Genomic DNA, 228,364 nt, shown 5'->3' with positions numbered 1-228,364 from the left:
GCTTCCACTTCACTGGTGTAAACATCCAATCAGCCAAGACACACAGGTTAATAATTCAGACATGATGCATTTGTTTATTCTTTACAAAGGAATCTAGGCCTCCATGCATAATGAATGTAGTGAGTATGACAGTTGTTAGACTGGATACTGTTTATTTAGTTAAACTTTGTTTAAACAAGTTTCTTTATTAATGAGTTTCTTGGATAATTTGTGGAAGGAAGAATTTACCAGAACCACAAACATTGTTGAGCTGCTGTTTTACCAACAAATCACTAAAACCCACAGTTACTCGAACTCAGCACAGCTGATCTAATGTGCCAAACGTCTGCCAACACTTTAGTCTCCAAGTTGAGACAGAAGAGCAGACCAGACGCTTAAAGGAAAGTCCCACCTATTTAGTGTCACACAAAGTTGACGAGAGGCAGGTTTTAAAGAAAGTTTCCCCTTTCCTAACAAATATAAATTACATTTCAAAGACGTTTTGTCCACTTGAGCATGTAAAAGAGTAAAGAGCCTAATAATCCTATTGTTGCTTCCCCCTCACTGGTCCAGCTTTACTCAGAACAAGGCCATTCTTTCCATCCCAGAGGAGTTTAGCTGACTTGAACATGCACCCCAAATGCACTGACTATATAAGTTCAAATGCATATCTAACAAGATTCTGATGTTTGCAAGGAGGCAAAATTATGTCTGATCATGCTACTGTGAGAGTTTACTGCATCAGCATTGTTATTCTATCTGATCCTAACAAGCACATCAGAAAATAGCAGAGGAAGCTATATTTGATTCTATATGTGCAGAGTTTATGTGTGGCGTCCTTGTTAGCTGCTTTGTAGGATGATGTGCTGCACTTTCTTCTACACAGGACCTCACGCAAACAATTTGCTGTTGCATGTTTGATGCTTGGCTGCATCACAGCTGGATGTGGTCTTGACCTCAGTCTCCTCCTGACCAGTGATCACATTTGTCTTGAAATCGGCCTGATATACACCACACACCCCTCACTGCTTGTCACGCTCTCTCAGATCCAAGGCGGCACTCTCGACCCTCAGGAGAATCCGCGTGGCTGCCGGAGCATTAGTCACTGCCAGCTGGCAGGATGGAGTTCTTATCAGGATTATTGATCAGCATGGGGAAAGAGTATGGCTCTGTTTGTTTGTGTATGTCAGAGAGACAACCTGAGAGACTCTGCTGACCCAATCAGGCACAACAAAGCCTCAAAGCAGATTCCATGCACACAGTAAAGCCAAAATCTAATCATCACTGCTGCTGCCATGTGACAACAAGCACACAGCGCTGCACCACAAGTGCTCAGCCAGCTTGACTTTGACTTTTTGTTCACTCATGACTGAATATGAGACATAATGTTGTGTAGATCTCCTTTACAGCCTCCTCTGTCTTTACCTCGTCCATCTGTCATCCCGGATGCTCTTGTAGCTTCTCAAAGCCCAGACAGGGCGTCTTTTATGGGAGGAGGCTGTCAAAGGACGCCCTTTAAAACAGGATGGGAGTGGCAGGATGCACGGACAGATAATCAGACAGGCTGTTAACTGAGCGACATCAGCTCCGTCTGTGTGGAAAAACAGGTCACAGGGAATTTACTGCAGCCATTAACTGCAGTGTTGAATCTTTAAAGGGAACCTGTCAACGTGACATAATCATTTCCTTTGTTTCCAGTACAAATCAACATCTTATTTACTGTCAGATTCCCACTGGGGACAAATGACAGATTTTTTTTTTTTTGTTTAAACAAAACTGACCACATTAGTTTTTGTTTTCCAGTAAATGATGGGTTTCCTTCAGGAGTAGAGTAAAAAAAATAAGGTGCCTGACACACAAAAACCCACAATGTCAGCTAATAAATTCACATTTGTCTGGAGCAGCTTTTAGCAGAGTGCGCTTTTATTTTGGAAGGAATCAAATGTAGCACACAGAGCTGACCTGTTGCTTGTACTTACTGTTCTGCTTTTATTTGTAAAGATCAATTATGGGCCACACCAGGCTGCACTACACACACTAACTGCACCTAACCCCCAACCTCCAGTTCAGAAACCTAAACAGCCACATCCTTAAGTGCAGTCATTAATGTAACTGCAGATTTAACCTGTTGAGTATTTCAACTAGTGTGTTAGTACTTGTATCTGTCTTTTTCTTAATTTATGTCTTTTCTATATTTAGTGGTGTGGGCACTTTGTGTCTTTGTTTTTAGCCAAAATATCATTTCATATTTTAAACAGACTGCAATACCTACGATTCCCATTTATTGTTCATATTTATTGATAGAAAGCATGTTTAACAGAGTCAGTAGCATGGCTGTAGACTTGCTTTATAGGTTGATTCTGCATCTGTCTCTTTTATGGTCTCTTCTTCCTCCAGCACTTTATGACTGCTCTTTTCAAAGGGTCTGTATAAAGATAAATACTCACTGAAGTATCTACGTGTTTATCACAGAATTTACATTCCAGCAAAGACATTTCCTCACAGGTTGAACCTAAACGTCCTAAATGTGTGTTACGATCCCCATAGAGTCAAATGCGGGTGTGAGGCCACGCTCTGACATGAAATGAAGACCTCACATTCCTCAGGTGAGCCTCAAACACAGTCACGCTGCACTGAGGTGTCCCCGTTTTCATCTCGACTGTCATGGGATTCACTGCACATCCAAGTTTCCTGGGATTGTTGGAGAGAAGTTGTTTTCTGGACTCACTGTCACTCATTTGTTCACTCTTCTGTAAAGGTGGAGATGCACGGATTGAAGACATTTACTACCCAGCCTAGTATCTCCCACAAGGCCTAACACCTCCATCTAGTGGAAAACTGACATGAACACAAGAAAGAATCTGATTTTAAAAAAGAGCTGCCTGAATGTGTCTTTAACACGGTGACAACAGGAGTGAACATTATAACTGTAACACAGGACCAGTTCAGTGCAGAGTGTGGCAGCTTCTTGATCAGTAAAGTCAAAATCTCACATAATACATTTTTTCTGGTATCATCAGTGGTGACATGTTGGTGTAGGGGGAGAACTGTCGACTTATAGTAAGAAGATTCTGGGTTTGAATCCGGGGCCTTTCTGTGTGGAGTCTGCATGTTGTCCCTGTGTCTGTGTGGGTTTTCTCCTCCCACAGTCCAAACTCATGCAGGTCAGGATTAGGGTCTGAACCCAGGTGGACCCGGGGCCTTTCAGTGTGGAGTCTGCATGTTGTCCCTGTGTCTGTGTGGGTTTTCTCCTCCCACAGTCCAAACTCATGCAGGTCAGGATTAGGGTCTGAACCCAGGTGGACCCGGGGCCTTTCTGTGTGGAGTCTGCATGTTGTCCCTGTGTCTGTGTGGGTTTTCTCCTCCCACAGTCCAAACTCATGCAGGTCAGGATTAGGGTCTGAACCCAGGTGGACCCGGGGCCTTTCTGTGTGGAGTCTGCATGTTGTCCCTGTGTCTGTGTGGGTTTTCTCCTCCCACAGTCCAAACACATGCAGGTCAGGATTAGGGTCTGAACCCTGGTGGACCAGGGGCCTTTCTGTGTGGAGTCTGCATGTTGTCCCTGTGTCTGTGTGGGTTTTCTCCTCCCACAGTCCAAACTCATGCAGGTCAGGATTAGGGTCTGAACCCAGGTGGACCCGGGGCCTTTCTGTGTGGAGTCTGCATGTTGTCCCTGTGTCTGTGTGGGTTTTCTCCTCCCACAGTCCAAACTCATGCAGGTCAGGATTAGGGTCTGAACCCAGGTGGACCCGGGGCCTTTCTGTGTGGAGTCTGCATGTTGTCCCTGTGTCTGTGTGGGTTTTCTCCTCCCACAGTCCAAACTCATGCAGGTCAGGATTAGGGTCTGAACCCAGGTGGACCCGGGGCCTTTCTGTGTGGAGTCTGCATGTTGTCCCTGTGTCTGTGTGGGTTTTCTCCTCCCACAGTCCAAACACATGCAGGTCAGGATTAGGGTCTAAACCCAGGTGGACCCGGGGCCTTTCTGTGTGGAGTCTGCATGTTGTCCCTGTGTCTGTGTGGGTTTTCTCCTCCCACAGTCCAAACACATGCAGGTCAGGATTAGGGTCTGAACCCAGGTGGACCCGGGGCCTTTCTGTGTGGAGTCTGCATGTTGTCCCTGTGTCTGTGTGGGTTTTCTCCTCCCACAGTCCAAACACATGCAGGTCAGGATGGTTGGTGACTCTAAATTGCCTGTGGGTGTGAGTGTTTGTCCAGGGTGGACCCCCCTTTTCACCTAATGTACAGTTAAAAAGTATTAATTTTCCCTGTAGTAGTACAGAAGTGCAGTACAGAATAATAAGATGCATATATTTAGCTGAAGGTCCTTAAAATCAGATTTTTTGGGGGTGTTCTAATAAACAAAACGTCAAATCCAAGCACGTGTCATTAGACGTTACCTTTCAATATGTTACAGTTACAAACACGTTGAATTTATCACAATAAGCAAGTTAATTATTCTCTTTAACATAAAGACGTTATTAGCAACATGCTGTAAATGATATCTGAGTTACCGTGTTCAGGAACTTTAAAATGGGCTCATGGTGCTGACAGGGATATGGTTTTTATCTTTATCCAAAGAAATTCTTATATTTCAACTCGGCATCAACATCTAAATCTTCCTCCAGACTAAGTGAACACCAAGTGAAGCGGAACTAATCTCAGTGTCGGGGAGAGGGGGGCAGTAATTGAGCAACGCACACGAGGCGGGAAGAAGGTGCATACGTTGGGAACAGTTTGGCGTCTTTGGATGTTTGAAGAAGAAAAATGAAGGTAAAGTGTTTGTGTGGATTGTTTTGTGTGTACGTCCAAAAGACAAAATCAAAGTATTTGACCGCTCAGCTGTTTAATGATAGTTTGGAAATCTGCTCGGACGCCATTAAAGTCCGAAGTTAAGGAAATCTTTGTGCCAAGACACAAAAACAGAATTCAGGTGGATTCAGTCACTTCCAGAGTCGAGTTTTATGAGTTCTCACAGGCCATTCCGGTTTGTTATGTTCCACTCGGGCCCTGTAGCGGTTTGTTTGCAGTGAGAACATAATCGATAACAGACTCATACCTGTGGTTCACACCTGAACACAGGGGGCAGTAATAGATTCCAGACTACCAACCAAAACGAACGAAGAAGAACTAGAAGAACGTGTTTTGTTCTCGTTTTGTTGGTTTAGCAAACACTGGTACGTTAGCCAGAGAAACACAGGCAAACAAACTAGTCACACACGCTGCCGATGCTACATGTTTGTTTTCCCCAAGTAAACAACTTCTTATCGTTATTGTTACTGAGCCACCTGATTAGGAACTAAGCAAATGGGCCACAGGTTTGAATACAGCCTGAAACAGAACAATGTTTGAGTGTTTACTGGGCAGAATAACAGGACAGATTAATTATGGGTAAAGATAAGTTTAGTTATATGTGGGTTTTGTGTAAACAAGGCTGAACTAGTGTGTGAATGAATTTCCAAACTTAAAGAAACATTGAAAAAACATGTTTAAATGATTTGAAAGCTGCTTTGTCTCTTGTTTTGATTTGCCAAGCAAGGTTTGTATGTTGTTTTTTAAGTGGTAAATGGTTTTATCCCATGTCACGTTCCTGTTTCAGAGGCTTGAATACAGAGGTCTGGCACTGATCTTTGAGATGGTTTGGCAGCGAACCCAAAGTCTGCGGCTCATCCCTGTGAGTACACACTGTGTTTACACTAAATGCACCAAACTCAAAGTCTATATTCACAATCCTGCTTCACATGATGCAGAACAGTGTTTTTTTTTTTTTGCTTTTAGTGCAGGTAATTTAAACTGTCACTTTACTAACATCTATTAATTATCTTTCATGACATTGTGGACAAGCTCAAGTCTGTCCTAATCATTTTCATTTCGGTTTCATTTAAAGCTGCACGGTGTGAGATTTAGCAGGATCAATAAGCAGAAAGTGAATATATTGTTTTCATTAGTGCATAATCACCTGAATGAGTCACTTTACAGAGACACATTTAACTACGTTGACTGTGTGTAGCAGGCAAGGCAGGTTTATTTATATAGTACAACTCATACACAGAGTAATTCAAAGTGTTTTACAAAAATAAAAGTTAAAAGTACATACACAAAAATCAAAATAAAAAAACAAAATAGTAGAAAATGAATTTCAAATAAAATCAAAGGAGAGTGAGTGCAGATAAAAGACTTGTCATATTCAGAGCTAAAAAGTAAAGTTTTTAACTTGGACCTAAACTTTGCCAGAGATGAGGCTTGTCTAACATCAGGAAGCAGCACTTCTACATCTAAAGCACAGAGCTGCTGACTTGTGTAGATGCCATTTTGTGTCGTACTAGTATTGTTTATATCATGCAGACCAATATTATAAAATAATTTTTAAAAAAGCCTCTGCTAATTCTCTTCTGTGCATTTGGAGGACATCCAATCTCTGCTCCTGTTCTGGAAACACTGGTAGCCCCACCATCTATCCTGCAGTCACACTAACTTTTCCCCCCAGTGCTTCAGATGGTTTTCCCAGTTGCAGTCTGCAGCCTCACCACTAGATGGCACTGAATCACACAGTGCAACTTTAATGTGTTGATAGTTTTCTCAGTCAGGACATTTTCTTGTCAATGTCAGATACGTGCACAGGTATCCTGAGCACAGTTCATTTCATTAGCCAACTTTCAGTAAGCTTTCTTTAGATTTACTGAAATCACTCATTAAAGCAGCGTTTTTTCACAGGAACATGTGTAAATGAACATGTTGGTGTTTGTTTCTTCAGCAGGATCTCCTCTGAGCTGCTGGAACTTTTGAAATGACATCACGTTGACATGAAGCTCATTAGGACGTAGGACAACTGCTGCAGACACCGAGCGCAGTCAAGACTGACACCTGGACACACAGGTGAGAATGTGCCTCTTAATACATCACTACACTTCACTGCTAAAATTTAATACACTGACTTAAACATTTTTTATTTGTGTTAAATATTGACTTCTTCTGTGAACTCTTACAGAGTTCTTCAAAACACTCTTCTGTGTTTTCTGGGGTTAATTATCTGCTGTTTTGTGTGGCTGGTATGAAAACCTGTATGACCCAAAATCAGATCCGGCATCAACCTGAGTGACATTTTTGTTGATCAGATGCAGTCAGTTACAGTAGCTAATCCAGGGGTGGGTCATTTAATATCTAAGTTTTTTGTTTTTGAAAGGCACTAAATCTCTAAATGGTCCAGTTAGAAACATACCAGATGTTTCCTTTAAGTAGACAGAAGAAGCAAAGCGCCATGCACTCTGTTGTACTTTTTTTTCACACATAAATGCAATATGTTTGTATTCTTTTATCAATTAATTATTGATTTGATCCTCAGGTGGCTGTGGTTCCTTTCAGCTCGATGCCCAACAGGACCACTCTGCTTCTTCACGGTGACACCCAGAGAAGTCCACCTCCTGCAGCCTCTGCACCCTGAGAAGTGGCTCAGAGTAAAGTCTGCCATCACCTGCTCCATGAGCTCACACAGCAAGGGCAACATCTGTAGGTCAGTCATTTTGTGTGATTTCTGTTATTTAGAAAAATACCGCCAGTACCAAATAGAGCCCGACTGATACAGTACATCTGCCACGAGCCAAATATTTAGTTCTGTTTTCAGTCCAGAAGTTACAATCTGAAATTGTTTTTAATTGGAGTTTAATTTAACATTGATACTTTATGTAGATGAAAATAGTCACCTTTGATAAAATATTTATGTGACTGCACATATTATTGTGTGTTCTTGATTGCCCACAGTACATAATTTTAATCTGGTTTATAGGTTAAATATTTTATGAAATTAAGTCATTTTTTTGTCTTTACTCCATCTTTTTGCTGTTGGTTGCACTTTTTTATAACCTAAAATCTACATATCAATCAGGCTCTATGTGGACATATTGTTTATATAATGTGTAGCATCAGACAGTTACCCTGTAACATTTGATATCTTACTGACTTATGGGTGTTATGCTTGGATCAGACCACATGATCAGTCCATGTGACAGATTCAGTTTTAGCCAGAGTACTGCATCATGTTTGGAAACAAGCCGAGCCTCCAGGACACTCGGTTCTTAGCTTTCCTGCTCATCACAAACAAGTCGAGACTCAGGGGATTAGTCTGAGTCTATTGGCCAAGTAGAGAAATGCAGAGTGGAAAAAAACAAAAATCTGAATGCCATGTAGTCTGATCCATGCATTAATTTTGCTGTAGATACAAAGGGTCTGCTCACCCAAATGAACAAACACCTCACTGACCAGCCATGCAGATAGTTTTGGTTTCATTTGCTCCAAATCTTCCATCCTCATTACAATAATACTAAATGGATTTTTGTTTGTGGTGCTGCGAAAAAAAAAAAGCTTTTTGCAGAAACCATGCACCTGCAACAGACACTGTTATTTATAGGGACTATTTCTTTAGCAGAAACTAGTGGATTTTCCACTGTAATGGAAAGAAGTTTATTTTTTATGTAAAGCTTTTAGCACCACAAATGTACTGAGGGTTGGAGCAGAAAACCAAAACTATATGCATGGCTAGAAAACAAGAGAGACATTTTGGTCGTTTGGCTGAGCAGACTGTAAAAGAACAGTAGAGTGAGACCAGCATCAGTGCAAGAGTTGGTTTTTATTATTAACCGTTGACACAATCAGCAGAAAAACAAGGAGTGATGACAGACTGGAAACAACATGCTGGAATCAGATCTTGTTGAAAGCTGCAACATCCACACTCTGGACCTGAAATAGAGCAAAAAGGTCAAATTTTAATGAGCCTGCAGTCTGCTGTTTGTTAGCTAGCCAACCCTGAGCCACTTCACACTTTGGTATGTGTCCTAAAAACAGTCATATGGGGCTTTTCCACTAGCTTGACTCAGCTCTGTTTGTTGGTCTTCCATTAGGTACTGGAAGTGTGACGTCAACAGACTGCGGGCCATCGATTGGACAGGGAGTGACGTCACTGGACGAGTCAGCGCAACGTCCGACACGAGAATCAAAAACCCGCCTTTTTTTAAAAAAAAAAAAAAAAAGAGAGAGAGAAAACAACAGCGACCATTTGTTTTTCTCTTGTTATCGTCTTTATCGAGGCTAATGGCTAACGCTAATGGCTGCGTCCGAAATAACATGCTATGTAGTAGAGAAGTATGCGATTTCGGACGCAGCCCGTGGTCGTACGAGATGCGGACGTTTCCGTATCGCGCCGCCGTGCTACGATGACCCCGCCCACTTGAGGTGGTACTCAGACGTACAGGAGAACGAGCTTTAAACCGAGTCACGCCGAGTAGTTTTAGCACTACTCGGCTCTACTCGACGTGACTCGGTTTAAAGCTCGTTCTCCTTTACGTCTGAGTACCACCTCAAGTGGGCGGGGTCATCGTAGCACGGCGGCGCGATACGGAAACGTCCGCATCTCGTACGACCACGGGCTGCGTCCGAAATCGCATACTTCTCCACTACATAGCATGTTATTTCGGACGCAGCCATTAGCGTTAGCCATTAGCCTCGATAAAGACGATAACAAGAGAAAAACAAATGGTCGCTGTTTTTTTAAAAATGGCGGGTTTTTGGTTCTCGTGTAGGACGACGTACTGTTTTTAACGTCACTCCCCGTCCAATCGCTGGCCCGCGGTCTGTTGACGTCACAATTTAGTACGGTGCCTGCTACCAGGAACTGTCCCCTAATGGAAAACCAAAAAACCGAGTGGAGCTGGTGGAAAAGCCTCATTAGTTACACTGAGCTAATCAAATGCAGCCTAATACAACAAACAGGTCCTACCTTCAAGGCTGATGTTTAGTCTTTAATAATAATTTCAGAAGCTGTAGCAGAATTGTGTGTTTGGAAACAGCTGTTTCTATCTGAACATACAAATTTTTAATAAACTTGTATGTTCAGATTTTTGCTCAGACTTGATTTTATAAATTTATGCTTTCAGTTACAAGGTTACTTCTGTGCAAATCAGTAAATGAATGAAGATTAGACTGCATTAGTTTTAGCTACATAAACCAGCATCACCAGTGGTATGCCACTATCAGCCACTTCTGATCTCAGTGTCAAATACAGTAGTTTGAGATATATCAGTACTGTTTTAAGAGCAATTTGTAAATACCTTTATGTACACGAGAACAGACCTAAGTCATAACTCGTTGTTCTCCACACCAACAAACCAAGACTCATTGAGTCTAGACTGAAGCTTCAGTTTCCCACTAAGATCATTTGAGTTGGTGTCTTACAGTGTAGTTGAGGCTAATTTCCCTCATTTTTAATGGCTGATAGTTCAACAGTGTCCCTCAGGAACAAATGAAGGGAAATGAGCCTCAACTAACCTGTGACTTTGAAAGGTGGTGACTCAGATGAGTTTAGTGGGACTGCTGCAGCTTCACTGAGCTCAGTGTGTGGTTTTTTTTTTTTACACAGAATGAGGACTTTTATTTTTAAACTGAGTGGCCACATTCTGGATGAAAGGTTTCAGGTTCAGTGTGGAGAGCACATGTCATAAATAAGACCTGTTCCTGTGTTTTAAGACCAGTCTAAAGGTTTCCTGTCCTGTAAAGACCCATTTAACCTTTTTGTTTAACTTAACAGCTGCCTGTGATTTAAATTCAGACAACTCAATAAAAAACATTTACACCTGGACTGATGTGTTTCTACTTGTATCTTAAGCTACACATTACTGTCTGCTAAGTGAAGTGCACAGCACTTACATAGTCTTCAAACTTGGTGATCTCCTCCTCCAACATGTCTGTTCCCACCTTGTCGTCCTCCACCACACATGCAATCTGGAGCTTCTTGATGCCGTAACCCACAGGAACCAGTTTGGACATTCCCCATAACAGCCCGTCAGCCTGAACCGAGCGCACACACTCCTCCAGCTTCACCATGTCTGTTTCATCATCCCACTAGAAGCAGGAGGAGAGAGGTCATGAAACAGAAATGTTTTAAAGCTGCTTTGTAGATGACTGACAGTAATTTTAAGTTGATCAGGACTGAACACAACTCACAGGTTTGACGTCCAATAAGATGGAGGACTTGGCAATGATTGTGGGTTTCTTTGCTTTCTTCTCTGCATATTCTTTCAGCCTTTGTTCTTTGAGTTTCTCTGCCTCCTCATCTTCATCGCTGCCAAATAAGTCAATATCGTCGTCATCCTCCTCTTCAACTGGGGCACTGGTCTTTTGCTGGACTTTAGTGCCCTAAACACAGAAATGTTACTCAAACAAGGCTCAAAATTGTGACTTTTGGCTGCTAAAATACGGGACAAAAACAAAAAAATCTCACATTTGTGCAGGGAACTGAAGGAGCGGGAGCAGAAACTGAAGTCACAGCTGCAGGAGATTTTTCCAGAACTGCTACCCGACATTCCAGTTTAGAAAGTGCTGCCCTCAAGTCATCCACCACTAAATAAACACAGGACCAGAGAGAATGAGTGTGATACTCCAAATAGGAATATACATATATTTATACTAAAAACATGATTTATTTATGAAAACACTTCCCTACCCCTTATGAGTTTAAAATAAGCAGCATAAACTTTTAGTAATTTGATTTAACTAGTTTAAATATTGAAAGTTAAATGACAATTTAGCTAATTGATGAATCGTACAAATCATCCGTCAAGTAAAATAATCACATACATGGTTTTACTTGTTTTTCTCTGTTTTAAATTATTACAAAGCTCCTGCACAGTGTCAGAGCTACACGGCTGTATTAGTTCACAAACCCCTTCATATAACTCAAACATCTGTTGGTTATTTTTTCTGCTGCACATAGAAAACTGTGTTCAGTTTGGCCTGTTTATCTACCTTGTTGACTGCATCCATCATTTAGTTTTTGAAATCAGAAAACAAGGACAATGAAAGGGGCTATCTATCGATCTGTACGACTGTCTTAAAATTAGATTGTTTATAATAATGAGAATGAAAAACTGGAAAGCCTCATATGAGAGACTCTTCAAATAACTACACACTAATCCTGACAGCACAATTACAAGTTGCTATTGTTGAATTTCATAAAAAACCCATAGGTGCCTGACACCACAAATAATTCTCATAGAGCTAAAGAAGAAATGCATTAATATCCGATGAAGGTCACGAAATAAACACACCTTTATGTAAGCTCTGGTTCTCCAGCTCCAGGCTGTTGATGCGAGAGACGAGTTCTTGGTCAGCTGCACTGCTGCTGTTGTTGCTGCAGCTGCTGGTAGTAGTGGTGCTCTGCACAGCAAAGACACAGAGAAAAGTTTAGTGAGAATGAAATCTAATAGACAAGCAGAAAGTTAGTACCTTTGTCAAGCCAAGGATTGTTACACAGACCCCACATGTGAACACACAACACACAGCCAGTGTTCATCGCCGCTTCTACAGCCAGGTAGCAGCAAAAACACACAAACTGTAGATGGACCCTGGCAGAAATAAAAGTGACATGCAGCAACAAGGGTCTGCAACACACCGCACAAAAATATAACCTAAAAGGTCAGTAAAGGTTGAACTCTAAAACTCCTCAACTCGAGCATGGACATCAGGAAATTTCCACTGACAGCGCAGCTGGCGGCAGAGGCACTCACAATCTGGGACTGTTGGCTCATGGGAGGTTGACCAGACCCTCTGTTACACAGTGTGGTCTTCAGCTGAGTAAGGTGGGGATTTCAGGTATGAAACAGGAAGAATATGGGAAAGGGAAGGAGGAACAAGTCTGAATCAAGTATGTGCTGAAAGGGTGCTACTGAGGAATGTTGAATGCACAGGGCAACTAAAACACCATGAACCAGGATGGCTATCGAACAATCACAGAATAAAGACAACCATTTCCACACACACATCACTAACACCTGCATCTCTGTAAAGTAAGGCTGGTATTGCTAGGGATGACCACCATGGTTCATATTTAACTGCACACAAAGCAAATTGTTCCCACTTGAACAACAGTTTTACCTTAAAAAACAAGCTCAAATACACTAAACATGTACATAGAGTATATGTTTTAATATACAAATGCTTATCACCACCAGCAATGACAAAGAAAGTAAATGGTTTCAACTTTTTTAATGACTCCCACAAAGTCACGCAGCAGTAAAAACGTTTTACTAATAAAACTAGTGGCTTTTTAAATTTGACCCACAGACGTGAACATGCAGCTGAAGATGAGCTTGTTGACATTTTTGAAATAAGGTATGAAAACCTTGAACTGAACAAGCTACATGAAAATCAAATATGATTAAATGGAATGTGATAAGATTTCTAAATGTTACTATATTGTGATGAAGAGATTATATTATACCTCCTACACATTTTGTATATTCTGAAATCAAAAAGTACGCAGAACAATTTAGAAACGAAAAAAAAAACAAAAAAAAAAAAAACCTTTCACTGAAGTTATGAGCACAGTCTGATTCCATCGTTTCTTAGCCAAAAAGTAGAGATTCAGTCTTTCATACAACACCACATGTAAAACTGGTGCAATTAATCTTAAACTATTGGAGTTAATATGATCTCTATTCATGTTTTTTATGCACTCCCCATTTATCCTGACCTTTTAAAGCAATATGTGATGTTGGTTATATGTAAGTGTAACAATGTGTGATAAAACGTAGATGCTGTACAACACTGGCACATGGTCTCTACAGTGTTACTTACTCCTGCTAGAGATTTCTGGATGTTCTCCCGGGCCCGAGCAATGTCTTGGAGAATGGTGTTAGCTCCAACAACCTTAAAGACAATGAAGAGGTATAAGATGGTTTCAGTCTAATGTCAAGGGACTCCAAAGTTTAAGGTGTTTTGTTCTGTGCTTTTGCAAATTTTGATATAATTTCACAATCTTACTTGATCAAAACTTAAGTTAAAGCACATTTTTTTAATCTTCTATGGTTTTGCACTAAAACATTTTCCCTTTTCTCTGTTAATGGACTGCATCAACTTTCAGATTCAAAAAAAAGCTGCTCGTGTCACTGCTCTAATCTAACATGTCTTTATAGTTCAGTTTTTGAAAAACACTGTTGGTACATTTACACCAATGAAGTTAAAGGTCAAACTGTGAAGCAATCTTGGCTCAGTTAACATTTCACCTCCCTGCAGTTTTAGTACAATACACTGTCAAGCACCATTTCAGATGGAAGCACCGCGAGCTCAAAGTGAGCTCTCCATTAGTGTGTGTACCTGTGTTGGTTGTGTGGGGCCGTTGATGCGTTCATAGAAGCATCTCTCTGCCTCATCATAGCGAGGTTTGTCAAACCAGATCTTCTCCTGGGCCAGAAAGTCGACTGCGCTCATGGTGCTACAGAAACGAGAGTGAGGGATGTATGAACAGAACACAGGAGGTTAGGGGAAAATAAGGAAATCTGTATTACTAATTACAAAAATTATTCTTACAATCATCTGATGTAATCTGGATTCACAATGTGAGACTTATTAGCTGTAACATCTATTTTTTAGTGTATGCATTCTTTTATCTACACTGCCAACAAATGACCACCCCAACGCAACTATACAAAAGAAAAAAAATGTAAGAAGATAAAGTTGGAAAAATGCAGCAATGGTTCATACAAACAACAGTCCCTCATGAAAATTAAAAAGAAACTATAAGGAATGAATGAAGCAAAATGAATAAAAACAAGATGAACAAGGAGAAAAACCTTTCACACATTCTAAAATAAGGGAAACACGTGATGGTTTAAAAGAAAAATGACAAAAGATGAAGAAGTGAAACATCTGGAGCTGCTCCAGTCTCCCAGTTTTGGTCATACTTGTCCCTCAGAGGGGCGGTGGAGGCAACTGACGGGGCATCTGTTTCTGACCTCCGACCCTTCTTCGTGACCTCAGCTTTAGCCCCAGTGTAACCATGGAAACGACTCTCAGCAGCATCATACTGCCACTTGTCCAACCACACCCGCTCATTGTCCGAGTGAAGGAAGTAGCAGGATCCTTTGCCTGATGTTTCTTCCTTCTCAGGCACCTCAGCTGGTTCCTCCTCTTCTTGAATTGGGTGGAGAGCATGAAAGACTTCTGCTTTACCATGCTGGACCACCTGTTTCTCCTCCACCACCATCTCCTCCTCTTCCTCCTCCTCCTCTTCTACGAGGCTTTGAGGGTGGTCTGTACTTCTGGAGCTGGACGAGCAGTTGGACCGCTTAGAGGAATTGTTGCTGTAGAGATTCTGGTAGAAGGTTGCCTCAGCACGATCGTACAACGGTTTCTCCAGCCACACATCTCTAAGCAGCTCCATCGGGATGCGAGGCAGTCCATTAATCGACTGTCGATTGGTTGGTGTGACAGCTGGTTGTTGGATGACAGGTGAGGCAGGAGTCGGGGCCAAAGACTGATACCCTTCATCAGGTGTTCTGGATGCGACAGAGCGGTTAGGTGGGGATGGGAGGGCCAGAGAGTTTGGAATAGATGGCTGCATGGATTCTTCAACAAAGCGGCATTCCGCTTGGTCAAAAGCCGACTTGTTTACCCACACTGCCTGTACCACATGGTGACAGGCCATTTGATCACCATGGTGACATGTGAGTCCTGAGGAAGATGGAGCCACAGAGGACGGTGCGTTTAATTGTTTCACTGGGGCTAGAGGTGATCGGTTTGGTTGGGTGGTGCCATTGGAGGAGCGGGCCAGCCAGCACTGGTACAGACTCTCAGCTTGTTCGTAGATGCTGCGCTCAAACCACACATTAGCGCACTCAGCCTGGAGGCCAATCAGACCAGCATGGGGGTCCAGGAGCTGACTGGTCATTTTTTCTGGCTTCTCTTCATTCATGGTCTTAGTGCCACCTTTCCCCTCACAGTGGCGGTCAGGATTAGATGAACGTTTCCTGCGGCGACGGCTTTTCCCGCTGCGTTTTCCATCTCCGTTCAAGCTGCCACTCTCTGGGGATGATGATGCCGTATCGCCATTTCTCTGACCTGATTCAGTCTTGTTTCTACACCCCAGTGCTGCGTTGGTAGACAGGTCCACTTGGCAGTTATTGGGAGGCTGATCATGATCCGACTGACCTGCTGCAGGGCACTGCGGGATCTTCTTAGACATCATCTTTGATCCATTGCAAGGAAAGAGAATAACAGGTACAGGCTTTTGGATTAGTTAAGAGACACAGGGCAAACAAAGGGGACTGATCTACAGGTTTTAGACTCTGTACTACACCTAGGTCTGTCAGGCACAACAGTCTAAATATCAGTCCTGGAGAAAAACAAAGAGCATGCAGAAAATTAAAAGAAACACATGCAGATAAACGAAAACATTTAGGATTACTTCACAAGTTCACATCATCCACAGTCATACACTGCACGTAGGATGGTGTCTTAGCTGCTTGCAAGTGTCACGCCAACACTGGATTTCCAGAACTTCCAGTTTTTAGTCTGAATGCCAGTTGGGAATTATCTAAAAGTAGCCCACAGGGTAAAAAGCCAGTTCTCAGTTGCTTTACCCTTCAGTTTAGCCTGTTACCCAATTACCTGTAAAATGCTTGTAGAAATCTACTCGTGCTTCACATAAGACATGAGTTAGGTTTATCTTTTATAGATCTTTTTTATTGCTGACAAGGACATTTCTTATTCTTCTTACATTTTTTATTATGTTGGTTTCCTGATCTTGCAAAGCTAAACATCCAAACTACATTAAGTGAATGCCTGTGTATAGTAATGTGGACAAGGTTATCTGCTTTGTCATAAGTTTCCGTAAGACACATTTGCTGGCAAAGAAAGAAAAAAAAAAAAAAGAGAGAGACAAGTCTAACATAAATTATTAAAAGACACTGAAATAAAACCAAGCTGACTTTGATTGATTTGTGAAAAGTATGGACATGCTCATGCACATAAACTAGTTCATTCAATAGATACTAACAAAACACACACCACAGGCCATGCAGTTTTAATGAAGCCACTTAGTGTTTCATAATGAAGGTCAGTAAATAGGATCCAAACGTAACAGACTATTGAAATGGATGTGGACACCATTTTGGGAAGTCATTCCCTGCTTAATATGTTATGTTAAAAAAAAAAAAAAAATCATATTCAAGCTCTTAACTCACCTTCCTTGGTAAAGGTGTTGAGCTCAAACTATTATCAAAATCAAATGCTCAAACACGTTCTTTTCATCCAGTTAACCGCAAGCCATTGAAAGAGAAATAACAATCACCACCTTGCAAAATGAATCTAAACAGGATACAACTACTGTGATCAACACTAAATCAGAGTACATGTTGACCTCAAAAGGAATACTCACTTGTCAAACTCTGAATGCAAGATAAGAGGAAAGAAGCTATGTGTTAAAATTTTCAATAAATATAATAATAATCAGCATTAAAGCCTTCTTACAGATGTAACACAGTCCTTCCTTTACCCACACATGATGCAGATTAATGTATAAATGTCTTACTGACTTGTCTGTTAAACTCTAAGGCCCCAGTATCCTGCAGGAGCATCAAGCAGCAACTTGAATGGATCCCAAATCCTCCCTTTTCTCTTACGTTTTCATTGTCTTAAAATGGAAAACACTGGACACTTTATTTTCTTGCCCATCATCAAAAAAATGGGCATTTGCTGTTAAAGCACTTCCCCCAACAGTTTTCAATCCAATTAGCTAATCCTGCAAAAGTCACAACTTCGAAAAAAACACAAACACTTTGTGTGACGTTAGCAACTGCACTTCCAATTAAATGCTGCATTATTGTGCCAAATTTATAACTTTTTTCCCATAATTCCTGGCAAGGCTAGATTGCTGTACCTGCATTTACATCGACTCCCCAAAGCTTTTCCCTTACAGGTGTTTATGGTATCAAAGAAATGACATATCACTGAAAACCAGATGTTTAGACTTTGTCTCTGTCCCTGCTGTATATAATAATAATAATAATAATAATAATAACTCCTGATGAGATAATTATTTATTAAACAACGTGCTGGATATTCTGCAGCCTGCGTTTGCTGAACCCACATAGAAAACCATCATTAACTCTCCATATAACAATAGAGAAAACATTTAAAATCATTGTAAGTTAAACTCCCAAAACCTTTAACATGGTTTTGTTTTCTCTCTGAACTCAAGTGCTTTGTAATACCACATTAACTAGAAAACAGGATTCACAAAGACAGCAGGGTCCGTTTAAAGGGCGTGAAAACAACGCAGTAATTTCACTAAAGTCCAGAAATGTTTGTCCTGAGAAGAAGCCGGTTGTGCCAGATGCTATAAAGAAAAATAAAGGCCGAGCAGAGCTGTCACAAAACGCCATGACATGCTAACATGCTAACATTAGCCTTTTCCATGATTTTCAAGCTAGCAAGGACGAAAGCTCGTCGTAGGGGTTAGCATGTCACGGGGCACCGAACAACGCTGGATGTTATAAAACTCCAAACTGTCGCAAAACTTTACATTTAGACGTCCATGTAAAATGTCACAGCCCAACAATGAAGCTGGTGTCTGCCCGGCGTGACTGCCGCTCCGAGCAGCGTTAGCATCTTTAGCAAGCTGCCCCGTTCAGCTAGCTAGCCACCTGCTAGCCCCAGCTAACACCGACCGAGCCCCGTCTGTCCGTGAATATTCACTCATTTCCCAGCACGTCTTAAACAGAACCGCGACACCGAACCTGTGTCTGTCAGTCTGCATTAATGTCACTTACTGCTGTAGTTATATGTTGTCTCTGTAGGAGCAGGCCGCTGGTTCATGCGTGTTTCTCCAGGCGTGTGTGACAAACGGGAAGGAACAGGAAGAGGAAGAGGAGGAACAGGAAGAGAAAACCAGCTGGCGCAGTGATTGTGCGGGGTGGGTGGGGGTATGAATAATTAAAGTTTAATTAAATGAATAATTATATGCCCTGTGTTACATCTGCTAGTGTTATGTGGATAAACTGTGACCCAACACTGTTTACTATTTATGACTCATTATAAAAAACACTGTTGTTTTTCCTATTTTTTTAACCTACTGTCATTATTTTTAGATTTACTCTTTCTTCCGTTTTTGTTTCTTCATTTAGCTTCAACCAACTGGAAATGTGAGCTGCCAAAAGCCTGCGGACTTTCTTTAACTCCAATAAATAAGGCACAGAACAATCCTGTTCACATGACACTTTATGACTCTACACAACTGGCATCATAGATCGGACATATTTTTCACACACAAACTCAGCAACTAGATGCAAACTCAGTTCAGGCATTGGAATGCAGCTGCACAACCACAGTCATTCTTAAATTAAAACGTGGTGCATTCATTTGGCCAAATATGAATTTCATACAATAAAATACATCCATGTATTTGACTTCCATTCTGTGCTTCACAGTACATGAATATAATAATCCAGTCATTACCTCATATTTGAGGTTCATACAAGTTGTTTCTTGGGCTGATGCTACAGAGCGAGGTCCGATTCTGGCTGGAGTCTCGCTCTCCAGGTTACATAAGGACATTGGTGTTTCCTTCTGTGTTTGAGCTCAGACTAACGTAGCCTGCAATAAAAAGAGGAGTACACCGTGCTGTATTGTGATAACAATATCCACAACTGCATTTATGGACATTTCCAAATTAGGGTTCCACCATACTTGTATTACTACAAAATAATGTAGCACACAGGGACACGAGCAGGTCATTTTTATCTGTCAGTGTTTAAAATAAGCCAATATTTACAAATATTCAGTCACAAGTCCCTTTGGTGAGAGTGGCAAAACAAAGAGAAATATGAGCTGCACTTGTTTAGGGGAAATAAATGGGAGAATCAGAAATAAAAAAGAGCAACAGGCCCCGTCTTGTCTGTGGTTTCCATGAGGACACTGAACCATAATAGTAGTTTGTTGTTTGGCTTTACTCAAGTCTGATGAGCAGGTGTTACATGGCGGCCAGCAGCTGTCATTTTCTGCTCCCTGCTGTTGCCTTTCGCCCGAGCTCCCTGGCTCTCTCAGTGGCAGATTCCACCGCGCTCATGGTTGACGCCCTCACGCCGCCTTGTTCCAACGTGTGAAGCCCATAAATGGTGGTTCCACCAGGGGTACAGACCTCAGAGCGAAGCTGAGCTGGATGCTTCCCAGAGTCACGTAACAATCTCCCAGCACCCTGCAACACAGGGCAGCAGAATTACATTAACGTACTTAGCCATGAGCTATCACAACATTTTTGTATTTACTGCAGATATTATGGCACTGTGCTCAAAAATGTATTTTGAATGTCTGTACTACTGATAAAGCACCTTCTTTAAATCAGCGGATGCAAATTGTAACAAGTATTATTCAGTTTGAGGCTTTCTATTGGGTTCTGAAGAACAAATTGTTGTAATTAATAAAATCTGGGGCCTTGACTTGGACCACATGGGCACTGAGGAAGTCCAAAGTCTCATTTACAGGCTAAGGGATCTTGCAAGGAAATGAAGACTCTGACCTATAGAAAGTACAGCGTATAATGTGCTGCTTAACTGTAGCTCCTATACTCTGGTCATGTTTAAAAGCATTTTGTTTATTCTATAGTTACCAAGAAGCTCCACTTTATTTTTTTGTCTTTCTTCATTATTATCAGACACAACTGATAATGTTGGCAGACTGAAACATACACACACCCACATTCATACTGACCAGAACAGTCTGAGATGCGATGCTGTGGGCCAGAGCACTTGGCATGCCCATTTTAACAGCTCCTTCTGCCAGCGCTTCAGCAAACAGATACACCTGCAGAGAAGAATCACATTTTGAGTCATTCAAAATGGAGAATTAAATTACAGACACTATCATTTGTACTGAAGTCAGTTTGTATTGAACTCCTGTTACTATGCTCTGCAAGTGGGTACAAAGACAAAACAGATCAAACCATACAGCACACTCACAAAGGCCACTCCACTCCCGCTCAGTCCAGTATGGATGTCAATCCAGGCCTCAGGTCCCTCCTCCACCAAACCACAGCGATGCAGCAAAGAGCGAAGCAGAGCTCCATCCTCTTGCTTTGCATGAGATCCCCGTGCAAACAGGAGAGCCCCTTCCTGAACCACACAGGGCAGGTTTGGCATCAGCCTGATGGCAACTGAATTCTCTGGAAGAAGCTGAGGATTCAAAAGAAGAAAAGGGTAACAGGATCACACAACTAAGTTCTGATTTAACAACCGTTCCATTTTTTCACTCACCTCTTCTAGCGTAGCCAATGTTACTCCCGCTGCAACAGACACGATTATGTGTCTGTCAGTGACGTGTTGTGAGATCTCACTGAGAACTAACTGAACCAAGTGAGGCTTAACTGCCACAAAGAGGACATCTGAACCACAGACCACCTCTATGTTGGAATGAGTGACAGTAATCCCCAGCTCCTGAAAGCAAATGAAAACAATGCTAATGAAAGATTTGGACATAATTAACCCATGTCCACAGGTACAGTAAACAATAATCAATTTGCCTCATCTGACAGAAACTAAAGGAAACCCAGAATACAGAAGGGGCAGCTATGGAGCAAGCTGCTTTGGTGCCCGCCTTGAAAAGCTGTTATAAGCTTTGCGAACCACTAGATGTCCCTGTTTAACCTCCAGCGCTTCACCTGGCCATCACTACGAAACAATGTCAAATTATATTTAAACTATGGTGTAGGAACAAAGGTCACAGGCTGTTATTGCTACTCCAATCAACTATTGAAGCCCACACAGTTTCAGCAGCCTGCAGGTTTTCAGGTGAGAACACACATCATAGCCAAGGAAGATGTATTTTGTTATATTTTGTTGCTCTTGAACTAAAGTAATCAGGTATGGTGATATTTTCATGCCATTATTGTTAGCACACTTATTCTTATTGTCACCTTAAAACTTTTACTCAGCCTGCTGTTATTTCAGCAACAATTTGATCCACATGGCTTTTGGGTTAGAGCTAAAAGGATCCATCAATTCAGTTGACGGATCCTGGAAACTATGGTGATTAGACATCACTTCAAGCCCTGAACAGTCTCTTCAGTTCAATGGATTCTGGACTGTATGCAAAACAAGCAATATGAAGCCACAGCAATAAAGAAAACTCATTTATGTCTCACCATGTTCTCCATAACGGAAGAACATATATACAGTATGCTTACAGTACTAGTACTTTGTCACCAAAAATGCTAACAACTTTCAAAAACAGCAGTGTTACCTCATTAATATACACATGTATGCATCAGGGCATGCGAAAAGATCATATAGTCTATATGAAGTACCTGTGGTTTAGTAAGACGCTCCTATTATGTATTGTTCTCCAGGTTTTGTGTTCAGAAGAGAAGTGCTTCCTCCTAATTAATCGGATCAGTTTATTAACTAGCAAAGATTTTTTTATACCAACATGTTCATATTTGCATTCACATTCTTGGTTTCAATTATACTGTAGTTTATAATTTCACATATTTTGCTCGGTTTTGTACAGGATTTACAATTCATACTTTGACAGAACCAATTAAGAACAGAGAAACCCACCAGGGTGGGATCTGCAGCAACACAATGTCAGAATGACAACAGACAATCATCCATTCACAGTGAACCTGCTCTTACAAACAATATGACAGAGAAAAAGAGGAAAAAGTACCTGAAAGCGTCCAAAGTTCCTGGATGATGGTGCACTCACTTTGACATTTGCTGGAAGAACATTCCCTATAGCACAAACATATATTACCCATTAACTCCTTCACTGGATAAAGCCACCCCGAGGGTGAAACATGGTGGTGGCAGCATCACACGTGAGAAAGTCCAGAAAAACAGATTTTACTGGTTTCTGGCATTTTAAAAGGTATTTAACCCGGTTAAAGGTACAGTATCTGGTTTTTCCAGCACAGAGCAGGAAAAATAAACCTGAAAAAACCACAGAAAATTAGGTTATTAAGTAGCCTAAATCACTATATAAATATATAGAGTGTAAACATGGTTAAATATTTCGATCCAGAAACGTCTTGTGTAATAACACACACCTATGTGTAAGCAGCTGTTTCCTTCACGACAGGAAATAAGGAAGAGAGTTTAAAAAAAAAAAAAAAAAAAACTGCAGCGAGAGACTGAAACTCTCGTCACTGTGACTCACCGGACAAGATGCCCTTTGCAATGCCATAGGCCATGTTCCCCGCACCAATGAAACCGATCTTCAGCTGCGAGTCCATCTCAGGGTCCATTTTGATCTGAAACCAAAGCAAAGAACAGATTAGAGCCACAGCAACATTTTCACATTTAGCTAAAAGCTCAGGCTGTGAACAAGAAGACAAAGTGAAAATCAAACAATATCGTACATACATATACCATGATTCTGTTATATATGACACTAATGTAAGAGATTTTAGGTGGTAAGTTCAGCTGATTGGTCAACTGACAGGAAATTATTGTTTGACTATTTTGATAAATGAGTAGCTTTAGTTTTTTTTTTTTTTTTTTTAAGCACTGGACCCCCTTTAGAAAATCTGAAGAAATTTTACAGAATGAGGTGTGTGACAACATACACACTCTTAACTTTAACAGTAGAGAATCACACTGTATGTGGCATTGTTTACATTCAGGATTGACTTAAACTTATAAAGGTGAACTGCTGCCGGGAATATACCCCAAACAGAGTTGGTCTTGTTCTTCATATGCCAATAACCGAGTTATCCAGATTATAATGTTGATGATTTGACATAACTTTGCTGGTTCTTCAAAGCCGGTTGTGAAAAATATCAAGACATTTTAGGGTGAAGCACATACGGCACATGAACTCATTTTCAGGTTCATTTTCTTGGAAATATTAAGGAAGAACGTTGATGAGAAGATGCAGATAACTGTGGAATTATTGCAGTCGGTTGACGTAATGGTCAGGATTTATAATAACTTATACTTAAAAATGTAAACAAACAAAGGTCTGCACACAGAAAAAATATACTGAGATACTGTTAGTAAAAACTAAAGGATTCTTACTGAAAACAACTGGTGCCAGTAAATACAGAACTTATAATAGAGATTTGTCATTTATACACTATATATATAACTTATAATTCCTTTTCATAGCAGGCTGATTATTACCACTGTAAAAAAAAAAAAAACCTGTTGCAGGTCTATGAGGAAGAACCTCCACAGTCCTGGACCAACATCACTCATGGCCTGAGCACATTCACAGCTAACATCTAGCCCAAGATGCCTTCATCCAGACTGCTTTCTAAGTTAGATAAGAGTTAAGAGGATCATTAGCACGATATCAGCATGTGAGTCTGAATTACTCAAGTCATAGTTGAAGAACAGGACCCAGGTTAAGGCAAGAAATCAGATGAGCATAAATGCAGGCTATGCTAAGGTCAGTAATCTGACTTCTCCCCACTCCCTTTACCACTGTCACAGCATAGTTTCCTACCCTGGCTCTTTTTCCACACAACAGCATCCTTCGCCCAGTCAAGACCTGACTGCAGCAAATTCCTGATGATGCCCCAGTAACACTGCAGATATACCCAGAAACCCTATTTAGGTACTGTGGTACTTTTACAGAGCACTGTGTGTTGCTAAAGCAGCTACCTGAGTCCACCAAAGTAAAATTTAGAAAGTTTACTACAACAACAACAACTGCAACAAATCCTTTGTTCATGAATCAACGTCCAGTTCTTAATGACTGTTTTAATGAGGTGTCAGTTCAAATTCAGGACCATTTTGTGAAGCTGTTGAACTGAACTGAACAGAACTCTTTGACCCTGTAAGGAAGAGGTAACATCAGCTCATGTTACATGCTCCTTTTTACCAAATGTACATTTAGTCTATCATCACCAATATAAACAGTCAAATATTGGAAAAGCGTCACCATATAGCAACACATTTCAACATGTGTGCTGGTTTTCTTAGTTGTTTCATTATGTAGAGCTGCAACAACTAGTCAGCTAATTAATCAAATAATCGTGTGTCGTTATAAATGCAAAAAGTGCAAATATTCTGAGGCTTTGCTCCTTTTCTTTGTGATGTGCGACAGTGAACTGAACATTATTGGGGTTTGGACTGTTGGTCACACAAAACAAGACACCAGGAAACTGACTGACTGTTCTTCTCTCTAACTTTTGACATTTTACTGACACACTTCTTGTCTGCAGCAGCTTTAACTAGTGGAAGCTGGGAGGACATCAGATCCCCACATCTGGATCACACATCTGGCCAAGGAAAACATGCCTCTGAGCTACTCCACACATGAAAGAGATGAAAAGACAGCTCTGCACAGATCTAATGACAGACCACATGGCATCCACGGTATCACCCCTACAATTAAATCCAGGTTCTGAGTGGTATTGTCCGGGCAGGGCTGCGGCCAGTGCAGCACTGATGCTTCACCATCCGAGTCTTCAGTCACATCATCATTCCGGTCTGCATGGACCCCGGCTCCGACCAGGGGGTGTCTGGACTCCATGATAGCGACCATAGTCTTTTCATACCTCCACCAGCCCTGTATTTTGATGGGGGCCGGGGTGTCGGGCTCCCTCTTGAACTTGTAATACGCACTTTTGAGGAGTTTCCAGCGAAACTTTAACTGGTCCACGGATCTGTGGTAACCGGCCGCCGTCATCCTCCGGTGAGCCACCTTGAAGAGTTTGTTATTCCTCACTTTCCTCCCGTCCAAACACTTCTTCATGTCCAGCTCCTTCAGGATTTCTAGGAACAGCTCGGTCTCCTTCACGTCCCAGTTCTGCTTCTTGATCCCGGACTCGTCCATTGTTACGTTGGCGAGTTAGCTCGACGGCTAGCGCCCGTTAGCCTAGCGATGCAACCTTCACACGGCTAGGTTGCTAATTAGCATGCTGCTGCTAGCTTAACGAGCGTAAAAACCCGGGTCAATAAAAAGTTAAAGTCCTCTACAGCTGAAATCCCTGTCGCTGCATCTGGATACGGATCGCTAGAAAATAATCCAGGACAGATTAGATTAGAAATACAATGCACGTGTTTCTTGTTGAGTGGACAACCATAAAGTAACCCGGAGTGACATAAACACGCGCCCGGCGGTGCAGTGAGCAACACCCGCTAACGATGGTGGTGGGAGATTTATTCACCTGATGTTTTCCAGATGTCCGACGTTTCCTAAAGCTCAAACTGGACTTTAACGTGAGTTGTCGTGCACGTCGGATTCACCCGGAGCATCCACGAACCAGTCAGCTGAGCCAACTATCGGTTCGTTTGTTTTTTTTTTTTTACCTCTTTACCTCTTTTCCGGCGGGCGGAGCCTTCAGGATCCTCTGCAACGCACCCCTCACGGTGCCTTTCTGTTTCAGGCGTGATATAGATCGAGCACACCCTTCGTCCCGTCCCCTAAAAAAAAAAATGCACGTAGTTCATTTGGGGCGGAGAGATGAAATATTTAGTTGTCATTCCAGTCAGCTGTGTGAGGGAGACCCGGGAGGAGCGTGTCTGCGTGAGTCCTTGCAACACATTGAACAGGTACGTGTTTTGGACCTCCTTAAAAATGTGCACTAAACCTTCTCCGTGCACAAATGATCAGTTAATTCATTTTTCCCCACATGCATTGTTGTTAAAATATTGCTTTAATCTAATTATTGTCCCCTGTTTGATTTGTTTTTCATAGAAACACATGGAGATCATTGTTAATTTGTTTGTTTACCATTACCTAAGAATTTATTTTTAATCATTAGCAAAGTAAACATTTGTCTATCAATAGTGTGGAAATGAGGGTGTCCAGCAGCAGGTGCTGTGTGGGGGCGCTTGTGCACAGAGCAGACATGCCCGGACAAGCCTCAGTGTGGTCTTCATGTGAATAAATTAAGTTTTTATTATTGTCATGTGGAAACTTTGGCTCTTGGGCACTGAAGAGACACTGAAGGTTTATTTAAACCCGATCAGATTATCGCATGTAGATTTTCAATCAATACCGGCTCAGCTGATGACTCCATCTAGTGTCTTTTCTATAGTGAAAAAAAATTAAAAAAATAAAATGCTTCTTTTCTGTTTGAGCTTCACGTTACAGAAATATGTGAATTCACAATCACCTTAAATGTGAGTTTGATGTGAACAGCTGTGACCAGGATTTTTTTTTTTTTTAATCAAACTAGTTTGGAAGCCATTTATGGTCCAAGATGCAACTTGCACAGGTGTGATGTGGAAACCTCAAACCTCCACACTGAGAAGGGACTCAAGTTAGGAAATACTGAAATTAGCTGTAACATCATAGTTGTGTTTTTAAATGAGGTAGGAGTTTTAGACATTCACCAGCAAAGCAAAAGTTTAGATTACAGTTATTGATAAAACGTATAAATTACTGCACCACACATCCGCCAGTTCACAGACATGTAGGTAAGTCTTATTTAAAGTGATTCATATTTATATTAACACTAAACAGTTACATACTGTAGATGTCAGATATGTCACAGAGGTCGTTTTGACATGTAAACGATCACACATGCTTACTGTGTTCTGTTGCAGACATGGGCCAGCTCCTGACCCACCAGCTGTATTTCCTCCTGATTATCAGCGTGCTGGCCTGTCGCTGTCCTACGGTCAGCGGGCTCTTTGACTGGCTGAGGCGGACAGAGGCTCCTCCGGCTGCAGCGTCGGCTGCAGCGTCAGCTCCACCGGCATCTGCAGTTCCTGCACTTCTTGCAAAGGATGCTCAGTTTGAGATGGCTACTGCAGATGAGAAGTTTTTGGCTGAGGCAAAGCAGATGGAGCTCAGTCCACTAGACAGCTGTCATTACAGGGTAAACATGGACCTCCAGGTTTTAAATTCAGCACTTCTTAGGCTCGGGCTCAGGTTTTAGTTAAAGTCACAGGACATATCTAAGGCGTACATGTGACGTGTTTTTAAATCAGATCTTATACATTTGTTTGACATTATCTTTACATAAGTCACTTGCTGATGTGTAAAATAAATAAATCATTTCCAAGTCTTAGACATCCCCAGGTGTGAAGTAATAATCAATTCTTGTTCTCACATTGGAAAAGGTGCCATCAGAGAACATAATCTTAGAGCTGAAAAAAATGGCTTTAAAATTGACAATTATTAATCAACCACTGCAGCTCTAAAACACTGCTGTAAAGATTTTCTTCCTGGATAAAAACTGGGACTTGCAGTGGTTTGTCTTTGCAGTCGCATTCAAAATAAGGTCATTGTGCTTCTTCGCAGGTGGTTGCCCGACTAAAGGCGAGCTGTGAAAGCCTGTCAGAGGAGCAGCTTGCGAAGCTCGGAGTGGTACTGTTTAACTGCCAGGCAGAGATCGAAGGGCGGCAGACCTACCCGTGTTCAGAGGAAATGGTAAAAAAAAACTACAGAAGATCTTTTACATACTTATTACTTTGCAGTATTTTCGTCACACGATGCCTGTGCTGTAATTTGGATGTTTCAGACTATAAAAGAATGTACAGCAGACATGGACTCGGACACATGGAATGCTTATCACATAGTGAGCAACAGAGCACGCTCTGTTTGCTACGCGACCCGCCAGCAGCTCTTTCGGCGCAGAGCAGAACACACAGTCAACGCTCTCATCTCCACAGCCAACACCCAGCTCGAGGCAATGAAGGGCCTGAAGGTACAGCTGGATTATCCAAACCTTTTCAGCTTCATGTGCACACTGTATCGTTAGATCCTGATTGTTCTCACTCCAGATGTGGTGTTTTAAAACAGGAGGGCCAGTTGGAGCTCAGGGAACTCACTGCAGCCTCACTGGACAAGCTGCTCGAGGGCCACAGCACCCTGCAGGCCCAGCAGGGGAAACTGTACGAAGGCCAGGGGCAAATGGAGAGTTCACTGAAGGACAACCTGGAGCGGCTGGGCCAGGAGAAAGCTCTCATTGCCTCTGGACAGGAGCTGGTTGCACAGCTCATTCAGGGCATCACAAAGAGAATGGGTGAGAGTTTTCATGAAAAAATATTCAGGCTTTTCAATTGTGACTGTTGTAAGGTAGAATAAAGTAGAGCAAACGCTTGTATTTGTGCTCTGTATAGCCATAGTTGAATTGTTGCACTTTAAAAAATATAGTCATGTCCCAGTTAGCACAATGTTTAAAATGCCTTATTTTTAATTTAACAAATTACTGAACACTATGTTTGACAACATGTTCAGAAAATGCCTGTTCCTCAAACAAAAAGTAATTTTCTGTCTTCGTGTCCTCTTTCAGAGAATGTGAGTGAACATCTGCAGATCCACGGCTCTGAGGTGCAGGACAGCCACAGTGCAATTGTTAAGGACCTTGCAGATGTCAGACACCAAGCTCAGGACATCTATCAAAAAATTGGTAATAAAGACAGTATCACGGTTCTGAACTCATGGTACAATTTCGAAGCCTGTAGCTTAAACCTGCTGTCTTTTTTTTTTTTTTTTTTTTTTTTTTAAATCTCCTGTCCATGTGGCCGATCAGACCACAGCATATTGGAGTTTCTGCAGTACCAGGACCAGACCTCGCAGTACTACACTGACCTGATGAACAAACTGGAGCGCATGAACAGCACACTGGGAGTCATGCTGCACTACATCGATAACACGCAGAGCCGGATCGAGGAAAGGCTTCACATGATCCAGGGCTACCTGGGCTGGGCAGGTCAGTCATGTCTTTTTTTTTCTTTTTTTTTTCCTGCTAAGAATTAGAGAATTTTTTTTTATTATTTTTTTTTTAATATATAATTTAGCTATTTAAAATTAAATTTAGCAATTAAATTAAGAACTTTTATAAAAATTCACACTGCAGTTTTTGCTCCTTTTAGCTGGATAACAGGTCTGAGTGAAATGTTAGGAATTTATGACTGAGTTTTAGAAAACATGGTTATTATTAAAACTAACCTTTTAAAGCTTTTAATACATAATTTACAATAAGTGGAAAAAATTAAACCACTAGCTGATGTTTTAATTTCAGTGAGTTTGATTTTCAGCTACAATTTCAGACAAAACTTTAGCACCAAAATCTGCAAACAAATGTTTTCTCACAATATTGCCTGGAGTTGTGAAAACGCCCTAAAATATGTTATTTTATTTTCATCATGGATTAAAGACCATTTCCCTTGTGCATTTTGTGCTGACAGGTTTGAGCCTGACAGCCATGTGGACGTGTGTTGCACATACGGGATACTTTGTACTGTGCGCGGTTCTGCTGACGTTCCTGCGTTGTCCAGGCTTCTCTCGAGCTATGCTGCTGCTCACTGTCCCTCTAAATGCAGTGGCCGAGGTCAATCAACAGCCATCGCTGGATCTGTCCTGCCTCAGCCTCCTGCTGCTCACTCTGTCTCTGGGTACACACCTGCAAATGCTCACAAGGCCAATACAGTTTCTTTAATGTTCCCATGTATTGGTAACAGTGTTGCTTTTCATGTCTGCAGGTCACTGGTTTGTGAATAAACTATGGGCGTGTTTGCAGTTCAGAAGAAAGCCCGCCGCCCTGCTGCCACTAGCCCCATGTGGCATTGTGGAGCCACAGAAGCAGCCATCCTGCCACTCGTATCTACCTTCCTCTACACCACAGAAGTGAGTGTGTAGACAGGGCTGCAGCTGTAAACCTGAACATTATTTTCTTGATAATTTCTACACAACTTTTCAAAAAATTCTAAAAGAAAAAGTCAAATTTCCCTGGATTTTTAAAAACCTTTCATCCAAAAGAAAATTGTATGTGTTCATGTAGACTCAGACTTGCTGTTATTAAAGTAGATTACTGCAACAGAGTAAATGCTGTTGTTGCTTTGTAGATTATTTATTTGATGCAGTCTCTTATTTTATCTTCAGAACTGACGACGACTTTATGGAGCAAGAAGACCTGCTGAATAATGACAGCTTCATATCAGGTGGGAAAATATACACTGTGCATCCTAAGTCAAATATTTCATAAACAGTTCCCATAAAGTAAGGCGATACTTTAATGGACAGAGTCACTATTTGGTCTCTCATATCTTTCTTTACAGGTGAACTTGGCATATCTGCAGTGTCTCTCCCTCACAAGAAGCCAAGGCCAGAGTCCAGGTTTGTCCCTATAATTGGTACACCCAGTCACTCCACTCCCAGACTGATACCACAGCCAGTTCTTTCAGCGGTGAGTACATCAGCAACTGTCAAAGGTATTTTCAGTACTTCATCAATCATTAGTGGGTGCTATAACATGTTTTGTTTTTATTTTGTAGGATGTCCTTGAGGATATCCCCCTGAGGAATCTGGGAGTTGTTTTTGACGCAGTCAATGACTCACGTGATTTAGTGAATGACTCTCGAAGTGCAAGTCCTACCCCGTCTCTAATCAGCAACAGGTCAGTTGTAGACTCTCACACCAAACTGCCTTCAACATATAAACTGTATAAGCAACTGAAGAAATGATTTTACCTTGTTTTCCTCTTCATCTTTTCTGTGGCAGTTCTGTGTCAGGCCGCCACCTGTGCAATGGAATCACAAAAACTGGGAAGGCCTGTAAGAAGAGAGCCGTGCCAGGACAGGAGTACTGCCGAGTCCATGAAGGGGGGCACTCCTCCTATGTTTACTCCTGAAAATGATCCTGTTACTGTGTGTTTGTACTAACTCATTGCTTGTAAGTAGCTAAAACTAGCACCAAACTTGCATCTTTTACATGTATTTTTGTCTTTTTTTAAACATTCATTTTTAAATTAATAAATTATTTCTGTGCTTGTGAATCTGCATGCACCTATTCAGACAACTAAATCTGGGTTAAATCCTTGTGTTGTTTTTATATTGCCTTCTGGAGACCTACCTATGAAAACGGTTCATTTTGAAATAACGACCTGGAATCCCAGCCTGAGGTGTGGGACCCATATACATTCAGGGAGGACATTTTAGGTATAAAACATTTATTTTGCTCAGTGACAGTATATTGCTTTCAGAAAAAAATGAAGTCACCAGTTAAACAGCAATGGACCGTAACATCTTTTTGGGTCATTAAAGTGAATTATTACCCATGGTTGTATTCACAAAACATCCTAAGGCTAAATGTATGTCCTAGATGGCCAAGTTAGAAGAAACCACTCAATAACGGACCTGTTGGTCCTAACACTTAGGACTCCCAAGTTTTTGGTCTAAGTAGAATTCACAAATTGATGTTTTTAAATGGCCACTGAATCGGTTCCTCATGCTTATGTATATGAAGAATACTATTCTTTTACACAGACCAAGTCACCTGTCAACCAATCACTGCAGACATAGTGAGTAGTTTCATTCATAAAATGTTATCCATACCAACAGGGTCAACCTGCCCCTTATCTCCAGAGCTCTCTCATATCCTAACTAAAAGTTACTCAGCAGCTTTGTGAAAAAGGTCTTTTAGCCATTTAGAAGGACTCTTAGCACTAAGATAAGATCCTTTGTGAACACAACCTCTAGTCCCAAACCCTTCAAGAATGAAGGTATTTCATTAATGCAGTGTTGAAGAGTTTACATAAATACTTCACTGCCTTAGCACCTTAATTCTGAGACTAAGGTGGTGAAATGACAATTATAAATTAACACTACCACAGTAAATAGAATTTGACATAAAAGGAAGTAGAATACACTGCCCACAACTACAATAGATGATTTTATATGCCTAAAGAGGAACAAGTGTGCAACAACATTCACAACATAATACCACATTATGTTGCAGACGTGAACTTAAGGTAAGACATTCAGTCCAGCTCAGTGAGAACAAAGAGAAGTGACAGACTTCATTAACAGTCATCTACCTGTGCAGGTGAACCACTGAAGCCCTCTCCCCCTCTGTTATCACCTTCTCTTCCATCAGGCCCTGGATTGACAGGATGTACCAGCTTGGTTTTACTTGCGAGCTGTGTCATAGTTGGCAACGAACCAGTCACAGGTTTCCTTCAATGCTGTAAATCAGTGCCAGCACATATAGTCACAACAGTTTCCTATTGTTTATATTTAAAAAAAACTATTCTCATTCATGTGCAAACACACATCATTTTATGAACCAGCTCCACCTTGTCTGAAGGGTGTGAAGGTGAAGTCTGGCAGGTAGCGGCGCAGCTTTGCATTGCTGGCCGTCTTCTTGAACTGGCCGTCTGCTTTGCTGGTGTCATACTAGAGGTCCAAGGTCAAGGAAACTACATTAAACTGACAGCATCTTGTGTTTTGCCTATCTAAGTCTATTCATTAGTGCGGTAATTGCATAGTGTTTGTCGGTGCTTTCAAGACAGGTACTGCGTATAATCAACATCAGTAATTTCAGAAAACGACACAGTTATACATATATACAACATTATATAGGGGCAGTTGGGTTGTATGACTAAAAGGATACCACCACTTCACCTTTAAAGCCCAAAGCCTGAACAACTGCATCTGCTGCTTCTCTGATGGACACTTCATCTTCCTCGCCAACTGGGAACAAAACACACACCACACGAATTACACTTTAGTCTAAACTGCTAAAAATTCAGCTCCAATATCATTATGTCACTATGAGGACTAACCAGAGAGAATGATTGGCTCAACCTCTGGATACTCCCTCAGGACCCACAGGAAGAGACGAGCTAAGTCCAGAGAGTAAATGAACTGCCTTCTGGGAGTGCCAGAGCCCCAGACCACCAAGGGCTTCTCCTCCTCTAACCAACAAAACGACACGCAGATGAACACAGGAAGAAATTATTCAAATTAATTCACATATCCCGACTCCTAGATATCTCCTCTGTCTGTGCCTGCTCTTATGGGATGCACACGTACAACACATGAAGTTGTGAAATCCCATTTACTTATATATGAGATGATAACCTACTATGAGCAATGTACGCTTTGTGTATGAGGCCTGGCAGCACATGACCATCCTCAATGCTGAAGTTGTCATGAGGACCAAACACATTAGTGGGAATCACTGCTGTATAGCTGCGCCCATACTGCTGGAAGTATGCCCTAAGGAACATATGCATTTAGAAAACACTTGGATTTTTTTACTGAGACAGTAAGATTGATTTTACTGAAAAAAACATGTTAGTTATAAAAACAACTGAATGAGTTCACATACCGGTTTTGAACATCAATCATTCTCTTTGCATAGGAATAGCCAAAGTTGGACTCATGAGGTGGACCATTATGAATCTGGTGCAAGGACAACAAACAAAGTTAGCTGGCATTTTCAACAGATACAAGACATAATTGTTGTGCAGACTGGATTTAAGAGGCTCCTACCATGGTCTCATCAATTGGGTAAGTGGTCTTATCTGGAAAGATGCAGGTGGATAAGCATGACACCACCTTAACCACCTCCACTTCATGTGCTGCCTGCAGCACGTTATCATTTATCGCGATATTGTTTCTCTGAAGGGGTCAGACACATCAGTAGCTAAGAATGACAAATCTGAAAAAAATAACTATCAGCATATTGAATAAACATGACACAAGTCTACTACCAATACATTCCTTATAAATGCTGCACAACCATTTAATATATTAAGTTTTTTAACAGTGATAACAGATGAGCAACATCCTCGTACCCAAAAGTCCAGATTGTACTTCATGTTCTTGAAAAGCCCTCCAACCATAGCAGCAAGGTGAATCACGTGTGTGGGACGATGTTTCTGAAACATTGCCCGTGTCTCTTCCATGTTCCTGAGCAAAGGCCACAATAACACAGAATCAGGAAAGTGCAGACAGACTCTAAACTGTGCGTATTAGTACAAAAACATGTGTTTGCATGTTAGTGGCAGCTAGAATAAGTGCACACTCACATGAGGTTGGCATCTTTGGAGGAGATGAAAATCCATTCTTCCCCTTTCTTGGCTTCTCCCTCTTTGATCACCTGCTGAATCGCCCTCCCCACCAAGCCCGATCCTCCTGTCACCAACACTTTCATCGGACCAGAATAATCGCCCTGACAGTTCATCTAGAAAACACAGGACATAACAATACATGATGGGGTATATACAATACAACCAATACAAAAAACTATGTTCTACAATAGTTTTAACTCTTTCACATTCAGACTGATAGATGAATGACAAAAAACTAAGACCTGGAATTATTTATATATCCTCTAAGGCCTTTTTAGGGATCTGATTTAGGACCTTTGTTTAGGTGTTGAGGCTTTTCCAGCCAAAAGATTAATTTCTTTAAGCCTGATTTGAGAGCTCATTATAGACTACTGACATCTAGTGGATAAAAGATAAAAGACAGCCATTGGCCGATGAGGACAGAGGACTTTGAGGCAAGTGAGCGGTAAGCTGTCAGCTATCGTTACAAGACTGACAGGACTAGACGACCTGTCTGGGCATATATATATATATATATATATATATATATATGCCCAGACAGGTCGTATTGTGTGTGTGTATTGTGTGAATCCATCTATTATAGAAATCTACAAAAGACTGTTTTAATATGACGATCCATATTTTTTTTATTTAACCAAGTATTCTGTATTATAAACACATGCTTGGGACTTACAATAAATAAAATAAAATACAACACCCATATAATGACTGTGCATATAGACCTGCTGTCTTCGTGTACATACGTGTATTCCCGTCCCAATATGGCGGCGGCGCAAACGCATCAGTGGCTCTAGCTATTAAGACTACCCGTGTTTTCCTATTTGACGCTTCGGTGTCACACGTAACAAAATTAGAAAATGCCTGCCACGCCATTCAGCAGTTCAGTTAAAGTAATATTTATTTATTTACAAGGCCCGAAGACATTTTATTACCAAACCAAAACAATAAACAGAGAGCGTTTAACAAGTCAATGAAGTTGGGCAGGTAACGTTAACTAAGTAAACACCATTTAAACCAAACAACCTTAGTAACGTTATACCAAAGGCACTTTCTGAGTAAAGTGTAACAACGGTATTTAAACTGGTTTAACTTGTTGTTACCTGTTTGTGACCACTTTACCACACAAACACACAGCTAACTACCAAGCTAACGTTATTAGCCAAAGTAGACGTTAGCTAGCTAGTAGCTTTAAACTGTGTTATTAACCAGCGATATAACCGAAAATGGAATGAGGAGAATTTATCGCACGTATTTTACAACTTTCCTTTTCGCACCAGCGTCGTGTCGATGCTGTAAAACATCGCTAACTGAGCCAAACAAACATTTAGCGTCAGTAAATGATTCTCACCCGGTAGCTGAAACATGCGCAGATGACCCAGCGGCAAGTTAGACAGGTTCCGGTTGAAACCTTCAGAATAAAAGTATTTTTGATGAAGCCCAACATCGTTATAATGATGCTAAAAAGTGACCGGATATAAAATATGTGTCTTTAAGGTGTCACATCACAGTTAGAGTTATACTCACAAATATACTGAAAAGCCCGCACTTCCAATTTGCTCTAATTCACAGATTGAATATATCTTGTATAAAAATAAAAAAAATATTCATTATGAATCCTGTACATATCACTTCTAACTCCAAATTTGTATTTTTTATTTGATTTTTTAACTCTTATCTTCCTTTCTAAAGTTCAACCTTCGATGTAAATTTTTTTATGTATAATAATCCCAGTGAACCGGAGTCAAATTCCTTGTTTATATGCACAAACTTGACCAATAATTCTGATTCTGATGACTTAGTATCTCACACTTATGAGATAAAAAAATCATGTAATTATATTAACTTGACCAATAATTCTGATTCTGATGACTTAGTATCTCAGATTTATGAGATAAAAAAATCATGTAATTATATTAGACAGTCATAATTATGAAAATGTTTTAAGTGGTTATCAATCACTGAAAGGTCAGGGACAATGGTGCTAATGTCAGCTGATTTAATCTGCTTTTATTTTGTTCTTGGCTTGAGAGAGGAAACAATATTGAGTACTGTGGATGTGTTTATTACAGGTGTGTGTTCTGCACTGATGCATCACAAAAAAAAAAAACACTGGCCAAAGGGTGATCTAAAACTGTATTATTGTAACTTACCACACTTTACTTTTTTCCCACATATACAGAACTGTGGAAAAACAATTTGTACCAAATCAATTATCTAGATCAATTGATCTGCTGTGGCAACCCTTGATGGAAACAGCTGAAAGAGAAAAATGTATTTTTTAAAAATGAAATGGTTTCACTGACTTGGTCTTATTGTGCCTGATGAAGAACAGGAAGGGATGGTCAGCTGTGAAATGTTTTGTAATGATTTGACTGCTCAAAGACCTGCCGACCATCATGCCAGCTGTGGCTGCAGCTGCCTCTGTGCCCTTGTCGTTCACATCCAAAAAGGTCTTGTGGACTACCATAGACAGGAAGAGTCCTCCTTCACCGTTTATACCAGAGAGGTCGGCCCTTCCTTCACAGAACACGTCTTTATAAAGCTTCGATTTTCCCATCTCTAGTGCGTGAATCATTTTTCGTGAGAAAGCAAACACCCGGAAGCCCCTTTTCATGGAAACTCATTTCCTTTGCCACAGAAATAAATAGAGGATCTTATTTCGTAATAGGATCTGGTAATTGTGGCTTAGTATATCATAATTAGGGGAATAGAAATCATGTAACTATAAAATTGACTAATATTTATTAGAAATGTTCATGTTTAATCGCTGAAAGGGCAGAGTCAGTAGCGATGACGTCACATAAACTTTATATCCGCTTTTATTTCCCTCTTAGCCTGAGACACCGGGGATTAATACCATCATTCAGTAATATGGATGTTATTATCATTTACATGTCACTGGTCAGGCAGAAGGCACATTCCCACCTGCTTGACCTCAACCTCTTCCAGAAGAAGCAGCTTAACCAGTACAGGAAGCATCATGGACACAAAGTCATGCATTTGAAATGCATCCAAGCTGGTTTTGTGTCTCAGAAAACCACCAAGACCTGCTTACAATTCCAGATCCCAGTAGAGTCAGCTGAGGCTCTGAAATGGTTTAAGACAAGATCTTTACAGAAACCCAGATCCCAGGGTTTTGTGGCACCTACATTCCAGTGACAAACTCAAGCCATATGGGACATTGATGGTAAACATTCAAGAAGACATGTGCACATCTCATTCATCCAGCTGCTGAGTCCAAAATAATTTAGTGCCACGAAGTCGATCAGGGCTCACAACTCTGTTAGCTGCCCTGTGTGTCTGCTGTAGGTACAACACCTTTTGTGTCCACTCTGCCTGAGAAACACATGATTCTTGTTGTCACTGCCCCTTAGTGGACAGGGGGAAAGATGCAGCCAGAGAAGCTTGTGTTTTCACTTCTCACCAAAGCTCATCAGATTTCCCAGTTTCTGCTGTTTCCCCATTGTCTGTCTTTACTGAAGTGTATGTACTTTAGAATACCAAACTAATACCCAAATTACTAAATTAATTCAACCTTTTTATTAAACAGTTTCAGTGTAAAATCAGGCACAAAGAGTCCTTAGTACAATAAGGACACTAGCACAGCCATACAGAAAACAAGGCCTCCTTTTAAAGGAGTTTGCATATGAAGCCCTTTGTGGGTAACTCCCTTGTTACAGAAAAACTTTGATTCAATTTGGTATTTTTTATTTAAGGTGGCTCAACATGTTCCTGTGCTGGCTCTGTCTACTGGGGAGAGGAGAACCTGCCGAGGAAGAGGATGGACTTGGTCTTATTGTGCCTGATGAAGAACAGGAAGGGATGGTCAGCTGTGAAATGTTCCTCCCTGAACATACAGAAGGCAATCATGCCAGCTGTGGCTGCAGCTGCCTCTGTGCCCTCCTCGTTCACATCCACAAAGGCCTTGTGGACTACCGTAGACAGGAAGAGTCCTCCTTCACCGTTCATACCAGAGAGGTCGGCCCTTCCTTCACAGAACACGTCTGTCATGCCCAGTTTAGACAGGGGCTCGTTCAGCTCGTAGTTTTCCTCCAGCTTGAACTTTGGAAGGAGGACAATGATATCTGTGTGGACGTCCATGTTTTTCCTGTCAGTCCATTCATTCAGTCTCTCTGGTGTTAGCTCTTTCTCCAGCTGCAACACAGCAAAATATTCATTACTGCACCTTTAGCTCATATTTAACACCAACATTCAGTTGCAGTTGTATTTCTGTCTACCTAATGAATAGAAATCCAATATTTGTGTCTCCTGAGAAAACCATCTGGCTCTTTAGCAGCAGGATGTTTATCCTTCTTCACCAGCCTGTCTGCTGTTACACAGGTAATGTGCATTGTAGGAACTTCTTCTTAGAAAATATTGATTATAGTATCTTTCACAAATGAACCACAATGAACCAGATAAACTGTCTTTTCCTTGGAGCTAGATGTTTTTAGGCTGTGTACCTTCAGCAGAGGGTCAGAGCCGTCTGCAGACTCCTGAGGCAGCAGGATGAACATGCTCAGCTCCTCATCCACGTACGGCAGCTCCAGGATCTGCAGGTTGTGGTCAGGGATGTAGTTGAAGGGCAGCTTCTCTTTCTGGGACATCATCTGAACTGGTCTGCTCTCATTCTGACCCACAAGAAACAGACCTTTTATTTACATCTGTCTTTCAAACTCCACATGAGCTGCACTTCTGCTTGATCCAACAGTGTTTCTGTATCAAATGTGAGCTCAGTTTTCACCTGGTTTACTTTAAACGGCATCTCTTTAGTGTTTGCTTCCTGAAAGCGCTTCAACCAGTTTCCCTTGAAGTAAATGGCATTAACCAGAGCCAACCTCGTCATTGGAGTGACTGTTCCAGGTTTCAGAAGATCTTTAATTTTATCTGAAAGAAAACAGACGATGCAACCACTGAACACTGATTCACAGAGGACATTGTAGGAGGATTTACTGCTGTAAAACTCAGTGTCCATTTCAAGTTATAGGTTCTAACTTTCTGTCTGCTGCTCCACCCAGGTGTTGATCTCCACTCTGCAGTTCTCTGGAGCCCCCATGAAATCAACAGGCTTCAGGTCTGCCTGGTAGTACTTCTGTGTGGCCTCAAGGTATTTCTGCAAAGACCAGGCACCATCTTGTCAATTCAATCACAAAAAGCTGTTGTTTCAATTAAACTATTGGTGCAAAGTGAAAAGTACAAACTCACTGGGAGGAACTTGGCAGTCTTTTCTCCATAGAGACGATTAGCAAGTTTCAGGATGTATGAAGCCGATCCAGAGTTGATGTCAGCGTTTAGGTTCTGGAAGCCTGTGTGGACTCCTTCCCCCGAGGTGAATGACAGAGCCTGTGGGTCATTTTCCAGTGACACAACATTAACAAACTCCCCAAAGTGTAGCAGATGATAAGTAAGTGACAGGTTGTGCAACCTTTTCTATAAATGTACAGTAAACATCTTTTTATTGGACAAATAACTGTGATTAACCTATATTACAAGTTAGTGACATTTACAGTCTATTGGTGGTGCAGTGTATATGGTGTACATTGGGCTGTTGTTTACATATTAGGTTGCTGTATGACCTAAAGTATGCAGACAGGCAGGTCTCTATGCTCTTTGCACTGCACTACTCACTGCTACTCATTACCCGGATCAGGTGTATTCAGCGAATCGGAAGCTGGAAGATACCATCTCAGAAGAGGATGGAGTGGGGGAAGACAGAATTGGTATCACCCAGCTTCTGACTGGCCAAACACATTTCACCCAGGTAATAAGCAATGGGTAGAACAGGAATCGGAAAACAAGCAGCAGCAGTGATGCTCAAGGAACCCACACATCTGCGTTACACCTGGTCAGTTTATCTCTAGTAACAGGCTACATGCCTCAGGCTTTTAAGATTGCAATGGACTTGTCTTGTATTTGTCCTGCTAGATCTTAGTGCTGCATATGATGCCACTGACCACAACATCTTATTTCTTTCTTTTGACTTTATGCATGCTTCTCATGGGCAACATTATTAGGAAGCTGTACTTTAATTACCATTGCTATGCAGATGACACTCAGCTATATCTATGAAACAAACCAGGCAGCTTGACATCAAGCATGTCTAATGGACAAATTCATGCAAAACAAAAGTTACTCTAGTTGAGCCTAAAAACCTCAGAAATATCCCTTCATGATTAAGCTGCTTCATACCTTAAAGATCTCATAGTTCCATATTATACCAATAGAGCACTTCGCTCTCAGAGTGCAGGTCTACTTGTGGCTCCCAGAGTGAATGGGAGGCAGAGCCTTTAGCTATCAAGCTCTTCTCCTTTGGAACCAGCTCCCGGTCTAGTTTCAAGAGGCAGACGCTCTCTGTACTTTTAAGATTAGGCTTAAAACTTTCCTTTTTGACACAGCTTATAGTTAGGGCTGGCTCAGGTGACCCTGAACATCCTTTAGTTATATTGCTAAAGGCCTGTACTGCCTGAGGACTCTCCATCATGCATTGAGCTCCTCTCCTCCAACATGTATATGCCACCATTGAAAGCCACCGACTTTGTGCCTTCTCTCTCTGTACCATCTGCAGGTGTCCCTGGTCCGGGAGCTGTTTATTGCTGATGTGCAGTTACTGGCCCCACCAACCTGCACAGTGTTTATGTGTTGTTTATTGTTGCTGTTCCTTCCTCTTTCCTCTATCCACTCACCCCAACCGGTTGAGCCAGATGGCTGCACAAACTGAGCCTGGGGGTTGCCAACCGCTGCTCATGAGGGATTTGCTGGGTTTATATGTAAAGTGCAATGAAATGTTTTAGGTGCAATAAGAGCACAATGCTCCAATAGTGTGCAGCAGCTTTTGTTTTACATTCTTCCGTATTAGCAAACAATACACACCTTGTTTCAGAGGTCAACGTACATTGCAGACACACCCATCAGCCTGTGCCAAGATAAAATACCAGGCCAACAGTCTAAACTTCACAGCTCACAATGAATGCATTTCCTAACATATACTGCTTTTTATAAGTGAGGCAGGGATGTGAGGTGATGGAGGTGGTACATGTGATAAAGAGACAGTGTGCTGACCTTTGCCATCTGAGCAGCAGTGGCTCCTTTAGCTCCCAGGTAAACCATGGCCAGGGCTGAGCTGATGCTCAGTGGGGAGACGAAGATGTTCCCTGTGGGGTCTCCTTGGCTCAGGGTGCGGAACAGATCCAAGCCAAATGCTGTGTTTGAGACGCTGATGGCAGCCATGACCGATGATGTGAGGGTCACCTGTCATGAGAGACAACCATTTGACCCGGACATGTAACTCTGTACCACAAAGAAAGATTTGAGATCTCACAGGAACGCACCACAATTGTATTTCAGTCCACACTGTTTATATCACACTAAACACATTTTGCTGTGAGGACACAAGACAGACACATTCACGGTCAGATGACATGTGAGGTGAATGTAAAGGCTGACTGAATATAAACCTGAACACGGTATTTCCCACCTTTAACCAGCTCCTTCTGCGTTTTAAAAACTATTTTCTAACCCAAATCCACGATAAAGCGTCTGACTGAAGTTTTTAGGAAAGTGCGTGAAGCTGTTTTCAGATAATAACTACCCGGAAATAAAGCGCAGGCGCAGCCTCATATGGGACACCAGCTGCTGGAAACACGAACATCCAAATGTGTGTGAGAATATGGAGCAGCAAAGCAAACACAGCATGCATGTTACAGAACTACAGTTTGTACCTGATCTCCCTGAAACCACTGAAACACACTCACCGTGTGGAAACCTGAAAGTAAAACGCAGAGGAAAAGTCCAGGGGGAAAACCCTGAAACCACAAAGACCGATGGAGGCGTCTGTGGTATACGAAGAACGTCGGAAGCTGCACATTTATAGGGAGCACAGCCCGTGGACTGACGTGTGCGTAGGATGCGTGATTGCGCAATAAGTCACTGACGGTAAAAAATACCGTCCAGCATTTTTTCAGGAAACAAATGGAACAAATACACCGATCGGGAAACGTTTACACAACCTGTAACACAAGTCGGTTTGTTGTGACCTTTAGTACAGAAATGTTGCTCTGAGATAGATTTCCTGTTATCAGACTCCCCTGCAGAACCCACACATCCCATACTCATCTGCCTCACCGCAGAGGCGATGATTTAATTCATGCGTAAAGGAGCACTCCTCGCTTAATGCACGATCCCTATAGATTACATCTATAAGGTTTATTTCTTTACAACATTCAAACATGAACATATTTAGTGTAGAGACAATAAAAAACCTCTGCAAAACCCCCTGAAGTATGTGGAATATGTGTGTAATATATGTATTGAATTTCCCCTTGGGGATTATTAAAGTACTTCTTCTTCTTCTTCTTCTACTTCTTCTTCTTCTTTTAACGCTAATATAAGTTCCTCTTCATGTTGTATTTCAGACGGCATTTGTATTCTGGCAACTTTTACACTACATGAATGAGAAATACCTATTTTCCACACCCAGTGGGCAGGTGCGTGAGTAAATTAAGTCATGCACAAATCTTACAAAACCCAGCCACTGTACACAGCGATGAAACCTTATTGCACATAGGATAATACTGTAGGCTCGCAGGATAACATCAGTGGGAGTGAGCAAAGGTAGCTCTTTTGAAACAAGCCATGTGTAGAAGGGTGTGTCTGTGTGATTTACTGTGCAGAGGCCATATCTTGTCCCCCACCCATCACTGTGGCTTAAAGCTTTAAGAAAACACATAGACATGAGAAACATTTCTGATTGATGGCAGCCTGTGGACTTCAGACTCCCTGCTACATAAACACTATAAGGTGGGGGAACCTGTCCCAGTGTATAAGGCCTCCTCCCACTTTCTTTGTATAACAATAGAGTTTGGGTACAAATTCCAAAGCAACGCTGCATTTCAGTACCTTAGTTTGGGAACTGTGAATATGCTTAACCCATTTTTATTTCAGAAAACGTTTTAAACTGAAAAGCATACTGCATGAGTGTCGGATAATTTGATTACAATAAATACAACACACAATACACAGAAAGGTTCAGTAATTCATATCTGAGAATATTAATTCAAAGCCACCCAATAATATCACTGAACATCTCATACAGTTTTAGTAGTGAGATTTGATGACCACTGTTTAAAAAGACAAAAATAAATCAACATTTATTTAATGAGCATTTGAGTGTTTTTTTTTGGCCATACAGGTATAACTGTACAGGTTTTCCACTTTCTGTTACACACACAGAGGAAAGACAGCAAAAATCCTCAACTCTGACAAAATGAACTGAGAAATTCACACACACATGCATATAAGCAATTTCAAAATGTTTTGCTATGATTTCCGAGTTTTCAATGCACATGCAGAGTGTGAGGGTTTAACATCTGTCTGCCACTAGAGAGAGTCAGAGTAAAACTGCATCAGGCTCCATTTACAGGAGCAGGAGAATGATGCAGTGTTGTTACTTCCTCTGTAGTGTTTTACCTTGTTCTCAGTTTTCAAGCAATTTATAAATATCTTTTTCTCAGACTTCATCATGTCGTCATGAAGATCACTGCATTACTAAATAAAAAATTACATCCAGACATAAACAGCTAGCCTGGCTGTGTGTTCAAAGTGAAAAATAAACTTACTGACAACTTGAAAACTAACAGATGCACGAATTGTATCACTTGTTTAATAAACAGAGAAACAGAGAGGTACATTCTGCTTAAGCTCAGTGAAACATCCTGACTTAAAGGCTGGACTCAAAACAATTTAAACAGTGTTTTGTCTCAGTGAGTTCAGGTCTGTATCTGCATGTACTGAATGTGTGACTATATCTGACTAAAGCCTTGCTCAACTCATGGTACCATGGTGAACAGTTCAGGACATATCACTGAAACCACCTTTAGGTGCATGTTCACAATACCAACCTCATCGTAATGCAGGACTCAATCATTATTGCTCCCCCTAGATGCAATCAAATAAGGTGTTACGTATTTGATCCAGATTCTGGACTGATTCAGCTGCCCAATTTGAACCAACACAGGATACACATTGTGAATCAGCACTTTCTGTGTTTGCTCAGATTTCCCTGACTATTTAGCTAAACACTTAGGCATCTGTCAAACAGCTCGTTTATAATTACATGCCCTTACAAGCAGAATTATATTTAATGTTGCTGCTGCAGAATGTACACCTCAGTTGGTATCTACAGAGGATCACGCAGAAAGGAACTGTTTGTGCAGCATGTGTGTGATTCTCTTTGGCAGTGGTTTGCAAAGTTGAGCTTCGGTTTCAGCTAAGTTGACGTACTTTGCTACAGGTTTTTTCACTGTGCAGCATTAATTGTGACTGCACATCTCTTATGACGTATGTGGTAATTCAGTAACCATGGCTCACAGCAACTGTGGTCTTTTTCCAACATGGAGGAACAACCATCACTTAGGAAAGTCTGTAGAGGCTCCTATTGAATTTGTTCCCCAACTTGGGTTCCTGCTTTACCAGCCTATTTATTTACCAGTCACTAGACTGTAACTGGGCAGCACAGCCATAAATGTGCTGCAAGTTTCTAGACATGAGATCATGCCAGTATACTGAACCGACCAGCACCATCCTACATGAATGCGCTTCAGGTCAAGGCAAACATGATTCTGTCAGTTGGGGGAAGGAGCCGTTGTAGTCGCCTGCTGTGGTCAACTGGCATGGCAGATTCATTGTGTGACACAAAGCTGTGACCTTCTCAGTGGATCATCAGGGAATCTGAGTTCTGATTGAGATTCCAGGTAAGATTAAACATGGCCAGTGAAAATCTGTGTCAAGCACAAAGTGGGTAACCTGACAGTCTTCAAAGTGGGTGTGTTTCATTTTGCAGCTCACATGCAGTCATTGCCTGAAAGATTTACACTTAATAAAAGCTCTCGCAGAAATCGTGACATGATATAGCTTTACAACTCACCCACAACCATACCAGACAGTTTATGCAGCATATCAGGCTTTAAATACCTTGCTGTAAACACATCTCATCTGATGATACACCACACATCTCCTAGTATATCTGCTTCATGACTTGCTGTCAAAGACTCGTTGCTATATGACTGATTTTAATGTTATTAAATAAAACATGCTTGGTTTAATTAATAAGTAAAATAAATCACACATTTTAAACTGCACCAATCCTAAAAGATAAAAGCTATTTATAAGAGCAGCTGAAAGAATGGGCAGTGTCATCCTACATGTTTTTTTTTTTAAATTAAACTCATTAATTTCTTAATGAATAAATGCAAATAACTGGACTACTGTTTATAAAGACTATAATGTCACCTGCACAACTTTATTAAAGGAAACTTGTGGTTTACAGGTGCCTTTCTTTTAGTTCACTGTTTGTGCCTTAAATGTCATGGGAGAGATCTGAAAGGAATAGCAGATGTTTTGTGGTAAGGGCAGACATGTTGGTTCTTGAAGGCCCCAGTTTAAATCAGACCATGTGTAAAGAGGCAGGTGGAGGTGGTCAGGTCAGGTCAGGTCAGCAGCTGCCATCTTTTCTTGCTTTTTATTAGTCTCATCAAGAACACTGGATTCATAAATTCCAATCAATATATTATGGGTTGTTGGCCTTAAGCGCTCACCAAAAGTGTGTGTGGAACATTTGCTCCAATCTTACATTAAGTAATGGGGCTGTTCTTTACAGAGCTGCAGTTTTGAGTTATCCAGTAGCTGCAACTTGTCACTATTTTTAAATGCAAAATAGATTTTAACTCGTGTAGAATCCTCTAAAATGCCCAGTGCATGGCCTGTGTGTGTTGTCATTTTTCCTGTGGCAAACACTACTATTCCCCAGATAATCTAATCAAGTGTCAGCTAAACATAGCACAAGTGGAATACAAACATGTGGCCCAGGGCGACACCCTTGGACTGACGTAAAGCACTGCTAAACCCAACAGCACCAGGCACTGGTGCAGCCAATTAGCACGTAGAGAGAAGGTAGAGGAGGGCGACAAATAAGTGGTGGAGGTTTCAGTGTCAAGACTGAAAAATAAAGACTAAGCTCCCTAATGGGAAGGTCAGGAGAACAATAACACATGGTGATAAATATAACAGATGTCAATGAGAGCTGGTGAAAGGCTGGTGTAGAGGAAAAGCTTGCATGTTTAAATGTCATTATGTCTTGTAGTGTAGTGTGATAGTGTAAGCTAAATAATCAGCTCGGTAATTACCCAGCGTCTGAATATATGTCCTTTGTGTGTGCAAATGTATTTTGATGGCCGAGTTTGTCCGTCTGCTTTGTGTCCAGTTATGTGTTGTGTGATCTTATTGGTCGGTGTTTCCCAACGAATCACTGCTAAAAACACATCCACTTTATGACCTGACCCCTAAAGCCTATGGAGACACAGGTGTCACGACCCTTTAAAAGTCCTGGAAAGATCCTTAAACAGCTTTATCCTTGTCTTAACTCTCGCAGTCCTTCAGTGACAACTACTGAACATCCTGGTGTGGTCATGTGACAATGTGTAAACTTACACATCATGTAATCATGGTGTTTGTAAACCTGTGTCACCATAGGTTATATATATATATTGGTGGGGTTAAGTTAGGTGTAGGCACAAAAACAATTTAGTTATAGTTTAGATAATAATTAAGGTTAAAATCACATTAAGGTTTCATTAAGGTTCAGGTTGGCTTTGCAGTAATAACCAGGGAATAACTACAGTCATAGGTAAAAGACACAAACAACAAATAACAGTCAGTAGGAAACAAACTGCAGTTTTCTATGTTGAAGTCAGATGTTTTCTCTTCTTTTTCGTACTATCCATCCGCTCTAAAACAACATAACTCTGTCTGACAGACAAGTTTCAGTTCAATTTAACTGTGTCAGAATTAACTAATTAAATGAAATTAAAGACTTCATAAATTCATTAACCAAGTTAATTTACAACTGCCCCTCAATAGTGCTCTTGGTTAAGCAAAGGCTAAACAAAAAGTAAACAACAAACACGCAGACATATTTTAAAACCCTAATCTGCTCCTTATTCATCTCGGGCCCCTGTCCCCCTGCTCTATCTCTCTCCCTCGGTCTATCATCCCCCCTCTTCCAGAAACACATGGCACTCTGGCATACCACTCGTTCCATTATAACAAGCCACATTCTCTGGAACACTTCCTCCACTCTGTGCCTGTTTGTGGTCCCTGGGCCCCCCCTTGAGCTTGCACCCTCTTTTCCCCCACCCTTCCTGTGGTGCTTATCCCTTCATGTCTGTGGCTCCCAGTGCAGACAGTCACAAGCAGGCAGCGCTTCCCATTAAGGTGCTTTTTCTGACTGTTTGCCTGTCACACTGGATCAATCTGTCACAGCTGCTTGGTGTGTGTAGGGAGGAAATCTGCATCCAGAAAACACAAGGCAGAGGAGACAGAGAAGAAACCTGGAGAGACGGACTCCATCACACCCATGAGAGACATGGGAGGAAAGGAAAAGAAGATTTTGGTGATTGCAAATGTCCCCAGCTACCAAGGGTGAGTTCTCTGGGGTTCTCGCTTTACCTCTACTGAGGGTTGAGTGCACAACAGTCTCATAAGAAACAGCACAAGTCCTCCAACTCTGTCCCTAATGGTCAGTTAAACATTTCTGACCTGCCTACATTAAATATGTTATTCTTCAGAAATGCAAAACAATCTTAAACCTGCATGTTGACCATGTTTTGAATTCTAACACCTCTTTCCTGTGGTATCACTTACATCCAATGCAAGGTGCCAGTTGTCAAGTTACCCAACACTCTGATTTGTTTAGCACACGTTTACTCTTTGACCAGGCTTTGTTTGAAATATGATTTGACCAAAAACTTTTCATTTACTTCAAATATATTGAATTTAAAAGCCAAAAAAAAACAAAACAACCTGGCATTTCATTTAAAATTTATTCAGGATTGTTTCATTTAGATTTATGTGCACTGGACTGAAACAACAATCAATAGTTTAAAGGTTACTAGGTCCAGTGCTGATTCATATGGAACTTTGGAGCAAAACAGAATGCAACTCTATCTGCTGTGGACAAAAATAAGGGCTCTGCTTTGTTCTTGGCGAAATGGAAAAGTGCACTGGACGGCAGTTCTACGGTTACACTTTTCTGCCGCGGTTGCTGAGCTGTTGTCAGAGTGAAGGATTGGAGGGCCTGCAGCCACACAATATGTCTGCTGGGTGTATATCTGTGCATGCTGTGCAGCGTTTGTGTGCAACACTAATGAGATGATTGTGCAGATTTTGTGTACTTTCTGAGAATCCTGCAGGGAGTTACTGTGCTCATATACAGTATGTCTGCATTGTATATCCCACTTCAAACAAAACTTCAGGGTCCTATATATCCCCAGTGAGCAACGGCGATGATACGCAGAGCACGACTTGACTTTGGCTCCAGTGCAACCTTTCCAGTGACCTGGCAGGCTGGAAAGGAAGGAATGCTGAGAAAAATCTGTTGATCACTTGATATTGTGGTGTCAGACTGTCAACATATCTAATTTGATGCCTATTAATTTGAAAAGTGGCAGCAGACACTTGGGTAACCTCTCTAATGAAGAAGGGTGTGGATTGCCAAATATGTTCAGCATTTCTCTTTTTTTTTTTTTTGGGTGGAAGAGTGTGCACTACAGCACAGGGGATTTAAAGTTCTGCACAAGGAAGTTCTGCTTTTTAAAACCTTATGTGAACCTGGTTTATCTATATATCTGTCTATCTATACGGCATGCATGCTATGTATTTGCTTGAAGTAAGCCAATAGACAAATTAGTTCTAGTGATTATGTTCTGTATTATTCTAGTCTCATCCCATACACCCACACACACTCAGAGACACCTCCCCCACATTCCTATGGTTTATGGGCTTTGATGGCTTTTTCCATGCAACTACTCAACCAGGACAAGAGAGGCTCCTGGGAGAGATAGCACTCCAGCACCCCCTACTCAGGCCTTCTGGGACTAGACACTCTGTCCTACCTTGATACTTAAAAAAGGCCCATAATCTGCTTGTTGCTGTTTCCGTATGTATGTACTCTATACATGGATCCGTGCACACATGCAAGCACACATGTGCACATGTGCAAACACACATGCAGCAGACTCTGTGTCTCACCCCACCACTTCATGTTATCTTAGCTGAGAGTGACTGCAAAGTCTGTTTACCTAGCAGCGGATACACAAAGCAGAAGCTGAGATAATTTCTAGATTTTCATTTCAGACCGTGTTATGTCCAATGTTGACTGGAGAAAACCAGCCAGCCAGACTCAGTGGTCAGAATTTAAGTCTGGCTGGTTATTCTACACCAGGTCAGATAAATACTGAGAAGCCAACTCCTGTGTCAGATAAAAATAAATTATTTATTGAGCATTTCAAATGTGAAGATTAATTTAGCTTTGTAAATAACACACAAAACCACAAATAATCAAATTTCAGTCTACTCAGAAACAAACTGACAAGAAAATGGGCACCAGAAAAACATTCTGTTGTTAGAGCTGGCAATTTCTTTTAATTTTTATTAATATGCTTGTTTGCCATCTTAGCAAGTTTTACACAGTTTTTCCCTTCTATGCGTTCATTGCAGGATATGTTTATCCTAGCTTAGCTTAAAGACTAATAATCATTATAATCTTTTTACGGTACCAATATAGGTACTAACAGAATCCTTTGAGTTTTTTCAGAATTAGGAAAGAGTGGAGAAAAAAGATCACACTGCAAATATATGTTGATAATAAATACATAGTGAAACTGTAACAGGTAATTGCTCATTAAATAAGCATGTTTTTTCTATTTCGACGTGTGTAAAGTAGAGAAGACACAGCTGTGGTGCTGCAGGGTTAGATGTTTTTCCCTACTTCCAAGTCCCTTGAGCGAAACTAAGCTAAAGACATCATACACAGATATTTGCACAGCGATTCAACTGATTTCTTGAATGTGTGAGTGGTCCTTTGTCTTTGAATAGGTTAATAATTAGGTAAATAATTAGGTTTCGATTCCTGCAAAAATTCTTTGCTCTAACTGCTAAAAAATACACAACTTCTTGCCACATTATAAAGGCAGCTATTGTTCTAAAACAGCACTGTGACTGTCCAGTTAGATTAGGTGATGTGGTGTTTGAACCAGGTTACAAATTCAGCCAGTTTTTCTCCTATGGTCCTGGTTACTCCTTGTATATATTCACATCTAATTTTGATGTACTAATGACTGCAGTACCATATTGTGTCCTTGTAATCCCTTGAGGAGAAGTGACACTGAGCAGTGTTGGATTGTCACCTGCTGCCTCTGTCTTTCACTGTCTCTCTGTTTATAACCCCCATGTTGTCTCCAGCTTGTACCTTGTACAATTAGCCTGTTACAATAAAGCCATAGCTATGAATAGTCTTTGATCCAGTGTTTGGCCACAATCCTAAACATACAGAATTAATTTTACAACACCTAACAATCTTAACTGTGTCTCCTTCTATTATATAATCAACTCCTATGGTGTATATAGTTTCACTTGTGGTGTATATAGTAGTTACTAGTCCTAAACCCAGAGAACCCACAGACAAGCAATATAAATAGATTTTGGGATATTTAATGCCTTTGGGCAACTTTACAATCACTGGTTTTAAGAGTGAAGCTTCCTCTCATCGCTGTGCTCTTACGGCACATGGGGATTTTTGAATTATGCCAGTCCTCCCTCTGAGGGCACACACAGTCCTCAGCGTCTTCATGATTCATTGCCACTTCAAGAGTCATGAAACGCATACAGTTCTTCCTATCAGTTACATGGAAAGATTATGCTGGAGAGACACATAGGAACCCCCCTGTCGTTTTATAGAAGGGGGATTACCAAGGGCTGCCAAGCAAAGTAAACATACACAAACGACAGCATTGCTTGGACACGCTCACTACTAGCACAAATGCACGCACAAAACAGTCATAGAAGATACACAACAGCCTTATGTAACTGGTGGCCAAAGCAACAACTGCAGTGAGTCAAATCGACAACAATGAAAAGCATCTGATTGAGCTTTAATTCCTGCCTGTCTAGAAATAAGCTTTGTGGCAGCTTCTGCCTCCTAATGGTTTTTCACTGATGGAGGTTGTCCATTTCTGGTGATTCAGTGCCCATTGACCCTGACCCTGTTCTACAGAGCACCCAAAATAAAGCCCTTTAAAGTGCACAACCCAGGGTCAGCCAGCCTCTCATCAGGGTATCTGGGCTCTCCAAGGCTGTGAGTCATGTCAGCTCCAGCTGGCACAGTCAAAATTGGCAGGCAAGTTCTTGAAAGGCTCTTCAAACCAGCTAATTTAAAGAAACCAGGTGGGTGATCGGTCAGGTCAAACAATTGCTGTCTCAGTGACAGGTGGAAGAAGTACTCATCTTTTTTCTTCAGGAAATTTAGCAAAACATCAATTCATTATCTATGCTGCTTATCCTGAAGAGGGGGGCTAGAGTAAAATATAAAGGTAAAAATATTGCATTAGCACTAAAATACCTGCATTTGATCATTTTCTCTGACAACTAGAAAAAGAAATCATGTTAACCATAAAATGTACTTGAATGTCACCCAGTGCATCCCAGGCACCTGGGCGTTTTAGGATTTTTCCCCTTGGGAGCTTTTGGGAATAAGACATCATTTTTAATTATAATCTCCAGTCATAAGGTATATTAAAAAGATTATTTTTGTTTTGCTGTTTGATCACATAAAGGGCCGGCTGTATTAAAGAATCATCTGTGCAGCAGTGATTAGTGGTTTCTCCTTAATAGGTGATACAGGAGAAAGTGCATGTCAAATACAAATTAAAGTTGAAATGTGTGTATTTGTACAAATGTCAGACATTAAGGATTTTTACCATTGTGGAGAGACGTCAGACCGGTTTTAATGAGACAATGTTTGCAGAAAGAAAATATGTGCTGATCGTTCTGGCTAACACAAAAAAGCATGGCCCCTCATGGCTGACGATTTGAAGAGGCACTTGTACAAACAGTGGCGAAGTGTTACAGGTGTCCAATTATCTAACTTTTATCGAGAATGACAAAGTGTTTGCACCAGATTGACCAGGGCTGCATGTTTATGATTAGTCCGACAAGTAACTGTGTCAACAGCTGAATGCAACATGTGAAATTTATTGACTTTTTACTGTTGCTGCCCTTGATTATATATTGCATTTTACTTATACTAGATTTTATGATTCTATCCGTACATTTAAAAAAAAATTATTTTTTTAAAATTAAGACACTGGAAATATTAATGTGATAATTCATATCAGTTTCTAACTCGTGCCATACACCGTGTAAACTTTTAATTAATATAAATTATTACAGGTTGCAATTTAGAAATAAACCAAAAAATGTAAAATGACTAACATAAGGAGCAGTGACAGGTGCATCCCTGGCCACTCTTCTGGTTTCTTCACTGGAGTTGAAATCCTACCCTGATGATGAAGAAGAGCCCTGGCTGCTGCTTAAAATCTGTATCAGAGGCTCATGCATCATGCTGAAACTACAGCCACTCTCTGGCCTCTGCAATTGTCAAGCAAAGGCTGGATATTTACACTCTGGAGTTATAAATATCCCCCAGTGATCTTCCATGACTCCCCAAGGGGCTCAACAGGTAGAGTGCAGCAGAAAGCCAGCTGTCGCCAACAGGCGTCAGGGTGGATTTCTCCACATCATCATCAGTCATTCCATTTGGATCTGAGATGCTGCTGCTCACTGGAGGGTTGGATCAAAGCATGTGGACTGAGCTGCTATTTCAGCACTGTAGATTAGAGTCGGGCAATAAATTAGACAAGCAATCCCTTTAATCACTGGTTGCATAAGGCAAGTGAAAGCAATGTTCAGTCTGCAAAATTTTCAGCAGATCAAAGCAAATAATTATAATTTAGGAACTACATAATTATTGACTTTGACTCAGTTTTAACTCTAATAAAAAAAAAGGCCAATGACTTTAGTTGGTCTGTAACTGTTTTGCATTCACAGAATAATCAGGTCATAGTTTTGAAAACGTCCATCACAATTTCCAAGACTTTGACTGCTTTGCATCGTAAATGTCAAGAAATATGATTTTTTCTATTTTTTATCTGTTTAATCATTTTTATTTCATCCATTGTTCATGGTAAATGTAATAATTTGAAGAATGAAGGACAATGAAAGTTTGTTGTAATTTCAGGTCAGATAAGAAAACTCTGTGCAATAATTCAGTTTCTGGGAAGAATGGAAAATCCACACCCTCAGTGATACCACCACCAATACCCATGTCCCCAGTTGTGGAGAAAATGGAGGGACTGAAAGAGATCCGTAACCGCAGCAACAGCCTCCGTCTGGACCGATTGGCCTTCTACCAGCACCTGGTGAAGGTGGAGGCTATGCGCTGCTTCTGGGAGCTCAAACAGGTGGAGATGGTGCGAGGAAAACACCAGGTAACACACACTAACTTTACTCTCCTCACATGTCCACACACAACCTTTACACTCACCCTAAGAGCTGGGATTGGATGAATAAATCTTTGATTGCTGGGAATAGAAAACACAGTTTATTTATTCCATTGTTCCTTTTAACCATTCTTCTTCAGATGTTCAGTCATGCACATCTGAGAAAAGCCATACAAAGTCTTTTGCGTTAGTCTGTGTAACTCTGCCACCCCGCTGTCATATTTAAGTTGATCCACTCAAAAACAAAACCTTAACTTACTCTTTTGTTAAAATACTAGCTCAAAACTTTATGTAGGGTGAAACCAGACCAATGCCCAGGGTATACCAATGCAAAGTTGACTTAAAAAGAAACATAGAAAAATACATTAAATGCTTTTGACAAATGTTCAGCAGCAATAAAAATGTCATGTAAATTCCCCTTTTCATTGTCAAATATATTTCAATTAATTAATTAATTAATAGCTGTTAAGTTAACCATTTTAGTACTACCAAAAAAAAAAGCATTATTGGGAGACAGACCACACACACCGTGTCACAGTATTGTGCCCCCTGATGGCAATGCTGCCTCGACCACAGTCACCAGTGAAGAGGGGAAGAACCAGGGGAACTCGCATAACCCACAGCAAACACGTATTCCTGTTCTCGACACCTGTGTGCAAACACAACATGCCCTGACAGGTGAGATACAACAAGTTCAGTTTTTTTATTACTTGTTTGGAGGCCCTAAAGTCTCCATCTCATACATAGACCAAAGACTGAAATTAATGTTTGGCACTTGCTTAAGCGTGCCACAAGATGGCAGCCCTGGTCCAGCTTAGAAAATCAATGCACGGTGCAGAACCTGCAGGAACAATGAAACTGAAAACATTTCAGTTTATATAAGTAATCTAAAACTATTAAAGATGAGGTTTTATTGGTAAATGTACAGTAAGTACTTGGAGCACAAGCACAAAGGAGCCAAAGGCAACACTTTTAGTACACATACAGTGAATGTCATTTACATTAAATACACAGTGAAAACAGTACATCCCAAGCTACCTGGGGTCCACATGACCTGCTGCTACTAAACAATGTATTAGGGTGTGGAATGAGAACACATGATACTACATCTACAGCCCATGTGCATAATACAGTTGTTGAGCAGTGCGAAGATGACACATACATTTAAGCCTACGGTACTTTTATTTAATAATGTTAGATTTTTGAAAATCACATGTTTTGTGCAGACTGTACTGCAGGTTTAGCTTTTTGTTGGTGCTAATTGAAGGGGAGTGTAGTGACAACCTATAAAGTTATATATAAACTAACCATAACCAACAACTATTTCTATTTGTGAAGTTCATACTGTACATACTTTACACACCAACACAATTTGCAGAAAGTATTGATGCATAATGAGCATTTTTATGACTAGGTGCATAATTTATTCATTTTTTGTCTTGTCTTGTGCTCAGTAGCACATTTCAGTTATGTCTTCTGTGGTTTAAGATTGTCAGCCTATCATAGTGCCCAGTGAACAACCTCCTTGCACCTTTGCTCCACCACTTGTCCTGCTATTCTCTGCTCTTCAGCATTTGTGTTCTCTATTCTACCTAAACCCACCTGCTGCTTTCACTTTTTATTACTCAGTTACTCCTAACTATTCCACACACCACCAGCTTCATTGCAAGCACTGCCACCCCACTCCTGCTCTGTGCAGAACTTCTCATCAGGTTCCCACTAGGGAACATTTTCCTCCCAGGGGATCCTATGAAATTCCTGTGAGCCTTGAGCCAGCCCCCCGAAATGCTCCGCCACCACGACCATCTGTTGCTGCTTGTTATATCAAGCTTGCTTTACAGTGTTATTATAAAGAGCACTTTGAAGAATCTATGGGGAAACAGACAGCCTGCTATTTTTTTTTTAAAGAATCAAATAAGTTTGATTTGTTAAAATAATGGAAAATTTAAAAACCAACTGTTATGTTAATTATTTTTTTTAGCAATGCATAAATAAAAAAAAACAATCATCTTTAATATTAATTTCTTTATAACAAAAAAGAAGCATACATTTCTGCTCATTTTGAGGGTGTGAATAGATGGAAACCATCACAAACATAAAAAATTCTTAACCTGTTAAAGAAATGCATCGTTCGTACTGTACAGAGACAAGTCTAGCACACCATGAGTGGGATCTGATCTGTCTGACTGCAGTAATCACATTCCACTACCCTGTTTAAATCATCTGCTCCATGCAGAGAGACAACATTTGCTCAGTCAGAGACAGTCCTCCATGCAGCCAAGCATTTAACTATGTTCAGCTATATATTTTTTACAATTTAGGGACAGCACAAGAGTGCATACAACAGTGCACAGTCATCCAGTGAAAATGTCAACCACTTCGGCACGTGTTTAGTATTCACCTGTGCAGCATGTGGCCAGAGAAAAGATAAACTTGGCAGCACACAGCTGCAGGTGTTTGCTTACAAGCGTGCATGCTTTTATGCTTGTTTGCTATTGTATGCATTTGCAGTGACGCATGAGAGGTACACAGGGGCAGAGTGACTGCCTGACAGAATTACTTAAAAATATGCATGCATGCACGAAGTGCTGTGTCCATAGTTAAAAGGACACCACAGCGGCCTCACTAACATGCCAGAAGCAGCAGTAGGTGTCTGATTCTGTGAACAGAAACGACACCCTGAACCCAACACCACCTGTCCCATTCTCGTCTCAGAGACGGCATGTTCTCTCCTTTTAGGTCTCAGGGTGGGAGGCAGAGAGGAAGCTGGTTGATGAGTGAATGGGTCGGTGGGTGGGCGGGTATCTTGACAGCAGAGAGCTCCTGTTGTTGTTGAGTCTGTGGTGACCGAGAGATTATGCAATTAATGCATAGCCATAGAAACCCAACTTATTCATAATCGACGTCTGCTGTGTCGTCCCATGTCTACAACCTGCTGAGCATGGTCTGAGTCTGCTTTGCCAATGGCAGCAGAGTGGCTGAGATAAGACAGACAGCCTCTACAGGTGGAAAACAGGGACAGAAGGAAAGCGGCTTCCATCATGGAGATCTTTTTAAGAGATAAAGATATTTGGATTATAGGGAGTGTGTGGCTGGTGGCCACTTTCCTGTGGCAACAGCTGAGGAAATTATTCTCTGTCAAGAAGAGGAGAAAGACCACACCATCAGACATACAGGTAACACAGCGAGAGAGGATTTGGATCTGTGTACCTGTGCTATATGTGAACAGCCATTTTCAGATTGATTGAATAGCAAAACTATCATGTAAATTGCAATTCAAGGAATCAACACTTTTGTTTACTGTACTCCACTATCAGGTTGTGGATTCCCTGAAGGCCTGCAGCAATCATTACTAAATGGATGTTACCACATTGTTACCAATTATATTTCCACCTATGGGTATTTTGAACATCTGCACAATTTTTTCATGAAATATTGCACTTACTGAATCAAACACTGGTGCTTAGAACATAATCCTTTTTAAAAATTATTTTAAAAATTATTATATTTGAGCTCAGTTATAAGTTATTGTTATGAGGGTTGCCTGGTTTAGTTTGAGTCTTTGCAGGGGGAAGTGGTTGCTGGTCTTTCGCTGGATAAAGTAAAAGGGTTACAGGTTAAGCAGCTCTGCATGTACACAATTGTTTTCCAAAAATCTACTGTAATCTTGGCAGTGAAATGACTCAGCTGGAGTGCTGCTGGCATCTGTTACATTTCTGCTGTTGGGACATTTGACACAACAATGAAACAACAATGGTCTTCAGCCAGTGATTCCATATTTCATCCATCACTGTCTGGCGTGTGAGCACAGGACTATCAGTGGAAAAGCTAACGTCATCTTCCATGCGTCACACTTTTGTCACCAATAGCGCTAAGCATATTCTGTCCAACCGCACTTAACTCCACCACTCCACAGCAAAGAGCCTGTGACCTCTATGCCACGCATACCGTGTCGACTATAAACCAGTTTATCATGTTAAGATAATCCAGCACAAAGTAAATGTAATTTACTCCTCATAAAGGGGGAGAGCTGTGGTGCTTTTCAGTAGTTACAGCCTGTCAGTGTCAGCTTAATACTTTCATAACTCTCACTTATGTTGTCTGCTGACTGAGGACTAATTACTGTTTGATTTAAAATTGTCATTTTAACTATCCTAATCTTTTCTTCTAAACAGTTTAGTCCAAATATATCAAGGGGGTGTCAGCACAGATTTTAAGTTGGATAAAATTGTAATAAAATGATAGATTAGTCTGATCTCCGGGGAAGCACTGTTACCTCATAGCAAAAACACTTCATGTTTGAATCTTGTTCGCATGTTCTCATTTGCATGTTCTTTCTGTGCCTTTGTGGATTCTCTCCGGATAGTCCAGCTTCCTCCCACAGTCCAAAAACATGCAGGTTAGATTTTTAAAACCTAAGTACAGAAAAGGTTAGTCTTGTTTAGATAAGACCTGTCCAAGGTGCTGAAACACTGCTCGTTGGCTGACTTGTACTTGTTTCCTCACCATACAGTAAATCTTATTTCGATAACCACTAACCTGTTGTAGGAGCATGCTCCGTCAAAATGAGAGAACTTGTCTTTATCTTCAAGTCAACCTGAAAAGTCAGCCTGCAGCATTCTGGAAATATATTTCTGTGAAAAGAGAAAAAAATCAACAATGCGGTCAATAAAATTGTAAACAGGAAGAGAAGAGCCATATGCTCCTGGAACTGTTGCAGGTTCCTGACAATGAGAGCAGACCAAGCTCATCTTAATTCTATTCACTGCTCTGTTGTTATTGTCTATCCAATGAGAATAATGGTTTTACTACTGCCATCTCAGTACTCCTGAAACCAACAATTCATCTTTATGCAAGTAGATAATTCACAGTTGCACTGCTCAGGCACAAAATGTAACAACTATACTGTTATATGTATTTTGCTGTGTGTTTTTCCAGTAATAAATGCATCAATTACAGTGTTGGTTTTGCTTCAACATGGACAGTGCTCCTGATGCAACATACCCAACATTTACCATAATTATTATTTTGCAATTTCTGAAGTTACTCTGCTGTAGAAATGTAATAGTTTCCTTAAACTGTTCTGAAGACCAATTTCTACAGAGTAAAAAAGAGTTACATTCAATGTGTGTCACATTCAAGGACATATACAAGCAAATGATTTTGTATTCGGGCTGTACATAGCAAACTGTAACTTGTGTTAATGCACGTGAGCCTGACTAATTTGAGAAGAGCTTCTCCTGCCTCAGGTTCTCAGACTCACATAGCTCAGACAAAATTAGCACATAAACAAAGGAGAGAGAGAACAGAGACAGTGATGGTTTCATGTAATGAACAAACTAAAAAGGCAATCAGGACTGATTGCTATTATTTTATTTGTGTGTCTTAATAGAGCTCTTAACGTTAAGAACATTCTGTTGGATGTTTTAATATGACATAAGGTAAGGATTAATTATTTAACATGTCAGACTGAGAAAGGGGAGGTTTTATTTATTTTATTGTATTGCATTGTGAAAGTGGGGTTTGAAACCTGACACTGAATAAATGGGGCATTTTATCTCCTAGTCTGAAAGACAGAGTTTGCTTTTAATCAAAAAGAAGATTGAAATTTTTTTTTGCAAAGAGATAATTGATGCTTGAGCTCATGAACAGACTGAAGTTTATGTATGACAAAGTCTCTGTTCAGTTTTACAAGTTAAATAAGTCATCTTTTCTGCAACACAAAGACACTTTTGTGGTTCAGTTTATTCCTGTACATGATACTGAGCAAAACATCTAATACAGTACCTGTTAATTTGACTTAATTTGGCAATAAAAGCAAAACTGCAACTAGGCAACATGGATTACAAAAAGAGTTCAAACTGAACTTAAACCCTCAGTTCTCCTGGCTCCTGGTTTCTGCCTCTCTCTCTCGTTGGTATGGGGACTCTGGAGGAATGTGCTGCTTTTGCCTGGACTTCTCTAGCCTCTCGGCTGGTGTCCACTTTCAGATATTTGCATAACTTATTACCAACATAGTGCTGGTAGGGCTTACATACATAAACAAACTCACACATACAGTACACAAAATCCCAAGCCACAGCACTGAGTTAAGTTTGTGTCGTATGATATAGATCTAAAACACAAATGGTCTGGTAGAACCAGAATGTTTTATCATCTTGTGGTCAAGGTTATTACTGCTTCCTCTGGTCTCCCCTCAATCAAAAAAAAGAAGTTATATTTAGATTTAGAGTCAAGTCAAATTTAAGTCAAATTTACTGACTGTGGGCTCCATGTGCTCAGAGAGAATACTGAACTGTTACCTACACATATAAAACCATGTATAAAACATGTATCACTAAACACACACACTATTAAAAGGCTCACCAGTGGTCCAAAGCTAAAGGTGACATGTCTAAATGACTTGCTTTGCTCTGATTACTGACATATTTATTTTTTTATTGATCTCCTCTGGATCATCTAAGCATTGGTATCCTAATACTTTTAGTTTTTTTTAATGGGAGAAAGACTGCAAATCTATTTAAAAGTCCATGTGGTTCCATTAGACACCAATAAATCCCATTAGGGACGGTATAAAATTAAATTACTTTTAAATATGAAATAAAAAGAGGACAATGAATTTACTTTAGTTTAACATTACTATTATTATTATTGCTAACATTATTGTTTGAAATGCAAACAAGCTCTGCAGCTAAAGTAAAACCGTTAGCTAAGCTAGTAGCCAAGCTAGTAGCCAAGCTAGCTTAGCAGCACCACTTGTCTCATAAAGTTTGTTACACTCAGCCCAGAATTTCAAATAAACACGTCAACGCCAACATAAAACATCTAATTTAGTGAAATAAACTTCCCCTGATGAATAAACTAGAAAAACACCAACAAAGGCAGAAGCTGCTTCGGTCAACGGTTGGTAACGAACAGAAAAAATGGCGCGGGGGCTAAAAATAACTACGTAACCTAGAGAGAAACACGTTCAGCACAACTTACTTTGTGAAATACTACATCAGCAGCAAAAACAATCCAGTCTGCATGGCTGTGGCTGTGGTTGTGTACAACTGTATGCTAAATCTAAGATAACTTTGTTAGCATTAGCTTTGCTGTCTTCGTCAACTTCTTCTTCTTGTGTTGTTTAATGGCGGTTTATAAACCAGTTGCAGTGCATTACCGCCCTCCACTGAAGAGGCATGTGGACAATCATTGAGTTCAATGAAACTTTAAACGTCTTTATAGATGCAACCATGATCATGTAACTAGAATGAAACAGTTGAAAACAGTTTCAATATAAAACTGTCTTTATAAAAAAAGGATTTCCTGAATGGCTGGTGTGGTAAACTGCATTTGTTTTGGCTACTAAACTGGCAACTGAGTGTATAAAATTATTTTGAAAGTCAACATTTCAATTATATTTGGCACAGTTTTCATCAAAATGTTTCAGACATCCAGACCTATTATGATAAATTAATGAGTTTGCAGAGAAGCGGTAAATTGATCGGGGCAGAGTCAGCCCAGTACAGTATTCTGGATATAGCTTGGTGTAGTGTATGCCATGTGTGAATCTTACTGAAGACAAAAACCTATTAGGCTCCACTTGAGAAATAATAATATAAACAGACACAATGTGATTCATGACATAATATCTAACTTCCGCTGGAAATGCCCACTTCAAAGTATTAAACATGACAGTATTGCTTGTTTCCAGTGTCAACAGTATTAAACAAAAACAAAAATATGATACTTGGTGTTTTCAAGCTTAGCGAATGTAGAGGGAGTGAAAGAGAGCATGAGAAATAAAGATGAACAGCTCCAGCAGGCACTCAATGTGGTTTTTGTCTGCAGAACATGTTTATCATTCACCAAATACAGTAGATTTTACATGGCAGATATCGATCATCTGGATTTGTGGAAGGAGTGGGAGATCAGGGTTCAAGGTAAACAGAGTAGAGCTACTGAATTGCTGACTAATAATGTTATCCTGTTACTTTCAGATTCCTGTGCAGTCATTAGCAGCTTCTGTGGTTAGAGTCAGAGGTCTGTGGTCCAGCTCTGGCATCTAGTGGTAGAAAGATAGAAATGCATCTTCCACACAAGCAAATGCCAGATTTAACCTGCTAATTGTTTAGAATGTTTTTAACTAACGTGTCCTAATTTACCCTTCGTCATATACACTGTGGACTGCTGCTGACATTGCTTTCAGAATATTTGTCACTTCACTGATGTGTGTGTGTGTACTGGGACAGTCTGTCAGTGGGGTCAGTGATCACCATTTATCCTGAATCCAGCTTGTAGCAAACTCACGATAAGTTGTTTTGCATGTGTATATTTGGGAGTTTGTGCACATACTTGTGTAGCTTATGCAACTCAATTATAGGCTAATTCTAGCACAGACATTCATATATATGCACACACTTTGCTGACGTCATGCATGTGGGATTCTTTTCCATGAAAGGAATTTTTGTAGTGTGTTGTCTGAATGTTATTTGAGTGTTATCACAGCAGCTGAACTGTGAGTGTACTGACTGTCATCAGCCCATGGTGACACAAGTAGTAGATGGAAAAGGAGCAGGTGGAGCTGCAGAGATAATGTGTGGCCTTTTTTCCATTGCAGTGTTCCAGACACCTAGGAATAACCACTGATACCATTAACAACAATACATTAGGTAATATCAATATCAGTGAACTTTATTTTTAATTCTAGATGTTAATGAATTGTGAAAAGAAAAGCCAAACTGCACTGCAACTGTCACTTGTTTAGTCTCCACCAACATTATGTCAGAAAAATGTACATGTGGCTGTGAATGTGTTTTTAAATGACCAGAGCACATGTTCTGATTGAGAGAAGGACATAGATGCACAATTTGGTGATTTGTTTTCCAGTCATCCATCACACGTGCATCACCGCTCACACCTGACTTTACCACTGAGTGTTAAAACTCTGTTGGTCTTTCAAGTAAAACTTGCTCATAGCGAACTTGAAGAATGTCCGGCATTATAAGCTGACAAGGACCCCCTGCAGTTAATTGAATGCTGGTTGGGTTGAGTCCAAATGATCAAACGGTGAATCCTTTGAGGACAGGGATGCAATTAGACAGGGAAACCCTGTATGATTCATGGGCGCCAGGACATGCCTGAGATCAGAGAGCTGTGCTGTGCAGAGAGTCCCTGAGCTGTTGCCACCCCAACAGTCTGTCTGTTGGAGCCATGAGTTTGTGTATACAGACCCTAAAATGGATCAGACCTAGGGCTGGATATGGATATATATATATGCCATGCACTGATTTCACTGACTGCATGTCTTCTTAATATTTCGTAGTTTGTGAAAAAAAAAAAAAAAGCTAAGACGGTGGTGAATTTCTGCAAACATTTGTCCGTTAAGTGCAGTAAAAAACTACAACCTGCAGAGAAGTAAATGAAGAAAGTCTCAAATGCACAAAAATGCACATGTAATGCAGAAGCTAAATACATTTCAGCATTTGTTTGCCAGGACAAAGCACAATTAAACTGCACTCAGCAGCCAGCAGCAGTTAGCCTGTTGCATGTCACACAGTCTATTACTGTGGCTCAGGGCTAAAGCTTTTGCATCCACATCATTCAAGCCATTGTTGTAAAGACATATTGGATTACTACACAATCTGTAGCACAAGAATAAGCATTATGTATCGTCTGTGTCTTCCTGCTCAGCAACTCCGTATGTGCTCGGTTACATCAGTCTCGGTCCTACAGACTGCTCCAGTACCACACTGGCTCTCATCTTACATCGCAACCTTTTCTGACTGGGGATTTCAGAGATTGTCCAGCAGGGTACAGTTAAACCTCCCACTGCCCTTCACAGCAAATTCAGACCAATCAATCACCACCATCCTCATCATCTCTTCAACACTCTATCTACGTAGCATCTTTTTTGCTGGTTTCTTTTAGTTAACCAAATATCTGATTCGAGGCTTTTAGCCATTTGTCACAAGTTCTCAGACAGAAAATGTTGTGGTTGTAGCATAAGTAGCAGCAGAACAGTGAGTCCATTAATTCATTAATGCATGAGGCAGACATTAAAAATGAAGATGCATATCCTCTAATGCATCTATTATTAACTGTATTGCTAGTAGCAGCTGCTGCTACATCCATGGAAATGTCAGAAAAATAGCCCTAAGGGCAGTGAGAGCAAAACAAAACAGCTTCTTTCAGCTCATAGGTTTGGCAGCTCTTCTTCTACTGCTTCATTAGCCTTGTTTCAACAGCAGACAGCTGTTTACATAAAGCACTGATAAACATACTGCACACTGACCTCCCAAAACCAAACACCACAGAGAAAGAAAGATGTTTGTCAGCAGGTTTGCTGAGGAGTAAAAGGGACATTACACTCAAAACACAAAGCTGTAGTGCCAGTTTTTTCCTTCAGGTCGTCCTTTTATTATGATTTAATGAGCTTTGAAATGGCTCCAGTGGAGATCTGCAGCATTTGGGGTGTGGTGTTTGAAGTACCAAAAACTACATTTGTAAATTCTTTCAATACTTGAAAATAATTTGGTTGTCATTTGGTTCTATTTTGTTAAATGCATATTTTTATGCCAATTATATATGAATGTACCTTTAAATTCTAGCTATAGTTTCAGTGCAGTGACAACATTTACAAATCATGTTTGCAAACACTTTCTTGTTTTTCATCAGTGATCTCCTTTGTCCGTTCTCTGAGGAAACATGTACAGTATTTCCACAAACAGATCATACTGTTCTCTGAACTTGCAGTGTCCCCTTTCAATTTCACCTTAGTTAGTAAATAGCCACTGGTGATATGATTCTACAGACAACTGGAGAGCTGTCAAGACAAGCAGAGTAGAGGTCAGGTTTTTCCAGCGCTGAAGGGTGCCGGTATCCCTCAGTAAGTGTCAGTCGTTTGTGTCTGGACATGAATATGAACTTATGCATCAGTATCAACATGCATATCTGTGTCAGTGTGTCCTCTTTAATTCTTTGCAACACATGTGCAGTAAGTTTCCTCTCCCACAATCCCCTTCTTCTCCTGTATCAACCGTTCTTAGGTGTCAGTAGCATCACCTGTTTTCAGTTTTCTTTCTCTGTCCTCTTGCTCCTCGAGTTGCATGGACAGTAAGTTTAACCAGCAACCTTGGTGCTGTTTTGCCAGCTGTGAACTCCAATAGAAACCACCACCTTTTCAAATTCATGCACGACACAAACTTTTACCCAACTGCTTTACAAAATATAAATTATAACACTCATCAAGCTACTGTCTAATTTTCCTTCACACAAAAAGATATCTGTACTTCACATCCTTCACAAAAGAGTAAACTGCTGAGAAAATATAAAACTGTGGAGGAACTGGTAGAATCATAATTAAGAATGAAACAGATAATTATCCCTAAAACAAGCAAAAGATTTTTTGGCAATAATTCGTGTCAATATTCATATTCATCATAAAAAACAAGACTTATCAGCCTCAAATACCCATAATGCCTGTGTCTAAGGTTCAAAGGCTTACACTTTATTACACGTGTTTGCACTTGTCACCCCACTTCCTTCTCTGGAACAATGTAAGTCACATACAGTATATCTATACAGAACCTGAAATGAAATCCAGGTTTTGGAAAGTAGATTTCATTAGTTCACCTGCCAAAATCTTACATCACTGGAGTTTCTGTACGATTTATTTGTTTGTGTTAGTTTTTCGGAGTCATATTTCAGTCCCAGATTCCTGGGATTCTGACACCTGTCTAAAGAGCCTTTAAAGTATCTCAAATGTCAAATAGCGACCCTCACCAGCATCTCGCCTTAACCCCCGTCAATCCCTGACTGCACACCCGAGCCCTCAGTCCTTATCACTGGCCACTGAGTTCCTGACGTCCACAGGGGGCTGTGCTTTAATTTGGAGGGGAGCCATTTGCTATTCTTAAAACTCAACTCAGTGCAGCAGCCTCAGGAGAGATCTCTGTTCTCCCGTCACTTCTGTTCACCTTGTGCCTGCCTGTTGTCTGGTGATGTGGATTTTGTTGTCATTTCCCTGCAGCCTGCATGAACAGACTTAATTAGCAGGTGAAAGGTTTTTGTTGTTTGTGTGGAGGACTACTGTATAGCAGTCATGAGCTCCAGCCTGGTCAACTCTTTAGCCAAAGTGTATGATCCAAATCCTCTTCATGGTCAGAAGCCTGGTGGAAGGAAGCTCTCTCTTAATGCATCAGACAAATTGCAAGCTTCTTCTTCTTCTTCTTCCTCTCCTCATGATGCTGCCCTACGCTGCGTTGAGAGCCGAATGGACTCCCTGACCTCTCAGATGGAGTATTTGCTCAAAATGCAGCAAAGCATCCTGACCCGGCTGGATGGCCTGTCCCAGGACATCAGGGTTATGGGTCGGGACCTGGCCTCTACGCATGAAGAGGACTATAAGGGGAGACGTGGGTCAGGGGTGGAGGTGATGTACAGGGATCTGTGTGGGACAGTGGAGAGGGCTACTGAGCGGATGGAGAGTCAGGGACGAAGGTTGGAAGGGGTGGAGAAGCTGGTGGAGGGCACCCAGCAGGTCATCACCTTCATTGGGGAGGTAGTGAAGAACTCCAGGCTGGTGGAGCTGCTGTTCAAACAGCCTGGAAACAAGTCTTACAAAAAGGTGAGCGATACAGGCAGGGTTTTCCTCCAAGAAGCAGCAAAAACAGCCTCAGAAACTCATCTGTTCAGTTCTTTTCTGTTTGGAACTCCCCCTCTATGCACTGTGTCCATAGCGGCTCTTTTGCTGCCTGCTGTGATGGAACATAGTGAGAAGTCTAACTGCATCGTGAACATTGTGGCGGATAGTCAAGGTTGCAAATAACATTCTCATGATGGAGAGTGAGACAGTGCAGTGACAGTATTAATAGGATTGTGTAGATAAAATACATACAGTCTATCTTCTCATGGCTCCGAACAGGTTTCTGAATTCCCTCTTAGCATGTAAAGCTCCCATTCATGCCTCAGTGTAAATATATTATAAGTACTCCTGTGTCTCCACATGTGGGCCCCTGTAATGTTAAGTAGTTTTCCATCCTGCAGTGATTGTCTGTTGTCTCTGAGGTGTAAATGATTAGATTCAGACTGGTTTTCTTATCAGTCTTTATCAGCAGTGGGTTGGACTGCAGCTGGTGTCATTACTGTGGTGATTGATTAGATGAGCTGGTGTTACTGTGTTGTGCTGCATGTCGTCTGCTTCAAATGAACATCCCTATGTTTTTGTGGAAATCCAAAGCACAAAACATGTGTGACTACATATACACAGGCCCAGCTATTCCCCTGGCTCCATAACCAATACTTTCCATCCATGTTTCTGCAAGCAAAGGAGAATTCATATTGTGTTTGACGCTTGTCTTTGTGTCATCTTCTGGATCTAGAGTATTATTTTATATTTACCATAACATACACTGTATAAACATTGATCTTTGATTCCTCTTTTTAACAACAAGGCAAAGGATGACAAGGAAAAAGCCAAACTGAGCCTGAAGGGCCCGAAGCCCCAGAAAAAGAGAAAGCCCCTGGACACATCAGGTAGGCATCAGGTTTGTTCCTCGATGACGAATATGAAAAAACACCATCAAGTGAACTTGATATGTTCTGAGTGCTGAGTGTATACAGTATGTGTGATAGCTTGAGTCTGCATATGGTCACAACCATCAGTATATTCTGTCAAACTGCTCAGTAAAGAACTGATGAACTTAAGACTTGGACAGATTTGGAGAATTTTAGATTTGCTGGTGGCTCTTAATTAAAAGTCAAAGGATAAAGATAAAGATGTCCAGTAGTTGGTGAGACACTGACATAGACTCTGGCATTGTTAAAACTATTGCAGAAGTACATGCCGCGATATAGACATTGATCACTAGAGTTTAAATGTTTTAATACAGCAGCAAGAGACTGTCCAGAGTGAGAATAATCCCTCATGGCCATCTGCTTTGTTCGTCTCTTCAGATCTGTCCTCACTGAATCAGCCTGTGCTGCAGGAACAAGTGGAAAAGCTCAACAGGCAGAACACTGAGCATTCCCATGTAAATGCAGAGGCCGAAGTCCAGAGTGGGGAGGACACGGGAGGTGGAGGTGGAGGAGCAGGAAGACAGGAGACGACAGAGCTGATCCTGGATGGACCCCACATCACTGCTGCCCAGACAGAGGAGACGAATGAGGAAAGTAAGGAGGAAGAGGAGACAGAGGAAGGTGATATCTTTGAAGACTCAGAGGAAGAGGAGGACGAAGCAGAAGAGGATAGTACAGAACCAAGTGAAGAAGTGGAGGATGATGAGAGGGAAGAGAATAAAGGGAAGGTAGAAGAGTTGTCAAAAGCAGAAATGGCCCCAGCTGTCACCTGCAAGTCCTCCCTCTTGCCACACGACAGGTACTTCCACAGGCCGACTTTGTCGCTGGACTGAGTTTTTATTTTAATTTAATTCTAACTGAGATGGTTTTCGTTTGTTTATTTTATAAATGTGTGCACAGCCCTGAGGAGGTCAGTGATCTGGCCGCCTGCAGCAAACGTCGCGTCACAGAAGAAGAACCAGTGAAGGACGATCCCAAAAAAAGCAAAGTGGAAGAAAATAAGGTGGAAAATGCTGATGGATCCGTGGTGGAGGGTGAAGAACCACAGGCCTCCAAATCTGATGAGGAACAGACTGAAGTGGAAGAGGAAGGGAAGGAGGGAGAGTCAGCAGTGAAGGAATTTGTTATTGGTAAGCAAAGTGGATCATTTAGACATGTACAGTAACTGATGTCAGTGTTTCTGTTTGGCATGAATCAACTTTTGTGTTCCTCATGTTAGTTGTTAGTTGTTGACCCTTGACTTTTTGTTCGGCAGACGTTGCAGCAGATCCAGTGTCAGTATGCCTTTTGAAGGCGTGCTGACTAACATATCAGTCGGCACAGCTGGCAGAGCAGATAATGAGACACTGGCATGCTGCTATTTTAATCCACTTTGTTTCTGGGGACCGAGGCCTTTCGCTCAGTCGCTCTTTCACTTCCTATGATCAGCAGCAGTAACTCCTTCTTTCTCTTCATTTTGTTTCCTCTATCATCTCTTCAGATTTAAGCCCTCCACCCTTAGCACCTTTTGACCACCGCATCGTGACGCCCAAACCCCACCAGATAGCTACTTACTACACTATCAAGAGGGATGAAGTCCTGGGAGGGTGAGTGCCAAGGAAGCCAGAGAACAGCTCTCATAACAAGTATCAAAAGTTTGCTTTAGTTTCACTTGCAGGCACAGACACATCCACACATCAGTCATCTCAAATCAAATAACAGAGGATTTCACACCGGGTGATGGGACAGCTAATAGTTTTTTCCAGGAACTTTTTATTACCCCCCAAAGGGCAAATGATTGTGAGTCTCAGGGAGTGCTCACAAAATGGCGGTCCTCTCTGATGTAACAGACTTCTGCTAAATCCTGCCTCTCGAATGGGAGATTACTCCTCAGCACGCAAGCACATTTTTAAAATCACTGACATAATAGCACAATATACATCCCTGCTTACTGTGTGACTTAAGGAGCTTATCATGAAGATATATATAGAAATAAGAAATAACTAATAGTTATTTTCATTATCAATGAAAAGGTTTTTTTAATTAACTATTGGATGGTTAACAAAAGTCAATTTCAAAATGATAGTGTGTGTTTTGTCCCAGTAACAGCACAGAATGAGAGGTTGGGACCTGCAATTACAAATGACTTAAATTATTGTACCAAAACTCTAAATTGTTGCTGAACTAGAATAAATAGTATTTTCTAAATTCAAATTCCACTTCTTAGTGTGCTTCTTCTTCTGTTCTGCCTCTGTTGTCTCCTCTACATGTGTTTCTGCTTTAATGTCATTAGGGGACGTTTTGGACAAGTTCATAAGTGCATAGAGAACTCCTCTGGTCTGATGTTGGCTGCCAAGATCATCAGAGCCAGGAGCCAGAAAGAGAAGGTACAGTAATAATTGGCCAGCGACTGCTGAATATGAAACACAACATATGTTGGGTGGTTACTTTTATTATTGCATATGATAAAGGATTAGATTTTAAAAATAGCCACAGCTCAGCAGCTCAGAGGGTGTGGTCGTCTGGGTCAGATGTCCAAGCATTGCCTCATGGTTAAATTAACCAAAGCCCACCAAATACATCAGCCTGGACCATGGGGAAATATGTGTGTGTGTGTGTGTGTGTGTGTGTGTGTGCTTTGCTGACCTATGTTGAATATATATTTGACACTGTAGCATGTGAATTGGTTTAAAAGTATCAGAAACCAAAAACCACAGCAGTGTTGACAGCACTTCATGCAGTAGTCAGCTTCTGTGGTTTGCTCGGGGCTGGTCCATTCACCTTCTGTTGTGTCTGTTTCTCAGGAGGTGGTGAGGAATGAGATTCAGGTAATGAACCAGCTAAACCACGCCAACCTCATCCAGCTGTACGCCGCCTTTGAGTCACGCACTGACATCATCCTAGTCATGGAATAGTAAGTGCGGAGATCTGCAAAGCTCTCGTTTGTTAGAAAAGCAGGAAAAACAGTGATTTTTCTGGCTGTAATTGTGTGTGACCTGCTGTTTGTGCCACAGTGTGGAGGGGGGGGAGCTGTTTGACCGCATCATTGACGAAAACTACAACCTGACGGAGCTGGACACGGTGCTGTTTATACGTCAGATCACTGAAGGGCTGCAGTACATGCATAAAATGTATATTCTACATTTGGACCTTAAGGTAAACCTGCCTCAGATCTCCACATTCCCACTGTTAGAGTCTCTTTCTGCTTTTCCTGTCATGCACCAGCATGCACTCTTTATGCATGCACCAGCCAAATCTTTAAGTTTTCTGTTTCTTAGCCTGAATTGTTATTTTCCTTATTCATTATTAATTATTTACAGCTTGATCTCATTTTTAGTAATATTAAACTACTGTAGGTTCTCCACTGCAGTCTCTTACAAGGTGTCCAGGAAGCAGAAGAAATCTAATTCTGGATGACACCTTTCTTTGTCTCCACCCTAAAAGGAACTCATGGAAAAAACAAAGCCAGCAATTCACCTTAATTGTATTTGCTTCATTATCTGCAGCATTAATGTGACTCTTTTGTTCCTTTTTCAGCCAGAGAACATTCTTTGTGTCAGCAGAGTTACTAACAAGATTAAAATCATTGACTTTGGCCTGGCCAGGAGGTAAAGTCTTTCATCTGTTCACATTTAACAGCTCTGTCAGTTCATCTTTCATGAAGGGACTTTCTTAGATGTTTCTCTTCTGGTTCTGGTGTTCTCTTTCTCCAGGTATAAACCCAGAGAGAAGCTGAAGGTCAACTTTGGAACGCCTGAATTTCTAGCTCCTGAAGTCATCAACTATGAGTTTGTGTCATTCCCCACAGACATGTGGAGTCTTGGCGTCATCACGTACATGCTGTAAGTATTAGATGGTGATTCAGGCAACAACATCAAAACCACACACAGAAGCATTTCTGATGTCTGTTTCCTCTCTGTCCAGGCTCAGTGGCTTGTCTCCATTTCTGGGGGACGATGACAACGAGACGCTGAACAACATCTTGTCCTGTCAGTGGAACTTTGAGGAGGAGGAGTTTGCAGACATCTCCGAGGAGGCCAAGGACTTCATCACCCGCCTGCTGGTGAAGAGCAAGAGCTGGAGGATGAGCGCTGCAGAGTCCCTCAAACACCCCTGGCTGTCAGACCAGAGTCTGCACTACCAGTTAAATCAGAAGGTACAACCAAGTAAACACTGTCCCCTGCAACATGTTTCTGTGCACAGCAAAAGCCATAACACCATGCAACACATAACGACTGGCTTAGCAGAGCTCTAATTTCTGTGGAGCTTCACTTTTAAATGCTCACTTAAACACAGGTTTCACAAACCCTTTAAATGTAATGGAAACTTTCCTATACTGCTTCATCCTCGAGATTACCACATGATGTCCCTAAGTGACATCTAGTGAGCAGAGTCATGTGACAGTGTGTGTGAATTTGACATAATGACATGACATAATTTGACATAATTTTAAAAGTGTTGATGTTTGTGACACGTGTGTTGCATTGGGCTCATGAGACACATGAGAAATTAAAATAACTAAAAGTTAGAAATAAGGTCCTTGAGAATATTTCTGTCATGCAATTTTAATATTCATCTGATATTTATCTCACTAAGACAGAATTAAACACTTCTGATACACTTTATTTTGAAAGTGCACTTACAATACTAATATGAAACAACACTGGACCAGTGGGTGGAGATGAAAACTCTGTTTATACAGCACTGATTCATTTGCTCCTCTCTCACTGCAGAAAAACAAGTGTCACTCCACACATGTTCCTCCTCCAGAGAGCTAGATAAGTAAGAGCAATCTTTTCCTGTTAGCCAACCTCTCTGCCTAAACCATGCATTGTCAATACAAGTGACTAAATAAGTGGCTGTTTCTGTGTTTTCCTTCTAGAAACTCTGTGATGCCCTCAGCATGCCTGTTGACAACGTAGGGCCCTGGAGCCCAACTCTGGACCAATGCTGCCGTCCCCTGTACGGCTACTGGAAAACTACTCTCTGCCCTGCATCTTCATGTTAGCTCACTGTGCTGTAGCTCTGCAGCTCATAGTTCAGACCTGAATAGTGTGAGGCCAGAAGGAAAAAAAGACTTTTACTCTGCTGCCTTTGAGGCACAGAAGAAGAAGAAGACTGTCTGTTAGTGTGGCTCCTGTCCTGTAGAGCACCACACGTCAGACAGAATCAGGGAGGACTCTCTAGCTCTACAGTGTCTTTTGCTGCAGCTGCCAACGTAAAAAAGAAAAAAGTATTGTTCTTGTATTGTAACATTGGTTCTAAAATATTAGAGACTTAAGGCCTGTATTACTTCTCACTTCCAGAGTTGCACACGAATCACTGCAAAAGACAAACACAAGATCTGCAGTTTAGCATCAAACAAATATTGTTTTCCTGCACAGACAGTAATCAGTTTGACATGTCCTGGTTAGTTGCATGCTTTGCACTTTTTGGCCTATTTCTTTAAGAATCAGCAAACACCTTTGAACAAGACACTGGCTGTATACTTATATTTATAATATATATTATGTGAATTCAGACGTATTTTTCATTTACAAGTCTTATAAAAAAATGCATCATTTCTTGAATGTAAAGTAAAAATACATTTCGAACTTGTCTGGAGTTGAAGTCACACCTCAGTAATTTATTATGTATATAACACAACACTGCTTCACACCCTCATTCCCCTGAAAAGTCTAAATACTTCATAGCTTGTGCCACGTTTCAGCCATGCTGCTGGTAGATCATCCCTTTGGACCGGCTCGTCTTCTGTTTGCATTCATGCCACTAGCTTGCTGTTGCTTCGGCAGTTTGGAGTAGCCCCTCACCTTCCATGAAGGCGTAACAACAGCATACTACCTACGAGTGTTTTATGCTTAAGACTGAAGTGGATTCTTACATTCATTTATTTACTGGCTCAAGACCAGACTGTACTTGAAGTGCAAAGCTTTTATTCAAGATGGGAGGTTTTTCAGGGGAGACAAACATGATTTCACTTGTGCATGTATTGTATGTTTAAATGCACAATTAAACTTGATGGAGAAACGACAGCAGCTGCAGAATAAGGCATCAGCTTTAGCTTTATTGTCCCTGTTTTTCTTTTTCAAAGTTTATACCTTTTTTCACTCAGTTGTTGTCTGCCCCACTTGGAAATGTAAAAGCTTTGTGATTATAAATACTTGTTAATAGTTAAGACTTTTTTCAAATGTATTTGTGTAATAAATAAGTAAATGTAGAATATAAATAACAAAGTAAAGCACACTGTAAAATACTTTTGAGTTTGTATTGGAGTTTGTATCTATGAAAGTAAAGTAAAAATTTGTGTCCTCACTGAAAATTGTTGTGAAAATGACTCATGTTTCGGTTTCATGATTATTTTCATACACTTTCAAATCAGCTTTCGACAGAAGCCACAAAGACTCACAGAAAAATAAAAAAGTATAAATTTGTGCTTATTAACGGACAAAAAGAAAAAACATGTCAGAAAAGTAAAATTCACAGTGCATACTTTACTACATACACAAATTTGCAAAAGCAAGAAGTTTTTCATTTCACACCGGTGCAGTTTACAGTTTTATGTGCATGTTTTAATAATCCATGCACTTGGATTTACACATTAAAAATCAGATACCCACCTCTTCAAACCTGGTCGATTGCTCAGTGACACCACTAGAGGGCAGAATATCTGACTAAAGGCAGGGGACTGTAGATGAAGAAGTGGTAGAAATTATTTAAGACGTTGTGTTTGAGTCTCTGAATTAACAAGCAGTGACTGATGAGACACTGTTGAAGCAACAAGAGATGTTATCATCATTTCACTTTCCATAGGTTAAACCTGCACATTTTCACAGTACATCCCCTTCAGTGTCATTCACCTGAAATAGTAAACATGTCTTTGTGCACACTGAGGAGTTTTTGACTGACTGGGACAGACACGGAGTGAGAAGACAAGATAACTGATCTTGTAGGTGAAAGTAGAAACTCTTTGAGACGTCATTTCTATCATCATTTGTTATGTTGAATCAGCAGACACGTCCACCAGGTGAGAAACACAACCGTTTCCACAAACACACCCGATAATCGTCTGTAGACGATTGGGCTTACGCCATCACATAAACTCTCATGATGACACATACTATGAAAAGTGTTCATCAACGGTCCTACAGGGGGAACTTCTCACGCCCATGAAAATATTGTCATTTATGAGTGTAAACCTAAACTCTGATGTAAGGGAAGAGCTTTTTGAAAAAGAAATCCTGTTCCAAAGTTTATTTAGTTAAAGTAAATTATTTAAGACGTTGTGTTTGAGTCACAACCTCATCTAAGTTAAATCTCTAAAGATATGACTTGTGCAGCCCACAGCATAAATGTTGCATTATTCCTTCTTTTCCAAAGCTTTTCATTACTGAATCAGTACAAAATGACAGATAACATCATAATTCTCTTCCTCTCAGGTGAACCTAACTCTGAACTCTTTCCTGTTCCCACAACACTTGTGAAGAATGAAGCTTTCTGCACAGCAGTGGACGTGCAGCCAGGGTCAAACACCTGGAAACACACAGCAAGACACCTGCCGCCTCCACAGGAGAAGAGAAGAAGAGGAGCCCCGAGCTGTAGCAGAACTGTGTGTCGTTCTCTTTTGATCAGGCAGGAAGGACGAACAGACCGCTGTGCTTCTCAGGACCCCAGGCACTTGCCTTTTTTCTTTTATATGATGATGTTTACATTAGAGCGTAATGAAATCACACCTCCCGTCACGCTGTGCTCTCTGGGAAGTCGAGCAGTGTGAGAGCGCTTTCACAAAGCTACTGACACTGCACAGCTGGAGCAGATGTTGTCATACACGATCAAATGTGCAAGAATAATAAGAGATTGAGCGTTGCTCTGAGTGTTTGATCGCTCCTGTTAACACAGTGCCTCAAGTGATGTGGATCTTCTGAAATGAATTCATCTGCTCGGGTCAAGGTCTGCACTTGAATTGTGTTTGTTTTGGCCTGTACATGCAGGCCAGTTCTACAAAATATGTAACTCTCACACTAGAAAAACACACTTTTTCTTATGGTTTGAAAGCATCACCTACAGCCTATTCTGTATTTGCTTCTTCAGATACTACAGCTATTATAATATAGCTTTCTGCATTGGCATAGTCACACTGAGCGTTTTGATTATTACACACACACACACACACCCTTCCAGGCTGATGTATTTGGTATCTTAGGGTCTTTACTGAAGTTAGAAAATACGTTTCTGCAGGTTTGACCAATGCTTGCCTGCCCAGAACTAATCTGTTTTCTTTAAACTGAAGCGTTGGAGTAAATTTCTGTTTCTTTTGCAGTGATAATAAGAGTGATGTTCATAATAATGTGCTGATTCACTGCAGTTCTTATTTAAATAGGACACTAATAGATGTGTCACTTAGACACTCACACTTACAGAATTACATGCACACATAAAGTCTGCTCAGAGTATGACTAATCATGTCCATGGCGTAAACTTGCACACAGTTCTGTTAAACAATCGCCACGTGTGATGGTAATTCAGAGTCAACATGTCTGAGTCACCGAGACCTTGAGGTCAGCGCAGGGAAAAAACTAACAGAATGAAGTTTGTCCACAGACTGACAACATTTTAAGTTAGTGTACTGAAGAAACTGAGCATTGAGAATGACTGAGCAGAGAAGTTGCTATGGAGGACTGCAGAGAGTGACCATACCTATGTGTTCACCAAATTTAATTTTAATATATGTTTGTTTATCCTTATGCTGTCTGTCTCGTGCTTTATTCTGCCGTTAATTCTTTTTTATTTTTATTTAACAGTAATATTTAATCCGCTAACATTTGAACTAACTTACATACCCTGAATACCACTTTACACATTACTTCTAGTTCAGTTCATTAAGTAAAGATACTTTTACTTGACTAAACTTTTTCAAAACCTTTTCCTACCCTGCCAACAGGTGCAGCAATACCTGGAGCTAGAATTTTTCTATGATCTGCATGAATATTTCCTACACTTGAATTGTGTTTGTATTTTTGCTACACTTTTAAAAAAGCCATAAAAGGAGCTGCGTTTCTCCCTCCGTCCTGCAGGTGTCGCTGTGTGTCGCAGACGCTCAGCGCTTTCGTCTTAGCGCAGTCTCTTCGGCTGCTCTCTTCCCATTGGCTGGTTTCTCGGCCGCTTCCTGCTGCGTCACGGACTTTGCGGCGGTGTCGGTTTGGATGCTGAGCAGGTTTGTCGGTGCTCGTGTTGTAAACAGACACGGTTTTTTCCGATTTTGTTGGTCGGTGTGGCCACAGACTGTAAACGTCCCGCCGGTCAGAGATGGCCCAGTGCTCCCAGCCTGCTAGCGTTAGCTCCGCGGGGACCGGAGAGCTGCCGAAGGGACGGAAGGTGGCCGTTATCACCGGCATCACCGGGCAGGTAAAGTTGGTGCTCTAACCACAGTTATTATCGGTGATAGTACAGGTGTGAGCGGCAGACAGAGTCTGATATTTGCTCTCACCTGGCGCTTTTCATCTTGACGTGTCGTGATTTTGTTGCTTGGTCACAGCCTGTTTGCACCTGTGCAGGTGTAACAACCTGGTGTGTCACTGTTAAACCTGCGTCCATGTCAGGAGGAAAGTTAAGTGACACCAAACAGACCAGACCAGGCCAGGCCAGAACCAGCTCCAAACCCTCTGCAATAAACTAAAAAGACTGTTCAAAACACAGTTTGACATTTGTAAAACCCCCCTTGTATTTGTGAGCAAACAAAAAAGGTGTTTTCACTGTTTTTGCACCCAAACTACATTGGAACCAGCCTTACACACACTTTTAGATTTGTGAAAACACAAATGATGATTTCACTGCTCGTTTTCCACCAACCCCCCCAGAAGAAGTCCCACCCAGACTTTTGAAAACACAGAGAGTACGGACAGCCTAAAACACAGCTCCAGCTCTTGGATTTGTGGAATTGTGTTGAGACCTAACCCAAGCAAAGGCCTTGGGTTCAGGCTTATTATCACCTATGAGTACATATTTTTTTATATTATTGTTATAATTATTATTACGCTATGGCACCTGAATTAAATCAAAGCGTCATCTCATCATCTAATCTGAGCTAATTAGGATGACTAAGATCCTTTAATAATGTGTAATACAAGTTACTCAGTGGTTTGAGATAAATGCTAGCTAAGGTCAAAGTGGTACCTGAGACTAATGTGCCAGGATAAGCAGATGCTGATGGCTCGATTGTGTCGAATGATAACATTAGAGCTAGTAGAGAAACGCTTAGATATGCATGTCTGTGAGTCAAATTAAGGTTGAGCAGTAAACCAACAATTATATTTTATAAAACATACTGTACATGAAGTCAAGATGATGCAAAGTCTCTGACCCACGTTATTTACTTTGTTCCAGTTGTAAAATAAAAGATAACAGCCTAGTAAAGGCCTTATCGACACACACAATACAAAGGGCCGTTGGTGTTCCTCATTCCCACTCCTATAGTTTTATGGGTGTATGCTAACATGCAGGGCTAATTTCCTGCTTATTTCCTACAACTGCAGGAAATAATGTGACATTATGTGGATGGATCTGGGTGACTTTCTCTTTAATACTTTAAAGACACTTTTTGGTTCCTAACTGTGCACATTGTATTTACTTAAATTTATATTAAGTATCTGCTATAACTTGACTCTAATCCCCGTTTTGGAAGTACCTTCTCCTTTCCATAGGTTAAACCTGCAATTACTGAGTTTTTGGCCACTGGGGGGCAGAAGAAAGAAGCTGTGAACACTGACTTGTGTACTTCAGTTATGTGATCCATTGTTAATATGAAAACGTTGATTCTTAGCGTAAAGGTTTGAGCCCTGTAAGAGTCTTTAGGTTTGTGGAGGTGCAGAGGAGATTCTGGAGTTGAGAGCCACTGACGGATGTAAGACCAAGTCCAAAATGAAAGGAGATGGTCTTGTGTGCCAGTGTGAACCATGTTGGCGTCACAGTGAACAGTTTGTGTAATCTATGTCATATTTTGGTTAAAGTGTTGCCTTTAATGGTGAAATGTTATTTCACAGCTTCTTAGAGTTAGCATGTAAGTAATATACACTAAATTAAGATTTTCTCTGGCAGTTTCTAGAGTAAAGACAAGACTCTGTGCTCCTCAGAGAAACTTAATTTTATGAAAGACTAGGTTACACACTATTTGATATTTAGAGCATTTAGAGCTTTTCTCAGACAAGTGGCAGCAAGCATGAACCTGTCAAAGACATTTGCACTGGTTACTGTCTGAGTATTTCTGTGTGAGTTTGGAGTAGTACGCACATGCAGAAAAGCACTGACAGGCTATGATTTGCATCAGACCAAATGAGCAGCAGGGAATAAGACGAAACGAGGGGAATGTTTTATGATTTGAGGTGAAGCTATTCAGTTGACTGTTCCCAGAATGCAGCCCTGGAGACACAGCTATCGGGGGTCTTGCAAAGTCATTTTCACCACCTCACATTCCTTGGTTAAGCAGCACGTTCCAAAACCTCAGCTCCTCTTTAACGTGCAGTGTTAATTCATTTCTTCTGTCTGTCAGTCTTGATGTTTCTGCTGAATGCTGAGAGCCCGTGTAAAGACGCAGGCATCTGGATAGACCATCTCAGAAGTCACTAGCTGAGGCCGCATGGGTCACAGTCATGCCATAAATTGCCAGGCTAACTACTGTTCATAAATTTCTGGGCAGCATGCTGCTCAGTTGGAACATTTTTGACTGCTGTCTGAGTGTGAAGTATTGGAGCGAGAGGGTGTGAGTTATGGGAGACCACCTGAGCGCCGAGGTCGAGCTGTAGAGCCGGGCAGGGGATCTGGCTGATAGCATGGTTTTATGATCCGGGGTTATGAAGAGGACAGGTTCAAACTCAGTGTTCAACAGTGAAACTTTACTTTGGCTTTGAGCTTCACGCTCCTTTCTTCGTCTCCTCTGGTTGGGAAAACAGCGCTGCACAGTGATACAACCCTTTGAGCTGTTTGATGTTCATCCTGCAAGGCTCATTCCTTCATCCTGCGTTGGCGTTTGATGCACTTCACTCATTCCTTCCTTGCCTCCTTTCACCCACTGCACTGTTAGCAGCACAGGAAGCAGTGTGCACGAGTGCCAGCAATAATAATCATGAAGCTAAGAATTCATGCACACATCTCCTCTTTTGCCCATAATGGCGGCTGATGACTCCTTTAAGGCTAATGCTCCTCTCTGAAGTCTGCTAACTGAGTAGGTAGACACGAGAAGGTGCTAAAAAGCTGAATTAATTTAGCTGGCGAGCAAACTTCACATCCTTTGGATATCACAATATTAGGTTTTATGATTTGTTGATATTGACCTGTCCAGGCGAGAAGGCACAACCTTCAATAGGATAAGTGGTGTAAATGATGGATGGGGTCGACTTTTTGAGCAGCACCACTGGAGCAGTTAGGGTGAAGGACTTTGGGTCACAGTAGAGAGGGTAATAACTTTACCCACCCTCTGTTGGTTTGGGGACTAGCAGCTCTCAAGTCACTGCTGCCCAGTTGTATAGTTGCTGTACATTCATTAAACTGCCCCTTAAAGCTTCTGACTCCTGAATCACATTGATACCAGGAGGCTCTGTTTACTAATGTAGTTCAGCAATGCGCCTGAGTATGCCTGAGGTCCAAAAATAGATTCAGGCAGCTCTTCACACAGCACACCAAATGTTCCTACTTCCTTCCCTGTGTGTATGTATGTGCGTGCATGTGTTGTCTGTGTTGTGGTCTGCCATTACAGCTTCATTAAACCGTATCAGGCATAATTGCAGACCCGTGGTGTGCTTGGCAGCTTCTGCCTGCGGTCTAAAGAAAGCACATTAAAGTGATTTGTAGCTTATGCACGATGACAAATAAACACATGTACGGCCATGAACTCTGTGTTTACATAAATACATGCATAACGCCCACAGGCGAACACACTGGACTCCTTAAATTTTGGACTGGGCCAGAAACGTTTTCCATTAGGTCTTTTTCTCCTTAATTTGATGCAGGCGATCGAACCCTAATTAAGTATCAAAGGTCACAACTGACCCAGTGATGCATGTTTGTAATGATCACAATAATTTACTTATTTGCAGTTCCACCAGCAGGGGGTACCAAACTCATAGTGCTGGGCTTTGTCCAGAGATCACATGCTGTGCTCCCTTTCACACTTCTCTTTGGGCATAGGGATGAGAGTATCTGTGTTTAATTTCTTAATGGTTAAAGAGTTTATGACTGGTTACTTTAAATATTTCTGCACACTGATCTTCTCACGTGAATATTTGTAGATTTTCATATGTTTTCCGTTATGATAACCTAAGTTCTTTTGGATTTTAGACTATTGACTGGGCCAAACAAGCTATTTTGAATTAGTCAAATATCGATGGGCATATTTTAGTGTTCGGTGTTGTGTTTATTGTGTCAGTTTAGTGGAGTCATACCAAGTTAAATCAAGGATCAGACCACATGAAATTCAGTATCCCTTTAGCAAAGAGCAATATTGGGTTTATGCCACTCTATTTAGTGTTATTAAAAGCTTTCCCACCTGAACCTGATGTCTGCAGGACATGAGCTCTTTACACTCTTTTCCCCTCTGCAAACTATCCCAGTTACAAACACTGCTTCAGATTCAGAAAAGGGACTTGGTTAATACACTTGTTGGCTTGTACTTCAGTTAACTTTCACTCTCCTGTAACTCAACTGGGCCTTTAGCTTCTATTCAGTGTAGCTATAGAGGAGAGAGGTCATATTGTGTCAAAGGCCAAAATGGGCCTTTGGGGAGTTTGTGGTATGGCACTGACCCGGCAGGTGAGCATGTAGATGTGTATATGTGTGTATGTCCACCCGCCTTTGCTCTCACCAAGTGTCCAGCTCCCCATAACAGGAAACAGCGAGGTGAGGCCAAGGTTTATGGGCTAATACGGCCTCAAAGGAGCCTCTTGTTTTCAAACAGAGCTGCAGCTCTTCAGGCTTGTTTTCCATATTGGTCTGGCGTGGAATGCTTTGACCCTGGCACAGGGGCAGGAAAACATGACACCGGCTGGAGCTTTGAACGCCACAGGGACGGGCGAGAGGCTGTCAGGGCCTGTGCCCATCTACCTCCTCTGGGTTAGTCGGAAACATGCTGGACTTAAGTGCCAGCCGACCACCTGAGCACTCGCCTTCAGATGTGTTGAAAATAATCTTAAAAAAAACATTTAGATCTGTACCAAGGCATACATTCATTTTCATAAAGCAAGTAAAAACACCTGCTGTTAGAGAGTAAATTTAGTCATTTTAAGCACATCAAACTTTCTTTTAGAGCAGAGTCTGTGACAAGGTGTGAAAATCCAAACCAGCACCTGTTCAGCAGGGTGAAAAGTGAAAATAGCGACATGTTTTGGCCTGCATTTACTCAAATGATGTTGAGACGTTACAGTGACTAAATCACAGGTGTACATGTTAAATTAGTTATGGCTGATTTCCATTTAGAGGTTCAGTTTCAGGCTCACTGTTATGTCTCACTGCATTGAGCAAATAGCAACTGTGACATGACTGATTATTTTGTGAAGTCACCATACATAGATGACCTGTTATAATTTCAAGCAGCTCTTTGGAAAGCATTCTCTTCAACTACACTGCCATTGTTTCCTGTTCATTTCCATATACTATGAAAATTTACATGCCCGGGAGAACCATAAATAAATGATGAATCCTATACTGTTATAAATGAACTCACTGTCAGCTAACCTGACAGATAAACTCATCTGTTTCTATTTAGCAGCTGTTTTTTCTTTCAACTTGTAGTTCTCCACTCTTGGACCTTAAAACTTCTGTGGGCAATCCCGTTGGCTTTGCTCCATGACAGACTTGGCCTGTCTGTGTCGGTCTCCAGAAGCAGGGCCTGTAATAAAACCTAAAACATGACCTGAGTGCAGGTGGCTGGGTATTCTCCAACCTGTAGCCCCCTACAACCTCTGCTCCTCTGTTCCCTGCCCTCCACGTCCATTCTTACCCCCAGACCCGGAGAGGAAGCATGGAACTGGCATGCTGGCAGTGTGTGTGCATCCCTTGTGAGTGTGTGTGTGTGTGTGTGTGTGTGTGCGCACATATGTGAGGGGGACTGAGGGATGAATGCCATGACTAGTTCGGAATGTTCCAGAATCTGCGGTCGGAAAGTCTGAGACGGGAAAAAAGACGAGGAGTAACATGGGTGAGGGGAACAAGACCTTATTGACAGGCCTCGCTCTCTCACTTGCAACACACACAGTGGTCCAACGTCTGCCCAGAGCTCCTGATTCATGTGGATGTTTCATCTAATGATCCCTGGACTCTGTTTAGCTACAGTGTGTAGGTTGTTTTCCAAGACCATAAAACATTTTAACTTGTTGACTATTTATGATCATTAATATGTCATGGATTTAACAGTAAACAGGTTTAATCACTGCACCGGCCACTTTCACCATGGAGACCTCTATTAAAACATTTAGAGTTTTTTCTTCCCCCAGAGGTTTTTACATTTCGTGACCAGCTCAATCCACCAGTGTTAAAACTGAGTCTTTTTGTTGTTTTCTGCGTTTGTCCATAATTGTAATCTGCAAAAACAACATAGAGCAATACACTTGTCATTATAGTCTTAGGTGTATATTTATGACTTTTTGACCGTAATTGTTTTAAGCTGAGCTGTGCAGAACTGTTTTTCTGTGCTCCACCTTGAGCCTGAACAGACAAGCATGTATTTAATCAACCTGCTGTTTAAATGGATGGAGTTAGTGCATCTGCAGATCACTCTGACGCCCTTTGTCTGTTGTTGCTGGTATCAGGTCGTAACATATGTTAATGCTAAGGCACTTACACTGACAGCAGACGTGTTAGCAAGTGTGTAGAAAACTTTTCTTCAGCAAATAAGTTGATTCAGGGAACCGGTTGTTGTTAATTATTACAGTTTTATTATTAGAGGTCAGTATTTCATCAACATTTACAGTCCTGTTGTTGGAGACACCACATAATCAGTTTAGGTTCAAATGACAAATGTTGTTGCATGAATTAAAGCTGAGTTGTTTCTGCTCAGTGATATCCTAACCCAAACTTGGACAGTGAATGTTTTATCATATTTTGTTTGTGTTGCTGTGATTTAGTCCATAAATATAACTCTAAAGAATTTAACATTACAAGTTTTAAAGGTTCTTCTCTTCTGCCTTTTCCAGGATGGTTCCTATCTTGCTGAGTTCCTGCTGGCTAAAGGCTACGAGGTGAGAGAGAGAGACGCATCTGACTTAACCAAGAATCTGTTCTTTAGAAGAGAAACACAAACGCCAAATGAGTCCAGACACTCACGAATGCCAACATACACAGACGCACACAGAGTGACATTCCCTCGATAAGCAGCATCCAGTCAGAGCAGTGCGTGGGAGCTCCGGAGAGACTGTGATGTAACGTGACAGTCAGTTTTATATGCAGAGTGACTCACCCCTCACCCCGATAAGACCCTTTGTGTTTCTTTGAGCCTGTTAACCTGTTATTGAACCCCGGCCTGTTACCCTGGGGTCACACTATTAACAGGGAAATGGATGTAATACAGTATGTACGGCCATAAGAGTGAGTGACTTCCACCTGCTGCACTGTGTGTTCTCAGGAGCACAGAAAGGCAACAGTATGTAGATGAATGTAGAGGTCAATAAGCTGTTTCTCAGACTGGGGCCTCGTGACCCTCGTGTGTTGGTTTCACACCCCTGAAAAGCCTTTACATTCAGCACACTTGCATAAACATAAATGTTGCAGCAGAGCTCTTTGTGTTTTCCTGACAGTAGCTGGATGACTTCATTTCCCTACAGATGTGTAACAGAAACACACACCTTCACTTCAACCTGCACAGTCAGTTTTGCCATCTGCTGCCTGCCTCAGAGGCAGCAGAGAGGAAGTGGATGGGATCCAGGTTGGGGATGCTGATGTGGAGGGAATGCAGTGGTGTTGGGGGTGGCGGTATCAAAAAGGAGTGAACAGGCAGGCAGGAAGTGCACAGTGAATAAAGGAAGTGAGGTCGAGGCACAGCGTCCGCCCACTAATGGACTCCCCCTGGATCAGGTCCTGTTATCTTCCCTGAGCAGAGCTTCCTCATCCACCCTCATAACATGGAGTACAGAGCACAGATGAGAGGCAGCATTAAAAACACAGCGAGCTGGAGCCATGAGACAATGTGGTTGTATCAACCTTCACAAAATACCATGTGTGTCCAAAGATGTTTTTAAGGGAAGTAGCACTTTGATTAAACAAAAAGGTGGAGAGTAAATCAATAAAAACCCAGTTTACCAATCTGTTGTCAGGTCTGATGTAGATTCAGAAAGAAAGAGCATTTAAAACCTCAAATGTAAAACAAATCCAGGAAGAACATGATTTTCTATTTATGTTAGTGCTCATATAGACAGACAGTATGCGACCATATATTGTGTTTTCAAATAGCTCATTTTCTGATATTGTGATAATGGCAAATGTTTCTGACAGGTGAGTAAGTGTTGTTTATCATGAGTAAATGTACTATATGTTGGATATTTGCTACTCATTCATGCTGTAAAACTGATTCATAACCAAAACGTTGATGTACAATGTCCAAATGTAGATGGATGAATAACTTACTTTGGTCCAAACTGCTAAAAGGACTATAACTCAAAACAGTCCCTGCAGCTGCTTCAGAGTGAGCCCAATAATCCTTTTTTTGACTGGAAGGAGTTTAATGTGAAACACCCACTAGCATAAAGCAATATTTTTCTCACATAAAATTGACAGTTGTCTGAAATTATGACTATTTATCCCTGGACATGTTTTGTTAAGAAGTCTGGATCAGCAGAAATATTGCGGGATATTTTTTGGACAGAAAGCACAGAAAAGTTGATGTGAATAAATCTCCCTGTGCTCATGTCCTCTGTCTCATTTTCTTTCAGGTTCATGGTATTTTGCGTCGCTCCAGCTCCTTCAACACGGGTCGAATTGAGCATCTCTACCAGAACCCCCAGACACACACCGAGGGCAGTAAGTGTCCCATCTACCCCACGATTGTCACATCCCTTCAAACATTAAATGATTTTGTTGTGGTAATTTAAACCTCAATAGGGAAAATATATGCTCTGCTTTATATATTTTGGAGATTTTGAAGGATTATAACTTTCACCTTAAGTTGTAACAGCATGTCAACTTGTAGAAATACACATCTAAGGAACTACAATTACACTATAATATACGACTTATCACAGTCATGTAGATAATTTTTAGCTATATCTGATTGTCATATATTATACAATCAAAACAGAAGCTGTTGAGATTTTCCTCTTAATGTGATTGTCAGTGACAAACTATCAAAACCAAGTCAGAGTGAAACTGTGAAGGAGGTCCCATATGAAAATGATTAATCAGCGTGTGCTTGTCCTGCTGTCTGTTAGACATGAAGCTGCATTATGGCGACCTGACTGACAGCACGTGTCTGGTGAAGATCATCAACCAGGTGAAGCCCACGGAGATCTACAACCTGGGAGCTCAGAGTCACGTCAAGGTAGCGTGATCCCACACACTCCCAACACGCTCTTCTTCCAAACCCAGACCACCTCTCTGATACGACTTCCCTGAATAAAAATCAACTCTCTTCTCATTCCTTAAAGTCATTGCACATGGGTTTGTTTTGAAGAGCGAGACAAAGGAAAAGAGCTGATAAGTCTTGATAAGAGTGAATATGCATTCCAACAACATACTGTAATCACAGAGACATTGACGCCAGGGTAGTGTGAAAGAAGCTGTGTATTACTTCCAGAATAAAACTGGTTTTGTACATGAGTAACAGATTTCTAGTGAAATGTGACCTAATGACTAACAGTGTCAACTTAGATGTTGGCATGTAGGTTTTGTTCTGAGGAACTTTATCATCATGATTTTATGTTTTTGAGCAGGAGGATTATCTTAGCATAGTAAAGTGTGAGATATTGAGTTTGGTTATTTTAACAGCAGCTTTTTAAAACAAGGAAATGACCATATTAACATAATCCCTTTCATGGAATCCATATCAGCCTATTGTTTGTTTGATCTCACTTCCTGATGATAGACCTAGTGAAAACAGCAGCAGACTCTTATAAGTACACGAACAGGCTCAATATTTCAATGTATGAAGAAAAGCCCATTTGATGTTCTTTACACTTCTTTAAAGTTGTAGTAGTCAATGGCAAAACCAACAGAAATAATTCTGGTCTAACTCTGTTTTCTGTCTATGCATTGAATTTATTATTTAGTGTCCTTAAAACTCCAGTTTGATCTGCCAGTTGTTCTACTTTCACGTTCTAACTTTGACTGTCCTGGGCAGATAATGCTCCATCAGAGTTTATTCACTGAGAACAGCTACTATAAGTTATGTTTTTATATCTCCATGGTATTGATAGCCGTGGGTAGAGACATTCGATTTTTGGGTTGTTTGTCTATCTGTACATCTGTCCGTTCGTCCCATCCATCCATCCATTTTCTATTCCCGTTTATTCCTTAACCAGGGTCACATGGATCTGCTGGAGCCTATCCCAGCTCTCTTTCGGGTGGAAGGCAGGGGTACACCCTGGACAGGCCAGTTCATCCCATACCTTTGATATCTCAAAATCGACATGGGGGAATTTCTTCTAAATGCACTTGGATTTAATGATGAGCTGCTTAGCTTTGGTGGTCAAAGGCCAAGGTCACAGTGACCATTATTATTGAACACACACTGAACTTGGCTGGTTGGCGGAGGGATATAACTGCAACATGATAATTCTTGTTTTGGACCTTGGTAATTAAAATCAAGACCTGATCTTAAAAATTATTTTAAAACAGGAGAAAAGTCTTTGTACGTTTATTTTCAAAATTAAAAGAATTGTGGCCATTGGCTTCCTGGAGAGAAAAAAAAAAGCCATAAAAGTAATTTATGCTGTGGAAAACAATCAGCAGTAATTATGGATCAGTTTGAATCAATAGGTTTATATGTGCATGCAAAACACCTGTTTTTCCCTGTGTGGAGTTTCACTACTGCCGCACCCCAGCATGAGGAAAGACTCCTAATATACTAAGATTTCATTATGACTCTGTCACTGTTTGTCAAGTCAGTTTGAAACTCAGTAGTTGTGAGTTCTTCCAAATATAGCCAACTGAGTGCCAGTGCCTGTGGTCAGTGCTGACTGCTGCTATAAATGGTTAACAGCATTTAATGTGAAAAAGGGACTTTCAGTGCTGGGAAGTGAGCAGCTCATGTGTGGAGGATGCTGGAGCTGATGGGACAGGAAGTCATGTTTTCTTGGATGGGTCAGTCTGTGCCACAATGATCCTTTTGTCTCGGAGCTCTGCAGTGATCCCTGGAGATCCCTTGGCGCCACTCCCCCTCCTCCCTGCCCCCCCTCCTACCTCTCCAAACTGGGATCTGACACACAGTCTCCAGGCGGCACTGATCCTCCTTTACCATGGTGGTTTGGGTGGGATATTGAGCCAGGAGTTTAGTCACATCGTAGATTATAAGGCCAGTTAACACGTGAACACGAGAGTTTCCTAATAATCCACTACTGATGAGATTGGGATCATTGTAAGTTCAACTCAACAAACTGATCTTGAACCTCAGTGGGGTGTAGTGTCAGCTTAGGTTGAAGAGATGAATTAATTAACCGATTACAAAGCCAACAGGAATCGACCAGTTACATTATTCTGTTAATCATTTGTAAAATAAAATACCGAACATGTATTGACGTTTTAAATATAACACTTAGTTTCAGCAGCCAGAGGCTTGGAAGGGCTTGGTGAATTATTGGTGGGTTTGTCACTGTTACAGCAACCTCTTGTAACGTGGTAATTTGATTCAGTGCAGTGTTAATGGATTTATATTGTTAAAACATCTGGTTCTTAGAATATCAGATGGGAGTTTTCTGTTTTTTTTTTTTTTTTAATATTTATATATATATATATATAGCATCAGGGTTTTTTATATATAGATGTGTCAAAGGCTCTGTACAACCGTACATGAGCTAAAAGTTAACACACCAAAATTTTTCTGACAAATTAAAGGTTTGACCTGATTCAAGTGAATCCCAGGGGAGCATGAAAACCGAATCTGTACCAAATGATGTTTCGCTGGAGAAGTCAATAGGATCCATCCTCTGAGGGTCACAAATGTTTTCTTAGTTTGCCTATAGTTGTTGAGATATTTCAGCTCCAGTGCTGCCAACATGGCTAAAAACGTGAGACTAATAATGAGGAATAGAAAAAAGACAGAATGGGAGAGTGGTAAAGAATGATGAATCCTCTCTCCACATCCTTTTGTGGTCAGTGGCCATGACTCTGCTCCCACCTACCACATGGAAGTTCATCCTCAGACCACACACAGATGCAATGACAGGAAATCCTTGTACCTGCAGCAGACTGTTTTTTTTTTTGTTTCGACACCGATAAACTTGGCTGTGGCAGCTCCTCAACACATGCTGCTCGCTCCGAACACCTGAGCCTGTCAAATTACTGGCAGCAGGGGTGTGTGAATGCTTTTCCAGTCTGTCCCCACCACAGAGGAAAAGATCACTCACACCGGCTACTCAGCATCTCTCTTCCTTCCCACCAGCCCTCTCCGTGCTGCTGCCGTCTTACAGGGAACCCTTTCTGAGGCCAGCTTGTTCTTCAGGCTCACTCAGGGAGCCCGGGTTTCAGTGCTGGTCTGAGATGGGGTGTCTGTGTGTGTGGGTGCTGGTTTCCGCTGTAGAGAGTCATCTCTGAGAACAGACTGAAGGTTATTTACTAATGCTGCAGGGGCGGCGGTGGACAGGGAATAGTGAACGGACAGTGGAGGGCCACAGACACAGCCAGCTGCAGTATCAAAAGGCCAGCACACAAACAAAACAGAGGGGACTTTATGGATTATCTTTGTGATCATAACAGAAGAGGAGCCTATCAGTTAAATCTTTCCCTAAAGCAATATTCCATGCATAATATTATAACCCACAGGAAAGACGGTCTCTGGTGGGTCTAGTGGAACTTAGCATTAGCTCAACTACTATAATCTAAGAAGGGGAGTGGGTGGATTGTAGCCAATTAGAATAATGCCAGAAGTGATTTTGTACATAAAAGCTGTAAAGATTTATTGTACATTGGACTACTTTCACTGTTGTAAACTGAAGCTTCTTACAAAAGGTCAAAAGGTCACTGAGGTGTGGCAATTCAGATCTCAGAAAAACCTGACTTACATTCAGCCAGATCCCATTATTAATTCATAATTTTTACCAAAAAAGCATCAAGTTTTAATTATTGCTGCATCTCTGTGAACAGGCTTCTCCATCTGACCAAAGCTGAGCCAGTATTTACATACTACACAAGTTTAATCATTCGATGTATGAAGCTTATTGGCAGTAGATGTTGTGGCTGGAGGAGTCAAAAAGCTGTTTTAGTGCAGTAATGGAAGTTTTGGCTGCTGTGAGAATTAAAGGGTCATTATTTTTAGACTCAAATCATTTTGAGTTAATTGGGATCTGTGAATGGTGTGTAATGTTAGTGTTGCTGGTGTTTATTTGGTGGCCTTTAGTGACCAAAAGAAACTAGACGGGTCCAAATCCTCATTTTTTTTATGGTGGAGATTCTCCAAATTTGTAATTATATTTAGTAGATTTTACAGTAAGTGCTCAAAATAAATACCAAAGAGACCTAAATGATTTTAGTGTCTTTAATTTGTTTTTAATTGGAAAAAAAAGTAGGTACAATTATTCATGAATGCTACTAAGTGACAGTAATAAGAAATGAATATTTTGGAAACTGTACTCATGAAATATGCATGAACATTGAACTCGAATGGGGAAGTGCTTACAGGCTGCTCACGGTAATCTGTTCAGCATCTGAGGGTTCAGCACGGTGCCTTTGTGTTCTCCCAGTGAGGCGCTTCACAGGAAAGTTGTGAACAAAACCCTCCGACGTCTTTCTCTGTGTGAGTTCTCCCACCTGCAGCTGTCGCAGCAGACACGCAGGAGACGGGCTGAATTATTAACGCACCTCACTCGTGACAGGGGAACGACCTGACGGTGAGGACGGGGTGGGGATGAAGAGACAGAAGGACTTTGACAAAGTGAGAGGGTATATACATGTCATGAAGCAGCGGTAGGTTCCCACTTTGCTATTTTTGATGGCTCTTGAAAACAAAAGTGCAGATTGCACTCAGGAGACAGACTTCCTTCATCTGTATCCTTTCTGATCCATATCCAAATTCCTGCTCCTCAGACTTATCATCATCCCATTATCTTCTTACAGCTCTCTCTCTCTCTCTCTCCCTGTGCTACCCTGTGGTCTCTCCCCCATCCGGGTTTACAGAACCTCCCACGCCAGAGACACACACAGGATTTAACACGCCTGTTTCCCCACAAAAGCTCCTCGCTGTTTGTTCACTTAAAGGGCTATAAAGCAGCTATTCTGCAGCCTGCCAGCACTTTACTGTCATGCACAGGTGCTAATACTGCGACTTACTCCAGTTTGTGGGCATGTTATGCAATGCTTGTAACCCATTAGTGAGGCTGTTATGTGTTCGTAGGGTATGTTGCTGTTTGTTTGGACCCACAGTTTCCTACTGTATTAGCTCAACTTTCTGTTGTAGATGCATTTTTTTTACATTACATTTGCCAACTCTGCTCCAAAAACAGCACAGCTTTGCTTTCCAGTGAAAACCATGTGTTTCCAAATTTGGTGAGTTTTATTTTGAGATAAACTGAAGCGTTAAATAGTCCTTCATGGGTTGAAATGATCCACCTGAGGCTAATAAAACTCTCTCTAAAAAGGATTATGTCAAAATACATTGTTAGAAACCTTAAACAAGTTGAGTTGATATGACAATACTACTTTTTCTTCTGCTTCCATAGTTTGCAACAGAAAAGTTTTGTGACTGTTTTTGTTCTGGGCCAATTGACATTTAGAAGCATGGCTGGCACAGTACAGTTTTATAACTTTTTCTGTTTGTTAGGCTTAAAGCCCCATTTATAAAACAGTTATATCAGCATTATCACAACATTGCAACAAAATCAAGTTTTCCACATTTGGAGAGGCATAGTTTTTAATAGACACTGACTAAATCTTCTTTTTGAGCATGACAGTTCATTATTGAGCTTGGGAACAGTAGTTTGACAAAAACATGAAAAAAAGACACCAGAATGATGAAGGGCATGAAATGTAAATAAAGAAAGCTCATTATAAATCAGTTGAACATGGTTTTCACAGAAAGCCACAGTTACTCCTCGTGTATAAAGAAAGTTTAAAACTTGAGACCGACTGTTATAACTAGGTATAAATCAACACAGTAATTTTGTAAATACCAATTTACCTTTTTTATTGTATTTTTTAAATGTACATTGCTGCGATGCTTAAAACAAGATCCGTTTTCCTCTCTTCCCAGGAAAACACTGACAATTTTGGAAATGCTAATTTGTTGTTCTCCTCCTCCATAAACTAAAAACCTGATTCTCCCAAAGTTCTTTGATACAAACAAGATATTTCCTTAGTTTATGTCTTCCCAAGACCGTGACTGTCATGCTGTAAACCCGCCTGTGAGTGATGAGCGGTCTCGTCTCCGTAACAGTTAATTGGCTGTGTTTATTCTTGCTCTGATTGGTGTTTACTTTGCTGCCCTCAGTGTCTGTCTTACTGGGATGAAGACTCGCCTGGAAAACAAAGTAGAACGTTCCCTGCTGTAGTGTGTGTTTCTGTCTCTAAGGACTCATTAGCCGTGTGTGTGTGGTTGGTGTGTATTTAAGGTGCTGTGATTTCCATTGTTTCAAAATTGACTCTCAGGATCAGAATTCTGGCGGTTTTGGCCAAAAAGAAATGGAGTATAATCTCTGTGCCCACATTTTCTCATGCGTCCTGCCTATTGAATGAGCAGACACGGGGCTGTGTTACGTTGGTGGCCTGGTGGTCAGCGGTCATAATAGCTCCCTTAGCAGGCCGATCCCTGTTTTGAAAGGTTAGGCCTGCGAACGAGGCAGCTTGCCTGGACTAGATGGGTCGAAAGTGAACTTTAGCTTAAGAATAGACTCTTCTGTGCCAAGAGAAACAAGTCTGCACTTTCCTTGTTCAGCGGCAGGGAATGTTTTGTGGTTGTGCTTTGTGGGCCTGATTTGTTGCTCTACTCATGAGTCAGTTCTTTTTCTGCTTTCCAGCAAGGTTGTAACACATGGAAACATGCTGTTTGGGAAAGGAGGTTGGCTAGGAGGGGGGCAGAAGTAGTGGGTGATTTTTTTTTTTTTTTTTTTTTTTTTTGAGGTTTGTTAAGTAAATACAGTGAGTCAGTAAATACTATCACAAAGCTAAATGTGTCTGTATGTTAAATCAAACCCCAAATAGTCCACATCAGCTGTTGTTCGTGTGACATACAGAAGCCAGAATAAACGGTGCAGCTGTAGTTTGACCTGTGATTTATAGGTGGCAGCAGTGAGCCGCTGTGGATGACTCCCCTGGCAGTTTCATTCAGGTTCAGGTATTAAACAGCAGTAAGTCCCTGGAAAATAAAATATACCCAGATGAATTCCAGTAGCATCCAATTTTCTTCTGGGTTATCAGTGATTTTTTTTTTTTCTCTAAATCAAGCTAAAACACACAACCACTAAAAAAGGGAACAAAAGTTTTGTTTCTCAGGTTGTCAACAGTTTTAATAATGGATTGATTTGGTCATTGATTATGCAGAAATGCTTAAAAAATTCTGGGTTGCTTTTTATGCTGTTTTTTTTAAAATAGTTTTTAACTACTGTGTCTTGTGCTCTTGTAAAGCACTTTGTAACACAAGTTTAGAAAAGGGCTCTATAAATAAAGCTTATTATTACTATTATTAAAATATCTGTGGTTCTAGTTTTGCCTAAGTTTTGATTTCCACACAAGTAATTTATCAAACAAATACCACATATTTGCAGTTTTATATCACTACAAATGAAATATTTTGATTTTAGGCTGTAGGTTGTGTGAAACAATTTAAGACATCACCTTGGCTCTGTAAATTTGTAGTAGAAATATTTCAATATAAACAGACATTTTAGAGACTAAACACTTTAAGCAAAAGGAACTAGCAGATTAATTAGATAGGAAATAATAAACTTGATGCCTCTAGCACACAGTCACACATTAACTGCACCCAAACTATTATGCAGAAGTTTTCCTAATAGATTATTCTGAATGTTTTGTTTCTAGCTTCTTGATGTTTATATTTGTCTGCTGGTCAGATAAAACTATGAGTTTAAGGTTGCTGTCATTATCTCTGTGAAACTACAATTCACATTTGACCTGCGATGAGAATAATTGTTATAGTGCAGTGCAGCATCATCTTAGTTTAGGTTTTGCTTTGTAGCTTTACAAAGTCCTGGTTCAGTCTGTGAATTTGTCCTTTTGCTCTAGATTCAGTTTTTGTTTTGATGGTAGGAGCTGCTGCTCAGGACGAGGCCCTCTGCAGGTCAGTATGTTACATTACACATCTTCTGGTAAATAGATGAGAGCAGTTTGGTTCTGTTAGTGTCTGCTCTTCAGCTTCTTCAGATAAATAAGTGACAAGAAGAAAGAAATAAAGGAAAAGAGGAGGATGAGATCGGAAAGTTAGACAGGGAAGACATCAAAATGTCCAAAATGTTGGAACTGAAGAAACAGTTTTAAGGGTTTGTTGGATTTCAGCCGTGTCTCTGTTTTCCTCGTCTGATGCATCATATCTGTCTCTTCCTCTGTCTGCCCCTCCATCTTTCCATTTCATTTTTGCCTCAGTGATGATTGATTGACACCTAGCCTGTAGCTTGTTTGTATGTCTTACCACAGACAAGGCACGGAGCTGGTATCATGTGCTTAATTAGTTTGGTATAGTTTGTAAGGCGGTAGAGCTGAGGTGAGACGCCGGTAACCAGGGATTACACTAAATATTTATCAAACCCATCTGTCTTTCTGTTGCTATGTCCTCCAGGGAGTCGTGGCAATAAAAAATCAGCTTCAAAGCTTCATACTGGATGTTCTGTAATGATTTATCTGGGGCTTGGCTTTTGTGATCCGTCAACGCAGATTCAGTTTATCCCAAGTAATCTGTCGCCATGTGATTGTATCACTGCATTAAAAGTCTTTCCTGACAATTCAACCAAACCTGCAATTAGTCTGGATTTCTGTGGTATTTATCTCATAATTGTATCTATAAATATCTGTATCTTTATCTAAATAAATACTTGTGTAGGAGCTTGCCTAAGTGTGGCTTAAACACATATTTGAACACCACAAGAAGCAAGTAATTTTCCTCAGCTGGAAGGTTTTGGACCGACAGAGCAAATTTTTCGAAAAGTTGTAAACAACAACATATTTAATGATGACACTGGAAAACAAATTTCACAAAATTAATTAATGCTTTTGTCATTCACCTTCATAATCAGTGATCGTTATTAAATAAAAATAGAAAATAAATTTCTGTAGTTCCAGCCTCTCGTGTGGAAAAATATATATTGCTTTTCAAAAGTAAACTGAATATTTTATTTCTTGTTTTAAGGCATTTGATGATGTTGAATTTGTGAGTTGTTTTGTTCACCTTTTGACATTAAATAGACCAGAAATTACTCAAAAATATTTGGTAAGGAAAGTTGTTAGCTGCAGCTTGCTTTTTGTCCACACAGACGCTTCATATCTACTTGTCAGAGGCTGATAAAAAAAGAGCACATTTATCACGGTTCCCATTTTTTCCTGCAGCCCCGCCTTTTGTAGGATAAAATATTTTGTGTGTTTGTTTAAACCACACTTAGGCAAGCTCCTACACAAGTATTTATTTAAAGATACAGATATTTATAGATACAATTATGAGATAAATACAGAAATCCAGACAGAATATTTGACCATTTGAAGGTAGAGATACTGTTTGATCTTGACATTGTGGTTTCACTGAGCATCTAATGCTCCAGCTGCAAAACTAATATTGTGGTAACATCTCTGTGAGGTAACGTATCACCAGTTCTTGTTGCATATAAGGTAGACCGCATGCACATGCAGCTGTGTACTTTGCAAATAGATATTTATTTTTACTTCGGTAGCATTCCCAGGAAAGGTGGAGTCTCCTAATCATACCTGTGACAGAAATATCTGTGTGAATCCAACATACTGTTGAATCAAAATGAGTTTGCACAAAGAACACAGAGACACACAGCTGAGTTGACACAGATTTGGCTGCTCTGGTATTTTACCCTAGTTTGCATGCATACTGGTGTTTACATTGACATTATACAATGTGTACAAAAGGATTTTTTGCAAGCAGACCGTGCATACCCGCAAGCAGAAAGGCTTACAGAAGAGTCATGAAAAGGATCTGGGCATTTATCTCGTCCAATTCCACTAGTGTGTTGTGAGAGGTGGCTGTCAAATCGCACCTACGCTTTATTATTACTTCATGAAGACAATTACTCAGAATATCTTCGTCTTCTGTCATCGGTGCAGCCTCGTAATCACGCTGTATCGTCAAACACCCACACTGGCCATAACACAGTGAAAAGATGCAGCCTCACTCAATCCTTCCATAAGTGACATGAGCTCATTAGTCACTGTAAACATTATTGCAGATCTGTGAGCACAAGTCCAGACTGCTGCAGCCCACCAGTGTGCTCACACTCTCACAGATACAACACACACAAAAACACACCAACACTTCCCCTGTTAGTGCCGTGTTTGTGTAATTCTCCAGTTTGTTTGGAGATTTTCTTCCCACTGCTGCCTGGACTCTGATCTCAGTTGTACTGAATCTCATAATCTGTTGTTCCTGTTTCCAAAGGAAAATGATGAACTCCAGTGATGAAATGAAAACCCCATCCCCCCCAAAAGGCAGTTGTTTTGTAAATTCCCTTTTTGAGAGTGTCATAGCACTTTATTATTTTGGTTGAAAGTGTGCATGGGTGTACTTCATGTTCCCTGCATACAGACGTGTGTGTTGGGTAATTTGAGGATTGCAGTCTATTTACAAAAGCCTTCTGTAATGATCTATGGTCTCACTTGTTTGGATCACATAATGGAATGATGATTGGGGAACAAAAACAAGAAGAGGAGAGGCACAGTTTGAATCAAGGGCAGACAAGATGAGAAGTGGGCAAGAAGTGGATGATTTATGACATTAGATACTAATCTGAATGAGTGTAATTGTTTTAGTTTTCCCTTGACTTAATGAACGTGTTATTGCACATTTTGAAAAACTCAAATATAGGCTGCTGCCTTTGCCTGTGTGTTTTTAATTGAAGCTCTAAATCAGGCCGTCATACCTGTATGAAGGGTTGGGCCCTCTTAACCATGTCTCCTGTCAGCCAAACAAACAGGCCTTTATTCTCTGAGAGAGCAGGATGTCAACGTACAATAAACAGTGAGTGCGGCTGTTTGCTGTCAGCTGCGTATAGACATTGCATTGCTTGTTTTAAGCCCAAGATACTTTAGGGACCTGTGATGTCTTTTTGTGCAGATTGTAGATTGTACTACTTTAACTTTTAAAATCATAAATGACACTGACTTTAATGAACAGTCATCACAGATATTGTCTGCTGAATGGGGGTGTATTAGGATTTCCTCTGAGCCGCTTCTCAGTTTTTCTGACTCTGAACACACTGGAAAGAATTTTCTTGTCATGTTTTTACACAAATCACCAACAACACTCTACAGGAGGCACGTTGAAATTAACACACAAATAATTTGTAGCTAACTTATGTAGAATATGTAATAGAAGAAACCATAAAAGGCTAATGCTAATTATCAAGTGCACATTTTACTTTCACATATTATGTGACCAACTTTAATAAAGTGTTTTAGTTTTCACCCACTTCCATATTGCACCAAGTCAGATAAATTGAAGCTTAAAGCAATATCTCTTATCCCATCATAATAATGGCTTTAACATTGATGTAAATACTTTTCACAAGTCCGAAAGTCACATTTACAATACCTCTGGTGTTAGGCCTGGCTTGCAGTCGCTTCCCCAGTTTATCCCAGGACGTTTGGAAAGGGTATAGGTTGGATCCCAGCAGGTTAGTGAAGTTATTCCACACCGAACAGGGAAAACAGTTTTTTTAAATGGTACTAGGTTTGTGCATGGGTGCAATGCAATGGTGAAAAAGCAAAGGCTGTCTCCAAACTGTTGCCACAAATTTGGAAGCACACTATTGTCTAAAATATCATTGCATGCCATAGCTGTAAGATTTTCCATCATTTTAACTAACAAGGCCAACCCATGAAAAACAGGCAACGAGAACAAGTAAGTAAAAGTATGTTTATAAAGCTGTCTACATACTTTTGGCCACATAGTACTTAAAAATTACAAGAATAAAAGTTAAATAAACTTAAAATGTATAATAAATATATAGAAATGAGACATCATGCACTCTATAATAACACTTTCTTTCAGTGTGTGCACTTTCTGTCTGTATGAATGTGGTGCTAATGGTGTCGCACACAAACACACGGCTCGTTTACTGCAACTTTCTGTGTAGCAGTTTTGTGCAGCCAGATGTGTGAATGGCGTGAATACAACAAATGATCATTAATCAAACTATCAGCACTTATTCATTGTTTCTCTCCACCTTCCTGCTGTGCAGTTGTGCTTCTCACTCTTTCCATCTTAGCTACAGTGGAAAATGTAGATATCCTTGTTTAAATGGAATCTTTCAAAGGTCTGTAGTGGAGTGTACTTTAGTAGGAAGTGCTGTACTTCAAAATGTTTTGTTTTCAGATATTTCTAAGAACCATTTAGAGGTCGCTAAGTTTCAAAACGTGTATGTAGGCACTTCACGTAATTTAAAAAATTACAGAGTGGGAGCTAAAACACGCTCACACATACTGTACTGAATGTCTACATGTCCACACAAAGGGAAGACAGGTGAGAAATTAGTGTTGATCGCCACCTTCTTTGTCACCTTGTGTGTTTGGAAACCTCTCCTTGCCCTCAGGCTGCTGTAGAACTGTAGTTTAGATCGTCATTAGTCCTCCTCGTTATCATCATTAGTGCAGGTATCGAAGGCAGTGACGAGTTTTTGGCAGTGTGGGAAGCTGATCATCACAGTGAGAAGAATGCTTTTCAGTTTTCTCTGGTTCCATCAACCCTGGGACAGATTAGGGGGATGGACAGACAAGGGCTAAACTTCGGACTTTATGCTTGTAAGCTTTCTGATCTCATTCTGCAGACAGGTTCCTATGTTTTTTTTTTGTTTTTTTTTAATACAACCTGGTTTGGTCATTATCACTTGCATCAGTCAACAGTGGTGTAATCATTCATAAAGGCAAACTACACTATGAGTAGGTGAAATGCATTTTTTAAAGATTTGATCCTCTGATTATTTTTTTTTAAATAAATGTGATGTGGTGTTCCTCATACTGGCAGATATTAGCAGCCGGTTCTGGATGATATTTAAGAGTGAAAACAGTGTGCTAACAATACTTTGCCTGTACTAGTAGCAACAAGTTTTTTAAATTCAGCTTTTGTAAAAGTCAGTCTGCTTGTCTATTAGTTAGTCTCTAAAGTGTAAACAAAATAACACTGATGACTAGCAGCCTGTGAAATACCATAAAATATTGCCTAACACCCAAAAATGATACTGCGACGATTATAAACCAGAGAAAAGAAGCAAATCCTCACCTATTAGAGAATTTCAGGCAATGTTGGTGATAAATGTCGGTAGCAGTTAACTGGTTGTTATGGATTATTAATACATCAGTTGACCGATTTACTAATCGTTTCGTCTGTGTGGTAAATTAAAACCTTTTTGAAGTCAAAAATGTCCCTGAATCGTTTACTTTGGGATGTATCTGTGGCTCCTTCTCTGGCTTGTAAAGCTCTGTGGAAAGTGGCCTCATGCTTGAACTGCACTAAGAGACATCAAGTCATGGGTGATGTTGGTGCATGTGTGTTTTAGGTAAATACACTGATGACTGAGTGCATGTCTGTAACAGCTTCTGTTAACAGCTGTAGCTAGCAGCTGTAAAGGGTGCTTTGAGCGTCTGTTTGCATCCCTGCATATGTTATTGGACATTGGTGATGGTGATGGTGATGGTGAAGATGAAGATGGGGGTGGTGGGGATGAGTGGGCGATGATATGTGCTTTCTCACAGAGAACAGAACACGATTAGTCAGAAGATAATCTCGTCTCGCCTCCGTCTGTGTGTGCAGTGTGGGCACACTCCAAAGAAAACACTCAACTGTTTTCTTTGCTTTTCCCTGTTCTCCACACAGACACATAGAAAACAATTACAGAGAGTTAAGCAAGAAATGACACAGGGAATACTGGGTGTTTGTTCTCTTTTCCTGATTTTGTGAGCGTGCACTACGAGTGTGTCTGCGTGAAAATTCATTTCTCCACTGGATTCAGGGTTTTGTCTCACCGCTGTAGGTGAACTCTTCATAATCGGGGTGTCAGGGTGTAGCTGTCGCTGAGCGGCTAAACTTGAGGGTCCTCTGACGTTTCCACGCAAACATTCTTTCCTCCAATTATCAACATAATGACTGGAAAAAAGCCATACATACACAAACACTGGCCAGGGAAGTATTCACACTTTCCTCTTACCGGCCAGTCATTTTGACAGTGACACACACAGATACACAGACACACACCTGGGATTCTAATCTTTCCTATGTCCCTGTGCCACTGGTCTGCTAATATCTGCACTGGCACAGGGTGGGCTCAGTAATTTAAGCCTGCAGTGTTTATACATGTGTGGCGGCGCAGGCCACCGCTGCAGCTAAACGTTTACAATAATAGTCTCCAAGCGATGCCTCTTGCAATAAAAGTCAAGCATCTCGCCGGCTGCAGTGAAAGCAATCTGTCGTGCTGATCTTATAATAGTCAAATTAAACTGTCGTGCCTTGGGCTGCCAGGCTAAGTTGTGTAGCTTGAATAAAAACATGCTCTCCAGAACCTCGTACACAGGTGTGATACTGCCTGTGAGCTTGATACACAGCCAGTTCAGCATGTGGAGACACTGTTGTGGTAATATTGTTTAAAGCACATACAGTAGCTCTGCTTGTGCGTTAACTGTTTAATACTCACTTTGCTTTTTTGTGTGTTGATGAGCAAACCAAATGTGTGTGAGTAAATAAGATTATAAATCAAAGCAGACAGACTGTGCCAGAGGTTTTTACTCGAACGTTTCTGAAACTGGATGCTAGAGATACATTGTGGTTTGTACGAACAAATATTGAGGTTTCTTACCCAGCGCTATGATGTGGGATCCTTATGATTTAATTACATGATCAAACTTTCATGGTGTAATTAACTTGACCATAATGACCTCAGTATACACAATTATAATAACAGTTACTGGAATAACTGGTAAAACATTCTTAAAAAATAACTCCAGTAAAAATATGATGTAAATTAAGATGGATATTAAAATATGTTTCCTTTATAAAAAAACAACAAAAAAACAGTTTAACAGCAACTTTAATTTTGTGCTTTACTGCTGAGAAAAGTATCTGCTGCTGTCTTCAGTTCTGCTATGGAAATGTGTCACAACTTAGATTATAATCACATCTACAGTAGTTTTGGTGTAGTTTTGAATTTATTAATTCCTTTCATTAGTCATGAATAAATCTGTGTAATTTTTTAGTCCATAAAATGTAAAAACTATGAAAAATGTCACACTTCTGAAATTATAAAAAATAGCTTTTATTGTGTAACAGTCCAAAAACTCTAAAATATTTCTAGCATATAATCTGCAAATTTTGAGAATCTGGGAAAATCAAATTTTTATTATTATCACAGAGGATGAATTAAATGCTTTCAGTAGAGCTCCCATCTCTTTTTAAAGAAATTATTTTGTTTATTTTGCTAATAACTCTTATTTTAATGTTGCTTTCTGAAAGCATAAATTCTATTCTACTTTTTTGTGTTTTTAAATGACAAAAGTCTCACACATTCTTGTGTCGCAGTGTGAGCCTCCATAGCTGGTCGTACCTGCTGTTGCAGAATATTTTTGGAGTCTGTCGCAGAGTTTTTGTTGCTCTGGATTGTGTCTTAACTTGCGTCAATTTGGCAGCCACGGCCTCAGAGAGCAAATGAGAGGACGTCTCGGAGCCAGATGTTTCTGTCTCTCTGTGCTCTCAGTGACATACCTGCAGTCAGTGTGTATGAACCCTGCTCAGCTTTAAGAGACACTAAGGCATTACCAGAGTGTCAGTCAGCACCTCGCTACCCCAGGGAGGGACCCAGTCACACACACACACACACACACACACACACACGGCTATGTAGAGTTAGCCATATTAAGTGTATTGTTGCAGGCCTGTTTTATGGTCAGACTTGGTTTTTTTCTCATTTATTGACTTTGACTTGTGGGTTATGTAAGAAAATATGGCCCATCATAACCACATGTGACGTCTCAAAGCTACTGTTCCTTATTTTTGCAGATTTATGGATCATGCCCTGGATGTAACTGTAGTTGCTGTAATTTTTTAAAATGTGCTCTATGCTGAAGTCTTGCTATTCTCAACATAAATTACCTCTGCGACACTGATTATACTATTAGTTTGTGCTCCGAAATACTAAGAAATTGCTTTAGGTAACATGCAGAAACGCCATATGACCACTTACACACTGCACAGCAAGGTTAAAAAAGAAATGAGTTTGGAGTAAAAATGTGTGTGTGTGTTTTTTTATCGTATCATATGTATCTGTGAAGGGCGACACGCAGTGATCCCTTAACCTTAAGGTTCGAGAATATGAGATGCCATATATTATACAGCAGTTGCTGTATTAATGTCAGGTTAGGCCATATATTTATAATGAGCACTATTCTGTCAGGATAGATTTGTTTGTGATGGTTTAGATGGATCCAATGCATTTTTAGTTCTTTTAGTTCATTTGAAATGAGGTTAAAAATCTTTACATCTCTGCACTTTAGATTACAAGCTGTGCATTATTTTTGATCATCAATAATGAAAACAACCATAAACTATTAATGTGAACTACAGGCTTTCAGTTTTTTAAAATAATAATAATAATAATGTACTAAAGATATCATTAGTCAGACCCTGTACGCAGAACATTTGTTTAGGTTTCTAAAGTTTAATGAAATTGGAAAAACAGTAGAAGCAGTGTATTCACAAGAACAAAACATAAATAAATACATGCTGTTCTTCTTGAAAGAATAATCTTTTGAACTGAGAACTCATCAGACCGTTGACCTCCACAGTCTGGGTTAATTTGGCCACTGATGTCACTGCTCTTCAATACATGTGATGCAGACAGAACGCATACTTCATCAACATGTATTGAGTATTCAACATGCCTGTGTGATACCTTCTTCTTAAAGTATAACCGTTGAATCTGCCATGACATTTGAAGAATCCATCACATTTGTCATGTGACTCCATGGGAAAGCACAGGAGTGAAAGAACTGAAGGAATCAGCAACGGTACCTGTTGACATTTTCCACAAAAAAAAGCCATAAAAACCATAAATTTCAATGAGTCATTGATTAGCAGAGTGCAACAGCTGCCATTGCTGTGTTGGCAGAGCACCAGGGGTGTCATTGTGGTATGTTGCTGTTTGCGTACAAGTGTAACCGCACTGAGAGACAGTCATAGGCACAGTAGTAGCTCTCGTTCCTCCATTTATGCTCCTGTTTACGCTTGCTGTTGGATTGAGAGATGATCTGTGACGGGTACGTGATGGGCAGGTCTCTGCAGAATTCCTCAAGTGGCAGTTGCAGTTGCAATGGAATTTTTTTTGCTTTCGACAGCCAAATTGTGTGAGAGGACAAGTCATGAGACTTACTGTTTTGATTGAGTTACTGTTATAACTATTCATATGATTCGGATTCCTACCAAGATATTCAGGTCTCAGCTAAGTGAGCGTGTTCCGTCGCCCCTTGGTTAGTTTCCAAGATACAATGACAAGAACCTTTTGAAAACTAATGAAAACACACCAGCTTAAACTGTGCCCAGTTTTCCCTCTATCTTACATTGATAGGAAGTGAAAACTGTGTTCTGAATATGTGAATATGCAGATGAAGTGTAAGGTATCACTGCAGAGGAAGCCATTTCATATGCACGGCTATGAATGGGCCTCTGTGAGCCTGTGTTGGTATCCGCTCCCACGCAGTAAATGGGTAAGGTGACCCGGGCTGGGCGAACTGTGGTCAGCGTCGCTGGGAAGACGGACGTCTGAGAGGAGAGTTTTGTTGCTCTGGCTACAGTAGAGGTGAGGACAGAGGACTTTGTGAAAAGATAAACAAGGCAGGACACCAGATACGAGTGTGGACTGCATGAACCGGTAGTTGTGCAGTCCGCGATGTGGACCACTTGTGGGTGTGTCGTACTGAACTCCGAGGGCCGCTGTGATTGGTCCAGCATCGAGCGGCAGCATTTACCTCAAAGAAACTGATTTTATTCTTGTTGTAAACTTTTGATAGGCTGCTCCAAATAATTACCAGAAACAGTTGCATTAATCAATGTCACCTACTGAGATTAATCAGACAGATCCTGAATCCTGGTCCTTGGTTTACTAGATTATGGCATAAGCAGTTGCCTTATTTCTTAAATGTGTGACCTTTATGTGATTTTGGTGCATTTAAGAAAGTGTAGTCATTTCTTCCATTGTTATTAGAGTTACCCCCCACTAAAACACACATGGGAAACTACATAGTCGAGTGCATCTGGAGAGAAAGTAATGTTGGACTAATCTGGTCTAAAGTTCTTTGTGGGTTTGTTAGTTGCAAGCTCTGTACAGCAGCCAGGAGAAATCTGCCCTCAGTCTTCTCTGTCTTTGTACAACCCCACTGGTTATTTTTAAAGCTGCTATGTGTGGAATTTTTATAGGATTCAACCCACACCGGACCTGTGTATTTCCTGCAAATGAAATCAGTCTATTTCCTGCAGCCTGTTGAGGAACCAAAATGTATCAGCGGTTTTCACTTTACAATTACCTACTTAAGGGATGGCGACACTAAAATGTATACACGGTTTGGTTTTTTTTGGCACAGTGAATAACTCACTGTCAGACCCTATAGAAGAGAGGGTACATTTTGACCTTGTCTGTAACTTGAATCTCAAACTATTCCTTCCTGGAGTGTGTGTCTGTGAGTCTGTGTGAATATAGTGAGGTTTTGTGGAGCAAACAGCTGGATAGCCAGAGGTTGTGCTTTTGTGGTTTAGCCAGGTTGCTGCTGGATCGTGGGAGAGTTTGGGTCAGCTGACTTTCTTCCTACACGTTCTCCTGTGGGCTGATCCTGATCTGTCCATCAGCCCGCAGGCTTTATATGCATTCTAGCCACATCAATGCTAATGGACATATAATCACATAAGGCATTTTACTACTATTATATTTCACTAACAACCTATTCAGAAACATTTTCCTCTTCAGGGATTGGGCTGCAGTTGTTTAGACTGACCCTTCCTGGAAATATTCCTGTTACATGTTTCTTTGACACTGTCTTTCCGTTGCGATCGGATAAGTAGTGGAAATTAAAGGAAAGTCACTCTGCTTCCCTGCGTAACAGATAGAAAGCATTTCCATTGATATCTAAAACTCCCAGCAGAGCACTTCCCCTTCCCGAAAACCCTTCCCTGCCACAGGCCTCCTTCAAAGACAGGCGACTCCGCAACGGTCTGACCCGACATGCCGACCCCTGCTCCGATGTTCCCTCCCTGGTGAGAGAGCCGGGTGGAGCTGGGCTGGACTTGAACTCCGGCGATTGTCTTCAGCTAACCTTTCTGTGTGTGTATTTGTGTGTCCATGTGGATCTGTAAAAGTGTGACTCATGGCTTTCTGTTGATCATATGCTGATGGTATTTAAGATGGGATGACCCATTAATATGGCCCTCAGTGATCTAAACACTGACGGCCACACACATGAGTAATTTTTAGGGCAGTTGCTTTGGAAAAGCTCAGCACAGATGAGTGTCAGAAAAAAAGACTAAGAAAAAGATTTTGTGTAGGTAAGAGTTCGCTGAATGCTCGATAGCAAATTTTATTTTCCATTTGGCGGTTAAGATCTGGGTGGTTTGTAATGGATCTGTACTGACTAAAATAAGGTGATCAAAATCTGATTATTTATTTGATGAGCTTCAGTGTGTTTTGCCACCTCAGCCAGCGGTCAAGCTGTTGGCTAATATCAAACTGTTGTGGAGTTAAAGCGTCTCTGCAGTAGGTATCTTTACTCAGCAAAGGATCATTTGTGAGCTCAGAAGCTGTGCCCTGTCAAACTGTTGTAAAATCAGATTACGCAATTATTTTATTTTATTTTTTTTTTATTTAGTTGAAGATCTCCCAACAGAGTGAGACGTCTTCTCTCTAGAGAATCGCATCATGCATCATGCAGGATCACGTTCTCCCAGTCGAGCGTTTAAAAACTCCTGTCTCATAAATAATTTAGGCTTGTACATTTGAATAAGCACTGTGAGTTGTGAGAAAGCAAGAAAAGGTCTTGTGTTGTTATTAGTGTTGTTATCCATCCATTATATTCATCTCTTATTCTGGCCACTAGGGGACAGAAGAACTACCCTGTACAAAGCAAGTTGACAGACACACAGCCCTGACATATTTTCCATTTATGAAGTTGATGGGACTAACCTGTTAGTTACATATGGATGAGAATGAGTGCTGCTTTGCTTTGTTTTTTGACCACCTGATGATGATGGTGATGTGCAGGTGTTGTATTGCTCAGTTGACAGGTGTACTGACTAAACTATCAAACATTCATTTTCTAATGACCACTGTAATAAAAAAAAAAAAGAGCCCTGTGTTTTGCTTAGCTTTGTCTCTCGTGATTTAACACTTGTTAGTCTAAGGGGGAACCAGTGAGAATAGTGGTTCCTCATGTAATTTTGACTCTTGGCTTGTCTTTTTCTAGGGAAGACATTGTACAGCTATGGGAAACATTCTGAGACAAATATTTAGTGTAATACATTCATCATCTAGCAGTGTGGTCAGAATTGTATTTGCAGTTTTGTATATTTAATTGACAGAATTGCTCATGTTCATTGCCTCAAAATAAAATCCATGCATTGTGATCTTTGGAGACAACAATGCTGTAGCCCTGTCAGACCAGTGTCAAACCCGTTGGCTTTCTGGAGCCATTGTAATAGAGATAGATGACAGAGATTAAACTCCCATCAGGCACAGGCTCTGCAACACGTACTCCCACTAAGCACGCCACGATATCTCTTCCCAATAAGGACGGACCAACGTGCCATCATCTCAAGATTGATGAGTGGTATTACTGTGGATTACCAGCTGTGTGTATGTGTGTTTGTTTGTAAGTACTAAGTTAATTTTAGCCTCTGTACAAGCGCTCCTGTAACGTCCATAAGCCTATTACACATTCCTCAAATGACATACAAACATAACTTGGGTTAGACGTGTTGTACTGTGGTTATAATGCAGGTTATTTGCGTGTGTGTGTACACGCCTGGTGTCAGGATTGTGATTGATCAACCTCTCTTCCCTTAACTGAGCTGCATATTTTGTGTGTTCAAACAGCGCAGAGTGGACTTGGCTGGTACGCATATGAAAACATGAGCCTGTGCTGATTTATGGACTTGAGTGAAAGCCAAATATTTCTTAATACAAGTATAATAGTTTAACAGCAGACCTTAATAACAGTGTGGCAGTATATTTTGTCATCCAGGTCGTTCACTCCTTCTTTGTCGACCTCTTCATTTAGCAAAATGTGTTTTTCCTTTGACTTGGCACCTTTTAGAGTATGTTAAGAATGCACTGGTACAGAGATGGAGAAATAAAGGTGGTGGGTTTAATGTGGGAGGAAAGAGGGAGGAACAGGGGAGATGGTGAAAGACACAGAGGAAGGAGTTGAGATAAGAAAGTGCTAATGTCTGTAATTGGCTCCAGATGAAAGCTGTTGGTGTGATGAGGTTGGGAAAGATGGCAAAGGTTGGCCACTCCTACATCATGTTTTATGAGTTGGCCTCCTCATACTGTCAGATCAGCCATCACCGTGGAAGTGAAAGGAGCAACACAAATGACAGACTATTTTTAAATGTTTCCTTCGGCCCTATTCCGACATTAAATTTGAATATGTAGTGTATGTGGGTTGAATATAAATACAGTACCCATCTTAATCGTAATAACATAGGTGGGATGTGCATGCATAAGCTGACTTCGAGTAAAGATATTTTGGTCATTAAAAAAAACAACAAAAAAACATTCCTTAACTCCCATGTCTCCTAGAAATTTGCGTGCTCCAGGAGAAATTTGGGAAAATCTGTCTTTTCTTATCTCCTTCCCTGAATAGTGCAGTTGGATCTTTTTTTGTTCGCATAATGTTGAACTATTTTTGAAGTGCACACTAATCCAGTTAAAGTTGCCTCAGTCTCCCTCTTCTCCATTTTAGATCATTGTTGTTTTTTTTCCCGTCACTGAAATAACCTCCTAAACCTGCAACTAAGACAACACATGGCCCATAAAAAACTCTAAAGAGACACTTCTAGTGACTTTGCAAGTCAGACGAGAAGGTATTTATAACCAAAAAGGCACCATGTAACTGCCCAGCCGTAACCTGGATCCTGCTCACGCTCCTTCCTCTACACACAGACATGCAGCTGTTGTGCTGCTCCCTTCCGGGGGGTCCTGGGTGGGCCAGGATAGACTGAGGTTTGAGGTGGAGCCAGAGTGCAGAGAGAGAGGGGAGGTTGTGTATATCAGGCATAATGTTGGATCAGAATCTGGGCTCCGTTTTGGTCACATGGCTCTGTGACAGCTACCAGGGCAGCCAGAGTGTACGCTGGTATGTGTTGTTGTGGCCGACTGTGGTCCGTGTGTGTATATATGGGAGTGTGTTCCTGTGGTGGTTTATGAAGTGAGTCCGTTCGTGTCTGTGTGTGTAACCGAAGAGTGGTAGCACCTGCAGGGGTGGTGGTCCCCAAAACTTCACTTCTATTTAGGGATCATGCAGGCAACGCCAGGGCGGGGGAGGTAGGGGTAGGGGTAGGGGTAGGGGTATGTGGGTAAGGGTGGAGGGGATGGTGTGTCGGTGGCTTCCTCTGCTCACAAGGACAGCATTCATCAAGTAAGTGGTTCAGGGTGGAGTGGGCGGGTGAGGGGGTCGATAGGGGTGCTGCGTCAGAGTTAAGTGGAGTCTGGGCGTGTGAGAGGGGTAAAGCAGGATGGAGAGGGATGGGGAAGAGGGGAAATTGGTGGACAGGAATGTGTCAAATCTTACCTCCCACCATCCCCACCTTCTCTAATCAGAGATGAGGCTGAGTGCTGATTGCGGCCAAATGGAGCCCCAACAGCAGCAGGCTCAGCAGCTGGAGTTGGGGGTGTTGCAGGGTGGTAGAGGAGGGTAGAGGTGTAACTGGGATCAGTTTGATCCTGGCAGGGGGTTTGAGATGTGGGAGGTCCTTCCTCACTACTCCTCTGAGCTCTCACTTTGAAGTCATCTGGTCGTGGTCAGCTGATAAAGAGTGTCAGGAAAAACACCCAGAGAGAGAGAGAGATGAGTGATTCAGTTGTCTTCCTCTGTGTCGTGAAAAAGGGTTCAGTGTTAGGGTTGACGGTGCGATTAGCTGTGAATTTAAGGTGTGGATTTTTAGAGTGCTTGATATGCACCACAAGACTCGAGGGAAAACACCTTACAAACATGGACCTCAACAACAAGAAAATAAACCATTTCCACTTCATAGAAAAAGAATGAAACCCTCAAATTTAACTTAAAGTGCTTCAAATAATTCAACAGTTCCACGCCAAAGTTAGACTTGTCCAGCAGTAGCAAAACTCTCTATGTACTGCAACACAAACACACAACATTGTAGTCTGTGGTGTGGTGGGGGATCTCCTCCATACTGAGAACACGCGGTGAGAAAGTCTTCTGATGTGGAGCTAAATAACTTTGGCTATCTATTGGTATGTAAATATGTATCTAGCTTATCACAGTTATTCTTTTGTCTTTTACATTCTTGTTGCTTCTTGTTGATCTTTAATTCTTGTGTCAGTATAGATGGTATCACAATACCTACTTCAGTGTTTTTCCTTATACTGGAGGACATCTTTGTGAACTTCTGCTACTGATTTAAATTGTGCAGCACAGGGACTCTTGTTTTTCTTCACATCGGTTTCATAATGACCCTTGATCACATCAGTGTTTCATCCTCATGCAGTCAACATCATCCATCCATCCCCTCTGCAGCTCTTTGCAGCATCATAGTCTTATTGATCAAAACCCCAGAATAAACAAAACTGTTTCTACCTGTGTATTTGTGTATTTGTGTATTTGTGTATTTGTGTATTTGTGTATTTGTGTATTGGTGTATTGGTGTATTGGTGTATTGGTGTATTGGTGTATTGGTGTATTGGTGTATTGGTGTATTGGTGTATTGGTGTATTGGTGTATTCGTGTGTGTGCGTGTGTAGATGTCATTGCTTCGCACAGTCCCCAGGGCATGACCGCAGCCTGCTGCAGTGAGACCTGTTGCCATGTTTACATGCATGTTTATTTTTATGTGGTTGGAATGATTGATTGGTGGTGAGTGTCTGCAGGGTGGATCAGGTGATCGAGAGAAGTGAGGAATGAAGGGGCTCTTCTTTTCTCGATCGACTTTTCCATTGAGTCCCATTCCAGGCACTCTTATCCAACGCTAAAGGAATGAGGTGACTGCACATCACGCTTTTTATCCTGAGGACATTTCCATTTGTTTTTCATCTCTTTTTTTTCTCTTACATGCTAATGTTTGATTGTTTTTAGTGTTTTTGCATATTTGAACGTTACATCTTGCTGCTTATTTAAAGCGACAGTCGTTCTAAAACCTAGTGTATAAATATCAAACTATAGGTTTGAATTGTGACTGTTTATAAATCTGTAGCTTTTTGACAACAGTTTTGCTGAATGATCCATTATTTAGGTAATTTACTTAAACAATGGATCAAAGATGCCAAACATTCAATAGTTCCACTTAACAAATGCAAGGATTTGCTGCTTTTACTTGTTTTATATCATTTGAAATTTAATATCTTTGTTTGGCTTTTGGCTTTTGGCTTTTGGCGAGAAATTTTAATTCGTCATTTTGCACTCTGGAAAACTGTAAGGGGCATTTATTCAATAGATTGATCAGAGCTGAAAATAACAGGTTCAAGGTCTAGTTTCACAATGGCAACTGGTGGACAAAAAGCTCCACAGAGACTACAGAAACCACACTGCAGCATATTTCTTACCATATAATCATTGAGTCCTGAATAATTTTTGTTTTGCCAAATCGAGCAGAGTTTTACAGGGTGATATTGGTTCTCAGAATGTTTGTTTTCCCCATATTTCGTACAAACAATGATTGCCTGTGGTGGTTTGAGAGGTTTCTGTGGACCTTCTGATACATTTTTCTGCCCTGAAAACTTGTAATTTTGGCAGAGATTACTGTAATAGAATTGTCTTACTTACTGTACGTGAAGCTGAGGCTGGCAGTGGTACTAGGGGAAAAATAAAGTGATGGAGTTTTGGACCATAAACTGATTGCATTGGCCTCAAACACCATTCAGATTTCCTGCATTTTGGTACCCTGAGTGAAAGGGCAGGGAGGCAGTGGTGGAGAGTTTGGCCACCACCTGTTCACATCGATGCCGTCAAGAGAGAACAAGAAAGAGTGAGTGGAGCGCTGGGAGGCAGACAGGGACTTTCCAGACTCGCCTGCATAGTTTGACAGCCGATCTTCAACTCTCAGTCTCTGCCCTGACATTCGCTCTCACAGCTCAGCACACATCTCTCCACACGTGCACTACCTACCCCTCCCACATCTCCATCCTTGTCTCCTAGATCCACCTGATCTGTTTGACTTGTATTTGTTCATTGCCATAGGTGCAGCAGCCTGCGCTCTAACCGAGCAGAAGACGCCTGTCATTACACACAAAACACAGAGAACGAAATATGATCATAACGACGAGTGAACATCGGGTGGAGATTAGTAAGAGCGTGCATGTCATGCCTTGTGTAGCTCCCTACTCTAAAAAATAAATGGTTTATGTTATATGTTTATGGTACTTAAATGTATTTCTATTTAGCTCTCAGCGAGCAGGTAAACATTTCAGAGTTCAGTCTTGCATTGTGTAACTGGGTCTGCACTGTAACTGTGCAGAGAGTGAACAGCCACAGTGAAAGAAACATCTGACTAAATGAGGGAGAAAATCACCTTTGAAAACATGCTGGTGCATTTCATTCTGTTTGAAAGGTGGTAGCCAAGAAACACATGGCCATTTTCATCCCATAGTAAAGTGAAGCTTTAATTTGAGTTAGTCACAAGTTCCCATTGAGTAAATTTTTGTGGACTCCAAATAAAGCAGTGTAATGCTCAGTAACAGAGAAACTGATAGAGCTGTCAGTGCCTTCGCCTGTTTCAGAAGCTTTTTGCAGCAGCTTGGGAACCATTTTAGCTGTGCTGTGGACGATTCAGGGAACCCCAAAAAGTCCCTGCTACTCTCTGATGACCCAGGAACTGTCAAAGCAGAGCTAACAGTCGGCCGGGCAAAAAAAAAAAAAACCCTAACAAACCTCAGTTTCATGACTGTAGGTTTATTTGGCGACAGTGAAATCCTTTAAAAATTGATTCTTTATATCTTTTAGTCATTACAGTTCTACAGTGAAAACATAATGCTCAGAAAGTGGTTTCAGTTCCTGTTTGGTTCTGCATTTTTAAGGCCCTGATTTACCATCTTAGAATCCATATTGATCCAAGTGTTTTAGCTGCCTAACCTCACCCTCACTCTATTTGCTATGTTAATTTTGTCATGTGTGGTTCCATGCTGATATTCCTGTTTGGTGATGGGGATTGAAATAATCCAAAATGGACACAGATGTGGACAGTGACTTACAGATATCAGCACGTGCAGGCATGGAAAGTATAATGTGAGCATCTATATTGCGAGCAGTTAAGCCAAAACCCTTTTCCTGTTGTCCTGTAAACTAATACCCTTCATCAGCCCAACTATAAACAGGTCATATGAACCATGTGGACATTGTAAACTACAGTGTGCTGTTCTGGGAGCTCATGTTGAACACAGGCTCTAATTGTAGCTCATTCAGCTCCAGTGGGATGATATCACAGATCCACGCCTCTGTCTCTCTCTCTCTCTCTGTGCAATTCTCTGCCTGCCAGTCTGCTTCGAATTGTATTGTGTCTGTATTTTAGGGAAAGACAAACTGGAACAGCGTGAGGAAAGAACAAAACAGTTGTTTTTTTAACAGGTGTGTGTGTGTGTTTATGTGCAGATGAGTTTGAATGACACAATTCAAGCAAGACAGAGCTTGAAGTGAAGATCCCCCTTCAAGTTTCATCACAACACAACAACACGATGATGGACGTGCTGCATAGCAGTGTCTGGAGAGTGGGCTGTTAGCGATGTAGCAGCATGCAGCAACAGTAACTTAAACTAGACCAGGAGGATTGTGAAAACACACAATATTATGTGCTATAGCTCTAAGGTCTATATCACATATAGGTCTCACTCTATAGGTCTTTGCTGACCTCAGAATTACACAGGGTTACTGATCAGCGGGTGGCATTATAAATTATATTTCTGCTAAAATGTGCAGTAATAACTTAAGTGTGTCTGGATTGTGAGGTGATTGACCGTGTCCACATTAGCACTAACATTACTTTATGGATTAGAGCTGCAATGATTAGTTGATTATTCAATAAAAACTATTTAGATTTTTTTTTTTTTTAAAGGAAAAATGACAAAGATTCTGTTGTTCCCTTTTTGGACTAAACAAGCCGTTTGAAGATGTCACCCTGGGCTTTAGGAAATTGTGGTGTTACTATCCAAAAACTTGAGTTGAAAGGCAAATTATCTGACACTTGATGCATATACGTGCAGGATTTACAGACAGAGTTTAACACAGGGACAAGTTGTTGTCAGACATTTTAAGTGTGCCGATGGGATTGGCATGTAAACAGAATAGGTCTAATTCTTTGTGTAGAGCAGTGCGAGTGTTTGAGGATGCAAAAGAAAGACAACATTATAAGCATTTATAATTTCTTCACATTTAGATTTTATGGTTGGTCAACATGTGGTTATGTGAGTCTGATTGCTGCACAATGTGGTAAATAAGAGGTTGAGTTTGGTTGTAAATTCTACCAAGCATGTGTATTTGAGAATAGAGATCATGATGCTTGTACTGTCTCCTGATACACAGTCAACGTTGGCTTCTTTGAACGTGATGTTCCCTAAACCTTCATCAAGTAGTTTTGTCCTTTGGCTGAACATGGTTTGGGTAAGAGACGACTCTCATGACCATGTACACATGTGCAATGGGCTTTATAGTGGCCGCGTGGAGGCAACAGGTACCGCTGCACTTCCCAGCAAATCAACAGTTCTCAGTGAATAACAAAAATAATATTACAGCCTGCTTCTTTAATGTTCTGGTGAATTCATTGCCCAGGTATTTACTGTGTGTAAAGTCTTAACAGAGCCTCAGGTGCTGTAGGCTATTCTTCCCTTGCCGTGAATTAGGCACACAATGAAAGGGCTGTTATTACAAATTAAAACTGCTCTGCCTGTCTAGTCATTTCACCTTCTGATTACTGATGTGAAGAAAAACATTCTCTGAACACTGAGAGGAGCAGCACTGCATTAAAGTGAAGTTTTGGTTTTCTAATGCAGATGAGTGACAATGTAGTTGAAAGCAAAGTAATTGATCTGTCTGGATGTGCAAAGGGGTTGCCAGGTTGGGTCTAAACATTTTTCTCCTGGAGGGAATTCAGCCTGCTTGTCTTTGCCCTGTTAACACACGACTGCTCTAATTTCACTTGGCCTATGATGTGATGAGGGAAGGTGTAACTGACTGTGGTTTTTCTCCACAAACTACCGCCCTTGCTCATGCACACAGATATACACATTCAGTACACTCTTTCTATCCCTCCTCTCTGTTTTTTTCCCTTCTTCTCCATACCTGCCGCTCCTCATCTGTCTTTCTCTGTCTTCTCCACCTTCAGGGCATCTTTCTGTATTTTTGTGTTTGCGGTTGGCAGGAATGTGCCAAAGTTTCAGTGTTTGAAAGTAGTCAACAACAGTGAGAAAGTGATGTTCAGAGAAGGGCAGTGTGACTGCTTTCACTGCTTTCACTGCTTTCTCCTGTAACTCCTGTGGAATCATGACAGTTCCCCACAGAGGCCTTTGGTTTGAGATGCATCAGTGTTTTTTTACTGGGAAACATCAGAACAAACAGCAACGTGCCAGGGAGCAGGTTGGTGACGTGTAGGCCTCACTGGTTTTGGCTTTTTTTGTCTATGTACTCTATTGTAAATGTTATTTAAACCTATATTAAATCTAGCTTTAGAATTTCATTAAAAATTCAAATTAGAAGTCAGAAAAAGATGAAAAAATGGTACATTAAAGAACGTGCCCATTACTGTCAGGCGTCCTTGAAGGGAAAAGGTTTGTAAGTTACGTAAATCAGGTTACACATAATTAATTTAGGTATTTTTACTGCAACCTTTAGATTTCAGAGACCAGAAACTTCACCTCCACCTGACAAAAGTTTCAGGCAGTTATTTATCATTAAAGGCTATAAAATAAGACACACATAAATATTGATAATTATTATGATTTCTTTATTTAACCTCCTATAGATATTGATTAGAAATGGTGTACATTCTGAACAAGAGAATAAACAAACTGACAATAGCAACAAAATAAGAGGAAATTTGATTTCCAGTTTTTTACTATTTAAATATGTGCCTGTGTCATCTATGAACTTTTTATGATATTGAACAGTGAAGCAAGTTAATACCATAACAATATAAAAATCATAATAATGAGACTGTATGACCAGAGAATGCTTTTTACCCAAATAAATATAACAATTAAGATGGGTCAAATGTCAGTGTAAGCTTATTACATTGTCTGATTTCCTTGGTAGATTAAAATAATTTCAGTAACGTTTGTTTCTATATTTTTCTGTGATTAACTGAACTTAGTGCACAGGGAAACTCACATTCTTCCACTACAGTGTATATATAACTTAATGCCTCCATATGATCCTGTGTTGAAGGTCATACAGGTATGCAGAGAGGTCATGGTTGAATAAATGTAGCTCATATTTATACATCTGTCAGGACACAAGCTAAGAGTCTGGTATATGTGAACACACACACACACACATATACACAGAGTCACATTCCTCAGTTTCAAGCATGCATTTCAACAGGCCTTGTGTGAGCAGGAAAGAAATGAAACCACCAAATGCGGCACGTATATCCTGTACATTTAGAACCTTTTTAAACAAATCATTTTTTTTTTCGGGTTGGAATATTTTCTCTGTGGCAGACCCCCATGCTGACAGAGCCTGGCGAACTTCCCAGAACTGAACAATGTCTGCCAGGTTGGCCAAGGAGCTCAGCAGCACCCCCACCACCACCAGACACCCACCGGTGTACACAAACGTCTGGCCCTTCAACCGTCAGGGCTCAGGCCCTGCCTTACATAATGACAGAGAATGGAGGCATTAAGGCAATTTGTTTGATTTAAGTTGTCAAGGCGTCCTGGACCCTGCCCCTCTCAGCTGGTTTTGATACCCTTGGTCGGCCTGTGCGTGTATGTATGTGTGTGAAGTGAAGGAATAAGAGTGGACGGTGTCTCTCTCTCTCACACACACACACACACACACACACGCACGCACACACAGTCTGTGAGGTCCAGGGACAGTGAGCTGTGATAGATCAGGAGGAGAAATGTGTAAGGAAGGAAAAGGTGGAGTAGGGGTGGAGCTGCACAGGACAAGAAGGAAGAGCTGAGCGTGCAGCTGCAATGAAACAACTCTGCTGTGCATGAGTGTCTGTGACTGTCCCTCTGAACTGAACATGAAGGCAGGTGTGGTCACTGGCTGCTCCACTGCTGACCTGCATCACCGCAACAAGACACACTCTGATTTTCAAGTCTCACTCAAAACTTTCAAGGAAATACGGACTGGGCTGGATGTTGTTTAAATTATCACAGCCACATATTCACAAAGTTATGTTGTCTGTACAAAACTTCAGTTTAGTTAAAGTTTGCAGAAGTTTAAGGAAAGTAACAAACACAAATAAGTTAAATATCCTACCAACAACACAGTCGGGCCCCCAGGTTTTTAATACTCACAGGTTCATTTGGTGCCTCAGTGCTGCTGCTCAGTGACGTTTCTGTTTTTTTGTCTTTGCAGAGATTAATATAATTTTTTGATTTGATTTTATTTTAAACTTTTTAGGCAGTTACCCTTTATTAATTTTGGTGTGCAGTTCAGTTTGCACAATAATAAAATATATGTATGTGGTAAAAAAAATTATGAAAAAAATAAATTTAAAATCTGCAAAACATTTTCTATGCTTGTCTGCAGTGGAAGGATTTGTTTATCATTAAAAGCCAAATGTGACAGCGCAACGGTAACTGAGATGGCGAATAAACGATCGCATTCGTAAAACTTAAAAACTAAATGTTCAGTGATCCTTTCACTTCACAGAAAACTGAAGATCAGACAAAAACATCAGATCAGAACATTGTGTTTTCACTCACACGGCCAGAAATGTTCATTCTCAGTTCTGTGGTTGGTTTTGAGGCTTCAGACTGTGATGTTTTGAGAATTTGTTATATCTGGTTGGTAGATGTTGCTGTTGCTGTTGCTGTGTCCACCTCTTGTATTTTCTCTATAAGAAAACGTTGTTATGTAACACACAGTATGTGTCCCTGCACGTTCTCACATAAATATAATCGATATAAATGAAAATGCCAGAATGCGAAGTAAAAGCATGAGTGGAGCGTCACAGGTAATTACACTGAGCTGAGGAGTGTAATTGAACCTGATCAACCTGCTCACTGTGTGTGTCTGTGTGTGTGTGTGAGTGTGTGAGTGTGTGAGCACTATGAGGGGAATAGAGGGCCAGTGTTCTTGGGTCCCAGCTTTAAATAAGGGGTCTTTATCTGGCTGTTTGTGTAGTGCTGGTGTGGAAGCACTAAAGGGCCAAAGTGTTTCCTCTGCACAGACGTGGCTCACGCTGCCTGCTCCAGGTGTGGTGGCCACTAAGCAGCACGGCTTTTAACCGTCACGCCTGATTTGGAGCCTGAGGCCAATCTGGCACACACAGTCCAAGTACGCTGTATCACACAGTCATGCACATGCACATCCATTTCTGATTTAAAGTTAATTTCCCCCCCTAAGTTCCCACCCCACTTGGCCCTCGGCAGTAGAAACAAGCATTGTGGGAGTTGGAGTATTAAGTTTGAGAAGTGAATTGTCTGATCAGATCTGATGGGCTCCAGAAGCAGCACCTGGTCCAATCAAGCTGTGCTCCACTGTTGCCTCCCGTCTTTCAGTGGGGGAGGTGTTGGTAACTCTGTGTGAAATGTGATGTAACTCAAGCACTGATCCTGACATTTGTTGAGGTTTATTCACTTATATCATTGTGATTGAAAATATTCTAAGTTACTGTACCTGTAAATAGTTAGAAGGTATTTTCCTGTCAGGGTCACTTCATTTCTGTCTTGTTTTCATTCTTCCTCTTTACTAGATCTCCTTTGAGTTGGCCGAGTACACAGCCAACGTGGATGGTGTGGGTACCCTGCGCCTCCTGGATGCTATAAAGACGTGTGGACTGACCAACAGTGTAAAATTCTACCAGGCCTCCACTAGTGAGCTGTACGGCAAAGTCCAGGAGATCCCTCAGAAGGAAACCACACCCTTCTACCCTCGCTCACCTTATGGTAATGGACACACATACACAATGTACTGCAGATTTTCATGGATTACCTAATATTTATGCCTTGCACAACTTGTCAGACAGTTGTGTGTGTCCATATAAGGACATACAAACACAGATTGCAGCATGTTTTCATTTTGAGTGTGTGTGTGTGTGTGTGTGTGTGTGAGGGGCTTCAGTTCTCAGGCAGCGTTAGAGCTCTCCACACACCCCGAGGCCAAACGTCTGTCTGAGGACTGGAGTGGCTCTCATTTTAACAAAGACACCTTTATATCCACGGCACTCAGCACTCACTTTCAACACACACTCACCTACAGACGTCCACACACATGCAGGCTGTACACGTGTGTGAGCGATCAGGTTTCATGCTCTCTGTTGTCTAAACGCTCCGCTCACTGACACTTTCGCCATCTGTCAGCACTCAATCTGAGGCTGCATGGGAGACTCATACCATCGTGAGGAGGGCTGCTCCTCTATTAATTATACTTGGGAAGGGGGAGGCGAAGGTTGCCGTGGTGACCTTCCTTCACCTCCAATGTACATCCTGACCTTCAGCTTAATTAACGGGCGCCTCCCTGCTCTCGCTCTGGCATTCACAGGATAAGGGAGGAGGATGATGGTGTAAGGAAAAGAGGGGAGAACTTTTTGTACAAGCCTGCTTTTGGTCAATCAGCAGGAGCCTGCGGTTCACGTTCCTTATGGTGAAATATGATCTTTGGTACCGCTGTGTCCACCAATGCCATGTGGTGTAGTTACAACACTGAATCTTTCTCTTTGAGAAGAGGAGATCTGGGTTTTTTCTCTGCTGTAATGCCACTCTAAGGCAGATCAGACCTAAGTTTTTATTTCTTAACTAAGTGAATAAAACCATCATGTCAGAGTGATAATCCCGTTTATGTGCTGTTGTAGAGGTTGTATCTTTTTTTTGGTGTGAATATACAAACATCTGGGAGTGATGTATTTCTGTTTTACTGTTTGCTGTGTTCCTCTGTCCTCTTCCACTTCTTGTCCCAGGTGCTGCTAAGCTCTATGCCTATTGGATAGTGGTGAACTTCAGAGAGGCCTACAACATGTTCGCTGTCAACGGGATCCTCTTTAACCACGAGAGCCCGAGGAGAGGTGAGCGCACAGCACGGCATGTATTCTGGCTTTCCATGTCAACCACTAAGTCATAGTTGTTTTTGATCTTAATGTGCAAACTGGTTTGTTGCAGCATCTGAAATAGAAGTAAAAACTACACACTGCACAAAAACATTAATACAAAAATCTCCTAATAATGGATGTACAGCTGCAGTAACTATATTAATGCGAAGACATTATAATGTTCATAAAGTGTCACTACAGGCACAAATCTCTCAAAACTGCATATTTTGACACACAGTCGTCAGCAGGTGTGTAGGGACATAACACACAGTTCAAAGCAGCGTGTGTCAATTAATTATGAAACAAATGTAGGAAATGAGTTTAGCTTGAATTTGCGGTGATGTTTTATGAAGGTTTAACAATCCTTAGGTGGTATATACATAAACATAGTTCACAAGTAGAAGTGATTATGTCACACATCAGTTTTTTGTGAAGTCAACATGCAGCCAGTGCACCCAGCTACACCCACAATAAGGCCATAAAACAGGTAAACCATTGTTGAAGTATTCAATTACATGCTCTATATAAAGTTATATTCATTCACTGGTGGAGCCAGGTTTCTCATAACTACTTCACACACACTCTCGCATACCCACACACACATTCTGACACACAGTGAGTGGGTTGTGGTCACATTTTTAATATGTGCTCTGAGCCCTGAGGGTCGCAGGCGCTGGTTTAACCCGATTTGCACAGCACTGCGACCCAAAATTAATGCCACATGACTGAAGCCCTAGTGCTGCACCCAGGTCAGCTACTCAGGTGTTTATGATTTATCCCCTAATGAAGGCCCCGGCCACGACCCCGGCTGAGGTCAGGGGTCAGCCAGTAAACTCTAATGGGTTACCACAGATAGATAGGTGTGGGAACTGGTGTAGTTTACATTCAGGTCAGCAAAGAAGATGATGTGGTCACCATCAAGTTCTTATAATGGAGAGTTGCTGACAGAGCTGAGCTGCTGATGCAAGTGAGCAGGATGGTGTTGTTGTATGACAGGAGGAGTGACCGAGACGAGCAGGGCTGAAACAATTTGCCGATCAACAGAAAATTAATTTACATTAATCATAATAATTGATATTTTCAAAATATGAAAATATGCTTGGCCAAAGCATTTTAAATGCACCTTGGGTTCTGCAAACATTTCGCTGTTTTCTGGCGTCTTATAGACTTAATGATTGGTGAGTCAATCAAAAAAAAAATCCCAAGGGTTTATATGATTAAAAGGCTCTGTGAAACTGAAATCAGAAATGCTTGTATCCTCAGCATTTCTCATCTCATTTCTCAACTCTTTCTCAGTTCAACTCTTTCTGACTCGGCTTCTGGCTTTCCATTCTTGCCACACGGACAGTCTTTCCCCTTTCTTCCTTTCTCTCGGTTCATTTCATCTTCCTCCTCCTTCCTCCACAGTCAGCATTTCTCCAGCAGGCCATTGGGTTTACTCCTGCCACTTCTATTCTCAGAGTTACGGCTGTTGTTGCTCATAACACAGGAACGCTGTGCTGTGATGTGGCCAGATGTCCCACGGCTGCCTTGCTCAACCCAGTGTGACGCTTATGTTGGCTAGATGGGCCAGTGTTTACCCAGGCCCCCAGGGCCTGCCGTGACCCTGCTGCTGCCACACTGAGAGGGCGTTGCACTCAGTCATCCACAGGGGTGCTTTAAAGTGGGGGGGGGGGGGGGCCCATGGCACATTTTATCTTTACTGTAGTGTGAGATGCATAACTATGGACCTGAAACAGGTTACAGCATAGAGAGATCCTAAAGCAGGTTTAGAAAAGTTTTCACACACTTGGTATGTCACATAGAACTGTTGCACACTGTTTAGTTACTGCTAATACTACTAATTTCCTATACTGTGTACTACTGTAGTAATGTAGACTAATTCTAACCACTGTGTTTTAGCTTCTCACCAGAAAAAGTACAAAATAACACACACTTAAACTGCCACCAACATTTTTTTCATTACTGAGCTGCACTCGCTTTTCAGTTACTGTATATTGTGCAACAGGACTCTTAGAAAATAGTGAATTTTAGTTACTCAGGTGACAGCTGAACAAATCAGAACACGAACTAAATGTTTGTGCACCAAAACACCAAAACTATGACCTCACAAAAGAAGCGAGTGAAACACAGATCACCAGACGTATTTTCATCACTCCTCTGTGTTCAGCCACACCCTGAATGTCTGTGTTGACTCTTCCCTGCACCATCCCTATGTGTGTGTTAACTCACAGACAGATAAAGGGTTATTCATTACCTGTGTGCTGCCCCTCCTTTACCCCACACACCACTTATACCTCTGGATAATTAGTCACTAATGAGAGAGGAAGTCCATGATGTCAGGTTCAGTTGTCCTGACATCACCACTCTCCCACTCCCCTCCCACACACAGGAAAAGATGTGATGTCATCGTCCCAGGATGCCAGTGGATGTGTGTGCCTGTGTTTGAGAAACAGATAGATTTGTGCTTTTAATAAGGAGTTTTTCTCTTTAACAAGCTTACTCAGACTTCAGTTCATTGCAACTGCCTAAGTGACCAATCATCTCCAGGGCCCAGTGTGGCCTGGTGTGGTGTGTCACATATTACGGTCCAGAGGCTGCTGGGAATGGCTGGAAAGGGAAGAGCGATTCTTAACACTGGTTTCACTCACTGTCCCTCAACAAGGAGCTCTGTCCCTTACAGTTCCCAGAATGACTTAATCCCAGCAGGAATGCACCTCTGGTTTCTGTTACCATTCTCATAAACACCTGATTGTTCAACCAATAAACAGCTGATCTCCACTGTTCTGCAGTGAAACGTTGAAATCGGACAGTCGGAAAGGACAAATAACCCGGGGAAATCCAGCGCGAAGCAAAGCAAACAGAAGCCTGCATCTGACAGCCGGTTCACACCACAGCTAACTCCTTTCTGGTTGGCTTAATAGTTAGCCATAACAAACAGGTCTCACATTAGCTCTGAAGAAGGGGATTAGCGTTTGCAGGGCTCCTGAATAGACTCCATATTCCGGTGACATATGAGACACTGCCGCACTCCACACTCTGTTGGCGAGAATGATCAAAAGTGAAACCTGTACAAATAACCAGTTCATATGTTTATTTGGTCATCATATTCAACAGACGTACAGCACCTCCAAGTCCCCAAAAATCTAATTTTCACAAAAGAGGCTAAACCCAAGTTTAATTCATAGTTATTAACAGTGTGTTGACCTAAAGCTCTGCAGTAAATCAGCACAGTCATATGTTTTGTGTGTGTATCAACGGTTGCTACTACTGACCAGCCTCAGTTGTAGACTAATCCCGTGGTTTATTTGGGGAAGACCCATCCATCTCTCCACCCTGAGAGCTCTGTGGTTCACGCTTGGCAGTATAGAATAATATACTGTTATGTTAGGAGAGAAGACTGGTTAGCATTGGGGATGTTAGAATAGCACAGCCAAAGTCAATGCTGCCCTTTAAAACACACACAAACAGCTGCTCAGCTTCTACATGCCTTGGATTCATCTTTCTGCTTTCATTGAGGTTGAGCCCAAAAGGTCAGATCGCATGATAGATTTGTAAGACAATATGTTTTCCATTTATTGGAGAGGTTATTTTCAAAGGAAATCTTCAGATGGGATCGACTCGGTCAGGGGGTGCCCAGAGGATTTGGCGGTATCTGGTAAGACTGGACTCGGCACGGACGGTTCACTTTTTTTTTTTGTTTTTTGGTGTTTTGTTTCATTGGGTGTTGATGAGAAAAGGCTAAGTCGGAGCAGCATAAACATCTGCTGAACTGTAGCCAAGTGAAGAGCGTTTGAGAGAGTTTGCCGCCTGAGAGCAGCGTTGATGACAGTCACCCCCCCCCCCCCACCACCACCACCACCAGCTCCACCACCAGTTTGTGTCATGTGGCCCAAAGCTGCTTCCTTGTATCTACGTCTACCTTGGTTTCAGATGTGTCACGTCGTCATTGAGGTTTCTCCCTTCACTCAACTCTGCTGCTACTGTCAAATCAGTGTTTGTTGTCCCAGGTCACCATGGTAACCAAGAGCCTTGTTGACAGACTGCTTGCATTGAGCAGTGCTAATTGCACTGCAAGCATAGGGCACTTATTTGCATCTCTCAACCTTGCCAAGTGCTGTCAGAGGCCTGCACGAGGACAACTGAACCCCAGGATGTTGCTCTAGGGTATTTTACTTTAGTTGAACTTGAGGATCCTACAAGACACAATTACGTCTTTGTTTTCAATACTAGAGTGATAAACTTTGCCTCATTTGCTTATGTTATGCAATTTGGAGGTGGTGTTGTCAGTGTTCAAGCTTAATGATAACATGTATCATCTAGTCCCCTGTCCTTCTCTACACCCTTTCTTTCTTCCCTCACACCTTTGCACACCCTGTGCCATCCATCCATCCATGTCCTTTGCTACCCAGCCCGATTCCAAACCTCCACACCTTTCTTTCCCTCCCTGTCAGCTGAGTCAGCCCAGAACAAGGGCAGCAGTCTGTCAGGTGTGAATAGACACTGTATTGGGGGAGCTGGGCACCAAAGCCATCATGGATGGAATGCAAATATTCTCCCTTCGCCAAGGCTCCAGAGATCAGTCACAATGTGAATTGTGCAATAACAGTGATGGCAGACACTGGCAGGTCTTTAGCCTTAGGAATTTGTCCAACCCCTAATCCTGGTGCAATACCTCCTGCAGGATCCGTCAGTCGTTCTGCAGGTTGGGTACATTGTCCATAACTCGGTACAGACAAATAAGATGGGCATTACATGACGGTGTTCATTCTGACGTAAATGGAGCTGCATAGTCCACCTTAAGCCTAGATAGGACTGAAATGGAAATTAAAGGTTGCATTTTTCACTTGAAATCTACTGCAAAGCCTTTCACTCCCCTGGGCTGTTGCTCAAAGACAGAGTGGGATTATGGGATTTGCAGTTCTGGTTGAATTCCAGAGCAGGTGTGTAAACTGTGTTGAGGTAACCTAAGGGTTTCTATGACAACTTTGTGGCAATCAAAATGATGTGTTGGCCATTTTTTCTTTAGCACCTTGTGAATGCTGCCAGTTGAGACAAGCTCATGATAGAAGATGACTCAGCTGTCAGATATCTGGGAAATATTTGGACTAAATCTTTGCACTCAGCTTTTTTTAATAAAAGTAAGCAATCCTCAGTCTATTTTTGGAATGTGGTTCGTTAGAACAGACGTCATTACTAAGCCATTCCACGTTTTTATCAGGAAAAGGGAAAAGGTAGTAATGTTCAGCAATCAGGAAAAGCCTACACCGGGTTGAAAGTTGGGAGACAATACTTGGCTTAAGAGTAGATGTTTTACCTGTCTGAATATAACATTAAAGATCAACTTAACTGGATCATTCACAACTTAAAATCACTCAACATTTCAGTTTTCTAGAGGTAAAGTGCCATTTGACTGAGCCATGACCACACTACTGTATGTCTTCAAACTAAATGTTACAAAAGAATGACTGGAATAAATCACACTATGGTTGAATCTTAATCAACAAATGCACATAAACATAGACAATAATAATAAAGGATTCTGAGTCAGACGTCTTGAGGTCAGAGTGGCTGCACCATCACACAGCTTGAAGACAGACTTCATAAGTCACCTTTTCTTAACAGCATGGTTCTCACAACAGACACTGTTGAGTAACCAAGAGCCAGCGAAGCCAAAATAAAACCCACAGGCTCCTCCCTGACTCCCCCAAACCTTAGTCCCCAGCTGACAGCTCCCGTCCCCGTCCTGTCTGGACCCACAAGGCCTGGCACTGGATAGGAGACATCTCTGCACGTTTCTCCTTGCCCTCCTCCTCCTACATACTTTAGTCCAGCTGTGCCAACCAAGCCCGTGTCTTACGTTTTTCCTGTCGCTTCTCTTGCCAAAAACTAAAATGGAATGATGGAAAAAGGAAAGAAACGGTTAAGTGAGAATGAGAAAGAGAGGCAGCAGGAGAGTGAGTGTCAGTTTCTGGCATGGGTTTTGCTGTCTGCTCAGTTTTCACGGCCCGTGGTTTTATTACACTTTTTGCCGGGCCACGGGCAAGGTTAAAAGGCCGCCGCTGCTCCGTTTGGACTCGAAACCTCCCGTTAGCCCCCCTTCAGCTCCCCTGGCCTGCCTCCACCTCCTCCTCCTGCCTGTCCTGTGGTGCCGCTGCCAGTAAAGGAAACACATTAACACCAAGCCAGTAACAGAGCAGGCTTTGTCCACAGCCAGGCAGGCTGGTCCATTAGGCCCACTCTCTGGTCCACACCGCACCAATTAGAGGAGGCAGGGAGCAGAGCCACTCCAAACAGAGGTGTGAGCTTTACAAGGAGACTACAGGTGTGCTCAGGGGGAAATAATGGACTTTATATTTGATTGGGGGTACTGTGCTTCGCTGTATTCACTACCACCTTTTTAAGAGCCAACTTGGCTCTACAAAGTTTTGACAACCTGTGTTTAACCTGCAAACTTGAGTTTCCTTTGGATGTTGGATCAAATCAAACCCCTGCTGTCCAATTCAGAACTTAGTTACCAATCTGGGCTCTTGTTACATTCCTTCCCTTTGCTAGGTCTTACTATATCATATATGGAGGGCTGCTACTAATGAAACCCGGAGATGTACAGAGCAGGAAGCGAAAGTGAAGGGAAGATGTTTAGTGCACGTTGAGTTCCTAAATTTCTAAGAGGCAAAACACAACAACAAAGGCTTGAAAGAAGCAGTTACTTGCGAGCAAACTGAAAACATGTAGGACATTATCAAGTTTGAGAAAGTAAAATACTTTCTCTTTGGGTATTACTTTTTAGTTTCTTCAGAAAACATTATAGTGTGCTCTTTATGTTAGTCATTCATGTGAGTAGTCACATGGTAAATATCCTTGACCCTGTGATGAGACCCTGTCAGCTGACATGGATGAGAGCAAAGCTGACAGTCAGGGATGCATCAGTGGCAGATGAATAATTGCTGGTTAACATTTGCCTACAGTTGGCAGAACGGCGGTACCTGTCGGAACAGATGACCTGCCAGGTTAGAGAATGGCCCTGGGGCCAAATGAAACAATCATGCAAAGACAGGATAGGTCTGACATCGGAGGGGGTTTCCATTGACGGTTTGTCTACGCTCTGTTGACACTTGCTAATTCCTAATAAGCATATCAATAATATTGATTTATAGAGCTGAGGAAAAATAGAACAATGAAGATCAAATGCAGTAGACTTGGTTGGTAGACAACATTTGATTATAGTGCCTGTATGATCTAGACACAGAGCTTCTTTTAAACTTTATTAAACTCCAGCTCGACATGGTGACAAAGCAACGTTGACACGGGGGCCATGTGACCCGCTACCAACACACAACATGCTGTACTTTCTCAAATAAGCGTGTCTAACCTTTTCTGGTCTGTTTTTGCTCAGCCTGCCCAGGGCTGTCATTTTCCTATGAAATAATTACTACAAATTTGGTGCATTCGCATGATTGGGTTCATGGGATTTTCCTGTGTCTAAATGGAGGCTCTGCTCCATGTCAGGGCAACAGTGATACAGTGTCGAGACAGAGCAGCGCTGTTATGGCCAGGATGGGTGCACAGCTAAAAGGCAACATTCATCTCAAGCACCACGACTCTGAAAAGCAGCATGTAGGCGTTCTTGAGAGGTCTCAAAGAGGTTCACCAAAGGTTGTGGGAGATTTATGTACAGTAAAGATGTGTGAGATAAAAATAGCCAATGCTTTGATGCAAGCTTCAAGTTTTCCTTTGAAATGATTTTTTTTTTCACATATTTGCCTTTTTGACTTTTGAAGATTAACTCTAATAGACTCCTTAAACCAGGATGGTGGTGATTTTAGATATGATAGCTGAATATTTAGTGTTAATTTCCATCAGTCTAATGCAGTGTTTGGATTGGAGGGCTTGAACATTTATTCACAGACTCTCTGTGGCATCTTTCCTACTGCAGTAGGAATAGAGAACATGATCCTGGCCCTCAGTGTCCCGCCAAAACACCCAAAAAATTCTCTAACCCTGCTAATGGCACAAAAATAGTCATTAGGAGCTCATTTGTTTTTCCGCAGATAATATCACCATGTGTGTCTGCTCAGAATAAGGAGCACCGCTGGGCGATCTGGCAGATGGACTGGTTGTCGATGTGGTGACTGGACAGCACACCGGCAGAGCCAGGGTGGTCCTGTTTGGTTGTGATTTTTCTGTGGACCTTCCCTGTTACTCTTTTTTTGGTGTTGACAGGCTAATGCTTTGAGATTTGTTTTGGCTTCCAGCCCACATTCAACACCGAAACTTTGAATTAGATGAGAAAATGAGAGGGAAGCCTCTAAAAGGATCCTACTTGCTGTAATGTGAGGTGGTAACGAATTGATTTGACTCAGGGTGGCTTTTTGTTTGAGTTTTTACTTTGGCTAAAAAGGGCTTGGAGCAGGAGTAGAGGTTTGGAAGGCTGTGTGCGTGTGTTATGTATAAGTTTTGTATTTCTAAATTCCATTTTCAGCGAGGAGGCCTCGATTTCACTTATCTGCTCGTTTCTCTGTTTCTGACTATCTGTGTTTGTGTGTGTTGGACCAGGCTGAACCTCTGTTATATTTATACCCCATGTAAACTGTAATTGAATTCAGAACATGCCAACCAAGCATTTTTAATGTATGTGTTTTAGGTTCAAACTTTGTGACGCGTAAGATCAGCCGTTCTGTGGCAAAAATTCACCTGGGCCAACTGGAGAGCTTCAGCCTGGGCAACCTGGACTCCAAGAGGGACTGGGGCCATGCCAAAGACTACGTGGAGGTAAAACACACAAAACCATAACTACACACGCAGCCTGAGAAACACACACAAGCTGTGTGCACACTGCTTCAGAGTTGAACAGGGTTCAGATGTGCACATAGCATTAACAGGGCATGTTTTCCCAGATCATTTGAGGCCACAATATGCGATCTGCATGAAGCCTCCTATGATTCTTTGCCAAAAGAGAAACAGAGATAGAGAAAGAAAGGGAGAGAGGGAGAGGGTCGCATGCTGTGAGGCCACAGACTGCACTCTGGTTTCCCACAATTCACCCATGTCCCAGATCCCTTCATGCCCCCATCACTATTCCCTGAACGCCCGCAGAAGAAAGAGAGATATTAAGGCAAGGCCACGTCCTGGGGACGATGACAGAATTACGGTGTTTGTGTTAACGTAATGGTGCCAGCAGCACGCAGAGAAAGGAGTGGGGAGATGAAACGAACAGTTGGGTCGCTTCGTCCAGGAGCAGACAGAGCTCAGTCTTTCTGAATGTGTGTGTTTTTCCCCCAGTGCATATGCGTCTAAGGAAGCCTGCATTCCTAAGTGTGTGTCAAAGTGTGTGATGGGTCAAGGTTGGAACACACGTGTGTGTGTGTGTGTGTGTGTGTGTGTGTGTGTGTGTGTGTGTGTGTGTGTGTGGCGGTAGAGATAAAAGACTCCATGGGTTGCCATGTCGGACAGCAGACCTCTCACAGCAGACCGTGTTATTATTAGGAGGTGATGGTGGCGGAGGTGGTGGGGGGGCTCTTTGAGATGGGAGTATGGGTGAGGAGGTTATGCTGGTGAAGCTCAGTTTAACTGCAGTGGCGGTTCATGCTGTGAAGGTGAGGTGCGGAGGCGTCAGTGATGTCAGAAAGGCATCAGTCAGTGCCTGATGTGACGTTGATCAGTCTGATCTGACGGTAACCACGCTGAATCAGTTTTTCCTCCTGTGGTTGGAGGTCCGGGTGAAATGGGAGTTTTTTCTTTTTCTTTTGAAAGAATGTGTGGTCCATGTGTTATCGTATTTCACTGGGACACAAAACAGCTCCACATCTGACAAAATAAAAGACAGTGGAGTGTACAAAATAGTGTTGATGTGATCTTGGACGTAAAGGTTCACTAAGGTGTGGCACTTCCCGGTGGAATGGTCCAAGGACAAAGTGAATCCTGAAAGCAGAACAGCTGCATGTAAAGTCAATGAAAAGTCCTGAGTGGACACGTGCAGACTCATATTCCCGTGTGATTGACAGTGTTTCGGTAGGAGCGATATCCTGTAGCTAACTACTTCATGACAGACGCAGGAGGATAAGCGTACACAGTCCTTTACAGTGCCACTTTTAACGTCTCGCCACGACAGTCGGACAAAAAGCTGCTCAGTCTCTTTCTCTCAGCTTGTTGTCTAAATTGTCCTCTGGCACTTTTATGAATTTTAATAATTAGAGAGAAAGCTTAGGTGGCTTAAAGTACTGGAATCATTATGTATTAAAAAGCATATTTCTTTATTTACAGTAACTAGCTTAAGTTTTAAATGGTCTTGTGGTCAAATCTGATCAAATAAACAGGCCAAAATTGGAATAGAATTCACCTATGACTCCAGTTTCTGTTTAAAATTATTTTATTTTTGGATTCTGGATTAATTTACCAAGAACAGTGGACATTTTGTTCCTGTCTTCTACACTACTGGTAGTGTATGTCAGTCTGACTGCCCAATTTTACTCATTAGTTGTACTTGTACATTTTTGTGGAACCCTGTGTAGCTGGCTGTGTGTGTGTGTGTGTGTGTGTGTGTGTGTGTGTGTGTGTGTGTGTGTATGTGTGTGCGTGTGTATGTGCAAACACACGCATATGTGCGTAGGTGTGTGTGTGTTTTTGTCCAGGGCACCCTGGCTTGAGATGCTCCAGGTTTCCTGTGGGAACCACTGATATTCTACTTCTGGTGAATCAGGCACCCCCTCACCGTGTGTGTCTCTGGTTTCGGAAAGACGGATTTCGGGAAGACAAACAGCAGCTCGAGGTGCTGTGGGGAAATGAGGTAGAGGAGGAGAGAAGGAGGGGGAGATGGAGGGAGGAGGGGAACAGACACATGTTTGTGGGAGGTTTGTACATTTTGCATAAATGAGCCTTCCTGCTGACGGCTCACCCCACCCTGTAGACCATTAAAGCCACGACTGTCACCGCGACCTCCTCACTGCCACGCTGTCTCACTCTTGAAATACCCATCCAGCTACTGTCAGCAGTGTGTTACCATGGCAAAGCCAAACAACTGGCAATTTGTAAACAGAACCATGTGTGTCTGCTTTAGGCTGACAACTGCTTTTCCTCTCTCTCTCCCAGTGCTTGCCCCACCCAGGACAGGGAAATTGCTTGTAATTGGCTGTGGATGGATTGCGGGTGGCAGGAGGGGCGTGCTATGTGTCTGCTCTAACGACGTTTGAAGGCGTGCGGCTAGCTGGGCATTGTCTCGGCCGGGTATCGGGTGTCCAGACAGACCTGGAGCTGCCCAGCGTCTCTCAGTGGAGTCTTTTATTATTATTATGGTATTATGGAATAATGCAGGGGGCTGAGCACTTTAGTATAAAATCAGCAGATAAAATTATTTCAATCCTCCTGATCTCATTTTCCTCAAAGAGGTTAAGCTTCGGAGTTTTTCAGTTTGGTGACTGTGTTTGAAACATTTGGCTGGCCTTTTTTCTAGTGTGGTTCTCTGGGATTTAGTGAATACATTTCTGTAGCAGTGAAGGAGCAAATGAAACCCACAGAAATCAGTCAGTGAAAGGCCTATCTGAGCAGATAAAGATGTTGGAGCTGGCCATCTTTACCAAGGAATACCATTCTCCCTGTGCCCCCACCCTGAGCTGGCCCATGGTGGGTACAGCTGTATGAAGCCCCCCCTACACCTCCTCCACTTCTGGCCTCAGAGCCATTTCCTGTGCAGAGAAGAGGGCTTGCTGGGAGGGAGCAGGAGCAGACGTCGGCCTCGTGGTTTTGGCCCTTCTTTCTCCTCGGCCTCCATCCTCCCTCACTGTCTTTTTGACTATTTCCTCTCCCGCCTTGTGTGTTTCATTTCTTTTTTTTTCTTTTTTTTTTTTTTTTAGATCCCTCCTGCCTATTAACCTTTAAGTGTTTGTTGTTTTGTATGTCTGAAAAGTTGTCACTAGATCAGTGCTTCTCCAGACTGTTGCTCCATCTTGTGCGGCACTCATTTGGCAAGCAGTTGCCACCCAGTTACCAGATATTTCCTACTGACATGTAATGACGGGCTCTTATTGTTTCCCTGACTGGCGCTGGCGATGCTGCTCATGCTGCTGTAGTGGACCAGAAACTGCTGCCAGATGAGACGTGGCTGACACAGTCTCGACAACCCCTCCTTCCTTCTCTTGTTTTCTTTGCATATTTATTTTCAAAATATAATTACCTGTGAAATTTGGTCTTTGGAAGGAGTTTCCTTGCTGCCTTCAGATGTGTGAGTGTAGTTGCCCCTGTGTGGTGGTAGCTGTCTGATTCCTGGCATTGTGTGGAAGCAGCGAGGTGACAGGACAGCCCTGATGGTGTCGTTTTTCACCTCCTTTATTTTTCTTATCCTTTTTTTTTTTTATGCTGCAGCTGCCTCTCAGTGCAGTAATGGTTACAGATGAGGCTAATTAGCCAATCACAGCTCAGATCAAGGCCAATCACAGATGATTGATGAGAGTACTGGGCCATTCATCACATGTTTTTGGCCTGGGAGGTGACAGCGGGGGCAGGCTCGGGAACTTGTTACAGTAAGGTGGACATTTATGTCTACATTTGAAAGTTTTTGCTGAGGTGCTTATCCAGTGCAGCTCAGCAGACACAAAAACACCTCATTATGTTTCTGAGAAACAGTTGGTATAGATGTTAGACTTGATGGACACTGGATGTTGAGCTGAGGGTGTCAGACGAGATGTGTCAGTTTTGGGGACGATTGATCCTGACAAGTTTTTCTATGTGTGTACACTATTTTAAAAACAGATGAGATAAAAGAAAACAAACATGTTTTCTATTAGCTTATGCTGCTTATATTTAATTCAGTCAGGTTTTATGGACTACAAAGCCAAGGTGATATCATTTACACAAGATGGGTCAGTTCCAACTAAGGCTGCAGCTCATGGTTATTTTGACTACTGTTAATTCTTCATTGGGTACATAAAATGCCAGTAAATGGTCTGGCATGCAGTGGAAAGTGTTTTGTCCTCCTACTTCATCCTCAGGATGTGGACAGGCATCAGTGTTATGATCTGACTGTAGGTGTTTGCTGGAAGTTCAGTTGCTGAAATGTGTCATTATACTGCAGCCTTTCCTGGATTTAATGTTTGAGTCATTGTTACAACGGTGGTAGAACATTTTCTTATGCATTAAGATTTTGTAAAGACACCATGTGATCTACCACCACATTATCAGGAAGGCAGTACAGTTTAGTCAGTACAGGTGTTACTGAAATGTGCATTTATAACAGCTGAGTAGTTATAGAGGGCGCTGTTGCCTTGATACATGTGCAGTCTGTGTTATAGACGTGTGTGTGTGTGTGTGTGTGTGTGTGTGTGTGTGTTGTTTGCATGTCTGGATCTTTACAGCAGTGATTCAGGGAACTGATAAATACCTACAAGTTGCTGCTGTTAGGATTTAACGAACACAGCTGGAGTAGTAAAGAGCTCAAATGGGAGCTAATAAGGCAGAGGAGAGGGAGCATTAGGTTTCATCACCAAACTCTCCTGACTTCTACTACAACACCCCAGTTCCTCTTTCAACCTCTGCCAACCCGACACACCCACCGTGGCGTAATCATAATGTCGTCTTTAGACATTTGTGCGTATATGTGTGTGTGCTCTGCAGAGGGGTTGGCTGATAGAAGCTACTGTCATGGTGACTTGGCATCAGACACAAGCAGGAATAGTAAGTGACAGCAGCTGTCTTAATGCTTGTGTGTGTGTGTGTGTGTGTGTGTGTGCGTGTGTGCGTGTGTGTGCGTGTGTGTGTGTGTGTGTGTGTGTGTGTGTGTTTTCAGGTTTTGTGGTGCTAATTGCAGGTGAAATGTGACTCCTGGCTTTAGCAGCAGCTCAATAAACTGGGGTTTGCCCCCCTGTGGCTCAGAGCAATAAAACCCCACTAAAAGTCCTGCAGCCTCATATGTGAGACACACATTAACACATGTTGAGCCTGTTTCACTAACATGTACATTTATCAGAGCATGAGGGCTAAATATTCTCAAAATATTCTAAAAACATTTCATGCCAGACTGAGTATATCTGATCCCAGGTCTGAAGAGTTTTATTGATCTGTGCAGCCTCTCAAACCTGTCCTTTGGAACATTATTGCAGCTGTGGACAACAGGCTTATATTTTAAGGATTTATAATTTAAATGGGTTACAGATGGATAATGAATACAGAGATGATGCTTATACTGAAAAGGGATTGTCTTGCAACAAGCACAGCTCAGAAAACACTTTTGTTAAAAGAAAAATAGGAAAAAGAATTAAATGAGCCAAATTTTTGCTTTAGATTCTATCTCAGAAAATAAAAACCTGCCCTTCATAGTCACAATAGCTTTTTTAGGATTATTAGATTTTTTTGTCTTCTTATCGAACCGTTTCAAAAATCCTTATACTAAATTTCTGAGGGTGTGTTGCTTAGATCAAGTCTTAAAGGTCAGATTGTGATTTGTGGTGGCATGATTATAATGGTACTTTTTCCTCCCTTCATAACAAACACTAATAAATTGCTGGATTTTTTTCTTTTTTGAACAATAAAAGCCCAAAGTAAAGAGCCCCACATATCCTGAAGCCTTTGTCCACTCAAGATTTGGGTATTTGATGCAGCACCCTTCTTTTTGCTGCTCGTGGAGTTCACAGTTTTGTTATAACTCATTAAGTGGATTATTTTTATCTTAAGGATTTGAATGAAAGCAATTGTCACACATGTTGGCTTTGGTGGGCTTTTGTTAATAGAAGCAGAGCACTTACAGGTAGACAGAAGAGAGTTACACTTGGATAAAAAGCCAGGAAAGGTCTGTAGGAGGTGAGATATGGCAATAAGAATAATGAATTGGTGAGAGACTTAAAAGAGATTTGCAGGGAGGCAATCTTGCCCCATCTTTCCTCATGCATCCAAATCCTAAATCATCAAACATGGGGTGAGTGTTTACTGTGGCATCAGACCAGAGGGACAGAGAGTGGGCTTCAGGGGGAGTCACGGGACAGCGAAATGTAGAGTATTTTCACAGTCCAGATGAATTAAACCTGAAAGAAGATAAATGGAGAAAGATTGTGTAAAGCTGACTCCCTCTCGATGCTCTGACAATAGAACAACAGATAACCAACAGGTCCATGAGTGTAGAGATTCTAGAGTTGCTGCTTTTGTGAAGGGGCCATGGTAAGGTTATGGTGTGTGTTTCGACATTGGATGTGTATTTGCTGAAGTTTCTACTGGATTCTCTACAGATTTAAACAGAAACCTGACCCAGGTGGTGTCCTCATTCCTGGGGTGAGATTCAGGGGATTTCACGGAATGACTTTCCTTTTTCTCTCTGTTCCTGTTCTCTTCGTTTCTTTCTTACCCCTCAGTTTCTTCCCAATTTGTATTTGGCAGTTCAGCTCTGAATGATTGGCTGAGGGACCTGGATCTGAACTGTAAGTGGCTGTAAAACAGCTAATGAAGGGAATGACAGCTGGAGGCTGCATGTCCTTTTGTGTTTAACATGGAGATTGACATTTCACTGTGCCCCAGAACCTGCTGCGTCGGGCTCTGATGGGCTTTGACTCGTTGTCTTTGTTATTTAGTTATTTCTTTCTTTGTCACCGTCTACAGTACGTCAGTGCACAATGTTGCTCAGCCTCTCTGATCCTCTGGCTAAAGTGAGTCAGCTATTTCAGGAGCAGGCACTGAAGATGATTAACTTTGATCCAAATAATAGATTTATTTTCATGTTTCAAGGTTGTTTCACTCAATCAGACACTGGAAATCAATAAACTATAAACACCAACCTTTATATTGGTAAAGGTTGGATGCTGTAAAGCAGTATTATGTCAGATTGTGTACTTTTATAGCAGTGTGTGAATGTGAATGTGATTTTTTAAATTTTTTTTTTAAATCATTGGAGCTACAGAATAAATAATAAATTTACAGTATGCATGCCAACAGCTTTTACTGCCTGCCTGAGTTGGAAGTAGCGGTTGTCTTTGCCTTTTAGTGCAAACTGTAGCAGCGCGTCCAGCTGGACGACTGTGATGGCTCTGGTGCCGTATGTGCACGGTCTTTCTGAAGGGGCTTTTTTTTCTGAAAAGTTGAACGTCCTTCATGTTGGAAAGACCTCGTTGGACGTTTCAGAACATTTACTTTACAGTGTGACAGTTTTCCTGTACTTTTTATAGCCTAAATATTAATAATGTTTCTTTATAATTGTGAAAATAGGAGAAAGGACCAGGGTAATGAGCTTTAATGGTGCTCTGAGTTTTCAGTATTCTTTTTTTTTCCCCAAGTTTGTATTGCATGCATGTGTGTGTGCTGCAGCAGCTGGTCGTCTCTCAGATTGACAGGCCTGAGCTCTCCCCTGCTGGGTTGAGGATGAAAGCAGATGCTCTGCTCCATCTTCTCCCGCTCTGTTTTTCTCTCCTTCCTCCTCACAGCTTTGTGTAACCAGAATCCTCAGTTTTCATATGGAGCCTGCAGGAGAGACACATAGATGGGCTGTGACAGGCATTCACACAAACGTGCATATTCAAAGACAGACACACTTGTACACTGTATGTGTGCACGCATGAGCCCCAGACTCAAAGTTAGTAGCTTCCACCTCTAACAGCAGACATTTTATTACATTTTCCAGCCCCACTTCACTACAGTAATAGAGTTGGTAGTCGGCAGCGGTGGAAAGTAACTAAGTATATATATATATATATAAACGCTGTACTTCAGTATAATTTGGCTGTATTTGTACTTATTGTACTGCACTACATTTATCTGATGACTTTAGGTTTTTCTTCAGAATCAGATGAATTAAACAAAATACAGTCTAATCATCAAACTTTATTGATTCACAAGCTACCCAACAGTATATAAAGTACTTCAAATTAGAAGTATATAAGGTAGTTAACGTCAGCTACCCAACAGTATATAAAGTACTTCAAATTAGAAGTATATAAGGTAGTTAACGTCAGCAACCCAACAGTATATAAAGTACTTCAAATTAGAAGTATATAAGGAAGTTAACATTAGCTACCCAGCAGTATGGAAAGTACTTCAAATTAGAAGTACATAAGGTAGTTAATATCAGCTACCCAGCAGTATATGAAGTACTTCACGTTAGAAGTATATAAGGTAGTTAATATTAGCTATTTTCACAATACTAATTCTGTACTTTTACGTTAGTATTTTGATTGCAGGTTTTTACTTGTAACACAGGATTTTCACAGTGTAAAGTTATATTTTATACCCAGTCCTGGTGTTTTCCCGTGCATTAATGGAGGTGGCCATTAATGGTGCAGTTTTTATTTATGTGGCTTTCGTCCATTGTCTTTATTTAAACCAGAAAGTCTGTTTTTCGGTGCGAGCTCAGCTCTGTCCTGCAGTTCAGTGCGACGTGTCGACAGGTTTGGTAGGGGACGGGTTCATGTGGGGTGGGGGGGGGGGGGGTGAAATACCACACACAGATACAGGGCAGCAGAGTCATACCTCCCACCTGGGCAGAGAGGACAGGAGGGGGTGAAGGTGCAGGGGAAATGGATGAGCTGATGTCTCCAGAGGGGGCAGTTGGTGGGAAGACTCGGTACCCTGCTGGGGCTGTAACGGGCCGGGGCAGGAGGGAGGAAGGGTGTCAGCTGGGGGTGATGAGTGGGGGTGTGACAGAGAGAAAACCCGGAGACAAATTGCACTTTGTCTTACAGACTGCCCACAGTCTGCTCAGGAAACTGCTTTTGGATTTAGACCAGTTTGATTAAACCAACCATAAACCGGCTGTCTTCATGTATGTCAGCTTTCATATTTTATTTAGATACTCTTTATTAAGTATTGTCTGATGACCCTGAAAAGCTAAAATGCAATATCAGTGTTGCAAAACCCTTTGCATTTTGAAAGTATGTGAAGTAGGGCCAAAATAACTACTTACAAAATACCCATTGGAAAATGAAACATTCCCAAAATTCCCCGTTTTTACATTTTGTTTCAAGAGAAAAGCTGATTCAAATTTAGTAGATTTGTGCATGGGCAGCAGCTGAAGGATAGTGTATCACTGCATGTCAAAGAATAAAACATGATTTTAGTCAGATGTTTTATTTGTTTTACTTTTGTATAATGCAGTTTGGATTTTATTTCTTAGCTTACCTTAACATTTGATAGCAGTAACATTTTATATAGCCAACTAATCTATTTATTTCTGGTTTTCACTTTGCTCATACATTTTTGACCATGATGTGATGCTGTTGGCTGTGTAGCATCTAAAGCTCTGGAATACTAGTTCTGATGTTTTGACAAAGAATTTCTTATTTTTAATACTTAAAGAAATATAAACATGAAATGTTTATCTGCAACCCCATTTTTTCCATTTAACAGCAGTTTTCAAAGGTTAAATGCTGTTTAAACCGAAGTAGCCTTTTATGTGATTGCAGTTTTATTTGCCCTGTTTCTAAAAGTTGATGTGCTAATGACTCTGCCTTGGATAAATAAGTCAGGTAGTCTGATTATGATCTAAGTCAGAAACCATCTGATGAAAACATTTTCCACACAAGACTCTTAGTCTGACTGGATGATCGGTCCTGGCAGTTTTCAATACTTTGTTCTACACTTCAGACACATTTCAGTTAGTACCAAAAACTGATTTGATACCGTGTCTCACTGAAGCAAATTAATCTTCAGTGAATGGGATTGGATTTCACTGAGCAGAGACAGAGAGCTTCAGTAGGTAGGGAGTTCACAGCTGGCCTGTGAAGAGTGTGAGAGGCACCCTCATGCATTAATCCCTCCCAGGACTTGTCTGCGTGCGTGTGTGTGTGTTTGAGTCTCGTCATACAGAAAAGAGTCTCAGAGTCCCATATAGTGACATTTTAGGGAGTATCAGTGTGAGTACGGGAGTAAAGTGAAGCCTGCTCTGGTCCAGCAGACAGGACGGATGGAGTAGAGGGTGGGTGGGGGTCATCTTGCTTTAATTGTCTAAAGAGTCTGGCCAGCTCTTTGGGACTGGAATGTGACCTCCTCTCTCACTCCTTCACACTCCCTTGCTCGCTCTCTCCGTCTCTCTCGCTCTGTTAGGCAGTCGAGCTGCTCGTGGGAAGATTCTCTGTCCAGGCAGCAAAGTGTCGAAATGGAGCCAAATATCACAAGAGCTCAGTCACATTCTCAGCTCTTTTCCTCCTTTCACAGCTTTCTCTTTCTTTCTCCATTCCAAGGGAGCATCAGTTATCACTTGCTCTTTGAGCATAAATAGTTCCCCTCATGCTCATGAAAAATATTCGTTTGTGTGTATGTCTTTGGGTTATGTATTGTTTTTAATTAAGTTAGAGATGTGGTGGTGTAACTCGGCTGCTGGTTTCCCCTTTTGGTCATAAAGTTAGAGGGGCTGACGAGAGACATCAAGAAATGTGTAAATACGGACTTTTTGCCTAAATAGGATAAATGCTACACTTCCTGGAAGTGTTTCACAGATTGAAACACTATTCTACTATTTAAATTAGTGAACTGAACTACATGTGTTAAATCAGTTAATAAAGTTGGGTGAAGTGGTGAAACAGCAGAGGAAATACAAATACTGCCGTCACAAATACCGATGCAGGTATCGACCTGTATATAATCACAGACATTGAATGGCAGCGATGATGATAATAATAATAATAATAATAATAATAATAATAATATTAATAATCTTGAAGCCCATAGCTAACAGGAAGTCTTGAGAGCAGTGCTTGTTAACCCCAGTCCTTGTTCTGAATTGAATTTTATGCAGTGTGTTGACAGAAAACCCAGGAAGAAGCCTGACCTGTAGCTGACCACACAGCAGGTCAAATCAATTTGTAAAGATAAGTACAGATGCTTTTGGAAATGGGCTTTATTTCTGGGAATCCACTCAGAGATGTTGTCTGTTTAACAGAAACAGTCAGAAATATTTACTGAACAATCACCTTCACTTCTGTAGAGAATAAATTCTTTCCACTATAAAGTCAATTCTACATCTTTTTTCATTTTCTATACATGTACATGCCATACTTTACTTCATTTCAACAGAAATTAATAGTAGTTGCATCTTGTGCAGTAATGCAGCACACTGCATTTGTGTCTTTTCGTATTTTTTATTTCTGGTATTTGAAGCTTGTTTTTTCTCCTATTTATTTATTTTTAACTTTTCCTGTTTTTATTCACTCACTTTTCTCTCATTTTGTATGTTTCTTTCTGTGGACCAATTAGCACTGGGACTTTATGCTGCTTTAAAACATTGTATTATTACGTATGAGCTTCTATGATAATGATCAGCCTCAGTTTAGAGATTTAATAAAAATCTCTTTATTTTCTTTATTAAAAAAAAAAGACTCCAGTTGGAAGTCACTCCAGTGCTAAAAGCTCAATAACTAAGACAGTTTGCTTCCATGTCCAACTCATGAGCGTTGCCTTTGTCCACTGAGAGCTCCCCACCTGTGCGTGTTCTGCAGAGAACTTCCTCCTCTAACCCTCTGATAGTGTTGGTCTCTACCTAAACACAAGGTACAGAGCAGGAGCGAATAATTCAGATGCAGGCATCGTTTTCTCATCAGACCCGCTGAGAGCTGAGAGCTGCCTGTAGTCTATTGAGCGTGGCAGAGACAGCATCCCAACCCGTCCACTTCAAACGGGCCTGATGGCTTTAATGGAATGGAAACATTTGTTGGGTCGCAGCACTGAAAGCCTGTCTTCCCTCATCGCACAAAGCCAAATGGCTTCCTCATGTTGTCTGTTTTTTATTAACTTGTAGTAGATCCGCGTTCACACAGACTTTTGATATTAAACCCGGCGTATGTCCCTGCACAGCACACAAGCTCCCACACACACACACACACACTCATTCTACACTTGCAGACATGCTGGCAAGCACAAACACACACGTTTGGAACAATTTGTGGAGCAGGGTCACAGTAATAAACAATACATTGTACTTGTGCTAACATTGTGGTACACATGCATGAGCAGAGATTTATATGAAACAACAGGTGTGTGTACACTTCCACACATGAACGGCAACATTTGAGACTTAATTGGTGAGGAAATGCTGTGCCGAGGTGTTGGTCTGATGGATGAGGAGAGAACTGACATGGCATTCAGAGCCTCTCTCTGAGCCACAATGAGGCTTTCACTCAACGCTGCTCGAACTGAACTCTGTCCTAATTAAAAAGCAGCGATGGAGAGTTGTGTATTTGCTTTTAGAAGGTGGGACTTTCTGAGGGAGTGCCAGGGATCTCTTTTTTTAATTAAGTGGCCTCAGCAATATGAGAGTTAGTGTGTGTGAAAGTGTGTGCATGTGTAACCTGAGGGGAGGCCCTGTCTGTGACCTCCAGTGATAGCAGCGGTTTGTTTTCATTCTAAACTTGCCCCGGAGTTACTGGTTTTGCACCTTATTTGACCTCAGCTTGACCCAGCCGTCACCTCTTTCTGACCCTGCTCAATGCCAGGTCTGACTTCTTCTACATTTTGTCTTACAGTGACACCTCTCTGTTTGCCTTTTCCCTTTTTCTTTGAGTCACATCCTCTCCTTCCATTTGTCCTTCCCTCTCTCTTGGTTTTCCCCCACTTTCTATGCCTCTCTTTCACCCACCTCACAATCCCTTAGTCAGCTTCCCATCACACATGTGCACACGTACAAGCAAGAGCACACACACACTCGCTTAGAGTGAATGATTGCACATTTGTCTTGACAGTTGCTAAAAAAAGAGCCGCCCACTAAACACTGCAGTTCTCTCATTATATCATTACTGACCCACAGCAGACAGGCAGTGCTCCGACTCTGCTTCTTTCTCTGTTTAAACTTTCTTTTTTTTAGTCATGCCTTTTGTGAGCACAGGAAAGAAACAGGCCTCAGAGTGAAAGCAGAAGAAAAAGATGTGGGTGGTGCTGTGGAGGCAGAGGTGGGGACATGTGCCATGGTTAAGGGGAATCCCTAGCTCTCCACACTGTGGAGGAGGCTCCATGGCTCCAGGGGGCAGGCCAGCTGAAGTGTTTGTTTATGTCTGTGGGCCAGAGGGGAGAGACGGTGGCCATGTTCAACAGCTACATGAAAAGCCCTGAGTGCTCTAATGAGACGTAATTACCGTAGCCGTGTGTTTACGAGATTGTGAGGGAGCGAGGAGAACGAGAAAGAATAAGCACGTTTCACTCAGCCTGTGTTTACTCCTCGTCTTTACAAATCTTACGTTTTTCACAGTGCAATAGTTTGCCTCGTTACTCTCCAAACCAGCACAACCTCAAAGTATAGACCTCGCAGATTGGTGACTGTCACGGCCTGTCATGCTTGTTTTATTTCTTGAGATGTTGAGCTGCAGACTGTTGTGACATGCTGTGAGGTGGGCAGCGTCGTCTCTGGCCACGTGGCTGGGAAGACTCAAAAATACACCAGGTACAAATTTAGGGATTTAGAAAAGAATAGATGCTAAGAAAGTGTGTGATTATCTGCTGGAGAGGCTGGTGAAGATAATTAGCTTCACCTGCGTTTGACCAGTGACCAGTGCTCATTTACATTTTCACTTGATTATACTGTGCTGAGATACTAACACCACACAGATACAGTGTACATGAATGACTCAGAATAGATTCCAACTTCACTGTCAACATGAAACTAAATTAAAAACACTCATGTGTTTGACACAGCATCTTTATTTCATCTCTGAGCTTGTAAACCCTGGACTGTCCCCCCCAACACCCTCAGTTCAGTCTGCCTGACATGGGATAAACTACACAATAGAAACATGCCACTGTGGCAGAGCAGATGCTGACAATTGCATCCTTGACATTTCGTTACCTTGTAAAGTTATTCTTCCGTCTTCTGAGAAGAATGTCAGTCTCTATAGCTGCAAGATGTTCTGCTTTGTTCATCAGTTAATCAGCAGCTTTATCAGTCTGATGTCTGAGGCTGCAGCGTGCACTGGGTTTATCAGAGCTCGTCTGCTGAAAACAGCTGCCTGAGGCTGCTGGAAATGGGAAACGGTTAATGCGCTGTAAAACCAAAGCACTGAGCTTAACGCTGAAGAATCAGGGTATTATTTTCTGTGGGTTTGTCACTGACCAGTCATTGTGCTATAGAAACATGGACAACAGTACAGTTAACACTTAACAATAAATGTCTTGGTATGTTGATCTACTCCAGACATTTCTGACAGTAATTCAAGGTAAAATAATGCTGTTAATCTTTAAGCAGAAAACTCAGATGGTCATGTGACGAAATATTTAGACCTGCCATCTTAGCTGAGGTAATATCCTCAAGGGCTGCTGTCTGTCAAGTCGTCTGCCTGGGCAGACGATGATGAGCTCTTTAATGGCCTGGAACTGGAAATGTGACTGTTTGTATTTACAGGCCATTTAGAGCTAAAACACAAGCTGCGTGTCCTGTGCGCCTTCACCACTGAGAGCTCTCTCTGTGTTCATCAGACTCTCTATGAGCACATGGACGCTCGCCGCCCCAAAATAGCATGTGCCCCAAATTACTGCTGCAAACACAGGTGTGGAAAGCCAGGCCTCCCTCCGCCCAAAGCCCAGACCCACCATCCAGCACACAGCACCCTGTGTGTTCCTATTTGGGAGCACAGGAAGTCCAGACTCTGTGTTTAAGTGTGTACATTTGTGTGTGTTTCTGCATATATGCAAGTTATTCATTCTTTGTGTGTGTGTGTGTGTGTGTGTGTGAGTGAGAGAGAAAAAGCAGAGTGGCTGAACGAATAAATGGGTTTGTGCATCTGAGTGTGTGTGTGTGTGTGTGTGTGTGTGTGTGTGTGTGTGTGTGAGAGAGAGAGAGAGAGCGAGAGAGTGAGTGTGTTTGTATATGAACTAGTCCAGACCACACCCTTTGAAGTCGTCAGTGCAGTGTGTTGGGGTTTGGCCACGGACACACAGCCCCTTCACTGGCTGGCTGGAAACCCTATACCCCACATCAGTCAGACCTGCCACTCATACATTATTCATATGCCAGGCACACACACTGAAACACACACTTTCTCATCCTTAGACTCTCCAGTTATTGGCCCTTATATCTCCAACTGGCAGCAGAAGTGAAATCGGATGGGTGGTGCTGCTGTTGGGGGTCCGCCTTCATCCAGCATCAGTAGGTCAGAAACAACTGTGGACTTGTGAGAAATTTTAGGAGGATTTGGGGGATTTTGAGTCATGAAATAAAAAAATTTAGCTTTTTTTTTTCTTTTTTTTTTTTTATAGAACCAAAAAGTCCCACAGTTAAAAAGAGAATAAAATATGTTTGGCCTTAAAGAGTAGCAAAACTTTCACAAATTTAAATCAAAAAACAAAGATCACACAGCAGAAACAAGTGTGTAAATGTGGATCATGAGGATTATAATGAGGGATTATAATCTTCATCTTGGGCTCTTAGTTTACGTAATCTGACTCAACTCTTTGATAGGTTGCAGACTCTGTGCCTGTTTGTCTCTCTGGTCATTTTTTCATAACTAAGAGAAACAGCCAAACCATAATAATAAAGTGTAATTGGTAAAACAAAGGAATGATGCTTTAGAGCTGCTTTAAGTTTTAGAGCCTGAATAAAACACACATCAAATTCAGATATTTAACCAGGTCAGATTCATTGGTTGTTTATTGCCTCTGGAAATCTGTATGGAAAGCTATCTATGATTATCCACCTCTGTCAGTCTCTCTCTCTCTCTCTCTCTCTCTCTCTCTCTCTCCTCCCTGTTTGTAGGTATGTCTCTCTCTCAGCTTCAGCTGGTATTGTCTCACTCTCCTTGAAACCCACAATAAGCAGTTTCCAGTCCACTGCTTTCTTCTGACGTCCTTGTCGTGTGTCCTCACATTCCCAGACCGCAGACCATTTTCTCTCTGTTTTCGTTCTCAGACGTCAGTTCGAAGCCCAAGCAGATCAAAATCAGACCTCAGAGGACAAGTTGTTATTGACCTCCCGCTGGGCTCTGAACTGCGATGACTGCCAGTGGAAAACAGAGAGCAACAGAGAAACATTAGCTCTTCCAGACAGACAGGCAGACAGGAGCTGTGAGAAAGAGCTCAGTTTGACATGAGAATTAGCTTTTGTAAACACTTAGAGCAGTCAGTGTCAGGCTACTGACACCACGGGGTGATAAATTCCCACATCTTCACGGACAGAAAGTTTGAATTAAGGGTATAAGATTTATAATGGGATCTGAAAATGTTGACTGCAAACTGCAGACACATGACATCTGTTTGGCTGAAGTGAGCAAAGTTGTGCTCATTAAATTTTCAAAACTTGTTTTTATTCATATGAGGTCACTGTTGAATTATTGATTAGGGGAAAAGTGTGATGTGGGCGAGTTTGTCACTGAGGAAGGGTGTTTCCTGCTTAAACAGCAGCAGATGCCTGTTGGGCTGCTCCGCCTGTCTGCATCTTCTCACCCTCACTCCCTACAACTTTCAGTCTTTGCAGCCAAATGGAAAGTGACCCTTGGCAGGCAGCGCCATATTAGACACAGTGGGTCACTGTCAGAGAAACATGCTGGCAGCTTCTCCCCAAATGCACTGGCGAGTTATTCAGACGGCATTTTGGACCTTTCTACCCAGTAGTTGTAGGAGCTTTGGCAAAGTCACGCTGACGTATGCCCACAGTCTTAGCGAGCAGCGGAAAGCTCTGGAGTTTAACAGTGACAAAAATACGTTTTGACCGACGAGCCCAGACGTCATTTTTGACATGAACAGAAACAAAGGGCATTGTTGATGGAGGGCTTTGACTGGTGCTTTCGGCTGCTACAGGAATGCTTTCACACTGTTACGGTAGCCTGGGGGCCCCTTTTTGAATATTGTGTGTATTTGCCTTTATATCGTGTGTGTGTGTGTGTGTGTGTGTGGGCTAGGGCAGGATATGAGGAAACCTCTGTGCAGCTCAGTGGATATTTGTTCGCATTAACTTGGAACGTTTGGTTTAAACAGACGCTGAGCAGGGTTCAGGTCCTGTTTGCACAGTCTGTGCATTGTTTACAGAAATCTTAGGAAGGTCTTTCATCTAAAGAAAGCGACTGAAGAATAGTTATTAGTTAACAGTGAGTGTATGTAATATTATATAATGAGGTCGTTGTGAGAAGGCCAGTGGTTTCATGCAGAACCAGATCCTCTTGACGCAGCTGAATCCCCAACCCGCCCACTCCCCTCTTCCCTCTGGGAAGGGCATGGCTGAGGCTTACTGTAACTAACGCACACACACTCACAGGAAGCCAATAAGGCATCAGTGTCCTTCCAGAGATCCACAGATGGTCCTGTGTTGGCCTGTTAGTGTGTTCAGATGGGTCTAATATGAGAACTGCGGCTCCCAGGTTGTCGTATATTTACTCACTGAGCAGAGACTCCAATTCTTGTCTCTTGTTCACATTACTGGGCATTACTCTGTGTTATAAAGAGATTATACCCGACTGAGAGCAGATTATGGACAAAAACCTGCACTATTGTGTTACATGTCTTGCTGGGAAAAGAGTAGAACTCGCTGTACTGTCCACATCTAGTTTCTGTCTGTTTTCACAAGCGCTCCTTATGAAATCTTTGGAGGGGTTTTGGTGTTGGGTTGCTTGCTTTATAGGTCATCACGGGCACTGGCGTCACTTTTTAGTGCAAATATAGATAGAACAATATCAAACCCAGCCTGACAGTAACAGTAATCCATGTAATGCACCAGTCAGTCAGTGCTCTGTAGATACTGAAACAGAGCCAGAAATAGATATTTACTCTTTTCACCTCCTGTAAATGCACTGATGGCAGTTACTGTTTGCATGTTTATCATGCTCCACCCTTCTTCACCTGTTGTATCGCAGCTAAACAAGCTCTGAAATAAATACTGTGAATTAGCCTGTGATGTGACCCTGTCACATTTATTGCTGACCCCATCCGTCTTCATTACACTCCAATAATTGTTGGTAATTGTGATTGTCATGCCTCTCTGTCTGCATGAGAAATTCTGGCATGTTACCCGTGTCCTGGTTTGGCCCATAACTCACTGCTGAGGCCCCTTCACCCGCCTGCTGCCAGTCCAGCCTGAACCCATCGAGGCCAGAGTGTAAAGGTTAAAGGGGTGGATGGTGAGGGAGAGAAGGAAAGGTCATGGCTGCGGTGAGAAGCGCTGCCGGAGTCCTCTCCCAGAATGCCAAGCTGTAGTAGTTGGTCTTAGCTGTCTGCGCTGAGAATCATGGGAAAACATAGACAATTAATCACAGCCAATGGGGTGGAACTAGCCTGCTCGAGACAGAACTGACAGCGATTATTGATGCGTAGAGTGAGCAGGAGAGATTTGTGGTGAGATTCTCTCTGCATGTGAACTGTTGGACTGCTGGCATGTTGATTGACCTGTCTGCTGTGATTCTCTCCAGCCCCTTAATTACAGCACAGAAAACTACAAAACAAACCCTCTAACAGAGTTACAGCTTATTGTCTTAGTCTGAATGTGAACATGTTTCTGACCACGAGCTACAGTGACGTTTCCTTCAACCCACAGTCTGTTAATATTCTTCTGTTTAGCTCCTTGTACTGTAGAAGCACCACAGTCTGTTTGTCTCAGTAGTGATACCCAGGGACAGTGATATCCTAATATTTAATCTACAGTATGAGTCAAACTCCATAAACAATGGTCCTGCAATTCCCATAATGCAACTGCCCACTTTTTTCAAACTACAAATTTGCATCGCTCCTTTTCACTGCTGGGCTGTGACCCTTGTGACAAGTCAACCAACTTCATGTCCACCTCATCAACTGGCATGAATTTAATGGAGGGTCATTTTTAAAAATATATTCAATGATGAAAATTAAATTGAATCCACCTCTACTGTGAAATTATCTATGTGGTGAGATAGTACTTGATAATATGTATTTCTCTAAATTGGGAATTGATATTTCTCCTCTGATACATCAGACAATAGGTGAAGGTTTTGAGATGTCGCTGAATTGGTCACTTTATTGCTCATGTTTGATATAAACTAGAAATGTTTTCTGAGACAAAATAATTCGAATTTTACTTAGAACTGCAAACTCCTTTCCTACTTGTGTCCTGTCTGCTGCTGCCTTCAACATCCCTCTTTCATTACCGGGTAAAATATGTCTCTCTATTCTTCCGTGGGTTGCTGTCAGAGCGAGCGTTGAGTGTGGATGGATAACCTCTTTTCTAGAAAATATCTGCAGCTTTTATTGTGCATGAAATGTTTTCTTCAAACTGACATGCAGCCACCAAAGGACCGCGTTCCCCCGAGCCTTTTATCGATGTACATGCAGGTTAAGTGAAGACAGGTGCATGTCTGTGCAATAGGAAGACAGGGAGCCGCTGTTTTTGACCTTGTGCACATAGATACTCGTCTGTGTGTGTGTGAGTGTGTGTGTGTGGTGTGTGTGTGTGTGAGTGTGTGTGTGTGTGTGTGTGTGTGTGTGTGTGTGTGTGTGTGTGTGTGTGTGTGTGTGAGCGTGTGTGCGTGTGTGCGTGCGTGCGTGTGTGTGTGTGTGTGTGTGTAGTGCAGTGGTGAGTGGCATGTAGAAGCCTCCAGCAGAATCCACGGTGCTGACAGCAGACCAGTGAATTGTGACGGGTTTTGTAGCTCATCTCTAACTGAGAGTCTGAGTTTTACCACCTCACGGTCTACTCTGCTACACTCCACTTTGCTACAGACAGAACTGATGACAAGTTGCCTGCAGCAAAGTGTGTCGACATACATTCAACAATTACCTGAGAGCACATGAACATCTCCAGCTGTCTTTGTTTTACGGCTTTATTTCGTTTTTATGTTATTATTTATTGTTTTCCATAATTACTTTACAGTAGGTCCTATTTATGAAAAACCCATAAATGTCAGCACGTGTTCTAAAATGTAATAAAAGCCACACTACAATATAATAAGCACTCTTTATTTTTGAATTTAATCCAACTACAGATGGGTGTGTTGCACAATACACAGTTTGTAGGACAGGTTTCAAGACAAAACTTGCTTTGGTTGATACCTGTTGATGAAGTATATTCCTTAGTCTAAAACTCCATTATTTTACACTGTCACCGTCTCTGCTGCGAAGCCTTGATGACTGATCCATTTATGTTTTTCTGCTTTGTGAACATTAGAAGCCCATGTAGACAGATTCTTCTGAGAGATCCAGTACTGCAGTGTTATGGTTCTCTATGGTCGACAATAATTCAGGAATATTGTACTAAATGCTTGATGTCAAGTTTCCATACCATCAGTAGAGTGGCTTTCTTTTACATGTGTGAAGGCCTATAAGGACTGACTGTGTGCACATCATGATTTAGTGAAGATGGGTGGAGGATCTTTGTGGTTACAGGCCTCACACATGACACACGTATGAAGTGTGTCCAGTGTGTTTGTTGCTCCCCCGTGGCTCCAGAGATCATGAATCATGCCTGCTAGATGGATTTTGGAGAGTGAGCGCCTGAGAACTGAGAATGTGTTAGTGTGGGTGTGTGCAACATAAACCACCATTTGTCATCTCTCTGTTAGACTCTGTGTGAAAGGGTTTAAAGTTATTTGGCACATGACCCCCAGGTCCCCCAATACAGTCTGTCCTCCAGTCTGAGGTGGCCGACGTCTGCCATTTGTTGTGTCATGTGGTGGCTTCTGCCTCACCGTGAAATCCTGGCTCCTGCAGGAGTGTTAGGGTTATTGTGACACCCCACCCTGGACCGACTCCGAGGTCAGAGGTCAGACTCACATTTTTAAAGACACAGTAGTTTGCTTGGTTGACTCTCTCCTCACGTGTCACGGGGAGAGATGGTTCAGAAAAATGTTGTAGTTGCAGGCACTGAGGTGGATGGTAAAAATAAGAAGTAAGAAATACTATTATAATAAAAAATACTGTGTATTTGATTCATTCTACCACCTGGGGGACAACCTAATCTAATTTCATCCATTAACAACCATTTGGAGTCATAAGGTATCTTATTTTTTCATGCTTATTTATTTTGTATTTAAAAGAAATACTATAAATACTAAAGTCTCTATAATACTGTAAATACTACTTACAGAATTGGAAAGATTTCCTGTCAAGGTGGAAGTTTAAGGTCTTGATGTTCAATATTTGTTGACTCAGATTTTAACAACCTGGTTCAGGAATCCTGGTCATAATCACCAGGAGTCATTCATGCTGCAGCTGTCCTAGCCCCCAACCTCCCACTAATAGGAATCAACTGCCAGCACAGACTCCCAACGTCAGTCTTCTGTTAACTTTACATATGCAGTGCTGTTGGCCAGTCCTTGTAACAAGGCTAAACTGAAAGACGAGTTTGGCAGAGCGGCTACATGATCTGGCCAAACACATCCAGACGGACCAGAAGGCCAGAGAGAGAACGACACCATTTGTAAAGTGATTTTTCACAGCTGGTCAGGGACAGGTGTGTGTCTGTTGGCATGAGTGATGTTACCAGCAGGATCTATGACCGGGGTCGGGGTCATAAATCAGGGTCGGTAATCTCCATAGCGATGATGTCGGTGCCAGGGTGGAGAGGCCAGTATTAGCTTTAAAGAGTAATGTTTCTCTGCACTGGCCACTGACTAACCTGCCTGCATTCCCATACCAGACACACATGCACATGCAAAAACGCTCAGAGGGAGAAAACATGGAATCTAATGTGACATGTTATATGAGATAGAGGCAGGGAGAGAATTTCTCACACAGGTGGAAGAGAAAAGTTTGTGGATTAATCTGAGGAAGGTTCGGCAGAGATGGACTGGATGCATAATGGATTGGTAATATGTAATGTAACTAGACTTTTGAAGTATTGTCCTCAGCACATGCTGCAGGTCTGATAAAGGAGGGTTAGTTCACGGAGGTGATGACAGCCGTCCACCGAGCTGTGATTTGTGCTCGGGTCTGGTCAGATCGTGTTTGTAAGGATTCTCACAGCTCTTGTAAATCATCTCCAGCTCCCCTCCTTAAAATGGAACATACCATTCTCTCTTCTGTCAATTTGTCTTCCATTTTCTCTTTGACCTCCCTCTCTTTTTCTTTCCTCCTTTTTATGGTCTCCCCGTTCACACAGTTGTACTTGATTTGGTCTGCTGCCTTTTTCCTCATCTTGTCTGTCCGAGCACCGTCCTCCCCGAGCCGTCTGTCGATGGCGAGGCCCCACTCTTGCTGACAGACAGAGAGACCATGACAGGCTCTGTCACAGGGCCCAGTGGCACAGAGTGACCTCGGTTCCCACAACGATGAGGTGATAAATAACTTAATTAGCCTCCCTATGCACTAACTTACTGAGAGCTGAGGTGGAGTCTTGCGTCTTTGTCTGCAGTGATACTGCTGTGGTACCACAGCTCCTCTACGTGCAGGGATTATCAGGCAATTAAGTCTTGAATGTCGACTCTTCCATTTGCCTTCAAAAATACAAACATAAAGGACACATGGGAATGGAGAGGGGGTTCACCAATCAACCTAACCTGCATGTGTTTGGACTGTGGGAGGAGAAAACCCACACAGACATGTAGAGTCCACACAGAAAGGCCCCGAGGTCGACTCAGGTTTGAACCCAGCACCTTGTACCTTTACACATTTGTCTCCTAAACAGATTTTAATGTCTATGAAGTTAAATTAAATTAAATATGATCCAGAAAGTCCCGTGTCAGCAGATGTTACATCAGTGACCTACTAAGAATGTTTGTGTCTATGATCAGTCAACCCAGAGCATCACTGTATGGCATTACACTGCAAACTGGAGCCAGGCTGCATGTTTTGCCTGATGTTGCAGTGGTTGCATTGTTGTTGCAGTGTTATTGACAGGCAGTCAGTCCAGCATCACTGAGAAGAGGCTGAGCCTTATGCTTATGAAAACTTTAACATAGAAACATCGGGAGTTTGCAAAGTCCTGAGCTCAGTCCTTCTCCTTTGTTTTCTCTGCCCATTGCCGTCTTCCCTCCCGCCCCTACCTTTCGTTCTGCCTTCCCTCTGCATGTCTTCTTTAAACTGTATTTATGTGCATCCCCCACTCTGTGATGGATTTAGTGCTGCTATGGTCAAGTTGACCGACGGGTCTATCCCTGCAGCTTGGAGTCCTCCTTTATGGCCCTGCTTCATCGACGTGGTGCGCTGGTGAACCGGCTCATCCTGAAACACGGCTCAGCGAGAAGAAAGGGCCTGCTGTGTGAGCAGGAAGCTCGGAGGAGGTGGAGCAGAAGGGACTGGAGAAAAGAGCAACCTGGGTGTTCCATGACAGTGGACTTCTCGGTTGTTATGCTTTCTAATTCCCCTCAGCACAGAACAGCATGGGGGAAGACAGAAGGAGCAGAGGGGGTGGAGGATGATGAGGGTGAAGGAATCATGTTTTCACACCGAAGGGGAGCAGGCGGTGGGATGAGGGAGAGTCTCTGTGTTTCAATGCTCACTGACATTTTATCTCAAGGCCAAGGGCCCAGATGTCAGTGATGCCTAAAGATAATATGGTGGTCATTCAGGTTTATGACAACCTGCAGTACGTCTTTATTTCACAGCATTGGTCATCATTCATATCATTAATAACTTTATACTCAAACAAGTTTAGTTTGTGAAATGATGACCAATGTTTGAAACAAAGTCCAATATTAGAAAACCTATGTCGAAAAGAAAACAAGTGCAAACTATAAACTTTTAGCACCCTGACAGCTGTTTAGTTATATTCATTTTATTCGTACAGCCCCAAATCACTATACAATCTTCTCAAGGCACTTCATGTAGAAACCCAACAAATCCCTTATGAGCAGCACTTGGCGACAGTGGAGGGGAAAAACTCCCTTTAACAGAAGGAACCTCCAGCAGAACCGGGCTCAGTTTGGGCGGCCATCTGCCTCGACCGGTTGTGGTGAGTGGATAGAGGAGAGAGAAAAGAACAGCAACAATAAACAACAAATAGACACTGTACCAGTAACGGCACATCAGCAATGCACAGCTCCAGGACCAGGGACGCCTGCAGAGGGTGCAGGGAGAGAGAGGACAAACTATGGGAGAGAGAAGGCACAAAGTTTGGTCAGATCTAGTTACGTATTTTGAAAAGTCTCCACTGCATCCCTCTTTAGTTTTAGTTTTGGACAACACACTGGATCACAGGTAGATTATGATTAGATTGTGTCCATAGCAGTCCCTGAAATCCTGCAGATGGCTTTGTCGCTATTCCAAACATTCATCCATTTGGTCAGTAAACTCGAGAGGCAGCATTTGGATAAAAATGGCGTAGCTGTAAACAGCAGACACAACATGCTGTATTATTTTATCTCCTGACTGTCAGCGGGCCCAAGATTGTTCAGATCAGCTGGGAGACCTAAATCAGTAATATACTCACAAAGACTCAGCCATGTCACATCTAGAGATACACACAGCCTCCTCCTCATGTCTGGATCCAATATACTCTCATTTAACGTCAGGTCTGGAACAGATTCACATGAAGCGCTCAGGTCCCCTTTAAATCTCCCCCCACCTTTCAAGCCTCCTTTTGTCCTGCCGGTTTGGCCTTGCACCCCCACCCTGACCTTTATACGCCGACTTTAGCTCCCTGATGGCCACTATACCCGACACCCTGTACCCCTGCCCCTGTGGCCTGAACACCCCATCATCTGGTTGTGCTTGTCCATGCCGTGCACCCCCCCCCCCAAGGCCACAGGAAATAGCTCAGAGCTTGTGGGCCCATTTCCCTGGTGGTGGAATTAACAGGTGCACCAGTGTTTGTTTCAACTTTTCCCCATTACCACTGGATAATGGTAATAACAAACATAGCAAAGCCAGGTGCCTGCAGCTCTCTCGGGTCCTTCTGGTTTCATCCTTCGGTATTCTTTGAATAAGAACTCCAATCCATTTTTGGTCTTTACTGTTCATGTTGTTTGACCGGGTGAAGATTCGAGTGAGATCAAAACATTTACATAAATGTGAGATTTGGATTCATTGTGCAGATGTCACTATTTTAACTAATGCTGTTATCTAGCTCCCTGGGCAAGTAACACTAGCCTGTCTAATAGTTCTAATGTTCTGAGAAATATTATAAAATAGACTAGAGATGATATAATTGGTCACTTAGACTCAATAATATTTCATTAAACACGTTTTGCTCTGTAGATCTTATTAAAACAAAAATCTTGACATTTTGAAAGGAATAAATAACACAGTTTTATTCGCTCATGCAAAATATTGTTGTTCTTCCTGCTGCAATGATCTTAGAGTAGATGAGATCCCCTTCATTTGGTGGAAGTTTTAGAAGAAACTGAAGAGAAATTTGTAAAGAAAATAAACATTTAAAATAAACAGATTTATTTACCTGCTTTTTACTTGTTCTCTCAGAATGAAAATAACTGCTGATTAAAAACAGAAACTGAATCCAAAGAGCTCTGACTGTGCTACGATACAATGGCTTCTAACTGATCTTCCACACTGGGTGGCAATCCACAGTGATGGAAAGTGATGGTTCAGTTGGCATCTCAGTAGTTTCGGCAAGCCAAGGTCTCTCTCCTCTAATTGGCTGCCATTTTCCTCATCTGCCATTATAGCAGGTAGATCTGCCATCTTGTTCTCATATTACCCAGGATCCCCCTTAAGTGAGTCATCAGATTGGGTAATAGCAGGAGAGAGCTGGTTTAATGGCGTATGGGGTCATCTGGGAGGGTCGGAGGTGGGAGGTCAAATGTTGCTGTAATCCCAGGCTCCAGGTTCAGCCCATAAATAAGAGCAGAGCAGCTGGGAGGGAGGAGGGGGGTATATTTCACCTGAAGAGGAAACAGAGCTGACAACTATCCAACGGGTTTATAACTGTTGCTGGATTAGCACCTCTGGTGTGGGGGTTGCTGACACGCAGTAAAATGGTAGACTTTCAGAGATTAGTGATGTTAAGGCGAATAAAATGATTCCCAGAAGAGACACTGCTGGGATTCTGTCTTTCTGTCTTAAGCATGGCATTTCTCTTTCACACAGAAACCTGAGCACCATGTGCTGATTGTTTGCAGAAGGCCGCAGTAGATTTTATTGTTAGCACTTCATTTCGTTTTACGTCGGCTAATACGTTTTTTGCAGCAGGTAACGTGAGACTCGGTCTTGCTGCAGATGATGTTGGTTGGCTGTAAAAGTCAGCAACAGAAGAAGAAGAGAACGATATTCTGTTTGAACTTTGCGTATATTCAATATTCACTTTTTAGAACCAGCCAGATTCCAAAGGACCGACTTGTCTGTGATTGGACAGTTTCTGTTTCATTGCTTTTTGCTGCCAGGCACTACATTCATCACACAACATCAGCGCTCGCTCTCAGACAACAAATGACGTACCGATAAGGCTGCATTCTTGTGCTTGTTTTCATTGATAAACATGTTTTGATTGGCGGAACAATCTCACAGACAGACTGAGACCTGCAGGATATCAGGAACAAGTGAGTGAGTGACTGTTTCCTGTATAGACAGGAAGTGAGGGCTTTTATGAGGGCAGTGCATTGATTTCCGAGCATGCCAGGTCTGGGAGTGCAGAGAAAGGAGCTGCTTCCTGTTGAGAAGAATGCCATGCAGCTATCTGACTCTCAGCAACCTCCCAACTGTTGGTGTGAGAGGTTGAGTTAACCTTGGACTGACGCCCTGCTTTTACATCGACCTGCACCCTGAGGTGGAGAAGGAGAGAACATTTTAGTTCATTCTGTAGAAAGAGTGTGCAGTTTCACCAGTCAGTCAACACTAAGAAGTTTGAGTTTATTCACGGATGTTTATTTCTGTGCTTATAACTGTGTGTGTGTGTGTGTGTGTGTGTGTGTGTGTGTGTGTGTGTGTGTGTGTGTGTGTGTGTGTGTGTGTGTGTGTGTGTGTGTGTGTGTGTGTGTGTGTGTGTGTGTGTGTGTGTGTGTGTGGGTGGGTGGGTGGGTGGTAGGTAGTTTGTCCTGCATTTGTGCTGTGCAGCATCTTTTCCAGACTAATCACCTGTGATTGATTTAATCCAAACATCAGCCCTCACAGTTTCTTGTGATGTGTGAGATGTCTGAAATGCTTGTTGTCATCACATCAAGTCTGCAGTGAGGCTGGACTGCAAGAGGCTAAGATGTACATTTTTCTAGTGGGGTTTTTTTTTTTCTTCTCCTCATTGGTGATGTAGTGTGAACAACTGAGAGCAACATCGTGAATGTTGGAGAGGAGAAAACCAGAGAAAAAGTGGGCCAAATTATCCCTGTTTGTACAACTCACCTCATCAAGACTATAAAAACATGACGCTCAGTTCCTGGAGAGCAAGCGGGGAAGCACGATGACTCTGGCAGGCAGTCCTTCCATCCCAAAAGATAAACTTTTTGTGCATTTGCACTTAACCAGACATGTAGAACCTAATTCGCAACCACATGAAACCCTCAGCTGAGCACATTCGTTAGCAGGCTGGTTATTTTCCTCTAAAAATGGCAGAAATGTCTGTTACTGGACACATAAAGCTTTCAGCACAGGGCACTGAACTTGGTGTGTGCATGAGCCAGAGCAGCAAAGTCTGGATGTTTGGATTAGACTTGTGTCTAGTCTGTTTTGCATAATTGATGTAGACTCAGCTGTCTGTGGTAAATTGGTATATAGGTTGTGCTTTTAGCCAAAACAGGCTGATAAATCTCCTGTGCCAAAACATGTTGGTTGAATGAAGACCAGACCCCTCCAGTATGTCACTTCCAGTAGTTTAGCTTAGTTTTCACAGTTAAATAGTAGCATTCCACCCCATTAGGACGTCCTGTACCAAGTTTGTTCCTGTGAGACCTCCTCCATCCTTCCTTTCACCCCTCCATGCTGTCTTTACCTCAGACTCCTCTCTCAACTCCCTCCTCCTCTTGTATCATCCTCTATTTCCTAACACCTCTATCCTCCCCCTCTGGCCTTTCACCCCAGTCTCCCTCACTTTCTTATCTGCCCACATCATCCCCTCCCTCTGTCTCTGTCTCTCCACCCATGGCTCAGGGCTCGAACCCATGTCCTCCTCCTCCTCCTCCTCCCAGGCAGCTCCTCCATGTTAGCCGGTGGTCTCTCGCAAGGTCCCGGAAGGATTGAAGGTATTTTCCTCATCATCCAGCCGGCTAGAATAGCCTGACGCAATCCTCACTTACCTCAGGGAGAGATTAAAGCCAAAATGAAAAAGATAGAAGAGCAGCTCCTACACTGCCTGTGCACATATATTTATACATATGTGCAGAAAAACTGAGACACTCTCAGCAACATCTGTCGGCTTTCTTCCAGCAAGGCCGAAAAATGAAAAAGTCACTCTATATGTGGCTGTTTACATTCTCTGAGCTACTCTCCTCCCTCCCCTCCTTGCCAGACCTCAGGTCAAGGGTGAAGGGTCAAGGGTTAAAGGCGAGGTTGCGGGCTGCTTCTCCTGGAGGAGAGGAGCCGGTGTTGAAGGGACCCCTTGCTCAGCCCCTCAGTTTAGTCTGAGAGGAGAGCAGCCTTCTCCTCCTCCCCTCATGCACATCTGGCTGCCCCTGAACACTCATTTGGAGGGAAAACAAGAATGTTTTTATTTCCCAGGAGAGAAGAAGAACTCCAGAGTGAAACCGCAGAGTTAAAACACAGAGAGGCATCCTGGGCCCTCACACAGCCTGCTGCTGCAGGCTCTGATGGTCAGGACTTTCTCTTCTCTCCCATACTCTCTCTGTCCTCGTTTCTTTTCTCTCCCTCTCGCCTTTGTAGTGTCCATGTGTCTGTGCTTTTCTCTTTTTCAATAGCAAACCAACACACACCTACTTCCAAACCCATCTCCCAACTTTAAAGTTAACAAGATGGTAATGGGAGTTTTGCCTTAACAACCATGTTTTGTAGGAAACATAATGTCTGTGTCACATCATTATGCTGAAACAAGACTTTTTATTATAGGCTGCGACCGTGACATTTAATACTTAAAACCAAAAGGATAAATGCCAGTGAGAGAGACTGACAGCAGCAATGAATGTGGTGTCCTCAGGATAATATGTGTGAATCCAGAACCTGTTTAGCTTATTGGTCTGTGCCGTAGACCACTGTTGTCCAAAATCCATCAACAACACAGCAGGGAGCCACACCGCTGCACTGGCTCACATGGTTCTTCCTCAGCAACAGAGTGAGATTTGAGAACAATCATCACTTTTTACACTCTGGAATCAGAAAAAATCAACTGCGCATGTGTGTGTGATCTCTGCTCTGTTTACTCTGCTTTGTTACCTCCTCACGCTAAACAAACAGTAACAACGTTAGTGGAGCAGGTTCTGGATTCACAGACATTATGGTGAGAACACTGTGTTGTTGGTTCTAGTCTGTGTGTGAGATTTGTGGAAAATAACAAGAACAGAGAAAACCACCGGCCTTATCCTTTAAGGACTTTAGTGTCCTATCAAATACAAGACTCAGGTACCGTTTGGAACTATATCAAAATATTTCAAATGAAACTGAGATTAAGATTTTCCATGAAAAGTGATTTGTTTCAGCAGCAGCCAAACACAATCAAAAGCCAATTTCTTAAATTTACTAGCAGCTCGCCAACCTCCTCCCTCCCTCGGAAACACGCTCGAGTGTGGACCGTCTCTGACGGTCTGAACACACACACACTCACACACACACACACACACACACACACACACTCATGCACACACAGCTGTGCTCTATTACAGCAGTGTACAGTAGCCATCTCTCCACCCCTCGCCTCCAGCCCTCTCTGTGACTGTTATTGGAAATGTAGCGCTGCTACGGGAGCAAGCTTATGGCGGATTTATATGACACAGGTGCACGCTCTGGAAAGCGCTCGTGTACGTGTGCGTAAACACACACACGCACTCATATCAGGAGGCACGCGAGCAGACCAGCCCGCAAAGACTGGATCTGATGTCAGCCACTTAATGTCTACACCACTCACAAGTCACAACACACTTCAGACACTCACATATGTGTCTGAACTGCTTAGAGCTGCATCCAAACCAGGCTGAAAGTATCACCGAGCTCGTCTGCTCTCTGCCCCCTGGGTAACCTCATCTGATTCTGATTTTTGACTTTGCAGATTGAATATGACAAAAATGCCTTTAATTTTAACTTAATATATTTTCTTCTTTGCCCCTGATGTCTACATTGCTCTTTTTGTTCTGGGAATATGCCAGGCATTTCCTCTGTGCGCTGTCCCAGTTCTCCAATAAGAGGGAGGCCGGAGGTATGCTCTGGGCGGGCTGGGCTTGCTTTCTCTCTGGTGTTCTGTGATGGACAAACAGAGACAGGAATACCAGGGATACGGTTTCCCTGTGGGAAAACAAAGACAAGAAGGAATGGCTCAATAACGTCAGCTGAGAATTCAAAGAAATGTACTGTAGATCTGGACGGGACTGGATGTATTAATTAAGATATCCTGGATTTCTACAGCAGAGAAAGTTGATTTAATTGAATGCTGTAGTTTCTACCTAAAGTCTCGGAACCCAAAATCTGTTGGCAGAACTGTATGCTTTAATAAATCCTGCTCCCAGAGTGTCACTGCTTGGACATAATTTGGATCTCAAGCTGAAACATTTGAGCCCCTTGACCTAAAAAGATTGCTGCCGTACACCCACATGTGGTAATGTAGTGTTAGACATATGTAACTCGTCAGGCCGTCCTTTCTGATGTTCATCCCACTATATTGAAGAGCAGAGGGCAGGGAGGCTCCCTGTGCGCCACATGGCTCTGATTTAGCCTGTTAGTGTCGGTCCCTTCTTTAATGAACGAGCAGTTGTTGTGTTTTCACGTGACTGGTGTGTGTCACAGGAGTGCAGTCACGCTTGAGGTGTTTTAGTGTCTACATCTGGGTTTAAGGATAGAAATGTGTTTGTACAACAGTAGTGGTGAGATGAGCTGCACTTGTAAAGCAAACATGAAAGCTGCTGTAGACGTCCCACCACGAATGCATCATTTTCAACTTTACACTGCAGAATAATTCACTTTTGACCCTTGATGGTGGAGCAGCAGCTTTGCAGTGATCACATAAACTCATAGAAATTGAAATGATTTTCCAACTGGAGCTTCTAGAAACAGCCAAAAACCCAAAGATCGGCGTTCTAGGTGTTCAGCCATTGTTTTCAGTCTTCAGTCAAAATCCTACATTTTTTTTTATGTAGCTGCAGATATTAAGGACGTGTTGCAACACGTCTTTAAGAAGCGTTGCCTTCGAAATGATCCCAACTATGAGCCTTAATGCTGATGCTGAGTATGTCTACGTTAGGTCATGCTGATCCTCTGCCAAGTGCAGTCTTACAAATCAGCTGTAGAATCAGAGAGATGTTACTCAATCATTTTCATACAAAATAATTGTTCCGGCCGTAGGGGCTTTGTGTGGTTGTGCGTGTGTAATGCAACCATCAGTGTTGATTCAGGCACAGAAAATTGTTTATCTGAGCCTGTTAGCATGAAGACAACCACACGTTTAGCTGTTAGCTGTCACCACACCTGTATGATGTCATTACCACAGGTGTTTCTCAGTTCTTTTTAGTTGTGTGTTATCAGATTTTTATCTGTACATGCCTGTTGTGCATCTTTTTTTTAATTTAACTGTGTGGCTGTGCACTTTAGCAAGAGAATAACAGTGAAACATACTGTAGATGCTTATCGCCGTGGCCTAATCACTGCCATGTGCTTTTGTGGCCACTTGCTTTATTCTCTCAGGCCGTTGGAGTCCCAACAATTAGCCTCCTCTAAATTTCACACATGGCCCCTTGTGTTCATCACAAAAGCTGTTCCAGTGAAATAGGACCTGGTCCAGTTCTGAACTCTTAGCTTGTCTCTTTGACAGCGCCTGGAGCTTTTTCTGCCCCTGAGCTGGACTCGCTCACTCTGGTGGTCCACAGGCCTGGGAACTAGCCTCTCTGCTCAGACATGCAGACATTTAAAAAAAAAAAAACAAAAAAACAAAAAACAGTTTCTTGAGCTCAGATTTCCTTTGTTCAAAATGATCGCCTTTCATTTTCATTTTAGTAGAAGGCAGAGCTGTTGATTGTGAGTTTCTGTTTAATTTGGCGTGGATTATTATTTTGCCTAATTGGCTTTTAATGAGGTTTTAACTGAAGTATGTAAAGAAGCCGGTCTGGTTCTATACCACCCACCTGTAAGGTCCACTCAAGGTTAACCTCATCCAGATCTGCATCGTTTCTCCCCAGTTCTCCCTCATCTGCCTCCCAAATTCACTTTCTGTTCAGAAGCAATTGCCTTGATGACATTATGGCAATTAAATGCATGTAGGCCGCCCAAACCAAGTAGTGACTGAGTGCATTCATGGTGCTTTAGTACAGTTTACTACTAATTATTTTCATTCTATTCCACTTTATCCTTCTACTCCACTAGATTTTGCAGGGAATTTTATTTTTATTGCTATATCAATATATATATCTATATATATATATGTAGATATATATATCTGTTTATATATATGTCTGTTTCCTTCAATGATGCAATGCCATGAAAAGTTTTTTTTTTATTTCAGTTATGATATCATAGCTGCCCATTCTTCTATAAATGGCAGATTGAAGTCAATTGTTCAAAAATATCAACATCCTTCAATTATACGCAGATTAGCAGAACTCCTGACTGTTTCCATGTGGGAGTGTGCCAACAGTCGAGGTTTAGGAGCATCAGATTTACATGACAACATGATCCTGATTCGAATGTAATAAAAGCTGCAAATTACGGGTTTAAAAAAGTCAAGAGTCTGGATTGATTTACGGGAAAAAAGAAGCAGAGGGAGCTGTGAGCTCAGTGTGTGCCTTGGAGTGTACTAAAGTCAGAACAGCACAAACAGATGATTTGAGAGAGAGAGAGCCTTTTATCAGCGTTTGCTGATACATAAAGAGTCATTGTTGTTGTTGTATTAGTGCTTCACTCAAGCTGCTGCCTCCCTCTGAGTCTAAACTGTTATCTTATCAAAACAAAGGATTCTTTGAATATTTAGATTCAGGGAAACACCCTCAAGCAATTGTGTGTGTGTGATGCGAAGGAAAATATTTCCCAGTAAGTTTCAGCGAATGTGCCTGGGGGAACTTCAGAACACTCCTGTCGTTTGTTCTGTAGCGCGCTCCCTGCCAACTGTCACTCCAGCATACAGAAAGTGCTTTTGTTTCCTCAGAATGTTTGTGCTCATTTGCGTCCACAGCTAGGAGTGTTCCAGTGTATGTGTGGATGTAGTTTTGACATTTCTGCACATCATATATGGTGTCGAAAATGTGTGCATTCGTTCGGGAAAGACAAAGTGAGTGAGAACGACAGATTTTTTTAATAGTACCTACCTCGGATCACACTGGCTCTATTGTTCAGAAGCTGCTTGCGGAGTATGAATTGTTTAAACCTGTCTTAATATACTGCTGGATTGACTTTATAGTGTGGTCTGCAGTCCTTTACAATGTCTGTGCATGTTTTTAAAGTGCTGCGTGCGTGTGTGTGTGTGTGTGTGTGTGTGTGTGTGTGTGTGTGTGTGTGTGTGTAGCTGGACACTTTCATTACTCAGAACGTTTATGCATGCTCATACAGCTGAAAAGCTGGAAACTCATGGCTGTAGATGCCAAGGCCTTTGGCCAGCAGCAGCAGATGAAATATTAAGTGGTTCCACTGATTTATGCAGCATTACAGAGAGTTTGACAGATGTTGAACTAAACTGTGATGAGGAAACAATGAAGTTTCTGGATAAAACTGACTAGTGTGCACATGCCCACATGCATCAAACACATGACCACCCACCTGTTCGCTGCCCAGGAATGACTTTATTTTCACTGTTACACTGAATTTAAAATCAGGTTACCTAACCTTAACCGTGCCTCGACAGGAACACAGATATCCAGCTGGACTATCTTCTGGCTGCACAATAACTGGTTCATTAAAACACCAGCCCAGCATCTGTGTGAGCTGGATTCTGTAGTGCATGATGTTTGTCCAGTGCCAACGCTCAGTGCCAGTGCAGGAAATACTGGGCCACAGAAAATAGTTTTTGATTTTGTTTCCCTAAACACAGTCTTTACTAAAATGTCTTAGCTGCTGAAGCCTAACCATACTGTGACCATTCCATAGGCAGCATGCACTGACTACACCTTTGGTCCTGTGGTCCAGTCAACCTAATCTGCATGTCTTTATACTGAGGGAGGAAGCCTGAGTACAGACACAGGGAGAACATGCAAACTCAACACAGAAAGGCTGCAGTGGAAGTTTGATGCACTGCCATTTTGAGGCTTGGCTTCTTTTACTCTTCATTCAGTGCATCTCATTATTTACATGTCACGCTGTAATTCTCTGACTCTCAACCCTGCTCTGCATCATTCTTTCTCTGGAGGAAGTGGGCTGTCCTCTGAGATGAAGACTTCCTGCAGTGACTCCCACTGCAGCTCCACCGGAAGGACTGGAGCAGAAGTGTAAGGGCAGAGTTAGTGCACCCTCAGGCATCACCGAGCTGGTGGGAAATGAGAGGATGTCAAGCGAGAGGAGACTGAGTGAAAAAAAGCGAGAGGGAGAAGGTGTGACGGATAGATGAGGGAGGAAATGAAAAGGAGAGAGAGGGAAAAATACATGGATATGTTTTATGTACATTCCCACTGAGCAGGGACCTAGATAGTCCTTGCTAAACTGTGCCAGACTAACTTTGGCCCTGCTGTCATTGTGATAGTGATTCAACATGGGACATCAGTGCTTCATGCAGCTGCCAGTTATTGATGAGTTGAATCTCATTTCTGTGAATGTTTATGCTTAGTTCAGTTTATCCAAAAGATTTTTAATAGATTGTTAAGGAGACATGCTGATGAAGTTATAACGTCATCCTGTTCTCCCATCATGTTTTTGTATGAGTGCAAAGTGACAGGATTGGGGACAGCCTGTAAAGTCTTCAGCTGTTAGAAGTTAACTCTACACAGCTACTGTCCCATTTTAACGTTCCCTATGTATTTCATGGGATAAAAGGGCTGACAGTGAGAACCTCTCTTGAGAACCTTTAATGCACAGATTGCCGTGTGTAAAGAATTTGCAAAGGTCAGCATAAACCACTGAAAATGGCCAAACTGCACCGCTGCTTTATTATCCGTGTACCCCTCTGGGCGTCAGACTGCAGAACAATGTGGAACAACAGCCACAAGACTGCAGAGTCCAATACAAACACAGCCTCTCTCTTTCTCCCCCCCTCTCTCTCTCTGTGTGTCTCTCATAGCCAGGGGTGAGGCATCTGTTTCCTATGTTCAACATGTGGACATTCAATACACACACACACTCTACTGTTTACACTGCTCCTGTCTTATCTTACACATTGGACACATGACAGGAACATTTTGAAAACACACACCTCTGGCGAGCTCAGAGGTGTGTGTGTGTGTGTGTGTGTGTGTGTGTGTGTGTGTGCGCGTGCAGAACGACCATGTGGAATGTTTTGATGACACTGACTGGTAATCGCTTGTCCTTTTCAGTGTCATTTGGCCCTGAGTTTGTGTTAATGTCCTGATTTTATCACCTCACTATCAACACTGCTCTCATCAGATCTGGTCTCCATGCTGATAACAGCAGTGTGTGTGTGTGTGTGTGTGTGTGTGTGTGGTAGTGGAGTTCTGTGTGATCCCTGAGGAGGGCAGCCTTATCAGTGTTTGTGTTTTATATGTTTGAGCAATATTAATTAATAATTAAATATAATTATTATATAAAATTATAAAAGGAAAAACTATAATAACTAAACTATAATTAAAAATAACCATAAGAAGTTGGGACAAATTCACTATTAAAAGATTCCAGTTCTGTGTTTGTTTTGTTTGCTGGAACAAAATAAATCCTTGTTGCATTTATTATCCTTTCTGATTTTACAGCTGCAGCATTTGGTAGAAAAACTAGGAAGAGTATTTGTTTTTCTGGATTTCTAAAAAAAATATATAGAAAATTTACAAGAAAGAAAAGTGGCCAAAAAAAAATCCCACATTTAAAATAGATTAACTACATTAATGGCACCAAAAAGCACAAATTATTTATTCTAGTGAAGGATTTTTAAGATCAAATACAATAAATATAAATAAAACCATGTATTTAAAAATACAAGGACTAAAAATCAAACACATGTTGAGAAAGTCTTTCAGTTATTAAGACTCTAAAACCAGTCTCTGCAAATTTGAACATGTTGGTTTTATGTTTCGGTTGTAAAAATATTTAGATGTGGTATCAGAACATAAGTGAAGCACAACAGGTGCTTTTGTTCCTTAATGTTACTTCATCATATTCTTTATACAGGCTAAATTCTGAATCTGCTGATTTTCTGGTTGGGGCTCACAGATCTTGACGTGTATGAGCCACTTTATTCCTCTGCCTCTCATCCATCTTTCATCCCTTCATCTGTGCGATTCCCCTGGTAGACGGTGATGTTTTAATGATGCGACAGAAGCCAGAGGATGAGGCTGGCAGGTGAAAGCAGATAACTGCTTGAAAAATAAATTCCCACAGGAAACTTAGTGTGTGCCGCTGTGTTTCAGGAAATGGTGAATGTATTTGTGTTTGTGAGTGTTTCATGGCTCCCTCCGCACCTGCTGCAGCGGTCAGATAACGTTAATGAATCAACAGTCACTGTAAAGGGACAGAAAGGAATGGAGGACGGAAGGGGATTTTATCTGTTTTTAAAATATTATGTTGTGCCGATTTCATGTTTTGTGAAAAGGATGAATGTGTAGTTTCCCAGCTGTCCCTAAAGACCTCAGCCATCTCCCCATCCCTCACATTTCTCTGTCACCCAGTCCTTTATCAGTGTTGCCTCACTTTATGAAGATAAGGCAAACCATTTGTCGGACAACACGACGCTGATTTTTTTCATTGCCCTCCTTTTTGAACCTTTAGCGCCAACAGCTACCTTCTCCTGCGCTATACGAATAAGAGCTAGTTAACTTTAGATAAGTTAAAGTTACAGATCGTTGTCATGGTTTAAAGCCAGTTGAATTGTTGGTTTGAGACAAAAAAAACAAACTTTGGATGTGAAGGCAGACTCTCAGGCCCATCCACTGCCCAGCGACCTCACCCGCCCATACTTTCTGACTCACTGTGAAGTGTAAAAACACATCAATAGGAGCTTAAATCCCAGCGAGCGTAGGTTCAGATAAGGCACCTGTTGTCCTGAACATGTGACGGGTTTGTGTGTATTGCTCGACAGTGTCCTACAACTAGTGTTTTAAGCTCTAACTCAGTCTGTTTTGATTGAGGTAGTGAAGGGAAACATCCATGAGCCTGAGTGAAAGATGCCCCATTAGGACAATCAGTTTAGTAACGGCACTAATGATGGGTGCAGTCTGTTTGAGTCCAGGTATTGTCCCTGCTGCCTCACCATCCCACTGCCATGGCTTCACAGGAGATTAGTGATGTTTCTGTTCCATCCAGTGTCCCAGTGAGACACGACACTGAACCAGCATGCACAACACACCACGAACCTGGAGCTAGCTCACCTAAATGGAATGCAGTCATATATAATGCTGTTAACTGGGCCTTTCCTGCTATGACATGCCTCAGTGTCTGCTGTGAAGAAGGTCTGTTGTTACTGATCAGACTGACAAGACACTGCGCTCGGGTCTGTGTGTTGCTGCGGGCAACAGGTAGAATATGAAATATGAACAGGCAGACGCCTTAATGCAATTTATAGTCCTAGATAGGGTTGTATAGTTTTGGAAGGTTATGACCGGGGATCAGTTTCCTAACCTGCTACTTACAAAGAGTTTACCTGCAGTGTTTTATAAGCCAGTGGCGTAATGCTGCAGAGCCGCTGTATGAATGGGACCTTGTTGGACAATATCACATAGTCAGCAACTTGAAAATGGGCAGTACACTGGTGAACTAGTCCAAAAGCAAACAACATGAGCAGCCGGGGTCTGTGTACCATGTCGTCCTTCACTCTTCTTTCATTCTGCTCTCTACTGTTGACCTTAACAAAGAGATGCTGATTTTACTATATACGGTCAGATGATTACTGCCCTGTAGTCCCTCCTAGACCACCTAATCAATCCAACATGGCCCTCATTCTGATGGAGGTCCGCTGGGGCCTGTGGCCCTCACACTTCCATAAATATGCTAACGGCTTTCTTAAATATGTGACAAAATACTGTTAGAGTTTACAGGCTGGGCATCTGTCTGCACACTGCTTTTCACCAGGGGACGACTTACTCTTCCACCTGCAGGAGGGGGTGAGGGATCTAGTTCCATAAAAACTGTTCTGTTCTAGTCATTCGCACACACACATATCTCACACACATACACACACCTGCTCTTGATTCTCCAATTTGTAAGCGCTGTAGTGGCCGCAGGGGAGCAGAGAAACAGTAAACAGGCTTGATGGTATCTCATATGAGATCACTGGAAACATATTCTGAGCGGAGAGTCCGGTGTGGACGTACATACAAACATTTACACACACACACACACTTACAGCCACAGATGAAGAGACGTGGTTCTGAGTGACAGACAGAAACCAGTGGGGTGTAATGGAGCTGGATCCGGTCAGGACAGTTTGTACAGTGTAAACTGAGTCTTCTTCTGGCAGTGCTGCTCCTGGTGTCAGCCCTGATGTCAGAGGTCATGTTTCTCTGGGTCAGAGTTCAAGCTCAACCAGTCAAGGAAGTCTGGAAGTTGTGTTCACACAGATAGCTTTGACTGACACCTGTACCCCTGCTCCCACTTTCTCAGTTGAGCCTGGGGTGGTTTGCTTTTTTTTTTTGTTTTTGTTTTTTTTTAGTTCCATCAAATCTCATCACTTTCTTTTCTTCGCTTTTGGTCTACAAACAAACATGCATAGCCTGATCTGCTCATCTGGTCTGTCTGATTCAAGTTTCCCATGCTGTTATCTCTGTCCAGATTTCATGGAAAGACTAAAAATATTAGAACTCCCACACAAAGCATCAGTCTATCTGCTTTTATCAGACTTGCTGTTACAGCCAATGACATTGTCACTGATAACGGGGGGGTGGGCTGTATGAGGTTATGTTAGCTTTCGATTTAAAAAAACAACATTTCCATTTCCCCTAAATTAAGATTAAAGCTTAATATGGTTTAAATTTCGACATTTAAAATCAACCCCTGCCATCGGAGTGCTCAGGCTGGCATGGTGGTTCAGTGGATGGATGAGGGAAGCAAAAGGGCAGAGCTCATTTTTGTGTGTTGTGCAGCCCTTACGGACTGTGACACCCCCTCCCTCTCAGGCTGTAGCTGTTCTCCACGACCTTTGCCACCTTTTGATAACTAAACAATGATAAGAGGCCATAGCCAGCCAGCTCTGAGGTCTGTGAATGCATTTTGTCCACGGAGTACAGTGTTTTAGAGCGGTCAGAACGAGGCGTGACTCTTTACCCTGGTCATAGGTAGAGAGCTAGCGGCTGTTATCTGATGTAGATGGCTGAGATGAATTCAGGACTCATTCACCAAGTCAGAGGTTTGTTTGCAAGCTGTTAACAAAAGTTCAGTCCGTAAAATAAATGAGAGACAAACTGGTCCATTGGTAGTCGAATACACACACTGATGCCCTCTTCCCTGCACCGTCCCATCATGGAGCAGCGTCCCCTCTGGAAAGTTTTTCCAACCACTGTGCTTATTCCATCTAATGCAGATTTTCCCTCTCGAGGAAGCGAGTGCTGTGACATTACATTCTGCTGGCAGTTTGTGGTGTATGGTGAGATATGGAAGTAAATCTAAACAGGCAGCTGGTCTGTTCATCACTCCTCGTCTGGCTGATGTTTGTTTTTCTTTCTGCCTCTTCAAAGAGGACAAAATAAATAAAGTGCTTTTCTGGCCCGGAATCATTTATTCCTCCACTATTGATATCCTGGCTTTGACAGTTGACTGGGAGTGTGTGTGTGTGTGTGAGACTAGTCCAAACACCTTTAACATCCTCTTTAGCCCCCGTACGCTGCCTGTTCATAACCTAAGATTAGCATGTAGCTGCTATATTTACCATTACTTGACTTATGTCTCTGTGGACGTGTGTGCATGTGTGTTCCTGTCCCCCCTTACCCTCCTAACACACCCACAGAAAATGAGTGGGTTCCTTTGAGAAATGTGTTTCTCATGTTCTCACGGTGTAAAAATGACAGTGTTGCTGTGCTCCAAGAACCAGCAGCTCAGTCCACATAACATGGAGCTGGGCCCAACCTGTGTGTGTGTGTGTGCATGGGTGATTTAGTTTGCAGAATGTGTTTTAGGTTTAAATAGTGAATGACAGTCTCTATGGCTCCCATTCCCTTCCTCTGGTGAAAACATGGAAAGATTGTTTACTGAGGACTAACTGTTCGCACAGCCAGAGGTCAGAGTCCAGTTCAGTGTGTTCGTGAATTTGTGGACTTCCCTGTGCATGTGGCTATGTTTAGATACTCAGACACACAGATCATATCAAAGGAGTGTGTGCAGGCTTGATTGATGGCATGTATACTGTATCAGTCTGAGGTCAGCACAAGGATCCGTGTTTTTAACGTGTTGGTGTACGGGTCATGTCACTGTATCTGTAGGGTGTTGTTGTGGTGCATCACTACAACAGGATGTTGTTTAAACCCTGAGGCTGGAACTATCACACACAAATCAGTCCAAAAGAATCCTCTCATGGTCTCATCAGCAGCAGCAGTGGTTTGCTTGGAACAACAGAACCAAAATGTCTGACAAAAACACCTCCAAAACTCTAAACCCACATGTGCAGGAAATGTCATATGTTCTGTTCTTTAAAAAGAAGATTACAAGTGTTCAGTAGCATCCGGGTCTGTTACGGAACAGCAGCTCACTGACTGTAAGTCTGTGGATAATGGTGCTTTGTTGCTGTGTTAACACTCGTTTCCACTGTTGAAGTGCATCCTTTTTTTGTAAAAAATTAAAAATTAGAATTATTACAGATTTTTATATCTAACAGAGAATTTTATAGGTTGATGCACATGGACGGTGTCTGTGGTTTGGGTTGCCAGATGCAGGTGCTGAGTACAGGTTTTGGGTATATGTCCTGACACGGGCCTGATGGTACTACACATGGCATCTTCACTGTCCAAAGTTACTGCTGCTGTTGGCTATGAAACCTGCAGGCAGCGCTCACTAATTTACTGACAAATTAAGGACATGCACTTGAGTGAGTTTGAGACGGCTTAAAGCTGAACACTGATCCTTGCTAACAGTTTCCCTCTGCTTCCAGTCTTTATGCTAAGCTAAGCTAATGAACCTCAGCTCTAAGCTTAACGCACAGAAAGTGAATAAATGTGTTTCCCATATAAAATATTTATTCAGCATTATTTTCTTTTGAACTTGATCCGACAGTTTTAGCTGCTCGTTTGTAGTTTCTCCTGGTGGGGTCAATCAACTCAGTGTTTCTGAGCTGCTGGTTTTGGGTGAAGGAAGGCATGAAATTCAGGATGAAAATGGATTTATCTGCTTCTAAGAAAAAGGCTTATTTTTTTAGATTGAATTTGTAGCAGGATGCAGCTTTAAATGACAGTAAATTCTATGCTAAGTGAAGTTGACAGGAGTGATTTTGGCATTTAGAGAGTAAAATCCCCTAAATGTTGTGGGATTGTACACACACTTGATTTAAAGTGCTTTGGGGACCCACCAGAAGCAATGCTGTGAATAAAATGTTTTGTATTCGCTATGACCGACTCCCTCGTCTGTCTGCCCTTTTGACCTCTTCAGGGTAATCGTCTGAGGTTGACCGCTGCTGTGAAGCTCGGCCAGCGGAACATGGTCAGAGTGAAACAGACAACGCTGAGGTGTGGTCATCTCTGCGTCATCCCTGACCATGTGACAGCAACGTGTGCATGTGTCTCTGGGTGCGTATGTCTGTTTCGGGTGAAGTCAGAACTGTAAATATAGCCCCGTCTGTCTTCGACCCGACATCCAGACGGTCCGTGTCTGACAAGGAAAAATGCTGCAGTCTCTGACTTTTTTGGTCAAAAGACAAAACAGGAGAGAAGAGAGTGAGGGAGGGGCAGCAGGGTGAAGAGGAGGAGAGTGAAGAGTGTGTGAGTGTATGTGTGGTGAGGTAGGGGGGGGGTTAAAATTTGAACAATCTCTAAAAATAGTGAGCTCGGTAAAAGAAAAAAAAAAAAGCTGTTCTGCTAGAAATCACAGCTCCATAGCAGCCATTTGGATGATGTGTGCTCCCTGAGGTGGAGCCTGGGAAAGTTAGCTGTGCACATTAGCATTTCGCTTTATGTGTGTGTGTGTTTCTCTGTTTGTGTGTGTGTGTGTAAATGTAGTCCTAAATTGAATGATTAGGGCTATTACTTGCATTTACACAGGGAATGGTAGGCAGTCTTGTCTGGACTGATATGGCCTGATCTGCAGGGTTGGCCTTGTTTGGCCTGGCCCGGTCTAACCCAGTTCGCTCTGTCCTGTCACAGTCTAGTTAGGTCCGGTCTGGTTCGTTGTTCTGCCAAATTCACCCCTGCCCTTTACTGACTCACTACAATAGTATCAGGGACTGTGGGATACAGACTAAGACAGAGCTAAAAAAGCCTGGTCCTCTTACGAGCAGAAGGATGGTGGTCAAACAAATCTGAGTAAAGTCACATAAAATATGCTGGAAAGGAAAAATAATTTCTACAGAGGAACGTCAGGAATGTTCGCCCCAGTCTCCATTTCACTGTTTTTAAATTGCTTTCCAACGTGATATCTCTCCCTTTAAGTGCCTGCAGAAAGGGTCTGGGCCTTCACTGTGCTCCACCGACTTGGATTGAAATGTTTTTGTAGCTGCTGGTTTATCTGTGCTGGTTTTTAATGGGTGGCAGGACTTAGTCACTGAGCCTCAGACTGAGTGTCTCTGCAAGCCCAGTTTGAGAAGCATGTGACTTGTGTGTTTCTTGCGTTGTTAAGGGCGTTCTTGATGTCAAAGGAAACACTGCTTCATACATCACGATCGAATAAAATCCTCTTGAGTCAAAAGGTCTCAACCTGAGACATGGGGCCCATACTGCATTGTTGTTTCAAGGACATGAACGTTATAAATAGCTTGTGTGATGCAATGCAGGTGACATTGTTTACTGATGATGCATATATACTGTGGTATGGAGGGATTTAAAGGGATTTATCCGTTATTAGCTTTTGTTTTTGTGTATAATGGTTCCAATGCCCCTTTTAAAAAAAAAAAACAAAAAAAAAACACAGTCAACTTTGAAAAAGTGAAGTATCTGATTGGATAATAGGACAAAACGCTCAAGACACTTGGAGATACTCAGTTTCAGTCAGTAGTTAAATCACTGACTTCAGTGCACAGGTGTTAAAAAACGAGAGCCCATCCTGCAGACTTGTATTCCACTGCCTCTGCTCACCACCTACTCTGCTCTGTCAAAATGTTTGCATCGATACAGATTCTGTGTCCGTGTTGTGTCGGCTGGATTGTGCAGATGTTATGTGATATACTGTTTAGAGAGGCCCCGTTGGTCTGTGAGATGCATGTTCCGCATTGATAGTTACAAGCACCCTGTCTGAGCCTCAAGGGGAGGTGTAGGGTGTGTGCGTGTGTGAAAAGGTGTGTGTTGCGTTACTGCGTGGCTCTCAAAGAACAAAAGGATTCTTTGAGAGCAGCGTTTCAGAGGAAGCTGTCAGACGTGTTCATTCTTCTCTAATCCGGTGTTTAGGATTATCCTGCACTGTTATGGAATGTAGTTTAACACGTGTGCAGACACACTATGCTTTGTCAGTCACTTGTATGTAACTTTATACGCTCACTGTTCATTCAGTTTGACATCAAGGTGGATGGTGATTAAAACAACTTGAAACTGAAAGGCAGCAGTGTTGCTGCCTGCTAGACTCATTTTTATGATTTTGGTTGACACATTTTTGAAAACAACACTGTCTTTGATTCTTCTTCTTCTCCTTCTTCTTCTTCTTCTCCTTCTTCTCCTTCTTCTCCTCCTCCTTCTTCTTGTACAGTGTCTCACATATTGACTATATTGCCACAAAGGCTTGTTTCATGGCAACACCCTGCACTCTGGACGTTGTATAGAAAAGTGTACAAAAAGCAGTTACATGGCAAGTACAAAGTATTTGTTCGTAGCTGTGCGAGGATAAGATTGGCGTTCAACTTTTGGCAAAGGTTTAAAACTGAAATAGATAGATCAAGATTGAGATCTGTATAGGAAAACACAGAGGAAGTAACCCGTGGTCTGTTGTGATGCAAGTAAAGGCGTGCATCATTAGAAGTGAGATGAATTTGTTGCTAAATATAGCCGTATGTAAACATCTACAGTAGTGAGAGGTTATCTGGCTTCAGTCTGGTATCAGTCATGGGGCCTAGGTCATTCTGCAGTCGTAATTTCAATACTATTTGCCTAATCTCAGTACATGATGGCTGCAGATGATTGCGTGTGTATCCGGGAAGTAGCGGCCTTGATGGATGTGGGTCCGAAAAGACCAGCTGATAACACCAACCTATGACGTACATGAGTGGGATCGTGCTGGAGCCCAAATGTGACGTTGCCCATTGCTGTGCTCGTTAGTGCATGTGTCTGTCTGACATTCATGTGAGTGTCTTATATCACAGTTGTAAGTGCAGTCATTAATCTCATTAGCTGGCTGGCTGGAGCCGCATCTGCTCCGATTTCAAGCTTTCTCTCTGGTCCAAAGTAAGAAAGCGTTTCTTCTTATTTTTCAAGCTTCAACATTCTTCCCTGGCAGATGTGTTAGCATGTTGTGAAACACAGCTGAGAACCTCTTAAGCTACAAATGATCTGGAAAAGCCAGCTCTGGGCGGCCTCTGTAGGAGGTATGAATCTGCACCTTTCCCAAAGCCTGGTGCACTTTCATCAGGCCCCATGCTGAATTAATATGAATCCATTCTTTCCATTTGTAATAGTTTGTAGTTTATTTGAAATGTACAGTGCTAAACCTTAAAGCTCTGTTTTTAATTGTGCAGGAATTTGGATGAACTTAAGGGTTTTGTTTTACATGTAAAAGTATTTTTTTTACGTTTGCATGTGGATACCTGTGTGTGCGCGTGCGTGTGTGCGTGCGTGCGTGCGTGCGTGTGTGTGAAACCCAAAGGTTAATGGCATTAGCAGGCGGTGATTGGGCCTGATGGCTTTCTGCAGCTATAATAGCGGCTCCATTAAGTGTTTACTGTGAGCCATTCCACATGTCAAGAGTAGTCAAGCAGCCAGAGATGGAGGACCGTGGGGCCGTAACGGCCTGGATGCAGGGAGGGAGGGAGGCAGACAAAGATGGGGGAAGGGAGGATGGAGGGGTCAGCTGGCTGCAGAGGAGGGAGGTCTAGATAAGTCATCACTTAAGCTGTGGTTTGGAGTTTGGTTTGCTCTTTCTTCAAAGAGCCAGGTTTTTAGACAGTTTGTAGACTTTCACGTTCTGGTTCAACACAGAAAACCTCCACTCATGACACTTGTTCCCTGTTATAAAATACCATCTATGATAAATAAAATCTACAGGCATTGCTAACGTGACTTTCTGTTCAATTCAGATTAGGCATTAATGATAGAGAGACTAGCTGGTTTTGCAGTGGTGAGAGTGCACTGTGTGACCTGCAGGCCTAGTCTGAGTCAGCAGGCTGCCTTTGGTTTGTACCAGGGGTTTTCCCGCAGCCTACAGTAGAAGCTTTGGTTGTGCTCTATCTGACAGGAGCATATGGAACAGTTTAAATATAATACACTTTCAGAAAAAATAAGAAGTGGCAACCACCACAGCTAGAATACTGAAGCTGTGAAAACACCACAGTATTAAAGTGACTGTAAAAATCCCACACTCTTCTCAAGAAATTACAGCTAAATTACCTGATTTATTAGTCACCTGAAAAGTTGCTGATTCTTAATATGTCAAAAATGCTGTTTTATTGTTTGTTTTTAAAGTCGTGTCTGATATTGACCAGTATTTTACTGAAGGTTTCCCTAATTAACAACCTTTTCACTCTGTCCCAGTCAGTGAGTTCAGTCACATTTTATCAATGCACAGTCTTTCAGATATGATCAGTTTGTCTCTGGGGGCCACATCTTCTCACCTCATTTATGACGTCCATAAAATGACCAAATTAAATAACAAAAGTAAAAATAACTTGAATATGCATATATTTCCCTATATTTTAATACCAAGGCAGATTTTTACACAGTAAGTGTAATTCTCTATCATTGTAGATGTCAATTTGCATTGTGCTTTTGAAAACTATTCAATCTTTTAGATGAGAAACTGTTATTGGGTAGTAAAGAAATGGTAAGGTCCATTTTTCTGTAGTAAATATTAAGGTAAATCCAATCTAAGACAGTGTGACACATTGATGTATTATTGCTCAAACTCAACCAAAAATACTGGGGTAGCTACGGTAGTATAAATAGTATTTGGTAAATTACCACCTCATTATGTCTTATAAGATATATTATAATAATATATATATATATATATATATATTATACTAATTATGTATTAAGAATAAATTAGCTGCTGCTCGATGTTACAAAAGAGACGTTGTCACTCAGACACTGAGCTTCCATGTTCTTCAGTTGTCTCAGAGCAAAACACACAGGTTTCCCCTCGTGTGTGTCAGAATATAATTCAGGTGAGGGGGATCGGGGTGGCAGCAGGGGTCGGTATCTGTTTCTGGGCCGGAGTCGGGTGAGGAGTGTGTGATGGGGGTCATCCTGTGGCCATGTGAACAGGAAGGTGCGGGTTCAGTGTGAAGGGCTGAACCTCTGAGCTGTTTATCAGATCGCTAATGGAGCAGAGCAGCCCGGAGAGAGAGAGGCCGAGCGAGGGGGGGGGGGGGGACAGAGGAAGGGAAAAGGAGAAGGGGGTAAAAGGTAGAGCAGAGAGGGTGGGCTGAGCTGAAGGACTCATTAAATGTGGGAGTACCCACAGTAGAACAGCGTTCTTCCCTGAGCTGTTATCACTGAGCAGGCTGAGAAGAATGAACTAGAGTCTCTTAGAGTCTATTAGAAAAATACACATCAGATTATTTATTACTTTCCCTGGTAAAAAAATCAGCAGAGGCCGTATCACTCAGCTCCTGCCATAAACATTTTCTCTGGCTGCGAGAGGAGCCGAGCTGCCTTCCCAAGTCCCATCATCGAACCCGTACAGTTTACTGTGTGCTACACATTCGTCAGTGTGGTCCACAGGAGAAAGGAATAGAGCCTGCTTCATTACAAGTTTAAATAATCAGCCAGTCAGATGATCAAAACAGAATTACAGTCTCAATGTCAGTGTTTGATTTCTTACGTTTCCAGTTAGAATTAATTTGACGAGGGAGACATTGATTTATTTTGAAATGACAGAATGTGAATTCACATCTGAGTAAGTTCTCAGGCCAGATCTAAGGTCTGTATCATGAATATTTTAATATAGTATGTGGGCTTCAACTGCTGATTATTTACATGATCAATAAATTATTCTGTTAATCTAGAAAAAACAAAGACAACCATAGATAATCAATCAATTAGTTCACAATCACATGTGAGAGATGATACATATGAAGTAATACAAAGGTTTGCTGTATTTAGGAAGGATGCACTGGTTGTTTTTAGTTAAATGTTGTTTCTAATGAATTTGAATGGATTTGTTGTCACTGGACAAGGATCAACTCAGTGAATGAAATTTAATGTTTACTTGACTTAACTGTCCTAACGGCTGATTGATTCATCGTTTGTCTACTGATCGTGTTCACTCTCCATGTTTCCTTTCTCATTTATGAAAGAAGAATCACTTTCTGTGCAGGTTCGTTACCGTTTTATCATCCTGTCTGTTAAACCACAAACTGAGAGAAAGGTTTAGTTTTGTAAGATCATTTTATTTTTCTGTCAACTGAACAAGAACAAAATGTGGGAACAATTGGAAACACAGACTCTTACGGGGCTTTGATTGGTTTGTTCCACTGCCAGTCATACATGGAGGTGCCGTTATTGGCTTGAGCAGCAGTGTGAGAAGCTGGTTTGTTCGTCGGGGGCCAGAGGGTGAGAGGTCAGAGGTCAGGCTCAGGGGAGCAATGAGCACTGAGCAGTCAGGCGACCCTGAACGATCCTGAGACAGGATGGCCTCTCCTCCCCGAGGAGGAGCATTCAATCAAGGGGCAGGCATTCACTTACACAGTGACAAACACTGCACAGTATATGAGTCACAACATACATCAGGGAGTGAGACAGCTGCTGATGTTTCATTGGCCTGAAATTTAGTGTCCATGGTCCTCAAAGATCATTCTGCATGATTTTGATGATCCTCACTCTTGTTGTCAGTGTCACAGGTCGAAGTGTGCTCTGTTTAGACACATTATCACAAGAAGATGACCATTAATAATAATAATAATACATTTATTCCTGCTTCCCAGAGGATGAATGTTTGGACACTCCATAAACTTTCGTCTAGCAGCACTAACATGTCCAATGATCTCTGGAAACAACATTTATTTTCTTACTTTCTGACCTTCTCTCCCTCCATCAGGCTAAAGTTTCCCACTTGACCAGCACCATACAGTACTTCATGAAAAAGAATAGCCAGATTTACAGCAGCTGTCTCAGCCCTGATCGTAATATTTTACACTTCCTCTATCACCATTTTCTCGTCATTAATATCTCCTTACAGACGTAAAATCTAATTAGCAGATGGCTCTGAAATTTACTGAGCACATTCCTGTTCCCCAGAGGTTCGGCCCGTTTCATTCACGCTCCCGTGGAGAAGGACCTGTAATAAAATGAATAAATCATAGTGAATCTGTTCATTTAGTGATATAGTTTGTTCTGCTGTATCTAATAAACATAGCAGCCTCTAGGGGCTGCTCAGGGAAGTCAGGTTTTTAGTGCTTTTTTTTTTTTTTACATGTGTCTGCAAAAGACACACCTCTGAGTGTTATTGCAGAGGGAGCACAGGATCTGCAGAATGTGCAGAGGGAGACAGCCAGTTTCTGCTGCGTCCAGCTCTACCACATAAAACATCCTGATGTGGCTGAATGAAACACATAGACACACATTTACGCACACAGTGCATTCAGTGCAAATCCAAGTAGAGCAAATAAACTGTACTGATGTGCTCCTCAGAGAGCAGGACAGGCAGAGTGTTTAAGTCACCTCAGTAGAGACAGAGGAAGCCAGTGCTCCCCCTCCCTGCTCCTTGGATTACAGGACTCACACAGTCTGTGTGGCTGGACATGCAGGGGATTATATTTGTGACACCAGTACAGTGGTTACAGATGTGTCACTGCACGGTGTAGTGTTTATGTCATGGGAGAACAGAACTAGTGTGAAGACAGTTCAGCTAAATCATCCTGGAAGTAGTTTTTCATTTAACAGAGAAGGTGTTCATCAAATCACTAAACAAACTGAGAATCAATAAAATGTCAAACAGACCCAACTGTATTCCCCAAGTCTGTCAGGGCAGAACTGTGACTTAGGCCTCTGTGTTCCTATCTCTGTCTTCCCCTCTGACTTTATTTGTCCGTGCATGTGCAGATGTCAGTATCTGTCCCCGGTGAGTCTTTTCTAATCAGGCTGGATGTGCCAGGAGTCAGCAGCTCTGACCTGCTGGCTCTGGTTCACCATAAATATTATGGAACCACGCACAGACGCCCTCGCTGGCTGTTTAATATAGTGTGGGGGTCCATTAAGGGACCCAGACTACCAAATTTCACTGGGGTATATGGACTAATAATAATACTGCCTACGCTGTTGTTAGAAACAGTACTCTGCTGTCGCACGTTACGTCTGGAAATTTATCATCTCCATAACTTTACTATGGACCTAAGGTGTCATTTTAAGCTGTTTGACTGTAAGGCTGTTCTGTGAATCTGTTTTGCATGCATATGTGCATGTGTGTTCTTGGCCACGTGTGTGTTTTTGTATGTGCCAGCAGCACAATGGGCCTCTGGGACTGCTCTGTCCTCGTTTCCCACGGTATACGTCCCATGAGCCCTTGCGGTGACGTCAGGACAGAGGTACGAGCGAATGCCCTGTTCAGAGGTCATAGGTTCACTTCCTGTCTGTCAGGACTGAGTTGGGCTGCGTCCAGTGTGGAGCGCCAAGCTGTCTTTATGGTCTCCCAGTGGTTTAACCTCTCTGTCTCTGTCTCTGTCTCTTTCAGGCTATGTGGCTGATGCTGCAGCAGGAGGAGCCTGAGGATTTCGTCATAGCGACAGGGGAGGTGCACAGCGTGAGGGAGTTTGTGGAGAAGGCCTTCAGACACGTGGGCAAAACCATTGTGTGAGTGCACACGTACGAACGCACGAGCAGACATGCATTTCCATGCATTTTATATGTTGGACTCGTTTTTAACAAACACATCTCTCTATATCTCAAATTGGATTAAATGTCTTCACATTAACATAAAGGTAATTATCATTTGCTTAAAGTCCAGAAAAACATAAAATCATCAGACCGTTTTTGTTGCTGTTGGACTGTGTAAAATAAAACTGAATAAAAATAAATGTTGTATTCTGTCTAATATGGTAACTGACAGTGTATTAGGGGATCACTGCATTAATTTGGATCTTAGTGAGAAGCACTGTGTGGTGTTACTGATACAAAGAAAGGACCAGTCAAATGCGAAATCAGTTTTAAAGTCCATCACTGATGGAGCCTACAGGAGCACAGAGGTTCCTCCTCTTCCTTGACAAGAGCTGAAAGCGAAATATATTTTGGAAGCTCTCTCAGCCTCTCCTCCTCCCTCACTTCTACTTACTTACATGCTGGTGAAGTTGCGAGTGGCTGTTTGCGATGCTTGTTGAGTTGGTTTCAGAAAACGACTGGTGACATGTTTTGTCTGTTCTGTCTGTCTGTTGAAGGAGCAAACGACTGAACGGGCAAAAGAAACTTTGAACAACTGTGGGAAAATTGTCTTTCCTGCTCAAATATGTGTCTTTCCAGGTGGGAGGGGGAGGATGAGAGGGAGGTTGGCCGCTGCCAGGAGACAGGGGTGGTGCATGTGAAGGTGGACCCAAAATACTTCCGTCCCACTGAAGTGGTAAGTCAAGTTTCTCCCTGTGTTCGTGTGTTTAAACACATTTAAGCATCTTTGAAGGATGTAAGCTGCTTCTTTCCTACTGGCAGCCAGGTTAACAGTAGTCGTACTGGCCATGTGTGCTGATGTGTGTTGTTGAGTAAAGCCATAACTGACAGACCACCATAACCTCCACACTTATCATTTCAACGTTTAGGGTTTTCCTCATAATTACAGTCTTAGCTACTGTGAACTGTTACAGCCTATTAACTACAAATCAGTCATCCATTATTATTGTGCAACCAACTTTGTTGTTGTTTCTGTTTATTTCTTGCTTCCTGTGCAGTTTATCAGCAACAAACTACAGTCACTGTCCACTATAATAACATGATTCATAATCCCATAGAGCTCAAGACATAGCACTGCACACATTTCCTGCTCTATACACCTGAACTGAACATGAATGTAAAATGTTTTCTATGCATGTTCAGTATCTGATTGCCGGTCATTGTGTTTGGGACCATACACTTATCAGCCATGTTGGGTCCAGCTGACAGCCTGTGGCTGCTTATTGTGAGCTTTTAAACAGCTGGAAACAGGCCAGTCAGCCTCTTCAAGAATAATGTAGACTGTATCCTGCCAGTTAGTGTTCAGTGAGTGCTTATATTCAAGCTAGCAACCTTGAAACATCTTGTTTAATAGTGAGAAGTGAGGCAATTCTGCTGAATTAGAAGCTGCTCTGACAGCACAGGAGAAATATAGTTTGCTTTGTTTCTTAGCTCGTGCATGGAAGTGTTCCCATGTCTGTGTCGAACAGCTGTGAACATCCAAATCAAAAAATAAGAAAGTGTTTTATCCATCCATCTTTTCTGTGTGTGAAGAGTCTTTGACATTTGGGAGGTCTCTCTCTCATCACTGTTGCCCAGGGGTATTGTGACTGCTCCCTAAAGGGTGTAGGGTTACCCCAGGGTGCTATGGCTGAGATTAGCTGTCAGGTTCTCAGTTTAAAGCCAGGAGTGATTCTCTGCTGAGCTTTGGCCTGGCGAGATTAGAGCTGAGATCCAGTTGAGTGATGGCGGAGGATTAGCAAGGAGGCCCTGCTGACTGACTGCTCTGGCAGTGGAATCACTGGTCACACACCTGGTTCTGGATTCTTTGTGCATTTTGGCTCTTCCATTCAAAGTCCTAACCCTGAATCCACGTTGAACACTACCCTAGAAAATGGTCAAGTCAGCCGATCGGTGACCTGTCAGCAAAGAAACAGCTTTTGCGATACATCAACAAACACATGGTATCCCCTGTGGTATCGATGACTTCCTAATGTGTTGACATGTGATGGGTCTGGAACGCAGTGTATGGAAAATATCACACAATGCAGTCCATCATTAAAGCTGAAAGTAGGCGAACCTTCGAGTGAGTGCAGGTAAACATCCACTCAGACTGAAGCAGAGAAGCAGATTTGTGCAGATGGTTTTGGAAAGCTTCATGATGAAAGCACAACAGCAGCAGGGAGCTTCAGTAGAGACCTGTCAGTCAAATTAAAGCCAGATATCCCATGTGAAGAGTTCATAGACCGAGTGGAAACAAAGAGACACCTGTAAACTGTCATAGTCTATTAAAACAGCCTCATTAGAGACGCAGCGTTTTAATGTGATTATGTGAAGCAGCTGCTGCAGGTACGCTACGACTCTTTCTGTATTCCTGCATTTGTTATTGAGTTATTGATCCATTGTTTAATGTTAATGCTCTCCATCACTTGCCCAAACAAACCTTCTTAGGTTCTAACAGTGTTGTGTCTTGCATTGCTGCATATCTTGGCACATTAACGCCACTTGTCGCTCAGTGAAATAGTTTCAAAACATTGGTAGGAATGTGTCTGTGGAGATTCTCAGTCGTCCTGGTGGAGTTATCTAGAGGTTGAGTCACGGCAACTGGACTTCTAGCTTCTTCTTCTTCTTCTTCTTCTAGATCAGTAGGAATATGTAACAAGTCACCTGCGTGCATGCATCTCCTCATGCACAAAACAAAAAACAGGAAACCATTAATTAAAATAAAGCAGCTTTCTATATAATCGTCACAATAAATTCAAACCAGTGCTATCATACATCCCTGCTGTCAAACTGCTTTAGCTGCTGCAGATGGATGGTAGTTTGACTGCATGTGTCAGGCCACATCAGCACAAATGTGTCATTGTGTGTTATGAGACAAAAGATCTAATATCTCAGCAGATTGACTCTTCCTGATGGATGTAGTTTACACACACAGTTCTCTTTTTGTTTACACCTGCCTTGTTTATTGTGTCTGAAAGAATTCATGTCTTCTCCATGTGGCACAGATCCACATATTTGTCATGAATGAGTCGACTCAAAAAAACAAAAAGCATTTTAAATCAGTTTGGACCCTAAACCAACCAAATTTCCATATCCAAACTCGAGTGACCCCGACCTCCTTATCGTTACCTGCTCCTTCCTCAGATTTCAGATGGTAATCTGGCTTTTTCTTGTAGGGTCATCTTTAATCTGAAGTCTGTTCATGTGTGCTGAAAACAGGATTCTGATGTGGCTCTGCACTCAAAGTGGAACAGGAAACCCAAATACCAGAGATAAACAAACCTTCAGTATTAGGTTTCTATATTGTTAATGATTGTTTCACAGTCCATTTATTCATTCACTCATCCACAGGTCAAAATACAGTGACAAAGTAGTTTTGTCTGACCCACATATTTATTTTACGATGAAATAAAACAGAAGAGCAGACACACGTCACAAAGAGCCTGCATCTATTAATCAGTGTTTAAGACGACCGGCTTGTTGATTAATTCACCTGTTGTTTGAGTTCATCTTCACCTTTGTGTCTGTGTTTGCATGAATGAAGCTGATTAAGCTGCAGTTTTTGTTAAACATGTGTAGCTCAGAGAGAATGCTGGGTAAAGCTCAGCCTCCATGTGCCTTTATTTCTATAGTCGGGCTTAAAGAGACTGAAAAGTGTTTAACCTTTGACCCCTTCAGACAGGAAGTGACTGACACTGGGCTCACAGCTCAGCATTGTGCCTCTTGTGGAAATACCTGTCATCAAGTGTGTGTGTGTGTGCATGTATGTGTGGGTGTGTGTGTGCATTAAGAATTTAGCTGACTCAGACTCTTTCGAAGTCATGTTCAAGAAGATTTGTGCTTGTGAGCGTGTGCGTGTGTGTGTGTGTGTGTGGCTGTATATAGGAAGTGTGTGTCCCAAGGCTGTGCGCTAATATAAATGTAATTCATCATTATCCCTGTCACCGTGTGTGTCAGACATGAGCTCATTTATCTCCACAGCCCCTTGGGACAGGAGCAAAAACCGGGGAGGGGGTTAAATATGCAGGTGTGCTTTACATGTGGTGCAAGTGTGTGTTTGTGTGTGTTTGTGTTTGTTTGTGTGTGTGTGTGTGTGTGTGTGTGTGTGTGCACTTGTCTCTGTTTACTTGGCGTAAGACACCCTGAGGCTGCAGAGGTAACACTGCAGAGTTTGTGGTCATGTTGTTTACTGGTTGTGAAAGCTGCTGGTTAGAAAGAAAAAGCTTTATTGCAGATTGTCACATGTGAAAGCGAAGCTGCTGTGGTTTGAAGCTGTCAGGGTTGTTTTTAATAAAGCTACAGGTAAGTTTCAAACCGTTCCAGCTGTCATGGCTGCAGTTGTTTCCATTGTATTGGTTTTGCTGAGCTGTCAGTCACTTGTGTCAGACTTGTGGATTTCAACCAGTGCTGAGGTCGCCTCAGGTCAGCGTGCTGCGCTTTAACCAAGGTGTGTCTCTTGTGTGTTACGCTTTAATGGTTATAATTCATTCTGGTTGCCAGGTGATATACATTAGCATGGCTGTGGTGATTTCCAGTGTGATCGGGTGGTTTCCTCTGTCTGGTTCTCACAGCCATGTTTAGATTTTGTTCAGAGATGTACAGATCTGGAAGTGATCACTGACCGTGTGTGAGATCCTCCTCTGTCTAATCCACATAATTCATAACGGACCTACACGGATGTTAAAATCAGCAGGGAAAAGACAAACACAGTGAGGGGAAATATTCATGTGAATTAATATGATTTAGTAGATACATTCACCTTAAAGGTTTTTCAGACATGCCCTGCATTTTAGATAGATCGACTGCTTTATTAATCCCAAAGTGTAAATTCTGGTGTTACAGTAGCAGAAAAATGAAATATGGAAATGAAAAATATAAAGCAGCCTATTACAATATGCAGTATAACTGTTGGGTAAACAGAAAGAAGTGCAGGCTGCAAAAGCAGTTATAGGTGTACAGCAATAACTTGATATTGCACCAGATGATGGAGGGATTAGAGGTTGGTGCAAAAGATGCCGGAATTACTTGACACTCAAAATCAAATCAACTACATCCTCATCACACAATGTCACACAGTTTACCTTCCATACTCACTGTGCTGGTCTTACTGGATCCAGTGTAGCAGTTTGGACTGGCCCAGGGTTTAGTGCAAAGTCCCATATGGTTGTGAGTAGATTTGGGGGGGGGGTGAAATATTTATTGCAGATCCCAATTTGTCTCAGTATTAGAAACAATCATTTTTGATGTAAACCCAGTTTTGGACAGGTGAGCTTGTGCATGTAGTGGAGTAGATGTGTGTCTGCGTGCATGTAAACACTTGTGCGTGTTCGTGCCAATGCAGCCCGGCTGTCATGCTTCCAAGTTCATGTGTCACCGGAGGGTATAAACTGCTGCGTGCTGAGTGACAGCTCTGTGGTTTTTGTCCAAACCTCTCATTCAGAGGAGGTGGAGGAGTGGTGAAAAATGGGAAGTTGTCTCTCATTCTCTTTATCTCACTCTGTCCCATGGGTGTTCACGTAACCCGTCCACATTTTCTTAGCACACCCTTCTGCACTTGCATCTTTGTCTCAATCACAGTGATGCAACAAGAAGTGGTTGGCAGCACAGGAATGTCCTTCCAGGCGAGATTATCCCCCTGTAAGAGAAAGAAATGGCAGCAGACAGACAGTTTGCCCCTTTTCTCACCTGCCACCTACTCACTCAGAATAGAAATCTTCATCTTTGCAGCAGCTGTTATTTCTGATAATTTATGATTGAATTGTAATCAAAACAGTACAGGAATCGGGTTGTACGTGTCTTCATGAAGCGAAGATCCAGGTTTTTCATAGTGCATAGTAGCTCCTCAGTGTGTATATCTCTGTGTATATCAATAAGATCTAGCAGTAATCTTTGTCTATTGACAGACTGGAGAGATTTCCATCGATGGGCTGTCAGTCTCATGGCAGCTGTGAGGCGGGTTAGCCAGGGGCACCTCTGCCTGACTTCCAGTGAGGAGCTGCTTATTTATTTTTTTAATCTTCTGCCATCACTAATGTTTCTGAATTGATCAGACGATTTTAGTTTTAAAAAAATGTACTAGATTAATATAAGCTGCACCCAGTCAATTCTTGTAATCTCTGATCCAAAAATAACCCAAAGACATTTAGTTTAAAATGATATAAAGCAGCAAATCCTGAAAGATGAGACGCTGGAATGGAGGTTTGACGTTTGATAAATGATGGAAAAGATGAATTGATTGTCAGAATTGTTGTTTAACCTTCAGCAAGTCAATTAATCAACTAATTATGCTGCACAACATCACTGTCTCATCATCACACTGACATCATGGCAGTTGCATGAGTAGGAGCCTATTTATCTCTGTGGTATGTTTTGATTGACAGTGAAAACTCACCAGCTGAGGTTCCCATGTACCAAGAAGTACAAATATAAATTAGGCTTTGTTAGAGTCACATACCAGAGTTCCCCGCAGTGCACTCAGACTGTGAAGCCATGGCCGATCATCCTTTTGTTTTAAAGGTGCAAGTTTGTTCTTGTGCAGCACAAACGTCTGTGCTGCATACCACCGCTGCTGCATGGGCCTGTGGGAGTCTGTGTGCTGCAGACACACTGAAGTGCACAGTTTGTCATTCCAGGTTCAGCTCCAACTTTAATGCAGGGAGGAGAAAGACCCTGGTCATATCAATCGTATTCTCACCTTTGCCCTCACCCTGTGCAACCTCCTGCCCCAAGGACTGATGGCTGATGAAACAACTGTCAGGATCATTAGAAAATAATTCCCACAATGATAAACAGATGAGTCATTTTCAGTAAATGTTACGAGTTTGATTCTGACTCAACCTTCTGCAGTATCACTCTATTAAGCCAGAACACTGAGGTTATTTAGGAGCCGTGTAGTGCCAAAACAAGGAAACCACAACCAACACATATTGCTGGGGTTGTACGAATGAGCGATCGTGGGGCGAGTGAGACACTGGCACAGGAAGATTACATTTTTACAAAGAGTGGGCTCATTTGGAAATGATCTGTATTTTTAAAGCGAAGCGATATCTGAAAGATAACAAATGTTTGCACCATCCCAGTATATAGAAAGCCAAAGTCTGTGCTCCAGCACCAGCAGCCAATCTCACAAACAAGCTACTGTTGTTAGCTTTAGTTAAATGGTAAGATGGTGAAATATGGTGAATTACATGATGCAAGGTAGAACTGTGGACAAACCAGGTTTCTAAAGGTCTCAGCTGTGCATGTCAAGTGCCAGGACAGAAGGGTTTTTTATTGGCAAGGCTGCCTGAGCTTCACCCAGAACAACAGGAAACTGATGAAAACACTTTGCCCAAACCAACCTGCTGCTCACTCAGATGGTGCTTTGCTTCGTTGTTTGTTGATCGTTAGATTTATCAAAGCTAAATTTGACACACACCCTAAACCAAATGCAATACTGAAAGTATTTTCTACAGTTTGACAGAGACTGGTATGGAATGATATGTGGCAATATGTAGATTGCATTCACACCTGTGAGATTTTGCCACAGAAGTTGCCCTGCCTGTTTTTGTGAATGCGGGTCAGTGAAATCAAAAACTCCCAAATCAACCCCTAAAAATAGCCCCGTTGACACACCACACCTCGGTATCTGTCAGCTGCCTGTCCGACAGTACGTGTGTGAGTCTCAGATCTAAACTTCCTTCTTCCTTTGGATGGCTGTCATTCCAGCACTGAGATATGAGTAACAGATTCACACACCCATCTGCATATTCTCATCGGTAATCAGTCCTGTTGGCACTGGATGAGGCGCTCAGACAATGGTGCCAGTGAACCTTGGGAATGAAGACAGCTTGTTGTGTGGTGACCTGTTATTACAGAGTCAACCTACCTGTTGAGGCCAAGGACACACCTGACTGATCCAGTTACTGAAGGATGTTTTGCATTGTCAGGCTTTATTGAACAATTCCACTCTTCCATATTGTGACACAGGTCGTTATTATGTAATGTTGAAAACATTCCCCATTGATTTAGGTGTTGTGACCTGCTTTCACCTCTTCACTTAGTGATCATGTGGGTGTCACAGGGCGCCCTTTGATTGCTCCCAGAGGTGGGATCTGAACTCAGCAAAGGTGGACGCTGCTAGCTGCTGTAGAAAAGTAGTCTGCCGTCTGCAGAGAACTCTAAAGACTTTGAAGCCAGTCTGCTGTCACATGTTGGTACGGCTACAGGAAAGGCTGTAAAATTGAGATGAATCATCATCATCATCAGCATCATCATCTGTTGGATGCCTTGTGCCTTGTGCGAGGCATCTGGTCTGGTGTTTCTGCTTTTATTTCCTCTGGAGTACGAACATCTAATGGTGGAGGGTGTCACTGTTCAGTCTGTGAACCTGACTACAAATTCAATAATAAGATGTTTGAGCATATTTTTCCTTTAGCCCTGAAGGGAACCATAGCTACAAACACAGGCGTTGTTAAAACCCCCAAAACTTAATTTTAACTTCTAGTCAAGGTCCAGAGGACTCAAGCGATATAAAACATGTCATACAAAACTGTGGGAAAATGTGCATTAGATGACAAGTGTGTATAAAATCACCAGACGGCCTGAAAATTTCCATCTGATGTTATGGTACAGCCGTGAAAACAAAGCAGCTTAAATAATTCACTCAGAGCAAGCATCATATAATTTCAATGGAGTGTTGGAACAACAAGCATGGACATGATATATATGTGATGTTGTCACGAGATGTGGAAAATAACTTATTTCTCACTTCAAGGCTGCTTAAGAAGGAAATTTAAAGGGACAGTTCACAGTTCATAGTTGAGACTTGATGATACATATGTTTAGATAGTGTGGTAGGTGGCACCAGTGTGAACAGTGAGTAGCACTGTAGACCCCCGTCTTTTACCTCTGTGCTTTCACTGAAGCTGGATTTGACCTGGGGTCTGGAGAAACAAGCCGTTGCTCAATAAAAGGAACTAGCAGTTGCATGTAAAACAGTTTGGATGTGGAAAGAGTGTTGGAGGAGAGTTGCAGATGCTCTTGGAGCATGTGACAGGCACTTTGGTCGGTGTGCTGTCTCAGGTCTTGTTGAAGAAGCAGAGCTTGTGTTGGATTTGATTTTACTCCATGCAGGCGGTCCAGGCTTCATAAATCCTCTCCCAGGATCCTTGTAGCGTTGTCTCCACACACACAATGACTATTGCAGTTTCTCTCGTTGGAAGAGGATGAGTCGAGCTCTGTTTGAGTTGCTGTCAAGTTTTTCAGCAGATATTGTATAACCTTTCTTCTTGACCCCACCTTACCTCCACACCAGTTACTGCTTTACCTTCTGAACTTTGGAGTACACAATAAGACAAGTCATGTACAGACGCAGTGAGAAGCAGGAAGATTGCAGAAAGCACAGTGTCAGATCTCGCTATGGAGCAAATTCTTCAGCCCAACAATGAGAAAACCAGCTTTGGCCCCACATGCATGTGAGCTGCTGACATAATAACTCCTGGCAGGCAGTAACTCTTGCACTTCTGTCCCTTTGCCTCAGAGAAGATTTTACCAGTAGGTCTGTTTTGTCGTGTAATATCAGCTGCTTAATGAAGCCTGAAATATGGTGGCTATTTCAGTTTTCCAGTGTTTGGTTGGAATTCTCTTTAGGTGTCCAGTTGAGAGATTTTTTCATATCACAAGAGGCTCTTCAACCCATCAGCTTTTTATATTCTGCTACTTAAAGGAAAATTGACTTCTTTTACAATGTGGATCTTATTTTCATTCTTGTGAGCCCAATTCTTTGGGGTTTATAGCCGGTTATAGCATTTTAAGCAGCAGGTTGCTTACTGAGACCCAGTGACATGCTCTATAATGAAGAGCACTGAGGCTTCACCCTGCAAATAAATAACTAGAATGATTAGGTGAAGAGGCTCAGGTTTAGATCTAACACAGGCAATAAACTTTAGAAATTAGAAAGCAGTGTATTTATTGATGCTCCCTGATTTCTGCTCACTCTGCTGTTCTCCCAAACCAGGCAGGGCTCTGGTGCTGCTCCTTTTGTTCAGTGTTCTTGCCAAGAGCCATGAAAAAGAGGGATTGCACTTCAGAGCTATGGTTAGGACACAAGCTTTTTATCCCAAGCATCAGCCCAAACTGCAAAATCAGATTCAAGTTGGGGAATTCAAACTCTGGAACAACCAAAAAAAGAGCACTGTGAGTGATCAGACTGGTTTTAAGATCTCTAGTACAACCCAGCTATCTGGAAAAAAAAAGTAAAGGTGGAAGTTAAATGTTCTGAAATTGTCCTTTTGCAAACATCCATTGCTTTGCAGAGATTTTTATTATGGCTCAGCTTCTGCATTTGCCTTGTTGGTGAATGCACAGTTTTGTAGTATAGTAGACTGTTACAGTTCTGATGCAGACTGTGGTCCAGGCTGTTGGATTTAACCGTGCACACACATAGCTGGGTGCTGATTCCAAAAACTAAAGATCTAAAGATCTGATAAATGCCAGGCTGTGTAGTGTTGCCTAGCAATAAGTCAGTCAATTGAAGCCAGTAATACTGTAAGTAGAAGGACATGAACAAAATAACATGATATAACCATGCTTATGAATAGACTTGTGTTCACTTAATGACACGGCCGTCACCAGATTCATCAGTCAGTGACCTGCCAAGACAGAGAAGCTAAATATGTTGAGCTAGACTCACAGATCTGGTCTCAGTGAGCTGAGGTATCCACCTTTGTTTGTCAGTTATCTTTCGGTTAAATATGGTTTTGGACAATGAGGCCGTGTCTGGTCAGTGTGGACCGGGAGGAATGAGCAGCTATTATTATCCTGCTTTATGTGTCTGGCAGTGTGGTGGTGTCAGTCAGAGGCCGGCAGTGGAAGCCAGGGGACCAGTTAGGACTGCTGGCTCTCTGAGGTGCTTCATCTCAGGGCCGAGGCAGCAGGACCTCTAACTGAACCGCAGCCCTTTGGATGGAAAAGTGCTGAGGCAGCAGACTTAGCCCATTTCACTGGGTGGAGTTCCTATAGTGTACTATAGGTCTTAAAACAAGAAGAGGTGGCAGCCGGCTGTGAGCCTCTTTATGAATTTATTATCATGCAACGATCGACCCAAAGCTCACATTCGCACGTCGGTTTTGTTCTGTTCCACGCTTGTCTCGCAGCAGCAGTAATTAGCTCCACCATCTGTGATCAATTTGTATGATTCATGTGTCAGATGTTAGACTGTGTTTTAGAAACAGCATGTGTCTGTGTTTCACTGTGTCATATTGGGTGTTGGCGAACAGACTGAACTCCAGGATTCCTCAGATTCCTCTTAGAGGGAGCCAGCGATAAGGGGAAATGCGAGGTAAGAAGAGTCCTGAGCGTTCTGACAGCAGTTTGCCTCGCTGATGGATTGAGGTGAATATTTGAACACCAGACAGACATAAAGAAACAAATAGCTTTTATGAGCAGCGTGATTTATCCGCTGAACAAGCTTTGTCGAGCTCCACCAGCTAAATTTATGGAACTGTGTGGAAGTGTGTGAGTTTGGATGCTTAGCAGGGGCTCATGGTCCTTTCACACAAAGGATGCATGAAATATTAGAATTATTTTAAAAGGTTTCTGTATATTAAGGAGAAATTGGGTCTACCTTTTCCAAGGTGGTCCACAGTAAAGCCATTCACTTTTCCCTCACCTGGAATTCTACAGTCTGGAAAGACTACAGTCAAGTTCTCTGCTGCTCCGGTTTTAAAATGATGGAAAATGGTAAAAGACAAAGTTGCAGAAGTGGAGAAACAATTTCATACTGTCCTTTACAGGATCTCAGAGAAGTGTCAGAATGTTTATGCATAAAATGAAAAACACCTCGAAAGTCGTGTGTGTCGTCAGCAAAACGTTGAAATAGTAGAACAGCCAGTGGTTGGTCTGCTCACTGTCATTTATTGAAGCTACTGTAGTGAGAAGTGCTCACCATGAGTAGATTTGAGGGAGTTTTTGGGTAAATTTATTTTTAAAAAAATAATTTCTATATATTAGAAAATAATTTTTATAGCTGGTAAAGTACCTTAATATGCTCTGGACATGAATTCAGCACATCACCATGGGACGTCATTACTTACACATAAACTTTCCATTGGCTGAATGAATGAATTACCTTCTAATTATCTGTTAGCACAGAAAATCTACACTGCTGCTGTGTAGTATTTTCACTGGCTGCTGGTTCAGTGCTGAAAAAACAAAAGTAATGGAGGGGGTTCCTGTCGAGCTGTGCGTTTGTCATTTCCCTTCTTATCTGACGATGGACCATCAGGTTCCCGTCTGTCTTTGTGTTCATGTCCATCGACTGTCTCTGCCCGTTCATCTCCCCCTCGCTGATCAGTTCAGTTACACACTTTCATATTAAAATATGATGCAGAAGTTCATAGAACATGAACAAAGGATGTAATAGTGAGTATGTTCAAATAAATAAATGACACAAAATATAAATTAAAAAGGGAGTGAAATCTGTTAATGTGTTTTAAATGAAGCAATGAAACAGGCTGTAAATCAAAGTAAATTTGTAACTTTAAATTTTACAAGTGTGTGAGAAAATGATCAGCTGTCATCTCCAGTGACATCAGGTCTGGCTCCTGTGTTTGAGACTAATTAAAAAGTCATATGTACTTGAGAAGCCACAACATTGATCAGAAGCAGATCTGTCCACTCTGATGCTCGTGTTACGTTCGGGTGTGGTTTTCTGTAGTAAAGTTATGATTTAAGGCTCTGCCGTCAGCCTTGTGGCTTCTTGGACTCTTATTCGTTTTATGTGACTGGCCACATGAGTAGAACAGCTTACGTAGAAGAAGCAGCTTTTAGTTGAAGCTTTTTTCTTACTATCAATTCCCCTTTCGGTTTTTTTCGTTGAACGCTGCTCAGCGTGTTTCTCATCACGGAAACACTGAAGTCTCCTCAGCAGGTTTGTCTTACGGAGCTTAAATACCCATGAGCCTCAGATGATGTGGTCAGCTCAGGTTGTTGCCTTTTTTAATAAAGTATTTTTGTCCTGTTTAATGAATTACAGAAACACAAGTACCAACCTCATACAAAAGACTCAAAGGTTTATCCCAGGCTGACAGTAACCTGACGCTGCAGCACTAAAATGCAGCCTGTAACTGGGCTGTAACACCCTGACAAAAAGAGTCCAGCGCTGTTTTAACATGTTTTTGAGCATGTCCAATTCTTTGTGTGAGTGGTGTCTGAGATCACAGAACGGTCTGTCAAAGGGACACTAAAATAGGCATGTGAGTCGAGGGAGGGTGGGAGAGGAGACGGAGGGTTTCCGATGGATGCCGCTCCTTTGCCACGCGTGAACTGATGTGAATTTAGGTGACAGGCAGCTGTAACCTCTGGGAAAGGATCTACAGGGGAAAAAGGGACAGAGAGGGCTGAAAAATGGGATTGACCTTTAACCCCCACAGTCGGTAATGTGATCCTGGTATCTCTATTGTGGAGAGAGACTGGTGGGGAGGAGGTCACCAGGGGAAAGGGAAGGTAACAGCCACGCCACGCCGCTGATTAGGACTTCCTGGGGTCGGCCATAGTGCTGCAGCTTGGAAACATACAGACGTAAAAGCACACGCACATTTCAGAAAGAAGCAAAAACTGTAAAAACCACTAGAGCTGAGTGTCATTCTGCACCACATGGTTTTTAATCTGAAGAGATCTGCAAAAAGCAGATTGATATTTTTAATCAGGCAGAAAAATCTGACACAGAGACACTTAAAACTTCTTGAAACTAGATTTCATCTTTCAGTTCAGCTAAATCTGGAGTTAACAAGGCCCGAATTCTGCTGCTGCATTTAAGAATCACCAGTACAGACACTGGTACAGCTGGAAGTGAACCTGCAGAGTGTTTTGACCTTCCATTAGATAAAACAAGGCCCACTCAGGTGCAGCAGCCTGACTTAAGTCCAACTACAGTATATTTAAGATCTTTATACAACACACAACAAAGGTGATTTAGTAGTAAAGACTGTGGCTTCAACCAGTTGAATAATAGAAAAAGAATAAATGACATATTGGCTCCAGCCCCCCATGACCCTACATAGCAGGAATGAGCAGTAGATAGTGGATGGAAAAATACGATATTTTCCATGTTGTGTTGTGTTGCCAAGTTTCAACATTGGTTTGATCCTGGAAATAAGTGAAGCCCTTAGGTTTTCTCTTAATATTTGGGTGTAGTTAATTTTTCAGACGTGTTTCCTGTCGGCTTTACTAAAATAGAGTTGTAGCACAGTAGAACTGTGGACCTGCCACCTTGAAACAAGTGCTGCAATCCAACATAAATAGTTCCTGACATGATTGTTTGTCTTGGCTGAGAAGGTGTAATATTTAAGCGTACAAGGCTTTAATTATTGAAGATGTGCGCCAATAACATAGTGCTGCAGTTTTATAATGTTAGGGAGGCTTAGAAGAGACAAATTACAGAATTAACTTTCAAAATCAAAACAGCAGAGATTTCAAAAACACTGGCTCCTACATTTTCCACTTCTCCGAGGCTTGTCTGGTGCTCCATGTTTTGGAATTCCATCTATTAAATCAGATGTTTTACCTCTGGAGTGATATTAATATATCAATGATAGGTCATAACATAATTCAACATGACATATTTCACCACATGTAGTGATAAATTATGTCGTACCAGATGGATGGGTTGTATAATCTAAGCTCTGACAGTCAAATCAGCGTCAGGCGTCACCGCTGCATGAGGACATCAGATAGACATCAGTGTGACGTTCTGTGTCCATCAGCTGCATATTGCCCTGCACCTATAGTTTATGATTGAAGTTAAAGCTTATCTACACAGCAGTGGTTCTAAAGAGACGAGCCTCGCCGATGTTAACTGTCGAAAATCATGCAAAACAACCTGGGTCTGTTGCGTCACCACTAACCTATAAGGATTTGAATAGTGACATGGGAGGAGGGAGTGATTTATGCTTTTTGGATGCACATCTCTCCTCGTTCCGTCTTCCTGAACTCTGCAAAAATGTCCATAATCTTCTTGAAATCCTGTTTTCTGTCATTAACAGCTATGAAGAAATGTGAAGCTCAGATGAGGGAGGTGTACTTGTTACTGTTGCACTTTCACATGCAGTGCTAGATTATCTTACTAATATTAAGGTACTGCTTGTTAGAAAATCTTTGGACATGTACATACACATATATATATATATATACCTCAGTTTGTCACACCTCAGGTAGGAGGACCAGGCCGATCAGCTTTTACTAGTCTGCGTGGAGAGGTTGGCTCTCGGGCAGAAACCTGATGCTGGGCTGATTTATTGTTTAATTGAGCTAACTTGTTAAAGTTTGCTGTAATTGATGCTATAAAAAGCCTGGCCGCCAGCCAAACGCTGGGTTGTGTAACGCCACAGGTTCAGCAAGCGAACTGCCATACCTGAGAGTATGAGACAACACCAAACAGAGCTTTGTTTTCTGGTGATGAAAGAGAACCGCTGGGCTTGGGTTTGTGCAGCAGCTTTAGTCTGCTCGTCGGAGAAAGAGAAAGAGAGATTCTGGATATTGTGTGTGTGCGTGTGCGTGTGTGTGTGTGTAAGTGTGTGTGTGTGTAAGTGTGTGTCTGGCAGTTTGGTATTTCCTGAAGGAGTTTCCTCCTACCGTCAGAGCGGAACCACCCTGGGCCCCTCAGCAGTCCAACCCACAGACTGACCCGGTACTGCTCCCACAGAGAAACACAGAGGCATGGCAGCAGTGTGGAGCCACACTGGACACGAACAAGCATAAAGGAGCATTGATAACGATGGTGACAAATGATGGAGCATTAAAGTGGGAACAGTCTCTCTAGTTCTGCTTCAGGCTGTAGGCAGCTGTCCAACGGCCTTAGAGTCTGGTTGTTGCTAAGTTGCCCATATTTGCAAACTGTGCTGTTATTTATACCATGATGTCAGTGGCCAGATGGATAGGTGTATCTTTAGCACCTTACAGTAATTTGTTGATCGTGGTCTGCCCCAGAGATAGCAAGGGAGCACCGCGGATTGAGGGCCAGGATTCCTGCGCTATCAGCCAGCCTTACTCGGCGCTGGGCCTGACGAGAGAAACCTGCCAGATGAGGAGGAAAGAGAAGAGGGGAGACAGGGAGCTGTGTTGACAGGGTGAGGGAGAGAAAGGGGTGAGTTATGTCAGTCTGTGTCTTTGCCCCTTAGTCCCAGCTGGGCTTAATTACCCAGAATTCTCTGCTAAGCAGCTCCAGGGAACATGGCCGTTGGATTGTAAGATGCAGAGGAGGGGAGGATCTGGCCAGGTTTTCAGGCCTTAGTTCATGGGCTGAACTGTGACCTATGATCCTCCAAACAACACAGACGTTTTTATAAATGATAAAGTTTTATTGTGGTCTGCAGTGTGGGGATCTTCCAAATGCTGCTCAGTGCTTAAAAGTTCACCTTTTTTTAACTTTAGTGCTTGGACTACATTACCCATAAAGCCTGGTGCTTGCTAGATTTGCAAGAATGTTATAACACTCCTCCCATTGTGGCTCAGATATTTATTTATAAAATATAAACCCCAAATTGATACCAATTGTATCCATCCATCCATCCATCATCTATATCTGCTTATTAGGGTCACAGGGATCTGCTGGAGCCTGTGATTGTATCGTGATTACACATTTAGCATCGCCTAACCCTAGACAACACACATTTTTTATTATTTTTGAGAAAACAACCTAAACTTGTGAGCATTACATTTTCGTTCCACAGAGCTGCCTGCAGTTTGATGTGAAGTCCGACATGGTTGCAAATTAAATAAATATATTCTGATCAATGAAATGTTTTGAGCTCCAGCAAAATGGATGTTAAGAGGAAAATAATCCTGAATCCAGTGTTCAGTCATGGGTAAACATCATATAATTACCAGCCAATGCACTGTGGTTATTACAAGTGATTGAGTTTTTGATGAACTGCCAAATATGCTAATTAGGTTTGGTTATGTTTAGGCAACAAAAATCATTGACTGTATATAGGAAAAAGTCGTGGTCACCATCTTTGTTAAGGTCAGCCAACGTCCTCATCCTCTTCCCTAACAAGTGCTGAGATGACACACTCACAGTCATTCAGTCTGTGTTACAGAGAGAACATATATCTAGTTTTAGGGATTTGGACACACAACAATACTGTTTCTTTTTCTATGAAGGCGAGTGTGTTTCAAACAGAATCATTATTTACATATATATACATATATATCAGATTGAGGCTGGTATGTGATTACCAGTGAGCGTAAATGTAGTTTGTCAGCCTGAGAACCCAGCTGATAAACACTGGGTGTTTGAGACCCCTGGGTGTCCGTCGTTGCTGTGAGCGGGAGCAGAAGGAGAAAACAGGAGTGCAGTCAAGACTCAGAATGACAGGAAGGAAGGAAAAGAAAGGAGGAAAGTGAGTAAGGGATAGAGGTGCAGCACTGGCTCAGAGGGAGACGCTGAGATTTTTAATGTGTGTGTGTGTGTGTGTGTGTGTGTCTCATAGTGGTATGTTTATAAATCAGAGAGTCAAGCAGTGTGTGTCTTGCAGGGCCGGTGTTTCCTGCAGTGTAATCTGAGTCTCTGGTGGAATGTGTGAACCACATCCGACTCCACTCCACTCGAGCCCCCAACTCACTCAATATTCCACTGTAAAACCCAGCTCTGCCAGGGTTTCTGGGACAGGACAGGTAGACCCCACCCCCCAACTCAAAAAATAACAGGACGCTGGAAATACTTCAAAATAAAAGCGCATCGGGATGTGGAGTCAGCAAAAAATTGGTCCTGGAAGCTGTTATCCAACTTTCATTCAGTGTTTCTGCATTGAATGTACGTGTGTATGTGTGTGGTGTGTGTGTGTGTGGGGGGGGGGTTTAAACTAAAAGGTTAATTGTAGTGTGACCTCTCTAATGTCTTTCCCTGGCTTGTTATCTTGATAGGGTAATTAATTCTGGTGCTGCTCTCTTCAGTCACCCCAGTCTTCACACACACACACACACACACACACACACACACACACACACACACACACACACACACACACACACACACACACACACACACACACACACAACCATACACAGACTGTCGAACCCTGCTGAACTCAAGAGCCCCCACATTCCTGTAGCACTAAGGCTGCTCCGTCACATTACTTCTCCTCTCTCTCTCTCGCTCCTGCTCAATTTATTTCTCTTCTCCTCATCATTGTCTGAGCTTGCTCATCTGTCATTCAGTACTCCCCACCTCCCACCTCCCACCTCAGTGCTTTGCTAGACCCATGTGATGAATGAGGTACTCAGAACCCTTACTTAAGTAAAAGTAGCAGCACCATTCCAAGAAAACATCCTGCAAACTAAAGTTTATTGCAACTTTAGTTTTATTTTAGTTCTGACAATTGAATCCATCAGTTACATTAATATTGTTCTCATCAAAGTGCATCATCACTGAAAGCTCCCAAAATACAGCAGCTTTGTAAAAGGTTCAATCAAAGGGGCAGTAAACACAAATGAACAAGCAGTCGGATTGTGAACAGATAAACAAGTTGGTCAGATTATCTAAACCACTGTATTCAAAGGTGACACATGTTGCTAATAATCCCCTATAAAAATGTGCACAGTGGGAGTTACTAATGGATGTTTACACATAATTTAGGTCATAAGTTTGATGTTCATCTCAGTGTCTGTGGCTAATGGCTAATTACTTATCTGATTCAACTTGGATCCACAGTATTTGCATTGGAAATTGCATGGTAACCATCAAAACAGCAACAGTCCATTAAAATCTGCATTAATGTTTGGGATAATTATGTTAGTGTGCTGTTATTACTGACGCATTCACATATAAGCATGATTTTAATGTAGCTGGTAGAGCTGGAACTAATTCCTGTATGTGTCTGGCCTGCGTGTACGTTTGCAGTGAGAGCTGATCCACTTGTGGGATTTTAGTTTATTTTTTTCTGACAAGAATTTCAAACCTTTCATGTAAAGTTGAAGCTCAGAGGCTCATTCTGTCTGCATCATTGTTTGTTAGAACATAGAACGTAGAACATACACTGTTCTTTTGCTGCTTCGTAGATTGTGTGTAGGTTTATGTGTAACAATGCGATGACAATGTGTATGTATGTATGTTTTCAATGAGAATCCTTAATGTGGAAAGTTACAGCTGCCAAATAAATTTAGTGCAGTAAAAAAAAAAAAAATCATGTTTCCCTCTGAAATGAAATGAAGTATCAGGTAACATCAAATGGAAATACCAAAGTGACATGCGAGTAAATCAAAGTTTTATTTCAGCAGAGAGCTTGTTTAAATGTGTTACTTTGCACTAGTGCTCAACTCTCCCCTGCCTCCAACATCCAGTCTGCAGAGCGACCACTTCCTCTGAGTGGCAGACAGCTCGCTGTTTTTCTCCAGGCCTTATCACTCCATCACCAGCCAATGGACGTAGAAAGAGAGAGTTAGTGTGAGAGCGAAAAGTCACTCGCTCTCTCTCTCTCTCTCTCTCTCTCTCTCTCTCCCTCTCCTGCACTCTCAGGCTCTGACTCTCCCTGTTTGGGCACGATGAGAACGGCAGATTATTGGGGCTGATAAGATGAGGAATGCTGCTCAGGGAGGAAGCTCCGTTCAGGAGGAGATGTTGCCTGTAGAAGACCGTTCCCTCGTCCTCTCCATATATCACCCCACATCCCCCAATACCAACACAGGCCTTTTCCTCCCCCCCCCCACGCCGTGTTGGCAGGATAGAGACGAGAGGGGAAGGGAGCGGGGATTGAATCCGTTGACCCAGGACCAGTGGGCATGCCCATTCAAGCCTCCCTCTTTATCCTGCTTGCCCTCCTTTTATCACTGTCTGCTGCTGTTGTTTTACTTTACATGAACGTTTCTGTTAATGAGGTTCTAGATTTATGACTGGAAAATGCAACTGAGCACTTTTTGCTGGAACAGTTTCTACCAGAGAAAAAGCTTCTAGAAAAACGAACTGCAGACAGCGATGAGGATTTTCCAGAAGAACCAGAAAAAGATGGTTGCTGTTGAATTTTATTGATTCTCACCAAATTGTATTGGGATGGAAAATATTTTGCAGACCGACAACTCAGAACCTGAGAAGAGAAATCCAGAATTTTCCCATTGAGGAAAAGTGAGAAAATATGTTTTCACTTAATTTGGTTGAACTGGCATTTGAAAACATATATTCAGTCTTTAAATCCATTCCAGTCTTTAAATGTGATATTTAAGCAAAATCTATGTCTGTGTGGAGAAAATTTCTGTTGACAATTAAATCATTTTCTAGGATTCTTAAACAGCTGAATTTGGGGTGCAGTGGTGCGTTTAAGAGCATTTGATCTACTCGAAAATAATAATTATTAAATAAGCTCTTTGTGTCATTTTCTTCTAAAATTTCTTATTTACTTTTTTTGGAAAAATCCGGTGATATTGATCCATGATGTGTGAAAAACTACAATATTTAGCTTTTATAGATTATTGATCTAATGTTAATCTAAGTCAGCAACACCCAAACTTTCAGATGATTTCTCTCATTTCTCCAAATGTTTAAATAAAGTTTGTCGCTAAAATGACAAATTTTCTGAGGCAGAAATATGCAGCCCCTCAGGTTTGTCTTGGGCAGTCCAGACCCTGACAGGTTTGGGGTCAGAGATGCAGCAGTTACCTGGAACTTTTCATGTTGAATGCAGGAGAACTGGGCACCTGAGTGACTTTAACAGGGGCCAGTTTCTTATCCTCAGATGACTCGGTCGGAGCATCTCTGACCTCTGAGAGCTGACCCTGAACCAGTGATCCGTACTGGTTATAAGCCAGTGTCTTGGCACCAGATACTTCTTGTAGAGTCTGTGCCTCGGTGGGTCCGAGCTGTTTTGGCTGCACACGAAGGACCAACAGCATATTAAGCAGAAGTGGTGAAACGGTGTTGGCCCGTCAGCTCACTTTCCTGTAATTCTGAGATTCAGAGCTTAACAATTCCAGATATTCTGCAAACTTGGAATTGAATACTCCGAAATGACGAAATATTAACAATTTTAATAGCTTCAGTCACATCGTTCACCAAACCACATGCGCTCGTCTTAGCTGGTCCAGCGTGTGTAGATGTACAGTGTCTGTGTGGGACAAAGAAAGTCCCAGCATTCCTCTCTTCCCTCAGTGAATCCAGCTCGATGCAGAGTGATGGATGGCTGGTGAGTCAGAGAGGAGGGAGGAGGTTGTAGGTTAGCGTGTTCAGAGAGCAGCTGAGGTGAAAACACAGAGCGAGGGAGAAACAAAGAGTGAGGGATTAATAACTAGTGTGTTGGGAGCTGAGAGTCTCACGCAGTGGATTTTGTGTGGAACCACATCACCTAACCCTGACACTGCTGAGAGCCCAGCCAGGGTCTGAATAAGATCGCATGCTCTACTTCACATCCACTGTGTGTGTGTGTGTGTGTGTGTGTGTGTGTGTGTGTGTGTGTGTGTGTGTGTGTGTGTGTGTGTGTGTGTGTGTGTGTGTGTGTGTGTGTGTGCTCTGAAAATGGGGTCTGCTCCGTAACGTACTGTATGTACTATGCATGTATTGGTACTGGTGTTTTTGTGATACTGGGGCTGAATGTTGACTGTGATGGGGACCAGACTTTAGGGGGTCAGGGTTTCTTAAGACCTTTTAGCTGTGGACCTTTAAAGGACAGTTTGGTTTTTGTTCCCATCTTTGGTGGGTCGTACACAGAGTTGCAGTTTTGATAATAACATGATCTGCTAACATCTAGAAAAGACGTCCGACATGTTAGGAAACACGGGGTTTAAACCCTCAGCTTAACAGATGCTGTAACGGTGATGAATAGCAACATTATTGTGACCTGCTGTATTTGGGTGAATGCAGTTTTCCAGAACTCCAGGTTTTACCATCAGATTAAGTGGTTTATATGATCTGCCAGAACTATTGGTTTGTTTAAAACCAAGCACAGCATGGACGTGTATTTACAGTAGATCATTTTTCTATGATATATTTATTTTACATATTATCTGATGCACAATTTCACCTTTCATGATCATAAAACAGCAGCATGATCTTTATCTCTTCATGAGCTCAGCGTCGTTGGTTCGGCTTCTGTCTGGTTACGTTTCACTCATCATGCAGTTGTTTGTGGCTAATTTTCACACCTTGAATTATTACAGCATGATGACAAACCACAGGCAGATGATGGTTTTTTTTAGTGACAAACAACGTTTTTTTTGTTGTTTACATTTCCAAACTACCAGTTTCCTTGCTCTGCCATATGTGCATCTGCAGTTTTATCCATGTGTTCGCTTCAGGACACAGCAGTGACCAACGAAACAACAGCAGACCCAGATTTTGTTTTCTCCAAGACATGAAGCAAATCGACAGTCATCTGTACGTAAACGCTGTGGCTGGGTGTCAGAGCTCAGGACAGGTCTCTTTCTTTGTCTAGTTCAGTAAAGACTGTTCTTTAGAGAAGAGGAATGATGTTCGCCTCTGGTGTGTCCTGAAAAATGAAACACCCAGAGGCTCATAGAAATGCTAACCGCTTACCACACACACACACACACACACACACACAGGCTGCACTGCACAAAGCTCTACTTCACCCAAACTTTATTATACAAACACGCAAACAGACTAAACACATGTTCTCTTTTCACTGGAAATGACTTAACTGCTCAGTTTCAGTTTGACTTCAGTGAAAGTGAACAGTTACCTGAGCCCCCCCCCCCCCCACCACCACCACCACCACCACCACTCTCTTTTTCCCCTCCCTCCTCTCTCGCTCTCGATCTCCTTCCATCTCTCACTCTCAGTCTGCAACTTTCTGCTGACTCCGGGAATTATGATCTGTTTCCCGTCCGCAGGAATAATAGAATACAGGAGGAGGGAGGCAATAGCTGTGGAACAGTAGTGAGGAGTCCAGCTTCATTGTGGTTACACTGTGTGTGTGTGTGTGTGTGTGTGTGTGTCTGCAGATGTGTTTATATCCAGATGTGCGAATGTGCGATATTTTCCTCTTCATTTCCATAAACTTCACACATTAAAAGATTATCCTTGGACATGGACACACACACACACTCACAGAGAAGAAACACAGCTTTAACCTCGATTACCGGCCATAAATCCATGCCCTCCTCCTGTTATCTTGACAGTAAACGCCTCACGTATACAACCACACAGCGGGCTGTGGATCTCTCTACAAAGCACTGCCAAAGCCTCCGGGCACTTAACGCTATCGGCCGTCAGATCCAGCCGCTCGAGTGTGTTTGGAGTGTGTGTGGAGTGTGTCCTTAGCCGCGTAAATATTTATCACACGACTCCCCCAGGAATTTTAATGAGCACTGATGGAGAGCTATCAGCACAGCAGAGCCCAGAGGAGGGAGAGACGGAAAGAGAGGAGATGAAGTGAAGCGACAGTTTTCAAACATCACAAGTAACTTTTATTGTTTTCCCGTGGAGTTTGACACTTTCCTGCTTTTCCTTAAATTGTTTCCTGTTGTTTTTCTTTTGCTGTGCGTGGCGTCCCTCATTGGACCGATTTGCACACTGAGATGTTTACTCCTCTTTGCCTTACATATCTGTGTACCTCCGCACGTGTGTGTGTTCATGTAATGTACATACTGGCCACGGTGACAGGGCCACCCCTTAGAGGTCAGTCAGCACATTGTGTGCAGGCCAAGCTGCATGAGGAGTCAGGGAAGGAAACCTGAGCTATAACTCACACAGCTCTGTGTCGCGCTTTCTCTCTCTCTCTCTCTCACACACGCACACACACACATTAGACCCGACCTTTGACATCTGGCTGGGAGTGGCCAATAACTTAGATTCCAGACGGACACAGCAGCTCACAGTTTATTGATATTTGCCTTAGCGATGCTTTATTGGCTTGGTGAAAAACTAAACATGAAATCTCGATCAGCTGTGTTGCCTGAGAATCTCACGTGGGGGCACAAACAGTTAACCTTTAACCCCACCCAACACACACTGAAATCAAACCCACAGAGCTTCATTTAATATGACAGTTTCATTTGATCATAGAGTATTTCCATTTGTGTTTCTATATATGATAAGATGAGCTTTATTAATTCCCATTAATTATATATAAATTCTATATATCACTGGGTGTAAATAGCTTATTGCATCGATAAAGATTTGGAACAAACTCATGCAAACTGTTGTAATATGTTGAATTTTAAAAGCTGAAACACATGAACACATTCCACGATAATTGAATTAGAAAAGTTGAATTGAAAATCTCCTTCAGGTCAGTTCAATGAGCTTTATTAGAAAAATACACATACTATACTTCTCCCTGGGCACACTGTCCAAGCATCTATTTGAACATAAATACAAATGAAATATGGTCAGTAATAAAATGCTCGTTCTGCACATAAAACTGTTCTGGGTAACCTTGCTGTCTGTTTCAATTTCGAGTCCACGTTTCCGACGTATGTCTGTTTTATTCATAAGAAAAATTAAATAGATTTGTGTTGCGAAACCGTAGAGACAGAAAACACTGACTCAGAGCAAAAAGAACAACAAAGACTGATGATGCAGTGTGTTGAGAAATTAGAGTGTACATTATGTACATTAAATAAAAGTATATAACCTGTTTGACTTCTAACCTTTATGTGACTGCTGTCTGCTGACAATGTTCAAACACTTTTAAAAGTAAAGTTTGAGGAAGAGGAGTGTGAAAAAACAAAACAAAAAAAAACACTATCATCATCCTCTGTGTTGTTTTTCTTCTGTCAGCCCATGAGATTTTTCTGATTTTTCCTTGGGGGGTCCTGTCCTCCACTTTTAGAAACTCTGTTGTTTCATGTACATCCAGCCTGATCGTACAAATACATTCAGTCAATTGTATTTTATTGGTCTAAGTGTGATATTTCCAGAGCAGGTTATTCAGGATCTGTAGCAAAGCAAAAGTATAATAATTCATCTTGAAGAAAACAAATGGCCTGAGTCTCTTATTTCACACCTCCCTCCTCACTTCCGTCCAGCCTTTTGTACTTTTAAGAAAGAGATAAGTTGAAAGTTGAGGCGATGCTGGCGGAGGTGTGTTAAAAATTGACCTGTGACAGATTTGTGACTCACCTGTGTGCCCACCTGCAGTCACACACACACACACACCTGGACACCTGGTCGCACAGTGAAGGCAGTGCCCTCTATGTTCCTGCAGACAAACAGCAGCATAGTCTCTGCAGAGAGAACTGATTTTTCTTTTTTTTTTCCTTGTCCCATCTCTGTTCTTACAGCCATTTATCCTGAGTATTAAAAGCACAGGATCAGGGTTGAGACCCCAGTGAGGTCAAAGGTCAGAACATCTCAGTCTGGTTGGAACATGTGGGTCTGCAGGGGACAGGGAGACCGTGGGCTCCGGGCTCTCACAGCGTTCTCGGTCGCTTTATCTGGTCCTCTTTGAAGTCTCTGTATTCGCAGCCTCGTGTCCACTACTGTACAAATCCCAGAGATGCTACTGGACTTCCAAAACCACATCATAGTCTCCCAGCATGCAACAGGGAGAGAGAGAAGAGAGTTGTTTTCTTGAGAATGTTTGATCTGCCTCCTGTAAGTTGGGAATTTTCCAGTAGGAAGAAAAAAAACAATACAATTCAGAGACATTTGGCGTTTTTTTTCTTACATACATCTGTATGTAGGCGCTTGTGTTTGTGTGTTCACATGCTGATACATGCTTGTGTGTGTGTGTGTGTGTGTGTGTGTGTGTGTGTGTGTGTGTGTGTGTGTGTGTGTGTGTGTGTGTGTGTGTGTGTGTGTGTGTGTGTGTGTGTGTGCCCTTATGTGTTTGAGCCTTAGCCTCGGTGTGCCGTGTGATTTATTGACAGGCCTTGCAGCGATACCAGAATTCCTTTGCGTTAAATGCCTGCTCAGAGAGCCTTTTACTGCCCCTGTGCTTTATGGACCATGATCACACTCGATTTGTCTCTCACTTTTACATTTTGAGGATTATTTTTACGGCTCCTCATCTTTATTAGAGTGGACAGTGTTGGGAAAACGGAGAGGGAGCACATCGAAGTCAAGATGTTGTGTGTATTGACACACTTCTCTAAGTACGACATCGTATTGTCAAGGAAAAGGCGATTACAGTCTGATACAGAGCCGAGTTAGCCGCTAGCTTCTCAACCAACAAAGTAATAATAATAATAATAACAATAATAGTTTGGTGTTGTTTAAAATTTTTCTGTGCAGTACAAGAACACTTTGCAAACTGGGAACTGTAGGATCATGTTCAACTATCCACACTTTTTCTTGAGGGTCACAGGGGCTGACAGGCTGGTGTCCGCTGTCACCAGTGGACGGGCCAGTTCCTTGTCAAAATGAAGATATTTATATATCCCATGTTACTTATTGTAGAGATAATGGCTGAGTATCACTTTTGACTGTTTGTTAAAAGTTATAACTTATGTTACGATACTCTTTCTTTCTTTTTAAGGAACTTTTTGATGTCTGTGTCAGAAATCACCTGCACATTTTAATGCTTTGCATGACTGATCATGAACACGGTCCACCTCAGTGCTGTCACACAGACTGCCCTTCTCAGGATTCACAGCTGTTGTCAGACCCTGATGTCTCGGACGTTCATGTTAAATGTGACCTGTGTTCACCAGATGAATGACATGTTTTCTCACGGCTGATTTTCAGATTTCTTTCCCAGTTGTTGTTATCATCACTGCTTTATATTTCCAGACATGGATGGAGTGCTGCTTTAAACAGGATGTACCAAAACGTTGGGTCTGGTCCCAAATCAAACCCATATGAAGATTATATTGTGCCTCCATCTGCTAGTAGTTCGTGTTGAATTATTCGCTGCATGCTCTGTTTGGGCTGAGTTGTTCACAGTCTGGAGCAGCTTCGATTCCACTGAGCTGCAGGGTGAGATTGTGTGTCACCTGCAGAAATCCTGGGTGAGAAACACCAGGCGCTGGATTAAACTTCCTGGATGCCGAACCGTGCGGTTGTGTGCTAAGACGGCGAACTTAGCAGTGAAGAGTCTGATTTCAACAGCTGCTCTCCTGCCAAGCTCAGATGGAGATTTCAGAGACCAGGCACCACAACGATGATGATGATGATGATGATGATGATGATTATAATACAAGGCACAGCTCCTCTTGCTTTCTGTTAGCACTAGGCGTCGTTGACATTATTGACACACATCTGACAAACCTTAGTGGCTTTTTGAATAATGTTCAGGATGTGCTAAGGTTCAGTAGCCAGAGTCCACGGTGTTAACAGCAGTGATCTTCAGTCCTTTGGTGAAGATTTGTCCCGTCAGAGTTTAAGAACATGATGATTTCATGTGTTGATTATTAAACCCTCAGTTAATATTTTTCTCCAACCCCGTGGCCACGACGGCTGTTCATGGATTATCAAAATGAATGAGCCCGTGGACTGTACGGTAGGTCAGAACAACACAGAGAGGACTTCACTGGACCACTTGGTTCTGAGGACCAGAGACCTGATCCAAATTCTCATCAATCCAACTGTCACGTCAATTCTTGGGTCATCATCACTCTCAGGTCTGTGAGTCCTTATGTTCAGTACCTGGGTTGATCCTAATGAACCTGAGCCCGCACAGTGTTTCTATGACCTAGATCAGTTTTTAGGAGACAATTATTAGAACCTGTTTCTGCTCTTTACCGCGATGGGTGTCTAATCAAACGTTCTGCCGCCTGTTTGTGATCTGTCTATTCAGGTCGACTGTTTTTTGGACTTATCCTCTGGTCTCTTCAGGCCCAGTCTGGCTGTGTTCGGTTTCCCTTCAGTTCAAGCCTTTCCTCTTTTACATGCCGTGGGATTGGGTAGTCTTTTCATGGTTGCTACGTCACAGCTCAGTTTATTACAGTTCATTAATTTCCTTCTCCATGCATGAAGAAAGAAATTAAACAGGCCACTTAAGGGAAGAAAACTTCCTTATTTTTTTTTCTTCCCGCTCTTTGGCCTCTGACAGGCTCATTTCAGATTAGACCCGCCCTCTTGGCATTTAGCAACCAATCAAAAAGGGGCATAGAATTTTAAACCTGGTTTCTGATTGGTTGCCAATGCCAACTACGAAATGTTCCCCATTCCAAACCTTAATCAATATAATTATGAAGCAAGTGGATTATTTAATGTAATTGTGGAGTAAGTTGCCGTAGAATAATTACATTCAGCCCCATGATAAATTATGTCTCGGTGCTGTAGGTAATTAGTCTGAAAATGTTTCCAGTTATGGCTTCAGAGCCAAAACATGGATGTGAGTAATGTAGAGGGCTGCTCACATGAGAAAGGGCTGTTTGTGCTGCTGTTTCGGGCTCTAGCTTTTATCTGTAAACCGTGTGAAGTTAAAAATAAAAGGCCGCTCACCTGGACTTGAACCAGGGTTTTAGCTTTGACCCAATAATATCAAACTGAACAGTGTGAGAGGCTGAATCGGCCTGTACTTGTTGATTGTGTGTGTGTGTGTGTGTGTGTGTGTGTGTGTGTGTGTGTGTGTGTGTGTTTAGTGTTCCTGCCTTTGTGTGTAATCAGGAGTGTGTGATTAAACACCGTGGAGCCTCTGTGAGATGTGGGTCCCTGCTCTCTAACAGGCTGAGCTATGCCACTGCTGCTGTGAGCGTTCCTCTGTAATAAGATCACCCAGAAAAGACATTTTCAAGACGTCCAGCTTCAGATAACAGCACCACTCTCTTTTTGCACTTCATGGCCCCTGTGTACTGTGGTCTGGGCTGTTTTCCATACTTGGGGTCAAGCACCCTAGTTCCTGTTAATGGAAATCTTAATACTATGGCACACAGTGATCTTTTATACAACAATGTCCTTTCAAATTAGTTGCGCTACTTTGGGGAAACTGGTTTCCTGTTTCAACATGACAATGTCCTTGCACAAGGCCGGATAACTCAGTGGTTTTCCCAGTTTGACTTCCACTCCAGGCTTGTCTGGCCTGCTCCGACACCTGACCTCTGACCCTGGCACCTTTGGGATGAATTGGAACGCCGACTTTGAGCCAGGCCTCATCGCCCAACACCAGTAATGTCCTTATGGCGAAATGGGAGCAAGTCCCTGCAGCCAAGTCCCAGGTTCCAGGAGCAGATTAACGTTCTGGTTGATGTGGTCACACCAGTGGTTCCTGGTAGTAACTGGGTGAATGTTTTGATAGAGTTCATAGTTCCTTTTCAAATGACATGTTTTTCAGTCACATTAACTTCTTCTACCAACTGTTTTATTTGATCTCTTGAGACCAACATTTTTCTGACAGAACTTATACAAGTGATGCCTGAGAAATGGAAAAATGCCTCCAAATCAGAGATGGAAATAGAAGCCGGAGAAAGAGAGCCAAAGCAAGAAAGACAGGAAGTTTTAAAAACATAGAGCGTGTACAAGGAAAGAGATTTTTTTCTTCTCCGTCTCTTTGGTGGTCTGAGGCAGGGTTTCACTGGGTCCTGAACCCAGTGCAAAACACAACTGGGGGAAAAATGAGTAAGAGGGTTGTAGGGGTGGCGGTGGGGGTCCTGGACTGGAGGCTACACCACCAGAGTCCCACAATTCATCATGCTCTGGCACCCACGGGGGATGTCTGGACTGATTGGTGGTGGGGAGCTGAGAGGGTGGATTGATGGCCAGCAAGACTCTGTGACCCCCCTTTATCCCCAGGAGAAGGGATACTTTGTGTGTGTGTGAGAGAGAGAGAGAGAGAGAGAGAGCTTAATCGTCACCCTCCGTCCCTTGGATCCTGTTGAAGACGTCAAGTTCGGACATTGAGTTGAATCCATTACGTCTTAATGTGAGGACGATTCGCCTCCTCCGGACCAGCAGCTCAGACATGTCAGACAGTTTGTTTTTCTTCCTCCTCTCTCTCTCCTTTCACTGCCTCTCTCTCTTCATGTGTTCTAACAGGACTACCTGCAGGGGGACAGCACCAAGGCCTACCAGAAGCTGAGCTGGAAACCAAAGGTGACGTTTGAGGTGCGTGTCACGTCGGTTTAAAACACAATGGGCTCGGATGATTCGATGACATAAAGTTGACCTGAAGAAATAATAACGTCCCAGAGTAAAATACCAAAAAGCAAAACAATGCAGCGACAAATGTAAGTCTGGAAATGAGGGAGTGGGTGAATAATAAAATAATTTGCAGAATGACCACATTTAATTTAGTGATACACAGAGACGCACTGACATGAAGGAGCAGCGACAGGCCGACGTTTACAGCTTCCATCAGCTTTTATGAGTAGACCGACCGTGGGTTACACGGGGAGGACTATGAGTCTGCTTCCTTTACTGAGAACTTAATAAAAGTCTAATGAAAAAATAAAAGAATATTTTCCCAATAAGATAAGGAAAAGCTGTGCACAGCCTCAGATAGAACATGTTTAATTCATTATGTCAGCTCACAATAATAAGTGCTTTTCTTATTTACTGTTTGCTTGGAATAATTAACATCAGAATTTACAGCTTTTTTTCATTTCTTGTTAAATTGTTTGTTTGCTGTTTAAACGCGTGACGGGATCTTTGTCTGCAGACAGTTAGTGCCATCCTGCACATCTCTGTGTTATTCCTGTGTAACAATGAGTGACACAGCCACAATACCTGCAGCTGAGCCTCAGCCACACACGTACTTATAGAAATATATCTGCCATGGAGTTAATGGGAGCTGGTGTCTGCGTTCGTGGCGCACAGACTACAAACCACAGTGTAAACACAGAAAACCCAAACATTTCATTACATTTAGAGGCTCGGGATGTGGGGGACTCTGAAGTCACTGCCGTCATTAAGTTTAGCGTTAGATGCAGTAATAATAAGCCTTTCCAGTCTCCTTTGTTGTGTACCTGAAGTCTGTGTTGCCACGTGGTGTCCCTCTGCAGGAGCTGGTGAAGGAGATGGTGGACGCAGACGTTGAACTAATGAAGAAAAACCCCAACGCCTGAGTCCAAAAGCAGCCAGGACGCAGACATTTCAGCACTACAGTGTTCTGAGACCAACGATGGAGGGAACATGTCGTGTTTTTACCTTTAGGACTTTTCCAAATGAAGTAATTGTCCTTTTTTTCTTTGTTCAGATGCGAGGAAACCATTCATTGCCTTTGTGTCTTTTTTTTAGTATCATGTTATTCATTTTGTTTCATCTGACATAGAAAATACCTTTTATATTTCCACAGTGATCATGTCCTAATTTATATAGATGGCAAATTTTAATGGTTTACTTATATCATTGATTCTTGTGATTGTGGACTGAACTGATTGACTTTTATTCTTTTAGAGGATGAAACTGGAACATATGTAAGTAAAGAGGAGAATGAGGCTTTTATCTTTCATTGGAAAATAGGAAGAGTCGTTTGTTAATGATCTGAATGAACCATTTGGTACAATAAAGACTGATCTTTTTACATGTGCTCACGTTCTGCATTTGTTTGCTGCTGCTGGAAAAACGGGTGAAGGTCTATAAGGAAGCCGTTTCTTTCACACACCACGGAAAGGTGGTGTGTGTGTGGTGGTGGTGGTGTGGGTGTGTGTGTGTGTGTGTGTGTGTGTGTGTGTAGCAGATAAATGTGTTTTTTTATTTGTATGTTTTTGTTTGATCCTTTCAGGCCAACGAATAAATAAGAGATGAGAGCCGCAAGCAAACCTTCCAGGTGTTAAATGCAGGTATGTAAGTGTGTGCGCGTGCGCGTGCGTGCGTCGCCTGCCTCAGCTCGCTCCAGCGTTGCGGAGTTTTTTATTTCCGAGCACACTGCGCCCTTTAATTCGGCAGGAAGTGCGTTTTCCCCGGGCACGGAGTCCCGCAGACGCGCTCTCAGACCCCTCTTGTTTGACCTGACTCCAGATTTCTAGGGCGCCATGAGGGTGTAGACCTGGATCCGGACTGGGTCTAAGCCCTTATTATGGTTGCTGGGTTAATTACCATGAACTGTCTATTATTTTAAAAAGTCATTTAAACAGAGAAATTTCTTCCTTCTCTGAAACAATAAGCGAGTTTTTGCCTCTTCGGTCATTTTCGATTCAAACTTTAAAATCAGATGTCAGGAGTCAATGAACGAAGGTTGCATGAAAAATGTGCTTTTATAATTAATGTCTCTCCTGTTTTTGATAAAATAAGATGTTTGATTTTGAGTAAAAATGTTGGTAAAAAAATTAATTCTATTAGGAGCGTTAATTCTGACAAGCTTGAGTTTTTTAAAGCGTCGATTTTAAAGATTATTTGTTGTTTAATAACGTCAGGTCTTATGGGAACGTCAGGATTTAATCAGCTAAATAAAAGAGACGTTCATTAATGTGCAGCAGAGACGCTCCTGTCAGTGCTGCATTATTTCACATTATATTATTGCATTAATGTTATTACTGCTGCGTTTAATGAATATTTATGAACTTTGCTTTAAATAAATAGCGGAGTGAAAATTGCAGGTGAAGTGCGAAGTAGCAGAAAATAGAAAAACTTCACTGGAAGTAACTCTAAGCAGTATTTCAGTGCAGTACTGGAGTAAATGTACTGCTGCTGAATTTAGAAGCAACAGAGGTTTGACATTCAACTTGTCGGGGCCCTGACGGTCTCGGTCTGAGCAGGGTGGGGTCGTCTCAGTCTTGTTTTTAAGGTCAACACCTACAGGACATTTAAAAGTCTCTGTGTGATCGTCCTGGACAGCGCTGCATCTGTGCGCGCTCCAAACCAGAACCAGATGTGGCTCTGAGGTTGTTTGGGCCCCTGGACGCGCGCTGAGAGCAGAAAACACGCAGTGAGCCTGCAGCCTCACGCAGGTGCACCGCATTAGCCCTCAGCAACAATTAGGCGGGTCGAGCGATCGGGTTTGCTGTTGGCACGCAAAGAAACGGAACGCTGATCAAGATTTGGACCGCGGATGTAAAGAAATGAAAAGGTTTCATGCAGCTAAATAAACATTTTAGGGGATTAAACGGCTCAGACGGTCAATGTCAGCTCAGCAGGTGGTCGCAGATTGTTAGAAATTATAAGACGAGAGTTTTTCTGTCAAATCTAATAGACGATTAGAGTTTTAGGGCCAAATCAACGCGAGAATCATGTCGAAACCTTTTTACTGTAAATCAGTTTCCTTCTCAGAAACAGGGTCAGACGTGACTAGGTCAAATGAAGACCCAGCCTGTTTTTATAGACCTGCTGGTTTCCTCATATCAAACCCTCAGTTGACCTGTATGACCTCAGCTCCATAAACAACAGGCCTCAGTCACTAACTGTGAAAATGATAAAAGTATATTCATTTGTCTCATTTAAGGAGGCCCTTTAAATTAAAGTTAAAAAATATTCTTCTCTCAAATTATTTTGTTGTCACGAATATAAAAATAATCCCTCACTGAAAAATAATCTACAGTTTTAGAGGAGAAAAAAATGGACGATTTGAGGAACAAACGTCACATTTTCTTTTTTTTTTTTTAAAAAAGCTCAGGTATCATTTTTAATATTTTAGTGTATTTTCTTTCTCTTCACTGGCGATAAAAACATTTAAAGCTTCAGCTGGTTTTATATGTAAAGTGGCTCATACACTCCATGGACGTGAAAACTAAAAAACAACAGATCAGGCAGGAAATCAAATCTGTGCTGGAGCCAAAATCCCGCAGGATTAAAGGCGTCGCTGAACACACACCTGAACACACACCTGAACACACACCTGAGACACAGGAGTGTGAGGCGGTCTGCAGGCCCGTTTACAGTTTCCAATAGAAACACACTTTCTTACTGTTTGACTAATTTATTAAAGCAGATTTTCTTCCTAAAATAACGCGCAACAATTGTAATTTGGAATATTTAAGGAAATAACTAAAAACTAAAATCTCTTCCTTATTGTAGGTTATTTAACTGGCAGGAAAACTGTTCCCCTCGGTGCTGATCCTTGTCCAGAAACCTGCAGCTTCTGAAGGACTCGACCAGGGCACAGTTCCTCCTAAAAGCAGAGCCGAGTCCCGTGTGAACACTGAAGCTCCCAGATGTTTTTAGCTGCTTTTCAACAGGACATCTCTGCTCTAAATGCTCCTCTATCCTCCAATCACATCGCGGCTATCAGGTTGCTTTCCAGCCGACGCTCCTGTGTATCTTGGACTGACGTTAATTACTCGCGATACTGGATTGAGCATTAAATAACATGGCGCAATAACCGAATAATCCCTTAATTAGGCCTTTTGAACGAGCTTTCACGAGCCTGTGAATCTTACTGGCAGCGCTTCCAGGCTGAAGAGCCTTTCTCTGCTCCTGTGGGAGTCTTCGTTTTACCGCTGCGGGCCTGAAACTGCCACAACAACCGAGCAGCCTGGGCCCGGCAGCCCCGGTGAAGGCGCTTAGAGAAGCAGTGACGGGCTCTACTCTCTGCAGCCTAAAGTGCATTGTTGACATCCACTCCATTGACCTCCGTCACCTCCTCCTGTCTCGTCCTTATAATGAAAAATGAAATTTCCTTCCTGACTCTTGAGTGCAGCATCAATCACCGAGACGTCGGTTTAGGGACAAGAATCTGGGCTTTTGTCATTATTAAGCGTCTTTTTCTGCATGACCGCTTGTTCTTTTAAACTGTATATTGCAGGTAAAGCTCAGATTAAAGCTCCTGGGGCGCGCAGAGCAGTAGAGCCAGCAGCGCACTGTTTACGTTAGCTGTAATGGCTTTGACTCATCTGACTGGTGGCCCTGGGGAGCGTTTGTACTGGAATTTGTACTTTGACTGACTCATTAAAATCTCATCCACACAGGCCTAAGACTGACAGACGCGTTTAAGCCACCTATTCACCCTCCTGCTCGGCCGTGCAGACACACCTGCACACACACACACACACACACTGATTCTGTTGCAGAGGTGAAACACTGGGTGCCAGAGCCTGAAAATGGCTCGTCAGTTCGCTCAGCGCCTGCAGGCTGTTGCATCCGAGCACAGACGCTGCACTCAGTCAACTACACAGAAAGTCAAGCTATTTTTATTCACTTATGCCTTCCCAAAAGCTTCTAGCTATTATTATCATTATCATTATTATTAATATTATTATTATTATGATTATGTTTTAGCTGCCTTCATTATAATTTCTTGTAAAAATTCATTTACTGGGCCCAGGACGCATTTTAAACGCTCAGGATTCCTGATCACAGCGTCGTCTGATTCTTATTTTTATCTAAAAGCAGTGAATTTATTCGCGCTCATCTGAATGATGCTGTGTCTGTTCTCGCTTCGTGCACAGGCTAAAAAAGAGCCAAATAAAAGGGTTTATAAGAATATGGGTATTTTTGGGTGGGGGGGGGGGTCGAGTCCCCACGTCATCAAGGAAGTACTGAAATAAATAAACATCTGACAAGATGTTAGTCATAACAGGTTAGAGCTGCTGTAATTCTTGAGCCTGCGGGACATAAAATGCGGATCAGGCTGCAGTATCTGCTTCCATCACTGATCGTATCCATCCCGCATCAACGGGACCTTCAAGATCCGCACCCAAGTGTCCTCTGAACACATGCACAGCAAATGCAGCCGCAGTGTGTTGTGCATCCCATCATTAACAAGCTGCAGTCCGACGGAAGCCCGGAGTTGTTTTGCTGACCAGGCCTTTAGTGAGTTCACACGTGTGTTTATTTAGTGCCCGAAGTCCGAGAATTAACATCCTGCAGGTTCCCCTGAAGCTTCTGCAGTGGCAGCAAAAACTGAACATCAATCTGACTCAGTTTGGTGTTTTAGTCCAGATACAGCTACAGATGTGGCCTCTGCACCGCAAAGCAGGGCGCCAACACCCCGAGAGCCTTAGAGAAAATATTTCCAGATATTCTCTATGGGCCTTAAATGAATAAGCCTGATCTTATTTATGTTGTTCCTCTCTTTAGTCCAGATAACCTGGAACTACTAAAATCCCTACATGCATGTGCGTAAATAAAATGCAACCCCCCTCACGCGTTTTTTTTTTTTAATATTCTTCAAAAACTATTTTCTAATTTTCAGACAATTAGAAATAAAATCCTGAATCTGAAATATATTTTGACCTCTGTTGAAAATGAACAGGCTTCCTCTCTAATAAATCACTCCAATTAAAATCAATTAGACGGCACTTTATTAAAGAAACAAAATGTAATGCCTTCAAATAGTTTGGAACAAATAAGACAGGATGAATAAAATAAGTCAGTACAGGCTACAAGGGTCCCCCTCTATTTCTATACAAGAACCGGGACAATTAAAGGCAGCAATAAGAAAACTGGAAAAACGTTTAAGTGTTTGGTTTGGTCCTCAAAATCCAACCACTCCCTTTTTCCTAAAAAATAAATTACTATATTAGGCTATAATTTACAGTCTGTAGTTAAAACGCTGGTATTTGAGCCATCCTTAGAAACAATTCTCAAAGTGAGAGGGAAGGAAACTTACGTGTTGTGGTGTTACACACGCCTCGACAAAAACCTCTTATGTCCATTCGGAGTGTGAATAAAAGACCAAAAGTACAAAAAATATAGAAAATATATATTAGAGTTGTTCGTTTGAAAGGCGCCTTCTGGCTTTCAGAACTTGCTGCAGTCATAAACAAAAGCTCCTGAGGTGCGGTAGATGGACTGGCCGGACGGGAAGGCCATCTGACAGCTACTATTCCCGTTCACCGGGGAGCCGTTCAGCCCGATCCGCTGGGACTCGAACATCTCCCGCACAGAGTGGAAGTTCTGCTGCTGCGCAGGGTAACCCGGGCTCAGGTGGCTCAGGTCACCGTACCAGGACGCTATCCGGCCCTGGTGCGCGTGGTGGCCTTCCTGGCCCCCCTGGCTCAGGTTGCCATGCCCGAGAGGGGACGCGGTGGTCGTGGTGATGCAATAGTCGGGCAGAGCCTCCTCTACCGTGGTGGACGGCGCCAGGTGTCCCCCGGAAGATCTGTCCCCCGCATACAGGCTCATGGCTTGCATGTTGCAGTGATAGGTCGCGTTGGAGTTCGTGGAGATGACGTTCTGGTTGCAGGTTGTCGAGCTGTACGCGGAGGTCTGGTTCGGGGAATAGTTGAGTGACAGTGAGGGGGTGATACCTGTCCGCGAGGAGGCCACGAGAGGCGGGGAGAGCTCGGCCTGAGGAGACCCCCGCAGGGAGGTCATTATGTTGTCCACGCTGAAGCCCTGCGCCGCGGCCTGGCCGTGGTGGTGGTGGTCGGGTCCGTCCATGCTGAGTGACCGGGTGGAGGGCACGCTGTGCGGGCTGCCTGCTGACATGCTGCTGCTGCTGCTGTCCGGACTCTCGATCTTTGGCACGGCACTCAGGGTTGGGGACTCGGCCTGCGGTGGGGTGGAGGTCCCGTTCTCCGTCTTTATATCCTGGATCCTCACCGGCTGCGTGCCCTGCCCCGGTGGGTCCTGCTCCCGACCCGGGGTTCTGGGGGACGGGTCCTTTCCCTGCCTTTCCCGTTCCTCCTTCTCCCTCTGCACGTCCTTCTTTTTGAACCTCCTCCGACGCCGCAGGAAACTGCCGTTCTCGAACATGTTGTAAGAGTCCGGGTCCAGAGTCCAGTAGCTCCCTTTACCGGGCTTTTTATCGTCCCGGGGCACTTTAACAAAGCACTCGTTGAGGGACAGATTGTGCCGTATGCTGTTCTGCCAGCCCTGCTTGTTGTCCCGGTAGAAGGGGAACCTTTCCATGATGAACTGATAAATCCCGTTCAGGGTGATCTTTTTCTCCGATGAGTTCTGGATCGCCATGGTGATCAGAGCGATGTAGCTGTACGGAGGTTTGACCATGTCCTTCGGCTGGTGCTGAGGGGTGTACGGCCCGTACGCCCGAGCCATACTGGACGGGTACTGGTCGTGGGCCGCATGGGAGTACATGCTCATAGGCGCAGGCATCCCGGTGTATCCGCCGCCGGCCCGGTAGTAGCTCTGGTCGCCGCTGATGTAGGGTACAACTCCCAAAGAGTTGGGGCTGGAGACGGAGTAGCGCGCCTGCATCCTGCGCAATGCGTAAAACCTCCCCAAACTGGTTCCCCCCAGAAACGCTCACCGCTTTTGGTTGTGCTCCGGTTCTGTTAAAGTTCTCTCTTCTTTCTTGGTCGTCGGGGAGTCCTGTTCTAAGCCACAGCTCGCCACGGTGAACCGGAGACAGCGCACACTGCTGCACTGAACATTTGGGAAACTAAGACGGTGGAAAGTCAAGCTGGATGAGCCTGAGTCTACACAGCAAGCAACTGTTTTTTGTTTTTTTTTACCCTTCACATTTTTTCCTCCCTTTTGGCTGCTCGGTCTGCTCCTCCCCGATCGTGTGCTCCATCATCCAATTGGAGGACGAAATGAACCTGTGGAAAAGCTGCACGGCGATAAAAGTTACTACACCCCCGCCTCCTCCGCCCCTCTGTCCTCAGCCCAGACGTGGAGTTATTAAAGTTCTGCTCAGGGTGTGCCCTGAAAAGGTTTCTAAACGGACAGAATTGCGAGACATTTATTATTATTATTTTGAATTATTTATAATTTCACATTTTGAGAGCTATAAAACAACAACAATGTAGGATTATTTTATTTTTATTAAAGAGAAATTATTTATTATGTATTTTTCGTTTCTGTCATTGTTTAAATTGGTTTGACATTGACTCTGGCTGTGATTGGTTGTACCTGCAGACGGATGCGGTCTGCAGATACGAACAGTTTTTTCCTGTTAATATAATTAACGTCGTTGCTAATAAACAGAATAAAGACTAACGAGGTGATTGTGCACATTATTAAACATCGGTGCTCCCTCCAAAGCTCAGTGTTAGAGTTGGGGTTACAATCCAAACTAAAGCACCAAAATTAAGCAGAAGGACTTTCCGCTCTCAGACGCCTGGAGTTGCAGGACAGAGATATAATTAAATCGAGTGAAGCTCTAATCAGAGCCCAGGTCTCGCCGATTAGGAATCTCAATGAGCTGATAACAGTCAGGCCGCAGGATGTGAGAAACTCTCAGCTGCTGCTGATCCTCTGAATAAACAGAAAGCGTGTGAATCCAGCGCCGGTGGAAGCTCATTAAAGCTGAGATGAAGCTCATTTGGCGGAGCTGGGTGAGAAAAGGGTCCCTGGGTGCGAGCGGCTGCTGGGACTGAGGGTCCGTCCAAATGTCGTCCCCACTGAGCGGGTGTGAAAAGCGCCACCGCGGCCTTTGTGCTTCGGCGTGTTGATTACAGAAGCTAAAATCAACAGAAACGCTGTTTTTCAGTCTGATGGGAATAATCGTTTCAAAACATTAGAAAGATGGAGACAGTTAAAGGAAGAGTCTTGTCAGTCCGTCCCTCCAGGCTGACAGGCCCTCAGTCTCTAATCTGTTCCAGGATTACAAAGAGAATCTGCGTCAAATAAACAAAACGTTTGGCCTAAATCCTTTCACTTCAAAATGTCTTTTAGTCATGATTTTTTAAATTACATTTATATATTTATATTATTTTTTATTAGTTCAGTATTTTTTAAAATTAAATCTGACTTATTTGTCGAGAAATCTTTTTTTTTTATTAGTTTCTGAAATTGTATCAGAAAGGGGAAGAAGCTCCTACACAGCTAAGAAGCTGAGCATCTGATTAAACTGATATTAGAAACCTCACATGTGCATCAATGTGTTGTTATCTAATTCTGACTCAAGAACCAAAGTCTGACTGGTTCTGTTTTATTCTGTAGGTCTGTATCTCTACACTTTCTTTCTTTGCATAATGCAAAACAATGTAAATCTGCTTTCAACACTGAAACAGTAGTTTACAGAAAACACTTCAGTTTCTTTTCTCATTAAGGATTTAACAGTCTTCTAAGGCAGGTTCGTTCAAATCCACAAATATTTCCAGAACGAAAATGTCTCATCATCGTGTTTCTGGACAGAACCACGAGCGGTCAGCTCAACTTAAAGACTGCACGTGGTTTGGAGAGCAGGTGAGCGCAGAGTTTGACTTTTACCTTAAACCCTTGTTGGAAAATCATAGTTTATTGCTGTTAAGAGCCTGATGGGATTTATGTAAATAATAAGGGCCTCAGACTCCAGAGGGGCCCAGTCCTGCTGCTGGATCTCACAGAGAAACGCAGCTCTTTTAGAAATGTAGTTACACCAGAAGAGGAACGAATAAAAACAGCGATAACCTGCGAGAAAAGGTCATTTCTCACTCGTGTGTTTCGCTTTTGTTCTTTGTTCTGTGATTTGCATGTGTTGCCGGAGCTCTGCAGCTCAGAGGAGGGGCCCACTGTCACCTGTGGGGTCCAGGCCCTGCGCCCCGAGGACCGGCCGCGCCTGACCAGTGACCCCTGCTGGAGGCGCACCAGCATCCCAGAGGTACTGGTCTACACTGGATCCCCCACACGTGTACAAGTCTTTACTCTGCTGGTCAGTGAGGTCTGAGATTTTCATGTCTGCACATCCACAAACTGAGAAAATGCCTGAGACCAAATGTAAACGACTTTATATTAACATCACGTGAGAGTCTTACAGTATGATTTTATATATTCATGCTGAAGATAATTTTATTGGGTTTATTTCTTCTTCTGTGAATAAATGACACACTGCTGCCCCCCAGCGACCAGTGAGCCTGATGGGGGCTGATAAAAACAGCTCAAAGTGTCACTGCTCTCAGACTCTGCAGGAATGTTTTGAGCTGAAGACTTGATTCAGGTGATGATGATTCAGATGATGTTTGAAAACAATAACAGGCCTGAGGACAAAAGTGAATCCTCTTTCACTTTTATACACTGCAGATTTTTAAAGATTAGAGTGGACAGAACTTCCTGGTTTCTTTGTTAACATTATCTTCTATTTCTAAAAATGCAACATTTTGTCAGGTATAAAAATTATTTCCACCTTTGTACTTGGTGTTTATCGACCTCAGTCAGGATGAATACAGGAATTTAATGAAATAAAAAGATCTGATAACATAAAGTAATAAGTGACAACATGATTGTAAATAACATGTTCAGAATATTAATTTAACCCCAGTTTATTTGAGGAATATTATATAACAGCCAATGTTTAGTCTTCCTTGTAGAGGATTTAATTCCCCTTAATTAAAGTCAGCAGCTTATTTTAATGTTTTTGTCCAGTTGTACATCTCAGATTTATTATTTTATTAGTGGACATTGTTAATTGTCTATTTGTAGTTTTTCAGCAATAAGATCTAAATGATGCATTTAATTTAGATAATCCTTTATGTCCTGTAGTCATGTGACTTTTAAATATAAAAAGTCAGTCATTGTAAAATTCACTTTATTACTTATTTTTACTTCTAGGTCCCATCATCCTCATCCTCATCCTCGTCATCTTCATCATCACCTCTGAATGTCCGGTCTGTTGAAACCAGTCTCACACACTTGTAAGTAACGTTCACACACTCAAACTGGCATTAAGCAGTAGCATGGCGCCCCCTGCTGCCACAATGATGCATGCACCATCTGCAGTCACAAGGAGCAAACAGTTTAGTTATTTAATCTGTAAAAAACAAATCTCATCAGTCCGACATTCTGTACCTGCCCTCGTGATGTGTCAGCTGTGTTTATAGTGACTACCTAATTAAACTGATTTCCAAAATATCTCCTGAAATCAATACCATGCACCCAAAGGTACGTAGGGAGTGTCTTTAAATAAATAGCTGTCAATCATTCACATACAAAAGCTTCTTCTGTTTTCTGTGCCTGGTTTGAAGAGGGTCCATCTGTTCCCACAGTGCACTTCTCCCTGTTTTACCCTAAAACCTGGTATTTAGGACCAGACACTTCATGGCCCCTGAAATAAGCTGCACAAGCTGTTTCTTTAAGACTCACATTAAGGAAACCTGAGCTACTTCATGCAAATTAAAGCTGAGTAAGGCAGAGAATTGTTGTCTGGGCCTTTCTTCATGCTTCCATGTTTTCTATAGGCTATAAAAAAATATCTGCATAATCAACAAAGTGTGATGGATGATTACAGCTTAGCCATCAAAACAACAAACACGTCCTGAAAAATATCACCTTTCACTCTTGATGATCTTCTGCTGCTGGGATGCTGAGAGCTGCTCATTCTGCCCCCTGGTGGACAACCTGCTCCTTCCAACACCCTCATGTTGTCTCATGAGCCCTTTTCTTCACAAAGCACATTAACCTTTTTTAATATGTAGTTAATGTAAAGAAACTCAGTGCCCATCTCCACACCCACAGAGCTCCAGCCGACATGAGTTCTGAGAAGTGTCCCAGGCTGCTGAGCAGGAGGGCAGTGCTGAGAGGAAATCAGGACCACCACCACTGTGCTGTGGAGAAGATCTGCATTGGTCCTTTTGGAGCTGGTGTGTGAAGGAGCAGCTGCAGCACGATGCCCTACCTGTCTGATGTAGGAAGTTGAGCTGAGACAGATGTTGAAGAATGAAAACCGCCAAACATCTTGCATGGGAGGAGTCCTGAAATCTCGGGCCCCTCCTCCGAGGCAGGGAGAGCAGAGAAGGAGCAGATGGAGCCCAATCAGTTCCAGCAGTTCTTCAAGTGAAGCAAGCACGAACATCCAGGCAAACACATCTTTACACCCACTTCCCAAACTCACAGCACAGATATTCTCTCAAACATGCTGCAGCATGGACCAGTTCTGTTCGCCTGGCGTCATAACACACAGTACATGTCTCTTATTTAACCCACATGGTGGTTCAAGCAATATCAGCAGGGTGGTCAGTTACTATCAAACTATTGAGGGATCGCTGAGAGATGAGTTACAGTTAAAGGTCCAGTGTGCAGCATTTAGGGTGATCTATTAGCAGAAATGAGATGTCATATTCATAAATATGTTGTCATTTGTGTGTCATCACCAAAATATATCAACCGTTGCATTTTCTTAGAATGAGCCTTTTAAATCCACATTGGGAGTGGGTCTCCTTTCAGGGAGGCAGCCATGTTGCACTGCCATGTTTCTACAGTAGCCCAGAATGGACAAACCCAAAACTGATCGTAGACAGGGAATCAGGTTTTGTTTTAAAGGCCACCGTACCCTCCCTCATGCCTGGAAACCAGGGGGTTGGTTGTGAGGGGAGCTAATAAGGTTGCATTCTGCAATTTCACCACTAGATGTCGCTAAATCTTTCACATTTTACAAAATGCACCTTTAAAGCCAAATGTTATGTTCCCACAGTAGCCTTTTGACAAAATAGCATCACGTGTATGTCAAAACATCTACAGGGTCTACCTGTGCCAAAGATAACATGCTGCTATATGCTAAATTATTAGCATGTTGTGTTTCTCTGGTGTCAGGGTCATTAAATCTCACTGAGCTGCTAGTGTTGCTAACCGCTAACAAGATGGTCGAACCAGGTAGAAACTATTTGGTTTGCCCATGTCTTCATGAGCAACTTCTGAGACATTAGTCCTTATATTTGTTCTGATTAAATTGTTTATTGAATAATAATCCCACACATTTTATTGTTGCGTGGGTTATGGACTAACGTGGGTTAGTCCTTTAGAAACTGTGGATAACTTCATCTGCAGCAGAGCATCAAATCTTCCAAGGCTTCACGTGTCTGAGCTTTTCACTGGACAGGAAGGAAATGAAAATTATCATTTGAAAAGTAACTCCAGCTGTGAAACACATAAAAAAGGACAATGTTTACCTCTGGAGTCAAACATAAAGCTGCATAAAAGGCAAGTTCTCCACTAACGTAAAAATACCTCAGATTTGTGCTTGTACTTAACTAAATGTACTTTGTTCTGTTCCACCACTACATAAAGTTTGTAATGCAGGTCATAGTACACGGTACGGAGTCACAGAGGTCAGTCCTGTACTGCTGCTGTAGGACAGGGAGCATTAGTCATTTTAATGTTTAGCTCTCACAGCACAGTGAGTGTAAATGGGGCACCAGTCCTGTGTTACAGTCTGAACCAGTAGATGGCGCAGTACTCCACTATATTGAAAGTTCAGAAATCCTGTCATGGAAAATGGAGCTGCTGCAGGGCCACTTTGTGAGGGTTGCATTCAGGAAATTAGCCGGGGCTTTGTTGTCATGTTAACATCGTTCCTTGTGAAATGTGACTGCTGATGCCGTTCCTCCCTCTCCCTGTTACCGATCCCATATGACATCTGCTGTCCCCGAAATGTTCAAAGCACCAGAGCAAGGCCACTCTGGGAAAACCAGCATGATTCAGTCTGTCCCTCACCCACTGTTTTCCTGAAACAGATTCCGGGTCTGACTCTGCCTTACAGCTTTTAGGTTGTATGTTGTCGTTCTGTGGTGGGGTTCACTGACAGGTTCCCTGTTCTCAGCTAAACAACAACAGAAACCAAAAGAATTTATCACATGTGAAAAGCTTTTTGCATGTGGGTTTTTCTGCTGTTCAAACCTGAAGTAAAACATGAAAGTAGGTTAAAGCTTTAAAGTCTACAAAGTGCAGAAACTCTGCAGCTCCTCTGCCTTACACAGGACGAGAGAAGGTATTTAGATTTTGCTCTTACTACTCAGCCCGAAAGAAAAGCTGTAAAGTCTGTGTTTAGCTTTCAGATTTTGTGTAGGCTTTAAGACAAAAATAGTGACTTCATAGAGCATTTTAGGAAACTCTGATGATGTCAGTGGTCTAATACGGGGCTGCTACTGTCAAATCCTCTCTGCATACGTGTGTTAGTCATCTGGGATGTTGCATTTGATTCACGGACAAAAGCCATGTAGACAAAAACTGGAGCAGCGGCCCAAGTGCAGCCGCCCAAGTCTGTTTCTGCTTTGTGTTTGTGTGACGAGGCAGCTCTCTGAGTCTGATCTGTTTACCACACTCTAAAAATACCACGCTGTTGCATTTCCATAGACGCAGGCCCTGTTGTTCCATTTGTTTATATGGTGTCTTCAAATGTTGGCAGTCTTAGATGTCCCATTGAGAGAGAGCAGCCTGAGGATGCGAAAGACCTTCAGCTGGTTTAGACAGGGTGGAGGTGGCTGTGAAACATGCACAGTGTGGAGTCAAACTGAGAAAAATCGGCGTCGCTGGCCTCGGTGTTACAGAACCCCCCGACACCGTCGTCGACCTCTGGGACTTATTGATCAGTGTGTGTTGATTTGTTTGTGCCACTGACAAAACCTGCAGAAATGATCGGGTTTCTCCAGACCCCATCAACACGTCAGAGAACATGAGTCAGAACGTTCCACATGTTCTAGTTTTTAATATTGTCCGTTTGTCTCCGCTGCATTTATTTTACAGCTGTGGTTACTTTTCAGGTAAAGTCCAAACCAAAACAAAACCATGAGATAAAATACAAATCCTAAAGCTGAGATTTTACTCCACTACAGCTCCTGCATATACAACAATAACACACTAAACCAGTAAGAATAATCTGTCTACAGACGATACAGCACTTCATACAAACTGCATGAGTAGCCTACTTTTCCTTTTCTGATAATACGTTTTTAATAATTTAATTTATTCTGATTTTTTTACTTTGGGATTTTGAATCTTGGTTGAGTCTTTTATTGCTGCTTTGACTTTAGTAGAGGATCTTTGGATACTCGGGGCACAGCTGCATCGCCCTCATTATGATTACACTGGACACTGAAGCAGAAACTAAACCAGTTCCACACTTAAAGCGTTGAAATAAGAAATCTGACTCTTTCAGCAGCTGAAAACTAAAATTCAAAGCAGTAACTTTGGAGGCAAATGAGGCCGTTGTACTGCAAACATGTTTTTGTTATTATCAGTAATTTTAGAGGATGATACTAATTTAAAGGCTGATTATCAGTGATGGCAGAAGTATTCAGATTCTTTAGTTAAATTAAAAAGCCCTACCACAATATAAAAATACCCACAACCGGTCACAGTCCTGCATTCAAGCCGGCTCTAAAACAAAATGTGCTAAAAGAGTCAATTGTGAAAGTGTTCAGCTATTTCATTTCAGAATAAATCCTGATGCATTAACATGAAATTTGCATTTTAACGTTGTAGCTGTTTGAACGTGACATTTGTTTAACTGCTCTACACTGTTGGGTAGTTTCATTTGAATAGTTGTACATTAAATTACACAAACTGGTTTTGCATGTTAAATATTTCTGAAAATGCTGAAAGTGCCTAAATGTACTTTCCACCACTGCTGCCCATGCTGGACACTGTGTAAACTGCCACATATGCAAAATGTGTTTTTAATATCAGCGATTTTAATGCAAATTAAATATGTTTTCAACATAACAGGCATAAATCTCCATGGAAACACAGAAGTCTGTAGTCTAAAATATATATCAGCTTTATTGAAACCTTTACAAGACAAAAAGTTGGCAAAGATTATACAATAAGTGCAAGGTTTGTTGCAGTTCACGTTAGCCTAAAGCGTCGTGTGTGTAGTTACTCTAATATGATAAATCATAGTTATATAGAATATAATTTGTTTGCACGTGTTACAAGAGCAAACTTTAAGATTCGTGTTTCTGAAGCTTCTTTTGAAGAAGAAAACGCTTGTCAGGTTCATACAGGCAGAGTGGTTTCTTTAAAGGCCTCTGGGGTTTCTTCATTCATTTCCTTCAATGCATAGTTTTCTCAAGTCCAACACAAAGAAAAAAGCTGCAGGGGGTGGGGGGGCAAAGTGTGAGCAGACACCTCGGTACATCCTGGTGTGACCCCCCAACCCCCAGAATTAAAAAACAAGAAAAACTCAAAATGTCCGTGTGTGAGTGGGCTGCTTGTTGTTCTCAGGTGACGGACCTGCCCCTAGTTTGAAGTCCACAGTGGCAGCAGAGCTCACATCACGCAGGGTTTGATGTCCTGACACACGCTCTGGGGGTGGTGGTGGTGGTGGTGATGGTGGTAGTAGGAGCCGCCAGCCGAGGGGTGGAAGGAGGAGATGCCGTTAAAGTTCAACACAAAATCCTTCCTGTCGCACACCGAGGAGTGGCTCTGATAGCGCGGGATCCCCACTGCACAGAGAGAGCACGTCATTATTCACCTGGTTTAGGGACAATCTCACTTTCACCTTTAGCCTTTTTTTATTGAACGAGTCTGCACACACACGATGCGTGACACGTGAAATACCTTCAGAATAAAACACCAATTAGCCAAAAGTTGCTTTATAATTTACTTTTCACTCCTGTTCTGGTTAAATAGCAAATCTGTCTAAAAACTGCCAGCCAAGTCTCCCTGGCCTGGTTAGAAAGGCTTTAAATGGACCAGGCTCAGGCCTCCGGTTATTCTTTACAAACCTCCTCTAATTCACACTCACACGAACTCCTCATTTCTTTACATGTCAGTATAAATAGTCATTTGCCTTCTGTCGCTGAGGCAGCGGAATATTTATTTCTATTAATGTGGCTTTGAGAAGACAAAGTGCATCTTTTTGGTTTTCTACATGTTTCAGCCCAAGATCAATGACCTACAGAAACACTTCCCCATGCAGAGCCCCAGAGGTTTCAGTCAGATTCGTTGGCCGTCACTTTGCGTCTCAAAGCGAGCCTCTTTTTCCAGAAACAGAGAAATAAATGAGGAGACTGTGGCTTCGTCAAGGTCATACGGCCTCCAGATGTGGCTGTTTTTCAGGGGGAAGACAGCAGGCTTTATCCTGCGGGCCACGGCTCTCTGCCCTCCGCCCGTTTTCACAGACAACAACAAGCGTCTGTGACTGACAGCACTGTCAGAGCCTGCGCTGCTGCACAGTCCAGCACATTTATCCTCCGCACAGGCGCAATTTGGACGCTGCGTAAAGTTTAACAAGCCCGTCCGTCGCCTGTGGATACGCGGTGCTTGAAATCCTCCGCCGGTGTGGTCCGACCTGCTCAGTCTTTGTTTAGTTAACCTCCGAGACCCCTCCGGGCTCCAGCATGGGTTACTGGCCTCGGTGAACCCCCCAGACTTTAGTAAAGCCTCAGTGTGTTATGTTACAGTAAATTGGCGTGAACGAGGGAGGTGCACTAAGAAGTTCGATCGGAAAATAGTTGTTTTTCTTAATCTGTTAATTAGGCCAAATATCCCGTGAAGTGTGACACAGATGCAAACTGAAACAGGTAGAACAGGACTCACACTGTGTTTACTCTCTGGGCCCTAAAATACTTTAAAACTGAAGTTATTTTCCCCAACAAGCTGCAGATGGACTTTATATTTAATATATCTTTAATCAAACTAATTCCACTGCTGGTAAATTATTTTATAGCCACCACGTTTTTAGTTTGTGGATAAATAAAGTGAAACGATGAGGGTGAATTTAAATCATAATGAAATGAACAGTGTTATATTAAATATGTGTTTCTAAATTCTGCACGAATTTAGAAACTGTCCTTTGGAACTTTCTGAAATAAGTTCGACCAGACTGATTAAAAATATTATCGATATATATTAAATATTAGATTCATACGTGTATTTTTTATTCTTTAAAACACTTTAGAATTGTCACAGGCCGATGATGGAAATAGTCGATCTGCATCTCGGGAATTTAGGGCGGTCTTGCAAATGAGATGAACATGCTGTGAGGATTCTTATCGTCAGTTTTTATTTATTAGTTTGTTTGTTTGTTTATTATTTTAGCTCCCAGAGGTATTAGATGCGGTTTGTCATCGCCAGCCTTGGTCGTAAATGAGTTAGTGGTACCTGATATATCGGTGGAGTGGCTGTCCCTGCCGTTCTGGTGGAGATAGCTCTGCTCCAGGGAGTAAGGCGACATGCCGGAGTGTAAACCAGAGGATGCGGGGCTGCTGGAGGCCAGAGGCTGCTGTTTGATGTAGGGGGACCCGCCGGAGGACGCCCAGTGTGCAGATGTACTGGCGTACGGAGAGTGGCCGTCCAGCGCGCTGGCCATGGCTGGAGAGGACGGTACGGGGCTGCTGCTGCTGTCCGGTCCGTACTCGCCGTTAGGCGGCACAGGACAGCTCGCCATGTACGTGGAGCCGGGGCTCGGGGACATGTGGGGGACGTGGTGGCCACCGCTCAGCCCGTCGTACCCGCCAGCCATTGAATTGCTCATCATGTCCAGGTTGTAGCTGTTGCTGTGGCAGGCGAGGGTGGCGGATGGAGCCTGGAAGTCAAAGCTCTGCGGGAGAATGGAGGTGCCGAAGCCTATGCCATTCATCATCCGGTACATGGGCTTCAGGGCTTGACATTTTCTTCTGAAGCCTCTGGGTCTGCGACGAAACGAGCCTTCCTCGAACATGAACTCACTGCCCGGATCGATGGTCCAGTAGTGGCCTTTCCCCGGCCTGCCCAGCCCTTTGGGCAGCTTGATGAAGCACTCGTTCAGCGAAAGATTATGCCGCACGGAGTTCTTCCAGCCCTGATACGAGCCCCTGAAGAAAGGGAAGCGAGCCTGGAGGAACTGATAGATCTCACTGAGAGTCAGCCGTTTGGTGGGAGAGCTCTGTATTGCCATAACGATGAGAGCGATGTAGGAGTACGGTGGCTTCTCTGGTCGCCTTAAACCAGAGCTCGTCTTCTTTCCCTTAACGGCACTGGACGAGCTTTCAGTGGCGGCTTGTGGGCTCAGCATGGCGGGATGCAGGACGCCGGACGCCGGGCTGGATCTCAGAGGAGGCGGAGGGTCCAGCTGCTGCTGAGGGGTCTCGGTCGTCATGTCAGCTCTGACGTACGACTGGCGTAGAGAGAAGAGAGGGAGGGAGAAAAGACGAGCTGTGAGATGTCTGAGAAGAGAAATATGTCGGGATCCAGCGGTCAGTGTCCTTGCAAGTGAGCGTTACACCACCAGTGGTCCTCAGAATCCCAGTGCAAAATGGAGTGAAATCTCTGTCCAGTTACGCACGACTCCGCCGTTACGCACAGTTCTATCTTGACGCACGAAGAACGCACGGCGAGTACGCACTGACATAGAGAGGAAGAGGAAGAAAGAGTGGGGGGAGCTGGTTATTCACTGGAGACGGAATGTCCAGGGCTTTAGCTCGTCACGGGGGCTCCACTGGGTGTCACAACGGCGCTGAGTGGTGCCCGGGTGGCCTTCGGCCGCCTTAATAATCCCTCAAGTGGAGGAAGCACGAAAACCCAGGACTTATTGCGCTGCTGAGGGGTCCAGTCCAGCCAAACAAAGCTCGACCACCTATCATTTCAGAAATCTTTCTTCCCTCTGCAAGAGCCCCCCACCCCTTCGCCTCATCCGCACTATGCGCCTGCAAATCTCCCTGAAATCAGTGACGATAGGAGCCACCCCCCCTCCACCCGTTGCCAAATCTGGCCCTTGTCCACTTACCGTTCTCAGCAGCGTCAAAGCCCCTCATTCTCTCCTCTCCTCGCCCCCTTTCTTCCCCTCCCACCCCCTCTCCCCGTGTTCGGACTACACGCAATTAAACCATCTATCAAACCTCCTCCAGA

The 228,364-nt window shown here is 42.2% G+C and overlaps 10 protein-coding genes and 1 long non-coding RNA gene across 22 annotated transcripts; 4 read left to right on the top strand and 7 right to left on the bottom strand.

The window, feature by feature from the left end:
- Window positions 1-4,672: 4,672 nt before the first annotated feature.
- LOC113139844 (uncharacterized) lies at window positions 4,673-9,001 on the top strand. Its single transcript, XR_003296595.2, has 4 exons — window positions 4,673-4,749; window positions 5,576-5,650; window positions 6,731-6,852; window positions 7,319-9,001. It is a non-coding gene; the product is annotated as an uncharacterized LOC113139844 (long non-coding RNA).
- LOC113139842 (elongation factor 1-delta-like) lies at window positions 8,580-18,672 on the bottom strand. 3 transcript variants are annotated; one of them, XM_026323424.1, is made up of 10 exons: window positions 18,573-18,657; window positions 17,180-17,189; window positions 14,119-14,236; window positions 13,600-13,671; window positions 12,531-12,593; window positions 12,072-12,180; window positions 11,246-11,364; window positions 10,969-11,160; window positions 10,672-10,866; window positions 8,580-8,709 (listed from the first exon to the last, which is right to left on the bottom strand). In XM_026323424.1, exons 1-10 carry the CDS (start codon window positions 18,616-18,618, stop codon window positions 8,671-8,673), a joined length of 963 nt encoding a protein of 320 aa, XP_026179209.1. In that variant the 5' UTR covers window positions 18,619-18,657; the 3' UTR covers window positions 8,580-8,670. The 3 variants fall into 3 exon arrangements, with proteins under 3 accessions (XP_026179209.1, XP_026179210.1, XP_026179211.1); XM_026323425.1 differs by lacking the exon at window positions 17,180-17,189 and having other exon boundaries at window positions 18,573-18,672; XM_026323426.1 differs by lacking the exon at window positions 12,531-12,593.
- On the bottom strand, window positions 14,244-17,173 carry LOC113139841 (uncharacterized). The gene is made up of 2 exons (XM_026323423.1): window positions 16,986-17,173; window positions 14,244-15,988 (listed from the first exon to the last, which is right to left on the bottom strand). The coding sequence occupies exon 2, from the start codon at window positions 15,986-15,988 to the stop codon at window positions 14,633-14,635; it is 1,356 nt and encodes a 451-aa protein (XP_026179208.1). The 5' UTR covers window positions 16,986-17,173; the 3' UTR covers window positions 14,244-14,632.
- Window positions 18,673-19,002: 330 nt separating the features above from the next.
- pycr3 (pyrroline-5-carboxylate reductase 3) lies at window positions 19,003-27,304 on the bottom strand. Of its 3 annotated transcripts, none has more exons than XM_026323257.1 (8): window positions 27,279-27,304; window positions 26,060-26,165; window positions 22,951-23,044; window positions 22,462-22,526; window positions 21,051-21,230; window positions 20,757-20,969; window positions 20,509-20,601; window positions 19,003-19,996 (listed from the first exon to the last, which is right to left on the bottom strand). In XM_026323257.1, the coding sequence occupies exons 3-8, from the start codon at window positions 23,036-23,038 to the stop codon at window positions 19,793-19,795; spliced, it is 843 nt and encodes a 280-aa protein (XP_026179042.1). In that variant the 5' UTR covers window positions 23,039-23,044; window positions 26,060-26,165; window positions 27,279-27,304; the 3' UTR covers window positions 19,003-19,792. The 3 variants fall into 3 exon arrangements, with proteins under 3 accessions (XP_026179042.1, XP_026179040.1, XP_026179041.1); XM_026323255.2 differs by lacking the exons at window positions 26,060-26,165; window positions 27,279-27,304 and adding exons at window positions 25,129-25,755; window positions 25,910-26,025; XM_026323256.1 differs by lacking the exons at window positions 26,060-26,165; window positions 27,279-27,304 and adding an exon at window positions 25,910-26,051.
- On the top strand, window positions 26,147-31,477 carry bmb (brambleberry). The gene is made up of 13 exons (XM_026323252.2): window positions 26,147-26,294; window positions 27,294-27,568; window positions 27,994-28,122; window positions 28,214-28,399; window positions 28,495-28,717; window positions 28,988-29,104; window positions 29,228-29,407; window positions 29,886-30,092; window positions 30,180-30,324; window positions 30,580-30,638; window positions 30,756-30,883; window positions 30,972-31,093; window positions 31,198-31,477. The coding sequence occupies exons 2-13, from the start codon at window positions 27,296-27,298 to the stop codon at window positions 31,325-31,327; spliced, it is 1,899 nt and encodes a 632-aa protein (XP_026179037.1). The 5' UTR covers window positions 26,147-26,294; window positions 27,294-27,295; the 3' UTR covers window positions 31,328-31,477.
- Window positions 31,191-35,953, bottom strand: LOC113139756 (GDP-L-fucose synthase). Of its 3 annotated transcripts, XR_003296574.1 has the most exons (11): window positions 35,296-35,888; window positions 34,511-34,665; window positions 34,277-34,391; window positions 33,972-34,100; window positions 33,808-33,881; window positions 33,562-33,695; window positions 33,260-33,391; window positions 33,088-33,167; window positions 32,771-32,870; window positions 32,513-32,659; window positions 31,191-31,323 (listed from the first exon to the last, which is right to left on the bottom strand). XR_003296574.1 is itself a non-coding variant. In XM_026323259.1 (10 exons), exons 2-10 carry the CDS (start codon window positions 34,663-34,665, stop codon window positions 32,604-32,606), a joined length of 975 nt encoding a protein of 324 aa, XP_026179044.1. In that variant the 5' UTR covers window positions 35,901-35,953; the 3' UTR covers window positions 32,355-32,603. The 3 variants fall into 3 exon arrangements, 2 of the variants coding, with proteins under 2 accessions (XP_026179044.1, XP_026179043.1); XM_026323259.1 differs by lacking the exons at window positions 31,191-31,323; window positions 35,296-35,888 and adding an exon at window positions 35,901-35,953 and having other exon boundaries at window positions 32,355-32,659; XM_026323258.1 differs by lacking the exon at window positions 31,191-31,323 and having other exon boundaries at window positions 32,355-32,659.
- A 2,116-nt stretch (window positions 35,954-38,069) lies between these two features.
- serpinb1 (serpin peptidase inhibitor, clade B (ovalbumin), member 1) lies at window positions 38,070-42,439 on the bottom strand. Of its 2 annotated transcripts, none has more exons than XM_026323773.1 (7): window positions 42,304-42,439; window positions 41,612-41,800; window positions 39,758-39,895; window positions 39,548-39,665; window positions 39,297-39,439; window positions 39,016-39,183; window positions 38,070-38,707 (listed from the first exon to the last, which is right to left on the bottom strand). In XM_026323773.1, the coding sequence occupies exons 2-7, from the start codon at window positions 41,777-41,779 to the stop codon at window positions 38,300-38,302; spliced, it is 1,143 nt and encodes a 380-aa protein (XP_026179558.1). In that variant the 5' UTR covers window positions 41,780-41,800; window positions 42,304-42,439; the 3' UTR covers window positions 38,070-38,299. The 2 variants fall into 2 exon arrangements, with proteins under 2 accessions (XP_026179558.1, XP_026179557.1); XM_026323772.2 differs by lacking the exon at window positions 42,304-42,439 and adding an exon at window positions 42,027-42,210.
- Window positions 42,440-47,789: 5,350 nt separating this feature from the next.
- On the top strand, window positions 47,790-73,798 carry mylk4b (myosin light chain kinase family, member 4b). 4 transcript variants are annotated; one of them, XM_026323646.2, is made up of 13 exons: window positions 47,790-48,025; window positions 53,679-53,928; window positions 67,377-67,458; window positions 67,879-68,299; window positions 68,401-68,630; window positions 68,981-69,086; window positions 69,773-69,866; window positions 70,284-70,393; window positions 70,494-70,635; window positions 71,017-71,087; window positions 71,193-71,321; window positions 71,404-71,635; window positions 72,362-73,798. In XM_026323646.2, exons 1-13 carry the CDS (start codon window positions 47,961-47,963, stop codon window positions 72,485-72,487), a joined length of 2,058 nt encoding a protein of 685 aa, XP_026179431.1. In that variant the 5' UTR covers window positions 47,790-47,960; the 3' UTR covers window positions 72,488-73,798. The 4 variants fall into 4 exon arrangements, with proteins under 4 accessions (XP_026179431.1, XP_026179432.1, XP_026179428.1 ...); XM_026323645.2 differs by lacking the exons at window positions 47,790-48,025; window positions 53,679-53,928 and adding exons at window positions 66,026-66,550; window positions 72,213-72,261; XM_026323647.2 differs by lacking the exons at window positions 47,790-48,025; window positions 53,679-53,928 and adding an exon at window positions 56,722-57,116.
- Window positions 73,799-76,645: 2,847 nt separating this feature from the next.
- On the top strand, window positions 76,646-209,585 carry gmds (GDP-mannose 4,6-dehydratase). 2 transcript variants are annotated; one of them, XM_026322875.1, is made up of 11 exons: window positions 76,646-76,881; window positions 83,655-83,699; window positions 85,386-85,473; window positions 85,881-85,990; window positions 117,899-118,091; window positions 119,102-119,206; window positions 127,875-128,002; window positions 178,070-178,188; window positions 178,852-178,948; window positions 208,100-208,156; window positions 209,065-209,585. In XM_026322875.1, exons 1-11 carry the CDS (start codon window positions 76,783-76,785, stop codon window positions 209,125-209,127), a joined length of 1,104 nt encoding a protein of 367 aa, XP_026178660.1. In that variant the 5' UTR covers window positions 76,646-76,782; the 3' UTR covers window positions 209,128-209,585. The 2 variants fall into 2 exon arrangements, with proteins under 2 accessions (XP_026178660.1, XP_026178659.1); XM_026322874.1 differs by having other exon boundaries at window positions 208,100-208,168.
- Window positions 209,586-214,216: 4,631 nt separating this feature from the next.
- On the bottom strand, window positions 214,217-216,520 carry LOC113139601 (forkhead box C1-A-like). Its single transcript, XM_026322900.2, has one exon. It carries the CDS (start codon window positions 216,095-216,097, stop codon window positions 214,679-214,681), a length of 1,419 nt encoding a protein of 472 aa, XP_026178685.1. The 5' UTR covers window positions 216,098-216,520; the 3' UTR covers window positions 214,217-214,678.
- Window positions 216,521-224,350: 7,830 nt separating this feature from the next.
- Window positions 224,351-227,771, bottom strand: foxf2b (forkhead box F2b). Its single transcript, XM_026323536.1, has 2 exons — window positions 226,640-227,771; window positions 224,351-224,979 (listed from the first exon to the last, which is right to left on the bottom strand). The coding sequence occupies exons 1-2, from the start codon at window positions 227,613-227,615 to the stop codon at window positions 224,804-224,806; spliced, it is 1,152 nt and encodes a 383-aa protein (XP_026179321.1). The 5' UTR covers window positions 227,616-227,771; the 3' UTR covers window positions 224,351-224,803.
- Between the last annotated feature and the right edge of the window lie 593 nt (window positions 227,772-228,364).

The sequence above is a fragment of the Mastacembelus armatus genome, chromosome 4 (assembly GCF_900324485.2).
Source record: "Mastacembelus armatus chromosome 4, fMasArm1.2, whole genome shotgun sequence".
NCBI classification, from domain to species: Eukaryota; Metazoa; Chordata; class Actinopteri; order Synbranchiformes; family Mastacembelidae; genus Mastacembelus; species Mastacembelus armatus.
Note: the sequence above shows the minus strand (reverse complement) of the source record. Positions and strands in the feature narration are given on the sequence as shown.

Coding starts and splice junctions, on each gene's coding strand:
- LOC113139841 (XM_026323423.1), bottom strand. CDS start 15,988: ATGATGTCTAAGAAGATCCCGCAGTGCCCTGCAGCAGGTCAGTCGGAT.
- LOC113139842 (XM_026323424.1), bottom strand. CDS start 18,618: ATGAACCAGCGGCCTGCTCCTACAGAGACAACATATAACTACAGCA. Junction 13,672..14,118: donor GCCCCACACAACCAACACAG/GTACACACACTA, acceptor ATTGTCTTTAAG/GTTGTTGGAGCTAACACCAT. Junction 12,181..12,530: donor TGAGCCAACAGTCCCAGATT/GTGAGTGCCTCT, acceptor TTTGCTGTGCAG/AGCACCACTACTACCAGCAG.
- pycr3 (XM_026323255.2), bottom strand. CDS start 25,575: ATGGACGAGTCCGGGATCAAGAAGCAGAACTGGGACGTGAAGGAGACC. Junction 20,970..21,050: donor CATTGGCTACGCTAGAAGAG/GTGAGTGAAAAA, acceptor TTGAATCCTCAG/CTTCTTCCAGAGAATTCAGT. Junction 19,997..20,508: donor TCGCATCTCAGACTGTTCTG/GTCAGTATGAAT, acceptor CCTGTGTTGCAG/GGTGCTGGGAGATTGTTACG.
- bmb (XM_026323252.2), top strand. CDS start 27,296: ATGGGCCAGCTCCTGACCCACCAGCTGTATTTCCTCCTGATTATCAGC. Junction 30,093..30,179: donor GCTGCTCACTCTGTCTCTGG/GTACACACCTGC, acceptor TCATGTCTGCAG/GTCACTGGTTTGTGAATAAA. Junction 30,325..30,579: donor CCTTCCTCTACACCACAGAA/GTGAGTGTGTAG, acceptor TTTTATCTTCAG/AACTGACGACGACTTTATGG.
- LOC113139756 (XM_026323258.1), bottom strand. CDS start 35,334: ATGCGTTTGCGCCGCCGCCATATTGGGACGGGAATACAC. Junction 34,392..34,510: donor TCCAAAGATGCCAACCTCAT/GTGAGTGTGCAC, acceptor GCCTTTGCTCAG/GAACATGGAAGAGACACGGG. Junction 33,168..33,259: donor TGAGCCAATCATTCTCTCTG/GTTAGTCCTCAT, acceptor TTTTGTTCCCAG/TTGGCGAGGAAGATGAAGTG.
- serpinb1 (XM_026323773.1), bottom strand. CDS start 41,779: ATGGCTGCCATCAGCGTCTCAAACACAGCATTTGGCTTGGATCTGTTC. Junction 39,896..41,611: donor CTGCTGCTCAGATGGCAAAG/GTCAGCACACTG, acceptor AATGACCCACAG/GCTCTGTCATTCACCTCGGG. Junction 39,440..39,547: donor GGTGGAGCAGCAGACAGAAA/GTTAGAACCTAT, acceptor GTTTTCTTTCAG/ATAAAATTAAAGATCTTCTG.
- mylk4b (XM_026323643.2), top strand. CDS start 66,026: ATGAGCTCCAGCCTGGTCAACTCTTTAGCCAAAGTGTATGATCCAAAT. Junction 67,459..67,878: donor AAAGCCCCTGGACACATCAG/GTAGGCATCAGG, acceptor TCGTCTCTTCAG/ATCTGTCCTCACTGAATCAG. Junction 68,300..68,400: donor TCCCTCTTGCCACACGACAG/GTACTTCCACAG, acceptor ATGTGTGCACAG/CCCTGAGGAGGTCAGTGATC.
- gmds (XM_026322874.1), top strand. CDS start 76,783: ATGGCCCAGTGCTCCCAGCCTGCTAGCGTTAGCTCCGCGGGGACCGGA. Junction 119,207..127,874: donor CCACGAGAGCCCGAGGAGAG/GTGAGCGCACAG, acceptor TATGTGTTTTAG/GTTCAAACTTTGTGACGCGT. Junction 178,949..208,099: donor ACTTCCGTCCCACTGAAGTG/GTAAGTCAAGTT, acceptor GTGTTCTAACAG/GACTACCTGCAGGGGGACAG.
- LOC113139601 (XM_026322900.2), bottom strand. CDS start 216,097: ATGCAGGCGCGCTACTCCGTCTCCAGCCCCAACTCTTTGGGAGTTGTA.
- foxf2b (XM_026323536.1), bottom strand. CDS start 227,615: ATGACGACCGAGACCCCTCAGCAGCAGCTGGACCCTCCGCCTCCTCTG. Junction 224,980..226,639: donor CCACTCCACCGATATATCAG/GTACCACTAACT, acceptor CTCTCTGTGCAG/TGGGGATCCCGCGCTATCAG.